This window comes from Eulemur rufifrons, chromosome 2 (genome assembly GCF_041146395.1).
Source record: "Eulemur rufifrons isolate Redbay chromosome 2, OSU_ERuf_1, whole genome shotgun sequence".
NCBI lineage: Eukaryota > Metazoa > Chordata > Mammalia > Primates > Lemuridae > Eulemur > Eulemur rufifrons.
Window position 1 is genome coordinate 91,901,407 of NC_090984.1, and position 268,558 is coordinate 92,169,964.

The 268,558-nt window shown below is 38.1% G+C and overlaps 2 protein-coding genes, 2 non-coding genes and 1 pseudogene across 7 annotated transcripts; 3 read left to right on the top strand and 2 right to left on the bottom strand.

Annotated features, from left to right (window-relative positions):
- The first annotated feature begins 14,875 nt into the window (after positions 1 to 14,875).
- On the top strand, positions 14,876 to 15,702 carry LOC138380674 (large ribosomal subunit protein eL6 pseudogene; annotated as a pseudogene).
- Positions 15,703 to 22,483: 6,781 nt separating this feature from the next.
- On the bottom strand, positions 22,484 to 160,827 carry PPP2R5E (protein phosphatase 2 regulatory subunit B'epsilon). Of its 4 annotated transcripts, none has more exons than XM_069487370.1 (14): positions 160,652 to 160,827; positions 158,302 to 158,465; positions 90,284 to 90,480; positions 62,283 to 62,384; positions 56,924 to 57,016; positions 41,944 to 42,074; positions 41,736 to 41,795; positions 40,651 to 40,759; positions 39,131 to 39,184; positions 38,974 to 39,024; positions 37,135 to 37,254; positions 33,255 to 33,382; positions 31,086 to 31,187; positions 22,484 to 25,829 (listed from the first exon to the last, which is right to left on the bottom strand). In XM_069487370.1, exons 2-14 carry the CDS (start codon positions 158,456 to 158,458, stop codon positions 25,730 to 25,732), a joined length of 1,404 nt encoding a protein of 467 aa, XP_069343471.1. In that variant the 5' UTR covers positions 158,459 to 158,465; positions 160,652 to 160,827; the 3' UTR covers positions 22,484 to 25,729. The 4 variants fall into 4 exon arrangements, with proteins under 4 accessions (XP_069343471.1, XP_069343450.1, XP_069343440.1 ...); XM_069487349.1 differs by having other exon boundaries at positions 31,101 to 31,187; positions 160,652 to 160,711; XM_069487339.1 differs by having other exon boundaries at positions 158,302 to 158,462; positions 160,652 to 160,706.
- On the top strand, positions 116,412 to 116,543 carry LOC138381212 (small Cajal body-specific RNA 20). The gene has a single exon (XR_011233123.1). It is a non-coding gene; the product is annotated as a small Cajal body-specific RNA 20 (non-coding RNA).
- Positions 160,828 to 192,495: 31,668 nt separating the features above from the next.
- On the bottom strand, positions 192,496 to 229,342 carry WDR89 (WD repeat domain 89). The gene is made up of 2 exons (XM_069465047.1): positions 229,298 to 229,342; positions 192,496 to 194,020 (listed from the first exon to the last, which is right to left on the bottom strand). Exon 2 carries the CDS (start codon positions 193,987 to 193,989, stop codon positions 192,826 to 192,828), a length of 1,164 nt encoding a protein of 387 aa, XP_069321148.1. The 5' UTR covers positions 193,990 to 194,020; positions 229,298 to 229,342; the 3' UTR covers positions 192,496 to 192,825.
- LOC138381066 (U6 spliceosomal RNA) lies at positions 209,484 to 209,587 on the top strand. Its single transcript, XR_011233015.1, has one exon. It is a non-coding gene; the product is annotated as a U6 spliceosomal RNA (small nuclear RNA).
- Positions 229,343 to 268,558: the final 39,216 nt, after the last annotated feature.

Genomic DNA, 268,558 nt, shown 5'->3' on the forward strand with positions numbered 1-268,558 from the left:
AGGGGACCAACAAGAAGCTTAGGAAGTACACAGTTCATGGTTTATGTTTTCTCTTCAAGATGGAAAGCAGGCCAGAGAGGAAGGAAGTGGATGGGGGGTCTACGGAAGACAAGCAAGGGTTTAAAATAGTCACTGAGGGGGATGGAGGCAGAGGGGTTTGAACTGAGTAAACAACAGACAGCCAGGCTGCAATAAGGGCTCAGTTGAGACCAAAACAACACATCTGCAGAGACACCAATTCCCAGGTTCGTACTATTTCATTCAGCAGCAATTCGCAACCCAGGTCAGCAAGAGTGCAGAAAGCAGAGAGCTGAACTGAGCCAAGGTTAGCAGGTCTCCAGGGCTGCTGAAAGGCAAGGGGCTTGAGAACATTGTGTTGCCAGCAAAGTGGGTGAGGGAATGAGGCAGAGTCTGAACTAGAGAGAAGTGGGAGGGAGGGACAAGAGAGGGCCAGCGGGCCATGGTATCCTTACAGCAAGAGCCATGTCACATTTGTCTTTGAATCTCCAGCACCCAGTATATATTGACTTTATGTATGAATGAATAAAATGGATGAATGGATTCACACACAACCATGAGTGCACACACACACACACACACACAGGGCCTTATATGCCACATTAGAAGATCGGGGTCACCCTTAAACAAAATCCACTATTATTATTAATCCTGTTAATCCTTGTTACCTCATTTGGGCTCTTCATGGCTTCTCTTACTCCACCCTTTAGGATCTAAAACTTTGATGCCAGGCTCTGCAATCTGGGGAAATCAAGCAACGACAAGGAAGTCTCCCAGGAGGCTTCTAGGAAAGAATCTCCTCTCTGATGCAAAGAGACCTATACAGAGAAACCCTTCCTTCTTGATGCAGTAACAGGAGGGCCTGATACCCAGTGTGGCAGCCATCCTGCAGGCAGGAGAGTACCAGCCTCTGGCTGAAAGTCAGTGTGAATGAGGACAGCAGAATAGTAAGAATAAAGTCCCTGGGCCCTATTGTTCTACTACAGTGATCAATCCTCAGACGTCTCATTACACGCATTTATAAATGTTTTCATTACATAAAACATTTTAGTCCCATTTTCTATTAGTTGCAATCTCATCCTACCTGATATAATGAGGGAGGCCAACATAGTAAAATTCCTCGTCTGCAGGCTTTTATCACTCAAGGCTGCTGCAACAGGGGAGACTGCATTGAATTCACTAAAATATTCATGTGTTTAGGCCAGAAAGTTCACATGATTACTGATTACTCCAGGATGTGTGATTATTTGGAGGTGGTTCATGAGTATATTGTTAACAATATTTCTGACCAGCTAATTCAGAAGAGACTGTTGGAAATAGATAAAATCTAAGCCTTGTTTTGGCCAATAATTCGACCCCCTCTTCCTCTCAGTCAACAAAACAAATTCACATAAAATGGTTTGCAATTCAAATCTGTTGATCTTACCCTGTTGCAGGCACTATGTTGAGCACCTCACACATATTATCCCCTTTAATCCTCAGAACAATCCTATGAAGTGAGGAATATTATCATCCCCATTTTATAAATGAGGGAAGTCAAGCTGAAAGTCACCATCAGGCTCTCCTCTGGCTGTAAGTTTCTTCTGTGTTACAATCTTCATTCTTTGGCGTTAATGTTAAGGAGTAATGAAACAGGCAAATATCAGGAAGTAAGAGAAACAAGACAAAAAAGCAAGAGACCTCAATAATCCAGTGTTAAAATAACCTAATCAACATTTGGGCAAATAAAGCCAACTTCCTCAGAACTTAGAATAAGATAATATGGAAAAGTCAGCTTTCACATAAGTCTCTACCAGTTCTGTTATCCAGTTTCTCTCCAGCAGGTACAATGGGGGTTTCTCTTTCACCTCTTCCATGAGGAGACATTGGGAAAGTTCCTTCAGAAAGATTACCCACATGAGAATGAAACGTTCTCCAGCCATTTCCAAAGTTTCTCCTAGATAATTAATAATCTTTTCATGTTCATAAGCTGTTCTTTAGATGTCATGGCATCAATTGTAATGAAATCCATATCATTAAAACATTAAACTTTTAAAAACACATTTGTACAAAGACAACAAAGAGACATGCTTATTTACTTTAGAGTAACATAGTAACTCTGTGCTATTTAGTCAACTGCTCCAACTAAACCAGGATTTCCATTATTTATAACCATGGCATTTGATCAAAGGAGAATTCATGTGGCTTATTTCCCCATGCTCTTTTCACTGGTAGTTAAGCCAAACACAAATTGCATTATCTGGTTTCTAGTCACAATAATGAGCCACAGACTGTTCCCAAATCACAGACATCACAGCCAGATATTTTTGAAAGGGGTTGTAGGTGAATCTGAAGAAACAGAAAATAGTGGTAATGGTAATGGTTTTTAGAAATAGTTTGTCAAGTGAAGGAAAAAAGAAAAGGTTGTGAGTAGGGGTTTTCACTGCTCTAAAAGAATTCTGCAATCTCTCCTCTTAGGAACTTGTCACTCAAATTAATTAAGGTACCAGGATAGCTTTAGGATAATGTGTCAGGCTGGGTTTTCTAGCTCTCCATAAGAAGTATTTTATAGCAGACTTCATCACTTTTTCTTTCTAGAAAAGCAACAATTGTTACTCAGGGGTTACCACTTGTACCCACTCTCCTCATGGGGCATGAAGAAAAATATCTAAACTACTCCCTACATGAAATTTTCATTTGATCATGAGGAGGAAAGTTATAGTGTGTATAAACACCACACAGGAATATGCTAGTAAAGCCATCAGAGAGGACTATAGCAGTCAGATAGCTCCACATATTGAGGCATACTTACAAATCCACTTGCAAAATAATGATCAAAACAATCAACAGACAAGTGGTATCATGCCCTGCATTTTACATATATCATCTAATCCCAGCAACCACCCCATGAGTTGGGTGACAATAACCCCATTTTACAGAGAATAACCTATTGAGAGTGATATATAAAATTTTAAATGTTTCAAGTATTCTCTGTCCCATATACCTATTGGCTTCATTTCAACTGAGAATTTTGAAATTAAAGACTTTATCACCTGAAATCGTTGAACACAAGAATAATACTGGCTATACACATAAACGGACCTAAGCTTTGTCTAGGCCACTGGTTCTCAAACTCTTTGATCTCAGGGTCCCTTTATGCTCTTAAAGATTATTAAAGACCTCAAAAGCTTTTGTATATGTAGGTTCTATCCATCTATATTTATCATCATAGAAATTAAAACTCAGGAATTTTAAAAATCTACCTATTAATGTTAAAATAACAATAATGAACCCATTACATGTTAACATGAATAACATATTTTTGTAAAAAAATAACCATGTTATCCAAAAGATAGTAAGGAAAAATAAGTAAAAAAAATAATGAGGAAAACTGCTGTCTTTTGCATATTTACAAATTGCTTTAACATCTAGCATATAGAAACATCTGGATTCTCATAGGTATTTTTACATTCAACCTATAGTGATATCTTGTTTTAGTTGATATGCATGAAGAAAATCTAGCCTCACAATGATACATAGTTGGAAATGACAGAAATATTTTAATACCCTTTTTAGATAATCATGGATATTTTTTGATATTATCCAAAAAAATCACATTCATTAATATCACCAGTGCTCTCATTAGAAAAGTCTAAGTTTTTGGAAGCTGTCAAGTGCACAGTAGCAGAAACAAGTTTTCTAAAATTCTAATTTTCCCTTGAAATCTCAAATTTTATTACTGACAATAAATGCTGTCAATTATTTTCCTTGAAGTAACAGGTCACTTGGTTAATTTTCTAGAAAATACCTGCCAAGTATCCAATTTTAAATAACCACAGTTTGTCTATCATTCTTTCAAGTAAAAATGGTATTCCATTAAAAAAAAAATTGGCTAATTCACCTCTCAACTCAATCACACGAGTGCTTTTCCTGAAGACAACCATCATATTTTAATATGCAGCAGAAGTGCTTTCCGCACACTTGTCATGTCATCACACATAATATTAAAATAACTCAAGGATTGAAATTTAGTAAAATTAATAATTTTTACTACTTTGTCAAGGACATTCTTAAGTGAAATTAACATTTTTTTAAACTGAGAATGTGTGGTGGTGAAAATTTCAATGACTACTATTACCGTTTGGTTCCACTGCCTTAATTCATGCTAAAGCACCAGCATTTTTATCCTCCATTGCTCAGTACGGATGTCAATACATTTAAAACAGTAAATGATATCTTAATATTATTCTGAAACTATCTTTTACCTTGTAAACCTCTTGAAAGGGTCCCAGGGTCTAGAGACCACACTTTGAGAACCATGGCTCTACAGAAAAGATAGACTAAACTTAAACTAGAAAGAGGGATGGGGGGTGGAAGAGAGAGACAGAGAGAGAGAAAGAGAAAGAATACTTTGATTTTCATTTTTGTTAACTTTTTTCCCTAGAATTCACTCTTTTTTTTTTTAAATACTCTAAAATTATTTATGGTCGAACTAAAATAAATAAAATCTCAATACATTTTCCACAAGGCAATCGCCAACTTCCATTAATAGTCATGAGGTTGGTAACACATTGACTAGCACTGATTACCAAATATTTCAAAGTCAAATTCTTATAGCGTTTAGGAAGAGCTGTTCTAACTGAAGAATGGCCTTTATACTAGATTATTAATCTAGTAATAAAGTTGAATGTTACATATGGTGTTGGGAGTTGCAAATAACTTGTTTCCTTCATAGGGAAGTAAGCACAAAATTGAGCACCAAAAAGTCAATATGCACAGATTGAATTCAGTCCTTTCCCTTCTTAAACTCCATCAGTAACATTGGCTTGCTCTTGGGATAAAATGCAAACACCATGACCTGGCCCAGAAGCCGTGCGATCTAGACCCTGCCTGCTCCGCCAGCCCAGCCCCTGCTCTCTCTCCACTCTGGACATCCGTCTTCTCGAAGCCTTTGCTCTAGGTAAAAGACTGAAGTGTCAGACTGAATTTTAAAAATCCTAGTTACATAAATGATAAAAAGAAAGAATGATAGATTCTTACATATATTATATATCACATATTTAGATAAAGAGAACGTAAATCTTATGAACCTTTCCTTTTTTAAAAGAGATATATTTATCTGACTTTAAAAGTAAACCAGTACTAAGACTACCTCCCACTGTCTCCCATTGGCTGTTCTGCCATCAGATAACCTTTTATGTTAGTTTCTTACTTATGCTTCTAATGTTTCATAAGGCAAATATAAGGAAATAACAAAAAAATCTTATTTTGTCCCCCTTTTTTATTACAAAAAAATGCAATCATACTATAAACTCTTCTGAATCTAGTGATATATGCTGGAGCTCTCATCCTTATCAGTTCATAGAGGAGTTCCCTCATCCTTCCTTCTTCACTGCATGGTATGCTAAGCATATTCCATCAGTCTCCTAGTGATTGCTTTGTTGTTTCCAATCCTCTGCTACTACAAACCATGCTGCCATGCTGCTGCAATAGATAACTGAACATGTTATGACTGCCCTTTTTTTTTTTTTTTTTTTTTAGAGATGGGGTCTCACTATGTTGCCCAGGCTGGCCTTCAATGACTACGTTTCTTTTGTTGTTGTTGCTGTTTTTGTTTTGTTTTTTGAAACACGGTCTCACTTTGTTGCCCAGGCATCAGGACAGTGGTGTGATCATAGCTTACTGCAACCTCAAACTCCTGGGCTTAAGCAATCCTCCTGCCTCAGCCTCCCAAATAGCTGGGACTACAGGTGCACACCACCACACCTGGCTTATTTTTCTATTTTTTTGTAGAGATAGGGTCTTGCTATGTTGCTCAGGCTGGTCTTGAACTCCTGACCTCAAGCAATCTGTCTCAACCTCCCAAAGTGCTAGGATTATAGGCATGAGCCACTGTGCCTGGCCCTGAATGATTGCTTTTGAAACCTAGTCTTTCACTTCCCAATTGGGAGGAAAGTATAAGCATGTTTGTATTGTAACCCCATAGCCAGCCCCTTCATCCCTTTAGCTTCCAATATTTCATCCTAGAACTCCAAGGAGCTTAATTTTAGACTGAATTCCAGAGCGTTTAATTTATACAAAATTACACAACTGTGCAAACAAGAGAAACCAACTCTGGTGGACTTAAAAGTAAAAAGCTGTAGTACAAGCACAGACAGCAAAGCAGGGCTGACCTGGTCAGGCTGACATCAGTTGGCCCTGGACAGCCAAGGCCACCACTGGCACCATGGTCACCTGACACTGAACATCTCTGCTTGTGCCTGTCCTGTTGGACATCAAATGCTCCCAGTGGAAGCCCTCCATCATGGCAATGCCTCCATCATGGCATGATGGACGGGTGCCTCTTCTAGAAGGATTGCTCTAGATTCTACAGCTCAGGAAACAGGTGGGAGATGAGCTCTGTGGATTTTCCCAGGGAGTAGGTAGGAAGTGGGGGGTCAGGTATTCGGCATACCAAACTAATTAGCAGAGCTGAAACTGGAACCGAGGTCTTATGGCCATGAGTGTGGGGTCTCTCCCCTCTGCTTTAGTAAGCTGTTCTAGCTCAGTAAAGACAACATATCCACAAGTTTGTCCCTGGCTAGAACTCAGATCCTCTGGCTCCTCAAGCAGCTACGATGATCTCATCAGCGACAGTCCATGGATTTTCCAGGAACAGAGAGCAGTCATTTTTTCCCTCTTCTCTATTTATATTAGTTATTTCCCATTATTTTTACCCTGCAGGGATCTAGAAGTGCCAGTATTTGTGGAAATCCCTGGCTGATAAAATGTCAAATAAACCAGCTTTCCATTTCTATCTCATAAAGTTGCAGCAACTCAGAGCTAGAAGGGGCTCTGCCAAGGCATCAGGCCAATGTTTCCCAATCCAAATATACTCAGAATAGGCCTGGGTCCCTCTTTTCTGACCAGCAGCAGTCCTGACCTGGGAGAGGACAATCTGTGGAAATCTCCTGGGCTTGGGGAGTCCTAGGCTGATCCGCAGCCCTCTCAATGTGGCAGATCATGAAGGGCAAGTTCGCACTAGGAAGTGGGTGATGTCCCCTGTTCACTGCACATACACACATGCAGCCTCTCTCATTCTCAACTGGTGACCCTTCACCCTCCAGGAAACCTGCCCCTTCACCCCATGAAAAATGAGGCTCAAGCTTCCGTTCTTATTTATATCTGGCAAAATCTAGCATCTGCATAAACCAGTGTGAATGGAGATTTTCCTATGCATAGATTTTTGATGGCTCCAAAGGGGGAAGAATGTATTCCAGTCCTCCGAGGGAGAGGAAAATGACAGTTTCCAATTCCAGTTCAGTCACTCAACTAGCAATGGCTGTGGTCATTTTCCTCAATAGTTACCTACACACAAACAAATCTCATCCCAGAAAGTGCTAATTTTCCAGCCAGACAGCACAGACTGGTCTTACGTGAGAGAAGTACACTCTTCTGATCTTCCTTCAGCCAAATGCCTGGTGTTACTGAGCCAAAGTGGCCTCTAGACCCTTCGGTTTTGAAGACCTTGCAATAGCCATTCTGGACCCATGACGCCAGCTCCAAATAACTTCCTATGGCCCCTAATTCTTTTTCTCGGAGAGAACGTAGATGATCCCATCATACCAGATGATACTGCAACCAGTAACATCTCCCATCTCTGCCACGTGCCCTATTCATTCACTTCTTAGGGCTTCTGTAACAAATGACGAGCTGGCAGCTTACTCTTTCACCATTCTTGTGGCCAGAAGCCCCAAATCAAGGTGTCAGCAGGGTTGTTCCTTCTGGAAGCTGAGAGTCCATTCCATGCCTCTCTCCTAGCTTTTGATGGCTGCTGCAATCCTTGACTCGGGGCTGAATAACTCCAAACTTGCCCTCTGTCTGCATATCATCTTCTCTGTATGTCTGTGCCTCTGTCTCCCTCTGTCTATCTCTTTTAAGAGCACCTTTTAAGGGTCACCCTCAATCCAAGATGATCACATCTCAAGATCATTAACTTAATTTTATCTGCAAAGACCCATTCCAAATAAGGTTCTGTGTGGATGTATCTTTTTTGAAGGGGAGGTACCATTCAACCCACTACAGTCTAAGAGAAGAAAAGAGAGGAGAGCCCAGCTGCCCTTAAGAGGAGACAGGCAGTGGTGAACACGTGGTAAGTAGATTTCTGCTGAGCCAGCCTGTCCTCTGCTTCTGGACAAGTTACACTCTGGGCTTGATGATCGGACATGTGACATAACTTGGATTTGGAACCTACTCTTAAAGAGTTAATAAAATAAGACTTATCTTTCTTTAAAGAATTGGCATTTTGTACTTAGCAAGAGACTCCTAGGCTGCCTGTTTCTCACATCAACTGAAATTATTGCTACCCATATGACCCTGTCCCTGGGAGCCCTGTCTTCTATCCATCCAAAAAAGGAAAACAGATAATGAGTTTTAATTAAAGTTGGACAAAGGCTCTCAGGGGCAAACACAAGGCAGGGCCACCCATGACTGGAGGAGCCTTCCTAATAGATGAGGAGTAAAAATGAATCTTTCAAGAGAGAATATATTTACCTAACAGTGGAGAAGAGGATCCTCGCTAGAACTGAGGCTGTATCGACCTGGATGAATGGAAACATTTTATAAGGATGATGATGCTCATGCAGTAGAGTTTCCCATGCAGAAGAATGATTTACTCGGTCAGCTGAGATGTAAGGACACCAAGATGTAAGGACATGCCAGTGGCATTCGTGACATCATGCTGAATTAAGCTCATGAGATACATAGTAAGTTAGACAGGCCTGATCCTTAGGGTACCCAAATGACTATACATTTGTCATCTTGGTATCTGCTATAGAGAAACATTCCAGATTGGTAGGGACCAAGCACGAATGCCAAGCAGCAGCTGGGATCCCAAGGCTCACCTTGGGGATATATCCCCAGGAGTGGACACAGGCCATGGCATGCCACTGACAACTTGGCTTGTTAGAAGCAGAATGGGGTTGCCAGGAGGGCTTTCCAGACTGAAGGCTTTTTATCATGTGTCAGGATGCTTGAGTGCCCTAGCTGCCACTCCAGGGGACAGTCATCATAGGGGCTATTCATCCTGCTCCAAGGTCAGACTGCAGAAGGAAACACGTGGGCAGTGATTCAAGGGCCTCCTGGGTAGTCCGAATGTTTCCAGATGGGTTAGGAAGTACCAAAGTACCAAAGTACCAACCCACCCCCAAATGCCCCATCTCTAATACCCCCAAGCCACTCTCACCCAATTGTGTCCTCCTCGATGCAAATACTCCCCAGGAACACTAAAATCTACACTCAGTGGCTTAGCTTCAAGTGAATTTGTCCTTACTCAGCAGACTTACTGAATCCCAAAAGGTACATAAATGTGCAGAGAAAATACATCTGTCTATGATGATGAAATAATAGGGTCAGGACAACAGTATTATCCTTGCCCAAAAGATAAGTGTCATCAAATAGCTTTTCTTAAACCTAGCACCCTGCTGGGAGAATGGCAAGCCTTCACTCAGCACTTCTGGAATCAAAGTGAGTCAACTGTCAACTTCCCTTAACTCTGCTCGGTGAGAGGCTTATACAAAACCTAGCAATAGAAGTTGTGGCACATGGAAGAGGGATGGGTGCTGCTGTAACAAATACCTAAAAATGGGAGAGTGGCTTTGGAATTGGGCAGAGGCTGGCAGAATTTTGAAGAGTACATTAGAGAAAACCTAAATTGGCTCAAATAGACTGTTAGTGGAAGGGATTTTGAGGATGCGGATGGTGAAGGCTTAGAAGGAAATGAGTAACATGCTATTGCAGTGCAGTGGCAGAAAGCTTAGCAAAGTTGTCTCCTGCAGTTACATGGAAAGCAAACCATTAAGGAATGACATTGGTTATTTAGCTAAAGGGATTTCCAAGCAAAGTGAAGAAGGCACCACTTGGTTTCTTCTTGCTGCTTATAGTAAAATGCATGAGGAGACAGATAAATTGAGGAAAAACTGTTAAACAACTAAGAATCAGAACTTTATTATTTTGAAAACTATTAGACTTTCCTGATGGCAAAAGATGTTAAAATTAAGATATGGCTTCTTAGCACACTCAGGAAAGTGTGGCATGGAGAAAAGGCCAAGAGTATGACTGTAAGACCTTTTATTAAAACCTAAGACAGATCAGGGCATCAGAGTAGTTTTCAACACACAAAGGGCCCTTTCAAGATAATGAGATGTGCCTCACAGGTCCTCTTAATCAAATAAGAGAGACAGTGGGACACTTAGTACCCTTGTCCCTCAGCCTTCTCAGCAAAAGTCCAAGGTAGAGAAGGGCCTGCCTCAAAAAGATCTGTAGATGTGGTTTTATTCAATGATGTGAAGCTCAGTGAAATCCATGGTGACCTACAAAGTTTTCAAGAAATCATTTCAGTAAAACCACTGCTGAACTGGGCTGAAACGAATAGCGAAGTAAAAAGCAAATAGAGGCATTAGGACTCCCAAAATCCTACTTTTAGAAAGCAAGCTGATAAAACTACTAAGATGCAAATGTATGTTATCTTTTATTAATAAAGAAAAAAAAAAAAGGATGGACGAATGATTTAGAGGGTGGAACCATGAACTCAGAGGACAAAGCCAAGAGCCAAAGAGAATTATTCCCAGGACTCCTTTGTACTTTGTACAGAAATATCTATGACTATTACCCTATGCCTATTCCACAACTGTATGTTGGGGGCAGGGTGATAACTTGTTTATCTAGTTTTAAAAGTGGATAGATCTAGGGGAACTGCACCCAGAGAGGGAAGTTTCTGATTTAGATGATGAGATTCTGGACTTTGAACAGATGCTGTGATAGATGAGACTCTTGGCCCCTTTGGGAGGTGGTGCCTGGGAATCAGAGGGCGGACTGTGGTGGACAGATTCTGAGACGGCCCCCAATAACCCCGGCTTCTTGGCATTCACACTCTTGTGTAATCTCTTCCCCTTGAGTGTGGCCCGGACTTGTGACTTGTGTTAACCAATAGAATATGCACAGGTGATGATATGTCACTTCTGTGATTATGTTACATAAGATCATAAAGTCCATCTTGCTGGAAGATTCCTTGCTGCCTTTGTGCAGTGAGCAGCCCTGGTGGGGAGGCCCAGGAGCAAGGAACTGAGGATAGCCTCTAGCCAACAACCAGTTGAGGGTAGCACCCAGCCAATGAATGGCCACCCAGAAACTGAGGTTCTCAGTCTTTAATTGCAAGGAATGGAAATCTTCCATCAACCACATGAGCTTGGAAGCAGACCCTTCCCTAGTCAGTCCTGGAGATTAGACCCTAATTCTGGACTACACCTTGACTGTAGCCTCATGAGAGATCCTGAGCAAAAGACCCTGCAAAGCCACGCCCAGACACCTAATCCACAGAAACTGTGAGATAATAAATGTGTGTGAAGTTGCTAAGTGTGTAGTAAATTGTTACAAAGATTTTAGTAACCTAACCTGTGCTTTCCAGGAGTCTCTAGTAGAGCACAGCACTCAGACTTCTGTGCTCAAGGCTTTGTCGGGGTTTCTAATGGAGAAAGACATGGGCTCAGTCTGCAGGCACCTTATCCTAATGGATACGTTTATTATACATATGATTCATTCATTTAGTTATTCAACACATGCCTACCGAACACCAACTATGTGCAAGGCACTGTTATTTTAAGAGCTGGGTTACAGCCGTGAGTGAGGCAGACAAAATCTTTGCCATTATAGAGTTGACATTCTAGAAAGGGAAGTAGTAAAGAGGCAAGTGAACAAATTAACAAATAAGTAAAAGGTAAGCTCGAATTGTGGTAAACTGTTCAGTAAATCAATAGGATGATGAGATGGGATTGACTTGGGAAAAGGGACTCAGTTTTAGGTAGACCAGTCAGGGGAATCCACTGAAGAGGTGACATCTAAGCAAAGAATTAAAAGGTGAAAAGCAGCCAACCATATGAAGTGCCCAGGGGAAAGGAAACAGCAGGTGCAAAGGCCCTGAGGCATGGCCAAGAAACAAGATGGTGGCCAGTGGGATGAGGACAGGTCAGTAAAGGAGGGAGGTAGCAGGAGAAACGATCAGAGAGTTAGGCAGTGGCACCTTGAAGACTGTGGTTGGGAGTCTGGTTTTTATTCCTTGTGTATCAGGTCGTCATGGAAGGGTTACAGGAGCGAGGGTGGCATGATCTGATATTTAGAACAATCCTGTTGCGGCCCGATTACAGAACAGGGGATGAACACATAAACATACATACAGACACATACAGAAATAAACACGCAGACACACATGAAGACGGTAAAGACTGCAGTGTGGAAAACATCTGTCGCTTTATTTTTATACTCCTTTTGTCCAGCAGCTACTTCCTGGTACGTGACTATCTTTAGAGCCCTGAGGGCGACATGTTCCATTTCTTATGGAAATTGCTCAAGGGAAGGCAAACGTTTGCATCTTAACCTTTGGACCTCATTACAGCGTGCAGGACAATGAGACACATCTTGGCTATTTGCCATAGGAAACAGTTTGTCTATTTCAATAGGCCATTGACCTTTAGCTCCAAGAAGCATTCAGCAGTCAACGGGCGGGCCGTGTCCAGACCCATTGACTTCTAGCCTCAAGGAGCATTCTGGACCCATTGACCTTTGGACCCAAGAAGCACGTCCAGCTTCCTGACTCTGAACTCAAGCCAATTCTTGCTCAGGGACGATCCCTACAAATCCACTGTCTTTCCTTCAGGCTTTCTTTCACTTACCTGAATCAGTGAAGAATCGTGGGATAAAAACAAACCATGATTTCCTGTAAAAAAAAAAAAAAAACATAGCAAGGTCTTTGTATTAATATTTATTCCCTTACTTACTCATAGACCTATTTCTTGGATAGCCTAAACCTTAAGACTTTTACTGCCTTCCCAGGTATTGCTGGGAACAGCGGCACTTAGCCAGGATAGCCATTGTTGTGGGTGTCCCCATAGGGGTCATGCCTGAGGACATCCTGACAGGTCCTTCTAGAAGCGGAGACAATCCCAGGGAGGCGCAGCCACACCTGGCCATCAGGTATACACTGGAGCATCACAGCCTCTTGTCACTAGATGGTGACAAAGCAGAATACAGTCTCTCCCAACGTGTCTTCTACTTCTCACTTTGGTTTTTGGTTTTCATCTTTAAAAAGAAATCAGCAAAAAATTCAGCGATCTGTTTATATGCGACATGTGCATTTTTCTGCAAGGATATTACACTTCAATAAACAGTAAAAATGAAAGGATGCATGCCATTTCTTAATGAAAATAAAGCCTCCCAAACTGATGTGCTTTTTATTCATAAGCTTTTGAAATGATTCTCCCCAGCACGTCCCTTCCCTCCCCCACCTGCTGTGATTTAGCTAAATTGTCCATGCAGCCAGCGTTTATGGATCTGCGGAGGTTTCTCTCTGTGATTACTCCTCATCAAATTACTACAGCCCCCGCAAGGATGCCTTGCAACCTTTGGCGCTCAGATTTACAGTCAGCTGAAGCAACACAGTTCCTCTCCCTCCTGAGGACGGCCCCTCCCGGTGGCCCCTCCCAGGCCAGCCAGACCTCCTGCGGCCAGCACCGGGCTTTCTAAAGAGACAGTGCTGTTCCAGAGTTTTCACAAAGAAATTGGCCTTCCTTTGCGATTCCACAAGCTTAATTTGTTCAATCATCATCACTTGCCACTTCAGATTGCTCATTATGTGAATTCGCTATTGTCTGAGAAGCTCCAGGTGCTGCAGGGCAATGGGGAACAGTGATAATGTCCTTTTTGTGTCAGTGAAATAGCCTGTAAACGCCTAACTCATTAAAACCATCTGATGTTCACATTTCCTCATTCAAGCAAACTAGAAGGCTATTTGTGCCAGGTTTCTTTCTAATCTGGGCTACAATGAACAGTGGCACAGGTCAGTTCCCAACCCCTGCATTCGCAAAAGCTCGACAAGAAAAAAAGTTATATATTTGGGGGGTCAGCCGACCTGTTACTTCTTAATTCTTGATCTGGATCTGGTTTATCCTTACGTATGTCATCACCTCGGCCCCAAAGAAGGCCCCTTTATACCAATAGGCATGTCTCAATCTGCTGAGGATGTCTAAAGTCTGTTACACCCAGCTTTTGCAAAAAGAATACACACTATTTATTTGACCTATTTTTCAGGCATTTCGACTTTAGTAAAAGACAGTTATGCCTCCTTTGCATGAATGCTCTCTTCTCTCTCTTTTTGACTACTTTAAACTAATTTTAACTTCTTAAGCTGTAATTGCTCCGCATTTCCAATTTGCATATACTGTTCTTTCTTGTTCTAGCAATGCTACAAACATTACGGATTTAGCCCTCTTGTACCACCTATACCTCCCCTCTCCCATCCTCCTATTCTAGTTACATTCCCATTCTTAATTAAATCAATAATCAGAGTTTCTGTTGATGACTATGTAGACATTCTCTGCCAGCCCAGTAATATATTATAACATTTCCTCTCTTCCAAAGCTTTTCTTTTCCCTGGAGTCTCTTACTACATATCTTTTTTTTCTCTTAGCCTATCTGCTGTCTACATTTCATTAATCCTTTCCAAATGATATATCACAGAAATTTTTCTACCAAGTCCTTCCCCAACCTACCCCCACTCCTTTTTTTTTTTTTTTTTTTTTGCTTGCAGTCTTCTATTTGCATGTTCTGGTCTGTACTGGCTGCTCTCCAGGCCTCCTGTGTTTCCTTTTGCTGCTCTGAGGGGGAGGGTGTGTGCTGCAGGGAAGCCACTGTTTCTTGGATCCTATGTCTTCTGCTTTCTTGTTTTACTCTTTTTGTTTTGCTGAAGTATATCCTCAAGTAGTTTTGAACCTAAATAAAATGCATGAGAAGTGAATTTTCTGAATAGAGCATGTCTAAAAACTCCACCCTCGCTCTTCCATCTTGCAAGATGGCGGGTGAAAAAGTTAAGGTGGCAGATACTAAGAAGAAACCTGAAGCCAAGAAGGCTGATGCTAGTGGCAAGGTGAAAAAGGGTAACCTCAAGGCTAAAAAACTCAAGAAGGGGAAGCTCTGAATCCTGTCCTCGTCAAGAGGAATTGGCTGATGTTCCCCATCCAGTACGTATTCCAGACAGGCCATGTACAAGAGGTCGTGCTCTGCTGCTAAATCCACGATTCAAAAGAAAAAGGAAAATGCGTTGCCACTGTTACAAAGCCAGTTGGTGGTGACAAGAATGTACTACCCAGGTGATTAAACTTCACAACATGCCTAGAAATTATCCTACTGAAGATATGCCTGGAAAGCTGTTGAGCCACGGCAGAAAGCCCTCCGGTCAGCCTGGGAGCCGGCAGCTCTCCTGGACCACGCTGACCATCCTCACTGGCGCCACAAAGGCAAGAGGGTGGTTTTCCTGAAGCAGCTGGGCAGTGGCTTGTTACTTGTGACCGGACCTCTTGTCCTGAATGAGTTCTCCTCTGCAAACTCACCAGAAATTTGTCATCGCCACCGCCACAAAAATTGCTGTCAGCAATGTGCAAATCCCAAAACATCTTACCAATGCTTACTTCAAGAAGCAGCTGTGGAAGCCCAGACACCAGGAAGGTGAGAGCTTCGACACAGAAAAGGAGAAATATGAGATTACAGAGCAACAAAGGCTGATCAGAAGGATAGGAACTTGCAAATCTTATGAAAAATCAAAGCTATTCCTCAGCTCCAGGGCTACCTGCGATCTGTGTTTGCCCTGATGGAGTTTATCTTCACAAACCGGTGTTCTAAATTTCTAATAACTGACACATTAAAAAAACAAAACAAACAAACAAAAAAAACTCCACTCTCACAATTGATTATCTAGCTGCATATAGAATTTTAGGTTGAAATTTGCTTTTTCTTAAAACTTTAAAGGCATTGTTCCATTGTCTTTCACCCAGTGTTTATTTTTGAGGAAATCAATGTCATTCTGATTCTTGATTCTCTAAATATGTCCACCCCACCACTGGAAGCTCTTAGCATCTGTCTACTCTTCGTTCTTCATGTTGTGAACATTTCACATGTACCTTGATGAGAGTCTTTGTCATTCATTTTGATGGGCACCCAGTGGGCCCTATAAATCTGGATCAGGAGATCCAGGTAAATAACAAAGAGATAACAAATAATCCTAGGTAAATAACAAAGAGAAATAAAAATTTGTCACACAAAGCCCTGTACACAATGTTTGTGGTAGCTTTATTGATTGATTAAAATCCTACTAACCTCTTCTTGCAGATAAAAATGATAAGATATAGCCAAAATACACAGGGATGGGGGAAAGGAGGGAGGGAGAGAGGCAGGGAGGGAGGGAGAGAGGCAGGGAGGGAGGGAGAGAGGGAGGGAGAGAGGCAGGGAGGGAGGGAGAGAAGCAGGGAGAGAGGCAGGGAGGGAGGGAGAGAGGCAGGGAGGGAGGGAGAGAGGCAGGGAGAGAGGCAGGGAGGGAGGGAGAGAAGCAGGCAGCAGACAACTGGAAAGCACTGAAAGGCATATTCTGGCAGAAAGTCAACTCTTGGGGGAAAAAAAGGAGATGATACTGGGTAAGTTTTCCATTTTTATGAGTTTTAGTCTGACAGTCAACACTATGTAAAGCAGAACACCATTAGAAAAACTGTCTCTCTGGCCTGGAGAAGCAGAGGACAGAATTTCAGGGCAACCCAGACACTAGAAAGTGAGGGAGTACTCCAGAAACGAGTGAGCCAGAAAGAAATCCAAATCCCGTGTGTAACTCAGCCCAAATCTACGGCTAACCTCTGGCCCCTGCATGCATGGAACAAACTGTAAGGAAGGAGAGAACTGAACTGAGATTTGAGCTGCTGGCCCAGACGAGTTTGCAGTTTGAGTCTTGAGTCTTTCCAAGTTAACTGTTTGCTAAAAAACAATAATCAATACTCTTCAGAGGAATGTAACAGAATCTAGAGTTCCCATACCATTTTATTCAAAATAGCCAGAACAAAATCCAAGATTACTTGACACGTGGAAAACCAGGAAAACATGACAAATTCTCAAGAAAAAGACCATTAAAACAGATCCTGAGATGACCCAGATGTTGGAATTTGCAAACAAGAATTTTCTGACAGCTATTATAATTTATGCTCACTGATGTTAAGAAATACAGTGAAATGAAGAGATAGGTAATCTTAGAGAAACTATTAAAATAAAAATGAAGCAACTAGAAATTCTAAAATTAAAAAAAAATACAGTATCTGAAAAAAAATTACCAAATGGGCTTAACAATGAGTAGAGATAACAGGAAAGAGCCAGTGAAATTAAAGATAGATCAATAAGTTGTCCAATTTGAAGAACATTGAGAAAAACATATTTAAAAAATGAACAGCACACCCACTAAAATGACAATAATAAATAGAAAATAAGTGTTGGCACAAATGTGGAGAAATCAGAACCCTTGTACACTGCTGGCAGGAATGTAAAATAGCACAGCTGCTGTGGAAAAGTTTGACAGTTCCTCAAAAAATTAAGCAGCAATTCTACTCATACCAATATAACCAAAAGAATTAAAAATTGGTATTCAAAAAAAAACCTGGAATGAACGTTCATAGGTAGCTAGCATTATTCACAATAGCCGTAAGGTAGAAACAATCTAACTATAAAACTGGTAAATGAATAAACAGATCCAAACAATGGAATATTATTCACCCATTAAAAAGAATGAAGTATTGACATATGCTACAACATAAATTAACTTCAAAAACATTATGCTAAGTGAAGGGAGTCAGACACAAAAGGTCCCATGTTGTCATGATTCCATTTATATGAAATATCCAGAATAGGTAATTCCACAAAGGCAGGAAGCAGATTAGTGGTTACCAGGGGCTAAGGAAGGAATAGGGAGTGACTGCTTCATGGGTATTATCTCTTTTTTGGGGTGATGAAAATGTTTTGGAACCAGATAGAAATGATGATTGCATAATACTGTGAATGTACCAAATGCCACTGAACTGTACACTTTAAAATGGCTAATTTTGTTATGTGAATTTTATCTCAATAAAAAAATAATTTTAAAAAGTGAATAGTACCTCTGTGGCCTACCTATGGTACAATACCAAAAGGTTTAATACATGTAATCAGTACCACAAAAGAAGAGAATGGGGCAGAGAAAATATTTGAAAAAATAATGACCAGAAATTTGCCAAATCTGGTCAAACACATACAGATTTAAAAAGCTCAGTGGTACACACAAACACACACACACACACCCCTAGATTCCTACCTTAAAACCTACAGACACACATAGTGTTTATCACAGAAATTCAATGTAATTCATCATATTAATTGGAGAAAAATCATAACATTTCCATATCTGTAGAAAAAGCATTTGGCAAATGTCTACACTCATTCATGATTAAAAACTCTCACTCAGCAAACTAGAAATAAAAGGGAACTTCCTCAATCTGATAAAAGGCATCCACAAAACGCCTACAGCTCACATCATATTTGATGGAGAAATACTGAGCATTTTTTCTCTAAGGTTAGAAGAATAAGATTTCCTTATTAGGCAAGGATGCTCACTTTTACCACTTCTATTCATTATCACACTGGAAGTCGTAACCATCATAATAAGGAAAGAAAAAAGAAGTAAAAGTAATTGAAATTTAGAGATCAGAAATAAAGAAGCAAAACTTTCTATGTACAGATAAAATTATTTATGTAGAAAATTCTAAGGAATCTATAAAATAACTAATTGAATAAGTAAATTCAGCAAGGTTTAAGGATGCCAGTTAATATACAAAAACCAACTATATTTTTATAATACAGCAAAAAATTGAAAAAGTAAAAAATAATTCCATTTATAATATCTTCAAAAATCATAAAATATTTAGTAATACATTGAACTAAAGGTGTACAAGACCTCTACACTGAAAACTACAAAATATTGCTGAGAGAAATTAGACTAAATAAATGAAGAGCTACACACTACAGTATATATTATGGATTATCATGGATATTATGTCTTAGTTCATTTTGTCCTGTTATAACAGAATACAAGAGACTGGGTAACTTACAAAGAAAAGAAAGTTATTTCTCACAGTTCCGGAAGCTGGGAAGTCCAAAATCAAGGTGCTGGCATCTGGTAAGGGCCTTCCTGCTGCATCATCCCATGGCGGGAGGCAAGAGGGCAAGGGGGTGGGGGAAACAAACTCATCCTTTCATAATGAACCTACTTCTGCAATAACAAACCCACTCCCACAGTAATGGCACTAACCTATTCATGATGGCAGAGCCCTCATGGTTTAATCACCTCTCATTAGGCCCCACCTCCCAACACTGTTGCACTGTGGATTAAGTTCCCAACACATGCTTTTGGGGGGAAGACATTCAAACTGTAGCATATTATAAGACTCAGTATTACTAAGATGTTAAGTCTTTCCAAAATTGTACTTTCAATGTAACCCCAATCATAATCCCACCAGGGTTTTGGGTTTTTGTTATTGTTGACACACCGCTTCTAAATTTTATGTGGAAATGCAAAGAATAGCAAATGCAATCTTGAAAAAGAATTATAAAATTGAAAGAGAGATAACTTGACTCGAGATCATTTATAAAGCTATAGCAATCATGACAGTGTGATTCTAGCATAAAAATCAACAAATCAACCACTGGAGCAAAATAGAGAACCCAGTCTTAGATACACACTTTTATAGTAACTTTTTGACAAGGGCACCAAAGCAACTTCATGGGGAGACTTTCAACAATTGGTGCTGCAATAAGTAGATATCCATATGGAAAAAATGGATCTAGAATCCTATTTTACAGCCTACACACAAGAAAATAATCCGAGATGATTCATGGACCTAAACATAAAAGCTAAAATTATAAAGCTCTTAGGGGAAAACATAACAGAATAAATTTTCTGGCCTGGGATGGGGAGGTGGGAAAGAAGAGAAAGGTTTCTCAGGTAACCTATACAAAAAGAAATCATAAAAGAAAATAATTCTGTCTTTCCAAGAATGTGTATCATATAATGAACATGTATTATAACAAAAAGTCAAATTTAATTCCGCTTAGCTATCCCATACTTTAGTCTCAGTTAAAAAAAAAAAAAAAAAGGTAATGCAAACTTAATCTAATGGAAACTTCCAGGACCCATTACTTACTGGGAAATATGAATTGGACTGTACACATACTTCGTCTCCATTTTGTAAATATTTATTTACAGGCAGGAAGCAATATTATGCAAAGAATTAGATATTCCATCGAAATGGTCTCTTAAGTCTCTTCCATCCTAAAGCTTTTCATTACCAGTTTCTTCTCCTGTAACTTACCAAGAGGTTGATCTTCAGATTCTACAAACGGTTACACTGTGAAATATAAAATTGCTGAATTTATAAGGATTTTCCCTCCCAAACCCAGATTAACTAAATATGAAACATTAACTGGTTAATTCCACATGGTTCCAAATTTGATGTGATTGAATTAGCTAAGAGAGATCACACCTAAATCAAATGCTTTACAAAGAAACTAACCTGAGGTAGTTGAAAGATGACTGCAAATTATTTGACATTCTTCTCAATTCACAGCGAGGTCTGCATCCTCTCCGCTTGAATCTGAGCAGGCTCTGTGATTGCTTGATCAAAAGAATATGACGAAAGTGATGTTGTGACAGTTTCTGGGCCCAGGCCTCAAACAACTGGCAGTTTCCACTTCCTCTCTGACAGAACCCAGCTGCCATACTGTGAGGAAGCCCAAGAAGAAAGTCCTGTGTGGAAGAACTGAGACCCCTGGGTGACCTCTAAGCTAACAGCCAGCACTGCCTTACCAGCCACGAGTGAGCCATGTTGGAAATGAATTCTCCTGCCCACTTGACACTTGAGATCACAGACAAGATGTTTTTGCCAAGTGCTTCCCAAACTACAGATCTGTCATCAGAATAAATAACTGTTTTAAGCCACTAGCTTTTGGAGTGGTTTGTTATACAATACTAGAGACTGGACCATTCCCAACTACTACATACCCCTAATGATAAACGGCTTTCTCAAAAGGAAAGCTTGACCCATACTAACCCCACTGTCTCAAAGCTAAGTCTATCAAATCTAGTATTTGTATGATTCAAAAGGTCACGGAAGTCAGAAACAAACAAAAACAGCCAGGCGCTGAAAACTCTTCACTGCTTCTTTATTGTGATGCACCCACAGTACAGAACCTCTCACACAGCTGTGAAAGGGGAAGGTTACATTTCTTTTTTGGGAGCACCTTCATTTTTGTTTCTGTTACCACTCTGAAGAAAGTAAATCATTTCCAAAGAAAAACATTTTAAATTCCAAGTGTTTAAGACTCAGCTTGAATTTTGTTGTGTTTGAAAAGGAAGTAGCATGTTTTAGCCAGAGCTGGAAAATTATTTTGTGGCATTTTAAGTTTGATGTGGATCAGAAGTCTCTTCACTGTCTGGTTGAACCAGTCTATAATTTCCATATGCAACTTTTCATATCAAAAATGTTTCATTTTTACCTCTAGTCACAAACAGATACTGTTTAAAAAAACACACACGCACAGCTAAATTTAAAACCAATCATGAACCACAGCATTACTAACAGGAAAAATGAACTTTTGCTGCCCTCTCCTGCTAAAACAATGAAATACTAAAATACCAAAGGATTTATGAAGCTAAAGCGAAATCCTCAAACCAAAAGCAATGGACATGTCATTCTCATTATACTTCAATCAAAAATCAGACAACAACCAGAAAATGTATTGGTAATATTTATATTTGAAAGTTCCCCATTGATACATGAGGTTTGGATTACAACTTATTTACAATAAGTGATTTCAAAAAAAGTAAAGAAAGAGGGAGGGAGGGAGAGAGGGAGGGGCTGAGGGAGAAGAGAGAGACAGAGAAGAAAAAGAGGCGAAAAGGAGGGAGGGAGGGAGAGAGAAAGAGAAAAGGGAGGCAGGAAAGGAAGGAGGGAGGGAGGGAGGAGAGGGAAGAAGGGAAGGAGGGAGGAAAAGGAAACCTATATTCATAGACATCATAATATGGGATGTTTATTTCCAAGAGATACTACTGCTGCTATCGTGCACAAGAAGCAGCACAAATTAACATTCCACTAGATCAAAATTTGCTCAACTTTCTCTCAAGATGCACAATCCTTCTTTTAGATTTTCAAAATTAAATATAGAGGAATATAAAATGCATTGCCAATATACCTACTACAAAAATCCTTTGTGGCTCATTCCTTAACTCCACTCAGAGAAGCAGCTGAGCCAGAATACAAAAATAAAAATATTGATGTGCAAATAAAACATCAGTGATCATGTCTGGTGCCACCTCTTTGCTATAGGTGACTGCCACTTTCTGATAACATTGGTAATAGCATCAAAAGAGAGAATCTCTTCATTTTCTGGGCCAGGTCAGTGCATCCAATTAAAGGGAAAAAACAAAACAGGAAAAAAAAAAAACAACTCAGCACTTACATCCATACATCCCTTACCCACCCCCCCATCCCCACAAAAAAATAAAAAAGCTTTTAAAGCTCTAAATATACTTTTTTTTTTTCCTTTCCATAGTGTGATTGAGCCTAGGGCTATACCTTTAAGCATAGCAGGTGCAATTACAAGCAATTCCTGGCTCTGCACCCTGGACTGTCCCACGCATAGGAGGAGGTACAAAATAAATTAAACCCTTTCATTTAGGCAAACAAGCCCAAGATGAAGGAGCGTAACCCTGCTTGTGAGTATCCAGCGGCATTGAGGGTATTATTTATTTCTTACTTTTTTTATTTTTTCTTTTCTTTTATAAAAAACAGTCAGATGTTAGGGAGAGCAAAATATAACAAAATTTAAAAGGACAAAAACTAAACACTGAAGGAAAACAACTAGGGACACTTGCACGATGCGAAAAAGGAATGCATGCTTGATTCAAAGTATGAGATGGGTCAATTCGCTCACATAGTTGGTTTAGGCCCACAGCCTAAGGCCTCAGCATCATTCTAAACCACAGGGTTGTGTGTATTTTTTTCTCCCAAAGACACTCTTAATCCTATCCCTGAAACCAATATGGTAGGGATACGGTTGGAGTGATCATCACTCACTAACTACAATATTTGCTATTTAAAAAATATATTTATATATAGTTCTGGAAATTATGAAGCAAACAAAATATAACACAAAGATGCATTTGTCACAATTAACTCAAGTTGCAGCAACAGCAGAATTGTGGGAAGGGACAAAGAGAGAGGGCTGCTGCAAATGCAGCAAGTACGTCCTTAAATATGTCACATAGTGCAACAGTCAGATTACCTCAGTTACTCTGCGTCACCGCACACAACATGACAAATGTCACATTGTCACTTTCAGTTAAGAAAAAGAAAAGACAGTGTTTCTTCTCAGAAGTTGCCCTATGAATTTTAGACATATAGCTATAATTGCTTCTCTAAGTATGTCTAAAATTTGGCTTTATTCTTCTCAGTTTGGAATGATCAACATACAAAATTGACATCAAGGATATCTGTGTAGTTTTCACCCTTAACTCTGAGGACAGGGTAAGGTGCAAAAAAGGATCCTGGCCTTTCTCATTTCAAATGACTGCATTTCATTCCAATGGGCAGAGATTCTTCATAAGCCTATGATTTCAATGTCTTCTATCTAAAAAGATGAATTTACGGCAAACAAAAGTTTATACTATCAAAAATAAATGTAATGCAGAATCAAAACTAAAAAGCTAAAATCAGAAGGGCTAAAGGAGAGTATTTGTTACAAATTTATTTTTTACCGTTAGTATTTGAACTTGCACCTTTACTCCAACACTTTGAAAGTAAGTTGTTTTGTCTTTGGCAGCCTCTGGCCAACTTTACATTGAATCCCCGGTTAACATTTAAAAAAAAAAAAATCTATTAATTCCTTTAAAACATGTTGTGTTTGGTGTTGCATATGACTTTTTTACTGCTGTTTCTTTCTGGGAATTAACAATGCCAGGTTTTGTTTTTGTTTCTTTTTTTCTACAAAGTGACCAAGATGACAGTATCCATAATTAGCTGACTTTTACGTACACACTGTGACCTGATAATCCTGAAACACTTCGTGGGGGAATAAGGTCAGTGGCTTTTTTTTTTTTCCTTTTTCTTGAAAATAATAAAACTGCTTATTCTACTTCATATTTAAATGGAAGGAAGAAAACATACAAGCCCATATTTATATTGTATTTCTATGAAGAGCAACAGTTCGTATGTTCATGTTTGCTACTATCACAATTCAATACATGAACACAGAATTGGCTCTACACCATGAATACTGCTAGAAGTGATGGTTAGGATTATCAACTCACTCTGCCATGTCCATAACAAGCAAAAGTATCCTGCAAGTAAATCCCCAAACACGTATCTTTCAGTACATAAAAATGCAACTGCATCAGGTATGTACATACTGTACACAAACTTATCAGCAGTTTACCTACCCAAGATGTAAGATTCCTCTTTTAAATACAGAGAGCCAATAAGATATATCTATAATACAGCCCTAGATTTTGTTTTTTCTTTTTTTTCTTAAACAATTTGGTCACGATGCACCTTTGATATAAAAGCATTTTTAAACTTTATTATTAATACTCAGGACATTAGGAATTTCCAGATTTTTTTTTTCAGTAGCATTTGTAGAACCACTTTTGGTAACAAATACAGTAGTTAGGAATACGCATCCAATTCAGAATGCATAATAATGTTTATCCTGAATCCTTTCTGGCTAAAAACAGGGCTGGCGCTGTGATGAGATATAGAACGAGAATCTACAAAAAACACTGTAACATGTTTGTTTTTTCCCAGAGGCTACATCCTCTTTTGCTGGAATACTTTATAAATACATATTAAAAAGTAAGGCAACAACTCCAAACAGTCCAAGCTGTTTGCTCCTTTTCCCAATTAGATTCACAATCCTGGCGATCAATTTCATGGTTGTATTATTTAGTGTTTGTCTTTCTTATTTCAAATGATCCAAAAGGATGTTTTTCTGACATTTCTAAAACATCTCTGGTATATGTGTCCAATGATGTATGCAACTAATACTGGTCAGGTACTGAAGCCTATGATGTCCCTGTTTTTAAAGGATTCAAGACATTGATTTGGATTCACCATAAACTGATGCATGAATCCAAATTTCCCTTCCCTACTATGTTTATCACCTCTTCTCTTTTTACTCCTAATTTTAAAACTAAAGGAGTACCAGGACTACCTGGTTACTGGAAAGATGTTCACCCCAGTAAACAAAACTTTTATCAGGGACCTTTATACTTCATGGCCCCGTTTCACGTGGACATTCAACTCAGGAAGATGTGCAAAAGGAAAAGATGTCAAATTACAGTCAAGTTATCCAGAGGAGGATATTATACAAACTTATAAGGAAATGACAGTCTTTTTTTCTTCCTTTACTATAAATACATTTAACAGCTTAGCAGAAAGACAAGCTAAATTTAAGATTGTTCACATTTGAAAATTGTATCAGACTCTCTGCTAGTGATAAATAAGGAACTCCCAATAATGGAATTTTAACATAGCAATTTCATCACAGATCTTTGAAGACTGCTTTTTTAAAAGAGGGTTAGAACAATGATTATGTTTGCAAAGTTCTGAGAAGTCCATCTACTGTCCAAACTTTGGATTGAAGTCCTTATTTTTTTCCTTTACTTAGAGACAGGTATATACAGTGCTGTTGTAATAATGAAACAAATGTGAAATCTACTGTAAAGTTGCACAATACAGAAAACTGTTGCTCCATCTTCTACTACATAAATGTGTGACTCCACAGGTTAGTAATGGTGTTGTCATTATTTTTGTTAAGTTGGAATTATCCCATCACGTCTAAGACCTCTCTTTAACTCCAGATCCTCCAATTTTTTCCACAATTCTTCACGCTCCTTTTCTTTCTTTTTCTCACTGAGGAAGAAATAGAATACAATGTAAACAGCTGAGAAGGTTTAAAGAGATTATCCAGCAATAACTGCCCCTTACCATAGTTTTCCCTATGTATGTTTCAAAAGGTTCTCAAAACAAATTGGGCATTAAGCTTGTGGGTGGTTTTCTTTTTGCTTTTCCTCTCTCAAACTTTTTTTGTTTTTTAACTCATAGAGACACAGAAGTAGTATTAATGAAGAGTAGGAGATGACAAGAATACTTTAATACCCATTTACACATAGCTCAAATCAGAAAATTAACTTCAAAATTACTGAGAAAGAAAAATGGGGACGATTTATATGTATCAGTTCTCCTAAAACCAAGGACACATTAGTGATTTTTACTTGGGGCCTAGTTAGAATCTAATTTTTCTTTGTCTCTAAATATTACAGTTTCTCAAAAAGGAAGCTGGAGATGACATTGATAGAGAGAATATAGCAGGTCCAGAAAATATATCCTCCCCTTATTCTTAACTATTTTTCCTACCCCAAGTAAATTTAAACTCCATAGCAGTTTAGAAGTAAGAACTTGTGATTTCAGGCTGGGTGCAGTGGCTCACGCCTGTAATCCTAGCACTTTGAGAGGCTGAGGATCACTTGAGGCCAGGAGTTCAAGACCAGCCTGAGCAAGAGCAAGACCTTATCTCTAAAAAAACTTTTAGAAAAATTAGCCGGGCATGGTGACATGCACCTGTAGTCCCAGCTAGTCAGGAGGCTGAGGCAGGAGAATCACTTGAGCCTAGGAGTTTGAGGTTGCAGTGAGCTATGATGACACCACTGTCCTCTAGCCTGGGAGACAGCAAGACCCTGTCTCCCAAACAAACAAACAAAAAAAACTTGTGACTTCAGTTTTAATTAATTACCGGGACAGAACTTTATTGATATTATCATTATGTATTAATTTTTTAAGGTACCAAGCCTTCAAATTTGATTCAATATCAATTTTACTAGTGATTCCCAGACTTTTAGGTTTTCCTGTTTGTAAAATTTTCCCCAAAACCAGATATCCAAAATAGGGTCAACAAAATTTATTTTGCTAAGGACATTTTTTAATTACCATATTTTAAAAAAAGAAAAGATGTTTTAACATCAAACAAGTAGGAAGTATATTATCCAAGAATGTATGATAATATTATAAATTAAATGAATTCACATTTATTAAAAATAATTCACTGCACTGTCCCTGGTTTCTCATGTTGCAGGGAACCAGTAAAAAGCAGATACAGATAACATTTGTGAATCCAGGAATTCAGATAATTCCCGAAAACGGGGACTGTGCCATCTCCGACATGGAGATATGGTCCTTGTACTACCTCACTTAGCAAAGATTTAACTTCAGCCACAGCACAATTTTTACTTGGGGAAATCCACATGGGTTAAGTAAAATCTATACATAATTCCAGTGCCTCATTTTTTTATGTTGTCATCAATATTTACAGGTATATTAATACCTAGAGCAGTAGAAATTAATCTTCATCCTCCTCCCAAATCTCTAGAAAAACCTAAAGTAAATTTATATTCTTATTCCACTAGAGCCTTGAGGGAATGATGAATTATATAATATGGTAATTAATATTATTTCATAATTAATATTTTGGTAGTTTAGGCCTTGGTTACTATAATTAGTTTCAATTATCTCAAATTGCACAATATGAATTTCGGTGAGCATAACAGTTTTCATACAATTAAACTATCTGGTAATTTTGACCCTGAAAAATTGCCTTTACAGGGCAAGAAGGGCAAGATTAGATAATCCTCTTATCATTATGAATTTTAAATTCTTTTTTTTTTTTTTTTTTTGACAGAGTCTCGCTCTGCCCGGGCTAGAGTGAGTGCCATGGCATCAGCCTAGCTCACAGCAACCTCAAACTCCTGGGCTTAAGCGATCCTACTGCCTCAGCCTCCCGAGTAGCTGGGACTACAGACATGTGCCACCATGCCCGGCTAATTTTTTCTATATATATTTTAGTTGTCCATATAATTTCTTTCTATTTTTAGTAGAGACAGGGTCTCGCTCTTGCTCAGGCTGGTCTCGAACTCCTGACCTCGAGCGATCCACCCGCCTTGGCCTCCCAGAGTGCTAGGATTACAGGCGTGAGCCACCACGCCCGGCCTAAATTCTTAACATAAGCAAGCTGTTTGGCAAATTAACAATTTTTGTTTCTTGGTACAGTTTGGGGATAATATTAGGTCTAAATAAATGTTAGCATAGAACACTGGTTTGAGTACACAGAAATCAATTCTATAGATGCTTGCTAAGTTTAGTGCATATGACTTTTTATTTCGAGGAAGAAGGGGAGGTAAGCAAGGGCTAGGGAACTTTATTCATCCAAAAAACAGCTCAATGTGTGCAAGTTCACAATGCCCTGATTTGCAGTCAAATTGAGTGGTGACATCATTAAAACACTCATTATCTTGTTACTGAAGTGTTTCATTCACGTTTTTGATCAAGAGTTTCATGGCATTCAATGCAATTTGTCTTGTGGGGCTTTTCTTCCAGATGAGCTTTATGCTAAGTTATCATACAGCTTTCATGATGACAACTTTATCTTGAAAAATTCTAAATATTTCTGATATAGTTACTGTCACCTCCATTCTTTCCCACTTTTCTCTCTCCTTGTAGGTGGGAATTTTAAAACTAAATCACACTGTCATACTGTAGATATTGTCAAATTCTTTTCCAATTGCAATTTTACATAGCACTAATGTTGGCATATGTACCTAACAGTGTTAAATACTCATTCCACCCACCATTTTCAGATTTATAATACTTAAAAATTTGATCTGAACTGAAATCATTAACTTCTTGTCATCCAGAAGTACAATCCTCCATTTAGTTCTTCTGACAGTACCAAATAAACCTCTTCATTCTCTTTTCCTATTCCCACATCTACAAAGAAACCAATGTTTCCATCTGTCAGTACAACCTTTCTATTGCTTCTTTGACAAAGTATTACCCTTGCTTTTAAAAAATTCTTCTCTCATTAAGAAAGTCCACTCATTATAAATCACTTTAATATACAAGAATATCAGAATCACTTTCACAGTTTTGTCTCTTCCTGGTCCCCTTAGTTAATTCTTATCTTTCTCAAGGGTTTGGTCTATTTATTTTAGATGATAAATTATCAGAAAATAGTTTTATTAATGAAGTTCAATAATATGAAATAATTGATTTGAGTATTTTTAAAATAAGGCCTTCAATATTTTTGATGGGATTCCACAGATTTAATCCTTATTCAACTAGGATAATAATGAGCTTTCAGTTGCTCTAAAAGAGAGGGTCTTATGCACAATGACACTTAAAAAACGCACAGGTAACGGTGCATCACAGTATTAAAATGTGCCCTTAGCCCTTTTTAAGTAACATTTTAAAAGATTTTAATTTAAGCTTGGGGCAAGGAGGGTTATTATAAATTTTATGATTTGCAACAACTATTAATATAGTAAATTAAAAGTTGTTCAAATTTCAAGAGTAGCATGACATATTCCTAATTGATATTTATCTTAATATTCTGGTACAAAATTTCAGCCTCTTCTATCTACAGCTAAACACCTGCTATATTCCATAATTACATTGCTTTTCATAAACCACATCCCTGGTAACTTAAATAAATCACTGCAATGGTCCTTTGCCCTCTGCCACCAAAGCTTTCTCTTCATTGCTTTTTTTTTTTTTTTTTTTTTTTGAGACAGAGTCTCACTTTGTTGCCCAGGCTAGAGTGAGTGCCGTGGCGTCAGCCTAGCTCACAGCAACCTCAAACTCCTGGGCTCAAGCGATCCTACTGCCTCAGCCTCCCGAGTAGCTGGGACTACAGGCACGCGCCACCATGCCCGGCTAATTTTTTCTATATATATATATTTTAGTTGTCCATATAATTTCTTTCTATTTTTAGTAGAGACGGGGTCTCGCTCTTGCTCAGGCTGGTCTCGAACTCCTGACCTTGAGCGATCCACCTGCCTCGGCCTCCCAGAGTGCTAGGATTACAGGCGTGAGCCACCGCGCCCGGCCTTCATTGCTTTTTATTAGTAAAATGCAAGTGACACACTAAAAATCAGGCAAAGCAAAGAAGCAAGGGAATCACAGATAGCTTTGCTCAGGAGGTCCACCAAAGTCCTGGGTATGAACACTCGCACACACATCTGGGATCCTCTAAAGTCCATGGTTTTGTAATATACAAAGCCGACATTTCCATTAGGGTGATCAAAGCCAAAACCAGAGGTTCAACTACTAAGAGCTCTCTAGGCTTTCCTTAATCTCTCAATGTACAGCTTTTAGAAAGTTGAACATACCAAATAAGAAGTAACAAAACTGAAGAATTGTATAAATGAAATCAAGACAGGCTTTACTAAGCCATAAGCATTTACTATAAAGAGCTCCACTGGTTTTTGTTCCCTTATGGTCTTAAACATTTCAAGATTTGCATAATACCAGACTATTAACCTGCATGTTCTTTAAATTGCAATGAATTTGTTGGGTGCTAGTAAGGTCTGGGCCAAAGAGCTAGACAAATGGTACCTCATCCCTCCTGCTGCTGGAGTGAAATACAAGATCAGCCCAATGCTAGTTCAAGTAAGTTCAGAGTGGGAGTGAAGCCAGAAAGCAAACTATTAATACTTGCTGGTCCTTTTAAATGGGCCTGATACCAGTTACATGCCAGGCTCTTAACCCTGAGGCAGAACTGAAATATTATTAAAGGAAGGGAGGAAAGCAGTCTTTATCAAAATGACACTAACACAAAGCTTTGTTGCCGAGTGGCACACTAATAAAGACACAGCTAAGGAGCGTGCAAACATGAATATATAAATACAGTCATGTGCCGAATAATGATGGTTTCAGGCAACAACAGACCACATATACCATGGTGGTCTCATAAAATTGTAACAGAGCTGAAAAATTTCTATCACCTAGTGGATTTATGTTACAATTGCCTACAGTATTCAGTACAATAACACGCTGTACAGGCTTGTGGCCTAGAAGCAATCGGCTGCACCATATAGCCCAGGTGTGCAGTAGGCTGTACGTACAGGTTTGTGGAAGTACCCTGTATGATGGTCACCCAGTGATAAAACTGCCTAATGGCACATTTTTCAGAAGGTATCCCCATCATTAAGCAATGCATGACTGTAAATAAAATTGTGCTGCTTATAATTTGGGATACAACTAGCCAACTTCAGCAAAGAGTGAGAAAAGAACTCAATAGTTTTATGCACAGCTGACAAAAAAGCTTTAAAAAGTTACCGCTGACGATCTGACTTGTATGTGGCTGTCAGCTCGTCAAACATGGTGCTGTTCATTTCCATAAATGCCTTCAACACATTGTACACTAACGCCACAATCGCCCTGTGAAGCACAGAAAAAAGGGGGCATATTAGTTAGTCGTACACAGTGGGATGCTGAATGAAGAAAGCAGAAGCCCAACTTTCGTCTGAATGAGTTCCTCATATACTGTGTATTGTCTCCATCCCTTTTTAGTTGGAACACCTAGAAATGACCTACAGTTCATTTCCACATTAAGAGATTTATTCTGTACTGTTTAAGGCCAGATATCTTTCTGAGGAGTGATAGAATTAGAAAAAAAAAAAAATCTAATTTTGCCCTCTACTAATTATTGGTGCCCAGAATAGACTTGCCTGTAGGCACTGAATAACTTCATTTAATAAAAGCAAGTATAAAAATAAAGCAACTTTACCCTAAAAGAAGCACCTGTGGCAGGGCCAACCTTAGACACCTGAATTTGCATAGAATTTTAAAGTACTAATATACATAATTCAGCAATATCAGAAGCTGTTCCCATAGAAACAAATTATATATATATATGCATAAAAATGATTCATATGCAAAAATATGATATCAAGCCCCTGTAAGATGGGCAGTTTAATATGAGTTATGTGTCTGGCTGAGATTTGCTTCAGTGTACCCACTCCTGCTTGTCTCCTTGCTGACCTGATACATACGTTGGTAAGACAACTGGCAAACTGGCGATGGCTATTAGCTCTGAAACACTATACAGCTAAATAGCCAAAATGGGGGCCCATACTTATCCAGTGGAAAAATAAGCTTTGGGGCAATGTGAGGTCTGTGCTATGATGAGCTTGACAGCTTCAGACTGGAGTCTAAATAGCTTCACCCTCTGCAAAAATATCCATTGCTTCCGTTTTGCAACAAACATGCTCCCAATACCGCCGAAAAAGGCATTGGTAAAAATTAAGCCACAGATTAAATAAACCATGAGTCTGATGTTTCTAAAACATTTACAGGAAAGTGCACTTGCTGTGTAGCCTCTTCCTTGTACCCATTAAAAGGAAACCTTAGGTTCTGTACTGTTATGGTTCCGAAACGACCTCTTCACAAGGACAGTGATGGACAGGTACCATAGACAGTACACCGAGCAGTTAGACACGTGCTAGAAACACTCTCTAGGTCCTCAAGAGACTATCTTTACAGGACTTAATTGTTTACTAGCTCCTTATTTTTACAAGTTCTATTAATAAAATTTGGCACATTTGAAAAATGAGAAAATGTGATATTTTACAATTACTTGCAAAAATTCTAAAGACAAACATATTATGAATATACTGAATTACACCTAATATTTTAACGCCATCGTAAATTTTGCCTCCCTCTACAGAAAAATACATAAAGTCATTCAAATATAGAATGCTTTTAACTTTCACAGGGCCGGATATTAAACTTCTCCCTGAAGATTTTAAACTTTGTCTTTTCCTAGAGAATATGTATAATGACTGAGTTGGTTGTTAAGAAATGAATCTTGCTAAAACGCAAATCTAGTCAGGACACTTCCTTCCTTACAAGCCTTTAGATTCCTTATCACTCACTCGGTGAAGGCCCATATGAACCCTGTGCTCCCTTTTCTGGCCTACCTTCCAGGACCCTCCCCAAAAGGCTTTGTACCTGAGCCCTCCCAAACTCACAGGTCTCAGAACTGGACAGGTGCTTTTTACATTTTTGTGCCTTTTTGTGTGCCGGATGGAACCACTGTCTGAATGGGCTTTTCCCCAATCCATCCACCTGCCAAATTCCTTTACAATTCAGCTTGAGCAAGGCCACTCCATTGATATCCACAAACCTCTCCTCTCAGCCCCAGAGCATCCCCCCAAAATAAATCCCCCTGTCTGCTACCTTCACAGACAGGTCAGGAAGCCTCTCAAGTAAACAGATATTTTAACAAAACAGCACAAAATGTGTTTATTTGTGGGTCTCTCCAACCAGTCAGCGAATTTTGAAAAGGGAGGGATTTTATCTTTTCGCGAATCTGTCTTCAGCAGCAAACGCAACATCTGACACACAGTAAGCATTCGAGACATTTGATCAAGGAAAAGGGAAAGGAAGGGAGAGAGGGAGGAAAGGAAGGAAAGAGGGAGGGGAGGAAAGAAACTGAAAACCTACGGATTCCAATGTTCTTTCGAAATCCTATACAGACTGGAAAACATGATGGGAAGGATGACATTAGAGTTTTCTTCTATCAAACTCATGATGTATTCATTATTCCAATAATAGAGTGCCCTTTCTGCCACCTTTGGGAAAAGAAAAATAAGATGTTAAGAGGGAGAAAAAGATGAAGATAAAATAAAATTATATCTTTCCAAACAGAAGTATTTTAAAAGACTATTTTTAAATCATTTGTTCAAATATAAAATTAAATATTAATCATATTTTGCATTTCTGTGGATTTAAAATCTCTCAGAAAGTTCCAAAGTGTTTCATCAATTTCAGTAAGGAAAAGAAGTAAATTTTCCCAACCATTAATTTATATTCTCCTCTAATTCTGCCCATGTCATCTGATTCTACATTTTCCTGACATAGCTCCCAAGCTGCAAACATCTTTACCCTCCCCTTCCACATCCTATACCATTTTCCCAATCACATTAGCCATCTTACAGGTCCCCTTCCTGGCTCACCTCTTTCATCCCACACACGCAGATCAACCCCAAGGCCCAGCACACGGCTGGCATTCAGTCCCAGCTGCTGAGGAAAACCCACAGTCCCCCATCCCTGTAGAGGGCCACGCATACTAAGCACCTCCTATGGGCAGGCACTGTGCCTACACTGCAGGTAGAAAGCATCCCCCTCACCACCATCCACGAAGTAGTACCACTGTGCTTGTTTTACAGATGAGAACAGAGGTTCAGAGAGATAAGGTAACCTATGCAAGGTTACACTGCTAGCAAATGATAAAAGCTGGGGACTCACTCCCAGGGCTCCTTCCAGAGTTAATTTCTGCTCCCTTCCTTTGAACTGGACAAGCCAGGACACTGACTGCACCTACACCCACCTGCTAGCTAAGATCTCTTTTCTCCTCCTACCATGCCATCGACTGACTCTAATTTGATTTGCTGGGCCTGACTTGCCTATCTTGGATTTTATGAATTCAAAGAACACCTCAAAAACAAAACCTAAAATCTCTAAAAAGAATAGCTATATGGGGAAAGGAAATAGAGTTGCTTCATTCACACAGATTAAGAAATTACATTTTAGAAAAGAAAAAAATGGTAGAAGACGTACCCACCAAAAGACTCTGAGAAATTAGAACCTTTACATTTACATTATTCAACCTGGTCCAAAAAAATCCTGGGACTCACTGTACTAGACCCTGGGCGTACAAACAAAACAATCATGATTCAATGTTTACTATATGCCGAGGACTGTGCTAAGTGTTCCACGTATATATTATCTCATTAAATCCTCACAATCAACCAGCCGAGTTGATACCATTATTTTATTTTGCTGAGGAGGAATCTGAGGCTAGCAAGTGGCAGACTCCAAAATAGACTCTACTCTTACCCTCTTTACTCTATTATCCCTAAGTTCATATGCTGGTGGGGAAAGAGGCGTCTACGAGCCTATCCAATGTAAACTGCGACAGATGCTGGATTAGACACATGACGAAAGCACCAGAGGAAAGAGCAGAATGAACAAACCAGATGACTTGGGGGAGAGAAGGGGTGGTGGGAACGTAACATAGGTGGTGGCATTTAAGCTGGGCTTCGAAGAATGAAGGAAAGAAGGTAACTGCATTCTTGGTAGAGGGAACTGCAAAAAGGAGAGCAGAGGCACCAACAAGGTCAGTGTGTTTGGGAACCATCAAAGCAAATGGGGTAGCTGAAGCGGAAGGAGCATGAGGCAAGAAAAGGGCGGGGAGAAAGGAGGAATGGGAATGAGGTTGTTCTGAACCTTATAACTGAGAGGAAGAATGCTCAGTGAGACCGCAGGAGGATGCCAGGAAAGAAGGAGGGACCTGGGATTTTCCCTTATCCAATTATGAGTCTAAGATTTACCTGCTAACTCTAACAAGTACCTTAATTTCTATTTATCTACTTTTTAATATATAAAATCACTTATAGAAAGAAAGTGTGTATCTGGCCCCTTAAAGAGAAAAGGTGTTATTTATGCAAAGTAAAAATTACTGTGTCTGACACTAGCACAAAACCACTACTCTCCTGGGACCCACCTTCTACACACAGTGGCAGCGTCACTTACTTGGAGACCTCTGACTCCAATGACACACCTGGGGCAGACAGTGACAGGTGTCTGACTACACAGAGTGGGCACTCAATAAATGTTTGCTGGATGAACCAATGGACATTTAACGAATAAACAGCCTCCTGCCTTTGCTTTCAGGTTTACTTCTGTCAAATAATTTAAAACTGTTTCTTTCCACTATGGACTGAATTATGTCCCCCCATAATTCATATGTTGAAGTCCTAACCCCCAGTGTGACTATATGCGGACACAGGACTTTTAGGAGGGAATCAAGGTTAAATGAGGTCATAAAGGGTGGGGTCCAAACCAGAGAGGACTGGTGGCGAGATCGCCCTCTCTCTCTGCATGCACACACCAGGCAAGGCCACGTGAGCACGCAGCAAGGGACATTCTGCACACCTGAGAGCGGGACCTCATCAGAAACCAACCCTGCAGGCACCCTGATCTCGGACGTCCAGCCTCCAGAACTGTGAGAAGATAAATCTCTGTTGTGTAAGCCACCAGATATGGTATTGTGCCACGACGGCCTGAGCTGACTGAGACACTGTCTCTCTACTTAAGCCTCCCCAGTGATGCTTATTTTAAAAGAGATTCCTTTCCCTTGACCTCCATGATGCCAAACATCCTGATGAAATCTGAAAAATAAGGTAAACAACCCAGTGCTTGTGCACTATAGGCCCTGGGTAATATCAGAATATCTATATACCAGTCTGTAATTTCTCTATTTTTGTCTAGACATGTGTTACATCTGAACACTTCATGGAATAGTTTCTACTTTTTTGTTTTTTGAGGTTTTTGTTTTGTTTTGTGGTATAACTGCTAGATCACTGCTTAACATACTAATATGTCTTTAGGTCAAAAATTAAAACAACAGCCAATATATCTGACTATGCAGGATAATGACAGCTTAGCAGAAAAGGCCACCATCAAATAACCCTATTAGAGGTATGGTTTTCTGTGCTAAGAACTACAATCTGAACAGTCTCTTCAAATTGACAGGCAGTACGTAAAAAGTCACTTCTCAGGTTTGTGATATGGGCTGTCAGTGAGACAGCTTAAGGATAAACCTAAAGTGTGTTCAATCCGAATCACCTTCTTTCCTCCTGGTGGGGTCCCTAGCACTGTAGCTGTGACCTCAAGAAAAGAAAACAGTTCCCTGTGTTCCCCCTGAGTGGCCACGAGGAGGCAGAGCAGTGCCACTGGAAGGTCACGCGCTTTAGCAAGAAGCTACACCTAAGATCAAAACTGGACTCCACTCCCTATGAACTTGGGACCTTGAGCAAATGGTTCTCTGAGCCTCATTTTATTCTCATCTAGAAACCTTCAGAGGATAGAGTGAAGTTTATAAATAACGTATGTAAAGCATATAGCACAGTATGGAATATTAGGGTTCTTTTTTCCTTTTAAGCATTACTTAGCATTCTCTCTTACACACTTATAGAAACCCTACCCGCCCACTTATTCAGCAATTTACCCAAAACACTTTTTACCACTTTGAGCTTCGGTGTTCACATCTGTAATTCTGTAAAAAACACAATGCCCTCCTTGCAAGGTGTTACGAGAATTAAAATTACTGGAAAGAAAGCACCATTACAGTCGCTGTTATACAGCAGGTGCTCAAGATAAAGGTGGCTATAGTTAAAATTATTATCATCATGGGAGAAAACAGCAAACAAACAAACAATAGGTAGCTAGTGTCCATTACATTTCTCTCAACACAAATAAAATTTAACCGGAATAATTCATGTTGCAATTCACCCTGGCTCATGTTCTCTTTACTACTAACCTGAAAATGGGGACTAGATACACACTTGGCAATTTGTTTAAACAAAGGTTCTTGAATTTTAACAAATTGTGAAGGTTCAATCACATCCAATATTTCTTCCAGCTCCCCAAGGAACATGACCTATAAGTATAAGCAAAACACAAAATGTGAGGCATTCCATTAAAAAATCCATATGAACAGTGAGAATTAATGAATTTTAGTTAATTTTAAGTTTATACTATTTTAAGAAAACTTGACATGTAAAACCAAATATAAATGAACCAGGTATTATCCCACTTTAGAAGATGTTCATTTCACAAAGAATTCACCATAGGGTATTTCTTAAAAGCAAGTTCCCTACAGCATTGAAAATATGATTCTACTTACTTGGAAAAACTACTCTACTCACTATGTATATTACACAGAACAAGGAGCACTTACACACTGCTCTGGGGCTCCTGGGAAGCACTACAGTCCCTGTAGGGCTCTCCTCTCTGTTGCTAGCAACTGAACTATCTCCCCTCAATGCTTTTTTAAAAACAATAGGAGGGTGACCTCCTGCATGGATAAGCGAAAGTCCAAACGTAGTCATTGCCAGATAGTTATAACCCTGCAATGTGCTAGGTGCTGCACTAGGATACCCACAACAGATAAAGTCTTAGACTCACCCACATGCAGGCACCACTTTAAACCCACTGGCACATGCTGACCCATTCTCCACACTTATACACAAACACAATTGCTGTCTATAGAGCACAGGGAATCTCGTGGCCTCAGCAATGTGTGCCTTGACAAACAAAGGTTTAGATCACAATACAGAGCCAAATCAATACAGCAAGTCAATTGTTTTAAATATAATGGAAAAATGTCAGAGAAATGAAAACCAATTTACCTATTTAGTCATGAAAAATATAATTACTTTGGAAAAAAATTTAAGTATGAAAAATGGCAATGCTTTCTTATCTTAAGATGCATCTGGGTAGCAATGCATAGTTTAGTTTTACCTAACAGGTATTAAGAAATAAGACAATCTTCCAAAATTGTATAAAACAGGGTTAGGAGAAGTGAAGTTAATTTGAGGAGGAAGGTATTTCTGCTTAAAGTAAAATATAGTAGACCCTCTCCATCTGTCAACATACACATAGACGTTCCCCCAAAAGTCTACCAAAATATAAAACTAACAGCTGACCTTTTTTCTGGGCCATTTTCCACATGGCTTCTAACCTTTCAGAAAAGTGTCTGCAGATCTGGTGTCCAATTAGGTCCACCTCCAAGCTAAGAGACTCACTTACTCCCCAACAACGACACACAGTGGTACACACCTGCCTAGTTCTCAGCAAAGATGCAAATGATTGCAGGGCTGAGCCTTCCAGGGTCACTGGTGAATGGCTGAAACTAACGGCCTGTTGTGAATTTTAAGACAGTAAGATTCCATCTATACTATGCTTTCAAGTGGGTATCTGGGCAGGTTGCCCTAGCATCTTCCTACAGTGACAGCAAAACCTCCATACTATGAAGGGGGTCACTAGGAAAGTGACATCAACAGAGCTGGACAACTGGTCACATGACTGGGGCCTTGTCTGTGCTCACCCGAGGCCGAGCTGTACAGTGAATAAAAACCCAGGGTACCGAAGTCAGGGAGGCAGGGTCTGGCCTAATCCCCTGTTCTTAGTGTTCTTGGGCAAGCTACTTAACCTCTCTACAGTTTCATAATTAGTGAAACAAAAATTTTACAGCCCTTAATAGAGTTACAATGAGGTTCAGATGAGATGGTGTATTTTTACACACATTTAGCCCAATGCCTGGCACTCAGCAAAGTATTTAGTAAGCTATTAAGGCTTTCTGACATTAATTACTTACCTCTTTTTGACTACACGTTTTAGGCCAAAATTTCATTAACCCCCTAATAACCTAAAATGAAAAAGAGAAAAAAACAAATGGGATTTAATTTTTCACATACACTTCCAGGAAAGGTGGCTCTCCTTCAGTTTTTTGAAATTGTAGAATAAATACTTACAGGTTCTGTGAGTGAAGGATCTTTCTCCAGAAATTGTACTATACAATATGCCAGCTGAAGAAAACAAACAAACAAAAAAAGACAAAATTTTAAATTCTATATAGTAAGGGCTCAAAAGGTGTATTATTAAAACTTCCACCAAAGTTTCCAAACTAGTTTTAACAACTTTACATTCGATTCATTTTAACTATTACAAAAATACAATATATATGAAGCAAAATAAAAAGTCATTTTTTCATGCCAAAAATTAACACTAATAAGGCTCCAGGGGAATTTTTTAAAGAGAGTATTGGGACATGAAGTATCCAGCTAATGAAAAGCAGAGGTGAAATATCACATTCAGTGTATTGTGAAAGTATCTCAGCTACATGCAGTTTGAGCTACATCTCAACGGGCTTCCTTTCTCTTTCCGCTACCATCAACAATACGGGGCTTTACTGTGGTTCCAGAAGAGTCCTCTACAGGAAGTAGGCACTTACTAAAAACCTTGCTGACTGTCTGAAATGGCACATGAAAACTAAAGCAGTCTCATGAAGAAACAAAAGGTTGTGTCTGCCAGTTAGAACCTGGAGAAATGTAAAAAGAGTTCTACATCTGATGCTAACACATCAAAGTAAGAATTCTTTTAAATAATCACCAAATGTGATATCCATTTCAAAAACTAAAGGCAAGATTTGTAAAAGGGCTTGTAAAGATTTTTGGACAAGATTCTTAGACAATTCTTGGACAAGATTCTCGGACAAGAACACTACCTTCACAAAACAACATTTTGGTCATGTTCTAAATTAGAAACATACGGACTAATTTTTCCTCAAAATATAAAATTTCACATTTAAAGAGGAATATTGCTTAGAAAAATGTACATTTTTGAGCAAACTCAAAACATTCCCATGGGGGTGGGGGCAGTCAGAGGTCTGAAATACTAAAACTGAAAAAACCACTAGATAATTATCTACCCTCTAGTGACATGTTTACCATGCAAGGCAGTGTTAGCACGGAAATTAGAGTGGGGACAAGACAGGGTATGCTTTTTAAAGTAATGAAGGCTTAAAAAAAGATGTGAAAATACTGACCGATTTGTTTACTTGTGAGAGTATTTATTTGTGTATAGAAAGTGAGGAAATGGTGAATGAACTAGAGGAGGGGGCAAAAGGCAACTGATATGCAAAGTGAAGACAGAACAAAATACTCAAAACATTAAAAAATGCTTACATATGTCCAAAGATCTACATCTGGAAAACTCACATACATTATATGTAATATGTTCAGTATATAATTTTGTGAACTTAGGCAAGTCACCTAAGTTCTATATAAAATGAGATGATTGAACAAAGGCTCTTCCTACTTTTAAAATATTCCCATCGTTCTGTGCACAGAAGAAAATATACTCATTTACATTTTCCTCAGGGAGTATTTTAAACTTTAACAATTCTCTTTTTTAAGAAATTAAGGAACTATCAATATCAAACATACACTAAATTTGCAAAGTTTTTGCTTCCAAAAGTAGTACAAAATTCTACCTGGGCATGGAAGAGTGATAAGCTCCTGACAGTGTGTAAAGGGATCAACACTTTCACCAGAAACTGTTTGTGTTCTGCCTTAAGAGGTAAAGCAAAGCCATTGATAATACTAGGAAAAAGAAGAGACACAAATTAGCAATGTTACCACAATCTAAATTGAGACACACTGTTCTTGTGAGGTTGGTTAAACTTAATCAGTTTATGTTTGTAAAGAGCAACCTAATACTGATCCCAGTGACATTCAAAATTTCTTAGTTACTTCAAAAAATACATTTAAGTAGGGAGGAATTAAGGGAAGAAGAAAATTTGCCTATGATAAGCCAACAAAGGCTCCTGTGCTCTTAAAATTAGTTGGATGCTTCCCCAAAGCTCTGTATCAAAAACCCTTTATTTTCCTTCCCTTTTCCTTCTCTAAATAATTGCCTGCCTTGCTCACTTCCTCTTTAAATCTGACTCTTTCCATTTCCAGACATCATTCCTTCTCATGCCTGAAATCTCTACCCAGGCTAGGAAAGTCACTGAGAGAAAGCCATGTGAGTACACTTTCCTTTTCTCCTCATATTAGGAGGAAAGGCTAAGTAAATTCATTGTCCAGTCACATGACCCTTCCTTCTGTATAGAAACTTACATAACAGCTATGTCTTTCCAATTCATTCCACTACTCTAGGCAGCAGCTGTTCAAGAACTACACCTGGGTACACGCAGTTCCTTTGAAAATGACAATCTTTCCAATTTACTATAAACTTGCCTTCAAGAGATATGACAAAGGACAGAGATAGTCTAGAAACTAATGAACCTAAGATGTTTTGGAGTACCTGGCCTGACTGCAATTAGATGTATCATTTCTGTAGTAACGAACGCATTGTTAGCTTTTCCAGTCATTCCAGTGGAACTAGCAACGCGTAATTGTGGAACAAAGGAAACAGGAAATCATGTCTTGTAGAGTCAGTTGGGGGACATGCTAATAAGCACCAATGAGAGCGACCCGATGTACACACAGCAAGAGATCTAGGGCAGCAGTTCCCTGTGCCACCTGCACCGAATTGTATTCACCTGAGATTAGCAAGTAGCTAAAAAGTGCTTACCTTCCTAATATTTCCAGCAGTTCAGCTACACCATTGAAGTGTTCTGTTTCATAAACAAACCTTAAAAAAGAAAAGGAAAGAAAGGCGGGCGGGGGTGGGGGGCAGAAGGAAATCAGTACACTGTGTTCAAATATTTGAGGTTTATTTAATACTTGCATAAAAAACACCAACTTTGCTTCTTCTTCTTCTACCCCCACCCTCCACTTACCTTAGAAAAATATTGTTAATCTGTTTTCGGATAAATGCTCTAAGACCAAGAAACTTGCCATAAATTCTGTGTAAGACTGTTTTTAAGTAGTCCCGTTCCCGAGGGTCTTCACTGTCAAATAGCTCCAAAAGCTGTTGTAAATGAAATACAGTATGGCTGTCAAAGGCAGTGAAGGATTTAGCAATTCCATCTCTCATTATTTAATATCCCTTCCTTCCTTCCTCACAAGTTTATTGAGTATCTGTATGTGCCAGGCATAGTGTTGGTCTTTAGGAATAGAGTAATAAATAAGTCAGACGAGGGGCTTATGTTCTAGCGAAGAAACACATAACCGTAACAGCAATAATAATAATAATAGCTAACACACATGTGGCACTCCTATGATCATCAGGCAATTTTCAAAGTAATCTACGTGTATTAATCCTCTCCATGAAGTAGTTTTATTCCCATTTTTCAGATGAGGAAAATGGGGCACAAAAAGGTTAAGTTGCCCATGGTCTCACAGCTAATACGTAGAATTTGATCCCAAGTACTCGGAGCCCAAAGTCCATGAATTCAACCACCATACTATGCCACTGAGCTTATATTCCAAATATACAGTTAAGATAAGCCTTCAGCTCTACCAGAACATACAGGTAAATGAAACAATCTAAACCAAAACACACACCAAAAAATTCCCAATGATACTGTCAATGTTCTCTTTCTAAATCTGGATTCTTGTTACATAGGTGTGCTTCATTCTGTAAATATTCGTTGAAGTGAACATTTATTATTTCTGTATGTTTGTTACACATGAATAACACTTTTAGTTCCCAATCATTTGTAATCTAAAGTTAATAACTGACTCCTGATACATCACATCTGTGTTCTCATAATGAGACTCATACAGCTAGTCCAAAAGAGGTAACAAGCTAAAGTCTTAGGCCAAATGAGATTCAACCCAAACCCTAGAATAAAAAATTCCAGCTGCTTTGTTTTTGCAGAAATTGACAAGTTGACCCTAAAATTTATATGGAAATACAAGAGACCCAGAAAAGCCAAAATAATCTTGAGGAAAAAAAAAACAAAGTCGGAAGACTCATACTTCTCAATTTCAAAACTTAGTATTATGGAGCCAAAGCCATAGTAATCAAGAGAGTGTGATACTGGCATAAGGACAGACGTACAGATCAAAAGAATAGAATCGAGAGTCCAAAAATAAACCATCACAGTTACGGTCAACTGATTTTCAACAAGAATGCCAAGACATTTTAATGGGGAAAGAATAGTCTTTTCAACAAATGGTGCCAGGACAACTGGGTATCCACAATCCAAAAGAATAAAGTTGGACTCCTACCTCATACCATATACTCAAATTAACTCAAAATGGATAGTTAACCTAAAGGTAAGAGCTAAATCAGAAAACAATTAGAAGAAAACATAAGAAACAAGTCTTTATAACCCTAGATTAGGTGATGGTTTCTTAGATATGATACCAAATCATAAGCAACAAAAGAAAAAATAGATAAAGTAGACTTCATCAAAATTAAAAACATTCACACTTCAAAGGACACTATCAAGAAAGCAAAAAGATGACCCACAGAACGGGAGACGATATAGTTGACCCTTACCAACTTATAATAGGTCCACTTATACACAAATTTTCTTTGGCCTCTGCCACCCCTGAGACAGCAAGATTAAACCTTCCTCTTTCTCCCCCTCAGCCTACTCAATGTGAAGACAATGCAGATGAAGACCTTTATGATGATCTACTTCCACTTAATGAATAGTAAATATATTTTCTCTTCCTTATAATTTTAACATTTTTTTCATTTAACATTTTTAAGTTTCGGGGTAGTCAAAAGTTATACAAGAATTTTCAACTGTGCACTACCCCAACTCCTGTGGTGTTCAAGGGTCAACTGTATTTGCAAACTTCTGATAAGAGACTAGTATCCACAGTATATAAAGAACTCTTAAAGCTCAATAAAAAGACAGTCCAATTTAAAAATGGACAAAGGATTTTTTTAATAGACATACCCTAAAGAAGCTATATAAATGGCAAATAAACACATGAAAGGGTACTCAATTGCATTGATTATTACAGAAATGCAAATCAAAAACAGCAAGGAGATACCACTCATTGGATGGCTGTGATAAAAAAGAGGGATAATAAAAAGTGCTGGCAAGGATGTACAGAAATTAGAACCTTCATGTATCGTTGGTAAGAATGTAAAATGATGCGGCTACTTTGGAAAACAGTTTGGTGGTTCCTCAAAACTTCCAGGGTTATTATATGACTAAGCAATTCCACTCCCAGCAGAGCTGAAAACACGCATCCATATAAAAATTTGTATACAAATGTTCATAGTAGCAATATTCATAATAGTCAAAAACTGAAACAATCCAAATGTCCATCACCTGATGAATGAATAAACAAAATGTGGTATAACGGAATATTATCCACCCATAAAAAGGAATGAAGATACATGATATAACATGAGTGAGCTTTTCAATATCATGCTAAGTAAAAGAAACTAGACAAAGAAGGCCACATAATATATGATTCCACTTCCACGAAATATCCAGAATAGGCAAATCCATAGTGACAAAAGGAAAATGGGGAGTAATGGGTATGGGTTTCTTTGGAGGATCATAAAAATGTTCTGCAATTAAACTATGGTGATGGTTGTAAAACTCTGTAAATATACTAAAAAACAGTAAAGTAGAAACTTTAAAAGAATGAATTTTGTGGTATATGAACTATAACTCAATAAATCTGCTACCTTTTTAAAAATGATATTGGTAAGTTCCTCTGGATGAAAAACAAACTTAGAGATTGGTTTCAATTTTACTGAGGTTTTTATGCTCACCATTAATGCAATAATGCAAAACTCATAGTTCTAATATCTTTATAGCAACACATTTCAAGAATATACAGACAGCACACAAATGAAAGCAGAAACCATCATTATTGAGAAAGCTATCAAGACATATTTAAGCTTGACTTCAGGTGATTAAGACATACGGCTGAGACTGACAACAGAAGAATAACTTGATGGGCAACAATCAAATGTGCTTTTCTTTGAATGAAAGACTGAGTTATGGGCAAAAAAATAGCCCTTGAAATATGGCAGGAGGCACAAACTGAAAGACAGTCTTCAAAAACAGGCCAGTGAGACAGGACACAATTTTTGGCTACACAGTGCCATCCATCACCCATCCATTCATTCATTCAAAAAATGAGTATTTCAAGTAAATATTTATTGTGTGTCTATTAAGGGCCAACCAGTGGGCAAGGTGCCAGGGATACAATGATAAGCAAGACAGAGACAATCTCTGCTTTCTCAGAGCCTATTCTAACGGGGAGATACAGGTAAATAAACGGCATGATAAGTGGTTCAGGACGTTGTATAAACAGATAGCAGACACATCGACTCGATCTGGAGGTAGAGTGATCAGGGAAGACTTCTAGAGGAAATGACATCCAGGCTAACCCATGAAGAAATTAGCAGTTAGACAGGGGGCACCAGTGTTCACAGCAGATTCAATGGTACATGCCCTTACTAACAGCCTATCCAAATAGAAGATGCTGTTAACATGTCTCTGCCCATTCAGCAATAAAATAAATAAATATATACTAAGTTACAGAGTTCTTTCTATGTGCCAGAAACTGTCCTCACTGCTGGGCATACACAGTGTTAAACAATTTTGGAGCCCACTAGGGGAGGCAATGAGCAAGTTAAAAATACATTTCCACAGGAAAACATTCTGTCTAGGAAAGAAAGGCATGTGGCTCCAACAGGCAAAAATGGTCCAATATAGACTCAATATATTTTTATCTATGACATGTTCAAAATGACATAAGATCTCTAACCCACCTGTCCCACTCCTTGTTAATGGAAATAATTAATCTCTTAAATTCTATGTTTTAATTTGGTTTCTATTTTTAAGTGTTGCAGAGTTTAATGAATAATCTGCAAATAATGTTAAGATGTTAAGAGAAGGCTTTTGGGCATGTAATGTTAGCTAAACTTGGATCAGTTATGCTTCTATACCGTTATTCTTGAGTTTAATGAAAACATAATAATTAAACAAAAATGATTTAACTAATGTTTTCATTAAGCTCTCAAAGAAAATGCATTACTAAGCACCTAACTTTGTTTACAAAGCCACAAATATTAAATGTGTCATGTTCTATGAGAAAGATGAATTGCAGCATTAAGCTATTTTTCTGCTGCTCTACAGAACACACTTTTGAAGATTTTATGTACGAGAGAAAAGAAGTAAGTATAAATAGTGCAAAGGCCAAAAAAAAGGGGAGTATGATGAGCTTTAATTTCTAAAACAAAATAATATGAAGTGTGCTTAGTCATAGATATACTCCCAAACACTCCCACAAAAAAAGCTATGAGAAATATAATCCTGTACCTGTAAATGCCAAGGTGGACTGTGCCATCCATAATATATAGTCTTCAAAAATAGGCAGTGAGACAGGACACAGCTTGTGGTCAAAGAAAAGAAGCTGGAGAATTTCCAAGGTGATTACAGAGCAAAGACAGACCTGTCAACATGCTGGCTTCAAGTTTACAAAAAAACAGCTTTCCTGAAGCTAACAAACAGGGATGAACTCTGTAATGATTTAGCCAAAGAACCCTTCTTTGAACTTCATAATTAATTACAGTAGAATGACAAGGGTGAAATGAAAAAGGCAGTAAGGGTCTTCCAGTTACACATGCGGGATTGAACCTTTCTCTTCTTGAAACCTCCCTGAAATGACAGTGAAAAAATAAGAACGGAAGAAAGGCACAGAGCAGAGAGGGTTGGAGAGCAAATTAGACATACTTGTAAACTTTTCAAAGATGGAAAGTGGATGACAACAGGTGACTATCTTAGGTTTCTTCCTTCTCCATTCTGCTAAGTGTTTTTCCATTCTGCAAGCAGGAAGGGAAGCCAACAAGAAGCAGGCCAATTCACACCAGAGAACCCTCAAAAGGCTTAAGAATTGAAGGCACCAGATATATTTGATAGCAAGGCTGTGAGAAGGAGCTAAAAGGAAGAGAACTGGTAGAGAGTTTGTAGAAGGAGTAACAATCCCCCAGGGATCCCTGTTCCATGGAGTGTACTGAAGATTTACAACCTAACTCTGGAGAGAATGAATGAGAAAGTATCTAGTCTTGAAGACAGTTAAGTGAAGCACTTATTTAAAATAATGGATTAAATAAAATTCTGTGTACTAAAGAGTTAGACCTCTTCCCTGACTGAGCTCCCAATCTCCCAATACCAGATGAGGCAGGAGGTTGGAAGGTCTTTTTCTGGGGAAACTGATAGCCTCAAGGGAAAGATCTATACATACACTTATATCTGAGGGTTTTCCAATGAAATGGCAAGGTCCCTGCCCAATTATCTTATGGAAGGTTACCAGCTGCCAAGTGTTAGCTATGCAAATATAAACACATAAGCATGTGCATACATTGTATACACACACACACACACACACACACACAGGTTCTAAGCAGATTTTTGTAGACTAATATGTAACTATGACTATGAAGTCAAGGATCACCAGATTTTCTAACATAAACAAACAATTATAAGGAACACATAGGAAACAGACATAATGCAAAGAGTACAAAAAAAACTGCAAAAAGGAGCTATAATATCTCCAGAGATAAATATACTGGATCCCTGAAACAAAAGCAGAATGCAATTACAGATGGATATTCAGAAAATAAAAAAGAGCTTTTGGAAATTCAAAATATAAAAAATAAGAAGTTCAGCAGAGGACTGGAACATCAAAATGAGCAAATTTACCCCTAAAAGTATAACCAAGAGACAGAGATAGTATATAAATGAAAGAAGACAAGAAAACTAGAGGCTTGATCCAGAAGGACTAACACATGAAGAACAGGCTATCAGAGAAACACAGAGACAGAAAAACAGAACACGAAGAAAAGAAAAACATCTGAGGGAGAATTTGATGGAATTTTTCATGAAAAAAAAAAAAATCAATGGATTTCAACATAGATATAGCCCATTAGGTGTTCTGCACAATAAATGAACAAAGACCCACACCAAGGAACATCACTTTCTGGACTTGGGGACAAAGAAAAGATCTCAGAAGCTTACAGAGATAACACATCACTATAAAAGATAAGGCATTCAGCTGGCACATGCCTTCTCAATACCAACATTGGAAGCTAGAAGACAACGAAACAATTCCTTAAAAAACATCTGAGGAGTATGGGTTCCAGCCTACAAGTTTATACCTAGCCAAAATGTCAGTCAAGTATGTGGGTAGAATTAAGATGTTTTCAGACAAGCAATCTCAGAACATTACATCCCATTCATGCTTTCTTAGGAAGCATCTAGAGAATATGTTCCACAAAATATGAGGAAGTTGAGCAAGCAAAACACGGTCTAGAAGAGTGGCAAAGCAAAGTCCCAGGATGACCACTGTGGATACAGCCTCGGGGAAGCAACCAGTACCAATTAAAGCAAGATGGCCTCCAGGAAGGAGGCGGGGGAGGAACTGACAGAGTAGCTGATGTATATACAGGCCATACTGAGAAGATCTGTATGTTGCTCTCAGGGAATTAAGGGACGAACTAGTGACCAATACATAGGAAAGCAAGCCAGCGAAAAATAAGGCAAATATTAATTCCAGGATTGTTTTTAAAGCTCTACAAGAAATGTAATTATGTGCCTCAAATATGAATAATATGTATACAGTTGTACTAATGTAAACACTATAATTTGATTTAATTAAATTTTGTGATCTAGCATTGGTGGTGGAGGAGGGCACTATAGGGGAAGATATATCATAGTCTATAGTAGAAAGTCAATAGATAGATAAAATCTAAAATGAAAGATCAAGAAATAGCAGTATAAGCATGCTATTTGGAAATATGGAGATAAATACACGGAAACAGCTTGAAGACTTGAGTGTGGTTACCTGCAGGGAATAGGACTCTGGATTGGGTAAAGATGAGGCAAAGGATTGCTATTTGTCATTAAAAACCATATAAATATATTTGAGTTTTAAGAAGACATGACCTTGTTGATTAAAACTATTTTAAAAAGTCGTTAAGAGCAAGACTTCAAGCAAAAAACCCACTTGCCCTCTACTACAATAAAGTAATTGCCCTGCACTAGTCCATGGAAAGTAATTTTAGAAAAGATCAGAAATCTTCTACTAGATAATCAATAAAATTGATATTCTAAATGTTTTCCATCCAAACTGTCACAGAGCACTAAAATCAGATGTCCATATTTCTGGCTTTGTTTGCAACTTTAGCTATCCTGCTACCTGAAAACTGAGTATCTTCCTAATACCTTCACCTTGACCAAATAATGCACATGGAAAAAGCCCAGAATGAAGAAACAACAGCCAAAGGTAGACTGACTCCAGTGAATCAGAACAACTCAAGGGAACCACTACATGAAATGAGGCGACCTATGGGCAAGCACCGAGAAAGGATAGTGGAGACAAGGGATGGAAAGGTTGCAATTGTAAGATTCTAGCAATTCTGACTTTAAAACCCCTATGGAAATGCAAAAAAAAACTTTCAAAGGTGTAAGGCATACAAATAGGAACAATTCTACCAGGTCACATGCTTTTATTTTCCTCCTAATTTCAGGCATTCTTTCCACAAACTAAAGAAGTCCACATTTTCCCCCTTGAGCATTCTAACTGATTCAAAAAACCTTGTGAGTTAAAATTTTAAGACAACCCAACCAATTTGGTCAGCATTTAAAGAAAGAGCTGTTGTGCTAAATGATGATGCACTCATGGGATGCAGGCAGGGACTACATAATTTGTGGGGCTAGGGCAAAGCGAACATGCAGTGCTCCCTGTACAGAAAGTATTAAGAATTTCAAGACAGAAAGGGCAGAGCATTGAACCATGCACAGGGCCGTCTAAGCACAGGGCCCAGTGCAACTGCACAAGTCACAGGCTGGCTCTGGATGCGCGGGTCAGAGCAGTGAAGCCCCTTTTTAAAGGTTTTTGAGTTACATGTTGGACAAGACAGGATCAAGTGATTTATTGCTAATTGGTAACCACTGATAAAACTCCAGGGAGAAATAACTTCTCTAAATTCTTATTTGCTATAGGTTCTGAAAGAGAAATGTAAACGTTTTGACATATTCAAGGAACTTGTTTGGAAAATAGTATTATTTTGTACTTTTTATTAGGGCTGAGATTCAAGGCCTTTTGGAATTTATTTCAGTTTAGAACTTAAAATTTTTTAACAGGTTGGTTTGTGTCATGTCCAATTTGTCTTGAGTTTTTAAAAACACAATAACAAAAGGTCACTTTTAAGGACAGGCTAAATGATTTACATAATTTGCATAATTTGCATGATAATTACAGTACCTATCAGCTAAATATAACTGCAAACGTGAAGTACAAATTACTAAATAGCAATCTCCAGCAGTACATATGTTTATGGGGATACTTGAATAGTATGTCTCTTAGCAACCACTGACTGCTTTTCAGATTTGCAGAGTGGTTGAAAGCAATCTTTAGAATATGCTGCTAAACTATTGCCACAATAATCCACCCAATGAAATAATTCAAGGTTTGGCAATTCATTTGGATCTAAAGAAAGGGCAGGGGGAGATCATAAAGAAATCATTTCCCCAACCATTCTAACATAGATGAAAATTATCTTTACTGAGAATAGACAAAATTGTTCCATAAGCCAAGATGAGTCTACACACTTAGAGCTATAGAACGCAGTTTACCAAGTTACCTACATCTAAAATCAACAGTATTACAGACACAAGCACACTGTGCAATGAAATTGACTATCTTTGATAAATCTCTGACAGCTTTCTTGTGTAAACATTTAAATGAGTACATAAAAAATGCTAAAGGTTATATAAGTCTAGATTTAATAAAAATCACAATGAAATTCAAGTGAGTCAGTCATACTATTCTTGAATAAAAAACAAGAAAACCCTTCAAGACCCTTGAATAAAAAACAGAACAGACTGTTTTGTCTGCCCCACACAAAAATCTGGATTTCCAGCTTTCTCTTGAAAAACCAGAAAATCTAGCAACACTTGGCTCACTTACCTAGAGGCCAACAGTTAACAGGAGTGGATTGGCAACAGGATGCAAGCTCTCTAAATCACCACAGTTTCCATCACTCCCTTTGCTTACACCCAGATGTCAATTTTGCCCTCTGCAAAAATTTAAATGTGCTATCACTGGTTTTCATGTAAGTTATATGCTCCTGGCACTAACACATTTACTTCCAACACTAATTGGAAGAGATCAGTTGGCAAAGGAGAACTGATGAGAATCCAGGCACACAGGAGACCACACGTAACAACTTAAGAGAACCCGACATTCTAAGAAGAACCACATAAGCAGAGTCCAAAGGGTATTAATGAGTTTTAGAATAAATAATTCATAACACACTAGGTAAGACACGATAGACTAACATTATATGATTTCACGGTCTGAAGTTATTAAAGAAAACACAGCTTAAGAAGGTTCTTAAACCTTCTTTATTAGAATTGATCCTGATAAAAACATTAGTGACAGAACCAGCATAACATTTACTGACTGCTTGCCATGTGGTAGAAATTGTTCTAAGTGTTTGTATAGGTATTTAGTTATTAATTCTCCGCAATCTTACAATGTAATTACTATCAAGTTATAGATATTTTGCATTTGCTTTCCAGATAAGGAAACTGAAGCAGAGTAGTTAGGTAGCCTGCTCAAGGTCACACACTAAAAAATGGCAGAGTCTGAATTCAAACCAGTTTATACACTTAACCACCAATCCATACTGCTTCCTGATGAATAAGAAAAACTCAAGGTATTGAGAAAGGCTTTTAAGTCAACACAGGAAGCTTTCCTTCAAGATTCAGATTTTAAAAGGACCTATACAAATGCCGAAAGGAAGGAAACACAACAAATATTGGGCATAAAAGAATGGTGCAGTCCTACAAAAATAGTCTTAGAAAAGCTGGTGCACAAAATCAGCTGAGGTCTGTGAAAAACGCAAGGCAATAAAATGAGACTGTACTTGAAGCTGAAATCTTTTTACTATTCTTATTGATTATAACATGTTCATTATTTTTAAATGCAAGGAATAGAGATATATTTAAAAAATAGTAATGATCATTACATAATCACGCCCTTCCAGACAATTAATACCAATTTGGTATATCTCTTTCCAAAACTGTTAATGGATATTGCTGTAGTCTGAATGTGTCCCCCAAAATTAATGTGTTGGAAACTTTACCACCAATAGTGTTAGAAGGTAAGGCCTTTGGGAGGTGTTTAGGTCATGAGGGCTCTGTTCTCAAGAATTGAATAATATTACTATAAAAAAAGGCTTTCTGGAGTGGGTTCACTCTCTAGCCCTTCCATGTTCTGCCATGTGAGGGTACAGTTAAGAAGGCCCTTACCAGATGCCAGTGCTTGATCTTGGACTTCCCAGCCTCCAGAAATACGAGAAATAAATTTCTGTTCTTTATAAATTACCCAGTCTTAGGTATTCTGTTATAGTAGCACAAACATACTAAGACAAAAATACCAACATTCGTTTTCCCTAAAATAACGCTAGCTCAAAAATTAATCTGTTCCATAAAAATGCATGTTTCACTTAAAAATAGATCATGTGTAGTTCTATCAAATGCTTTTTACTAACTGATGAATATTCCACTACATGAATGTCTACAGTTCAACTACCTCCTGAGAAACTTTTCTTTCCAATTTTCTAGTAATTATTAACAGTGATACATTCAATATCTTTGTACATATATCTTTATGTACATATCTGATTACTTCTCATGGAATTGCCGGATCAATATTTGAGTTGACAGACTACTATCAGATTTCTTCTTCTGAATGATTATACCAATTTTATGTATGTATGTATGTACCTATTTATTGATTGATAGATACATCATCTTACCGGTTTTATGGCATATTCAGAAGGGTCTTCTCTACTCAAACCTCTACTATGTTCCATTTTCCTGCTAAATTCCACATTGTTTTAATTAATGTACCTTTATAATATGTTTTATTATCTAATAGGTAGAATACCTTATTATTAATCATGTTTTTCAGAAATTTATTTCATGAACTCTGAAAATTTCAAATAAAAACTACTGGAATTTTAATTAGAACTACACTAAATATGTAACTCATTTGGGGATTATATGAATATCTTTATGATGGCAAGTCTTCTCATCTAGGGATATGTTACATTTCTACATTTATTCAAACCTTCTTTGCAAAATGTTATATTATGAGTTTCATATACACTTTTAAATTGTTTCAAAAGGTGGAGGTTTTAAAAAGCAAGGAAAAGCATGGGGGTGTGAAAAAGACCTGACTATACAGTGCAGATGCGGGAAGGACCTTAACTCAAGACAAATTAAGGCATGGTTGGGGGAAAAGAGGAAGATGGGGTGGGATGGGGGATAACAGGGTGAAATATGAGCATTAACCCCCCTCGGAGCCCTGCTCTGAAGATGAAAGTCATCAACAGATCCAAGAGATGGAAGGTAAAAAAGCAAAGGTTGTAAAAATGAGGAAGGAGCTGAAAATGGAAACTATATAGATGCACTTCACTATTTAGCTCTACAAGTTCACTAATGCCATGTGGCAGATGAATGGCATTCATTTTCATGACAAAGTGACAAGGCCTGTAGATGAGCGGAATGCAGTAAACACAAAGTCTTGGCTTTTATCATAGCATCTAACAAAGTCTCTATGCTCTCTCTCTGAACAAAATTAAGAAATGCAGAAAGGATGATAATATACTAGTAAATTTCTAACTGGTTCAAGGTTAGAATTCAAATATTACTGATTAATGAACCTGTGTAAAATCAGGGAATTTCTAAAGGCATGTCCCAGGTCTCTTCCTCAGCCCTGGCTAGTTGAACAATTTTAATCTATGACTTAGATGAGGCCAATAATTACAGATGTCATAAAGAGGGAAAGACATGGTGAATAAAGTAGGTAACAGAATAATGATCCAGAAAGACCTCCACAAATTGGGGAGAAATGATATTCCACAGAAATATATGCCAACTCCTACACTTAGATAAAAAAACAAAGTGCATAACAAACAAGAACAAGGAGGCCAAGTGTGATGGTACATGCCTGTAGTCCCAGATTCTGGAAGGGATGAGGCCTGCCTGGGCAACACAGCAAGACATCATCTCTTAAGAGAGAGAGAGAGACAAAAAAAAAAAAGGAAAACATGGCTTTACAGCAACATGAATAAAGCTCAATTAGAAGTCAGCTACAACCTCAAGCTTAAGATAGGTTGGCAACATCATACTAAAGCAAGAAATGGTAATGAGACTTTCCCTATAAGAAACCTAGAGTGCAGAGAAGGAAATGATAAACCCAACTCTAAGCTGCGTTGGGCTGCCCAGGCTTAGGGCACTGTGTTCAGATGTAGATGTCATACTTGAAGACAAATGGACACATCTAGAAGATCCTGAAGGCTTCAGAAACTAACAGATGAGAAAAGGTTGCGAGAACTAAGGCCTCATTCTGCAGCAGAGAACGCATACTGACAGCTGGCAGGCCAGATCCAGAAGGCAAACAGGCTTACTTCATCAACAGGATTTTAGTAATATCAGAAAATTTCATACAAAATCTGGATTTCTGTTTCTCTTGGAGGAGGGTGAGGGGAAGAAAAGTCTGGCAATAACTGAAGTAAAAGGAGTAGACAGAGACCCCTTTAATAGGAGCCAGTCTACATCCTATTGTCTGACACCTGTGAATGAGCCTATGAGCTTTTGAGTTGCAACTGCTGTTCTAGAGAAAAAGAGCCAAAGGGTAAAAACAAAAGCTGTCTTCTAAGACCTGAAAGACTACATCTGGGCTAGTGATATTCTAAGAGACTATTCTGGGGAGAATAAGGCCAAAAGGTACAAGGTGTGGGGAGGCTCAACACAAAAAGGAACTTCCTAACAAAAATGGAATAAGCTGCCCGTGTGGCCTTTCTTCACTGAAAAGGGGTCTCGGAGGAGACTGATTCCCTGGGTAAAGAACTAGAATATACAACCCAAAACGTCCTTTCCAAATCTGGGTTTCTCTGATGTTTCAGTCTTATGAGTTTTATCTTCAGTACCATCTACCATGGACAGCACACCGGGCTGGGCTCTGCATGCTTTTTGTGTAAGAAAAGCCCTGGCTGCATAGTAAGAGCATAGGATTTACCGATTCCATGTCAGCTAAACACGGGCTCTAATGGAGAATCACTATCTGATCCTCTCAGGCGTGTTAATTCACCATAAATATGAAACTCTATTATTTCATTAGTGTTGAGACATGAAGGCTATTCTTTCCTTGAAGTCATTCCAAGTTACAGTGAGGGGAATCCCAAAGAGGCATCATGACATAATACACAGAAAACCAGAAGAGGAAATATGCTTGAATAAACTGGATAATCTTTCTAGACCTCAGTTTATTCATCTATGAAATGGGCATAAAAACTTATCCATGTTTATTATACAAAATTCTTGGATAAATGAAATTAAATAATATACATAAAGGTACTCTGACAACTATACAGTGCTATACAAAGGCAACAGCTTTCCAATACAAAATGAGGATCTATTATGTAAACTTTCATTTTTCTGAAATGAACTTTGCTTCTTTGTTATAAGGACCTGTATCAATCTACCTATTTGCTCAGTGATCCATGTATTAACCTTTTTACCTACCTCTTTATCTCTATGTCAAACCTCACTTTTCCAGCACCTCCCATGTTAAGGAAGTCACGATTCACCAGTGTGTAACCAAAGTACTCTAAATGTGCAGTAGAGCACAGCTCAATGATCTGCTTCATGTGCCTAGGGGGAATAGGGTGTCCGGGTGCTAATGAGCCCCACAGGCAAGGCACCAAAGCTCCTTTCCAGCTCTGAGCTGACCACTGAACTTCGGGTTTAATTCCACTCAGTCACATACCCAGGATTTATAGGAGCCTCCATGGCCCTCAGCTCTCTGGAGCTCGCCTGCTGCTGGCACTCTGTTGGGTTAAGCCCTATGAGACGGCTGTGTTTTGAGTGTTAAAAACAGTCAAAATATTGGCGATGGCTCAACCTACAAGCCTCAAATTCTAAATTTATTAATTTAATTAGGGAGGGAGCAAAAAGAGGAAGGCCATCATGAAGGTTATCAGACTTTATCCAGGTAAGATCAATTTCCTGAAAAATTAATATTTTAAATTTGAAATTCTGCTGTTGGCTCGCTAGGAGATAGATATTTATTCTTTTCTACCTTAGGTAGCTCATATGTCATTCAGAAAGGAGCTATGACAGTCCATATACCAGTTTGACTCAAGTACCCATTTTGATACACGAATATCAATAAGAGGAGCAAAGACATGTTACCTAAAATTTCAACACCATGGAAGTACCCAAGCCTTGGTAAAAAGAAAGATGTGATCTATGGATGTAACATATAAAATAAAGAGTCACAAAAAATATGCTCCCTAAGAAGTTCTAAATGGATGGTTGAGAGGTTAATCCCTTTAGGGAAATTTAGAGGGTTAATAAGCTGTACTATTTACCAGCAGTGAAAGCTCACCAGTACCCTGGCTTTGATTATTTATTAAAGGTTATTTATGCTCTGCAGTCTGAGCTTGGCTACTCAGTTTTAACAGATCCATGCAATAGTTCTTTATGCAAATATGAGTTTTTAAGCTACATAAAGATCCACACAAACAAAGGTTACACAAATAAAATTCCTTTATAACTAAACTTTAGGAAAGAAAACCACAAGGACTTAGGCATTAGCATTCCTGTCTGTTTAAACTGTAATTAATTTCTACCACAAATAAAGATATACCTATTATTTTTAATGGGCAGTAATGGAAATTAACTTATGTATATTTATTTGTTTATAAGGTGATATAACTGTCACTGCAAAATTTTTTTTTAACAAACATCAACATAAAATGAGATAAAGTGTTAACTGAATAACAAATACCCACACCCACAAGAATATGCTTACCTGTAATACAAATTTCTGATCTATGTATTTTTTGGCAATGCTGGGTTGGAATTCTTGGCTTTCCAAAAACCGTATGAAAAATTCATATACAAGCTGCAACAAACAGATTATACAGTTAATTTCAAATTATGATTCACTGAAAATAGTATTAAAAACCATGAAAAGCCTATAATACTAAAACTGACAGGGATTAGAAAATTGATTAACATCAATCAACAAATCATGCTAGCCTTTCTTGTGGTTCACAATTATTGTTACGCTTTTTAACTTTTAAAATTAAAAACTAGAAAATACAACCAAACAAAGCAAATAAAAATCCACCATAGTCTTATTCAGAGACAACCACTGTTAACATTTTAATGTATATATACCTCTTTCTATAACATACCAATGTACTATAAAAATATCTTATACAGTTTTACAAACTACTTTTACCATTTAAACAATATATCATAAACAATTTACATCAACAATACCTAAGTAGCCATTAAGTAGTCCATTATACATAATTTACAATGAATAAGTCCATTATTCATAATGTAATCAATCTTCTATGCTTTGACATTTAAGTGATTTCTGAATTATTTCTCTATCATTATGCCACGATATGCATCATATAACATAGATCAGTGCGCATCTGTTCAATTAACTCATAAAGAAATATTTCTAAAAGTGGAATTGCTAGATCAAAAGACATCCAAACATTCAAGATTTTCAATACTCCTTGTCAAATTTCCTCTCAGAAAGCTGATGGCAATTTACACTCCTCCAACCAATATATGGTGGTGTGGCTCAATATTCTCATCTACAAAGAGGCAAACCTCAAATAACTGTTCTGATAAACAGTAGGAGATCACTGTTTATTCTCTTTGCATAATAAATTAATAGTAAAAGATACATTCGATCCTGGTGTAATATACAACAGTATATAAAAACCAGAACTTTGAAGAGAAAGGCACTGGGCTGGAAGCCCAGTTCTTTCCCTTACAAACTGTAAAAAATTTAGCAAGCTAATTTCTCTGAAACTATTTCTTCAACTTCATAATGTGATCATAACCCCTAAAATTAAATGTGATAATATACATAAAGCACAGTGACTAACACATAGCATCAATGTCACTATTCCTAAAACAGCATTTGCTAACTTTTTGGTCTCACTCCTTAACACTTAAAAATTAACAAGCACCTCCCCCCCCCGCCCCCGCCCAAGCTTTTGTTTATATGAGCTCTCTATATAAAAGATTAGAAATAAAAACTGAGAAAATTTTAAATGTTTTTATTATTACATTTTAAAACAATAAAATACATAATGTTAACATATTTGTGTGAAAAATAACTTTATTTTCCAAAAAAATTAAGAAGAGAGGTATTGTTTATAGTTTTGTAAATCTCCTTAATGTCTGACTTAACAGAAGATAGATTCTTATCTGCTTCTGTATTCAATCTGTAGTGATATGTTGTTTTAGTTCATGCATATAAAGAAAATTAAGTCTCACACAGACCTAGTAGTTGGAAAAAGGGAGAGTATTTTAATCTTTTCACATAACTGTGGATATTCTTTGATACTACACCAAAACTCCTATCAATGAACTTTTCATACTTTGTTACACTAAAATCTAATCGTTTGTCTTGCACTTTGAATGCATCTTTATCCATGCACAGTTTCCTAACATTATTCATTTGCCAACTGGAAAACATTGGTTCACTGAGTTATACAGACTTTCAAATGTTGGCGTATTATAAAGTATCTTTAAAAAAATTACATTCTTCAATATCTCCTATTTTACCCAAAAAAAGTCTTTAAGCTTTGGGAAGCTGTATACGGCTCAAGGTGACAGATACAAAACAGATACAAGTTTTCTAAATTTCTAATTTTAAATTTTGCTTGAATTCTCCAATTTTATCAGTGATAACAAATACTGTTAATTGGTTTCCTTGTTTTCGAGAAAGAATTCACCATATTCCCAAGTCTGAATAACCAGAGTTTGTTAGTCATTACTTCAATGTTTTATGAAAATCAGCTAGTTTAGCCTACAGATCAAAACAATCACGTAAGTGCCTTTCCACAAGAAAAGTGTTGCACTTCATGTGCAGAAGTGATTTGTGAATAGTTCCCATTTTGTCATGCGGAATATTTTTAAAATGTGTGCTCCAGGGTCAAAATTTAATAAAATTAATAATTTGTGTTGCTTCTTTAAGGATGTTCAAGTTTGACTGGCTTTTTTCTTAATTACAAGTATGTGGCAATAGTAAAGAATACAATGATAACTTGACCAGTTTGGCACAACTGCCTTGATTCCTGCTAAAGCAACAGCAGTTTTAACCACCATTGGCTTTACAACAAATAGTACAAATGTCAACATGGTGAAATGAGCAAATAACATATGTAGCACCACTATAAAATTAGTTCTGACCTTTCGGGGTTTCCCTACCCACCCACAGATACCACTGACTTAAGTGCTTCCTATGTATCAACCTTGCGGCTTCAGACTCTACTTAAAACTTAAATTAGGTATTCACATTAGTATTTTACCTCTTTATAAAATCATGTTTTTCTCTTTGAAACTTTGAAATCAGAAAAATTTCTTTCCCAATAATCTGGGTGCTGCCAAGTTTTATATGTTATTCTTCTAGTCAAAATAATGCCTGAGTCCTAACACCTCAGAGAATTGTTCTTTTTTCACTACACTCATCTTTCAACTCTCAGTTTTACAAATACAATGTCAGCCTTATTCAAATGACCCCATCAAAGTGGGTTTTATCCCTCTTTTTGATTCCCACAATATGGAGAGATTCTCATCTTCCAGGCCCGACTTGGGGGCCAGCAGGGCTTTCCAGCAGGCTTGGCAGAGTGCTCTCTCCTCTCTGGTCCCTTGAAAGCAGTTATGGCTTAAAATAGTTTGGCTGAAACACTTCAGACACATTTATTAATAAGTATAAATAAATGTTCTCTGCACTTAGGGAAACATTTTACCTCAGAATCAAAAATCTCTCAAGTTTCTAAAGGGAAAAATTGGGAGCTGGGGAGGAGACATTACTTTTCAAGGTCACACAAGTGAATTCTCCAAGGAACTGAGTAAAAAGATTTTAGCATTCCTCCTTTTCAGTCTCAAGTGTAATGCATTAAAAACAATTCCTTAATTGTAAAATGGAAGTCCCATAGAATTGTATTTACTGAAAAGGCAGGCCTAATTTCAGAAAATATGTAAACAAGAACCAATTCTTACATGTTCAATGAGTGCTCTCGACAGTACTAAAACCACCTCTCAGTGAAAATGGAAAGGTGACTAATTTGTGCAGTAAAAATACACAAAGGAAACACAGGATTCTTGACACAAGTCACGAACCTATAGAAAGATGTACACAAAACAACAGATGCTGAAGGCAACAGTGTGCCTGTTCACTATGAATGAAGAGTGATTTGTGAATTTTAAAAGTAGGTTTCCTTCACCTGATCCAGCATTAGTTGGTCCTATTTCCCCCTGAGCTAAAGAAGGGACAAGAAGGATTATAGGCTTGAACGGGACGTCAACACAGATGAAAGAGCCTGTTTTATAATGCAATTTGTGACTTCATATCCAAAAAAGCACAGATCTCATCACCATTCCTCAGTGTTGCTTTGGTTTTAGGGTTTCAGATGAACCTAATGGTTAATATTCCTGCAATACTGTGTTAGCTAGAATTTTCTGGTGGCAGAATTTAGTTTAATAGCTTCAGAAATTAATTTTGTCCTGTATTTTATACAGTCGTTAAGTATAAGAAGGATTCACTGAAATACTGAGTTAAACTTTCTTGTACTTTAGGGAAAAGTTTATCTATGGTGATCATGACTTAGAGTATTCAAAAAGTTCTTGCAAATGGCAAGAGTGGTCTATCGTCTCTTCTTTGGGATGCAGAGAAGAAAATAAGTTGAACCTCTGAAGGCATCTTCCTCCTTGCCTTTTCCACCATAGGATGTGGGACTCTCTTGAGGAGATTATCTTTCTTTTTTTTAAGCTTCTTCCAGGTTAAATTGTAATTCGATGAAATGGTGCCAAAAATTAGGAATAAGACATGCCCATTCAAAAGAGTAACTCTTTTTAGGATTTGTCATGATCTGGGAAAAATACAGTTTTACAAATTTCTTGGATTGCAGAAAATATGTCTAGACCTTAAGAAAAAAATCAAATATCTAAGATAGTAAATCAACTAGTGTTTTAACTAATTTACCCAATCTTGGCATTGGTAGCAGGAATATATACGTATAACATGCCTGAATAAGAGTTAAGAAAACAAAGCCCCAAAAGCTCTCTATACAACCAGAGGAAATACAGCATGTGTGTAGCTGTAGAAATCTTGAGTTGCCAAAGCAGGACAGGCAAACTTGCAAATTTATGTCAAAAATTCTGAAGCGGGGAAAAAATAAACTCCTAGAATATTTCTAGGCCTTATCTTCGCTGCACAGTTTTTTGCTCTTCAAAAAGTCAACTAGTAACCATGAACACACTTCTACCAAGACGCAGTGGCTTCTGCCTAGGGGTAAAGATATATAAGGTCATATTTCTTTTCTTCCAATCCCTCCCTCCTTGCTTTTTGTCACCCAGCCTCTGAGGACATTCTGACTCAATGGAGAGATAGCTTTGGGGCTCAATATGTACAAATTTTCTTGTTCTATTCTTTTGAGAAATGTTGACATAGAGAGAGAAGGCAACCAGGAAAGAAGCTGGAAAATGACCAGTATGTGTAAGTAAACAGTAGAGATGGCCCTGGTGCTGGAAGAGGGGACGCAGGGATGCCCCTGATCTGTCCTGGCACGTGAGCATGATTGGAAAACACGGCCTTCTCAGTGCAAGAGAACAAAATTGGCCTTCACTCAAGCTTTCTCTCAGCTGTTGCTCTTCCTTACAACACTGTGAAAGGAATAGTTATTGCAGTTTGTTTTTGCCCTTCTAGACTAAAGAAACACATTAGTGGTTATCATGAAGACAGGCATACAAAGTCCCCAGGGTACCTACTGCTAAAAATGAGATATGTACTCTGTGACCTAATCACATCCAACTAATAACAATGTGAAAATGGTTCTGCTCTTGTTTGAGGCTCCAGTGAGCAGGACCATAGAGAAGCTCTAATAAAATAAGAATTGCTGCCTGTACCTGCAACATAGGGGGCCCACACTAAAGCATTACACTGACACCTATTATTTTATTCTTTTGGCAACCTGATTATCGAGAGTAAAACACATAAAAAGCACTCTCCAGCTTTCCATGAATGTACTCTAATTTGATTTCTTGGTGAATAAAGGCCTTCAAAGGAATTCCCATGCTAATCAGTTAATGAGTTAATGGAGCTTTCTTTTATAACAAATGGTAGTTCAAAGTACCTGTAAGTGTGGCCATGATGCCTCAAGGGTAGGTTCATCTTCTTCTGGATCAAATTCGTTGCTGTCACTAGGAGGGAGAGTTCTGAATATATTGCAAGATACCTAAAAATAAACAGGCAGCAGAGTTAGCTGGAAGCATCTTTTGGATAGCTTTACATAAGGTCCTAGTGAGCCAGCCAAAGGGAACCCAGGTAACTGCATGACGAATACCACCAAAGTGGAATAAGGACCTCATTGTATAGGCTTTGAGGCCAGGACTATCTCTAGGCAACGCTGGAAAGTAGCAAAGCAGCACTTCCTACCCTCTTGAACACTATTTCTTATTCTTATTTGGCCCTTCCCACCCTAAGTCCCCATGATTTTATACCTTCCATCAAAGCCTGCTCTTGGTTACTTACCAGTCAAGCATGCTTCTAATCAACCAATTTACACTAAGATATAAATAACTGCTAATGGGCTTCATGTCCTTCCCTGCTCGGGCTTATTCACAATTCTGCAGACTTATAGTTGAACTAATAGTGAAATTTCAGACATTCACAAAAATGAATCAGAAAAGACATTTCAGAACCTTTCTAATACCCTTAAAAATACTTCTTATCTGTCCTCAACAATTCGGTTTACAAAATAGCAACGATGCCCAGGGTAAGATATATTTGTGATATAAACCTCTATAAACTAGGGATTCCTTTACTAGGCAATATCCAAATTAAATGCTGGTTGTTCAAAGAATGACCATAAATTGATAACTGTAGAAACTAGGTGATGAAGAGATGAGGATTCTTTACATTATCTACCATTTCTGTATATATGACAAGACTTCTATAGTAAAATACTTATGCTTAAAATGCTGTTGGTATTATTCTCAGGATTTCTTTTCAATTTGTTTCCTGCTCTACTTACTAACCTGTCTTCTCCTAATGACTCAAACATATCCTCAGGTCTGAAGAATAAAACAGGAAGGAGTAGGAGGGGAATATGTAGAGAAGGTAAGAAGGGAAAATGAAGGAGATACTGCACTAGAAGCCTTTGCTGGACTTTCTATGTAACATAGAAAATACTGAGCTATAATATGCTCCTCTAAAAGAAAAAGAAGAAAGGCTTTGGGGGCCCCATATCATCTAAATGTGTTTATTCAACATATATTTATTAAGTGTCTATTCTATGTATACATACTGTTCAAAACACTGAGAAAACAGTAATGAACAAAGCAGATAAAAATCCATGCCCTCATGGAGCTTATATTCTAGTTAAAGCCACAATTATTTCCATTTCCCTAGCTATGGAAAGTGAGCTCAGATGTGTAAGCTATGGAAAGGAGATTCAATTTTAAGTGCAATGGGAAGCCATTAGTGGATCTTAAACAGGGAAGTCACATGATCTGATTTTTGCTTTAAAAAAAATCACTTTAGCAGTTATATACAGAATAGACAGGAAGGGGACAAGTTAAAAGGCTGTGAATGTGGCAAGGGATGACATTGGCTTGGACTAGGATGGTAGTAGAGAAGACAGACAGGAATAATCAATTCAAAATATATTCTGGAGGTAGTACTTGCTGCTGGCTTGGATGTATGGCATGAAGAAAAGGAAAGAATCAAGGACAACTCATAGATTTAAGGCCATTTACTGAATATGGAGATTACAGAGAAAGGGAAAAGGTTTCTTTGCTTGTTTGTTTTGATGGAGAGATCCAGTGATCTAGTTAGAGATACGTTAAAAGAGCAGTATCTAGGAAGTAATCAGACATATAAATCTGGACCTCTGAGCTGCACAGGTTACACCTGGAAACATACAAGGACTCATCAGCATATAGATGATACTTAAAGCCATGGGACTAACGGATCACCTTGGAAAGAAGTAAATATTAATAGAAAGAATGGAAAGGGTCCTTGGGCACCCAACATTTAGAAATTAGGCAGAAGAAGAAAAGCCAAGAAGAGCAAATGAAAAGGAGCAGGAAGTAGAAGAAAAGAACTAGAATTTATCTCAGGAGTTAAGAAAGGAAGAATGTTTTAAGAAGGAAGAAGGGGTCAAGAGCAACAAATGCTGCTCAGAGGTTGATGAAGATGAGCACAGAACAGTGTATATTGGATTGGGCAGCCTTACGAATTGTGTACTATTAGTGTTCCCAATTCGCCATTGAGGAAACAGAAGCACAGGCGTTGTTAAGTTCCAAAGTTACAGTTAGTAACCAGGAGAGTTAACAACTGGAACCCCGGCTGTCAGGATCTCCAGTGTTCTAGAAGAGGTGGCAGACCAACTCTTTTGCTCTTTAGTTTAGATGACAGAAAAAAATGCTATTAGAGTATGTTTTTGCTATGGCTAATGCCAGCATGCACAATTCCACTGTCCTTTCCAAAGATTATTAGAAATTATATTGATGAAGAAACTAGTTACTTTTCAGATAACCACCAACTTATGACTTCTCTTCAACCAGCCAGCCATACCGCAATTCACAAGGGCAAAGGTCCTTTAATTATGCAACTTTGAATCTTCATTAAACTATACATGTCAAAAATTAATTGAATTTTCATCCCAACTAAGTTACTTATATTTACTATACTCTCTAATAAGAGTTCTTCCTCTCCGAAGACATAAAACTAAACCATGAAAGGGTGGGGAGGGGAAAGGTTTCCCTATAGTAAAAAATCTGGGTAAAGGGACAGAAACTTCTGCTCCTCTGTATTTTTAGACATATAAACTCTCTTACAGTGCCCACCACATGCCGCAGCAACTACCTGTTCACATATGTGTTTGTCTCTCCCCACTAATCAAGAACCAATCAAGAACAGGCAAGATATTTGTTTTCCTAGCACACACTAGGCATCCAATAAATATTCACAAAATAAAAATTTAGATACATTAATAAAGCTGTGTACTATGGTTTTGCTTTAACCAAAATTCAATTTAAAGTTTTCTAGGTGATTTAAATAAATCTAGGTTATTTATAAGGATGTTTAGCTCTGCATAGTGTTCTCATCCTCTGATTCGGTCAAAGTTTCATCTCTCAGTTACCACATCAAAAGAAGGCCAAGTTGGGTAAATAATCCACACAGCAGGTCGTTATAAAAATATCCACATCTCATTTAGCTACACACTACCATTTCTTCAAATTTACCTTCCTGACATGCTTCATTTCATTTACTTCTAAACATTCACCAGATGAGTAATGAGGAGGCACATGTCTATTGGGTTAGACAATTCAGAGCTGACTTGACTGGTTAAGTAGTTCTCCCACACATTGGGAAAGTATGGCAAAGCATATCAAGCATCATGGCCAAGCCTTTGACCCAGCCTGACACATAACAGGTGCTTAATAAAAATGTTATTAATGAAGGAGGCATTACTCCCAACCCTGAGAATCTACCCTAAGAAACTAATCCAAGACAAGACTGAAAAAGCAACTTAAAACTATCATTTGTAACATTCTCCAAAAAGTGTAAAATTGGAAATAACTTTTATGTCCAGCAACAGAGAGGTACATCAACTCAGTGGAATATTGCGCAGCATTAAAGATGATGGCCATATGGAACCACAAAGAAAGTCTATAAATAAACATCTAGGTAGACAGGCGATTGAATATTGTGTGATTATAACTATAAATAATGTAAATGGATACCTAAAAGGAAATTTAAAGATGTATTGAAGCAAGAAGTATATGGATGGCAAACCAGGTTATTTCTCTTGGGACATGCCAAATAAGTCTTAAATCTTTAAAAACCGTAAGTTAGAGACATACAGTATGTGAGACATGCTTTTCATTTCAAGATGAAAATGGGCTCTTGAATTTGTTTATACAATACTATTAGTGCTGTCAAGAGAGTTAAAAATCAGAGCCTCCCACAATGCCTTAGTTCATGAAAGAATGATTTAAGAATTGAATGACTAGACCAGTTTAACTGTACAGTTGAGGTCCAAAATCATGAATTTAAAATCAGGTCATCTATCAGTGGGCTTGGGGGGGGGGGGGGCGGGTAGGTGGGGGATGTTTCTAAATCCCCTGACTTATCTTCAACAGTTTGTGTGTGAGTCCAATTCAAGAAGAGGGCCAGTTACCTTCATCAGATTTTCAAAACACTTCCAAGATCTAAAAATGGTTAAAAACCACTGCCCTAGATAGTAAATTTGCTTCCATTAAATCTTCCTTTATCACTGGCAGTCACTTTTAATTTATCGTCTAGGGTTAAATGGATTATTAAATAGGTAATGGCCACTGCATGCTTATGCAAATGTATCATGACCACAAGTAACCACCACCATCATTCCTCACAACATAGCAGCTTTGAGAAGAGTCTATGTGGCTAGATTAAAATGTATTCAAGTATTTCCAAAGTCATAGACTGCGTTTACTATAAAAACATATAAGGCTTTAGCCCTAAGCCTTCAATTTTATTCAATCCGAAATGGATTATAAAAAATGAACAAAAGGAAATTTAAAAGTGTATTAGAAAGATTTATTTTTCAACTGTTTTATTTTAAACTACATCAGTGTCAGTGCAAAGGGAAAAAAAGTTTAAAAAATAAATGTCTTTGAGGTGGTCTAATTCATTTTCATCCCAAAGATATTACAATAAACACTGAATGTTGGGATCAAACAAAAGGCTTGAAGGCCTGACCTCCAAAAAGCAGCAATAAGGACAGAGCAAAGCTGAGGGGATGGGAGGAAAGGTATCAAAACCTGGATAACACCTCTTCAAAGATAGAAAACCTAGTATTTGGGCCTCCACTGAATAGCTTGTAAATCAGATCATGTTAGAGACTATCTCACCCAGCCCCTTCATCTTACAAATAAGGAAACTGAGGTGCAAAGAGTTTCCTAGCTTTTCAAGGTAAGAAACTGCCATGACATGCACAGAGGGCTCTCAGGTTCCTTCTCTCTGATATAACTCCACTCCCACCCCTGAAGACCATGGATGGACTTGACTTCTCCATTTCTCTTTTCCCTCTGATTTCCCCCATTCCCATTTTTTTTTTTTTTATCATTTTTATTACTCTCTCATTTTCTCATCTCTCCCTTCCCATCATCTCCTTCCTAGGTTTTTGGCCTGCCAGTGCCACTCAAAGGCACCCACAGGCACTGTTTACCTACCTTGAGGGCATTTGGTTCTAAATAAAATGACCTTGCTCAGCATTAACAAGGCACTATAACGATTTCTTCATCCCCACTGCTGGCTTGGACCCCCAGGATCTTGATTATTGCAATGCCTCCTCTCTGGTATTTTCTTCACATCCCTTCCTTCTTGTCTCCCCCAATTAGATTTTGAGGCCCTCAAAAACTATTTACTCATCTCTGAATGCCTGGCATCTAATATAAAATAAATGGAAATGGCTCGGCACAGTGGCTCATGCCTGTAATCCTTGCACTCTGGGGGGCCAAGGGAAGCGGATCTCTTGAGCTCAGGAGTTCAAGAACAGCCTAAACAAGAGCAAGACCCTGTCTCTACAAAAAGTAGAAAAATTAGCTGGGCGTGGTGGCCCACCTATCTATAGTCTCAGGTACTCAGGAGACTGAGGCAGGAGGATCATTTGAGCCTAGGAGTTTTAGGTCGTAGTGAGCTATGATGATGCCACTGCACTCTAGCCAGGGTGACAGAGCTAGACTCTGTCTCTAAAAAAATTTTTTTTAATTTTAAAAAATGGAAATAACTAAGGTTGCCAAATAAAAGACAGGACACCAGTTAACTGTGAATTGCAGATAAATGGCAAATAATTTTTTTAGTGTAAGTCTGTTCCATGCAGTATTTGGGACAGTCTTACACTAAAAAAATTATTTATTGTCTATTTAAAATTCAGATTTAACCAGGTGTCTTGTATTTTTATTTGCTAACCTGAGAACCCCAAAAGAATACAAATATTAATTAAGAACCTCTACTAAAGAGGCAAGGTCTGGAACCTAATGGCTGCTTGCTTTGAGGGCCTGGCTGCTCTATCAGTTTTCAGTACTTTAACTGTTGACTAAGGTTAACTATGGTGCAGAAAAATAAATGCCAAATTCTTGGCCAAATGTGAAAGAGGAGACTACAAAGTTCCCAAGTTCATGGCCCAACGAGCAAGAGGAAGAATTGTTTAGACATATTTTTATCAGATTTTGATTAAACAAGTTAATTTCTGAGTTGCAATAGCAAAATATGACTGTTGTAGTTTTAAAGTTATTTAAGTTATTAAAGAAAAATATAATTCACCACCCCAACCCCTTTATCTCCATAGAAACTACTTATTTTATACCATGAATCTGGTGGACATTTTGTTGTTGTTAAGGAAAATGGTCGGTACATAATAGAAAAACACAGTGTGGCTACGCTAGCACCTAGGAGCTACTCACCAAATATCTGCCGAGAGTAATACTGAAAAAAATAGAAGGACAATACAGTGAGAGTTACTTTTTTAAAAAATTAATGAATACTTTGAATTTCCTTTGAAGTTCCTTCAGTTATGTATTTGTTAATATTTACGGCACTCTGGTAAATGATACATGTAATGTGAGTGGGGGACCACTTGTACCACAGTATAACACATCAATTTAATTCATCTTTTCTATGCGTTAGAATATACTTTCTATTAATATATGGTTGAGTATCGTCTCTCTCAGATAAAAGTAGATGAACTAGTTCACCTCAAGAACGTTTTTTTCCCCTTTTGTCTGTGATGCTATACTTTCAATACAATTATGCGATACTGCAAGCATATGAACTATACAAAATAATGGCATCAGAGCTACAAAACGAATTTTCTTGAGATTACATCTTACAAAAGATCTCTATGAATGATGTTTTTAAAAGTACATTCAAGCAAATTAAAAGGTGCCATTATTTCTCTAGCACTATTCACATTAAGACCTCATGCAAGTAACAATTTCAATGATATCCCTGAGTTTTTCTGATCCATTCTATTCATTCATTCATTCAATAATCCATCATGTTTTGAAAAGAAACCAAAATAATTTAATGAAGCAATTTACAACCACAGGGAGGACCCAGTAAATACAATGTCGACCCTAGTTCATCATGTATTATTTTCATAATATGCTATTATGAAACATGAATTTAAGTAGATATGGTAAAAGTGGATCTTGAAAGAAAATAGGCAAATCATCAACATTAACCATGAATGCCATTTTTTAAAAACAATTACATATGAAACAAAAAATAGAATGTAAGCAAGCCGTACTTTAAATCTCTAAATCAGACATTTGGACACATAACAGTATTTCCAAACACACTAGAATGTGTATTAAATATTCAACTCTAGGATTAAGAACTAAAATTCTAACAAAATTTGCTGACATAAAAATAATGAATAATAAAAACATGCATATGTCAAGTTACTTTTGGTAACACCAAATTTAAGAATTGCTAATGGTCCCAAAGACAACCTTTCAAACCTGACCCTCAGCCTCTTTAAATTAAATAATAAAGATAAATAATCAATGATAAATTGTTACAGTAAGTGCTATAGTGAGTGCTCTCGAGGACAAACCGAGTGGCACACGGAGAGTCGGAGAATTAAGGTTTATTTGTCGGTGGGCTTAGAGGGGTCTCGTCATTAAATTTTGAGTCCCATCTACCCAATTTTTCCCACTTTTACTAAGTTAGGGGGTGATCTAAGGGGTGGGGTCTCAGGTGACTAATGTCCTCCAGGTAACAGGTTAGTTGATGTCTCAGGTAATAGGTTAGTATTATGTTGATGCACCAGGTAATAGGTTTAGTGTTATGGTGATGTGTCAGGTAATAGGTTTAGTGTTATGTTGATGTGCCGGGTAATAGATTAGTTGATGGGCCAGGTGTGAGGTTAGTATTATGTTGATGTGGGTCTTCCGTGAGGGATGGGGCTCTCAGGTGGCTGCTGTGTTAAGTAATAGGTGGGGGTTTTCCTTATCATTCCCCCCTTTGATGTCCTTATATGTCTATTATAGGGCATCATTTCCCAGTGGGTGATAGCCTCATAAGGCCATTATGTGAGTTGTTGTTTTCCAGGTTATAGTTGTTTTTACAAATTTTATAACCGTGTTGAGTATGTAGGGATCTACGGTGACAAGGAGAAGAATAGTTATTAGTTCAATCAGTAATTTGTTTCTAAAGTCAAACTATGTCTCTTAATTACCACAATAAATCTACTGTAGTTTCCACTTCAGACTAGGTATAAAGTGTCTTTTTAAACCTTTCCATCTATGTGAATAAACACAGCTATTTAAAAGTTATCTGAACTTGTGAAACCATTAAAATCCCTTATTCTAGCATAAAGGCACATCCTCAGCACCTAATTCTAAAGAACAGATATTTGAATTTAAATCAGCTTGACAATTTCCTAGATTATGGGCCATCCACTGCAGTTCTAGCTATATTCTCTGACATATTAAGTGTGTAACTGTCATTGCTATGTAATATTATCAATACAATTATAATTTTCAGAAGTTATTATTCCAAACATGATTCCTTCAGCCAAAACAATACCCACAATGTCTTTGTTTAGCACAAGTGCAGCAGCACAATGGAGACTATGGGAATAACTGTTAATACGTAGGTGTGACCAAGCCGCTCTAGCAAGGTTGTCCACATTTTGATCATAAAACCTTCTTTGTGTACAAAGCTGTACACCTTTGAGAAAACATTCACTGAACCAAAAACAGAGCACTGTTTATGTGTGACTAAGAAACATGCACTTGTGACAGCTGGGAGGTTTGTTTTACAACATCCGGCAATGTATAAGAGGATTTAGAAGATTTCTAAAGTGAGTGATTACAACCAATTATTGTTACATATTCACTGTCATACTTTAAATCTGTATTGGCAAGGCTTTCTAGGACACAGCAACTGTTCTATTAAACCTGATTTCTGAAATGAGGCAGAAGGAACATCTTAAAATGATAAAAAGCTTAACAGGCAGTTGAAGAAAGGGAATAACAAAAAAAAAAAAGTTTAAAAACTTACACTGCCCAATTAGAATTTTTAAACATATAGCCAATATTCAAAAGATAAATACTAGAGTAATAGAAATCTTGGGCATGTATTATTTTCCTAACTCACAAGGAAGACATCATTTTTACTTATATTTCCTTCATTATGTATTTCTTTTTTACTCTACTGGGAACACACACTGTTCCCAGTAGAGTACGGGATTAACAAAGACGGATTAACAAAGACAAAAAAATGTTCTCGTTGCTGCAACTGCTGTTGGTAGCAATAGAAGCATTTATTTGATAATTGTTATGATGAATTGGCATAACTGGATTTAACATATACTGATTGTTTCTGCAAATAATTTGGTCCCTTTAGACACTGAGTTTCTAGAAGAGCAAAGCACTGCCAACCATACGGAGGAAGGGAATCTGTCCAAGAGAGATCAAGAATACAGAATCATGAGACTTAAGAATTCTGTCACTTAAAAAAAAAAAAAAAGAATAGAGAATCAATGGAATTTGAATACAGAACAAATGAAAATATAGGTAGTGTTTTTGAGGAATACGTCAGCATTTCATTATAAGGGGACAAAAAGGAGGAGCCGAGTAAAGGAGAGAATTTTATCTTTTGTCCCACTCTCCTAGATCTGCAGCATGTTCATCAGAAGACATAAAAAGAGAAAAAGAAAAGAGACTGGTGGCGGGTAGAGGGGAAAAGAAAGATTTTTAAAAAAGAAAGATTTGAGCTGGCCCCCTCCATGTACAGTGATCATTAATGCCAAACTAATATAAGAAAGTTAATAAAGGAGAATTCATAATAGCTGCAAACTGGAAGCAACCTAAATGTTCATCAGATAATAAAAAAGGTAAATAAATATATGTATATAATGGGATATTAAATAGCATGAAAATAAATAAACTATAGCTCTTCAGAACAAGTTGGATGCATCTCATACCTATAATATTGAGTAAAAGAAACCCGATTCTCCCTCCAAAAAAATACATATACTGTTTGATTCCATTTATACAAAGGTCAAAATCAGGTAAAACTAATTAACGGTATTGTCAGTATAGTGTCAGGAGAGAGGACCCAAACCCAGAGAGTCTATGCTCTTAACCACAGGGCCACATTCAGTCATACTTTAAATGGAGACTCTATAGGAGAAAGTGGCACTGACTGACCAGTGGGCTCGCCTATAGTGTGATTGGCTGGGCTAATTTCTTACCACCATCATCCTTTCACACTCCCACCCCAAACTCTCCTTTGTGTCTTTATGTCTTTTCTCTTTATGTCTTATTTGATTCTCCAGCGAAGAATCATCTATCCCTAGATGAGAGGGCATAAGGTATCTGGGCACTGAATGGGTTGAGGATCTCCCATTCAACGTGGTCTCCTACTTTCTGAAAGGTGCCCACTGCTCTCAGCTGTGACTGATGTCCCCAAGTCCAGATTCCCACTTCAAAATATTAGCCTCTCCAGAGAGTTAACCTTCAGTCTTTTGCTGGGATTTGGGAGGAGCAGTTATATGGCTACCTGGTTTGGGGAAAGTGGAGTGGAATCAGGAGTTCTAGCTACTTCTTATACAGACTTTAAAAGCAAATCTCCTGTTTTCACCCCCATACACCCTTACTTTGAGAGCTCTATCTGAAGCTCCTTGGAGTTGTGCATGTGAGTTAGCTATTTTCAGACTCCCCTTGCTGCTGCTTCAGGTTCAGCTTTCTCTGATGGACCAAGCAGTGACCACTGTTCATTTGCTTCCTAGCTTCCAAAAGGTTGCTTCTGAGATCTCCTCTCCACTTTGCTTTGTTCTTGGGGGTTTTATTTATTTATTTTCAGTAATTTTGGTGAGATTTCAAGGAGTAAAGGAAGTAAATATATGCATGTGTTGAATCTACAATATATATTTACTCAAAAGTTAGTGATTACTCCCTATTAATTATTACATTCTCCAGTAACTTCTGGTAATTCAAGTAATTAATTTGCTTATGCAAATATGTCCATCTCTTTTTAGCGGGAAAAAGCGCAAGAAAACCAAATGGCAGTTGCTCTAATCTTAGCCAAGGTAAAATGAGAGCTCTCCACATCAGTTTTCTTTCTCAGAATTAGCACTAACACTACATTAGTAGGTCCTAGTACAGAGCAAAATAGAAAAATAAAGCAAATTCAGGATCTGGGGATACTAAATATAGAATTCAAATGAATGCCCCCAAGTCATGATTTCATCCAATGAACAAGGACACAAATCTCTACCCCACGCCACCCCCCACCCCCAAAAAAGCAGCACTAGAACTCAAAGTAAAGCAAGGCTTGATCCTTGCTATGTTGCTCTTCTCTCAATAATCAGTTCTCTATCACCTTGTCCACTCTGACCTCTGTGTCCAGGCACATGGACACCCTTAATTTCTTTATTTCCAGCTACATTACAGAGCAGCTTAGACATCTCCCTAGCATCTCAAATTCAGTCTGGTCAAAACCAATCTCATCCTCACTGGCCTCCACTTATCCCTGAAAGAGAATTCTCCTTCTACCTTCCCCATTCAGTAGGTAATCTGCTGCTATACACAATTTGTCAAAGAGTCATTTTATTTATTACTTCAAAATGTCTCTTTGGTGCTCGTAGTACTATTATTTTTAATGGTGGAAATTTGGAAACTGTTTAAACATCCAAATTTCAAATGCAGCTAAGTAAATGATGGAATATCCAAATAATGCACTACTAGGAACCGTTACAATAATCATCTTAAAAGGCATTTAACTACATGAAAGGATGTTTACATCATAATGCTAAAGAAATAAAAAAAAAAAACCCAGAATCTAAAAGTTTATATATATAGTAAGATTAGGAAAAAAATGTTTAACAAGGAAAAATAGGAAAGGAGTACAAGGGAGTTTTCTGGGGTGACGGCAATGTTCTAGATCTCCTTTAGGGTGAAGGTTATACCAGTATACACAATTGTTAAATTCATTGAATGTCCACTGCTTAAGACCCATTCTTCAAATCTGATTGCGTGTTAAGTATATCTAAATTTTTTTAACAATTTTTAAGAGAAAAAAATCATATAAAAATACAGACTAGGAAGAAATTGGTGAAAATGTGAGTAATGACTGAATTTAAATAATGAAACCATGGGTGGTGTTTTTTTTTTTTTTTCTTTTCTGTGAGAGCATGGGGGCGGGGGGAGGAATATAGGAGATGGGGAGTTCCCTTTAGAAATCCTTCATTTCCTCTTCCTTTGCCTACCATCTGACAAGACTAAGGCAACAGTCCTATGTCAAAGGCCATCCTGGGTTAAATCTCCCAGCCTAATCCTCCTTAACAGAGCACAGCTTTCTTTGTAGTGGCTGGAAAAAGAAAAGTAAGAACATCATTTACATTTCACCTCCTGTTCAAAAATCCTTACAACTCACTGCTCACTATCTACAAGATTAAGTCTAACCTCCTCTACTTAGCTTGCCAAGCTCTCTATAACCCAAACCCTTCCCTGCCTCTTCACCGTTATTACCCACAAATTCCGACAACGAACCCTCCACTCCCGTTAGGCTCCTATTTCAAGATTAAACTTTGCATAAAATAAGAGGCGACTTTTTACCTGCTGAAATGGTGACAGTAATGTGAAATTAATTATCTTTTGAGTCTGTTATACCCACACAAAATGATCACAGGAAATGATATTTCACACGGAGACAACTATATTGCACTCTCTCCAAAATTGGAAATGTGAGAGTGAATCCAAAAGTGAAGACTGTTGATATTAAATCTTAGAATCCAAAAATAGAGGTGTAAACACTGCAATAGTCACAGTGCTTACGGTGTATAAATCAGCGCAGGCCCTCGTACTGCTGGCGTTGGCAGTCAAGCACTCCTGCCCCACACAGGCTAGCCACGTGATACCAGGGCTTTGCTGCATTTCATTGTTTGTGAACTGTGGATCCCTGAGTCCCAGAAAGTTACAAAAACTGGCAAATTAAGTGATTTGTGTAAAAGCCAAAGCGCACAAGTCGATAAAACAATACCAACACAGGGCTTTTTGAGAACACAAATTCTAAACATCTGCTTTGAACACTTTATGGTTCAAAATCAGCTAAAACTGAAAGAAAAATTAAGCCTCTTGAATTGTGAATTTTTTTAAAAGCACAGACAAAACACTTGAGGCTCCTGATGTATGTTTCTGACCACTGATTATGTGTTCTTAATTGAAATCACTAAAAATAAACAGGAAACACCGCCAAAACTGTCACTATCTCGTTCTGTGGTCTCTGTCTCTGTGCCCTTTCATTAGCAAAACAAATCCCTGAGCTAGCTGGTGAGTAATTAACACACACCTGACCTACATCTGACCATAGATTCTGTCCATCGTTCATTAATATCATTCCTCCTTACCCCAATACTAGTGCTTCCTAACAGGTTGGATAAAATATGCCACTTCTGGGGAGGACTGAACAGACAGCCCTCCCTGGGTGACACATAGCTGGCCTCATCTTGCGATGGGAGGGAGGGTGGGCACAGGAGTGTGAGTGTAAATTCCTCTTTACGAAACCAAGAGAAGGCTCTAGGGGCAGGACCTAACCACCCGCTCTGTTAGCTTACAGTTTAAATGTGCATTTAATCATCATTGCCTTCTGATTATTTTGCCCCTAAAATAACTACTCTTACTTTCCAGAACAGGATATAACAGATTTCCCAATCTGTTATTAAAGGTGGCACAAAAACAAAACTCAGCTTCCCAACGCTTTCTCTACTGCCTAAGCTTAACAAATTTTTCTAATTTTCCTAAGAGAAAAAGCCAAAAGTCCCTAAAAAGGAAGAGGCTTGCCTCATCCCAGACGGCGTTTTACCCTATTCTCTGAAAGGCCTTAACTTCTGCGGGTAGGGCCATTCCACAGTATGGTAAAGCAGCCCATTAACTACCCAACACTATCTGCCCAGCCCCCACTCCCTATTTGCTACCTACATTTCTGAAAGGTTGGAAATACCGTATTCTCCAATAGAGCTTGCTTATCCTGTCAAAAAATATACTTGCTCTCATCTTAGCAAATAATTATAACCGGTCCTGTTTCTACTCGGAAACATTCTTTCTTGTACCTGTTACCCCTCACCCTCCTTGGCATGCTCCTCCCTGCCAGAACCCTTCTAGTTTCCCTCCTCCACTGCTGGGCCACCCCACATGCCCACACTGAAATTGCATTTTTACTCTAAAAGTCCCTTATCTTCTCCCTCACTTTTCAGAGGCAACTTGCTCCTCAGAAGTCACTAGATAGCCTATCTCTTCTTGTTCTCATCTACAGATCAGCCAACTACCTCCTGGAAAAGACCTGCTCATTGTTTTCGTGCCAAATTCTTGCCTCAAGCATTACTGTCTCTGAGAATTTCACATCGAGGACACATGTTTTCTCAGCTTTTCCTGCTAATAATGCACAACTGTGGTATAACCAGCTTTCTCCTTAGAGAATCAACCAATAAACCCCTCTCTCTCATTTCTGTGTCTCCTTGGTACAGAAAAAGCCAAATGGTACAAACTAATACCAAGTGCTAGGATTATCCAACGCCCACGTTGTACATGTCACAGGAAATATTTCCTACTTTTTCATCCATTTTCTTGGCAGATTTTTCCAGAAGCATTGCTTATACCTCTAAACCAAATTTGCAGCTTCAAGGTTAAATTAAAAGATTGGAGAAAAGAGAAAGCAAAACTTGAGTGCAGTACTGTAACTCTGCGGTCCCCAACCCCCAGGGCCACTAGCCACTACCTCAGCTTTGACATTCCCCATCATTCGCATCATGGCCTGAGCTCCGCCCCCGCCTGCACCCTATCTCCCCCACCCACCAACCGTCCCCTAGAAAAACTGTCTTCTATGAAACTGGTCCCTGGTGCCAAAAAGGTTTGGCACGGCTGCTTTCTGCTGCCAGCTATTAGCGGGAAGGGGGAAGCATTCTCATTACAGTGAGATGATATTATTGGATATATCAGCGCTAGACAAGTCACAGCTGTCAAACAATTCTAAGTATATTAAAAACTCTCAATAATCTTTAAAGCAGTTAAGCCAGAAGGACTACAGCTTGTAAATGAAGCAAATAGCAATGAGTAGTTCACTTGCTTCCTGAGTGAAAACCTCTCTTTAGCACATTTAAATTAAGACTAAACACTTTAGGATCCCTGTCAGATTCCTTAAGAGAGAATTTGTGCAGGAGAGAAATGGCAAATTATCAATATAATAGGGATATAAATATGCAAATCTATCAGGAAAAAAATTATTTAGATGAACTAAAGGCAGTATATATACAAATGTGTATATAATTATAAAGACATGGACATGCAGATTTACAGGGAGTTCTCCCCAGAAAAGATGAAAATAAAATTTCCCAGAGAGTAAGTTTAAAATCAATTGTCCCAAAAAAAAGTATGGAAAGTCATCTTAAAGGACAAAAGAACTTTCAAGCTAGCAAAACCTCATTGTAACTAGAAAAACATATGAATCCATCTAAAGAAAAAGGTAAGTCTATCAGAGATGTTGGAGGTGGTACCATAAATAACTATAGCTACTTCATATACTTACCATTGTGCTAAGCATTTTTCACAATTTAATTTTCCCAGTAACCTTAAAAAGTTACAATGAAGTAACAAGCTTAGAGGGTTGAGACTTGCCCAAGATCATAAAGCTAAGTAAGTGGACAAATTGGGTTCAGGCCTGTCTGTCTATACCACTGATCCAGAAAGGACAACAAAAAGGAGAAGCAGGATGTACATACGTAAGTGCTTCCAAGGATTAGGGGGTTCATGATGGAGATGGAGGAATGTTCAAATCATCTAACTAACTCCCCTGGCCTCAAATTCAGTCTGACCAAGCAACTTAAGGATTCCTTGGCTGTCCATATAGCTCGCCTGCAGGGAGAGAAGGCACAGCTCAAATATATACAGCTATCCACTGGGCAGTGATTTTAACACTCTAAATTCATGCCCTGGCACTTTGCATTTTGATGAGTCTCTTATGAATTCAAGCAGTTCAACCACAAACAAGGCAGCAAAGGTGGGGTACCTCTACAGTGCAAGCCAGCATCACTATATGAGGAGGACATCTGGGAGAGGAGCCTGTTCTTTGGAACTTGAAATGGTGAGAGAGGGATTGAAGGAGCATGGAGGAGCACATGAACTTAGGGGATAGGATCATTTCGGGGACTGTAGCTGGGAGGGAGCGGAGAAGGGAGTTGTGAACTATACAGCACCCCCCCCAGGCCCCTCCTAGCCCCTCAATCACCACATTCTCTTCCATACTGGGAGGGGAGTGATAGGGTGGGAGAAAAGGTTAAGAAGCAAAGATAACAATTCAAGAATAACACAAAGGCAATGTAAAGCTCTTATAAAGGGCAGCGAGGTGGTAGGGGAAAAGGAGGGCAGAGGAAACTATTTTCCTAGGCAAAAAGAGAACATTTTAACCCCAGAGCACACTGTGGTCTGACCTCATCAGAAGCAGCAAAAAGATACAGAGAAGGGCTTAATCAAAGACCTTTTTAGTACTTAGAAGAGCTAGTCTAGGAAAAAACACAGTACAGAGACAAGAATACAATCTTTAGGATTTTTTTCCTCATTCCTACTAGAAAGAATGACTCCAGGGGAGCATTATGGCATAGCAGTTAAGAGTATGGGCTCTGGAGCCAGACTGCCTGGGTTCACATCTCAGTTACCCAGTTACCCAGGTCATGGCTTTGGACAAGTTTCTTAACTTCCCTCTACTTGCTTTATATTATCTATAAAATGATATCTATAATGATACTACCTATCTCACAGGGTTGCTGTGGAGATTGAATTAACTCATACAACATAGTTGCTGCAGATTATTATACTGCTAACAATGGAGTACAGGTGCTGGCGATCTTCTTCCATTCGTACATACCTCTGCAAAACTCCTCTAAGGATTAAGCATATGGCCATGATTCTAAACTGCATAACTATTAGAACAACCTACTGAAACTAACACAAGATAAAACAGAAAATCTGAACAGTCACACATGTATTTGAGAAACTGAAACACTACCAAAAACCTTCCCACAGAGAAAAATCCAAAATCCAAATGGTTTCATTGGTAAAAATCATTTTAACAGCTTCATTTTTCCTCTTTAGTTACTGCCATAAATGGGAGGACTCTGCTCCTTTCCAATCTCGTATTTTCCAACTCAGCAGCATAGATGTTTACTGAAGACATGGTAAAATCTGCCTTAAACTGTTCTGCAGTTAGCTATACCTTTGAACATTTAAGCATAAGCAAGTGATTTTCTCCCACAAAAATACATACAACATAAAATTTTGCAGTAAACATAAAGGGATTTAGTGAACCCATGAAATCAATCTAAGAGCACTCTAAGATCTAAATAAAAATTATTAAATGAGCATTAACTGGAGTAGCAGAGAGTGACAGTTTAAGGTGATAATTAAGAAAATAACAAAGTACAGGCCAGTTTCTCTACCTTTGAGAAATTACAAATGCTAATAATCTGCACCTAACCTTGAGCAGTGAATTTTTCCTGATTTCGTTTTAAAAATTTCTTTTGGTAATCTTCATTATCATAGCCTTAAATTCTTTCCTGTACACCAAGGAATTCTTTAATTTCTAGTCTAATTCTCAGGTTCTATCTTTTAGACTTACCCTATCCTCCAAATTTCCCAATAACGTTGCTTATTAAATGCCTTTCTCAAATATCACTCAGTTCTCTTCCATTGTTTGTATTTCTAATCTTATAAACTATCCACCTGCACCCAGCCACTCCCAGTTGCTCTTTTGCTACTAACTCACACCTACAGTTCTTATCTCCTTTGGACCGAAAGAGTCACCTCCAAGGCAAATTCTGGCCAAGATGCAGTCAATAGTCCCTCCTAGTCCATGGTTTTGTTTCCCACAGTTTTAGTTACCCATGGTGTAAGAACAATAAGATAATTTGAGAGAGAGACATCACATTCACATAAATTTTATTACAGTATTTTGTTATAGGTGTTCTATTTTATTATTAGTCGTTATTCTCTCATTGTGCCTGATTTATAAATTAAATTTTATCATAGGTATGTATGTATAGAAAAAAAACTTAGTAGGGTTCAGTACTATCTGCTCAGGTATCCATTGTGGGTCTAGGAACATATCTCCCGTGGGTAAAGGGGGACTAATGTAGTTATATTACTTATCAGATACAAGAAGACGAAAAACGGAAATGTTATATTTTACCCTGATAAGTTATCATCCCAAGGCTACTTTTAGGTAGATGCTATTTTATGGGAAAAAAAAACTCTCTCTCCTTCAGCTAATAAAGCATGTAGTGAAATTAACAAAGTACTCCTGAGAGTATGTGTAGGCAGACTCTGAGATCTTTAATTGCGACTTCATAATTTTCTACAAAAAGCATATTATTTTATTAAGAGACTAACCAGAGCTGTGATTTCTAGTTAAATCAAAGAATGTATAAAAGATAAAGCACTTGGATAACCAAGTGACAGGATATAATTTGAAAGTGGGACAAAACAAAGCTAATGGTGGCCAAGAAACAATAAAGGACTCAAGAAAAGATCTCAACAGAAAAGAAGGAAAACCCAGTGGACATATTTTAGCTTAAAACTACATTAGCTTTGGAAAATCACATATTCTATGACTTGAGGGATACAGAGATTTAATCAGAGATTGAGAGTGGGGCAGACTCTGAAACTAGGAAAAGCCAAGTCAGAAAGATGAAATATAAAAATAATAATAGCAAATGACCAGTGTGACATGGTTGTATACCTGTTGTAGAAGAAAAGTGATAGGATTTTACTCCAGTGAGAACAGTATACCCAATGTGTGAGCAATCATTATCTCTAGCCATTATCTCAACTTCCTCATACTTTATCCACTCCTCAACCCACTAGCTGCCACCTGTACCACTGCACTGAAACACAGTTATTCTCCGGAATCATCCAGAGCTGCATCATTGTTCTTGCTCTCCCCAGCCCTACCCCCATTATCATAACTACTGATCTCCATCTCCTACTTTCCACATCTAGGTCTCCTGTAGGAACCTCAATGTTAACACATCAAAGATCAACTCCTCAGCTTCCATCCAAAACTTGCTCTCCCTACTGCTGTGCCTTTCTCAAACAGCAGCATCCCAAAATTCCTAACTGCCAAAGCTCTCCAAGACTCCTTCCTCTCTCTCACTTCAAACATCCACAGAATGCTAAGTGGCTTCCGTTTTACCTCCTAAGTGTCATCCTCTCTTCTCCATTTCCACACCTGCGGCTGGCTTAGGCCCTCCACAACTTCTCCAATACAACAGTCCCATTAAGTGATTCCTTTCTGCCTTCAATTTCAGCCTCTGCCAATCTCTCTGCCCCACTGCCATTAAAATACAAATCTGGCCATGTCACTCCCCCATATAGAACCGTTCAATGGTTATCTATTGTCTGCGAGGTTCCTTCAGACTCTGGCCCACATCCACACCTTCAACTGCCACCATCCACCTCCTCCCACTCCCCAAAACAAACAGGCTTAATGCTGCTACAACACAGCACTGCTTGGGAATTCTTTGTATCACATAATTCTCTTATTTCAACACTAGTTCACAGCCACCTGAAAAAAAAACATTCATCCTTTAATACCCTACTCAGGCTATACTCATTCCATAAGGCCTTCCTACCTTCCAACTCTTTTGATCAACACAGTCTAAGAAATTGTAAATGGATTGTAAGGCCACACCCTACCTACCTTCACTTCCCTCTACTCCTTCCTTGCCTGTACACTTGTACATACTTTATGAGTACACATATGACATTGTCTTATTTGTTCACATGAGTATTCTCTCTATCTGACTGGGAGCTTGTTGGCAAAGTAAGACCCTAATAATATAAAAGTGTGACACTAAGTCACTTAAACATTACCTGGAATTAACTAACTAAAACAACGTCTTCACCAACAAGACTTCATCTCACACTTGAAGTATCACCAAAAGAAACATTTTTGAGAAAACAGATGCACAAATATAAAAAATATAAAACATACAGAGTTCAAGTTCAGGTAAATAAAAATTTACACAAGACTTGGAAAGCCAGAAATTCTAAGAAATCTTTCAAATGGATACATGGCAACAAAATCAAAAAGACAACATTAGCATAACGTGGTAAAAAAATATACCTAAAGGACAGAACCTTGACACTTGAGATGATGCAAACCAGAATAAAGCAAGGCCTAAAGGAACTGAAAGTACTGATTCTTCATTTTTCTATCAGATATGACCCCATGAGACACACATGAAACAAGCTACTTTCCAATGGTTTATAAACTTTTAAGAAAGGCAGAATCCACTGAAAATTTCTTAGACTGTGTTGATCAACACAGTTGGCAGTTTTCAGAGCTGGAAGGATGTGAGAGATCATTCTCAACTCCCTTCATTGACAATAGGAGAAACTGAAGCTTAGAGAAGAAATTACTTGTCCAAGACCTCACCATTAGTAAAGTAGAAGATGAGAAATGAGGACAGTGCCTTCCATATTCTCTGTCTGGGGCTCTTTCTACTATCCCACACTATTTTTATACAGGTAAGTTATGGGCTATCTTGCTTTACAGGCAATCTCAGACATATTGTGGGTTCAGTTCCACGATAAAGCAAGTATTGCAATAAAGTAAGTCATGCGAATTTTTTGGTTTCCTAGTGCGTATAAAATTTATGTTTACACTATAATCTATTAAACGTGTGATAGCATTATGTCTAGAAAAATGGATAGACCTTAATTTTAAAATATTTTATTGGCAAAAACTACTAATAATCATCTGAGCCTTCAGCAAGTTGTAATCTTTTTTGTTGGTAGAGGGTCTTGCCCTTGATGTTGATGGATGCTGACTGATCAGAGTGCTGGCTGCTGAAAGGTGGAGTGGCTGGGGTAATTTCTTAAAATAAGACAACAATGAAATTTGTAGCTTCAATTACCTCTTCCTTTCATCAAAGATTTCTCTGTAGCATGAGATGTTCTTTGACAGTATTTTACCCACAGTACAAATTCTTTCAAAATTGGAGTCATTCCTCTCAAACCCTGCCACTGTTTTATCAACTAAGTTTACAGAATATTCTAAATCCTTTGCTGTCATTCAACAATGTTCATAGCATCTTTAGGAATCAAACCATTTTCTTTGCTTATCTATAAGAAGCAACTCCTGCTGGGCACAGTAGCCTGTGCTTGAATCCCAGCTTCTCTGGAGGTTCAGACAGGAGGATCACCTAAGCCCAGGAATTTAAGACCATCTGGGCAACACAGCAAGACCCTGTCTCAAATAAACAACAACAACAAAAAGCAACTCTTCATCTGTTCCAGTTTTATTATGAGAATTGGAGCAATTCGGTCACATCTTCAGACTCCATTTCTAATTCTAGTTATCTTGCTTTTCTATCACATCTGCAGTTACTCCCTCTACTAAAGTCTTCAATCCCTCAAAGTCATCCATGAGGGCTGGAATCAACTTCTTCCAAACTCCTGTTAAGGTTGATATTTTGACCTCCTCCCATAAATCACAAATGTTCTTAATGGCATCTAGAATGGTGAATGTTTTCTGGAAGGTTTTTAATTCACTTTGCCCAGATACATCAGAGGAATCACTATGTATGGCAGCTACAGCCTTACAAAATATATTTCTTAAATATTAAGACTTGAGGCCGGGCGCGGTGGCTCACGCCTGTAATCCTAGCACTCTGGGAGGCCGAGGCGGGTGGATTGCTCAAGGTCAGGAGTTCGAGACCAGCCTAAGCGAGACCCCGTCTCTACTAAAAATAGAAAGACATTATATGGACAACTAAAAATCTATATAGAAAAAATTAGCCGGGCATAGTGGCGCATGCTTGTAGTCCCAGCTACTCGGGAGGCTGAGGCAGTAGGATCGCTTAAGCCGAGGAGTCTGAGGTTGCTGTGAGCTAAGCTGACGCCACGGCACTCACTCTAGCCTGGGCAACAAAGTGAGACTCTGTCTCAACAAAAAAAAAAAAAAAAAAAAAAAAGACTTGAAAGTCAAAATTACTTCTTGATCCATTAACTACAGAACAGATGTTGTGCTAACAGGCATGAAATCATTCATTTCTTTGTACATCTCCATCACAGCTCTTGGGTGACCAGGTGCACTGTCAAAGAGCAGTAATATTTTGAAAGGAATCTATTTTTCTGAGCAGTAGTGGGATTGAAATACTTAGTAAACAATGCTGTAAACAGATGTATTGTCATCTAGGCTTTGGTGTTCTATTTATAGAGCATAGGCAGGCTAGATTTAGAATAATTCTTAGAGGCCCAAGGTTTTTTGGAATGGTAAATGAGCATGGGCTTCAACTTAAAGTCACCAGCTACATTAGCCCCTAATAAGAGAGTCAGCCTGGCCTTTAAAGGTTTGGTGCCAGGCAATGACTTCTCCTCTCTAGCAACAGAAGTCCTAGATGGCATCTTCTTCCAATAGAAGGCTGTTTTGTCTACATTGAAAATCTGTTTATAGTATGGCCACCTTCATTGATGATCTTAGCTAGATCTACACAACTTACTGCCAACTTCTACATCAGCACTTGCTGCTTCACCTTGCACTTTTATGTTATGGAGGTGACTTCTTTCCTCAAATCTCAGGAACCAACCTCTGCAAGCTTCCAACTTTTCCTCTGCAGCTTCCTCGCCAATCTCAGCCGTCACAGAATTAAAGAGACTTAGGGCCTCACTCTGGATTAGGTTTTGGCTTAAGGCAATGTTGTGGCTGATTTGATCTTTTATCCAGACCACTAAAACTTTCTCCGCATCAGCAATAGGCTGTTTCACTTTCTCGTCACTCATGTGTTCACTAGAGTAGCTCTTTTAAGACATTGACTGCCATACTAGAAAAAAAATTTTTTCCCTTGAGTCCACAGTGTTTTATTACGAGAATAGAAGAAAAACTTCAAAAAGAAAATTATCCTTTCTAATTTAATTAAAAATTTGTTATTTTTTATTGTTTTCTGTGTGTGAGTTATAGGCAACTTGAAAAATAGTTCTCTTGGCTCCTGAGGTGAACAGACGTGTGAGTTACATATTCATATTCATACAGCTTCATATATATTCATACATACATATTCATACAGCTTCATGAGGCCCCGGGCTCAAAACTAGCGTGAGTTACATACAACTCATGCGGCAATTAATGTGTTAATTTCTTTTAAGAACTTTTCCTTTGCATTCACAACTTTGCTGTTTTTGGCACAAGAGGCCTAGCTTTTGGTCTATCTTGGCTTTCAACATGCCTAAATAAGCTTAACCGTTTCTAGCTTTTGATTTAAAGTGAGAGACATGAGACTCTTCCTTTCACTTGAACACTTAGAGGCTAAGGTTATTAACTCGCCTAATTTCAATATAGTTGTGTCTCAGGAAATAATAGGAAAACTTTAGGAGAGGGAGAGAAATGGAGAACAGTCAGTTGGTGGAGCAGTTAGAACACACACATTTTATTAAGTTTGCTGTCATAAAGGGGCACAGTTCATGGTGCCCCAAAATAATTACAATAGTAATTTTAAAGACCACTGCCCACAGCTCACCATAACAGATATAATGAAAAGGTTTCAAATGTTGTGAGAATTATTGCCAATACATGACACAGAGATATGAAGTGAGAACATGGTATTTGAAAAATGGCACCAATAGACTTGCTTGATGCAGGGTTGCCACAAATCTTCATTTTGTTTAAAAAAAAAAAAACCAACACCACAGTATCCTGTGAAATGCAATAAAACTAGGTATGCCTGTATTTTGTTTGCAAATAAAAGAGTTGCTTTTCTTTCTTAATTCTAGCAGTTTGCAAGTGGTATCCAGACTTAATTTAAATGTTAAAAATAGTTTCTACAACTCATAGATTACTTTCATTCATCACTCTTTTCTTCCACTAACAGAAATACCAACTCTCCAAGTATAGGTCCCATCAGGTTGGATCAAAGGCTTTTGGTATTAATGCTGGAACATGTTATCGCAAGTCATTACTTATCCCGGTTTGTAAAACCCTGCTATCACTTCTTTGATATTTCATTAAAAGCACTACCATTTCCCTCACTAATCCTAGTGAAGTAGTTTTGTTTTATAGTAACAAGAAAGAATAGGTGGGAACAATGACAGTGCAACAGGCAGGATCAACTAGGAATTACAGAATTTGAGAACCAATGAGACAACGGAACACAATACATCTCGCTGGTAGGGCATTTTAACTACACAGACAGGAACTGTGAGTTCCATTAATGATTGTAAAATCAAGTATCTAATCACAAAATCACCAAAACATAAGAATAGTAGTATTTATTGAATATCTGCCATGTGTTAGTGACTGTTCCAAGAGCTTTACATATATCATCACTAATCCTCACAAAATCCCCAAAACGCAGGTATGATACAAACGAGGAAAGTTGAGCAGCGCCAGAATTTCTATATACAGGGGCTTAAAGGTGGCAAAATGGAAAGGAGTAGGGTGCACCAAGTGGGGCTTGGTTCCAATGCTTCTCACAGAGCAGTAGCACACATTTTTTAGACTGTATGCATTTTTGAGATGGTGAGAACGATGATGTACAAAGAAATGCACAGCCATGTTACTTATGTGGAATTATTTATGGGTGGGGGTGGGAGAATGTATAGCCACCCTCCCCTGACCCTATGTACCTCTTACCACTACACAAAAACTGAGGGCCCCAAAGATAAAATAACTTGCTCACATTGATGCAGCAAATAAGTTATGGCCAGAGCTGGCTCCCAAAGGCTTTTTTCCCTTTCTACTCTATCACAATACTTCCTTCTCTATAAATGTCCCAGGTTGTTTAAGTACCATACAAAATTAGTAGTTAACAATTTCACAAATCACCAGATACAAAAAATAAATTATACTTCCAAGAACCCTAAACTACCATCTAGAAAGTTAATTTTCTAAATGTGTACTACAGATTCAACACCTCCTAAAGTAAGGCTCAAGTATATTTTGAAACACATAACAAATGATAGCAGTCTCTATTTTCTTTGGCTGGGGAGTGAGGGAATGAGGGAGAAGAGAAAATGGTTTTCCTTAGGAGACCAAAGCTGGTTTAGGACCATGCTGGTTCTTAAGAATGAAAGCATTTGTGGATTATGCTAAACACTAGGTTTAAAATCTACATAATCCAATGACATTCAATATCTTAATCATAATTTGAGAGCTTGAAATGCCTATATTTTAGGAGGGAATTCATTCACTCATACAACAAATTTCAAGTAGACCTGGGCAAGAAGGCATTAAGGAGCCATAGAGATGTACAGGACACAAAGTGCTTATAGTCTAATCAGAAAAATCAGATAAATGTGTAGAAGGAGAAAAAGTAACAAATGAACAAATTCCAAAAGAGTGGTTTGCCAAGATGCAGAGGAACTGAAGGAAGGAGAAAGCACTAGACTTTTTCAACAAACAACAGCAGCACTTTAAGCCAGCCCTTGAAGGGAAAATGAGAATTACAGTTAGAGGTGGGAAGGTGGGGAATACATCAAGATCTAAGAAACAGGGATAAAAAGAATTCTCATTCATTGCTTGAGTGCAATGCAAAATGGTACTGCCTCTTTGGAAGACAGTTTGGCAGTTTCTTACAAAATTAAACATACTTCTTAAACTCTTACCATATAACAATTGCACTCCTTGGTATTCACCCCAAAGAGTGGAAAACTTATGCACACACAAAAACGTGCAGATGGATGTTTATGGCAGCTTTATTCATAATTGCCAAACTTGGAAGCAACTAAGATGTCCTTCAGTAGGTGAATGGATAAACTATCCAATAAAATATTACTCAACACTGAAAAGAAATGAGCTATTGCGCCATGAAAAGACATGGAAGAACCTTAAGTATGTGGTACTAAGTAAAAGAAGCCAATCTGAAAAGAGTGTATCACCACTGTGTGATTCCAATAATAAGACATTCTGGAAAAAGCAAAACTGTGAATACAGTAAAAAGATCACTGGTTGCCAGGGAGTTGGAGGTGCTGGGCAATGAGAAGGTGGGGCATAAAGGATTTTTAGAGCAGTGAAAATACTCTGATACTATAATGGTGGCTATAAGTTATACATTATACATTTGTCCAAACCCATAGAATGTACAACACCAAGAGTAAACCCCAATGTAAACTGTGAACTTTGGGTGATAATGATGTGTCAATGAAGGTTCATCAACTGTCACAAATGTACTACTCTGGTAGGGGATGTTGATAATGGGGGAAGCTGTGCATGTGTGGGGACAGGGGTATATGGGAAATCTCTGTATCTTCCTCTCAATTTGCTGTGAACCTAAAACTACTCTAAAAAATAAAATCTTCAAAAATAAACAAACAAATACACAGATGTTCTCACACAAGGGCAAACTGATGTGTGTATGAGGATACTGACAGGGTACTGCTTAAATATGGTACATGCACATAAGATGTATCATGCAGCTGTAAAAAGAATGAGGCAACTTTATATGTACTGATACATATTGCTAAGTGGAAAAAGCAAGGTACAAAAAGTGTGAATAGCATACCACCATTTGCGTGCTTACAAAAAACAATATTTATATATATATATGTTTATATATGCTTATATACTCATTAACTACCCATGGAAAGATATCGAAAAAAGTTATAAACAGTGGATACTGCTGTTGGCTGAGGATACAGGTAAGCTAAAACCAGGAACTGTGCTCTGCAGAGGGCAGGTAGGCTAGAGAAGATCCTAAGTATCGGGTTTAGAGGTTTAGATAACATGCAAACTCAAGAGCAGGGTTTCTCAACAGTGGCATTATTGACATTTGGGGCCAGATAATTCTTTACAGTGGGGGTTGTCTTGTGCATTGTAAAATGTTTTTTAGCAGCAACCCTAGCCTCTCCCACTGGATGCTGGTAGCACCCTCCTCCCACATCTGGTTGTGACTACCAAAAATGTCTCTAGAGATTGCCAAAAGTCCCCTGTAAAGCAAAATCACCCCTGGTTGAGAAGCACTGCTCAAGAGCCACAATGATAACTATTAACCTATACAACATCCTAGCACTACATTCCTGTAAATTAACAACAAAACCAATACAAATTCAGACATGGATCTGAAGAATATATTGGGCAATGTTTTGAAAATACCTTCAAACATCAGTCATAGGTTTTCAAGCTGAGATCATCAAGCCCCTTCCCAAATCTGAACTATAATTTTTAACCATATCTACTCTATCACAAATGTCTCTTTTCTGCATTGGCTGAATACAAATGGTAAGAGCTAAATAGAAAGGCTATATAGATGTCCAGCACTACACAGAGAGTGTGCTAGATGCCCCAGTGGGCTTCCCAATGAGGCACTGACCCTTTTGGATCTCTGTGGCTTAATTTCACAAGTCAGTAGACCAGCCACCTCCCGCAGCCCACCCGCAAATAGCATGTACTCTCTAGATCCAAGATCTCCTAGGATGCCAAGGAAGGCAACCCTCCCACAGAAATCTAATAGAATATCATATTTTGGCTCAGTGTTTGAAAAACTAATATAATTGTTGACACAATAAGAACATAATTACTCATTAGGCTAATAATGTTTCCTCTTGTAACTCCTAATGACCACACAAAGTGTAAGACACTGTTCAAAAATCATGAAAGGCATCACCCCTGATTTCAAAGAAATTATAAAGAGAAGGATTAGTTACAAAGCCAAGAGAGGCCTTAATTAGATTCTACAAATCACAATTTTATTAAGCATAAAGCCATTTCTAATACACCACAGTGAGTAAGGAAAGAAATATCAAGACATCCAACAGACTTGAATATTTTTTAAACACAAATCTAAAACTTTTACTTTCCTGTGTCTTTTTTTCCCCAAAGCCAGAAATCCAATAATACCCAGGCAATCTTGGCTTCATATTTTGAAGTCATTGATTGCTTCAATACTGTTGGTAGTTGAAAGTTCTGGATTTCATTCTCATGAAATCATGCTCTTCAAATTCTAGTATTGTGTTGACTGCTTTTGCTTAGCTCTCAGAAGGTTGGCTCTCATTTGTGGAGGTGACCTCCAATGACCTCACTCTGCAATAAATACACCTGTGAGTCGCTATGGAAGATGCTTAAAAGTGTCCGCGGCGAAAAAAAGAAACTCACCATTCTAACTACTTCAGGGTAAGTCTGCTCTGTCAAACAGCCTCTGCTTATTGTAATGTAGTCCACCAGTTCATTAAGAGTGGAGCGCTTGTATTCTTTCATTTTAAGATCAGATAGCGTGTCCATGAAGTCAAAAATGACACAGCACTGCTGAAGTTTCTTTAGGAACAGTTCAGGCTGCTCTGAGGATGGAACGTCTAAGAAAAAAAAAGGAAATGGTGTAAGTCTGTCATCAATTTCCAGGTAACAGGAATTCTCTGTGAAAGTTACTTCAAAAGCAAGCTCAAAAAAATAAGAATTCACATGACAACAGTGTTCTTTTTAACAGTTTACACATGGGTGGGGAGGGGATACCATACCCACTACTTCAGAGACTTTGTTTTGAAAACTACATTGTACCAACAAAATTGACTGTATTTGCTATTCCGCAACCAAGGATTAACCAAAATCCCAAAAGCCTTTAGAAGTTTGAAGCAAATTTTAACCAAAAACACAGCAATGTCAATACCCTTAAGTCCAAAAACACTGAAAAAGGTCAAACTTTCCCTTATAAGGTGAGGCCAGAAGCTTTTACTGTTGGTTTAAATTAGTTTTACTAAAAAATTTCAAAGCAGAAATGTCAGTCGATTCATTTTAATTTCATGCTGACATCCTTGGTATTTAAGGCAATTGTGTGTTTATATTTTTTGTTTTGCTTTGGCTTGATCTCTATGAAGTTTCTTTGTCAAAAAAACTTGAAAAATCTGCAAAATGAAACAATACCAACTGTCTCAAAAAGAGCACATCAGTAATAGGAAAACAAGGGCAAATTCTACTTAAATCTACAAGCTTCCCTTTTGACCCATCTCCTTCCTTTACAGAGGGAGAAAACCACTAACGTCTTTCTTAATATGTTCTCAGAATAGACATCTGTTCTTTTCCCACAAACAGCAGGTCAGACATTTGGTTTGGTGTTGTTTCTAAAAAATATGTAGAAATTTTAGGTTATTTAAAATTCCCCAGCTAGAAAGAAACCTGATCTACAGTTGGACTTGAAATACACTAAGTTGTAGACAGACAGCTCACTCCACTCCTGTCTTCATTCCAAGATTTCATTATCCCAAACTGGAGCTCCCCTGGAGAGGCAATGAAAATCATGACCAGGGTAGGCTCTGCTGCCTTCCCCAGGGTGATTAACTTATTGATCCTCAGAACATCCTTAGAAATAAGCAGGTGGCATTAAAGTAAGCAGGTGGCATTATTCTTCTCCATTTTTCACGAAGAAAATTAGAGACAATGATTGAGGTCGCACAATGAATGAGTTATGGAGCCGGGCACGGCGCCCGGATCTCTAACCACACTCCCACGTTCCCTTTGTACTAATCAAGGACTCTAACAGTGTTTGGCCAGTCACTTGCAACCATCCTCAGTTACCAGCCGTCTAGTAAATGTTTTACCACAGCCTCGTGGCTTGGGCTGCCCACACCCCGGAGGCGAGTGCAACAGCATACAGTACCCACCTTACAGCCACCAGTAGGCCCAGGGGAGGGGGGCGAGGGCCAGCCTCGTAGTCACTGAATCCACGTGACTCCTCTCCATGACCCCCCTCCCCTCCTTATATCCCGCGACTCAAGTGCCAGCCCAACTACCCAGGACCTCAGGGGTAATTAATTCCCACAAAACCCTGCCAGGGTAAACCTAGATGAAGGTGGATACAACACCTGAAAACATAGGATTTCTTTACCAGATATTAGAGAACAAGAAGTAGTCCATATTTTTGAAGGTATATAGCATCACTGCTACTCTAAGATGTGAATTAACTAGTGAGTTTCCCCTCTCCTATCACTCTTATAGGACCCCAAAGGTATAATATATTAATATCTTACAGGCAAATACTTTGAGATTTAAGTTCAGTTATATGTCTCATTCTATGCCCCTAGATTTAATCAGTTTTAAAACATCTACCCTTAGACATTAAGAACTAAATTCAGTCAAACCAAGCTTTCTCTTTAAGTGCTACCTGCTTCAGGTGTTTAAAATAAACAAACAAATATCAAATAAAGCTGCTTATGAATATGAATGTATACCCTTAACCAACGGCTAATTACATGCACACGACCATCACAGTTAATTACTGAGATTTTCTGAGTTATACATCAGACCCCATACCTGGAAGCTGAATGGGAGTATTGATACTGCAAAGGGAGCAAGAAAAAGCTTATTAACATAACATTAGTTACAGGTTAAAATCTTCAGGGGAAATTTTAATTAATTCAATTTTTGATACAGTGACTTTAATAAAGCCTAAAAACCAGAAAATCTACATGGAAAACTCCTTAACTTAGCACATATGAATTATGAAAGTATCTACGAATTATATAGCCTTTCCTCCAAAAGCAAATGATCATTTAAGCCATGACAATAACAATTAATGTTTGCAGTCACTGCAGTAGTTCTCAAGAGATTCGTATATTTAGCAATTCAAAGAGTTCAGACAGTAAACAGTCCATTTTTTTAATGTTACACAGTTGAAATTTACCCTTTATTTACACAAATTGTCACATCATAGATAATGTGAAACAGGCTATCCACTCATACATAGGAACTCTACATTTATTGAACATGCTGGGTACATTTACCGGGCACTATTCTAAACACAAATATGATATCTCATTTAATCCCTATAACAATCCTACATATTAATAGTAGGTACTATTTCCAACTTAACAGATGACTAAATCAAGACACAGAGAGATTTGGTGACTGGCCCAGAGTGATACAACAATAACAATGGAGACAGGGTTCAAACCCAGGAAGACTGGCTCCAGAGCCTGGACTCTTCACCACCATCCACCATTCAAATACAGTGAAAGGCCAGAGTGATACCATACTCCAGAAGCAGGGCGTGTGCAAAGACAGACGAGGAGGAAGAAAGTAGAAAGAAATCAACAAATTAATCTCCAACATGTTCCCATTCATGCTAAACCCTTCTCTATCTCCCCTCCAGCCAATTCCCCAGAGATGAACACATAGAACAAAAGTTGTGATTTATCCTTTATCACAGACTAAATTCTTCTGAAATAACTTCCTTCATTAAATTAAAGAACTTAAGCAGTCAAGATTAACCAAAAGAAACGGGGGTGGATTCCCTTAAAGAGGCAATTCCTTTATAGTAACAATTTAAAAAAATTTTTCATTCATGCTGAAGGATAACCTAACTAGCCGGGGCTCTTCCTATAACATTTGGCCCTCAGATTGCCCCATATAGCTAATGCTGCTCCCAACCTCCTCCCTCATCCCCCCAGCCCCAGGAGGATGTGAAAAGATAGAATGCGAAAAGGCAGGACAAGCCAGAGATCAGAGAAGGAACAATGTCTGAGTAGTCCAGGAGGTTTCCAAGACATAACAAAAGTTTAGTGTCCACATAGCCAGTCCCTAAAATAGATACAAATATTCTTTTTAAAGAAACATTTATAAAAAGGATCATGTACTAGGCCATAAAGAAAATCTCATAAATGACAAAAAGATATCATGCAGGCAGGGAATTCTGACCACAATGCAATAACACTAGACTTTAACAACTCAAAGCTACCCCACCTCCCAAATCTAGTCACCTGGAAATCTAAACACTTCTGAAATAAGATAGAAGAAAAAATATTATAGTCATTTAGAAATAAATATAAATTAGGATAATTAAATGTCATCTTAGAATCCCAAAGCAGACCAGGCAGAGGATGCTTCTGTCATCTATGTTCCAATGGAAACCTCTGGCCAGCAGAGTCTATCCCTGCTCTCGAGGGAGGGATCCCACAGAATCACAGCCCCCATAAATAAATGAGCAATCAATAAGTGGTTATGTAATACCATGAAGGTCATTAGCACAATGACTCATCTATCCAATGTTAGTACGTGTTTAAAAGGGAGAATAACTGATCCAGTTATCACAGCTTGGTAAGATCCCATAAGGTCAGATTCCACTACTCCGGAAGAACTCTTAAAATTAAGCTGATTTTCAGAATATGTTTCTCACCCAAGAAAAGAATGCAGTGACCAGCTAAGTTGTATTTCTCACTGTATTGTCTTTCTCCTCCCTTTTTACCATAAGTCATTTTCCCCCATATGCCTTTTATATCACCATCTCCCAGGATCCTCCTATTAATTTTTCATCAATAAGCTGAGGGAAATGACTACTCCTACCTCCAAGGTGTTCATAGCCAAGTAATTTTAAAATTTACAGATGTGACATGTAATGGGAAAATGGACATATAACTCAACACAGAGGGAAGGTCCAGATTAAGAGACAAATATTTAAGGAACAGTCAACAGGCTCTATACACATTTTAGCCACAGCCCACCTCCCTATAAATTAATACCTCCCCCCACATCTCTCTCAACACACACACGCGCGCGCGCACACACACACACACACACACACACACAAACTCCTCTCACTCTCATTATGATTTCAAAGGCTGGTTATTGATTTGCAGGAGAAGCTCATTCCTCTCTAGTAATCCGCTTCAATTATTCCATCCTATCTAATGTTTGGGGAGCAACATCAGGGATCCAGTATTAGCCCACTCTTTCTTGAGGACTGGCTCATTCAGGACTTTGCAAAACAAAAAGCAGCAACGGTAGATGAAATACATACGCACCCATATTGAGGTAATGGGCACATTAAAAGCCCAGACCTTACCACTATGCAAAATGTAAGAGAGTTCAACTTGTACCCACTAAATCTATTAAAAGTTTTTTGAAAAAGGAAAAGAAAAGTGTCCAGTGTCTTTTGGGTTTGGTGCTCTGGGACCTCAATCAAATGAAGTTGAAAATTAGAATATTAACTTTGCACTTGCAATTATGCTAGCCAAGTAAATAGAGAAGCCCGTATCATATTTATTGGCCATAATATCTATTACAAGAAGGTGGACTGGTTTTGAAAGAAGAAAAAATAAATTAATAAAGAAGATGTAAGCTAGTAACTTATTTACACATAGACTATTGAAATATATGTAGAAATACAGTGAATAAATATTTCTATAAAATGTTCATATATTTGCATTGGAAGCTAAGCTATAACATTATTTAAGCTCCTAATGAATACTGTTATATAAAATATAAATATTATAAATATTTAATGGTTATATTATTCAATGAATATTTACAAATTACATTTATAATACTTATAATATTTTCATTCAAAACATCTGAAATACAATCCTTCTATATTAACAATACTTTGCACCTGAAAATGTCCTAAGCTATTACTTACGTGGCCCTTTTACTTCCATTTCTCCAACTCTCATAAAAAGTAAAGGGACCAGCACAGAATGAGCATGGCAATCTGGTCTCTGATCCCTTACAACTTTCCCTTGCGGTGTACAAATCTCTATCCATGTATGTTATCAGTCCCTCACAGGCAACCCTCCATAAATCTTAACAAAATCAGTGAGAATTTTACTTACATAAGGTATAAGAGTCTATATTTGGAGAAAACTAGGAATAATGTCTCATAGTTGTAAGGAGATGTTTAGTACTAAATTATTAAGTAGTAAATAGATTTAGCCTTGAAAGATTGAAGTGAGATACACTTGTACATGTGATAAAATACCTGTCTGTCCATGTGGCCTGTCCAAATCACTGCCACCAATTTTACCTCTAAACACATATACACGCAGCATTCCGTTTTTGTAGCACATACTTCAGGAAACCTAAAAAGAGTCCCATTTTATTAGTGGAATTAAGCTTCCATTAGGAATTGCTTTTGACACCCAATATATCACAGACATAACCAACAATATTTCATCAAAACACAGAGACAACTATAAATCTTTATAATGAATCAAATAATAAACTTGGGCTTCATGTCCTATGAACTGGAGCCAAATGTAACACGTTGATTACACAATACACTTCAATGCACATAAGAAACTAACCCAAAACCAACCTGTTAACTAAAATAAGTATTAAAGACTTGACCATTCAAGTACTTTATTACTGTATTCAAAGAGGTGGGTTCAAAATGTTTGCTGTTGGTGGTGGTGTGGTGTTTCTACTGCTAGGCATTTGTAGCTTATAAAAGTGACTCAGGTGATTTCAATGTGTGGCTAGGGTTGAAAACCACTGTTTTTAAAATAATAACTTTAAAATTCTTCTTTCATCCCATTCACCTTTGAAATTTTTTCTCTCTCAGTTTATTTAAAGTTAGCAGTGAGACCTTTCAGTTGCTAAGCTAAAGGTCCCTGGAAAAATCTATACAGTAAAAGCATTCCTTCTTGGCCTTGGCTATAAATAAATGAATGTGTAGTTGGCTGCTTTTAGAACTCTTGCCAAACTATTAGGAAGCTTGAAAAACACTTTGCTGATTATTAGGACACATTTTTTTTTTCCTAGCTTCAAAACACATCTCATAGAATGGCTAACACAGATACAACATTATCGAAAGGATAAGACCAAGGTGTGGGTACTAATTAAACAACAAACAACTGAAAGGACTTGAAATTTCCAGGTAAAAAGAATGGAGACAACAATGATCATGAACACTTACTACTGCAAAGCACTATACTAAGCTCCTGACACACACTATCCCCTTTAATCCTCAGAATATCTTATGTGCAACCACAATTAATATCCCAGATTTTCAGATGAAGAAACTGACGCCCAGAACAACTAAGTCACTTGCCCAACATCACACACTAGTAAGGGCTGCAGCTAGCATCCAAACCCAGGCAGTCTTACAGTGTGGCCTACACCAATAACATCATGATGATGATTGCAACTAACAACCACCACCACCACCACCACCGCCGCCGCTGCTGCAGCTATAGATATATTTCCATCGTCACAACCAGTTATTTAATTGTTTAAGAGGCCGGGCTCTTGCCTGTAATCGTAGCACTTTGGAAGGCCAAGGAGGAGGATCACTTGAGGCCTGGAGTTCAGGACCATGCTGGGCAACATAGCAAGACCCTGTCTCTAACAAAATAATTTTAAAAATATTAGCAGGCATGTCGACATGTGCCTGTAGTCCCAGCTAGTTGGGAAACTGAGGCAGGAGGATCACTTGAGCCCAGGAGGTTGCAATGAGCTATGACTGTACCACTGCACTTCAGCCTGGATGACAAGAATGAAACCCTGTCTCCAAATTGAAAAAAAAAAAAAAAAAAAAAAAAATTTATGTTTACAATGTCAGGTTCACAAAAAAAAGAAAAATTTTTTTTTTAGTTGCTTAAGAGAAGTTGCAATCTGAAAGTAAAGGAAAATTTGATTGACTCTTCTACAAACAATTACATATTTTTAAACTTAAAAGCATAAAATCAGCTTTAAACTGGTGAACAATTGTAGCTGGATAAATTTAATTTTAAAATAATAATAATAATATATTAATTATATTCTTCCCAGCTTAGACAACCAACATGTATTTATTATTATTCTTTCATGGAGCTCTCCAGTTTCCCTTTCCCAAAAGCTAACAAATATGTGCTCTCCAATTTATAAAGCAAAAACCAAAAGTCACCACTACTAATGCAGACTAGTGTGGCCTAAACAGCAAAATTACACGATTCAGGGCTTTCACGTTATTTTGACACTATGTTCCAATCAGAGAGGAAATAAACTCCATGCATGCACACACACATGCGCACATGCACACACTGATAAATACTGTTTTTAACACTGCCATTAGTTATCCTTCATGTTTTATCTTCTAATGCCAAGGTCATCACTGAAACTTGTCAGCACAAGAAATAATATATTTAAAAATTGATCAACTCCTAATTATAGGTGTAATTATTTTCCTGCCACCAAACTCACCACAGGACAAAAGCCACCACAGCCTCTGACTGACAAGGTCAATGTCTCTATTATTAATTCATTTCCTAAGGGCTTATTTCCAGGGGTAGAAATGCCAGGAGGATAGGGACTAGGGCCTTTTTAATATGAGGAATTCCTGGAATTTGCTAGGCTATACCAAAAAAGGACTGCAAAAATTATACAGTATTCTATAGTACTCATGTCAGTGGTTTCCTCTTTTGAGGATTTTACATACTAGTAAAATTACGCAAAAAAGAGCAGGTTGTAATTTTTTTTTTTCAGGTAAAAGCATTAAAAAAATAGCTACCATTTCTTTTCACTGTAATTTCATAAAAATAAAGGACCTTCATAATAACAAAAGAAGAGAAAGGATAATCTCAGGATAAAAGACAATCCTGGCCGGGCGCGGTGGCTCACGCCTGTAATCCTAGCACTCTGGGAGGCCGAGGCGGGTGGATCACTCGAGGTCAGGAGTTCGAGACCAGCCTGAGCAAGAGTGAGACCCCGTCTCTACTAAAAATAGAAAGAAATTATATGGACAACTAAAATATATATATACAAAAAATTAGCCGGGCATGGTGGCGCATGCCTGTAGTCCCAGCTACTTGGGAGGCTGAGGCAGGAGGATCACTTGAGCCCAGGAGTTTGAGGTTGCTGTGAGCTAGGCTGAAGCCACGGCACTCACTCTAGCCCGGGCAACAGAGTGAGACTCTGTCTCAAAAAAAAAAAAAAAAGACAATCCTTCCTTTAAAAAGGAGGGTTGCCAATCCTAAACGTACACACACACACACACACACACACACACGCGCGCGCGCGCACACACACACACACACACACACACACAGAGTTGTGTATTCTCTCCCTTGACCCTTCCTTCTCTTTTCTTATTTTTCACTTTGCCCAACACTAACAACCTTTCCACAAGCCTGTGTTTGGGAATCCCTGAGCCACATTACTCCTATGTTCCAACATTTTTCTAGAGCTATGGCCAACAGAGCTATGGTGACAGTACCAATTTCAGTTGTATCTGGATCACTGTAAGAGCTGAGAAGATAATCCCCTGCTCTGCAATCTTACAGGAACAGCAGCCCTGTAGTACTTACAAACTCTGGAACATAAAATTCCCATGAAACTTTGCATATACCTCCATTCAAGCACTTGCCACATTATACTGCAACTTTTTTTTAACCAGTGCCTCTCATGTCTTGCACCTTTTAATAACCAGGCCCTGGGAGGAGTTTCGTTTTGTTTTGTTCTGAGACAGGGTTTTGCTCTGTTGCCCGGACTCAGCCTCCCAAGTAACTGGGACTACAGGCATGCACCACCATGCACAACTAATTTTTGTATTTTTTGTAGAGACAGGGTCTTGCTATGTTGCTCAGACTGATCTTAAACTCCTGGCCTCAAGAGATCCTCCTGCCTCTGCCTCCCAAAGTGCTAGGATTACAGGCCTGAGCCACGGCACCTGGCCCTAACAGGAGTTTCTAGAATACAGTAGGTACATAATATACATTAGGCAAATGCTATGTAGTGAATCTTATTCCCTCATGTTTTCAATTTTAAATTAGAACTTTATTCTTCTAGAAATAAAATTAGACTAAAGAATAGAGGAAAAGGCTTAATATAATGTATTTAATAGAGTAAATATTAATATTTCCTGACATATTAATAATACCAAGTCATGAAATGTAAATTTAAAAACTGGGATGGTTTTTAATGATATGATATTTATGAATGTAAGAAGGAGGGAAAGGGCCAGCATACTGACACAAACCGAACTAAAACAATGCACAGTTCCTTAGTTCCATCCAGCAAAAGAATGCCTTATTTTCTAATACTTTATAAAAAAATCTACCTGACTTTTAAAAATAAACAGAATGGTTGATATTCCAGGATGAGAGAAAAATACAACAGAGAAAAAAAAATTCAAAATGAAGATACGTACATATTAATGAAGTAGTATAATTTGGAAATGCCCTCCACAGCAAAATAACCTGAAATTTTTATCAAGTGTATCATTAATAAATGAACAGTGGGAAGGTCTAGGGCAAAGGGTATAGGGCTTTGCACTCACTCATTCATTCAACACTCACTCAACACCCACCGGTCGCCAGGCACTGCTGGGATGCCACAAAGAAAAAGATACAAAAATCCTGACTTTACATCCCAGCAGATGGACACAAATAACAACAACTAAAAATAATAAATATATGGTATATTCTATGGGGGAAAATAGTGTGCAGGGCAAGGGGACTAAGGTTGAAGGGTACAATTTTAAGCAGAGTATTCACCTAGAGGATGACCCTTGAACAAATACGTGGAGGTACGGTGTGGGGGAAAGTTTCCGGGGCAGAGGGAGAGCGAGTGCAAAGTACTCTGGCAGGAAGGAGCTCGAGAGTGAATCTGAGGCTCAGCAAAGGAGTCAACGTTGCTGCAGCTGGAGTGGAAAGTGGGTGAGATAAGGACAGAAGAGAAAGGGACAAGTGGCTGCAGGAGATCGTCTTGGGCCTTCTGAGACGCTGTGAGGACTTTGGTATGGACTCAGTTAGAATCACACCTTTGCTATTTACTAAGTGACACAGGACAAGCCACTTCTCTGAACACTAGTTTTCTCATTTGTAAGACTGAGAAAACAGATTTCACAAGGTTGAGTGAGGATTAAATGATAAGCCATTTACAGGGTGGAAAGTGCTTTTCACAAAAAAGTTATTGATTTGACAAATATATATCAAGTATGTATAACCTATAGTATAGAATCAATTTTCTATTTTACAACTTATTAACACTACCTTCTGTGTAGAAACACTTATATTTAATATTTTGGGCACATCTTCAAAATTATTTTAAAACCATTTAAAAAATAAATTGTGAAGCATTTCTAGAAACATTAAATTTTTGGTAAAATTTTATTCCAGTAATATCAAACTTCAATTAAACAAAGGCCACCTATTTAGAACACTCAAATAATCATAATTTGTCCTCTCTTCTGCACTTGGCTTTTAAGATAAGGAGCAAATCATAAAATCATAATCTGATAAAAAAGGAATTAACAGAACAAACTTCCAGGAGTGCCTGAGAGTCAGCATCATTGAAACCCAATTTTCAGTCAGGTTCAGAAGTATGAGCAACAACAATCTTCAAAAAAGACTATTTTTATTTATGCCATGCTTATAAGGTAAGAAAATAAGTACTGGAATCAAAGATTTTCAACAAGCACTTAACATTGAATTGACCACTCCCTAAAAAAAAAAAACTGCAATAAAAGAACACATTATTTTCAACCATTTCAGTTAATTGAGGGCCCTCCCCCAAGAGATTAGTTCTTCAAGGGATAAAATGGCCTATCTACTTTCCATTTGTTTTGAGGATTAACATCAACGTCAATCATTTCAAGATGAAATGAACCTGCAGCTACTTTAACAGCATGCTGTGAGGTTTAAGAACAGATAGATAGATATCACATTAATATCAATTAAGCCCACTGTCTGTTAATTCATAATTTATAGTTGATACCAAAGATGCCATTAAACTTTTTATAAAAAAAAAAAAAAGATGTAAAATACAAAAAAAAGAGTCAATCCAATGTTGCAATGCCAGCTTAGAGATGCTATTTTTGAACCTCAGTTGGGAGTTTTAAATATGAGACCTTAAGCTCCTGAGATTGACACAGGACTAAGTGAGTGCAGTGGAATGGCCTCTAATCCCAAGAGTAATAAAGAGTGTACATTTATAATTAAAGTCACAATCTGGGTAGTAAAATCCAGTGACAGCATGTAGTACAGCTCCCTAATTGTGGAGCTCTCCTAGGCTTCATACAAAGGATATGACTTAATTAATACAAATTGAATACAAATGTAAGCCCACATATAAGAGTTGAGAAAATAAAAATTCAAATTTGAAATATACTAAGAAAAATGAAATCCATTTTAAAGCCTTATTTCCTAGTGTGTATAAAAACAGTATTATTCAAGTATAAAACAATAAAGAAAGAGAAACTTACATGTATGTACTTATGTATGTGTGTAAAATGGTATGTATAATTGTGAGTGTATGACTCCAAAATCAAAACTTGGAAAACAGAAATAAATACAAAGATTTTGAAAAGGACAAAGAATGTGTCTGGAAAGCTTAACACTTTCAGAACAGAAAAACATTTTAAAACGCTGAATAATAAGACTTGATACTAGCTTCAGCTAGGATATTTACATCTCCCTTTTTTGCTCGTGGTTTCCAGGCCACAAAACATGCATTTCAAGGGGAGGGAGTTACTCAAATCTAAAGATATGCATGCTTACAATGCAATTCTAAGCACAGCCTTTTTCTGAATCTTGGTATATTATAATTCAGCATTCTGTGTCCAATATTATACCCTAGAGCTCAACCAGACATGTCACTAGGTAATACAAACCTTTTCTCTTCAGCTATACTGAAAATGACTTTCTCTTTCAGAAAATACGTTATAATAACCCTATCTTCTACTTAAGGAACCAAACCAAATATGACAAATAAGCGTTGGCCTTAATAAGTATAATAAAATTAAAACTAAGCTCAGCAACTTAAGTCTATTATCTCAAGTCTGTCAGTTGTAACCCTGAAAAAAACATCACAGAAACATTTATGATGTCAAATGAATTAGATTTCTTTCAGCATAATTTGGAACTTGTAACCCATTCTGCATTCTTCCAGATAGATGGCCTAGGTTGACCTCTGGACCACACACACACACACACACACACACACACGCACGCACGCACGCACGCGCGCACGGACTTTGAAATCAGGGGGCCTGTGTTCTAATCAGGCTCCACTGTGTACCAGCTGGGAAATCTGGGGCAGTGCAGTGTAACAGCTAAGACAATGGGCTACAGAGTCAGCCAGGATACCAAAGTTGGCTTTGCCATTTCCTAGCTGGGAAACCACAGTTGAGTCTTTGGGCCTTAGTTTCCTTATTATGTAAATGAGGGTATAATAACAGAACCTACCTCACAAAATTGACTTAAGAACTGAGGATATAAAAATAAAAACACATAAAGAGTGTCTGGAACACATTCAGTGGTCAATAAATTTTAGCTGCTAAAAATTCTTGTTAAAAAGCACTGCTGAGTCTTAGTATCTTTTACAAAATGAGCCTAAGAATAGTAGCTCTGTCACAGTGAGAGCTCCAGGGTTTTATGAGATAATATAATACATAAAATGTTTCATACAATGCCTAGAGATGGAAAATGTTCAATAAATGCCAGCTTTTAAAAAAATATTTAAGAAATGAACAATATAAATTCCTGATACAATACAGAGTTTTCCCTTCTTTTTTTCTGTGTCCAGTTGTATTAAGCCATATTTGAAGAAAATAATATTGAGCTTGACCTTCTAATATCCAGTGAGATTACTTCAAAATAAAGTTGTAACTTGATTAGAGGAAAGGTGAAGATGCTGACTCAATAGGTGAAATGACTCAGCTGTCAGGACATGCACCAGCAATGTGTCAAAACCCTGGAGGGTGAAGAGTTAGCATTTGGATGAATGAATGACAAACTGAGTGTTTTGGGCACAGAGAAGCAAGAATTTATGAAGAGTTCAACAATGTGGATAAGCACTGCCAAGACCAGGATACACCAAGGTCTCAAACATCATCAAAGTTGACTCTGATATAATCAGATTTATGTAAAGTTTGTAAAGGAAGGAAATAAACAAGCAATGTTTGACAGCTTTGTCCTGCAAATCTAAATTTTAAATTAATATCATACTCACAGATGTTAATACTTATAAATACTAACTAAAAGTAATAATTTTAATTTACACTTAACAAGTTCTTTACAATATATTCAAAATAGACATTACTGACCTCCCACTAAAATGACATAAAATACTGAACCCAAATTATTTCATAAACTTTTTCTTTTCCTTATACCCTGTTATTTAAAGAACTAAGGTCTCACCTAAAATTCTGCAAACTTTTAATAGTCTCCTAGAAGGCTTCAAGTTAAGTCTGGAAAGAATATGACAGGTAGTTTCAACCTTCCTAGAAGAAGTGTTTGTTTAGAATCTAGCATGTTTAACTTAGTAATTATTCATTCCACAAATATTTACAGAACACTTTTTATGTGCCAGGCACTAGACTAGGCCTTAAATATACATTACTGGGTAAAACCAAATAAGATCCTAGCCTTCATGAAGCCTACAGACCAAATGGGGAAAAAATCTAATTAAATGGTCATATAAATAAATATTAAAAAAGGTACAAAGTATTATAAGAGCATATATTATAGAGAATGAAAAGGAAATGGTATTTGCCCTCAAAAAAATTTACAGCCCAATGAGAAACGAGATTCACAAACATAAATAAGAGCAAAATATGCAATTAAAGTATCTAAATTTCATGGACCAAGTTCAGAGACAAGACAGGAAAAAGCAACTGGTGAAGACATACAATGTTCCAGCTAGAGTCCTTGCACGTATCCTCTCACTGAAATCTTACAAAAATCCTGTAAGGTAGAATTAATAGTCCCATTTCACATATAAGAAAACTGAGACTGCAAAATATTCATATTTTCATGGGCCAGTGGCTAGCATGTAGAAACAGCGAAAATACAAAGAACCAGAGGGAATGATAATTTTACAACAAAATGGAATCTTTCCTCTACATTTATTTGGACAGATATATGTTGGCAGCAGAAATGCAGAAAACAGAGCAACGAATCTGTCCTCTTCATCCCCTACCTCCCTGTTTATAGCCCACCTCTAACCCCTCGAGACACACAGTATTTTCACCAGAATCACAACTTGTACTCTTGACCTTTTCACACTTAAAAAAAAAAAAAAAAAAATCTGTCTTCCCCTCTGCTAATGTGGTAGTGGTTACCCTGTGTACTAAAGGGGTAATGGGTTATCCCTAGGAAGAACATAGAACTATTAATATTATTACAAAAACTTCATGGCAACAATAATAAAATGGCTTCATCCAATGGCCTAATTTTAACAATGGGAATTTCAGGCATAAAATAGGCAAATTATTTAGAGCCCCTTCATGAGTGACATTTATTCCACTTTCAAAGAAACATAAGGCAAGACTTTATTAACAGATCCTTTTATTTAAAAAAAAAATAAGGCACCTCAATAAAAACAGAAAATGTCTTAAGTTTTAACAATTTTCATTGCTTGCTTATACATTTAACACACCTAGATATCACCAAGTTGAATAAGCAATGGTTTATGAGCCACTTCTTACCCCTCCCTGACGTCTGTAGACTCAAGATTTATTAAGCATTGCATGCAGATGACATACATTTCTTTGAAAAAAAACCAAGTGGGGCTAGTTCAGAAGAGACTGTTCTGAATGACATTCATCTAGAATTCGGAAATTCTCAAATTACATAAATCAGGAAAAGCATGCACCAGGCTCTCTTTGGGAACAAAAAGTATGCATAAAAATGTGTACATTTCAAGCTTCTGATGAAACCAGATGTTTTATGCATAGACTATCCACAAATCCAGATGGGTCAGAAGAACCTTGGTCTCACAACCCCTCACTAGAGAATTTTTCAGAATCTACCCTCTATTGAAAATATCATGGTCTCCTACAGACCATCTGCCCTTTTAGGATCCTGAACACTATAAACAATGTCAAAAGATACTTGTTAATAAATGAATGAATGAATAAACCAAAATAAATAAGAGTCACTGAGGACAGGTATGAAAAAAACAGAAGCATTCTAAAGAGCCATTTCCTGTTTCACAATAAATAGTTCTTTCTGAAAACCGTGAATGAGTCACCCTTTCCCAGTCATATCATGTATACATAATAATAGTAAAAACTTAGTAAGCACTTTAACTCTGTGGCAGCCACTGTTTAAGCAGTTTACGTGCATTAACTCCTTTAATCCTCTCCACAATGCTGTGAGGTAGGTATTATTATCCTTATTTTACATACAGGAAAGTAAGTAAGTTTAGTAACTCGCCCACCCTCACACAGCTGGAAAGGGGGCCCTGCTGAGCTTTAGATCCAGGCAACCTGGCACCCGTACGCTATACCACCTCTGCTAAAGAGTATTGAGAGCTGGTTTATCACTACTGATCATTTTTATTTTCATCTAATACCTACAACATACACTGGAGGGACCATCTGGGAGGGTTAATCTCCCTAATAGACTCCTTAATATAGACCGAAGCAGACGAGCATTCAGTCATGTATCTCCTCTTTGTACCAAACAAAATGCAACTGCCAACTACCAATGGTTACACAGATTCTGCCACTGCTTTATTCCTTATTTCAAAATATTAAAGGGGTACAAATGTCTTTGTTACATGGACACCTTATATAATGCTTAAGTCAGAGCTTTTAGTGTGTCCATCACCAGAATAGTGATCATTGAACCTGATGAGTTTTTACCCCACTTTCTTCTATTCTGATGGCCTTCACATCTCTTTGTGCCCATGTATGTCTATCATTTAGCTTCTATTTATTCCAGTGTACATGTGGTGTTTGTTTTTCCATTCCTGAGATAATTTGCTTAGGATAATGGTCTCCAGTTCCATCCAAGTTGCTGCAGAAGTCATTATTTCATCCTTTTTATGGCTAAGTAGTATATATAGTTTGTGAATATTTTCTCCCATTCTGTAGATTGTCTGTTTATTCTGACATTATTTTCTTTGCTGTACAGAAACTTTTTAATTAAGTCCCATTTATTTAATGTTGTTGCTACTGTATTTGCCTTTGAGGTCTTAGTCATAAATTCTTTGCCCAGGCCACTGTCTAGAAGAGTTTTTCCCCATATATTCTTCTAGAATTTTTGTGATTTCATGCCTTACATTTAAGCTTTTTACCCATCTTGAATTAATTTTTGTATATGGTAAGAGACAGAAGTCCTGTTTCATTCCTCTGCATGTGGCTATCCAGTTTTCCCAGTACCATTTATTGAATAGGACTTCCTTTCTCCAGTTTATGTTGTTGTCTGCTTTGTCAAAGATCAGTAGGTAGACGATTTTATTGCTGGGTTCTCTGTTGTGTTTCATTGGTCTATGTTTCTACTTTTATACCAGTACCATGCTATTTTGGTTACTACAGCCTAGTAGTATAATTTCAAGTCTGGTAATGTGATGCCTCCAAATTTGTTCTTTTTGCTTAAGATTGCTTTGGCTATTTGGGCTCCTTTTTGGTTCCAGATGAAGATTAGGATTATTTTCTATAGATCTTTGAAATATAACACTGGTATTTTGATGGGGATTATGTTGAATCTATAAATCACTTTGGGCAGTATGGACATTTTAACAATGTTGGATCTACCAATCGAAGAGCAAGGGATGTTTTTTCATTTGTCTGTGTCATCTGTGATTTCTTTCATCAGTGTTTTGTAGAGGTCTTTCACATCCTTAGTTAAGTATATTACTAGGTATTTTATTTTCTTTGTAGCTATTGCAATGAGTCTTTCATCTGAATCTCACCCTCGACTGTTCTTAGTATACAGAAATGCTAATGATTTGTGTACATTGATTTTGTACCCTGAGACCTGAATTTATTTATCAATTCTAGAAGTCTTTTTAATGGAGTCTTTAGGATTTTCTAGATACAAGATCATATTACCAGCAAACAGGGATAGTTTTACCTCCTCTTTCCCGATTTGGATACCCTTTATTTCCTTCTCTTGCCTGATTGCTCTGGCTAGAACCTCGAGTATTATATTGAACATAAGTGGTGGCAGTGGGTGCCCTTGTCTTGGTCCAGTTCTTAAGGGGAATGCTTTCAACTTTTCCCCATGCAGTATAATATTGGCTGTGGGTTCGTCACATATGACTTTTATTATTTTGAGGGATGTTTCTTCTATGGCTAGTTTGTTAAGGGTTTTTATCATGAAAGGGTGTTGGATTTTATTGAATGCTTTTTCTGCATCTACTGAAATGATCATACAGTCGTTGTTTCTGCTTCTGATTATGTGGTATTCACATGTTTACCAATTTGTGTATATTAAACCATCCTTGCACCCTTGGGATGAAACCCATTTGATCATGGCAAATTATCTTTTGGATATGCTATTGAATTCAGTTTGCTAGTATTTTGTTAAAGATTTTTGCATCTATGCTTATAAGGCATATTGATTTGTAGTTTTCTTTTTTATTGTGGCCTTTTCTGGCTTTGGTATCAAGGTGATACTGGCTTCATAAAATTAGTTAAGGAGGATTCCTTCCTTCTCAATGTTATAAAATAATTTCTGTAGGATAGGTACTAGTTCTTTGTAGGTCCATTAGAATTCAGCTATGAATCCGTCTGGTCCAGGGCTTTTTTTGTTGGTAGACATTTTTATTACTGCTTCAATCTTGCTGCTTGTTATTGGTCTGTTCAGGATTTCTATTTCTTCCCCATTTAGGTTTGGTAGGTTGTGTGTTTCCAGGAATTTATCCACTTCCTCTACATTTCCTAATTTGTGTGAGTAGAAATTTCCAGTATTCACAGATGATATTTTGTATTTCTATGGTATCAATTGTAATGTGTCCTTTTTCATTTCTGATTGAGCTTATTTGAGTCCTTTCTTTTCCATTTCTTGTTAATCTGTCTAATGGTTATTTTGTTTATCTTTTCAAAGAACCAACTTTTTGTCTCATTGACCCCTCCTTTAGTCATGCTCTGAGCTTTGTTATTTCTTTTCTTCTGCTGGCTTTGGGCTTGGTTTGCTCTTCTTATTCTAGTTGCTTGAGGTGTGACATTAGGTTGTTAATTTGTGATCTTTTCGTCTTTTTGATGTAGGCATTTATGGTTGTGAACTTTCGCCTTAGGACTGGTTTTGCTGTATTCTCATAGATTTTGATAGCTTGTGTTCCCTTTGTCATTCAGTTCAAGGAATCTTATGATTTCCATCTTAATTTCATTACTGACCCAAGGATCATTCAGCAGAAGGTTGTTTAATTTCCATGACTTTGTGTAGAATTGAGTGTTTCTCTTAGAATTGGTTTAATATTTAAAAGACCCCTTTTCTGTTGGTGTTAAGTCCCTCAAAAAATGATGCCAAGTCCTCTCTGACCTTCCAACATTCTCCTTTGCACTTAGGCTGGCTTACTTCAAAGACTTCAACATTCTTTCTTTGGATTTAATTTACTTTTCATGAAAATACAATGACACAGACATTTGGTTGTTTCATTTTGTTCTGGAACACCTGATATTTCTTGATCCCTCATAACATTTCATAGGCGAGTCGAATTGGTATTCAAATCTGCATTATCACCAGCATAGCCTAAGGTCAAGAAGACATTCAGGTAGGTTGAACAGCTTTCAGCTGGTGATGGGACTTGAGGGAAGCATGACAAGGACAAGAAATAAATGAAAGATAATACATTGTAGGCAGGAACAGCATGGAGATGAGAGTGAGCACGTTATAGGATATGAGACGGTATGCACGTTTAGCGCATAGGAGATAGCTGACTGGAAGTAGGGGAAACCAGAGTGATGAATTAGAACATAACTGGGCATGAAGGACTTGAAAAAATGCAGGGTAACTTGAGTTTCATGTGGCTGACAACACAGAAATGTTGGACAGGAGTAAACACAACAAAGAAGTGTTTGAGAAAGGTTTGAAGGGAAGCAATCAAATTATCCAAAATACTGTCACCAAACCAAGCATGAAGAGTTATGAAGGCCTATACTATGCTGGTGGGAGTGGAAGAATGAAAGAAAAAGAAGACTGAGATACATTTAGAAGACAAAAAAACAACGGGATTTTTTTTTGGGGGGGGGTGGGTAACACTAGATATGATGGAAAGAAAAAAAGTCAAAGATTACTAATATTTCCAGGTTAGGAGTATGATGATACTGCTGGTAAAAATGAAATCACCAGACACGGAAGTTAGTTTGTCAATAAAGTTTGTGAATTATAGTGTTGGGGACAATGGAGTGTGATGTAACTCCAGGGCATCCAAGAGAGGAAAGATTGATTCAAGATAGAACCAGAAACAAGGGGCTAAATTAGAGAGTGGAGATTCCAGAGTTTTCCCATAAAGATGAAAGTCGAAATCAGAGGAATAGATAAGCTTAATGACCCAGCGAATGGAAAACTAAGAACAGAAGGTTAACAATGGAATCATGGGGCAATTAGAGACAAGATAAAGAGGACTCAACAATGAAGCAGAAAGCTCAGTGTGGAAATGACAAAGAACCAAGAAGATGAAGTGTCCCCCAAAACAAGAAGTTTCTAAGCCATTTTCCAATGCTAAGAGTGTATGACAGCTATACAAAAGTAAAACCTTCTCCTGTAATGTTAAAGAAATTTCCCTAATGCTAATGAAACAACCCAAACAGCTCTTTAAGTCTGAGAAATGCCTGATGAAATCAAAGACTCAAGAGGCTGAAACAGGGCCAGTTGTAATTTGGTTTTGGTGTCGATTTAATTAAATTAAGGGGAGTAACAGAAAAAAGGGATACAATAAGGGAGAAAAATCAAGTCCGTTCAAGAAACTTGGGAATTTTAACCCACATGCATTTGATTTTAATATTAAATTTTAATTGGTAGTGTCAGAAAAATTGCAATAGAAAAGCCAAAGTGAAAAGAAAATAGCAAAAACTAAAGACAAGGAGCTTATTTTTAATTCCAGATGCAGTAAGGAACCATGACAGTATAAAAGCCTGAGGGAGAGATTTGTGTAAGATTTGTATTGTTTAAAACTGTGGTCCCCAAACCCCAGGCTGTGGACCTGTTAGGGACAGGGCTGCGGAGCTCCCCTGTATCCCCACCCCCACCCCAGTCTGTGGAAAAACTGTCTTCTATGAAACTTAGGAACCAGGGGGCCACACAGGTGAGTGGTGGGCCAGTGAGCGAAGCTTCATTGGTATTTACAGCTGTTCCCCATCGCTCACATCACTGCCTGAGCTCCATCTCCCCCTACCCCCGCCATCCCATCCTCGGTCCATGGAAAAACTTGTCTTCCATGAAACTGGTTCCTGGTGACAAAAGGGATGGGGACTGCTGGTTTAAAAGATCACTCTGGGGTAACTATACATTAAATAAATGGAAAAGAGGCAAAATAAGAAGCAAGGTAACCAATTAGAAGACTCTAATTACAAAGGAGCCTACTGCTATAGAGTCATGATAATAACTAAAGATGAAGTGGACAAATTAGAGATACATATTGGAGGTGGAATCAACAATGCTGACTGACAGAAATTATTCTGGGGGGAGAGTATGGAGGTAAGGGTAAGAGACAAGAGAGGAATCAAAGATGACTACTGGTTATCTGGTTTGAATGCAGAAAGGGAAGCAGAAGGATCCCTGAAAAAACCCAACACTCACAAATTGAGTGGAGGAGGAAGAGCCAGCATAAGGAATTAGAAGAAACAGCCAGAGGTAGAAAGAAAAACTGAGGCTGGGCACGGTGGCTCACACCTGTAATACCAGTACTTCGAGAGATCTAGGTGGAAGGATTGCTTGAGGCCCAAAGTTCAAGACCAGACTGGGCAACACATATATGCAACTATAAAAAAAATTACTTTAATTATTCAGGTTGTAGTGGAGGCTGAGGCAAGAGGATCACTTAAGCCCAGGAGTTAAAGGTTGCAGTGAGCTATGATTCCACCACTGTACTACAGCTCGGCCCTGGGCGACAGAGCAAGACCCTGTCTCTAAAAAAAAAAAAAAACCTGAACAGTGTCGTAGAAGCCAAAAAACGATTATGTTTCAACATGGACAATGTGGACAAGTTGTCAAATGCTTCTGAGAGACATTTATCTATTTGGAGGTGGCTTTGATGAGAGTAATTTCAGTGAAGCGGTGATAAGGGCAGACCCCCTCCCCCATCAACATTACTCATCACTTCTTTACTTTTTTTTTTCCTTGGATCTTCCAGCTTCTGTTCCTGCCTTCAACAGCTCTGTGTCAAATTCAAACTTCCCTAGAGAAAGGATCTAACCGGAATAGGAAGTCATTCTCATCTATGTTGGGTAGAGCCTATGGGCCAGATTACTGCCTTGCCTATAGACTAGATGGTCTTGGATCAGGTGGCCACGCAATCCAGTCATCTGAGACCAAAGCACATGGTACCACATGACATTCTTAGAAGGGGGTGTGTGGGCATAAGAGGGTATTCTAAGTACTAGTCTCTCTCCAACACACTTTACAAATATTTAAAACAGAGGTCAATGAACACTTCTAGTGACAAAAATCTAAAGAAGCTTATAAATTATAAGCAGTTTACTTTTTCTTGGAATAGGTACCCAGATGTTCAATATATCATCGTTCTTTCTGTCTTAAAATTAGTTTACAAAAATTATTTATACTCTTTCAACTTGGATAATATATTGAAGACAGTGACAGTTTTTAGAGGAAAAACTACAACAGCAAAAAAAAAATGTTTCTAAGTATTAAGTCCCAACATTTAATACATTTAATGATTTAAAGGAAAAAAGGCTTCTACATAGAAGTGTTTTTTAAAACTTTTATGATAAAATGTTATAGAATGCAAGAAAAGACACAGTTTATAGTAGCATGCATTCATCCCCTATTAAAAAGAGGAAAAAAATTTCTATCCAAAAACATTCAAGCCCAATAACTTTACCCCAAACGAAAGCCAAGCTAAAATGAAATTTCCAAAGGGAAGTTTACAGTGGAAACTCTGACAAATGCTTCACTACAGTGTCATGAACAGCACTGCTATTGTATGCATGTGTCTGATATACAAACTTAAATACACACATTCTTCATTTCAAGTAATAGCCAAAAAAATAGAGGATTATGATACGTAAAGCTTATACTTGCCATCGATGAATATAAACAATCAAAAAATTAAAACCATAAACAAGCTGGAATCAGAATACTCCCCAACAATGTGCTCACATTTGAAAGTACTAATAGAAAGGATACTAATTTACGTTTGTATAGTACTCAAAAGTTTTAAGCATTCTCAAAATGTATTATTTAATTTAATGATCCTAAGAACTCTGCAAGCCACACTGACTAGGTTTGATACTCATTTTATAACTGAGGAACCCAAATTATACCAAAAATACATGATTTGCTCAAAATTATACATATTTTAAGTAACAGGGACCACATTCAAGTCTATGTCTTGTAGGCTACAAAAAGACCACTGCTCCTTCCACGGAAGTTTATGTCAATATATCCTTTAATAAGGAGGTTTCAAGCTGAATTGGCTCAAATATCACACACCATACTCTGACTTCTAAACTAGACTCTATTATTCACCCAAGCAGTATGTAATCATTAGATGATTATCAGTTCTGAGGCATCCAATGCCCTACTATACTTGTGTATTATTAGAAAGCCAATTTTGCCAGTTCATTTATTTTGTTGCTGTATTATTTTTCTTAATGAGCACACAGAACTCACTATCGACTGCTGGTAGTCACTGTTTTTCCATTCTTTCTTAGAAGTTCAAGTGCTTTCAAATCCATTAACAATTAGTCGTCATAAAATAATCTATACATTACTTATTCATGACATTCGTGAATAAGATCATATATTTAACACAAACTTAACTAAATAAGAAGCTACTTTATTATACCTGACCAGTGTCCACTAACAGCTGAAAACTAAGAACAGGATGAATCATTTTGATTATGAAGTATTAGGGTCTGTCTGTCTTATGACTTCATTACACACACACATACAAATCCAATATATCTTCATTTTTAAATGGTTATTTACATGGACCAAATCTCCCCACTTCCCACTTAATGAATGGGCTATTCTCAGGAGTGTCCTTCATGAAGGCCAATATCACCTAAATATTTGGAGTATACCCATGGAGCATCAGCCTCTGCACCATTTCATAAAGAAGAAAAACCATTCTCATTTAAAAATTAAAACAGCGTACAAGAATACTACTATGTATAATTCACATCTGCCTCAGTCAAATTCAATACACCACCTAAAAGCAAATGTGCAACGCAGTAATATTAAATAATATAAATAACCACCATTTATTGAATACTCAATACATTCCAGGAACTGCCAACTCGCTTTAATGATAAAAAAAAAAAAAAAAAAATAGCAGCTAACATTTATTGAGTCTTTATAGTGACCCAGGCAACAATGTTCTATGTGGTTTAGAAATTTATCTCACATCATCCTTTGCAAATGGAGAAACTAAGATACATAGGGACTAAATATTCCATCCAAAGTTACACTGGCAGTTAGGGAGAAACCTAGCACCAGTGCTGCTGTTCTTGCTTCCTCATGCATAGTCAAATAGGCTAATGTAAGTAAAGTGCTTAGAACAATGTCTGGCACATGATAAACAATAAATACTAGTAATTATTACCAGTATTATTCAATCTTTATAACAATCATATAAAATAAAAACAGTGGGGAAAAAATGAAGAAAGCAAGAGGAAATGGGAAAGACAGAAGGAAACAGACCAATAGGCAATACCTCCGGGATAAAAATGAAAGTCAAAGCTTTGACAAAGAATGACCAAGTTAAATGACACCTGGTCAAAGGTTTTATTTTAATTTTTGTATTAAAATGTCTTTTTCTATCATTTTACTGATTCATTTTTATAAAAAAAAAAAGAAAGAAATGCAGGGACAGAGAAAGTAGATGGGAAGGGGAAGGGAAAAGGGAATAAGAAAAAGAAGAAAAAGAGAAGTTAGACACATTACCTGTAAAACTTAACTGCCAAATAAATGCAAATATTAATTTTAAGGCAGGCCCTTTCAAAGAAATGCATAAATGTAGGGTAGTCATAGGTCTCTAATCTATATAATACAGGATCCTCCTGAAAAAGGTCTTAATAAAAATGTACGCTGGAGTTACAAACCCAAAACTTCACATAAGAGAAACCCTGAATTCCCACTGATACTGCTCTTAAGCAAAACATGGGCAAATGAACCAATGATTATGCTTTGGGATCCTTCAAATATTCACTTGAGGCTGCTTTTCCACTTCAAATGGGGAAATCAAAAAAAAAACAAAAACACATAGCTAAACTTCATTTACTACTTGCCTCATTTAATACTTGGTCACCTGCTGAAACTACTAATAAAGAAACCAAAGAAGGGCAAATTGAATAAAAGTTTTTATGATGTAGATTTCTATCCTGTAGAACCAAACACTGGGATTATTTTCAAATGACTTGCTAACCATCCAACAACAACTTCTGGTCCTTGACAACCTAACATCCAACCTCTTCTTTGGGAGAATGAGGAAATTGAAACCCAGAGAGGTTAAGTTAAATAAAGCAGCAGAACAATTCAGGGGAAAGCAAATGCACGCTGGAATCAGACACACTTGGAATAGAATCCTGGTTCCGTCACTGACTAAATGTTTCCTCAGTTTCTTTATCCAGAGCTTTCTTATAACTTATGGAAAATAACCACCAGGCAAAAAATACATTAAATTCTTACCATTCGCTGTTAAATTAAAAAATATAAAAGTAACACACATAACCAGAAGACCAGGAAACTCTGGTCGACGACGGCCAAGCTGGCTATCATTTTTCAGACTTTTGGTGTCAGGGTCCTTCACATTCACAATTACTGAGAAACTCAAAGAGTTTTTTTTTTTTTAATCTGAGTTATATTGATCAATATTTATCACATTAGAAATTAAAGCAGAAATTTTAAAATATTAATTCATTTAAATATAATAATTGTAAATATTTTTTTAAAACTACATTTTCTCAAGACGAGAGCAATAGCTCATGCCTGTAATCTCAAATACATGAGAGGCTGAGGCAGGAGGATAACCTGAGTCCAGGAGTTTCAGGTTACAGTGATCTACTATCACACCACTGTACTCCAGCCTGGGCAACAGAGCAAGATCCTGTTTCTAAAAAAAAATTTTTTTAATTAAAAATTTTTTTTAATTTCTGAAAAGCTATATTTTCCCAAAAAGTGAGAAGAATGGCACAATTTTTACATTTTTGTAAATTTCTTTAATGTCTGGCTTAATAAAAAGCAACTAGATTCTAAAACCCACTTTAATTTCTTGCAATTGCACACACCATGTAACTTCTGGAAAACACAGTACACTCATGAGAGAACGAGACTGAAAGGCATATAATGACTTAGTATTATTACAAAAATAGTTTTGACCTCACAGACCCCTGAAAAAGTCTCAGGGACCTTCAGAGATCCCCAAAGCATACTTTGAGAATGACTGGTCTAGGGTATGATGCACACCTCAGAATCCATGAGAACCTGACTCCATTGCTGACTTACCGTGGTAAGAGATTAAATCACTTAACCTCCTCTGAGATCCCAATCTCCTTCTCACTAAAGAAAATATTAAGAACAATATCTGTCTCCAGTCTGTTATTCCCAGACTTCATAATAAAGATGAAAACACACAGAGACATACTCTGAGCTCTCTGGAAGATTAATTCCCCTATAAAGTCAACTTCTAAGGCCTCTCACCCATGCGATTGTGGGGGGTCCCTTTTCTCCTCTGTCAAGGCTGAAAGCCAAGATCAGCCCTCGAGGATCATCGTCAGGACTACCGCGAGCTGGGCAGCCTTGTTTTCCTACCTCAGACGCTTGCAGTTAAAAAAAAAAATTTTTTTTTTAATTAAATCAATTTCTCAGATGCTATTCAGGTAAAAGAAAGCTCCACCTGTCTGTCCCTGAACATTCTCTTCTGTTCACTCAGCACCTAACTCAAACTGACCGGTTTATCTGCCCACACTTAGAATAAAGACACTGAACAAACCTACCTTAATTATTTGGTACAATAAAAGTAAGAAGGGGCTGCCTGTTTAATTCAGTCTATATAACACCTAGCACGGTACTGACAGAGAATTAAAATTCTTTCTGACAAATCTTAAACTAAAAAGGATAGTCTTTGAAGATAGAAGAGTCTGAAAAAAAATTCCCCCTGAGAATGTTCCGGGACAGACGGGTGGAGCTTTCTTTTACCTGAATAGTATCTGAGAAATTGATTTAATTTGCCCAGTGCATACTGGGAATTGGGCCCTGAACATATAAGCACTTATTCCTTCAACAAATATTTCTGAGCATTTTCTAGGGATCAGATGCTGTTGTCGGCAATAACAATGCAGCAATGAAAAAAAAAAGAGATGAAGATCTCTGTCCTGGTGGAGTTTAGGTCCTAGCAAAGGGGATCAGGTAATAAACATTATCAATCAGAACATTACACAGTATGTTGAAAGGGAGCAAGTGCAGAAGAGAAAAGGCAGAGCAAGAAAAGGGAAATGGGGGGGCACAATTTTAAACAGGGTGAGCTCAAAGACTTGTGAAGACAGATAATAAAAGATAAACTTAATTACAAAATCAACATAATAAGCACTACAGGAGATTAAGGCTCAGTGGGGAGGAGAAGGAGAAGACACTTAATTTAGGCCTCATAAAGGAGGTGATATCTAAGCCAACTGTGGAGAGAGCAAAAGAAGTTGGCCAGAAGCACAAGAGGAAGAAGGGCTCTCCAGGCTGAGAGGACAGCTGATGGGAGGGCACAGAGAGGCACAAGAGCCCAGTGCATTCGAAGTAGCTCCCTGCAGCTCTAGCCTGGCAAACCTGGGAGCCAGACACAGCTAGAGATCATGCAGGGGTCAGATGAGAGGGAGCCAAAGGAGCACTCTACCAGCTCCTGCAGGCAGCTCTGTGAAAGGTGGCTCCACCAGGGCCAGGCTAGAGGCAGAGACCTACTGAGACTCCCACAACAGGAAGAAAGAGGAGAGAGCAGAGCAGTGATAGGAGAAGAAGAGGGCAAGACAGACTCAAAAAGCTACTGAGCAGCTAGAAGCAGGAAGACTCAAAGCCCAAAGCAATGAAGCTTAGGCCACAAAGAAGATGGCGCCACTCCCTAAAATGCGGAAACCCAAAATAAGAGATCCTATGGTTATTTGGAGCACACTAAATTTGAAGTGCCTATGAAAGGTACCATGGAGTAGCTAGAAATGCAAGTCTGGATTGGAGAAAATTCAAGCTGAAGACATCAGAATGGATATGATCTCTCTCTCTCTCTTTCTCTCTCACAAACACACAGAGGATTATATCAAGTATAAAAAAGAGCACCAAGAACTTTTAATCATTCCCTTTTTCAGAAAGAATTTGCCTGCATTAACGCCACTATTACTTTTTCATCTGTATTAAGCATGCACTAAGTCAAATACCCACAAGTGCCCCAAAGCAAAAAAGCAGCTTCTTAAGAATGAGGCTATTACAGATAATTTTCAGAAACACAAGAAGCAATGTTATAATTCAAACCAAAGAGAAATATTCAGAACCTACTCAAAAGATGAGGAAGGCCAGACACAACAAGTTCTAAATCCAGACCAAATATATTTTTGAAGTCTTTCACAATTTCCTTAGGCTAGTAAAAGACATGGAGAGGTTGAAAAACACTATCAAAGTACCACGAAGTTCAATTTTGATGGCCTAATATTTCAATAATTCACAATGAAAACACATAAGCCAATAATTTCTTTTAAATATGCAGGAATCCTAAGTAGCAAAGAACAACTGGCCACAGCAAACTCAACAAGTTTGCTCATCTTTCCTCGGAGGCAGCACTTTTGACCATACTTCTGTATTAAGGAACAATGCAACGCTTCTTATTTTAAAAATTAGGCTAGGTGCAGTAGTTCATGCCTGTAATCCCAGCACTTTGGGAGGCCGAGACAGGACGATTGCTTAAGGTCAGGAGTTCAAGACCAGACTGAGCAACATAGTGAGATCCCATCTCTACAGAAAAATAGAAAAATTAAATGGTGGTATGTGCCTGTAGTCCCAGTTACTTGGAAGGCTGAGCCAGAAGGATCACTTGAGCTCAGGAGTTCGAGGTTGCAGTGAGCTGTGATCACACCACTGCCCTCCATCCTGGGCAACAGAGCAAGATTCTGTCTCAAAAAAAAAGTAAAAAGTAAAAAATAAATAAATAAAATTAAATAGCTTTTCAGCACTTTAAGAGAAGGAAAGAAAAACACTTACTCCTGAAGCAATAAATATATCCAAATTCAACAGTCATTTCTTTAAACAGCTTTTTTACCTGCCTTGCTTTTACAGAAGTAAATGTTCTATCCAAATGAAGCATCAATTTCTTTTGTATAATTTTAGCCTGATCTCTCTCTGATTCATAGAAGCGCTGGTACCGCTATGTTCAAAAAAAAAAAAAAAAAAAAGCATACTGGCAACAATATGAACTAAGAAATGTGAATGCCCTCTTCCATGTTTTTTTGGTTGGTTGTTTTTTGTTTCTTTGAGATGGGGCCCAGGCTGTCCCTCAACTCCTGGGCTCAAGCTATCCTCCTGCCTCAGCCTTCCAAGTAGCTGAGGCTATAACTATAGGCATGAGCCACCATGCCTGGCCATGTTGTTTTTAAGGTAGAAAAAAACCCATAAAAGTCTATAGGTGTTTTCATTTGTAGTAATACATAAGATTTAATTAGTTATTATCTGTGTGGTTGTGCACTGAGGCTATAACTATAGGCATGAGCCACCATGCCTGGCCATGTTGTTTTTAAGGTAGAAAAAAAACCATAAAAGTCTATAGGTGTTTTCATTTGTAGTAATACATAAGATTTAATTAGTTATTATCTGTGTGGTTGTGCATATACTGACAAACATTTACGATGGACAACTAACTGCCCAAAGGCATTTCCTCTAAAAAATATAACGTAATTACATTTAGTTCTAGCTCCTCTCTCCCTAACCCTCTTCTTTACTTTTCTCTTCTCCTCCCCTCTGACTTCACTTCTCTCCTCCCTCCCTTTCTCTCTCTCTCTCTCTCTCTCTCTCTCGCATTCAAACACACACACACTGTCATACATAAATATCGATTATGTATACATGCCAGTACTCTTATTTTGAAATGTATACTAAATTACACACACACTAGATGTAAAATCCCATCATGAAGTATTTACCAACACTGTCATTAGGGTTATACCAGAATACAAAGCTGCAAAGCACATGAGATCCACAGTACTCCACTGTTTCCCACCCCTCCCATTTCCTTCCCCACCATCCCATATAAACTCTAAACTCCTGCCCAACTGTTACCTGTGGCTCAGCTAAAAGACCCCACACAAGCTTCACTCCCCTGGTCCGGACACCTCAAATGCCCCTTCCTTCTCCAGCCTCTCCACCCATCCTTAGAGCCCCCTCTCAAAAGTCACTTTTTTCATAAAGACTTTCCTGGCTGATTCCCCTAACCTGATGTGATCTCTCCTTCCTTTGAGCTGCAGAGGCCCCCTGCTCACACCTCTCTTACAGTACTTAATTTGACTACACGATACAATAATATCTGCCCTCTTGGAATTATATACAATTATATTTGTGTCCCCGTAATACCTGAGAGACCAGGACATAACATGAGCACAGCTAAACTGTCTCAAATTCACGTGTTTCTGTAACAAATAATATATTTTCAATGCAGCTGCCCATAAAGCCACACCTGCACCCAGGCCCTCTAACAAGCATAGTTTCTACCTCAGGAAGAATCAGAGAAAGTTATTTGTCCAGAAAAGTAACAAAAAACCAATGTCCTAGTATTTTAACACATTGCCTCACTTTCCATAATGTCACCAGCTAAACACATTATTTGAAAGTGAAAATAAACATTAGCTCAAGTTGTTATCACATTTTAAAATAAGAGGAACTGTGATTTATTCCACTAGGAAATCAGATGTGGAATTAAAACAATTATCATTTACCCCCTCTTTTAAATTCCCCTGGTCTTTCTCCGGAGCTCCTAAATATTTTTGCTAGTAATACCAACAGATGTTTTGCTTCTTCAGCTTAGTCATTTCGAAAAGAAGCTTGAGAGTAGTTAAAAAGCAGAGGGAAATGGTAAGTGTGGATAAATGGATAGGGTCGGTGCCAATGACACGGGCATTCTGAAATCAATGTAATGGTTTCTGAAAAGCATTTCAGAGACTACCATATAAACCTGGAAGGTATATCTACGTTTTGAGTGTCTTAACAAATTTGTAATTTTCATCCTTTCTACTTCACAAATTGGTCTTTCAACTTTCAAAACATCTTTAAACCCAGTAATAAACTAAACTGCATACGCTGTATATATTTACTATGTCAAAGAATCCTTCCTGTTATTTCTAAAACTCAACAACATTTAATTTCAGGATTCCATCCTCACATTGATCATCTCAACACAATCCTTTTCTCTTAATTATCCTCTCAGATTCGGCCCAAATATTTTTCTCAGATTATTCCGACAGCTTTATTGCAACACCCTCAAAGTTTTGTTAATAATTTCCTCTTCCTTATTTGTCTTTCATATGATCTCAACTACTTCCTTATATTCTCCCTCATGTCCCCAAAATATTACATGGCATTAAGTGAGATATAAAACGGGGAAGCACCTTTTAAATTACACAGTATTACATAAATATTTTATTTCTATTATTCATTCTTGTCTCTTTGCTTCATTCCTTCATTCCACTCCCATCCATCTCATCATTCCCTATCCCCTACTTGGGACAATTTCTTCCAAGTGCTTTAGAGCTAAAGGACGCTGCCTGCCACTTCGCAGGAATTTAATAAATATTCATTCAGTGGATGATTTCAAAAGTTCCTAGACTCTCTTCATTCCCTCTAAACACTTCCCCAAAAGGCTTTTATGGAAGCTATCATGGAACTGTATTACTATATGACCATAAAGGACCTAAATGATTTTAATTTCTGGTTTTGCAGATGAAGAAATGGAAACCCAGAGAGGTTAACTGACTCACCCCAAATCACACAGACGGTTGGTTAATGACAGAAACAGAATCAGAATCCAGGTCTTCCAAGCTCTTCACTTTTGTATACTATTGGTGGTTTGTTTTTTTTGGCTTTGTGTTTTTGCTTTCATTTAGTTTTTTTTTTTTTCTTTAATTTTTGGGGGGAGTTTATTTCTGATTATAAAAATAGCATAGGCTCACTGAAGAACATTTGGAAAGCAAAAAATGAGTTAATTAAAAATTTGTTAATTCACTTTTCAGGTGTCACTGGCTCTCACATACCCTCACCCAATACAAACTATATTTGTCCCCAAACTCTGAGTTTCACTTAAATCCAACTTAGCCCTATGTTCAATGTGTAAAGCCATTAATGAAAACCATTTTCTTCTTCACAGATTTACATAGCACACTACGCTCAATGTTGGTCACCAAATACCAAAATTCTTAATTTCAGTTATCAATAAGCTTCCTGATGACACTAAGGTTCAGAATGTTTCTATCAAAGTATGTTAAAATTTAATTCAAGAAGTCATCTTCCTTTTCTTTGGGTGATGCTTTTCTCAGCTACACACCTATGTTTAAAGAATACACGTCATTAGAAAATTGGTATATGCACGCCACAGAAACACTGAAATCCAGGCCAATTTATGCCATCACCTACACTGCTGAAACATGACATGTTTCTGAGTTTGTGAGTTTTTTTAAGAGACAAGGTCTCACTTTGTCACCTAAACTGGAGTACAGCAGCACAAGCATAGCTCACTGTAGCCTCGAACTCCTGGGTTCAAGCAATCCTGCCACCCAAGTAGCTGGGATTATAGGCATGATGTTTTGAGTGGCCCAAACACAAACCCAGCTGTTCTGAGTATCTTAAATATAAACAGTTGAGGTTACCAACTATAAATATATGTATCTTTTCTTAAATTATGTGTATATGTTGAATTATGACTAGTCCTAATTGAGATATGTTGAAATATAAAATAGACGTGGGACTTCAAAGACCTAGTATGGAAAAAAGAATCTAAAATAACTCATTTTCATATTGACTACATGTTGAAATGATACCATGTTAGATATACTGCATTAAAGAAAGTATACTATTAAAATTAATTTCATCTACTTTTCTCCTTTTTTTATCTGGCTATTAGAAAATTTAAAATTACTTGTGTGGCTCTCATTTGTGGTTTGCATTATATTTTTACTGGAGAAATCTAAACTAAAGACAATGAAAGAAACAAAGGGAAGAAAGAAAGACAGCAAAAAAAACAAAGGGGAAAACTTCCCATTCCCTCCGACCTAGAATGAAGCAGGAATGCTCTGCTCTATGGTCATAAAAGAAACCCAGCCATTCTCTGTTCTTCAATAACATGACTTAACAGCTTACTACCTCTGAACAAGAATTACAAGTTTATCTTAAATAGCACTCTGATTTTTTACACTTTCATATATACTTCATATGCTTAGCCTAAACCTAAAGTGCCATGCAAAAGGAAGAAAAAAGAAGAATCTGCCTTATTTTCCAAGGGGAGAGCTTCCTTCTTATTCAAAAGGAAACCTACTTCTTGAGAATCTCTGCCCCAAGCAGCGGTTCTTTCCAATTAAGGACTCAAAAATTCCTGTTTCTCTCTTACATGATGGCTAATAATATAAGAAATGAGGCCAAATATAAAGGTACCCTTTAGAAAGACTTCCACTAAACAAGCAGTATTACATGTTATTAAGGCTCTGAGGCCTCTTGTGAAGATTTTTAAACGGTCATAACAGGTTTAAATTAACCCCATGGAAAGAATCTGACATTTTTAAAGGACCCGATGACTCAAAACATTCTTTTGGACTCTCCCAGCCTCTTCACTGGAAATGCACTCTGGACAGTCATACCAGTTATGCTAGCCCAGGTCAAGTACAAACTTGAAATGCGGAATAAGAATAGTTACCTTAGGCTCTCCCAGATCACTAAGTACTTTGTTTTTATTTGTTGGGTTTTTTGTTTTGTTTCTCGTTGGGGAGGAGGGTGCTATGTGTTTGTTTTACTTCTGCATTTGAGTGGAAAGGGGTACTTACTGGCAAAATAATGACAGCCAATTCTTCCAGGCCAGAAATTACCAGGAGCCTTACCAGAACACCGAAGTTGAGTCTTTTGAAAACTTTAATAGCCTCAGAGAAGATACCAGGCTTCACTTTACCAAGCTCTACCTAACTCTGCCTGCCTGTCCCTATCTCTGGGCACAACACAAAAAAAGCTAGAAATAGCAACACAAAGTCAACGGTAGCCAGCTGCTCTAGGTAAGGGATCCTGATATACTAAAGGTCAGCCTGGCACATAGCCACAAGAAATGGGGTAGAATCCATTTAAATAAAGGAATCAGATAATTTAAGGCAGAAAATACTCCAGAGTCTAATTCCTTTGTGTAAAGCAGGGTCTCTCAACCTCAGCACTGTTGATATTTCGGGCCAGATAATTCTTTATTGTGGGCAACTCCCTGGCCCGTCTACCACTAGATACCAATAGCGACCTCCTACTCTTTCCCCCTTCACCTTGCCCCCAGGTGTCACAACCAGGTCTCCAGACATTGCAAAATGTCTCGTGGGGGACAAAAGCACCCCCAGTTGAGAATCATTGGCATAAGGCAAAAGCACCTGAAAGCATCTGCATCAGCAGCCAAGGCAGCTTACTCTGTATTCAGGACGGCAAACTACACTTAAGTGGTTAGTCTTGCACACGTGGTAACAAATATTTGTACAAGTATTTCAGATGTTACCAAACATGAAAGACAGAAACACAATGAAGTATTCTAGGAGTATTAACCAGGCAAGCTTCAAATGACACAGGGTTCTTCAACTACAGTGGAGGTGATGCTTCTGCCTCCATAACTAATTTCGTTTGTAAACTTTTTAAAAAATCTTATTAACCAATAATGATGGTTAACTATTCAGAAGAGACGATGTTCCAACTCCTAAAATCAGGTTATTTGTTCTTTTTAAAAATACAGTTTTGGCCAGGCACAGTGGCTCACGCCTGTAACCCCAACACTTTGGGAGGCTGAGGTGGGAGGATCACCTGAGGCCAAGGGTTGGAGATCAGTCTGAGCAACATAACTAGACCTCAACTCTACACAAAAATAGAAAAATTAGCTGGACACGGTGGCGCACACCTATAGTCCCAGCTACTCGGGAGGCTGAGACAGGCAGATTGCTTGAGTGCAGGACTTTGAGATCACAGTGAGCTATGATGATACCATTGTACTCCAGCCTGGGCAACAGAGCAAAACCTTGTCTCAAAAAATAAATTAATTAAATCAAAATAAAGTTTTAGAATAAAAATTAGATACCATTTTCTGACCTATACAATTAGCAAAAAAATTAACAGAACTGAGAACATCTATGACAGCCTGAATGTAAGGAAAAGGTATTCTCAGATGCCCTTGCTAGAAATGTAAAATGCTACTTGCAAAGTAATTTGGTAGCATCTACCAAAGGTTTTCTATTTTATTCAGAATTCCACTTCTACGAATTGATCCTATAGATATACTCACCTATGCACATAGAAAGATATGAATTAAGCAACTCCTCTCCTCTCCAGTGCTGTTTAAAACAGCAAAAAACTGGAAATATCCCAAATGTTATCAATGAGGAAATGGTTCTAAATAAGTTATTACACAATATATTCGCACCTTGAAAGACTGTATAGCCATTAAAAAAAAGACAACAATATGACAAACTTTTAAGTAGGAACTGTTTGTAGAAATATATATAGTTGGTACGGTACTATTTTTGTAAAAATAAACATGCATATACATATGTATATGTAGACAAAAAGTCTGAAAGAATATACACTAATTTGTTTTCACTTTTTTGACAAGCATGTGTTTAAGATACAATATTTTTCAAGAACCAGACTTAAAAAAGACTTGCACTGTTCAATTTTCAAATTTAAGTCTTAAAGACTTTATTTGGTGAATGTCACTACTTCTATAAATCAAACTTTGTGGATCATTCATTCTATATCATACATTGCGTTGTATGGGTGTTTACCATTTATCCACCAACATTATGCTGACATTGCTGAGCCCTCAAAAGTAAGCCACTTAAGGCTTAATTAAATTTGGCAAACCAACCTCAAAGAGTTAAGAAACCTTACCCAGCTCCCCTCTTGAACCATAGCCAATCAACAACTAAAAACATGTACAGAGGGAAGTAGTCTATTTTAGTAGAATATTTTTAATAAATATTTATTAAATGCTTAACATTTAACTTACAGTTTAATTTAGCAGAATCTGATCATATGCAGTCAAATTTCAATGACTCTAATTTACCTTTTCAATTTATTCATCTAAACAAGCAAAACTTATTGATGTGACTATCTTCTCCTACTTAAATCTTAAATGAATAAGCAAAGAAGCCAAATGCCTGAAAGATTGACAGACCTGACAATAAAAATTAAAATCTCAATTCTAGATTTAGAATAAGAAACTATTTTATCTGGGTACACAATAAAAAATGCAGTTTTCCAATGAAATTTTCTGGTTATAAAATACACAGATACACACACTTCAAATGAAAATCTCAGGCACTCACCATAATAGCTATGGCCTTTAAACCACTCCAGTACCCCCCTCCCTTCCCCCCAGTTCTAGCCAGTTTAACGGCTTTTAAATGGAACATTCTAAATTGCTAAAAATGAACTATCTCTACTTCTTCCTGCTTACATTTTCCTATTTTCCCATGACATTTTAACCTTTATTCAGGCAGTTATCATCACAAACATACAATACCTGTATGATGCCACTTCTAAACATTTTACACAGAGATTCGTAAATGTGAGTGATAGTATTTCCTTTCCTTTCCAAGAATGACATGGCAAAAGAACTTTGAAGGTCCTTAGCCAATTAGAACTCTGGATCTGAAGACTGGCTCCACAGGATTTCCTAAAACTTGGCTCTCCATCAAAGGCCACAATGATTTTCTTTCTTAACTGCAAGTACCATCTATGGATTAACCATACAGCTCCTCCTCCAAAGGTAACTGACAAAATACAGGATAAGTAAGTATAAACAAATGAACCTGTTCAAGGTTTACAAAGAAACTGGAAAGGTAAATTAATGATGGATGCAAGCTGTCATGGAAATGTTCCTAATAATGGCCAGAAACATATTCATGTTAATGGCGTCGTCTGGTATCATACTTCTCGACTGTTTGATATTTCTTTTGTCATAAATACCAACAAATCTCACTTTCTTATTCACTTAAAATATAATACATTCAGTACCTGGTGAACTGGCAGTAACTGAATTCAGTTTCTATAGCTTATGTCTTTATTTTGAGCATGATGCCAATTCAGTCAACAATACTAACCACCTTATCATAAATGAAGTTAGTATCTTTTCTTTTTAACTTAGTTTTTTCAGGTAGGATCAACCAAGTCTCGAGGGCTTTTTGGAATGTTTGTTTTTTACACCTTGAAATCCAAAGGCCTAAATCTGTTAAAGAAACTAATAATGTAGTTTTTGTTAAGCGAAAAAGCAATGTTACTTAAATTCTGTAAGTTCTATAATACTCACAAAAGAAACTACTTAATTAAATGTATGCTTCTAAACAAATGTATACTATCAGGCAGCCCCTCTGGCCATTTCACTAACTTCTTGACATGGTTTTAGAGATGAATGTTTTTCAAGTTTTGTGTATATGAACTTTAGAAAGGTTTTAAAGTATACTTGGATCTCCATGTGATAGTAATTTTATCATTAATATCATTAAAGGAGATACAATGACAAAAGATTTTTATGAATTCAGTTAAGTGCTTTTTAATAAATCTTTAGTCACAAGCCCCTATATGCATTTGAAAAACACTAGTACATTTACACCCAAAGCCTTTTTTTTGAGACAGGGTCTCACTTTGTTGCCTGGGCTAGAGGACAGTGGTATCATGACAGCTCACTGCAACCTCAAACTCCTGGGCTCAAATGATCCTCCTGTCTCAGCCTTCCAAGTAGCTGGGCTTCACAGGCACGTTATCACCACGCCTGGGCAACTTTTCTGTTTTTTGGAGAGACAGGGTCTAAGGCCTACTATTTATTTATTTAGCTTGCAGTTTGGGGTTCCTTTAGGTGACTGAAGCCCTTACAACAACTTCTCGTACCTCTCCAGCATTCGTTGCCCACAACTGGGAACTGGCAAAAAATCTGAAATATAAAACTGCCTAGTTACAAGAACAGCTCTTTAAAGTAAATATTTGGAATCTTAAGTGAAAATTTATTGCATGTCAGGTACCAATATTTTCCCTCTATAAAACTGTAATTTAAAATTTAAAATCAAAATTAGTCACAAAGATCACTTATATACAGCCATTTACTTCATAGGCAATTTTTAAGAAATGCAACTGCTAAAAAGGCCTCAGGACACACTGGAACACACGATATGCCAGCTACCATTTCCACCATCAAAGAGGGAGGGTCGATTTTAGTCCTGAGTTCCACTGCCAAGACTCAGCATCTGTAACTAAAACCTCAATACAATTTTGAAGGTATCATGAGTCAGAGCTGCCTGAAAAGAGACAAATATACATGAGGGCAGAAATGTAAAAAATACAAATCATAAAGCAGCCACCTTACTGTGAAACGAGGAGCAACATGGCAGTAATAAGAATGAGAAAAAGAGCAGCAAAAATACAAATTCAGAGATTTCACTTCCATATCCTTACTAATGCACAGAGATTTAATCAATATTTGGTAATATCTTATTTGTTGTTATGATAAATAAATCACACAATTTTCACTGTGGATTAGCCACAAGAGACCATCTATTCTAGTACAACTGTCTCAATTTACGGATGAGCAAACTGGCCCAGAGAACTTAAGCGGCTTGTTCCAAGTCATTCAGCTGACTAGTAGCAAGTCATGATCCTGGATCTTCTGGTTCCTGGTCCAGCGTCTCCAGTTTTTTGTCTGGTATTTCACAATCCCTCTCACATGTTCTAATCTGGATTTGACTCGTTATTTATGTTGAATATTATTTTGACAATGTATAACCATTTTAAACAGATATTTCTCAAGCTTCATTTAACCATATCGCAGATCACTTAAATTAAGCCTCAGCAGTTTTCCCATCTACGTACGGAGGTGGTAGTATAGTGGTGGGTATGTTTTGGGCACTGTGAATTTTTCCTATAGGAACATAACTCGACTTTGATCTTAGAAGTCTATGAGAAACAAATGTGCTTAAAAAATTAGTTTCAAAAGCAACTTTTCACAAAACAAACGTACTTTAATGAAATAAAACTTGGTTTTCAGAAACCAATGCCCTAGACTTACTTTGATTTTAACTAAGTCACATGGGTACATCATCTCTCACTCAAATAAATATACCAAAGTGCCAAATGAAGATGCATAATTACACTGCCAAATGCTGCAGTTCTTTTCACCAACTTAGTCATTGTGACAGGAAATAGTTTACGATGACTAAATTCTAAACTCGGGATTTAGGACACGATATTAAAACTGACCTAAATAATTTGTATGTACTTATAAGGTTAACTGGTAGCAATACAGACACAATAAACACTAATATGGAAGACTATAAAATGAATCAATTAAAAATATGACAGATCCTAGTGTAAGAACAGCTAAAATTTGTAGAGTACAAGTTAGAGCCAGAAACAGCTTTAAGGGCCTTCTACATGTTAACTCACTTAGTTCTTACAACCCTATATGTTTTAATATATGTACTATTATTATCTCCCACTGTACAAATAGGAAACCAAAGCAGAGACAAATTAAATGACAAGTCCACAGTCAGACACTCGAAAGAAAGAGAGCCAGAATTTAAACCTAGCCACTATAATTCTATAAACTGCATAGAAAATGTTAACAAGATATAATGATGGCAGAAATTTTACATGAAATGTCCAAAATAGGCAAATCTAGAGATACAGATAGATTAGTGGTTGTTTGGGCCTAGGGAGGAGGGTAGAGAGGGGAGTGGAGAATGATGCTAATGGGTCCATAGTTTCTTTCTGCGGTGATAAAAATGTTCTAAAATTAGACCATGGTAATAGTTACACAACTCTGTGAATATACTAAAAATGAATGAATTATACATTTTAAATGGGTGAACTGTAGGATGTGGGAATTATATCTCAATAAAGCTGTTAAAAAATGTGGTCATATATATTCAAAACTAAACCATACTCAAAAAAAAATAGGAGAAGATGGTTAAGGTGTTAGTATTAGAAGAAACATTATGAATTCTCTATTTCTGTAACCTTAAAATTATTTTCAAATGAAAGTTTTGGTTTGTTTTTTTTTTAACAGAATCATCAACACAGCAAGAAGTGGAGGGCCCCGGATTTAGAGCACCCGTAACTCCCCTTATCTAGGTAATGAGAGTGACAGGGCCCATCCTGCTCTCACTTGCCATGAGTACCCAATGAAAGATGACAGAATGAAAACACTCTCAAAATAATCAAATGCCACATATAGGAAGGATGTTACCATGCTGAGATTTTATAAAATCAGAATCATCAGTAGGAAATTACAATAAGGCAGCTGAAAGTTCATGAAATACAGTAATAGTGATAATAAACACCTAGTTCGTAGTGAGCACTCACTATGCCACACTGTTCTCAGACCTACCCATCTACTAGGTCACTTAATCCTCACAATAACTCTATAAGACAAATACTATTATTATTAGCCCCATTTTACAGAAGCAGCAACTGAGGTACTTGCCAAAGGGCACACACTGAGCTGGGGTATGAATTCAAGCAATAAGGCCCCAAAGTCCATGATCTTAGCCCACTTTGGATACTGCCCCTAAGGCAAAAAGAAGAAACATTTTTTTGAGAACAATTCATTCACCATTTATTCAACTCACTCTACTCATTCACCTAGGCCCTATACAAGGTAAACAAGATACAGTCATGGCCCTCAGGGAGCTTAGTGGGGAAAGCAGGCAAGTAAACCCTATAGCCAATGTGAGAAGAGTGCTCCAAGAATGCCGGGGACGTTATAAGAGTTCAGGGAAGGGGCACCTCCCTAAAAGCCAGCAAAGCTACAGGAGGCTTCCTGCAGGTGATATCTGAACTACACTTTGTCAGATCAATAAGAGTTCACCAAGAAGAAAAGGAGGAGGAAGAAGACAGCCAGGATAATGGAAGAGATTATCAATGAAGCAAGGCCCAGAGACATGGGAGAGAAACCCAGGACACAGACAGAAAAATAAATTTACTAAACAGGAAAAGGAACACCTTCCCCAGTGAAATAAGAGGGAAGACGAAGTTCAAGACAATTCCTATCTGCTGGCCATCACAAAGGAGATGCGGGGTGGCAGGGCATGGTGAGAAGTAAGAAAAGAAACAGGGTCGAACCGAAGACTATCCATCAAATTAATCTTTTGTGTTATCTTACAGATGGGAATAAATCCAAACTGTGACTCAAAGGGGTTAAGGTCTTGCTAAGGGTAACACACAGGTAGAAAGCAGCAAATCTCCAAGGCCTGTTCTCTTCTACTATATTATACTCCTTCTACCAACTGCTGTCAACCTATGTATTGACAATTAGCAGTTATTCGGATTCTTATCTACCTGGAAGATGGGAAGGATGAAAGGCAACTGGAGAAATGTACACATTATGTTGTAAACCATCATTCTCCAAAATGCAGAGCAGCTGAACACTCTGCTTCCCCAAACCACAAGCAAAAATGCTCTGGCTCAGTTTTCAATAATTAAAAAAAACAAACAAACCAAAAAACACCTCAGTGGTTCCCAAAATGGATACGTAGTTTATTGAAGCAAAAGCATATACTACCTAATATTCTCAAAGCACTGATTTATATTCACAAGTTCTGTCTTGTGGTTCAATCAGGCACTGATCTAACCAGGAGATATACTACTAATTAGATAAGCCAATTACTCAATTTGACTTGATAAAAAGGCATTAATATAAATTACTCATAGAGATGGCTTGCTAAACTTTTACTAGACTAATTAAATTACTATGCTGGGATAGGACAGAATCAACCTGCCAAAAATTTTTTTTCTATTTACAAATAAATTCAGAATTATTTTCAAGATCATCAGCCCATATAAGCATAGTCGCTGCTGCCGCCACCAACCCTACCCCCCACAAAAAACTTCAAGAATACACACCAAAATCATCTCTGGAGCTGAGAGTATGGGTAACTTTTATATTCTTCTGTAATGTTCATCTGTATTTTCTATAATAATACATGCATGATTTTTGTCATTTTTAAAAAGATTTTTCTTTCTTTAAGAAAAAGACCAAAAACCACATTCAGCTAGTCACATATTAACAATTTTTACTTTCTTGTAATCTCCTTTTGGAGGGGCGGCAAGACTCAGAAAATGTTAGTTCAAGGCTTGTAACTAAAATCTTCACATCAAAATCTTTAGCAACTGTACATTCCATAAGTCAACATTCAATGAATAGTTTTAATGGTTTAATTTTAATGATTTGGGGTTTTGTTTGTTTGTTTGTTTTTGTTTTTTTTAATTGAGACAGGGTCTCACTCTGTTGCCTGGGCTGGAGTGCAGTGGCAATATCATAACTCACTGAAAACCTGAAACTCCTGGGCTCAAAAAATTCTTCCCCTTCAGCCTTCTGAGTGGCTGGCACTACAAGCACGTGGCAGCACACCCAGTTAATTTTCTTACTTTTTGTAGAGATTGGGTCTCACTATGCTGCCCAGGCTGACCTCAAACTCCTGGCCTCAAGCAATTCTCCCACCTTTGCGTCCCAAAGTGGTTGGACTACAGGTGTGAGGCATCACACCTGGCCTTTAATGGTTCTTAAAACATTATTTGTCACATACAAAAATGTAACAGAAAATGAAGCACTGATGGAAAAAGAACTCTAAAAATTTTTTTCCCCAATATTCGACAAATTTAAGACCGTGTGGCCAATCTTAAATAATCTTAAATCTGCTAGTGCAGTTCTCTTCTAAATAAAAAATAAAATAATATACTACCATATTTTTCTAGTATATGAAATTGATAAAAAAAAAAAAAATTAGAAGAAATAAGGTTGGGCGTGGTAGCTCATGCCTGTAATCCTAGCACTCTGGGAGGCTGAGGCAGGAGGATCGCTTGAGCTCAGGAGTTCAAGACAAGCCTGAGCAAGAGCAAGACCCCGTCTCTTAAAAAAACACAAAATTAGAAGAAACAAGTTGAATATAAATACTTACTCAGTGCTAAGAAACACACAAAAATTTGAGATTACTCCTACTTTCAAGGCCTTTAACATCTTACTGAGAGAAATGGATTATCTTTTACATTAAAAGATAGAGGAGCTGGACACAGTAGTGTGTGTCAGTAGACCCAGCTACTCAGGAGGTTAAGGCAGAAGGGAGGGAGGGAGGAAGGGAGGAAAAAAGAAAGGAACAGAGGAAAGGAGGAAGGGAGGAAGGAAAGGAGAGCCAACACATAACATTATGCAGTGTACAACCTATAAAGCTGTACACGGGAACCTTGAAAGATATAACTAGTAAGGCAGGGCAATATATGGGAATGACCCAATAAGGAATACAGACCATAAATAAAAAATTACATACTCAATACCTACAAGAACCTAATATGGAAAGTTGGCATTTTTTTTAAAACTACCATATATACAGAGGAGTTTCTAAGGAAAGGTATCCCCAGCGTGAGCTAGGCCAGACAGAGAAAGCTTCTCAGGAAGCCCGCCTCTTGAGTTGAGCCCTAAGGAGACAGAAGATGGATTTCCATCTTAGAGGGAATGAATAGAGCAAAGGCACTGAGGCCATCAAAGAACATGGGTTGCGAGGCAGCAGGCTGGGAACAGGCCCGCTGGCCTACATAGAGGTTAGAAAAGAGCACTGTGGGTGCTTCCAAATCAGTGTCCGGTCTGTGGCTCACAGCATCCCAACCATCTGGCCTGCACATCCCCAGGCAAGATATACCGAATCAACAATGTGAATCAATTCCTCAGATGGTTCGTATGCCCAGTGAAGTTTGAAAGCAACTGTTCCAGAGCAAAGGAGGTAACATAACCAAAGAAGTAAGTGCAAAAAACAGTATATTTAAATCACATGTTAGCGTTGCCAAGAAGACAGTTGTTTTAAAAGATGTTCTAATATTCCTGACCATTATCCTTCCCAAAAGCATTTTAATTTATTATATACGTTAATAAATTTCCCATTTAAAAATCAAATAATCTATCTCCTCTTAAGTATAATGAAAATACAAGAATTGCAAGAGGGCCTTGAGAGCCCTTATTTAAGAGGTTGGCATGGCAGAATGTAAAGAGAACCATTTGGAAAAACCCCAATCAATCCAAAATCTGCTTTACTAGGATAAGTAGAGTCCTGGTTTTAAAAGCAAAGCAAAACAAAACAAAAAAGCTCTTTGAGGTTCTGATTAAGCATGCAGTACCAAAATCACATGCCAGTGTCCTCTGAGTGCAAAATTTGAATATATAACTTCATTATTCAGAAATGAAATCTGTTTAAAGAGCTAGGGAATATGAAAAGTTCTTAACTCTCTAAGCTACTTCCAAATTACTCCTCCAAATGAAGAATCAGCCACAGGTACAGATTATTCCTACCACAATACCTGAGTAGCCACTTACATCCAAGACCTGTACATATTGTGTAGATTATAAATTTCAAAGCTCTGATTTCTCCAAATACCCTTCATGTTTTCTCAGCAAGCAGAGTTTTCTTGGCAATCAAAAGAACCCCATCTAAGAAGTCAATCAAGTAATTCCTGAGAACTATTTACTCAGTATATTAGAAGTTTGGGCGAATTAAATTTTAAAAACATAGCTTACAGTCCAACTGGGGCGAGAAAACCAACACCCATGAAAAGCAACATTCTGTAGAATGCAAGTGCCTTGCCCATCTTAGTCACATTTTATCCCCAGGGCACAGCATAAAGAATGTATTCAATAAACATTATTAAATAAATGCCGTCTTAGTCATCTTTGACACTCCACCATCTAGCCAAGCTCCTCATACAGTGTTTGCTGAGTGAACAAATGATACCATGCTGTTCACATGAATATGTCTTATATGACTTAGGTTAAGAATATAGGGATCAGCAAGGACTAAAGTAATCAAGAAATATTTCACAGGGAAGAAAAAATCTTGAACCATGAAATCTTAGAGTGATACTAAGATCATTTCATCTGGTAACTCCAAAAGAAGTTTCCAAAGACGCCAAGGGCAGCTTCACGCCTCTAAGGTTAAGAAGATAATTAAACTTGGTAATGACTACTTTAAAATTGAGGAAATCCACATAATCAGTGGTTAGTATGATACAGTAATAATAACAACCTGCTCACACACTGAACACTTCACCACTCAGTCTGTTCTCCCCGCCCCATCCCCACACTCAAAAGACCACGCAAGGAGGCTGTGTTCTTAGGGCCAGCCCATCTCCAAACACTCCTTGATGGAGTCTGGACTGCAAGCTGGAGAATATCTTTTTCTGAGGATTTAACTCCTCACAGCCTTCTGCATAGACTCTACAATCTTAATCTGAGTTGGTTCATGAAAACTGAAGACCAACAACCTAGACCAGATGCATCCCTTCTTTCACGTGATAGAGTTCCACAGAGAAATGCACGCACTATCTCCAGCAATATTCAGTGACCACCTTATAGTGACCACCTCATACTACCATATCGCACATGTCAGAAACTCAGCTGGGAACATAAAAGACATAGCACCTGCCTCCCAAGCTATCACTAGGTAAATCTGTAACTTTGGAATTTACAAATAAATTACAAAATGGCATGGGGAATATTGTAACAAATATGAAAAAGTATACACTCTAGTAATCCAATAGAGGAAATGACAACTTTGTATAAAAAGTCAGGCAAGGCTTTCCAGAGAGTAGTATTTCTTTCATTCATTCTTTCAACAAATATTTACTGAACATGTACTATGCTCCAAAGAACACTATCCAGGGAAGGACAACCCACTGAATGGAAGAAAACATTTGTAAAACATGTATCTGATAAGAGACTTTGTACTCAGAACATAAAAAGAACTCATACACTTTAACAATAAAAAGACAACCCAAAAGCAAGCAACGGATTTGAATAGACTTCTCCAAAGACACACAAATGGCAAATAAGCACATGAAAAGATGCCCAACCTCATCAGCCATCAGGAAAATGCAAATCACACCCAATACAATGGCTACAATCAAAAAGGCAGAAAATAACATGTTGGCAAAGATGTCAAGAAATTAAATCCCTCATACATTACTAACAGGAATGTAAAAGGGTGCAGATGCTATGGAAAACAGTTTGGCAGTATCTCAAAAAGTTAAACACAGAGTTACCATATGACCCAGCAATCCCCGTCCTAGGTATTTACCTAAGATAGCTGAAACTATGTCCACACAAACTTCAACATGAATGTTCATAACAGCATTATTCATAATAGCCAGAAAGTGGAAACAACTCAAATGTTCATCTACTAACAAATGGATAAACAAAATGTGGTTCAATGGAATATTATTCAACCATAAAAAAGGAATGAAGTACTGACACAGGCTACAACACGGAAGAATCTTGAAAACATTATGCTGAGTGTAAAGTTACTCATAAATGACCACATATTGTATGATTCTGCTTATATGAACTGTCCAGAATAGGCAAATCTATAGACAGAAAGATTAGTGTTGCCTAGGGCAGGGATGGGGAGGGCAATGAGGGGTGACCTATAATAGCTACAGAGTTTCTTTTAGGAGGGATGAACACGTTCTAAAATTAGTGGTGATGATTGCACAACCCTGTGAATATCCTGAACACTGAACTGTACACTTTAAATGGGAGAATTGTATGGTACATAGATTGTATCTCAATAAAACTGTTAAAACAAAAAGCAGTAAGAAAGGGGTTGGGTGTTTTAGGTCCGGGTAGAGAAAGACGTGTGAACAGGGGAAAGGAGCAGAGAAGTGGCAGGAACCTCCTTAGAAATGAAGCTCAGAAACAGTACACTGCCTGGATTAGAACAGGAGTATTAAACATACGTCCAATACTTCCCGTTCCAGGCCACTGCAGGCTGGGGGCAGGGGACCTCAGTAGCTCAGGTAAGCAGAGAGCACTAAGGGACTATCAATGGGCTTTCCAAAACTCTCAAGATGGATGCCAGAAAGGACTTGGGGCTTAAAAGAGCTGGAAGAAGCAATGAGGGGCCTGCTGTGAGTAGGAAGCCCCTTCTAAAAACCTCTCTTTCCTGGCATCCAATGACCCTAATTGTTAAAAACCTTGCTCCTGGATTAATCTAAGGAGGCCAGCAGGGGTTCCTTCCAGAACCCATAGGAGAAACATGGCACTTCTCCCTTGGAACAGTTAACTTTACTAAAAACATCAATGTTTAGAATGAAAAGAAACTAATATATTATGAAATGTAAAAATTTCTAAATGTTTAAAGTAAAACACAAGACTTCACAGAAATTGCAGCAAGGGTAATTCTCTTATGCCTAGGGACATCTCAGTGGCTAAGTGTGAGAAGCATCACCCCAGGGATCTATCATAAAGCAACAGGAAGAACTCTATTCTTCCAGAGCCTTAGTCTGTATTAGTTTGTATCATTCCCCTTTCTAGCAATCTAGCTTGAGTGGCTCCTAATGCCTTTGGAATCCAAAGCAATTGCCTGATCCAAGCCTGCAAGCCCTCACTCCACCCCCAAATCACTCACTCACACACACACACACACACACACACACACACCAGCATTCTCTTCCTGCACCAGTAGCTGTCAGTCCCCATTGCCAGGTGTGTGCTTTTCCCTCCTTGCATACCTCACACACCTCTTTGGAGCCACTGTGCACATAAAATGCCCCTGCCATTCCTCTCCAGACCACCCCACTCACTGTTCCCCGCAGCTGCAGTCCTTGTGAATGCTATGACAGCCCCTTCTGCCTGTCACCCTTCTTCCTGTCCCTCTCACAAATTACCTGTGTGTCTGATGTTTTCATAGGGCCTAAATGGCACATAAGACTATGCCCTAGGAGCCCATTTAAGCCCTTCTGGTATCATCATTTTCCTGAATTCTTGAGAAAATACGCCTTCTATATACATTAGCTAACATTTCTTAAGCATCTACAATGTACCTTTTATAGTGGTAAACCTTTTACACATATATGACTTCACTGAATCTTGACAATAACCCTAAGATATAGGCCCTCTCAACACCCTTTTTTACCACCAAAAATACTGGGACAGAAAGGTTAAATAACTTATCTAAGGCCAGGCGCAGTGGCTCACGCATGTAATCCTAGCACTCTGGGAGGCCGAGGCGGGAGGATCGCTTGAGGTCAGGAGTTCGAGACCAGCCTGAGCAAGAGCAAGACCCCATCTCTACTAAAAATAGAAAGAAATGATCTGGAAAGCTAAAAATATATATAGAAAAAAATTAGCCGGGCATGGTGGTACATGCCTGTATTCCCAGCTACTTAGGAGGCTGAGGCAGAAGGATTGCTTAAGTCCAGGAGTTTGAGGTTGCTGTGAGCTTGACGCCACGGCACTCTAGCCCGGGCAACAGAGCGAGACTCTGTCTCAAAAAAAAAAAAAAAAAAAACACTTATCTAAGATCACTTAAATAGTAAATGACAAAACTGGACTAAAACCCTAGCTTGTCTGCCCCAAAAGTACTTAATCCTGTCTCTCTCTCTGTCATAAGAAGCCAGAGTCCAGGACAGTCCCACAGTCCCCGCTGTCACTATCCACTAAATTATTTAAAACCCCCTCTTGTTTGCTTCCCAGCTTTCTTATTCAACCAGCGTTGGGGCAACAAAACATATACATATCCACTTCCAGGACGGGACAGTCTCCAGTGAAGGTTAGCAGAGTGGCCAGAAGGAAGGAAGCCAGGGCGGCAAAACCTCATGTCTTCACTCTTTCACTTGGAAATTTCCACTTACACTTGAAGAATGTAATTCTAATCAAGTATAAGTTAATCTGCACCTGCACATCTTTAGTTCCATTAATATAAAATCAGTAAATTTTTCAAATTAAAGGTTTCCAGAAATTAGATTTCTCAGGTTCTTTAGATTAGTCTTCAAATCCTGAGTCAAATAACTCTCACACAGACTTTGCTGCTTAAAATCCTTAGCTTATTCCGTTGGCCTGTGTGAAGCATAAATATTTCCATTACTATCGCTTTGCGTGGCTCTTATGTCTCAGTTATATCTTAGTCTATGGTATGCACTATAATTTAAAAATCATATAATTGCCTTTATTTTTAAATATTCTGATTCAAATATTTCACTAAGCCAGACTGCCCTTCCTCCTACTCACTCCCATCGCATCTCATTACTTCAAATGAAAGGTTTGACTACGTATTACAAACACACACACCTGCAAGCAGTAAACTCCTGTGGACTAAGAGAATTCAGATGCAAAGCCTGAGAATCAGCTATGGGAAAGCCATTAGAGAGACAAGTTATACTTTAAGGACAGCAACTCTATGCCTGGGTTAGCTAAAGCTCAGAAGTGTGACCCGGTGGGACGTGAGCAATTTGGTACATAGGTCTGAGTAAAAGAGGTTTGGGGGTTGGCAGGAATTTCAAGAGTGCACAAAGAAGGTATTAATACCACAACAACTACTTAAACCTCCTTGTCTAACTTTGAGTGTTTGTTCCATGTGCCACCCTCTTCAAATAACATATATGCATATAGTTATGCATTTACATAAATCATAAGCATATAACGATTATATTCCTAAATCCATAAAGATAGGTACTTATAAAGAAAGGTGATCACAAAGTCATCAAATTAAAATTTCGTTAACATTTTTTAAGGGGGATAGGATGAACTCTTGGTTAAATATCATTAAGCTGGTCCAGCTGAGCATCAGGCAAGAGGAGATCAGCTGCTTCTGGCCCAGCAGTGATGGGATACAGGCCTCGGCTCAGCTCTAGGGAAGCGCTGTCACTAAGACCAGGTGATGAATGTCACTGGACAGTCATTCCATTGAGGCTTAGGGGGCATATGCCCTGCACCAGGCACTGTTCTTGGCATTGGGGATAAACAGCAAACAAAACACTCAATTCACTGCCCTCGTGGAGCTTGCAGTCTAACCGGTGGAGAATGAAGATAAATAAACAATTGTCAGGTGGTGACAAGTACTCCATAGCGCAATAAAGCAAGCCAGAGACTGGCAGGAGAGAATGTTATTTTATGTAGGGATATCAGTGACAGCCTCTCTGAGAAAGTGACATATAAACAGAGACCTTAAAGAAGTGAAGGAGGGAGCCATGCTGAATATCTGGCAGGGAAAATGGCAAGTGCAAGGCCCTGAGGCAGGAGCATGTTAGTGCGTTAGAGAAACAGCAGGGAGAGCTAGAGTAGGATGAGCGAGGAGCACAGTGATACAAGATGAGGTCAAAGAAAGAGCCACATCACATAAAGTCTTGTAGCCTCATAAGGGAATTTAAATTTTATTCTGAACGAGATGAGAAGCCAGTGGAAGGTTTTGAACAGATGAGTGACATGATCTGACTGTTATTTTTAAAAGTTTGCTCTGACTGCTGTATAGAGCACAAGGGGCAAGGGTAGAAGCAGGAAACCTGGTAGAAGGCAAAAGATAACAGTGGTTTGGACTAGGCAGTAGCAGAGAAGGCAGAGGAGGTAGTGAGAAGTGGGTAGAGTCTAGATATATTTCAAAAAAAGACAATAACCTTTGAACCAAGATGTGAAGTCCTCAATGTATGGTGGGTTGCAGAATTGGCCACAAATTCTTTTCCCCCTTGTATTCATGCTATTGCAGTATAATTCAGAGCTTCTCCCACAAAGAGATGGAGTCTTTCTCCATCCTTGGAACTTCAGCTGGCCTTGCCTTGTAACTTACTTTGGCCAATGGGATAATAGCAAACATGATGTAGCCAGACATTTGAAAAGTACTGAAGCATTTGCACTTTCCTTCTCTTACTGCTCTAAAGACTCCCAGGCTAACCAGCTGGACGATGAGACTCTCTGAGCCCAAGCACCCTTGCAGCCCCAGCCAACCATCAGATATGTGAGTGCAACCATCCACCGGACCACAGGTGTGTGAGTAAGCCCAGAGGAGACAAGAACCATCACATAGCTGAGCCCAGCCCAAACTCCCAAACCACAGGATGGTGAGCTAAATAAATGGCTGCTGTTTTAAGCCACTGAGTTTTGGAGTGGTTTGTTGAGCAGGAAAAGCTGATTCAATATCTATTTATCCCCCAAATCAAATGCAAACCACTAAGCTCTCGGTTTCTCTAATGCCATTACACAAAAAACAAAATTTCAATTCTAAAGTAAATTGACACAGAATGGGCAGGGAGTTGATGAGTTGATTAGAAAAGGAGAGCACAGGTCACAAATTACTGTGTAGCTCATTAAAGTGTGGTGTGATAGCCAGGGAGCTGACTTCTTTGTGCAATAACATCACCAAGATAAGAATCTCAGAAAACAGTGAGAGTAAAAGATTTCACAGCAATAGAATTTACCTTTTCAATGTCCCACACACCATTTCTCAAAATTACTAAATACTGTACCCTCCTGCTGTACATCAAAAACAATGCTTTTTCAAGATTATCTAGACAGCTGAGCAATTAAGTTAAGCTCTTCCCTTATAGAAGAAATGAATTATATTAAGGAGATCACAAGTGGTACTTCTCTTCCTTAGCTGATACAGACAGATGGATAGATGGATGATGGGTTGATGGAGGATGATGGAAGGATAGAAGGACAAACATACATACCTCAAATAATATTTAGAATAAAGGCATGTATGGTTTATTAAAAGACTCCTGTAGGTATTTCCTCACATTGTAACTGATTATACAAAGGCTTAATCTAATGATCATCAATGTTCATAGATATCATTTTCGTTCCCAGTAGTTTGTTATTAGGTGGAAAGCAGACAGATTTAAGACACGTGACTACCCCTCTGGTTTTTAATTAATTTTTTAATGTCAAGATAGGGCATAAGGCTGGGCGCGGTGGCTCACGCCTATAATCCTAGCACTCTGGGAGGCCGAGGCGGGTGGATCACTCGAGGTCAGGAGTTCAAGACCAGCCTGAGCAAGAGCGAGATCCCGTCTCTAATAAAAATAGAAAGAAATTATCTGGCCAACTAAAATATATATAGAAAAAATTAGCCGGGCATGGTGGCGCATGCCTGTAGTCCCAGTTACCCGGGAGGCTGAGGCAGTAGGATCGCTTGAGCCCAGGGGTTTGAGGTTGCTGTGAGCTAGGCTGACGCCACGGCACTCACTCTAGCCCAGGCAACAGAGTGAGACTCTGTCTCAAAAAAAAAGATAGAGCATAAAAATCTTACATTTCTAGTCCCCCCAAAAGACCACTGTTAACAGTTTCCTTGTATCTCCTTCTAATTTCTTTTTTCAAAGTTTATTGTCAGATACTGCAATTTAAAACTAAAAAATATATAATTCTTCCAAGCTACCTCTATAAATTAAATACAACCCTCCTCCCTACAAATAAATGTTCTGCTGTCAGAGTTTTCCAAACTCTATAAAAATCTAACATTAGTATTATACGCTGAGTTTAAAACAACTAGTATTAAAATGGCTTGATTTCTTAAAACATCTCATCTACCATCACCAAAGAGAACCTAACAGCAGTGAACAGCCCCACTCTCTCTCTCAAAAAAAGAAAAACAAAGGAAAACCTATTTAATGGCTAGGAAAAAAATCACCTTTTTTGGAACTGAAACAGAAACTGTTTGGATAGTTAAATGAAAGCACTCACCAAAGTTTATGGACCTAGTTTATATTTGACATGTGGAAATGAGTCTTCGAGAAGAAGAAAAATTCCTGAAGACAGATCCTGATTACCTCTGCTTCTGAAGACACACTCACCAAAGAAAGGCCTCTCAGGGTCATGTACTGGTCTATTCAGAATAGACACTGCATCACTTTCAAGTAAAAAAGACAAGGATAGACCGAGTCTTATCAAATTATGCACAGCAAAATGAAGAGCCCAGAAACTGAGGCTTCTAGTAAAAGAAAATCTCCCCTAAAACTGTCCAATCTTTCAAAAATATGAACCACTAACTCTGCTTCTCATGTTACTTAAAAATTTAGAAAACCACATCAAACCCTTCCACCTCGTAATTATACACACTAATGAAGGGATAGAAACATGGATAACCTAAAATTCACTTCTTCACGCATATTAAAAAATGTAACCATTGTAGAAGGTTGGAAGGAAAGATGTAGAAGGGGGAAGGGGTTCCAACAACAGCAAACCGAAACCTTTCCTTTCTAATTGTTCACTTAAAGCTAGAATTAAAATCAGCTTTTTAAATTTCCTGAACACACATCAAACAAAAGTAAAGACAGCCTGGGTGTCCATCTGAGTGAAAAGAGAAACTACACAGAAGACCAGAGTAGGGACTTTTATAGTGCTTATCTCTCATTAATCATCACGAGCCAGAACTGGTGCATCTGAGCTGACATAAATCCCTATAAGGAAAGAGAGGCCAGGGGAAAAGAAAGGACTAGAAACAGGTCACTCTTCCACTCACACATCCCCCACATGCAAAGGTAATGCTCTTCAGGTCCTGGCTCCAGCCCAGTGTTTTCTATGGTGTATTTTAAAGAGAGCTGCAAAGTGCCAGGTTAGTGCCAACAGCAATTCTTGTGAACCAGCAAATTTCTTTCCAGTCTAAGCCCAAGATGTGACAGGAAACTGAGTTGGTTTTATTGTCAAGACTTCACTGAAATTCACTTAATGTTTGTATACTATTTCTGCTCTTTAAAGCTGATCAAATAAATACTACCCAATAAAGGCCTCACTAAATCTTGATATCTGAACCATCACCACATTGATTTATTCAGTAAACACTTATTCCATGTCTCCCACATACCAGACACTGCCAGTTCTCAGTCACAGCTGAAGAGACTGACGATAAAACCAGAAAAGGAAACTTATGTCCAGAGCCTTTCAAAGCACTTGGTAACCTTTGATCATCATGGGCCTTTCAGAGACTATGCTCTGTCCAAAGCACCTTTCCTGCTAGCCAGAGCAAGACATAATTGTAAACCTTTACCTTTAAAGCTATGCTCAGTTAATTATAACTACATTACACAAAAACTCTTTTCATTTAAAAAAAAAAAAGGGGGGGGGGCATCAGCCTGAGCAAGAGTGAGACCCCATCTCTACTAAAAATAGAAAAATTAGTCTGACATGGTGGCACATGCCTGTAGTCCCAGCTACTCAGGAAGCCGAGGCAGGAGGATCACTTGTGCCCAGGAGTTTGAGGTTGCTGTGAGCTAGGCTGATGCCACAGCACTCATCTGGGCAACACAGTGAGACTCTGTCTCAATCAATCGACCAATCAATCAATCAATAAATAATAAAAAGGGGGCAGGGGGGACTCTAGAAGGATATTTAAGATGCAAATCAGAAAAGAAAAAGAAAGAAGAAAGAAGTGACACCATAGTAAGAATCAGCACTGCTTCATCTACATGAAGAATTCCTTCCCTGCCTGGCAGGATGGTTTCACTCAACAGGCACGCCTCACGCACTGAATATGTGAGGCGGCACTCTCCTAGACAGTGAGAATACAATCAAAAATGGACATGGACCCTGACCTTAAAGATGTAAGTATTATGACAACTGTCAATTACAAAGCACCTACCATGTGCCAGGTAATTCACATACATCACCTCTCAAATGAATCCTTCAAGGCAGACAGTATCACCACTTTGCAGATGAGCAAATTGAGGCTCTGAGGAGCTCATTTGTCCAAACTTATAGGAAAATTGGCTGGAATTCTAAGATGTCTGCCTGGCTCACAAACCTACCCTCTTTCCATAACTCTATCCTGCTGGATATGCAACATCTTTGTGTCTTTATCATCGGTCTCCTAGCTTCCCATGCTACTTCTGTATTTCTACCTGGCCATAGCTCTGCCCCTAAGCCAAGTGACCTGTAAAACAACTAAAAGAGGGAGAAATAGAAGAAAAAATCAATGTCAAACAGACAGGAGGAAAAAAATAACTATAGGAGACACTGTCTCAAGCTTCAATAAAGCTGAAGTCAAACAGTATATACACTCAAAGTGCTCTACTTTGACTGAAGCTTTCATTTTTCAGTCTTTGTTCAACTCTTTAATATGGAAAGAACTCACAGTAGAACAGAAACTTCAGTACCTACCAGCTCAAGAAGATAACTTGGAAGAGGTCATTCCGATTGACATTCCAACTCGACCACACTTACTGAACTTTGAAACTTCAGTCATTTCTTGGAGCCTTTCTTGCTTTCCCTTATTATATACCTTCTTCAAATACATGAACATGTTACTTTTGTCAATATTATCAGTCATTTATTTTATTTGAATTTATGATGAAAGGAAAAAATCCTCAAGGGTAAATACATTTTTTTGTCTTGACAGAACTGAAGACATGTCAATGATAATATTCATCTCCTTGAGATAGGTATAAGAAATTAGTGTTTTGGACACTGTAATAAGCATAACTTCTCACAAGGGAGAAAAAAAAATATTCTAAGTTTGAATAAAGATGAAATACAGGTTTCACTGCTAATCAAAACTGCATGTGCACAACAAAGCCATAATTTCAATTCATAAAAATAGCTTTAAGTAAAAACTCACAGATGAAGAAAAAAATTTTAACACACATGAAATTCATATTCTAAGCCACCTGCTCCAAAGTACTTTTGCAAAACTCCTAACAACTTCTTTATTTTTTTAAAAAAACTTTCCACTGCTCCCATTTAATGAAATGTGTTAGGTTAATAGCTATTTCCTATCTATCCAGGTAGCATCCATCAATCTCTTAACTACATTTGGCAACCACCAATGGTCCCTCCTGATGTTTCACAGTGAAGATATTCAATGTCATCACACACATCCAACTCCCCAATCTCCAACCACCCCCCAAACTCACCACACACACCAGCTGGGAAGACAGGTGAACACAATGCTTTAACATCTGTCATAAAGCAACGCAGCTCACACTTGGCTAGACTAGTCCTTGGGTTTAGTAATGTGCTAACTTTGACAATTTCCAAATGTTACTTCACTCAAAAATTCTTTTTGAATGCTTTTTAAAGTTCATTAGAAAATGTAATATATAGTGATATACTGTTTTACTTAAAACAATTTAGTCTATGGATGAACAAATAGATTTTTAAAAACAAACACCTACTTCCCTAAACGTAATATACAAAAGAGACCATCTTTACAGGATCCACTTGAAACCCAAGTCTCAAGACTCAGAAAATAAGTAGTATTTATAAGAAAAACAACAACAAAGATAGCTAACATTTATATAACCCTCATCACGAGCTCGGAAAGGCCTGCTCTAAATGTTAGCTGTACAAACTCGTTCAATCCTCACAACCACCCTATGGGGAGGGTCTCAATCCCCCATCTTCTCCAACTAAGTAAAAGCAAAACTTCATGACTATCCCACCAAAAAACAGGCAAAGACTTGGTCGATTATTCTTGTGTTTATGGACAAAAATGAGTATTAGTCATTAACTCTGATACCCTGAGGTGCAGTAAGACAGTACGTAATTATAAACAGTCCTGCTCAAAAAAAAAAAAAAAATACCCTCCTAGTCAAGAAATGTAGGTATAGTGCCCTACATTAACACACAAATGAAAAAGAATACTCCATTAAGTAAAACTGTGAAGAAATACAATTTCACCAAGGTTATTTAAATATTAAATATAGATTTGTGCTAACAGGAATATACATTGCCTAACCATGAAATGACTAAAATCATTGTGAAATTCATTAACCATTTAGGTACAAGAGTGGTCATTTAAGCACTGTCAAAAGCTCCAAACTCTATAGGCCTTTTATTTATTTTGTTAGACTCTCCCACAGGTCAGTGTCTGAGATAACCATAGATGATGCTTTCTTTCTCATATAAACCATCACAAATCCAGGGCCACTTCAAGCGTTGGTACTAAAAAGCATTCACTCTGCTCAATTTTCGTCACCCACAGAACACAATGAGGATAATTCTCAATAATTTAAATTATAATAGCTCAGGAAATTTTAAAATTAGCAAGTGGCAAGGAGGTGGATTCAATTTTTAACTTCATTCAATTTGTCAAATTTGAAATACTTTCAATTATTTATTTTTCCAGTGTTCACAGTAACCAAAACACCACCAATGTTAATTGCTTTCCCTAACTGTGGTTTTACTGTTGCTTGCATTCTCATTTAATGAATTTCAATTGGTGCTGGCTGTAATTCTAGCTCTAATCTTTTATTTTCTTAATGAATTAAATCTATTGTATTATGTCCCCCACTATTTCAAGCAGTAGTTCATAAAATGGTGAATTGAAACACATGCAAACTTAAGATCATGTACTTTAATAACACAGTGGCATCTATAGAGCACAAAGCTGAACCTACAGTTAGATTTTATTTACAGTTTTAAAAAGACTTGAGGTACTTGATGCTTTTGTTATTGTACATATCACATTGATAGCCTGAAAGTAAATTGGCAATATTTTTTAAAAGCAAGCAATGACTGATTTATTTTCAAAGAAACCTCAGTATCACAAAATATGGCAAGCACAATGTTACCATGACAAGAGACTTATTTTTAATTCCAACTCCAACAATAAGACTACCTCAAAGTAATCTTCTATCGTAATACTACTATAAATCATCACATGGAAAAACAAAAAAAACATCACACAAGAATATATAAACAGGAAGGGAAAATATTATTCCTCATGACTGGGTAGGGAGTCCAGGGGTGATTTATATATTTTATGGTTACATATTTGGGTGTACAAATGCCCAAATCAAGGACAAACTCTTTAACCCAGCCTGGATGGTGTGGCACTGGACAACCTTAGTAGCCCCATCCAATCTCTGATCTCCAGCTATGACAGTCTTTTGAGAAGAAGAATCTCCTCAACCTACATGCCATATCTCCCTATCTCAGCATAAACATCACTTCCTCTTAGAAACCTTCCCTGAATGGCCACTCTATTTCTCCAATAGCACGTTATCACTGTTGGAATTCTGTCTGTTTAATTGATTAATGTCTAACTCTGCAAAGAACATCAGAGACCAATCCTGTTTCACTCATCACTGTGTTCCTAGCACAGTGTCTGGTGCATCATACAACTCAACAGAAATTTGATTGAATGACTAAATGGATTGGATTAAACAACCCACAAGAACAATTGTAAAAGTAAGAATTTAAGGTCCTTAGAGAAGACTGACTTAGCCAGATCATATGCAGACTCCTTTCATAGATGTCTGATTCATACATACTTTGAAAAACATTTGTACACAATTTATTTCATTCAAGCCTCACCATAATTCAAGAGTGTGAGTACACAGTCTATCACTCCTAAACCCAAGAGTATCTAAACTATACACCATTTCTAGAAATTTCACTAAACCAAAAAAGCCCAAATAAATTCCAGTTAGTTGAACTGCCTTTTAAAATGTTAAGATACAAATCTAAATATAATAAAATATAGCCCTATCCAACAACTTTAAGGAATACCTAACTCTGAGTAGCAGAGTATAAAGTTTTCTCAGCAGCCAAAAGTTGTATCACGGTTCCTCACACCTGAAAATTTATAGACAGATCTCCCCCAAAATCTAGCCACAACCCAGATTGAGGCTATTGAGTTTTAGAACTTTATCTAATTAAAATATCTTTAAGCTTTCATAGAGCGAAATGAACATTATTTCTAGATGACGGGTTACCATTAAAAACACCACTTATTTATATCAGTTGTAGGGGCAGCTGAAGACGCAAACGTAGATGGAGGTTTGAAAGACAATACAGAAGAGAGAGTACTGAACTTCCTTTTACTTTAACAAGTCCCTACTGTCGATCTGCTTTCAAGTCATTTTGACTTTTGCTCCCAAATTAAGGAAAAACACCAGTCCTTCTGATGTATGGCTATCTCCCCGAAAAGTTAATCTGATGAGACAAAGATTGAAAGCAGCCTTCTGACCCTCAAAAAACTCTTCACTTTTGGTATCAGTGCCCGTGATTTCAAAATATTGATTTAAAAAGAAAAGTTTGGTGTGCCTATAATGTTCAAGGCATACAACAGCTGTGATTTCTACACTGCTAGCATAAGATAGCTCCCTAGAAGCCTGAACCCACTCTGAATTCTCACTATCGTTCCTCACATGGTATGGCGGAGGAGTGTCCTCTACCATTGCCAGCTATTGTTTTCTGGAGGCGCTTCAGCAAAAGGCTAATTCAAAGCCTATATCTTCCTTATTAGAAGATAGTACTTTTCCTGAAATGGTGCCAAGTCTCAATTTTCTCCATGTTCTTTTTAATGTTTTAACATTTTACTTTGAACAGTGTTCCAGGCACAAGCAGCCTGGAATTAATTAAATTAAAATTTAACGTCACTGTGAGATAAAAGTCTTTCATGGTGCCTGCATAACGGATAACTTTTGCCAGATCTCTTTTCTCGCAATACTACATATTCTGAAACAAGATCTGTCCACAGGGCTGACTCCAAGAAAGATCAATGGCAAATAGAAAGATAAGAGAACAAATATTTATTAAGCATCTGACCACCTTATCTCACAACCACCTGGGGAAGTATGAGTCCCATTTTACAAAAATGGAAACTGAAGCTCCAAACAGGTTAAAATAACTCACCTCAATTCACAAAGCCAGGATTATTGCCTAGACTTGAACCCAGGCCCTTTCCTACATAAGCTAGTTCCCCAAAGATGGAGAGATGAGTGGTCAAAGACACTGTTGCCAGAATGCCACCAGTTTACCAAACTCTTCCTTCCTACCCCATGCTGATATGCCCCCATCAGGACAGAGTGTAAGTCATACCAGGGTCCAGAGAAGCACTCTGTCCCTCCCTGGCATCATGAAGTGCCCAGCTCCCCCTGGCTGCTGCTCCACCATGCCTCTTCCCCATTACCACCCGCAGTGCTGCTGCTGGTATGGCTGCTCCCCTCACTCTTCTCTTGGCTTTTCCTTCTCACTACACTTCAGTCTCCTTGCAATTTTCAGCGTTCTTACAAAGAGGTAGTAAGATGATTCACTCAGTCAATCATCGCAGCACAGCATGAGCGAGATCGCGTTAGCTCCAGTTCTCATCTGTGTTCATTTACTGGTCATGGCCACAATAGGAAGGCACTGGATCTGCAGCCAGACAGGCCTGCGGTCCCAACCCTGGCTCTCTCTGTAGGAGTGGGCAACTTACTTGGCCCCCAGTTAAAAGCAAACATCCCTTGCTCTTGGTGGTGTTGAGAGGCTTAAGTGAGACACCATGTGGTATGCTGTCTGAACATAACGGAACCAACAGATATTACTTCTCTTCTTCCTCACTAGTTGCTAAATTATTTCTTAACCATCAAAGACTACCTGAGTTTCTCCTCCCAACTTATTCTAGGTCTATAGCTGTTCCTGAAAAAATGCTCTTTTACAGGCACAGTTTTACCATTGGTATTCTATTCACCCAGCTTAATTTTTCAAATGATGCTGATCAAAAATTTCCAAACCACACTATAGTCATTTAGTAACTTCTCCCTTCAAACACCTTTTAAAATTCTGTTTAGTACGAAAAAGAATTAAAAATCAGGAGAAACATACAGGAGAAGAAACCTCCAGTCGTGAGATCTCCCTTCTACAGAGAGGGATTATATGACAAATTCTCTCTCTGCTCTGAGTGAGGAAACTGATGCCCACCACCCAAAGCAGCGGCTCCTTGCCTTTGGAGAAACTCCTTTAAGAATACGATGAAAGCTCGAAACCTTTGCCCAGAAAGTCAATCTGCACAGAGACACAAAATACACCCTGGAATTTCAAGAGGGTCAAGGGCCCTCTAAAACCCACCCATCGACCACAAGATAAAAGACCTCAACAAAGAACCATCTGTGATACTCCTTAAACTGTAAAATCCTCAATTCAGATTTTGTTTCTTTCAGTTGCAATAAATTCAAACGTCTGGGCAAAAATCTTAAGAAGTTAAAGAAGTTTTCTCACTCAACTCTTCATGTCTCTCTCTGGTTCAAAATAAAATGCTGCAAAACTAACATAGCTCAAAATCTAAAGAGAAGGTTCTCTCTTTGAAGCAAAATCTCAAAACAAAGCTGTGCTCTGGACCAGTGTGTGTGCTGGGGGATGGGCAAGGGAAAAGATGGGACAAAACTTAAGCATCAGAACTCTATATATTTTATTTTCCAATATCATCCTTTTTAAATATTTCTATGTTTGTGTATGTTTTAATGTACATTACATATTTATATTATATAAAAGCACAAATATAAGGGAGTGCTGCAGTTAAATTTACTGATAACAGGAAGCAATTATAAAAAAAGTTTGGAAGTCCTACCCTGGTAGACAACCTGCAAAGTAAGTTTATCTAAAAATAATTTAACCTGGTAACTACCCACAAATGGAATTTCCTTTGAAAATAATTACATTAGCCACTTTAAGTTCTTATTCCTGAAACAAGAAGTCCATCTCAAACTGACATTAACTAAACAGTAATGCTGAGATTGTTCCTTAAGAACTAGTTCCCCTTTTCGCTTTAACAGTCTAATTCTCACAGCTGTATATACTCCATATTTTTCTTCCCTAAGTGGAAATAATACACTTAATGTATTAAAGGAATAAAAATCAACTAAAAAACACTAGTAAACATTATGCAGTTTTTTTTGTGTAATTACAGTAGTTAATATTCTTCAATTCCTACACTGTACCTGGCCCTAGGCTAAATGTTTTACCTGCTTTCTGGAATTTAATCTGACTCTATGATACGGGTTCTATTATTCTTCCAGTTTTAGAGATAAGAAAACCAAGGCTTAGAAGTCAATTAGCTGTGAGTGGTGGACCCAGAATTCAAACTTAACCTGGCATCAGATCCATGTGACCCCAGGTCCTATATTCTTACAGAGGGAGCCTATGCTTAATTCTACTGTAACATAAAATTAAGATCCCATATTTGTTTTCAAAAAAACCTTCGAATACAAAAGGTACAAAAACATTTTTAAGTAGTAAAAGAGGATGTCATCATCTGCAAACAAAAAACTACCACAGCCTATTTGAAATATCTACAAACTTCATTGATTTTTTCAAGCACTATAAAATCTAATTACTATTATGAACCAATATTATTATAAAATATAAGTTTTACAAATGAGAGAACATTTTCCCATAAAACCCTGAAAGTCCATTATAATATTCAGATATGCTATTCTCTCTTAAACCATACAAAGTCTGGTGATCTGATTAGCCTATAATCAGTGCCCAAACACCAGCCAAAAAAAAAATTTTTTTTCGCTGTATTTAACATCTTAACTTCTGTAAAACGAAAGTAATGAATCCCCAAAGAAAAAGGAATCATTCTAAGTTTGTCATACATAAAATCCACTCCATCCTTTCTCCACAAGATACCACCTTCCATTTTTAACCTGAAACATGTAGAATTAACAGAGCACAAGGCCACTCTCAGGATTTTAAATGAACACTCAGCAAATTGATCCTTTCAAAATACAAAGTTTTCACTAAACAAGTTTATAGTTTCGTGTAAATTACAAATTAAAACAAAATTAGCATTAAAATTTTATTTTTTTAAATAAAATTGGCCTGGATTTTGGGGAAGAAAATGTTTAAATATTTAGGAAGGAAAAATAAATGCCTATATTACTATTACTTCTTAGTCAACTAAGTCAACATAGATGTCAACAGCCAATGTTCATTCATTTACTAAGAAATATTTATTGAATATCAACTATGTACCTGGCACTGTCCTAGGCACTAGAGATAAAAGAAGCAGGCTTATACAACGCTGAAGAAGATTATATTTTAATGGAGGAAGGGAGACATGTCACACAAGTGAACAAAGATAAAGTAGTTACAGATTATAAGAAACAATAGGGTGACAGAAACTTCAAAGAAGACTATTTTTAAAAGTCAACAAGGAAGGTCCCCAAGGAGGTCCCATCTGAGCTAAAACTTGAAGAAAGACGGGAAATAAAGTTCTACATAGAAAAGGGCCACCTCATCTTATGACGGCATTCATTTGGCACTTCAGTATTTATGTCTTGGTTACATACATCCTAGACAGACCCACATTATGATGAATTCTGTTTACAGCTTACAACGTTTTACGGTAAGGGTAAATGCACATGTGCATACACAACAGCTAACACAATACTCAGAAAATGGCAACAATTCCCAATCTTTTATTCTAAGCCAAAAGCTCTTAACTATGGAAAGAGCAGGAATGGGAGGGCTGAAAATTTGAGCATCTGATGAAAGTAATGAACTCTCTACTCCAAAAAACAAACAAAAAAAAGCACATATGCAGAAACTTTATGTATCATTTTAGGAGTTTCCTGGAACCTTGAAGTCCATCCAAGGCATATGCTGTCCCAACCAGAAATCCATGAATCCTAGGTTAAAGACTAAGTAATTATCAAACTCAGACAGGATGGAATAGGAAGGCAAGCTACTACCCTACTTTTAAGTGATGAATAAATCAGGAACACTTACTCTCAATTTCCTTTGGCCTACATAAAACTATGTATAGTAATTTTCTCTATGCTACAGAAACAAGCTATTAGAATACATAAAGAAAATATATTCCCACCTAAATTCCTTCACCAAAAGAAAAATATTACCACACTGTTTCAAAGGGTGCAAAACTGAACTTTAACACCTATTAACTCACAGGTATTCTTCCAGTTCAGTAACACAGTTTATAGTTATTTTTTAAACACCCCCCCCACACACACACAATTTAGATGCCTAAAGAACACGTATCATTAATACAAGGTACAAACTTGATCAGTGGATCTTAACCTGTCTTGAGTTAGACACCCCTTTGAGAATCTAAAAAATGCTACAGAATTCCCCCATTTAAAAAGTGGACATACACATACAACATGTTCATTTTTGGCTGCTTGCTACATTTCCAATTCACTCAAGGATTTAAGAATCTCTTTACCTACCATACAAGAATATTATGACTGCTTGCTACTGGGAAGGGAAACTAAGAGAACAGAGTTGAACAAAGACTTTTCACTATACATTTTTTGGTACCTTTTGAAATTTGAACCATATGACTGTGCTACCTAGGCAAAAAATAAATAATATAAAGCATTATACTAAATAACATGGCAAGATACAAGCGTGGATCTCCAGATAAAGATGTTTAGAATAGCTATTCCATTAAATTCAATATGTTTACAAACTGTTTCTTTGAATTTTTTGGTTGAAGAAAGTTTGTGGCTACAAAATTATGCTCTTGTTTCAGGGCAGCTTCCAATTTCAACTTCTTGCTGGAAAATATAAGTCCTAATATTTACAGGGCCCAACAAAGTTCATGCAATTTCCCCCATGTGACACCACATCACAACCTAAAAGGAGGATGGTAAACACTAAAACAGAGGACATTATTCCTTAAGAGACTTTTATTATAAATACACTTTAGTGCATTAGCCCATTATACTGAACATTCTTGCCTTACACAAAGCAGATATATGTAGATGAAAAAGAATTATCCCACCCAATCATTAGAAAGCCATAAAAACTAGTTTTAAATTACAATTTTTAAAGTTCTTACAAACTGTCACCCTAAAAAATAAAAACATAAGTTGAATCTTAGGACTATAGTTTTTTGTTTGTTTTTAAAAAAGGTGTTTTCACTAGAGAAGGAATAACATCACCAAGAAGCAAAGAGTTTCTTTCTGCTTAATGGTGCCTCTGGTCATCAGAGTTGTTGAAATGTTTAACAGTGAATGTTCAAACTAGGAAAAATGCCTAAGAAATGTATGATAAATTGTGAGGCTAGAAATAATGATGCCATTTTCACTATAATTCCATCTTCAAAGAGGCAGTATTCTTCAAAAATATTTTACTTACATCTAAGCTTACAGAATAATTTAAAGTCAATGTAAAAAGGAAATAAGGCATGGGAGGATGGGGTGAGGAGAGAAAATAAATCACCTAACCAGGTACAACTACTAATTATTATTAACGTACGTGTGTGTGCGTGTCTACCTGCCTAAGTGTTTAGTTTGATTGTCATTACACAGCGACTTACCTACATAACCATCCAAGCTTGCTTCATGTCCTGCTCTGTAGGTACAAAGAAAGTATCTAAGTCTTTACTTTCTTATCAAGCACATAAGGCACTAAACCTCTGATGGGTTTTCCTTACCAGTAAAATAAGAGTCTTTCAGGCTCAAAAATTTTAGGACTCTCCAAAAACACTCTCAGAAGTATATAAAGATGGAGAAAAAGCAAATGTCTACATTTGCAGAGTTCGTCCTATAATCTCATTACATATAGCTGAGGAAAAGCCAAGTCACTCACTGTATATTTACACAGAATTACATGCTGATGTTGCTTTCTACGTAAAATAACATCAATGATACAAATTTCAAAATCCCAACTATTAGAAAAAGCGCAAAATAGAAACTTTCCCCTCACTTTATGTTTCAGTTCTCCAAGTGAACAGACATTTTAAATGCTAAGAATTAATGTACTATTATTTATAAATTTGTCAGTCAAAGATTATAATGGATATGATAAACATTCTGATAGTACACACAAAACAAGTGATTATCAATGAATATCTAATTTCTGAGCTTTCAAAAATTATATATTAAAAAGATGAGTTACATAATTACTATGTTTATACAATTTCCATATTCAAATTCCCCTGAAATTAAAGACCTTGAGGATATGTCTTTTACTTTATTCTTTAAAGCAACTAACAAAATTCAACTGCAATTTATACTATACCCCAAATAAAATTAATTCAAACCTTCTAATTCAGTCAAAGCAATACTATCAAAAATTAAATCAATAACTATCCTTTGGTATACATATATAGCTTATTCTGGTCTCTCCTAAGGCAATGGGAGAAAAAAAATCCTAGAAAAGAAATTCTTCCTATATTTTCTTTATATTCCATAAATTAGTTCCTAAAATAGGTGAGAAGGCAATATGCCAATCCATTGTAAGGAAAACAACTGTCATTGAACAAACTCTTTATGTTCACTACAAAAATCAAAAGGAAATACACATTTCTGAAGTCTATATCTGATTATACATCTTTATGTTATTCTATAGACAGATGTGGAAATCTAATTTATGGAATACTTTCCAGAATACATACCTAGAATGTGTTTACTACATAAGAATCACTTTTAGTCAACCTGGAATTAAGTTTATGGGTATACCTAGTCCTACTGCTCTCCAAATTCTCCCATGCTGGCAAAATATACAAGTTAAAAAATCATATTCTTGGACAGCAAAGTTCTTAGAAAACTTGCAATACTACCATATTTCACTTTCAAAAAATGAAAAAAGGATATACAAATGGCCAATAAGCACATGAAAAAATGCTCAATATCACTAATCATTAGGGAAATGCAAATCAAAACCACAGTGAAATACCACTTCACACACACTATGACTACTATCAAACAATAAAAAAGCAGAAAATAATAAGCACTGGTGAAGATGTAGAAAAACTGGAACCCTTGTACATTGAGGATGGGAATGAAAAATGGTACAGCTGCTATAGAAATAGGCAGGGCAATTCCTCAAAAAATTAAACATATGCTCCAGCAATTCCACCTCTGGGTATATACCCAAAAGAAATGAAAGCAGAGACTCAGAGATTTGCATACCATCTTCAGCGCAGCATTATTCACAAAAGCCAAAAGGTGGAAACAACCCAAGTGTATATCAATGAATGGATAAACAACACGTGGTATATACATATAATGAAATATTACTGAGCCTTTAAAAAAGAATGAAATTCTAACACATGCTACAACACAGATGAGCCTTGAAGACATTATACAAAGAGAAATAAGCCAGTAGGAGAAACCTAGAGTGGTCAAATTCATAGAGACAAAAAGTAGAATTGTGGATGCTAGAAGCTAGGAGATAGAGGGAAATAGGGAGTTAGTGTTTAATGGGTACAGAGTTTCAGTTGGAGAAGATGAAAAGGTTCTGGAGATGGTTGGTGGTGACAGTTGCACAATGTCAACGTACTTAATGCCAATGAATTGCAATCTTAAAAATGGTCAAAATGGTAAATTTTATGTTATATATATTTTATCACTATAAAAAAATAAGAAAAAGGACAACAAAATATTAAAACATGTGCCCAATCTTCCCACACATGCCTCTTTCCCTACCCATAAAACCAATACTCTGGCTGAGTGGTCAGTTAATTTCTAATTTAAGTGTTTACCATGAGCCCCAAGAAATTAATGCAACAATAAAGTTTTTAAATTCCTTCTAATCCTAAGAAAGTTTAATCTGCTTCCTCAGAATTAAGTCCTTCACCAGATATAGATCTAATAGCTATTACATATCTAATTCAGATTAAATAAATTATTAAAGAATCTGTCTCCCAAACTTGTATTTCAAGCATGGTTATCCCTGGAGTTTTTCCTTCATTTTTCTTCCAAAGCCTCATAATGACTGTTTTCATTTTTATCAGCAAAATCTTTAGCCACAATATTCTCCCATCAAAGCTCATAAGAGTTTGTCTTTACTAACTAGTAGATATAGCATCTTTATAGTAATCAGCACTCATTTAGTTTCTACCAATTTCAAGCATAAACACTGGAAACCCTCCCTTTAAAAAAAGTGTGCACATGGAAAATACAGACACTTGAAATATACTAAGCTAAATTTTGAGGAGCTTTTCCAGTCACTTCATAAAATCTCTGGTTTCACAAACTGTTACCGAAATAAATGTACGTTAACAAACTAGCAAACCAGGTTGCCTGGTTTCCTCCAAGCCATTAAAGTCTGTTGTGTTGTTCATGTCCCCCTTCTCCCCATTCTTAAGTATTCAGCAGACAAAAATACACCTTCAAAGATAGATTATGATAGTTTCCACACTATAAAAGCTATGTTTTGGTATTTTTCAAACAATGCCTATTCATAAACATGAACCAAAAAGATGGAAATTTAGAAGGACAAAAAGTGTGCACATACCCAAACAAAAGTTGAAAGATCTAATTTAGACAAAAAAAACAGTCCTCACATTAAAAAGTTGTTCTTAATGCATTCAAAGAAAAAAGAAAAGAAATATTAGACAAGTATGATAACCATATACTGTTTCTATTTAATACTATCTGAAAACAAGAATGCACTTAATTATAAAATGATAATATTTTTTAAAATGAATTCTTCCCAACACAATTTTCTATATGTAAATTAATGGTACCATCTCCTCTACTAGGATCTACTTCCTGAGTAAGACAGTATAATCTGTAGTTGCTACTGCATACAATATATACACCTAAATGTCAACAGAAGAAAAATAAAAAACACAGACCCAGACATCTTAACGTTTCCCTGGCATTTAGTTTTTCTGCTTATCAATGTGGGAGATTCTCCTGATAATAAGTTACTTTTTGTTTGTTCACAGCTATTTCGATTAAAATGAGCCCTTTAAAAAGGAGAGGGGGTATATCTGATCACACATCAGTAACTTCAATGTCTCTAAAAGCCTCCCATCCCTTCAATTTGCAACACAGATTTTTAATAGATATGAAACTCTACAAAAAGAAAATTATATATAGATATAGAAAGATCACTTGAAGAAGAATGCATCACCTGGTCATGAGCCTTACCTTTTAGCAGCGGCAGAGGTGTTAACTCTATAGGCTTGCCTTGAGACCTAAACTGTGAGGAACTTTGCGACCTCTTCTGTCTGGCTTTTCTGACGGACTTCCGAGAAAATCCGTCTACTTTATCCACTGATGGAGGAGTAGTTGGTGCTGAGGACATATCCCTACTGAAGAGAAAGAGGTACCATAAACACATTCCCAAGGTGGAAACATACATGTGAGTTACACAAATTCTAAAATTCCCATATATGATATTAATGAAAATGGCAATACATGCTAAAGTAAATAAAATCAATTAAGAAAAGTCTGTATCAATGGGAAAACATGAAAATCTGGTGAAAAAAGTAATATAACTATCATGTAAGCAATATCATAACTCTAATGTGTTGTACTCCATTTTAAGCATTAAAGATGCTGATCTAAACTTGAACTCTATGCTGTCTGACCATTTTCTAACTGCAAATCTCTTCTCATCTTGCAATTCTTGAAGTAATTTTGCCGCTATTCTGCAGCTGGAAAACTTCCATTGATACATTTTCCCAAGATATTTAATATTATGAATGCATTCTAGAATTGAAATCCTTATTGTACTTCAAGAATAAACACCAGTGTATTACAGCAAGGTGAAATTTACAATTACTGAAACTATTTAGGCTTGACTTTTAAAGTGATGTGCTGTGTTAGCTATGATAAACTATACCACACTGCAAATAAGGACAGTCTAGATTGCATTAAACCAACTACATAGAAGACATAATTAAGAACACTTCAAATAATTCTTCTTTTTGAATGAAGCCACCTTAAGTTATTAAAGCTTGATTTTTAAAAAAAAGGCCATGATGAAATCAAGCACCAAAGTTGAACTGAAAACATAAACTCACAGCCTACTTAGCCAAGTTGAGATCCCTTGAGGTTTAGACCTTGAAGTTCATCATCAAATACCAATTTCATTCCATCAAACTGATGGAACTCAACAGTGCTTTTGCAATTTTTAACCTTCTCATATTATTAAAATGAAGGCTATTTCCTAAAAGTAACAAAAAGTAACAAGCATTAAGCTCAATTTCATTCACCAATTTAAACAGATGCCATCATGTCCACGGCACTGAGGTTCCACGTAAGATTAATGGCAGACTTAGAAATAATGCATATGGGAGAAATGCTTAAATGTAATTACTCACCTGTCATTCCAATACATAAGACAAGTGTTTTTTAACTTCTAAATTAAAAAGTAAGGAAGTTTCTTCCTGGACGTGTAAGAATAAAAAGTCACCTGGATTACCTGGATTCTGATGAAGTAAAAATAACAAAAATACTTAAAGAAAAAAAAAACCCACAATGTTGAGGTTAGGAATTTTGAAGTCTTCTTTGGTTCTCTTTCAAAAAAAAAAGTTTCAAAGAAAACTCCCTAATTTAGCCTTAAATATGTAAATATGACGGATTCGAGATGGAATTGCGAACTATGAATGACTATAAAAGATGTAAGATCACTTTAAAATATCAAAATGACTGCATCAGTAATAAGCTCCACATGACATTTGTATGTTGTAAATTTAGGGGCCGATTTTCCAATCTGGTATGTGAATTACTCAGACTTCATTCTATCCCTAACATCACAAGATATCAGTAAATCCTGTTTTTCCACCACTCTTTTTGTGTCTTCTTTATTCCTCATCTCCCATTTCTACAGATGATATATAGGTAACATTTTTTTTTTAATCATTTGCCCCTTATGCCCGCGGCCCAGAGCAAACGCCAAGGATCTCAACCCTAAAGCACCGCAAACTGAACGAACGGTAGGAACGGGTCCATGCAAAGCCAGCGGAAACAGGTTTCACCCTGGGCCAGGGAGCCCTAAAATTTATCATTCTCTAAACAGCGGGCACGGGGCATTTCCAAGGCTCAAGATAATCCAAAGGGGGCAAAGAGAGAGAGGTGAAGAAAGACAGGGAAGGGGGTTTGTCTGTAAGGATGCTTACAGACTCCCTTCGCTCCCACCCCACACCCAAGCCCTGGAGAAGATAAGCTGCTACGGAATCCTCCTCACTACACCAAACCCCCCATTATCCTCCGCCCCCGCCAGTGGATAAAGGGGGACAAGAAAACACCTCCAATCCCAGAAGGTGGAGAAAAAGGAGGGAGGGGGCAGAGTGAACGAGAGGTATCATCAGAAACACATGCAGGTAAATCAGACAAGTGGGACGGGCGCTCTGTCTCCCGCACCCCACCCCACCGCACCCCTCGCCTGTCCGGACCAGGCCTTCCCAGGGCCAGTGCCCCGTAGGTTCCACACAGGAGGACCGGGAGGAAGAAGGGAAGCGGGCGAGCCGCGGTGCTGGAGGGACGAAGTTACCTTGAAGCTTCTGGGGAAGAATCCGAAGATGATCTGTGGTTTCGAGGGGCGGGAGACGGGCGAGGGGGCCGCAGCGGGGGCGGGCGGCGGGACCAGGACGTGCAGGGGGAAGTCCGGGCAGCTGCGGGGAGCCCGGGGCGACGGCTGTCCGGTGCGGCGTCCCTCCGGTTCCGCGGCGGCGGCGCCTCTAGGCCTCACGGCCGGACCCGAACCTCAGCGCTCCGGCGGCGGCGGCGGCGGCCTCACGATCCTCCCCCGCGGGCCCGTCCCATCAAATCGGCACCGACCCCGTTGCGGCTCCGCCGGTGGCTCCTCGCTCACATTCCTGGCGGGCGGCGCCTCTGCTCGTAGCTCCGGACCCAGCGGCGGCGGCGGCGGCGGCGGCGACGACGTGGGGAGGGGGGGAAGGGAGGGAGGAAGACTGGATCTGCAGCGGCAGCAGGAAGAAGAGGCAGGAGAAGGAGGAGGAGCCGCTGGAGCTGGAGCCGCCGCTGCCAGAGCCGTCGTTCGCTACCCGTGGAGGGTCCCGGTCAATGCCCCTTTCTCTCTGCTATTGTCAATATCACCGGGCGCCTGAGTCCATGGCACACGCGCAACCGAACCTTCTGGCCAGCAGCGCCCGCCTCTGGCGCCCGCCCACTGGAGACTTCAAACGGGAAGCAAGGCCTCATTGGCCGGCGTCTGCCTTCACTCCCCCGCCATCATGTTCGGCTGAGAGCCGATCAGGGATTGGCGGCGGGAGGGCGGAGAACCAGGAGGGTGGGAAGAGAGGAGGCCGAGGATTGGACCGGGTCGTGAAGAACCCGGATGCAGCCAGCATTCCCGGGCTGCGCCGCCGCCGCTTCCGCCAGGCGCTCGGGTAGGCTGAAGTGGAGAGGCATAGTGTGCGCTAGGCCTGAGAGGAGCTCCTGATCCCGGGGGGTGTGCAACTAGCAGATCAGCTGGGTAGGTTTCGCGCAATGCGGAGCCTTGGGGCGGCTGTTGTCTTCAACCAAAGGATTCCGAGGGCAAGGGTCAGCGAAGGGCGGGCGAGCCTCCTGGGCCTTGATCCTCTCCTCTTCAGCGGCTAGTGTGGTCCCTCTCAGGATGGGACCCCGCGCAGCGCAGAAATAAGATCGCCTGCCCGCGCCTGTGCACCACTGCCTGTGTAAATGGGTCCCTTGAAACCCCCAGCAGTCGCTCTCCGCTGAACCTGTGGGAGGCCCGGAGCCGAAATCTAAAGCACTGGGGCCTGGCCAAGGGTCGGGTAACGCTTTGAATTCTCTCTCACCTCGTCTCCCTTTCCGTAAACGTCTGTTTTGAATATTAGCTCCCTGGAGCCTGTACGCCTCGCTTGAGGCCTGAGCCTATGGAGGTTATGCAGGTGGGAACGCTATAGCCACACTGCGATCTCTTCGTTCCAAATAACCGTATCAGCCAGCCCGCTGTTCAGAGCTCTGAAAGATCCAGCTCCAAACTGTAGGAGTTTCGAGATTTTGATTAGCAAGTTGGATCCGAAAGAATTTACAGAGAAAGCTTTAACAAGTGATAAAATGTTTGGAGGTGTGTTTGCATCCTTGGTGAACCCTAGGCCAAATGGTGCATTTCCAGAGAATATTCTTGGATTGTCGATCTATTTAAATGCATGCTACATACAATTGCTTGAGGGGAAAAAAAAAAGAAAGAAAAAAATTTTTAATGCTGACTACACACGTCAGAGTACTAATTGTTCAAAACTTAGAAAACGGGGACGGGGGGAGTTAACATTATTCATACTCCCTCAACTCAGAGATAACCACTGTTAGCCTTTTAGTGTACTCCCTTCAAGTATTTTTTTCTTTTGATATTAATAATGTGTGTGTCGTTCTGTAGCCTAGTTTTTCCCCTCTGCATATCATGCTTTCTATGTAGTTAGGGAATAAAACTATATGTTAATAAAACTACATGTACCATATGTGCAAGTGACAAGCAAAAATGCATTTGCATTTCTCGTTTGTGTTGTTAAACATTTAAGTGTTGCAAATTTCTATGCACACTCCCAGAAATGGCTCTTGAGTGGAAAAATAATTTTGTGCCATGAAAGATAAAAATATTCCTGCTTTGAACTGAAGTGGAAAACAGGGAAAGATGACTCTTAGATGGAAGCAGGCTCCCCCTACTGACTCCAGATGATTGGCCACTGTATGGCTAGTGCCCATTTTTGCTCTAATAAGATTCATTACTATTAATACTAGGCCCTGTAAAACTACAGAATACCAATCTAGTTCCTACCTTCAAGAAGCTTACATTTTCATATCTCAGTTTCCTGTACAGTCTTTATGAAAGTTCAGTATCCCAGCCAAGCAGAACCTGTTTCCTCAATCTTTGATTGAGGGCAAATGCAGAATTAAAACCGAGAAAGATTTTGAAGCCAACTCAATTTCCCTTGGCAACAGTTGAACTGTTAAAAGAATAGTGCACGTTTGAAATGCTCACAGCTGTTGCTTAGAACATTTCATAGAGTGGGGATTATGCTTGCAAATTTTGGATCTCTATAAAGACAATTCACTTCAAAGTCATTTCTCTTTTTATAAAATGGCTGAGCAACTCAAATGAGCAGGTCTTTTTAAATGAATACATCCTTGCCCATGTGGCAATTGTTCTCTGGACCATAATTCCTAAAGGAGAGGCAGGCGTGGTGGCTCATGCCTGTAATCCTAGTGCTCTGCGAGACCAAGGCAGGAGGATTGCTTGAGCTCAGGAGTTCGAGACTCCCTTTCTCTAAAAAAAAAAAAAAAATTTCTAAAGGAGGTCTCATGCATCCCAGGTTTGTGTACTCCAAGGATAGTGCAAGTTAGTTAATTTGGGATGCAAGAGAAGAAAATATGATGACATCTATTTATGTTTAATTCTAATCTAAAAAGAAAGACATTAAGGTCAACTGATATTTTATATACAGAATGAATATATGGAATGGTCCCTTGGCCTAGAATAGCATAGCAGATGCCCTCAGGGAAAAGTGGGAGTTACCTATTCCCAGGGGTTGGCAGTGATGGTCCCACCTAATCAGCCCTTGCCAACATGTTGTGACTTAACTGCAGTTTGCTGGGTTCAGCTAAGTGAATTTACTGATCATATTATCTCAATTTAATTAAACTAACCCCCCAAAAAACAGACAAATGATCTTACAAGAGTCCTTTGCAAAGAAATCACAAATCTTTTGACAGCCACTTTTTTTTTTTTTTTAAGAAACAGTCTCACTATGTTGCCCAGGCTGGTCTCCAACTCCTGTGCTCCAGTGATCCTCCTGCCTCAGCCTCCCGAGTTACTGGGATTATGGGCTCAGCCCACAGTCACTTTTCAAAGTTAAAATGACAATCTAATAAATGCAACCAAATTTTGACAAATAACAAAATGATCAAGAAAACTGTGAAATGTAGACTTAACACCCACTGTCATTAACAATGAACTTCACCCTACTTGTACATTGTGATTGAGTTATAAGCTCATGATGGTGGCATGTGTGTATATACTTTATGGACAAATATACATATATTTGGAAGACTATGCCCCCAAATAGTATACTGATGGAAATGCATGATCAGAAATGTTTGGAAGCCAGAAGCAGTGGTAAGTGCCTATAGTCCCAACTACTAAGGACGGTGAGGCAGGAGGATCCCCTGGGTCAAGGAGTTCAAGGATGTAGTACACTATGATTACACCTGTAAAGAAAAACATGCCATCTGGGAGGCCATTATCAAGTGACAAATGCAGTTCATTGCTATCAGATGAAAGCATTCATTTCCCCAAACCAATGCTGAGCTTATCAATCTATTGGCAGCTGACCATGTAATGAGTCTAGAGGACAGAGACTATCAAAGGGTAGGTGACTGGTGAACTAAAGAAGGACTAAGATAAGCAGAAGCATCATTAAACCAAATATCAACCAATAAATAGAAGAAGAAAAGACCTGCACGGATAAAATAGCATCAGAGGTAGACTAGTCTAATTTGGTGTGTGTGAAGTGGGGGTACATGAAGCTGGTTGAGGACTAAGAGGCAAGAACACTGAGAAGGCCTAAGGCAATGGCTGCTCTCTTAAGAAAACAATGAAAGGAGTAAACACAGGGCTAGTGTAGATAAGGGATCTTTGGTGTCATATTTCTTTGACCTACATTTATCTACCTGGAAACACCCTCAGCAGTGACATTTTCTTGGGTCACAATTTACATTTTCAGATGTGCTTTGAAGGTTGTAACTTATTCATAGCATTCCATGTGATTAATGTGCATAATTATTGCTTGAGATTTGAAATGGTTAGGTGCTCGAGTTCCTAGTTGGAGCTGCAATCTGGAAATGACTATCAGAGGACCTTTGCACTGTCCTTAGTGGGAGAGAGGCCCTATGTCAACTGATGGAGCAAGGCAGGGAGAGAGGTCTTATATTGCTGATGGGGAAGGAGGGTTAGAAAAAGCAGAAGAGAAAGCCAGCTTCAAATGCACTTTATTTCACACAGGACAAAATACAAAATAATGTATAACAAGTGTGGACGGAAAAATCCAGACTCTGAAATATTTGAAAGAAGTTTATTCTGAGCCAAATGTGAGGACCATGACCTGGAGCCACGCCCAAGAGGCCTTGAGCAAGTGGACTCGCTGTGGCTGGGTTACAGTTTGGTTTTATACATTTCAGGGAGACAGGGGTTACATGTAAAATCATAAATCAATACGTGGGAATCACACATTGGTTTGGCCCGAAAAGGTGGGACATCTCAAAGGTGTGTGGGGGGGGGGGGGGGTTGCTTACAGGTTATAGGTGGGTTTGAAGATTCTTTGGCTGACAATTGGCTGAGAGAGTTAGGCTTTATCTAAAAGACCAGAAAGGAAATGCTTAATTTAAGATAAAGGTTTAAGCACTCTAGGAGGTCCAGACAGGAGAATCTTTCAGGCTAAGATAAGGATCTGCTGGGATGCTTGAGTTAAGATGGGGGCTTTCTATCTTTTAGGTGATGTTAATGCTACACTGGAATCAGGTTGGGAAGTAAACCACACTATATTTGGTTAACAAAAACCTGCTTAGTGGGATTTTACCATTTGTGAGCCTGACTCATCTGGCCTCCTTAGTAAGGAATTTGAGCAAAAGGAAAAAAATCAGAGTTCAGTCCTCACAAGCAATAATTTTGCCTGTAAAATAGTCACATTGCACAATTATGTGAGCTTAAATCTATACCCAATAATAAGCATAGTGATAAGAACATAGACTCTGAAATCAGACATTATCTAGCTCTAACAGGAGCTGGGGCAAATTATTCACCCTTCCAAACCTTGGTTTCCTCACCTGTAAATAGACAGACTAACAATTCCTAACTTGTAGGATAGTCGTCAAATTTAAATGGGGTTATACATTTACTACAGTGCCTAACATATGTTAACTGTTCAATAAATACTAGTTATTACCACAATCATCAGTTTTCTTCTTATTTTTAATACATTTTTATCCATCTAGAAACTTTAGGAAGTTTTCAGTCTTTTTTTTTTCCCCCCTCAAAATTTTTTTCTGGCATACCCCCTGTGCCAGGAAGAAAACAAGGACCAGAGGCATGCCTTTCAATCCACTTCCACTAAATTATAGAATGTGTGTGGGAGCATTCATTAGCAATAGCATGGATTTGCATTTTACAATATCCACAGACTTCTGAAAGTGACAAAAAATGGTTATTTGACTTAACATTTCAGAGCTTTATCTTCATTTCTAATTTATATTCCTTTAAAAGAAGCTCAAACTATTTTTGCTCTAAGCTTACCTATTTCTCTTCCTCTCTGTAGCTTCTAGAACTACACTAGGAACTGGTTTCTAGTCCTAGTCCTGCCTTTAATAATGGTCTAGTCTCGGTGTGTTGTATACCTCCTCTGAACCATGCCTTCTTTCCTTTGAGGATCACACCCTCCCTCACTCATGTGGTCCTGGGGGACTGGTAATCATGGTGCTTCCCTCTTCTCTCCCCTAAGAGAGATGGGTACAGTGACTCAAGAGAACCAATTGGGCCTTCCCCAAGATTGGCTTTTGGAATGCTGGGAGAGGGATGCCTCTCTTCCTCTTGAATCATAAACATAGAAATGATGTAAATTGAAATTACTTATGACTATCTCCCTTTTTTCCTTCCTCCATCCCAGAGGAAGCCAGTCCTTTGGAAGAAACTTTGGCAAATGCCAAGTTGCAACAACCTTATTGGAACTGCTGGATTCAGCTATACCTGAAGCCAGTATCAGTTATATAAGCCAATAAATTCCCTTTTTTGTTTAAGCTACTTTGGAGTTGGATTTCCATAATTTACACCTAGAAGAATCCTGACTAAAAATACACAGGCAAGTCACTTAACCTCTCCAAGCTTCAGTTTACTTTTAGACCCTAAATCTGTGGTTCTCTACGTGTTGAACTAAATGAAATGTTTAGATGAAATCTATTCTAACCTTAAGCATGAAAGGATATCATTTAAGTGACTCTGCCAGGAGTTCTTTCTTAATGTAATTCATCAAGTCTAATTTATTGGTGTATTTTTTTAAAAGTTCAACTCAAAGCAGATATTCTTTTTTTTTTCTTTTTGAGACAGAGTCTCACTCTGTTGCCCTGGCTAGAGTGCCGTGGCGTCAGCCTAGCTCACAGCAACCTCAAACTCCTGGGCTCAGGCAATCCTCTTGCCTCAGCCTCCTGAGTAGCTGGGACTACAGGCATGCGCCACCATACCCAGCTAATTTTTTCTATATATTTTTAGTTGTCCAGCTAATTTCTTTCTATTTTTTTTAGTAGAGATGGGGTCTCACTCTTGCTCAGGCTGGTCTCGAACTCCTGAGCTCAAATGATCCACCTGCCTCAGCCTCCCAGAGTGCCAGGATTACAGGCATGAGCCACCACACCCGGCCAAAGCAGATATTCTTAAGAATTACTCATGCAGAGTTATTTAAGTCCCTCTAGAACAGAGAGACACAAGGGAAGAACAGTGCAGTGACCTACCGAACATGAAAATAAGCCTTATTCCTTAACAAATTGCTGCTTTTCAATAGGTTATTTTTACTGTGTCTCTTAAAACACCAAGGCCATGTTTTAGAAAATGCAGCCTGTAGTTGAATGTTACATCTAGGGTTCTTATCTATCATAGAGAAAAACATTGTTTTTAAGATGTCAATAAAATTGGGTACAATCTATAAGCATAGGGTAAATCACAGGTAAAATGTTCTAAGGAGATAAGATAACCAAAAAAGGGTGAAAACTTAAATCTGAGCACACTTATTAAAATGAGCCAATAAGGGCAATGTATACAATCTTGCATGGTACTGGTAATAATATTATAACTGCAAGCATGTGCGTGGCAACTTAGTGCACTTTCACATGCACTGTTTAATTTGAGCCTTAACACTGTAGATACATATTATTTTCATTCCATAAATAAGAAAACAGGATCAGAGAGGTTGCCCAATGTCAGAAAGCTAGTGACTATTAGAACCACGATTGGAACCCGGTTCTTCAGGCCTCTTCACACTATACCAAGTTACCTCTGTCTTTAAAATTGTTTGCTAATGATATGTCCAAGTAATTAAATATATGGCTACTATTTTCTCCATCTTACAGAAGGAAAAACTAGCGCTCGCTTCAGCAGCACGTATACTAAAATTGTGAACGATACAGAAGGAAAGACTAGTAAGATACAGTGGTTAAATGTGACCTTACATGAGATCATTAAGTAAAGAAAGTAGAAACAAGGGTCCAAGTGTTCCAAAGCCATCAACATGAATTCCCATTCATTAAATGCTATGAGCCGGGAATGGTGGCAGACACTTTTTTTAGTGTGTTACCTTTTTTTAGAGACAGATTCTCTCTGTGTCATCCAGGCTAGAGTGCAGTGGCTCTATCATAGCTTACAGACTCGAGCTCCTAGGCTTAAGTGATCCTCCTGTCTCAGCCTCCCGAGTAGCTAGGACTACTACACATGTGTGCCACCAAGCCCAGCTAATTTTTTTATCCTTTGTAGAGATGGGGTCTCACTATGTTGCCTAGGCTGGTCTTGAGCTCCTGACCTCAAACAATCCTCTTACGTTGGCCTCCCAATATGTTGGGATTATAGGTGAGAACCACCACACCTGGCCTACATATATTATTTTGTTTAATCTTCAAAATAACCCATTGATGTAGGTACTATTATTGCATTTTTTTAGGTGCAGAAACTAAGATACAGAAGGCTTAAGTTTTTTTCCCAAGGTCATACATCTAGTAAGTGGCAGGGCTTGGGTAGGAATTATGACTGGAAGATAGTCACTGAAATTCTAAACTATTTTACTGCCTTTCCCCCATGGAAATCCTCTGTTCAATCTGGTTTGTATACAGTGTGTGTAGAAAATATAGAAAACATGAAGCCTTTCCAGCTCATTTCCCTTGATATTTAAGTCTCTTTGCAAAAACATAAAGCATCCCTTATTCTGTCTTTGGTAAGAAACACACTTTGCTGGTGGAGTGAGATTGCAATGTGGGTCCAAATCAACCTTCTTCTTAATGAACAGAAAATTTTGTAGAGGATTGAGGTTTAGAGAGCTTTGAAACAAGGACAGAGGCAGTAGTCATCTCTAGGATTCAAAAATGTTCTGTTTGATGGCATTTCTAAGTCAAGAACACTTACACTCTCAGATTTGGAAGGTTGATGACCCACTTAACAAACCAATTGGCAACTGGAACAAAGTATTTATGAAAAAGTATTTTTCAAAGAAAAAACATTGAAAGAGACTCATTCGAAGTATAAAATCACAGCTGTCTTGACCCCGACGAGGAAAAAAGTTATAATTAGCTGAAAGTCACGGGCTTCATAGGCTGACCATGGCAAATGCTCAACTTCAACAGAAATCATCATGTTGTGATGATCATTACATTTCTATAGGCCTTTCAAACGCATAATATAGAGGTTTCCTAACCAAATTTTCATTATTTACTATTATTACTAATATTTTAGTTTAAACACACACACACAAAAAACAAATTTTCATTATTTAATCATTCACTCACACATTCATTCCAAACTTCAAATACCTGCTCTGTGCTCTGGGGAAATTCAAATATGAATAAGACATAATAAGGACTGTCACTCTAGTGTATTACAAGACGTTATGACCAAGGGCTAATTATTATGGGAGCTCAGAGCCCAGTGTAAACCTTGTGACCAGGAGGGAAAAATGGAAAAAGGAACTCCCATTCACTCCTGCCTTGGCATACTCTTTGTTTGCTTTTTGTTTAAGGCATTGTTTACTATGGGCCAGGAACTATCCAAAGTGGTTTACACAGAATATTTATTTTCATTTTACTCAGTGCTCCACCAGTTTTAAGTTGTTCCTTCCACTCCTTCTCTTCCTTCACAGTAGACCTTCAGAGTTGGAAATTAGAATACTCAACTTCCTTCACTCTCTGTGTTCTGGGATATTGAGGCACTGGGCAGAATCTGGGATTCTCTCTGATGAGTTGGAGCAGCAGGAGTCTTACAGGGAATTACTGGAATTGGCCTAAGCAAAGAGGGGAAATTGTTATTAGAATTCTGGGCAGGGATGCTCTTAGCCTAAGCAAGCAACAACCAGCAGCACTCAGGCCTTTTAACGTCTGCCCCTTGCTGTGATTGTGCTTCAGTCATTCTTCTCTCACTTTCTCTGAGGCCTAGACTAGGTTGTGCAGAATGGTAGGTCAAGCTCTCATATTTGCATTGTTTGCATTTAACACATTAACTGCCATGTGAGTTGTATTTAACTCATGCTAGTTTTGAGCCCGGGGCCTCGTGAAGCATATGTAACTCACGTGTTTCTTCACCTTGAGAGCCGCAAGAACTATTTTTCAAGTTGCATATAACTCATGCACAGAAAACAATAAAAAATAACAAGTTTTTCATTAAATTAGAAAGGATCATTTTGTTTTCAAAGTTTTTATTCTATTTTTGTAACAAAACTCCATGGCCCCAAAGAAAAATTTTTGTTTCCAGTGTGGCAGTCAATGTGTTCAGAGAGCAGCCAAAACTTTGATGAGAATCTCTTAGTTTTACTTCAAAGTTCCTGGGAAAGGGAACCTGGCTCAGCTTAGGTCAGGTACCCACACCTGGTCCAATCAACTGTGGTCAGGATATTAGAGTCATATTGAACAAAATAAATGTTGGGGGGCTTTCCACTGTTTCCATGTCCATTGAAGGAGAAAAAGAAGGGAAGGAGCAGTAGCCCTAAATGTATTCAATTACAACATCTTTATTTCCTCAAATAGAATTTATGATTGTAGAATTAATGGTCCAAGGATAGGAATATTTTTAAGTTCTTGATAAGGTTCTGCCAGTTGCCAACACTATTAGTTTCTCATCTTGTCTAAATTTATAGACCAAAAATTTGAAACTAATTATAACTCTCATCTCTTATTACAGGGATAGAGTAGCTAAAATGTTTCCATATAGTTAGTAATCATTTGTATTTCTTTTTCTGAAAATTGACTATTGGTGTCTTCTGCTTATTTTTTCTATTACAGTTTTAGTGCTTTTGTGATTTATTTATGTGAATTTTTAATATGTTGATTTTACATAGAAGAGTTTATCATATTTCCTTTGAGATTTCTTTCATTACTAAGCATAAACTCTTAGAAAGTCTTTTCCTCAAAAATTACTCCCCTTGGAACTTGGCTTTCATGCAAAAATATTCCTAAGATTCACCAGGGATATTCATTGCAGAATTTTAATTAAAAAAAAAAAATAGAAACCACCTAAGTATGTATCAGTTGAGGGCTAAATTATGGGACATCCCTGGAGCTTGAGACCAGCCTGAGCAACATAGGGAGACCCATCTCTACAAAAGATTTTCAAAATTAGCTGGGCGTGGTGGTGTGTGCTTGTAGTCCCAGCTACTTGAGAGGCTGAGCAGGAGGATCACTTGGGCCCAGGAATTTGAGGTTACAATAAACTATGATAGAGCCATTGCACTCTAGCTTAGGCAACAGAGCCAGACCCTGTCTCAAAGCAAAAAAAAAAAAAATTACGGTATACCCATACTATGGAGTACTGTACAGCCATTAAATATAAGGGAGATATTGATCATGTAGAAAAGTATGTATGATATTAAGTGAAAAAAACAAGCCACAGAATTATAGGTAAAGTAGTATCCTATTTATATTAGGAAAAACCTGATGTATGAAATGTATATATACCTGCAAATACCCAGAAAAGTTCTGTAAGGATATACATGTAAATGTTAGTAGTGAATACCTTTGGGCATGCATTGAGGTACGTAGTAAAGATTGAATTATATGCTTAGATGTCACTTTAATTTTTATGAGGAATATATATTACCTTTACATTTTATTTCATGAAACATTTTATACTTACAAACAGCCACAATGAATAATATAATAAATACCTACATACTCACCACATAAAACGTGACCAACAAGGTTGAAGACTCTTGTGTGACCTATTCCTGTCACATTCCCTTCTCCCCTAGAGGTAAGCAACCCTGAATCTGGTGCTTTTTAATTTCCATGATGTCATACTTTTACCAAATATTAATATGTCTGTATGTCTGTATTCCTACATAGCATGTAGTACTTTTTTCATATTTTAAGATTGTACATAACTGGTATTGTACTGCATGTTATTCTTCTGTAACTTAATTTTTCACTCCACATTCTGTGTTTTTAATTTAACCATATTGATACGAACTCTTTAGATCATTCACTTGCACTGCTGTGTAGCATTCCATTTATAAATGTTCTGCACTTCATTCATCCTCTTATTTTGTGTGGTTTGGATTATTTCCAGCATTTTGCCATCTTGAACATGGTGCTGTTAACATTCCCAGGCACATTTCCTTGTGTGCTGCAGTTTCTCGTGTGTGTCTGTGTGTGTGTGTGTGTGTGTATAAAAATGGAACCAAGTCACAGGGTAGGTGCTTCTTCACCTTCACAAGATATGGCCAAATTGCTTTCCTAATTGATTGCACCAATTTACAGTCCCACTGGCAGTATATGAAGAGAGTCTATTGATCTAAAACATTCCTACCCATCCAGAGAGTAGACATTGATTTATATTATCTTCTAATTTTTATTTTATTTTTCTTTTCACTAAACTCTAAACTAATTTTGTTGTGTGGTATAAGATGAAATCCTAAAATGATTTATTTTTTTGTTTTGTTTTGTTTTGTTTTGTTTTTTGAGATAGGGTCTCCCTCTGTCACCCAGGCTAGAGTGCAGTGGCATCATCATAGCTCACTGCAACCCCAAACTCCTGGGCTCAAGCGATCCTCCTGCCTCTATTTTTCTAATTTGCATAGAGACGGGGTTTCACTGTGTTGCCCAGACTGGTTTCAAATTCCTGACCTCAAGTGAACCTCCTACCTCAGCCTCCTAAAGTGCTGTGATTAAAGGTGTGAGCCACCGTGTTGGCCTAAATTTATTTTTTTATAAATCAATTTTCCCACCACCATTTATTGACAAGGAAAGTTCTTCATTATACACTTTAAAATCTTATTCTTATTCTTACCTGATGATTCATCTAGGTGAATTTCAGTATCATTTTGTAGGCTTTCCCTGAATAACTTATTGGGATTTTACTGTAATTGTATTAGGCCCATGAATTATTCTGGTCTAAAACCCACATTCAGTAGATCATTCCCATTTTCTCAAACTTGAAGGACCGAATTCCTCATTGCATAAAATCTAGTGCCCTCAGCCTGCAATCTGTCCCCTCACAATTATGTTTCAGGCCCATTTCAAGCACGCTAGTGTTCTCTTTGTCCCCTAAGCTTTTGTTATTGATTATTTTCCTCCAAGTATTTGCTCATGAGGTTTCCTCCCACCAGCAATTCGAACTTTTCTTCCACTTCCCTTCACTTTGTTTATTCAAACCTTCTCCTTCCTTCAAAGGCAGGCTGGTGTCCAGCTACTCTAAGTGTCCTAGTCAGGAGTTATCTCACTATCTTGCATTGCTATTCAGTTTTCTCACGTGTCTGTCTTCAATCTCTCTCTGAGTTTAACTAAAATAAGAAAAGGGAGACAAGTGGAACTTGCCTGGGGAGACATCTAGTAAGAACAGTTGCTGGTAAAAGGAGCAGCAGACAGGTTAGGCATTCCACTTTTAACATCTGCAGCCCCGAAGTGGAGAATGTAGCAAGACAAATGGAAGGGAGAAGAAGCTGGAGCTGGTGCCTCAACAGGCCAGTGTCCCTGGATATAGCTAGACACGACAGTGGTGAAGCCAGGTAATAGAGAAATCCATCATCGTCACCATCAAAATGCCTTCCATTTGAATCATGCTTTAGTGTCCGCCAGCTTGCACACACATTATCTCATTTAACCCTTGCAAACCTTTTAGCAGTAGGTGGCATGGTCTCCATGTTACCCGTGAGGACACTGAGGTTTAGAGGTTAAATGTAAGCCTGAGATCACACAGCTAGGAATTGCCAGTGCCAGGTCTGCAACCCTGACCTTCTAATTGACCCCAGTTCACTGCTCTTTCTACCATACCCACAGCTGCTTCCATATTAACCATGTTAATTTTTTTTTTTTTTTTTTTTTTGAGACAGAGTCTCGCTCTGTTTCCCGGGCTAGAGTGAGTGCCGCGGCGTCAGCCTAGCTCACAGCAACTTCAAACTCCTGGGCTCAAGCGATCCTCCTGTCTCAGCCTCCCGAGTAGCTGGGACTACAGGCATGCCCCACCATGCCCGCCTAATTTTTTCTATATATTTTTAGTTGTCCATATAATTTCTTTCTATTTTTAGTAGAGACAGGGTCTCACTCTTGCTCAGGCTGGTCTTGAACTCCTGAGCTCAAACGATCCACTTTTAAGTGTACAATTCAGTAATTTCAACTAAATTCACATTGTTATATAACAATGTGGAATTTTTTTCATCCTACAAAACTGCAACTCTATACCCATTAAATAACTCTCCATTTTCCCCTCCCCACAACCCCTGGTAACCACCATTCTATTTTTGTTTCATGATTTTGACTACTCTAGATCTAATTTCACATAAATGGAACTATATAGGATTCATTCTTCTGTGACTGGCTTATTTCATTCAGCATAATGTCCTCAAGGTTCATCCATGTTGTAGCATGCAACAGGATTTCCTTTTTTAAGGCTGAGTAATTTCCATTGTATGCATATACCACATTTTCTTTATCCATTTAGCTGTCTATGGACATTTGGGCTGCTTTCATCACTTGGCAATTGGGAATAATGCTACAATGAACATGGGCGTACAAATATCTCTTCAAGATCCTGCTTTCAGTTTTTTGGGGTATATACTCAGAAGTGGAATTGCTGGATCATATGGTAATTCTATTTTTAGTTTTTTTGAAGAATCATGTTAACTTTTAAACAAATAGCCCCATTCTCACGGACTCTACTGCAATATGTTAAGAGGAGGCATATTGCCTTCCCTCTAATTAAATTGAAAATAGCAATCATGCTCATATATAACCATTAAAATATGTTTAAACTTCTTCCTTAAGATGCATCAATTACACAGTTGGCAGCTGTAGATGCTTCCATTTCCTCCCAGTCTCGGTTAACAAGCTGTTCTTCACTTTTAACAATACCCTCCCCCATTATCAGGGTCACTAGAGCAGAAGATTCACAATGGAAGGACCTGTTTTATTCAATACTGTGTCCTGAGTGACTAGCACAGTGGCTGGCATATAATAGACACTCTAAAGAAATAGATAAATGAGTGCATGAATAAAAGACCATCTTTCTGGGCATAGGTTAAAAAATTGAACTTAGCCCCAGGAGTGAGGGAGAGACGGAAGAGTTTAATATCTCTTGTTCCAGTAAGCAGGAAGTAGAACACAGATGGCAAAGAGACATTCGATGACATGAGTTTTGCCAGAATGATACCATTCCCTAGGATGAATTCAGACTAAAGCTCTGGTAACACAGGATCATATTAACCATGAGGATTTGGGGAGTTTGGAACCCATGGAAATGTAATGATAAGGTCCTACCAGAATAATGGAATTGTGCTCTAGGAAAGAAAAGCCCAGAAACTTATTAACTCATGGAGAAAGGAAGCTCTCCTACTAAGAGTTACTGTCCTTTCAACTTGATACATAATCCCAGGAAACGCACTGAAGGAAATGGGATTACACTGTATTAAAAATTAAATTTAGACCAAACAAAAATCGTATGAATTTATTAAGGGTATATGCCCTGGTGCAAATTGTTCATTGGAAATTATGCTCTCACATAATTTGAAAAATTAATTAATTAATTTTGAAAACATTAATGGACTGTAAACTCTCTTCCATTCAAATAAAGAGATGGAGGGCAAGAGACAAGTGTCTTATTAATAGGCGTGTCCCCCCAAAAAGGTAAAGACGAGGTGAGGTCGCTTAATGATTATGTGAAATCTTTTCTCATTTTCCTGGTCAAGAATTTAAATTTACACTAGCTAATCAATACAGTAAATAGTGGGACCTTTTATATATTGTGCTTTTTGTTTTGTTTTTAGAGTCAGGGTCTCGCTTTGTCACCCAGGCTGTAATATACTGGCACAATTATAGCTTACTGCAACTTCCAACTCCAGGGCTCAGATGATCCTCCTGCTTCAGCCTCCAGAGTAGCTGGAACTATCGGGTCAAATCACCACATCTGGCTAATATATGTGTATATATATATATATATTTTTTTTTTTTTTTTTTGAGACAGAGTCTCGCTTTGTTGCCTGGGCTAGAGTGCCATGGTGTCAGCCTAGCTCACAGCAACCTCAATCTCCTGGCCTCAAGCATCCTCCTGCCTCAGCCTCCCGAGTAGCTGGGACTACAGGCATGCGCCACCATGCCTGGCTAATTTTTTCTATATATATTTTTAGTTGTCCAGCTAATTTCTTTCTATTTATAGTAGAGACGGGGTCTCGTTCTTGCTCAGGCTGGTCTCAAACTCCTGAGCTCAAACAATCCACCCGACTCGGCCTCCCAGAGTGCTAGGATTACAGGCGTGAGCCACTGCGCCTGACCCTGGCTAATATTTTAAAAAGTTTTTGTAGAGATGAAGTCTCGCTATATTGTCCAGGCTGGTCTTGAACTCTTGGCCTCAAGCGATCATCCCACCTTGGCCTCCCAAAGTGCTGTGATTATAGGCGTGAGCCGCCACACCCTGCCTATATATTGTTATATAGAGGAGTCAACATGGCTTAATAGAAAACCCAGTAAACTTGGAGTCAGAAGACTTGAGTTCAGGTATTGGTGTTGCCTTGACTGCTTTAGCCTTTTAGAGAATTATCAGTTCCCATCATGCATACTGCCAACAGAATGATACAGATCTGATCATGTTTCTCCCCAACATAAAATTCTTCATGGGGGCTCTAACCTATAGGACAAATTCTGAACATCTCTGTATAGTTCATTTTTTCATTATCTGACTCCTGCTTTCCTAACCAGCCTTAGCTTCTATCTTTTGCCCCTCTCTTCATGCCAAGCAGCACTGAATGGTAGATGGTTCTTTCAGGATATGCCATGCTCATTCATGCTTCCTCTATGGGAACATACTTCTTTCTTCATTAATTTGGCAACTTTTACTCAACATTCCTGTCTTAGCTTCAATGTCTCTTCTGACTTTCCTCCTGGAACTCGTATATGTCCACAGGCCCTTGTCGGTACCTCCATAATGACAATTATATTATAATTACTTATTTGCATGCCTGCGTCCCCATCAGACTCGTCTCCCACCACCCATTTTTCATCCTTGACCATATAAGTGATACATTTTTATCACATAAATTCAAACAAAGCATGAAAGTAAAATGTCCCCTAAAACGCACTCCCAAAGACAGTTTTATTAACATAAGAGCAGAGACCATAAGTTCCCATCTTTGAAATTTCAGAACACAGCACTGCCTGATACATAAGAGTGTTCAATAAATAATGTTGGGCTGGGCACGGTGGCCCACACCTGTAATCCTAGCACTCTGGGAGGCTGAGGCAGGAGGATTGCTTGAGGCCAGGAGTTAGAGGCCAGCCTGGGCAACATAGTGAGACCTCATCTCTACAAAAAATAAAAATTGGTTAGGCATGATGGCATGCACCTGTACTCCCAGCTACTCCAGAGGCTGAGGCAGAAGGAGGATCGCTTGAGCCAGGAGTTCAAGACTGCAGTGAGCTGTGATGACTCCACTACACTCTAGCCTGGCACAACAGAACAAGACCCTGTCTCATAAATAAACAAATGTGTTGAATGAATGAATTTATAAAATGTAAAGAACATAACTGGCTGTACTAGCCTTGCTAGGAAAGGAATATAACTTACATTGCAGTGATAGAATCATGCAAAATAATGAATATGAAAGTTGTCTGAATACTAAAAACATTATGCACATATAAAATTGTCTGGTAAGTGACTAACACCTCTGGGCCTCATTTTATCTAGCTTCTACTACCAGGCAAACATTGTTTCAATGATGATGGTGATGGTGATGATGGCTAACACTTACTGAGCACTTATATCAAGAGCACTGTATTAAGTGCTTCATCTATATTGACTCATTGAATTCTTATAACAACTGAAAGGGTAAGGCTAGTAATTTTCCCATTTTTTTTCAGATGAGGAACCCAAGGCCCAGAAAGTTTGTATAACTTGCCCCCTCAAATCACAGAGGTAATAAGTAACACAGCCAGGACTTAAATCCAGGTGGTCTGGCATCCAAGTCCACCCTCTTAACCACTTCATGTTTCTGTCTCTTTTACACAACCCTGAAGATAGTCCCTGATCATAAAAGGAGTCAATTATTTCCCATCCCTCCATTGCTTCTTGCTCCAGTTTTGGAGTCATAAGCAACTTTACTTTTGTAAACCTCTGTTTTTGCTTACGTAAAATGGGAATCTTAATGGTTCCTATCTCATAAAGTTGTTTGTGAGGATTATCTCTAACACGGCCTGTCTTGGTCCCTTTTGTGTTGCTATAGCAGACTACCACAGCCTGGGTAGTTTATAAAGAAAAAAAAAATGTATTTGGCTCCTGGTTCTGGAGGCTGGGAATTCCAAGGGCATGGCGCCAGCATCTACTTGGCATCTTTTAAGGACCTTCTTGCTGTGTCATCCCATGGCAGAAGGTGGAAGGGCAAGAGTGCACTCTCATGTGCAAGAGAGAAATCAAACTCAAAGCCTCAAGCCCTTTTATAGTTGCTATTAATCTGTTCATAAGGGTAGAGCCCTTATAATCCAAACACCTTCTCTTCAGCCTCACCTCCCAACAATGTTGTGTTACTGTCCTCCGAGTGCAGGTATTTTCAGGTTCTTGGTGATCATCTGAGAAAAGAATTTCAGGATGCACCATGTAAGCCAAAATCAAGCAGCTGTTATTGAAAGCAAAAGTGAAAGTACACTCTCTCAAGAGTAAGAAAGCAGGCAGGCTCAAAAAGAGCAGCTGCACGTATTATGAAATTTAGCTCATTGAGAGGTGGAATATTCAAGGCTGAAGGGTTAGTTTTTACTAAGAATTTAGGTAGTAATTTCTGCAATTTGGTTCCCTCCCATTTTTATACTTTATACAGTTGTTTCAGAACGTCATGGCGATTTCAAGGGTGGAGAAATTTTAAAACCACAATGAAAATGATGTTGTAATTAGCCAAAGTTCACATAAGGTGACCTAGAGAGCTGACAAGACAGTTAAAGCCAGTCTTTGTCTGTGGTTATCAACCCACCTTAGTTAGACATTAACACCTGCGCACACTCTGCAAGCCCCTGCATCCAGTCCCAGGCCTGTCTCTTAGTCTCCTCTTCTATCAGTTGTGCTGGGGTTTAAGTTTCCAACACAGGCTTTTGAGGGGACACATTCAAAGCCAAGCACTGCCAGGAAGGGGATCAAACCTAGAGTCCATAGTCAGTGATTGACTGCTTTGCAACAGATGGAGCAATAAAGAGAAGCAAGAGGACCAAACTGCTGCCAAAAAAAAAACAAAAAACAAAAAAACAAGTAATCCTAATCTAGGAGGAGCTACACACCTACTAATGAGTACATTTGCATGACCAGATTGATGTGGAGGTTCAGCATTCTCACTCAGTCCCTACCAGTCATGGCCAAGTAAGCAGGCTCTCGTGAAGGAAATAGCATTCATACGATGGAACTCACTTCTTATTATAATAATTCAATTCTTTGGCTTTGGCCATTGCTAATGATGGCAATGGCTGATGGCTACATACACTGGATGGAACAGTCAGAAATGGAAATAAAAATCTATGGTATGTCATACACGTAACAGCAGAGGTGTGAGTAAAGAACAATGGAAGCAGAGAGAAAATAGCACTTCCAGGTGCTTACAGATCTGGAACAGCCTTCAAGGCTTGTAGAAAACTCAGTCTAACTCTTTCTTTCTTTCTTTTCTTCCTTTTCTTTCTTTTCTTGAGACAAGGCTTCTGCTTTGTCCCCTAGGCTGGAGTGCAGTGGCATAATCATAGCTCGTGGCAGTCTCAAACTCCTAGGCTAAAGGGATTCTCCCACTGCAGCCTCCTGAATAGGTGGCTAATTTTTTTTATTTTATTTTTTTTTTTTGAGACAAAGTCTCACTGTGTTGCCCAGGCTGGTCTTGAACTCCTGGCCTCAAGCAAACGTCCCACATTGGTGTCCCAAAGTGCTGGGATTACAGGCGTGAGCCACCATGCCCAGCTTCAATCTAAAAGGAGCTGCCAGGCAGAGTGCTGCAGTTCTATCCAGCCAAGTGACAGTAAAATCACACTGGGCTCAGGGCTCTGAAAGTCATAGTCACTGAGAGTCTCCAGGGAAAGAATATTTGGTTAAACATCCCATTAGGATCTTATTCAACTCCTGGACCAAGCTATTTTATTTCTAAAGCCTCTAAGGAAATATGGAGCCTTTAGTCTGTCCTAGAGAAGAGAAATGGAGGCACGGACAGCAACTTCATACATGTGGTCTAATTTAATCAGTGAGGAGGCTACTGGAACCAAAAGAAAAAAGAAAAAAAAGAAAAAAAAAAAAAAACCCAACTGAGGCTAGATTAATGCAGTGTTGCCCCTAGGCCAAGGACTAAAAACAGACAGCCGGAAACCAACAAACCTGCCCTTAACTAGAAATATGTAACTAAAAACTAACCAGAACATTTTTACAATGCAATCTTGTAAATGCTCTGAATGTCAGCAAAAAGAATAAGCTTTTAGAAGGAAGCACTCCTGAAGGTACACAACTGCAGGATGAGTCAACAGTGGGGCCTTGAACTGGCACTAAGGAACATTTTTCCAGGAATAGCAATATTAACAACTTCAGTCATTACCTAGTGGTGTTAAGAACAGGCTCAGGGAAATGTTTTCCTCAGAACTGAAACAGTGAAAAAATCAAGACATAATAGATGAGAGGCACCATCTGTAGAGGTAACTCACCCTAAGAAATGTTTTCTGAACATGTTTGCAGAGAAACTCGGAAAGACCTGAGTCTAATGCTCATGACTAAAATTAACAAGTATTTTATGCCTCTGCGCCTTTGCACATGTTGCCCCTTCTGCCCATCATATCCTGTTACCCTTGCCTCCTTTTCCCCCAGCCCATTGGGTAAGCTATTATTTTTATCAAGATGCGGTCTAGACATCATCACAACCTGTGCCTGAGAACAGAATGAATTGTTTCCACGTACTTCCTACTTCCGTTCTCTGTTTATCATATTATTTAATAGCACATTGCAGGCTCTTTGAGGGCAGAGACCAAACCTCTTTCTCCAGCATCACATACCACAATGCCCAACCCAACAGGCTTTTATCTCAACTGATTGACTGAGTGGACCAGAAGGGAGGAGGCATACGCCTACCCTGAGAAGTGCACCAGAAGTTTTGGGTAGGTAGGGGTCATTTGTGGTATTAGCATATTAAATATTGTAATGTTTGAGACCAGAATCAAAATCCACATAAGCCATGACTTTTTTAGCTTTACTAAAAGAGCTCTAGTTTTCTGGGGATTTTTGGTTTATTTAAAGCAAAAGAATTAAATCCCCACGTGGGGATCAGAAAAAGTTTCACAGAGGAGGATATGATCAATCTGGGTCTTGAAGGACAAATAGGAGTTTGTCAAGTGTTATGGTTAATTCTAGGTGTCAGCTTAACCAGCTTAACCAGTCAGCTTAACCAGATTAAGGGATACCCACATAGTTGGTAAAGCGTTATTTCTGGGTATATCTATGAGGGAGTTACCGCAATAGATTGGCATTTGTTTTTATTTATTAATTTACTTATTTATTTATTCAGTCATTCATTCATTTATTTATTAAAGACAGGGTCTCACTCTGTCACCCAGGCTGGAGTGCAGTGGTGCAATCACAGCTCGCTGCAACCTCAAACTCCTGGACCCAAGCGATCCTCCAGCCTCAGGCTCCTGAGTAGCTGGGACTACAGGCATGCGCCACCATACCCAGCTAATTTTTCTTTTTTTTTGTAGAGATGAGGTCTCACCACGTTGCCCAGCCTGGTCTCCAACTCCTGGGCTCAAGCAATCCTCCTGCCTTGGCCTCCCAAAATGCTAGGATTACAGTTGTGAGCCACCACACTCGGCCTCTCTCAAACTTCTGTTGGGGATTCTCTATATTGAATATATGCAGACTTTGAGATGATAGTTTTTCAGAATTCATCATCTTTATGAAACTTTACTATTTGCCCACATAGTCGTTTCATACTCTTACTCTTCCTGGTGATGAGGTAGATGTTGGTAGATGATGATGATTCTAGTTGTGGATCTCTTTTTTTTTTTTTTTTTTGAGACAGAGTCTCACTCTGTTGCCCAGGCTAGCGTGAGTGCCGTGGCGTCAGCCTCGCTCACAGCAACCTCAAACTCCTGGGCTCAAGCAATCCACCTGCCTCAGCCTCCCAAGTAGCTGGGGCTACAGGCATGCGCCACCATGCCCGGCTAATTTTTTCTATATATATATTTAGCTGTCTATATAATTTCTTTCTATTTTTAGTAGAGATGGGGTCTCGCTCTTGCTCAGGCTGATCTCGAACTCCTGAGCTCAAACAATCCGCCCACCTCAGCCTCCCAGAGTGCTAGGATTACAGGCGTGAGCCACCGCGCCCGGCCTAGTTGTGGATCTCTTTGAGTTTATTTGACTAGGAGTTTGTTGAGATTCTTGGATGAGTGTATTAATATTTTCATCAAATATGGGAAGTTTTTAGTCATTATTTCTTAAAATACTTTTGTTGCCTCTCTCTTCTCTCCTACTGGAACACCCATTATGTGTATATTGGTATATTTGATGGAGAGGTTCTGTTCATTTTTCTTTTTTTTTTTTTGAGACAGAGTCTCACTGTGTTGCCCGGGCTAGAGTGAGTGCCGTGGCATCAGCCTAGCTCACAGCAACCTCAAACTCCTCGGCTTAAGCGATCCTACTGCCTCAGCCTCCCGAGTAGCTGGAACTACAGGCATGCACCACCATGCCCGGCTAATTTTTTGTATATATATATTTTAGTTGTCCATATAATTTCTTTCTATTTTTAGTAGAGACGGGGTCTCGCTCTTGCTCAGGCTGGTCTCGAACTCCTGACCTCGAGCGATCCACCCGCCTCGGCCTCCCAGAGTGCTAGGATTACAGGCGTGAGCCACCGCGCCCGGCCCGTTCATTTTTCTTTATTCCTTTTTCTTTCTGTTCCTCACATTGGGTAATCTCAAATAAACCATCTTGAAGTTCATTGATTCTTTCTTCTGCCAGCCCAAATCTACTATTGAGCCCTTCTAGTGAATTTCTCATTTCAGTTGTACTCTCAATTCCAGAATTTTTATTTGGTTATATAGAGAAAGATATATATTTCTGTCTCTTTATTGAGATTCTCTATTTGGTGAGCCATCATTCTTATACTTTTGTTTAGTTCTTCTTTTTAGAGACAGGGTCTTGCTCTGTCACCCAGGCTGCAGTGTAGCAATGCAATCATAGCTTACTGCAACCTCAAACTCCTCCCAGCGAATTTTCCTATTTTTGGAGAGATGGAGGATCTTACTATGTTGCTCAGGCTGGCCTTGAAATCCTGGCCTCATGCAATCCTCCCACCTCAGTATCCCAAAGTGCTAGGATTATAGGCATTAGCCACAGTGCCTGGCCTCTTTTCTTTAGTTCTTTATACATGGTTTCCTTTAATTCTTTGAAGATATTTTAAATACCTGATTTAAAGTCTTTGGTAAGTCCAGTGCCTAGGTTTCCTCAGGGACAGTTTCTATTTTCTCTTGACTGCTTTTTCCCTGTGTCAGGGCCATCCTTTCCTGTTTTTTGCATGTCTCATAATTTTTTATTGGCAACTGGGCATTTAAAATAATATAACATGGTGGTGCTTGAAACTGGATTCTTTTCTCTCTCCAGGGTTGGTTGTTTTTGCTGCTGCTGTTTGTTTAGTGACTTACCTGAATTAATTTTGTAAAGTCTGTATTCTTTTTTTTCATGTGTGGCACTGAAGCCTCTGCTCAGTTAGCTTAGTAGTCAGTTAATTACTGGACACAGAGTTCCTCAAATTCCTGGAAACAGTAAGACTCCTACCCTTTCCTGAGAGACTCAGTGCATATGAAGGCCTGTCTTCAACACTTAGGAATTTGACAGCTCTGCTTCAGCCTTTATTTTCTGCTTGTGAAGAGCCTGAAGGTCTGCCAAGGTGGGGGCTCAGGAACTTCTCAGGTCTTTTCAGGGCAAGTGCACAGCCTTGCATTGCACATGCTCGTGGTCTTGTGGATTCTGGAATACGTCAGAGCTTTTCAAAGCCTCCTGTGGACACCTTATACCCAGGTTTTCCTTTTATGTTTTTGGTCAGCTTCTGGTTTGCTCCAACTGTTATTGCTACCATAGGCAATTGTAATGTTAAATAATTACTACTGATTAGTTTTGACCAATGCCCTTGGGGAAAAGACTTTTTCTACTGAATTCTGCATCAGGTCAAATAAAGACAAGCCATATGAGTGGTGTCTCCAGGGAACTGCCAGAGAGATCAAATAATGATAGTTCTTGTTGAATGGTGCTTTGGGGAGCTCAAAACCCATTCTGTCCCCTCCAGTGGCTGCTAGGCTGCTCATTATCCATGATGCCAGTGTAACAGAGGGAGTGGCTTAAAAAATGGCAAAAATAGTTTCTATCTCTTTAAAACATCCTCCACTCCTTTGTGAGAACTAAAACTTGCATCCCTGCCTCGGGCCAGTGGTTGAGAGGAGCAGGGAGGCCTTTTGTTCTTTCATCCTAGCCTGCACCAGCCCCCAGGTGGCCAGGGTGAGGCTTTGTCTTTGGCAGAGATGAGACAATTAGAATAGTCAACCACAATAGCCTAGAACTGAGGTCACTCCTTTTAAAATCTCTGTATTTCTGCTTATGTGCAGGAAATCTGGATTTTGAGACAAGAAGGTCTACAATTTTTCCTCCTTTGTTGGCAAAGGAATAAACTTCTCTTTATTTCTCCTCAAACCATTTGTTCTTGTTCTTCTGATGCGCCCTCGAGAACAAGTGCCGAGCTTTTGGTAACACCGGGTAGGTGGTTTTCAAAATTACTGTGGACCTGAAGAGATCGGTATGGGAACAGGACAAGATAAATTGTCATGAAGTTACTGTTCTTACCAAGATTTAGGCATTTTTCTTGAATAAATACTCCTGGAATTGTTGCAAGGCTTTGGTTAGTGTATAGAGTTCTGAAAAAATTAATTTTGACAATTTTTGCCAGTGTTCTCATTGTTCCAGTGAAGAAGCATATTCTCAGAGATCTTTACTCTGCCTTTCCCAGTGATGTCACCCCAGAACCTAAGGAAGATATACCCAGTGGTTTCTACATGCTGTGGATGGCTTTATGTTCATCACCATTCTAGAGAACATGTAATCTGTTTTCATCTTTCTAATGTCACTAATGTCTTGTTAATGTTACTGTATATTGTGCACGGGAAAGCCCTGGGTATCAGTTTTACTATTTGACAACCTTCCCATGTTTTATGATACATTTCATTTATTAATCAAAACCCAACATCCTATCTAATTCTTCCCTTATTAGGGAAATGGACCTGGTTGTGTTATAGTGAAAGAAAAGGCAGACATTCTAGATTCACATCTAATTTCAAATCTTCGTGTATGTCCTAGAAAATCACCTTTCTGAGTTTTCTCATTTGTAAATAATATTATGCCTATTTCTTGGGGTTATTAGAAGAACTGTATAGGAGCCTAGCATGACTGCACAGTGTAGGAACTTGATTACTACCCACCTCTCTTTTCATTCCCTCCCACCTTTGCCAAAGGGCTTGATTTCTTAAAAATAAGTTATAGTTTAGGCAAATAGGAAAATGTCCTCTTCTAACTCTCATGAAAACCTTTTAATCAGTTAGCATCAACAGCCTCTTTAGTGCTGAACACCAAAAGCAGAGCTAAGCTATATGTATAACTACTTGGCTGGCGGGCTTAAGAAAAAAGGGGAAAGCAAGGAAAGCTTATAGAAAAGAAGATAAAGAAAAAATGACACAAGAGAAAAAGAATGATGCTTCTGACAATCATAGATATTATGCACTTTACCATCTAGATTTCACACGGCATTTTGTTCACCCTTACTTACTATGCTGTATTTAAATTTGCTTATGTGTCTATCTCATAAGCTGTGATCTCTTGCAGGACAGGAGGTGTAGCCTACTCATGTTGGTATCCCCTCTGCAGGATTCATACACACACTGGAAATGAGCTGCATTAATGTATGTCGCAACCTAGGTTGTAGATCTCACCTCTAAAGAACAGTCCAATGAAGTCCAAATACACTCTGGATTTAATAGATGCTGATTAAAGAAAAATAAAATAGTGCAAGTTACCTCCCAAACATCTCACATTTATTTGATGCAATGTTCCAATGAAAAATATTTTGAAGTAACACATACACATAATTGAAAACCCAAGTAGTACTTGTAGAAGACACTGTTGACCATCTATTCAACAACTATTCATCAACTTCCTCCTTTTCGTACCTTCCTCTGAACCACTGTGTGTCAGGGCAGAATATGCTATCGCCAGCCCCATAGGCAGTGAATCCTGATTGGGCCAATCCGGAGGTGATCACATTCCTCTGGCTAGTGACTGTTGTAGGGGTGGGCACATAATAAAATTCTAGCTAATGACATTTGCTGTGAGGCTTCTCAGAAAGTGTCTCTGTGTGATCATTAATAAAAAGTATCACAGGCAAAAAAAAAAAAAAAAAAACAGACCTTCATCCATTGGATGTTGTTGAATGTGGATGTTATCACTGGCAGTGTTATAGTCATCTTAGGAATTTGGAGATAACTAGCTGACAAGCTGAAGATTGGCAGAGCAGAGAAATGGAAAGAATTTGGATTTTTGCTCACAACCAACACTGGAAATGCGCCACTTCTGAACTTACATGAGGTAATATGTTCCTTATTAGCTTAATGAGAGTTGGGCTTTTATTTGCACCCAAAAGTATCCTAACTGATGTTCTACCACAAATATGTTATATAACAAAACCCAAACAACAAGAACAGAAGTTACCTACCCCTTCTCTCCTGCCTTTCTCCTCCACAGAAAGAACCGTTTTCAACTCCAGCTGTTTTGGCAGGTGATTTATGTACATGCTTCTAAATAATATGCTTACACTGATGTTTTCTTGATTTATCCACAGAAAGATAGGGACTTCCTACTACGAAAGAGGAAAACCAAGCATTTGCACACCGTTTCCACTTTCCTGCCCCCATGCTCCCAATATAGTTGCACAACAACTTTGATTAAATCCATATTATGACTATTGTTCACCAGTTGTTACCTAGTACACCACTAGTGTACTATGATTGCATTTCATTTTTTACCCCCTAGAGTTAAAAATTGTCCCTTATCCCTTTCATTTGCATGTTTTCTTGTGGGCCTATTATTAGCTTCCAAACTCTCCAACATACTTGTAACATCCTTTCAAAGTGATTTTTTTTCTTTTCTTTTTAAATTTCTTCCCTTCTATTTCTATACCCACTCCCATTCCCTTTTCTCCATGCCAGGTAACCATTCTATGGTGTTAACAATATATAAAATTGTATATGTTCTTGCACAGTGAATTATTAGTTTTAATATTTTTAATTACTATAAATGGTTTCCCCCATCCATACCTTGTTTTTTACTGTTTTCACTGGGTATTAGTTTTATGATTAAGCCATTATAGCTAAGTACAAATCTAGTCTGTGGCTTGTAACTGTTGTTACTTCATTGTGTACAATCACCACATTTTTACCTACCCTGTCTGCCAGGGATAGATACCCAAGATGTCGCCAACACCATGACATCAAAAATAATGCCCAATAATGGATCTGTATGAAAATGTCTGTGGGATTAGATCAAGCAGTGCAATTGGTAGGTCAGAGTGTACGTGAACACTTCAGTATGTTTTTGCTCTTTAGAATAGCTGCATCAGTCTACACTCTCAGCAGCAGTACATGAGGGTTCCTATTAATACATGCCCACATGCCTCCAACATTTGGCATCAATTTTCTAATTTTTAAAATTCTAAATAGTATAAAGTGATTACTTTAAGTTTTCATTTCTTCAATTACTAGGGAATCTGACCATCTTATCAGTTTCTTCTGAAATTTGTCTTTTCATATTCTTTGCTCATTTTTCCATTGGCATTGCTTTTTCTTGCTGATTCGAGGGAGTTTCTTCTATATTCTACATTTAATCACTTTTTGGTCTTAGAGATTTCAAATCTCTTTTCTACTATTTTCTACCATTCTGTCATTTATTAACTTTGTCCTTAGATCTTTTGTAAGCAGAAATGCTTAATTTTTATGTAATCAAATTTCTATTGTTTCTGCCTTGTATGTCATAACTTTGAAGTTTAAGAAATCATTTTCCACCTCTAGGTCACAGAGATATTTTCCAGCACTTTCTTCTGTAAAATGTATAGTTCTAACCTTTTATCATTTAAGTCTTAATATATCTGAAGCATATCGGTAGGGATCTAGTTTCATTCTAGTGAGCCAGTATCGTCAAAACCATCTAATAAAAACTCTCTTTTCACTGTGTCATCTTTATAAATATTACATTGCCATATATCCATGGTCTGTCTCTGAACACTCTATTCATTTGCATTGTTCTTAGGCCATAGCACAGTTCTCACTATTTTATTTACTACTATTTTAGTATCTGGTAGGAAAAATCCTTCCTCTTTTCTAAGTTTACTTGGTTATTTGTAGACCTTATTCTTCCATAAAAATTTTAAAGTTTCAATTCCTAAAAAAATCCAAGTGGAATTTTGATTGGGATTACATTGATTTTTCAGATTAAATTTAGAATGTTCACTTTTATAATACTGTCATCTCACTGGAAGTGTGGAATGTTTCTTTTCTGTCTTCATTAGAATTTTAAAGTTTTCTCCAAATAGACCTTGTATATGCTTGGTTAGTTCCTTGATACTTTTACATTTTTGTAGCTATTATGAAATGTTGTCCTTTAGATTTTCAGAGGCTGATTTTATACTGACAACCTTGCTGAATCTCTTAATAATTTGTTGATAGATTTTTTTGGTAGATATCATTTGCAGAGGAAAGGTTTTATTTTTTCCCTTCTCTTCCAATCCTTACACATTACATTTGCTTTCCTTTCTTATAGTATTAACCAGGATCCATACTACTATGACAGGTCTCCTCACTGAGTCCTGGTCTTTAAGGGAATGCATTTAAACTAACATTTCTCCACTAAGTATAATGGTTACTGTAGTTTTTTGATACATAAACCATTACCAGGTTTAAAAAGCATTCTGTTGCTAGCCTGGTGCTTATATTTTTCATGAATAGGTGTAAAACTTTCCCTACGTTTTTCTATATTAAGAAAATCATGATTTTTTTTTCCTTTTTGTCCATTACTGTCACAGATTTTCTGCTGCTGAGCATCTTTTCATATGCTTATTGGCCATTTGTATATCTTCTTTGGAGAAATGTCTATTCAGATCCTTTGACCATTTCTAAAATTGGGTTTTTGTGTTTTTTTTCCTTATGATCTGTAAGAGTTCTTTATATGTTCTGGATACAAGTTCCTTATCTAATATATAATTTGCAAATATTTTCTCCCATTCTATGGGTTAGTATATCTTTTGTCAATCTTTTATTTTTAATCTCTTTAATTGATTCTTGTTTTATGGGAACTTAAAATTCTACATGAAAGTCTCTTTTAATTGGTGAGCTAAATCCACTTACACCATTTTCCACATAGTCAAATGCAATGGGTAACCTATCAGTTCATTTTTCTCCCTGTACATCTCCCTCCTGCTTTCTTCTGTCCTGCTCCAATCTGGATTGAATACTCTGGTTGTGCTGCAAAGCTGTGATCTTGCTACAGTGCTGAGTTGGTGCCCTAATTTCTGGTATTTCTTGTCTTCTTTGATTTACTTTCTTAACTTTTGTGGAGTATATCCTCCTTTGAAAAGGGTGGCATAGAGAGTAAAGTTTGAGATCTTGTACGTCTGTAAATGTTAACTTCACACATGAAGACAGTTTGGTCACAGAATTACAGACTGGAAAACCAAATATATCCTGAAATCCAAATCTATTTATTTCCTGGATTTAGCCAATGAGTTTGGTGAGCAATGGACATTCTGTTAGCTAAATCAGTTTGGTTCCTGAGTTTCAGAAAACAACAGGGAAATGTTCATTTGACATGGGATAGCTCAAAAAATTTATCATCTATTTGCTTTGTGAGTTTGAAGAGTGTAAATTCAAATAGGCAGGAATTTGTCTTCAGAACTTTGAAGGCATCAAGCCATCTTTTTTCAACCAGATGTGCTAATGAGAAGTCTAATACAAATGTAATTTTGTTCTTACATGATTGTTTTTTCCCTCAAAACTTTTAAGAATTTTTTTAATTTTTTTTTTTTTTTTTTTTTTTTTTGAGACAAGAGTCTCACTCTGTTGCCCTGGGTAGAGTGCAGTGGTGTCACTGTAGCTCACTGCAACTTCAAACTCCTGGGCTCAAGCCATCCTTCTGCCTCAGCCTCCTGAGTAACTGGGACTACAGGCCCACTCCACCACAGGCGGCTAATTTTTCTATTTTTTGTAGAGACAGAGTCTTGCTCTTGCTCAGGCTGGTCTGGAACTCCTGAGCTCAAGCAATCCTCCCACCCCGGCCTCCCAGAGTGTTACAATTACAGGGATGAGCCTCCTTGTCCAGGCTATTTTTAGTTTTTAAAAACTATTGTTTTGATAACTACTGTTTCATTTCTGATTAATTTACGAATACAATTTCTCTGAAAATTTTTAACCAGTTTTTCCACCTACAACACAGCATTGTCTCAAATCTTAAAGATCTCGAAAAACATGATTTTTAATGTTTATATAGAGCTCCTTGATCAAGAGATCAAAATGTACCAAAGTTTTTAAGCAGTACAAGGCATCATCAGATCTGTTTTCAGTGGTAACCTAGAAGTAGCAGGCAAGATGAGTTGAAAGAGATCAGAGATTGAGCCTGTACTCTAGGTGAGAAATAATGAAAGTCTTATCTAAGGCAGTAGTGGTGAGGTGAAGGCAAAAGGACAGCTGATAGATTCCAGGAGGCAGACTGGCACAGGACTTGGTGAGTAACTGGACAGGAGAAAAGGGAAGAGAAATCTAGAATTATCCTCAGATTTATGGTTTGGACAACAGCAAGGATAGTTGAAAAGTTCCAAATAAGAATTATTAATATATATTTTGTTTCCATTTGATCATAGAGTGCTTTGGAAAAAAGAGAATTATATATTTTGAATAGGTTAAACAGTGACTTACCTATTGTACAGTATGAGGTAAATTAAGCTAGACTGTACCCTAAATGTAAGCTGCATTGTTGTACAGAAAAATAAATTTTCCCCCAGTGTCACAATCTTAAGGATAAGTCATTATTAACATTTAAAGAGAAGTATTAAAGTTTCTTAAGCAACATTTTTCATGACAATATTTCTAATATCTACAAAAAGATACTTTTATCTTTAGTTAAGATATCAAACTTTTAGAGAGATCAACTTCTTTTATTAATTCTTTACAGAAATACTTTTTAAAAGAAAAATGAAAATTAGGAGTAAACAAAATTTCAAGTTTAAATTTATGGATGGAACACTATGGAAGAAAATTTTATCACACATTATTAAAATAATATTTTGAAATAAAAATAATCCTGCTGTTATGTTTTTATTTTTGTATTTTACTTTGAGTCTTAATACGAATTTAGCAAAATAATTTCCTTTTCATCAGCAAAACACTTGCTTACTATTTACTCAATGATATTAAAGTATAGATGCAAATATTTACTAAATATATTTTTCTCATTTTAGATAGTTGCCTATTACTTTATTTCTTAAAAAGTTTAATTCTGTTTACACTCATTAGAATATTTACATTTAAATACTCCAATGTAATATTAGGAGTATCAAGCAAGTAAAAGTTTCTCAAATAAAGAATATAGTCTGATTTGGTTTTACAGACAATGAAGATAACTTAAATGTAAAAAATTGATTTAAAAAATACAGTCGGCGGGGCACGGTGGCTCACACCTGTAATCCTAGCACTCTGGGAGGTCGAGGCGGGTGGATCGCTCAAGGTCAGGAGTTCGATACCAGCCTGAGCAAGAGCGAGACCCCGTCTCTACTAAAAAAAAAAAAAAATAGAAAGAAATTATCTGGCCAACTAAAATATACATAGAAAAAAATTAGCCGGGCATGGTAGCGCATGCCTGTAGTCCCAGCTACTCAGGAGGCTGAGGCGGTAGGATCGCTTAAGCCCAGGAGTTTGAGGTTGCTGTGAGCTAGGCTGACGCCACGGCACTCACTCTAGCCTGGGCAACAAAGCGAGACTCTGTCTCAAAAAAAAAAAAAAAAAAAAAAATACAGTCAACCACCTGTCTTATTAAGTTTTACCAGCTATATACTTCTAAAAAGTCCTTATCAGAGCTATTTCTTTAAACCTAACATTTACTCACTCAACAGATGGGTTTTCAAAATGAGGAATGTAATTTTACTTTCAATTCACTAATTTTATACTCAACTAGTAGCTTTAACAATTTTTAGAATACATGAAGACCTGAATTAAACCATCCTCAACATTTTTTCCAGGACTGTTTGCTAAGTGGCTTGTTCTTACATGAAGCTTTAAACATGGCTACCATAGGTACTAAACAAAAATAATTACTTGAAACAATACTGGTTATCTTTTTTATTTTTTCACATAACATTTCGGTCAATCAAAAGTATAAAGCCTACCAAGTAAACTGCCAGTGTGATATCACTGCTTTTTCCTTCTCTTATAAGAATCATTACTGTGAACTCGTACTCGCTGGTGCACAGAGGATGCTATTTTCATGCTGTCTTTCTTTGTAAAGGTCTTCTCTATAGCTCTAGGTTTCCAAAGTAACAACTGTGCATCTTCTCCCCCAGTCAGCAAAGAATCATCCTGCATATTCCAGCTGAAAGAACGGACTGTAGCAGCATGTCCTCCCTGAAGGCTGGTCACATGGATCAATCCTGATGTGGTGCAGTTCATTAAGTGAATCCCTCCTTTGTTCGTTCCTCCAATAACAAACAGTTTATCCACCTTTTCATGATATAGGCCACCAATCAAATAGTCCAAAATACCTTCTTGCATGTTAACTATTTCTCTGACATCCTGGATGTTCAAACGTGTAATTGGTTCATCAGTATCCAGATGATTAAGATCCCACCAATAAAATCCTTCATCGTGTGTCATGCAGTAAATCTGTTTATAATCTTTCCCAGACCAACCAATACAGCTTACTGATGAAACTGAGTTACAGGTTGTAACCAGTGCATCCTCTTCGTTATCAACACTAATATCAAATACATTTACTAGGCCATCAGTTGAACCAGAAACCACCATGTTGGGATTGCTGGGATGGAAACGTACTTGAGTGATATCATCACTATGTGTCTCTGAATATGCACCAAGTGGGTCTTTAGCAGTAGACAAATCCTGAGAATTCATTCTTGCATCCCAAAATACCAACAATGCATCATCATCAACTTTTTCTGTACCAGCACAAATGACATGATCATTACAGTTGATATCAAAACTGATAAAAACATTGGAAGGGTAACCCTTGAACAGTTGGATAGGTTTTTCACTGGCTAATCTAACATCCCAACATTTTACAGTGCCATCAGTGCATGCTGAATATACACTGTCACAGAAATTTGCAAATTTAACTCCATTAAGATGTCCAGGATATTCACTAAATTCTCGTAGTACATTTAACGTTTCTTTATCATATATTCTGATTGATCCATTAGAACATAAAACAGCCACCAAGCTTTCTTTTTCTCTTTGAACAGTCTTTGATGTGTCTATGCCAAGAAGGTAAGTGGGCTCTTTTGTTCCTGAGGAACATTTATATATGTGCAGATTAGCGAATTGTTCCTCAATCTTCTCCATATCAACACGAGCATCCAAGGGTAGTTAAACTCTGTAATAAAAAACATAAAAATTAAAAGTAAAATTGAAGCTTCTCTAAATTGGCAATTAAATCAAGAACAATTTACTCTGGGGGCTGTCACAAAACAACAGAAATAAAATGTATTCTAATATTTTAATCGTTTCCTTACAAAGATGTAACTAAAAGTTGCCTTCTAATTCACTTTTTTTTTTTTTGAGACAGAGTCTTGCTCTGTTGCCCAGGTTAGAGTGCCGTGGCATCAGCCTAGCTCACAGCAACCTCAAACTCCTGGGCTCAAGCAATCCTCCTGCCTCAGCCTCCCAAGTAACTGGGACTACAGGCATGTGCCACCATGCCCGGCTAATTTTTTCTAAATATATTTTTAGTTGTCCAGATAATTTCTTTCTATTTTTAGTAGAGACAGGGTCTCACTCTTGCTCGGCTGGTCTCGAACTCCTGACTTTGAGCGATCCTCCCACCTTGGCCTCCCAGAGTGCTAAGATTATAGGCGTGAGCCACCTCGCCTGGCCTAATTCACTCTTTAACACTAAATTTATTATATATATATTTTGTAATAGTAAGAGAATTAAAAAACATGTACATGTACCGCTCAGTAGTTCCTTCTAACTCAAATCCAGTTATTGGTCCTACTCACAGTGCTCAGCATTGACCAGAATCTCCACTTTGGAATCGTCTTCTCCTGGCCCCAGATACTTTACACAACTTCAGAATTTAAATACAGATTAATAGAAAAAGACAAGTCCCCCAAAGATACCCACACCTTAATCCCTGGAATCTGTGAATACATTAGGTTACATGGCAAAGGAGAATTGAGGTTACAGATGGAATTCAGGTTGCTAATCAGTCTAATTTAAGGCTAACCTTAAAACAGGGAGATTATTCTAGATTATCTGTTATTACATTGGATAGGTCTAAAGTAATAACAAGTGTCTTTAAATGTAGAAGAGGGAGGCCAGGTGGAGTGGTTCACACCTCTAATCCCAGCACTTTGGGAGGCCAAGACAGGAGGATCACCTGAGCCCAGGAGTTTGAGACCAGCCTGGACAATGTAGCAACAGCCCGTCTCTAAAAAAATATATAAAAATAGCTGGGTGTGGTGGCATGGATCTGTAGTCCCCGCTACTTGGGAGGCTGAGGCAGTAGGATCAATTGAGTCCAGGAAGTTTGAGGCTGCAGTGACCTATGATCACACCACTGCACTTCAGCCTGGGCGACAGAATGAGACTCTGTCTCTAAACAAAAAATTAGAAGAGGGAGGCAGAAGAATCACAGGGAGACGTTACTTAGAAGGCAGGCACAGAGAGATACAACACTGCTGGTTTTGTAAACAGAAGTCATAAACCAAGGAATGTGGGTGGACTCTAGAGACTGGAAAAGGCAAGGAAATATTCTCTAGAGTCACCAAATGAAAATGCAGTCCTGCTGACACCTTAATTTCAGCCCAGTGACATCCATTTAGGACTTCTGACCTCCAGAACTATAAGATAATAAATTTGTGTAATTTCAAGCTACCAAATTTGTAGTAATTTGTTACAGCAGCAATAGGAAACTAACACAAGAGAGGTTCCCAGTATAGAATTCTGGAGAAGTGCTTCGCGGGCAGCAGCATCTTGCAAATGGTGGAACTGGGATTTGAACCCAGGCTTTCTGGCTTCAGGAACTGTGCTTTTAACCACCACACTAGATTGCTTCTCCATGGTAGCTTACACACTGAACAAGTTCGAGGCCAGAAAAATATGCATGTCTAGTAATGTTATCACAAATTTTTCTATCATGCTTTTTATCAATGAATATTCTAGCCTGCCTCACAAATTCACATTTGCATTAAGATGAAATGTTTTTTTCTGTTGCTTTAGTGATTTCTTTTTAAGCATCTGTCTTTTCATCTTTAAAAGAAGAAATGAGTACTAACTCAAGAGGTGTTAGGAGGATTAACTAAAATAATGCATGTAATGTGTTCCACATGATGTCTGGCATATGTCACAGTACATATTTCATACATGTTATGTAAAAATTACCAATATCACCACTACCAATACCACTAACACCATATGAGAGAGAATTTGGATCTATCAGAGTGGCTCCAAACAGCACAATTAAACCAATGAGCTAAAAAATATTAAAAAGATGGATCTGGGTTCAAAACAGAAATAAGCACCCCTCCCAACTTTTAAATTTAAATATTAAAAAAAACACTAAAAAGCAAAAATAGTAGTACAATGAACACACACAGAGCCCTTTACCTCCTAGGTTCACCAACTGTTAACTTCCTACCACATTTGCTTTCTATCTCCTTACACACACACATACACACGCACATGCATGTATGTCTGTGTGTTTTTGAGACAGGTCTTGCTCCGTCACCCAGGCTAGAGTACCGTGGTGTCATTATATAGCTCACAGCAACCTCAAACTCCTGTGCTCAAGTGATCCTCCTGCCTCAGCCTCCTGAGTAGCTGGGACTACAGGCATGCGCCACCATGCCCAGCTAATTTTTCTATTTTTAGTGGAGATGGGGTGTTGCTCTTGCTCAGGCTGGGCTCAAGCGACCCTCCCATCTCAGCCTCCCAAAGTGCTAGGATTACAGAAGTGAGCCACCATGCCCGGTTGTGTTTTTTTGTTTTTTTTATGAACCATTTAAAAATTAGTTGCAGACAAAATAGAACTTTATTTGTAAATACTTCAGCAGAAGCGTACCTCCCCAACCTTCTGTTTTTCATGACATGGAATTTTCTGAAAATTCCAGCCAGTTGTCTTATAAGATGTCCCACATTCTGGATTTATCTAATTGTTTCCTCACAATTAGATTCCAGTTTAACATTTTTGGCAGGAATACTATTTAGGTGATGCTGAATACTTCTCATTGCATCACATCAGGGAGGCACACAATGCCAAGTTTGATCACTTGTGTAAGGAGGTAACTACCAGACCTCTCCATCTTAAAGGTACATTCCTCCCTTTCTAGTTAGTAAATAATCATGGAGTGATACTTTGAGACTGTATGATATTCTATTCTCTAACAACCTTTCATTCGAAGATTTCACCATCCATTTATTATCCTTCCCTAAATGAACGATTATACTATGATCTGCAAAACAGTCATTTTCTAATTCTATCATTCTTTCTACCTTATCTGCCATTCTTCTATAAAGAAGAGCTTTTTCCTTTCTCTGTCTCTTTGAGTATCATTGAGAAATTATCATTCTTAAAAACTACATCATTATCCATACCTGTTTTGTTCTTTTTGATACTCGAACCATCCTAACTTGGCCATTGAGATACCCTTCAAGCCAGCTTCTGTACCCTTTTGCTATTAACCCTACATGGAAAACTCTGTGGAAGAATTAGGTAAGTCTAAAAATGATGAGCTTCCTTCAACTTAATTATTTTGAGATTAAACGACCATTTACCAGTAATGCTGTGGTGGTAACAGCATAACAATGCTACCACCATGTAATGCTACCACCAGAGCTAACTGTTGGCTTTCCAATTACATAGGCTAACATGGCCTTCCTTCCTTGAACATGTCAGACTTGCTCCTGCCTCAGTAGTGTTAGGTCATTAAGTATGAAATGTCCAATTTTAAAACAAAGTTTAGTTTATTATATCTCAGACAAGAAGCAGTACAGTTAATCAAAATATGTACCTAAACTATCCACACCATTTTGCCATGTTAAGGGTAGCTTGCTTATGCCAGCAGTGAAAAAGTCTGGAAGGCGAGTGGTGATGAAATTGCAAAAGGCGTTTTCCACAGCTTGTTGAGAATTGAATATTTTTCCTCGCAAGAAGTGGTCCAAAGCCTGGAAGAAGTGGTAGTCAGTAGGTGCAAGTTCTGGGTGAATATGGTGGATGACAGAGAATTTCCAAGTCCAGCCTCTGTAGTTTGAGCAGTGTTGTTGGCGCAACATGTGGTCAAGCATTGTCTTGCAAGAGGATTGGCCTGTCTCTATTGACCAATCTTGGTTGCATCCTCATCATTTCATCCAATTGATTGCTGTAGACATCTCCTGTAATCGACTGACCAGGTTTCATGAAGCTGTAGTGGATAATACCAGCGCTGGACCACCAGACGCCATTAGCTTTTTTGGATGAACATTTGGTTTTGGACTGTGTTTTGACAGTTCATCTTTGTTTAACCAGTATGCTGAACACTTGTGATTATCAAAAAGAATCCATTTTTCATCACATGTAACAATATGCTATAGAAATGGTTCGCCTTTACGTCGTCACAGCAAAGAAAGGCAAGCTTAGAGACTACTTCTCTTCTGACGCTCATTTAAATATGTGGTACCCATCTATCCAGCCTCTTTACCTTGCCCATTTGTTTCAAATGGTCCAATGTTGTTGGAATCGTAACATCAAACTTTGCCACTAATTCATGCGTAGCTTGAGATGGATTCACTTCCACCTACAGATCTCAGCTCATCATTATCCACCTTGGTCTCAGGCTGCCCATGTGATTCATTTTCTTTTTCTTTTTTTTTTTTTTTTTAGACTGAGTCTCTCTCGCTCTGTTGCCTGGGCTAGAGTGCCGTGGAGTCAAGCTCACAGGAACCTCAAACTCCAGGGCTTAAGTGATCCTTCTGCCTCAGCCTCCCAAGTAGCTGGGACTACAGGCATGTGCCACCATGCCCGGCTAATTTTTTTTTCTATATATATTTTTAGCTGTCCAGATCATTTCTTTCTATTTTTCGTATAGACTGGGGTCTCACTCTTGCTCAGGCTGGTCTCGAACTCCTGACCTCGAGTGATCCTCCCACCTCGGCCTCCTAGAGTGTTAGGATTACAGGCATAAGCCACCTCGCTCGGCCACATGATTCATTTTCAAGATTAAAATCACTGGAATGGAACTTCTCAAACCATCCATGTACTGTGCGTTCTTCAATAGCCACATCCTCTCCAAACCCTTCGTTATTATTTCAAGTTGTCTGCGCTGCATTGGTTCCATGATGGAACTCGTATTCAAAAATAACACGAATTTTTGACTTACCTATGGTTTCACAAAAATTGCTGTGAAAGACTTTTGAAAGATAACCACAAGCCAAACTGTGCATTTGAAAGGATGAGGATATACCTTCACAATACAAATAAAACAAGAAGTGTTAAAGTGAAATCTCAACTGTCAAACTTAGTACTTAAATAAATCGGACATTTCATACTTAATAACCTAATAGCAATAGCTGTTTCTCCTCCTGTAGTACTCTTTCCCTCCATTTTCCCATGAGTAACTCCTTCCTGTTATTCAGTTCTCAGTGTATGTTAACTCCTCAGAGAGTCCCTCCCCACTAACCAACGTAAAGTAGCCCTCACCATTCCCTATCACATCTATTTTAACTTAAAAATTAAAAATGTTTAATTATGAAATATTTCAAATGTACAAGATGTAGAAAAAAGTATAACAGACACCCAGATGCATACCACCCATATTTAACAAATGTTAACATTTTGCCATATTTGCTTCCATTTATTTAAAGAAATGAATCACTACAGACACAGCTAAAACTTCACTCCTATGATTAAGAATTTTTAGAAATGACATCACATTTATATGTTATCTTCTTTGCAATTTGTGCTTTTCACTCTATATAATTTTTGAAAAACCCTATTTTACTGTTGAACTTATTACCTGGCTCTTTCTTATTTGTTATGATAAGTGGTTGTTGAATAAATGAATGCATAAATGATTCAACTGTCATGCATTAAATGCTTAAGAGTTCCAGCAGAAACAGAATACCTAAAAGAATATATCATTTAACTGTGTGTTTGCAGGGGGAACTTTGTACAGGGAAATTTATTACTTTTTTTAAAAAAGCACTCTTTATAATAGCACTTTAAATAACGCAAGAAAAGAAAACATTCTTCCTTGGTTTGGGATTTAAAAAAAAAAGAGAGAAGAAAACGAAACAGTCATACACTGTGTAACAATGTTTTGGTCACTGATGGTCCCTTAAGATTTTAATGCAGATAAAAAAATTCCTATGGCCTAGTGATATTGTAGCCATCATAACATCATAGCACAACACATTTCTCATGTGTTTATAGTGATGTTGGTACAAACAAACCTGCTGTGCTTCCAGTCAAGTAAAAGTATAGCACAATTATGTACAATACATAATACCTGATAATAAAGAACTATGTTACTGGTTTATGTATTTACTACACTGTACTTTTTACTGCTGTTTTAGAGTGTATTTCTTTTACTTATTTTAAAAAAAAGTTAATTGTAAAACAGCCTCAGGAAGGTCCTTCAGGAGGTATTCCAGAAGAAGGCATTGTTATCACAGGATATGACAACTCCACGAATGTTACTGACCTTGCAGACCTTCCAGTGGGACAAGATGTGGAAGTGGAAGACAGTGATATTGATGATCCTGACACTGTACAGGCCTAGGCTAATGTGTTTGTGTCTTAGGTTTTAACAAAAAAGTAAAAAAAAAAAAAATTTTTAATAGAAAAATGCTTATAGAATAAGGATATAAAGAAAAATATTTTTATACAGCTGTATGATGCATTTGTGTTTTGAGCTAAGTGTTATTACAAAAAAAGCCAAAAAGTTTTAAAAAATAAGAGTTTAGAAAGCAAAAATATTCCAGTAAGCAAGGTTAATTATTAGAGAAAAAAAATTTTTTTATTAGTTTAGTGTAACCTATGTATACAGTATTTAACTCACTTACTCACCAAGAGCAACTTCCAGTCCTGCAAGCTCCATTCATGGTTAAGTGCACACTACAGGTGTGCCATTTTTTTATACTATAATTTTACTGTACATTTTTATGTTTAGATACACAAATATTTACCATTGTATTACAACTGCCTACAGTGTTCAGTACAGTGACATGTTGTACAAGTTTGTAGCCTAGGAGCAATAGGCTATACCATATACCCTAGGTGTGTAGTAAGCTATACCATCTGAGCTGTGTAAGCACAGTGCATCCTGTGATGTTCACATGACAAAACTGCCTAACCCTGCAGTCCCCAACTGCTGCCCAAGGACCTGTACCACTCCATGGCCTGTTAGACCTGGGCTGCACAGGAGGAGGTGAGCATTGGGAGAGCGAGAGAAGTTTCATCTGTATTTACAGCCGCTCCGCATCACTCACATCACCGCCTGAGCTCCGCCTCCTGTCAGATCAGCAGCATTAGATTCTCATAAGAGCCTGAACCCTACTGTAAACTACGCATGCAAGGGATCTAGGCTGCACACTCCTTATGAGAATCTAATGCCTGATGATCTGAGGTGGAGCTGAGCCAGTGATGCTAGCACTGGGGGAGCAGCTGCAAATACAGATTGTCATTAGCAGAGAGGTGTGACTGCACAATAAATGTCATGTGCTTGAATCATCCTGAAACCATCCCTCCACCCCGTCTGTAGAAAAACTGTCTTCCATGAAACTGGTTGCTGGTGCCAAAAAAAGTTGGAGACCGCTGGCCTAACCCCGTATTTCTCGTTGTTAAGCAGTACATGGCTATAATTATAACTGGAGTTCAACAAATACTAGTCTATTTGCTAGAAACGTATACACAGTTTTTAAATCCTAATCATTTATGCTTATGAGATGTGTTATTATTATCATTTTACAAAGGAAATTGAAGCTAAGAGAGACTAACTTGCCCATGCTCTTGTAGCTATTAAGTGAGCATACTGGAGTTTGGTTTGAAATTCAAGTAGTAACTTCAAAACCTGTGAACCTGTCTTATTCTAATAATAAGCTATTGGTCTTCTACGTAAGTACTAAAGCACTACTGTCAACTTTAATTAAGGGATGTGCTTATTAGGCTTGGAGAAGAAGAATTACATGTTAATTGTACATATTAATAGAGGAGAAAGAAACCAAGCAGTATGATTGTAAAAACATACACCAACCCAGAAAACGAGTTACAATAAGCAGTCATCCTTTACTTTTTATTTTTCTTGTGGTCCACTTTTCTCTTTAAAAATTTATTATTATGGAATTTGTATAGAGCGGAGAATAGTAAAAGAAACCCCCATGTACCCATTATCCAGCACAATTATATTCCCCAAAAGTTATTATTAGGGACAGAGAAGTTGATTTTACTTATTTTATTTGAAGGACAATTAAGACATCCAAATGGACAAAATAATGTAACTCCTCAAATTCCCCCTTCTCACCCACCAGGTGGCATCAATATGGTTTTAGCGCTTGACTCCATCTCCGGGACTGGTCCTGATTAGCCTAAACCAATCACAGTAAACCCATACCATTTACTGGTTCAGAAACTTTACATTTTTACCAATCTGTACATGCATTCCCCTCCCAACTGCAAGCTGTCCAGATTTGGAGCCCTAACTCTAAAGCAGATCCAAGCCCACTGACTGAAAGAAGTTTTATACCATATTTATGAGATTCAACATTACCTGATTATTTAAGTCAGTTTCCAGCCGAGTTTTTGTAAATGCAGCCAGAACCACTCTAACTAGTTAGAGATAATCAAATAAAGTCTTGGGTATATCACCAAGTACTGACCTAATTTAAAAAGTCCCTACAAATAAAGATTAAGAAAAAATACTTTAAAAGTAAAATTTCATTCATGTTAGAGAGGGACTTTGATCTTCTGTTCTCCCTCTCTCCCTTTTTAATTGTTTTTGTTCAAAAATAAAAAGGAAAAATGAGATACACCGAGGAACTCCAAGAAAACTTTTTATAAAAATCTATGGAATTTGAAATCATATACCAAGCAATTAAAAGAAAAATCTAAACTCAGTAATTACGGTAGAATCCCTGATTCTAAACATATCAACAAAATAAAAAAAAATCACTCATATGATACAATATTTAAAAAGCTTAATATAGAATTCCATCTGGTAAGTTTCTGTATGTTTAATAAAATATTTATATTTTTGAACATCTAACATAGTCACGTGGTTCAAAATTCAAAAGGTTCCAAAACTACGTCTGGAACATTTCTCTGCTCAAGCTCCTTTCCTATTCCAGGAGGCAATAAATGCTACTAACTTCTTATGAATATTTTCAGATATCATCAATTTGGAGTTTAAGAAGCAAAAACTCTAATTTCAAATTCTTTTTCTACCACAAACTAGTAAAGTCATCTTGGTACATATTACTAATCTTTCTAAGCCTCAGTTTCCTCATCTTTAAAATGGGGGTAAAAATTGATGCTCTCAACACCAACTATCCACTATGGCCAAGTACTATACTAACTGCTGGCAATTTGGACAAAAAACACACTTGCCATCTTCAAGAAGCTGGGAGACAGACAAATAAACAATTACAATATAGGATGATAGGTACCAGGACAGAGGTAGTTAATTACAGCATGATACAAGAACACAAAGCAGAAGTATCTAGAAGGCACAACTGTTGGCATAAAGAAAATAGGCAAAAAATATTAATTTCCTTTCTTTCTGACTTTCATTTGATTTGTATTATTCATTTAAACTCATGTCACATTTTAAAAACTATAATTCTTACAGCTGTTAAGAAACTTAAGCAGTCTTAGTTACTTTTATATTAACTATTTAAAAAAATGAATCAACATGCAAAATTTCATAAACACAAATATCAACCAAACAACTCTCAAATTTGAATAAACTACAGACATACCAAATTAAGTTGGTGCTTTCTTTTATAGATTTTTATTTTTCATTTTATAATGAAAAATACTCCTCAAAGAGCATATGAACTTCAATACATTTCAAAAAATGATGGAGTTTCACTGGTCAAAGTTCTCAGTGAACTCCCAAAAGATTCTTATCTTTTAGTAAGGTGCCAACCAGAATAGCTTAGGATTTAACATACTAAAAATGCCCCTGAAGCCGGGTGGCTCATGCCTATAATCCCAGCAACACAAGATGCTGAGGCGGGAGGATCGCTTGAACTCAGGAGTTCAAGGCTGCAGTGAGCTGCGATAGCGCCACTGCACTCTAGCCTGGGTGACATAGCAACACCCCATCTCAAAAAAAATAATGGCCCTTCAGCTCCTTGGAGAACGAAGGGCCTAAAGAAAAGGGGGGAAAAAAAAAGACACAAGAACCATATCTCCCATCTGGACAATAAAGTAATAATACTCGTGGATAAGCCAAAGAATAAAATTAATATCCATGAATCCGTACTGATAAAAATAAAGGATAACTGAGGGAGAAGGGACAAATCTTCCTTACAGAAGAATTCCAAGTAATATATGTAGATATATCCCCCCTAGGAGGTGAAGCTTAATTCTCCTCCTCTTGAGTATAGGGTGGACTTAGTTACTTGCATTCAAAGGATAAAGTATGTGAAGGGTAAAGACGGTAACTTCATTGTGGAGAAACCCAGAAGACATCACTGTGACCAACTGATCAACAGTAACATCATCAGTTGTAAGTCATGTTCCTATGATGCGCCTCCTTGTACGGTGTGATGAGAAAGGCATTTCACCTGTGTGGCATTCTTCCCCATAAATCCAGAACCTCAGTCTAATCATGAGAAAACATCAGACAAACCCAAATTGAAGAACATTCTACAAAAATACCTGGCCAGTATTCTTCAAAAGTTTCAAGATCATAAAAAACAAGGAAAGACTAAGGGACTGTCACAGATTGGTAGAGACTAAGGAGATGTGACTAAATACAATGTGGTGTTCTTGATCAGATCCTAAGCGAGAAAAGGGACATTTGTGGTAAACTGGGTAAAATCCAAATAAACTCTGTTATTTAGTTTTAATACTAGTATTATATCAATGTTAATTTCTTAGTTTTGACAAATGTACCATGGTTAACATTAAGAAAGCTGGGCGAAGGGTACACAGGAACTTTGTACTATCTTTGCAACTTTAACTTACCTATAAACCCAACATTATTCCAAAAAGTTTTTTTGTTTTTTGTTTTTTTAATTTAGAGACGTGGTCTTGCTCTGTCACCCAGGCTGGAGTCATAGCTCACTGGAGCCTCCTCCAACTCCTGGGCTCAAGCGATCCTGCTACTTCAGCCTCCTGAGTAGCTGGGACTACAGGGGTGTGTGCCATCCCACCTAGATAATTTTTTAATTTTTTGTAAAGATGGGGTCTCACTGTGTTGTTCTAGCTGGTCTCAACCTCCTGACCTCAAGTGATCCTTCCACCTTGGCCTCCCAAAGTGCTGAGATTACAGGCATGAACCATTGTGCCTGACCTCAAAAGGGTTTTTTGTTTTTTTTTTTAAACGCCCTTTGATACATATCATGGATGATTAGGGCTCCAGACAGAAAAGGATTTGAGGTACTTACACACTAGGAATGTTCCAATGCTGAAAAGCCCTCAAATCAACCTCAATTCCAGACTTCAGAAGACTCTAGCAGGCCAATCAGAACTACCACCAACAAGCTCTGCCCCAGTCACCTCCCTAATCTATCTTCACTATAAACTGGAAATTACATAGGAGAGCCCAACAGAATCTCCCTATGTCAATATCCCCTTCCCCAGAGCATCACTGAGGAAAGGTAAAATTAAAATCTCAAGAATTCTCACTAATAATCCCAAATTAGGAAAGAAGCAAACTGAGGGGGTTGGTAGACAACCTCAAAAGTAAATACTCCTATTTATTACTGCAGTTTAGTAAAGGCACGGAGGGTTGCTAGGGCTTACCATTTTTTTAAGGTCTCCATGCTAAGTTTGGGAAATGAGAAGCAGCCCACAGGAGTGGAATACACCTGGGATTTAAGGGACTGGGATTGGTATAGGACATTAAGTGCGATCTCAGAAGAGAAAAGAGAGCCCAGGTCCCCCAGCAAGGACTGTCTCGGCCCCAGCATGTGACTAGGTTTTGCCAGTGGAAGTGATGCATGCCACATTTAGGCCAGGTGAAGGTGATGTGTCTTCACCACATTCTCTTCACCCATCTGCTGATTGGATGCAGTGGACTCCACGCGCCTACAGGATGGTAAGGCCATAAAATGAAAGGAGTCGGAGTTCTCTAATCAACACATGAAAGGCTACCTGCTCTTCAGGAAAACCTACATTTGACTGTATCAGTCAATAAGCTGTGGATATCTCTGAAACATGTACTTTAACAAATTCCTAAACACAATGATTCCAACCTCTAAATGTTATTCATCTTTTTAAAAAGTTAAATTCAAAGTGAATTTTCAAGAATCAGAATCTCTTGTATTAAAAGCCAGAATTTCAGTCATCTATTTATTTTTTGTAGATTAAATCCAAGTTAAACTAAATGTAATACTACTTAGAGAAAATGTATAATATACTATCCCACTTTATTATCCTTATTTTTTTGGAGATAGAGTCTCACTATGTCTCCCAGGCTGGAGTATGGTGGTATAACCTCAAACTCCTGGGCTCAAGGGATCCCTTCATCTCAGCCTCCAAAGTAGCTAGGACTACAGGGATGTGCCACCATGCCCAGCTAATTTTTAAAAATGTTTTGTAGAAACAGGGTCTTACTTTGTTGCCCAGGCGGGTCTCAAACTCTTAGCCTCAAGCAACTCTCCCACCTCTATCTCTAAAAGTGCTGGAATTACAGGCAGAGGCCAACACACCTGGCCTGACTATTCCACTTTAATAAAATTATTTCTATTAATGCATACCTCTGTCCATTTTATCCTTATATATGCATGGAAGGGTCTCTAGAATAATGTTCCTAAAATGTATTTCAAAATACCTGAGTGTGTATGTGGAGGGGGTGGTCTTCTTTCTAGTTTTTTCCTATATTGCAGAAATTTTAATGATGATAATAACAATCCTATAAGTACTATTGTGTCCATTTTGCTTATGAGAAGAGCACAGCTAATATGTAGTAAAGCTGGTTTCTGAATTCTGAGTATTCTTGTTGCAGAGCCCATGCTATTAACTCCTACACTATCCTGCCTCTATATACTTTTTTAAAATAGGGGTATACTATGTTGCCTCTACATAAGCATGTAGCATATTAATTTTTTAAAAGAGGGAATATGAGCAGATGACCTGGAAGCAATAGCTGGCTAATGCCTGATGTCATGTGCTAGTGGCAAGGCTAGTTGGCAAACCTGAAAAATATAATGGTAGCCACAAAAGCTCTACACTGGACATTAAAGAGGCTTAATATTTATGAAGCGTATCTGATGTCAACTTATCTGAAGCAAAACTGCACAGAGGAAGCTTAAGAATCTTGTTAACATTTCAGAAAAACAATGAAGAGTGAAATAGCAACACTCATATATTACATACATTATAATTATACATGTGTTTATATATAAAATGTATTACAATACATTATCAGTATGTCCTAGAGGAAACAATACCTTGGGATAAAAAGCATACATTGGTAAAACTTCAGTAGAATCTTTCCCAGAAAACTTTTATATCAATAATTTGGAAAAATTTGTATGTTCTACACCAGCCACAGAATTGTTTTTAAAATAATTTGTCAAAGAACCATTTGTTTCAAATTGGGAAGAAGTGCTGAATATTTAGTAGAAGGTATGCTAAACTGACATCTGCTACAACTCCAATATAATTTTAAATTTCATATTCATTAATGACTGAGACTTAGTGTCTTTGTAAATTAATCCTGCTTAGCAAGTCTGAAGATGCTATTCTTATTCACATGAATGTTCAAGATACTGGTTGCAGCAACATATGGCATCTCATGCATTAAATACACTAAAATTCTTAGGAAAAGCACAATTTTTAAAGTGCAGGAATCTGTTACCAAGGAAAAGGGGGAGGGGTGGGAGCGAATGACATACACTTTCTCATGCAATGTAAGATTATACTGCAAGTTTCAGATATCACATTCAAAACACCTTTTAAAAAGCAAAGATGTTTTCCTCAATAACATCCTGAGACGTCCAGTTTCCCAAGAAAATCTCCCATCCAAAAGTCACCCTTTATTGTAAGTCTATAAATGCCCAGCTTCTTTCAACAAGAACAATTAACCGCCTTTTTCCTTTCCAGAACAACCAGCTGGTTAACCAAACAGAGAAACCAAACTTCCCCAGTCACCAGATGTCTTAATTTGGAACAGTTAGAAGCAATGTGAAATAATCCAATTCTTGAATTGGTACTATATGTTTACTATTTCTTCTTTTTCTAATTCTGAAAAGACACTTTGAAGAATTAAGCAAATGCTATCTTTAAAAACTGCAAAAAAAAAAAAAAAAGAAAACCAGGAAAAATAAAAAAAACCATGTCCTATTATAAAATGATGTTAACCTTATCAACGAGCCAGCTACTTGAATATTATGTATGTTATAGTTAGAAATTGATAAGCTGTTACTAACAACATTAAATCTACTCAAAAGTTCTAAAGAATTACCCTATTCAAGAATTCAAAAACAATTCCTGAAAGGTTATGACATGACAGGCAGGCCTAGAACATACTGGATTCCGCAAAGAACACAGACAAAGTCCCTGCCCTCATGGAGGACAGTGGGAGGATAAATGAGTACATAGATAATTATAATAATAAAAATAGCCAATGATGAGTGTTATAAAAAATAATATAGTATAACGCAAGAAAAATGAGGCAGGAGAGGCCTTTTATTTAATAGAGCCAACCATTAAAGGAAAGCCTCTCCCATGAGGTGGTGACAACTGAGCTGAGATCAGAAGGAAATGAGGGAGCAAAATATTGGACCACATGGGGCAAGACCCCCGTCGGCAGAGAAAACCAGCAAGTAGGCAAGTGCAGCTGAAGTTGAGTCAGAGAAAGGAAGAGTGGTGCAGGAAATGAATGAAAGAGGTTGCTGGAGCCAGATAAGAGCTCTGCAGGCCATGGTAAGAACTTTGGATTTTATTGTCAAGTGAGAAAGAAGGTCACTGTGGGTTGAGAGCAGGTAAGAAGACACTGTCAACGGACTCCTCTAGCTGCTGCCTGGAGAGCGGGCTTCACAGCAAGAGTGAAAATAGTTTAGAGGTTTGTGCAAACTTCTGGGAAAGAAATATGATGGCAAGGAGAAGCAGCTGGACTCAGGTCATAAAAATGAAAGAGGAATAAACAGAATTTTCTGATAAGACTGCAAGTGGGGTGGGTATAAGAGGAATCAAAAATGATTCCTAGGTTTCTGGCCTAAGCAACAAGGCAAACATACTGTTGGCATATTACTTTTAGGAAAATTACAAGCTTTTAAAATAATTATAAGATGATTAATTGGACAATTAGATAATTATCCAGTTGTTTAAGTAGGTTTTGTTGATAATTTGGGGTTAATACCATGGAATTCTACACAGCACTAAAAAACATACTACTGTATATGTAACAACATGGATGAATCTCAGAACTGTTTAGTGAAAGAAGCCTGACAAAATTCTTAAACTTTGTAGAAATGAAATCATATAGTACTCATTTGTGTCAGACTTCAGAGTACTATATGATTTCATTTCTCTGAAGTTTAAGAACAGGTAAAACAAATCTATAATGATAGAAGTTAGAATACTAGCTATCTTTTGGGGAGGTATAAACTGGGAAAGAGAACAAAGGAACAATCTGGGTGATGACTATGCCCAGGTGTATACATTTGAAAATAAAAAACCATCATGGTGCTCACTTCAGCATTGTATACACTAAAATTCGGATGATACAAAGAGGATTAGCATGGCCTCTGCACAAGAATGACCAAGCCAATTTGTGAAGCATTTCATATTTTTAGGTGTACTTTAACAAAGAAGAAAAATATTCAGAGGACAAGAAAGAGCTCTTGGAAGTTAAAAATAAGATAGCAGATATACAGGCTCTATACAAGAGCCAAAAGATACAGTTAAAGAATATTCCCAACTAAAGTAGAAAAGAAAGAGAAGGAAAATAAAAAAAGAAAAGAAAACCAAGCCAGGCATGGTGGCTCACACCTGTAATTCCAGCACTTTGGAAGGTTGCGGAGGGGAGGATCACTTGAAGCCAGGAGTTCAAGACCAGCCTGAGCAACATAGCAGGACCTGGTCTCTAGAAAAAATAAGAAAACTAGCCAGATATCATGGCACATGCCTATAGTCCCGGCTATTCAGGAAGTTTAGGCAGGAGGATTGCTTGAGCCCAGGAATTTGAGGCTGCAGTGAGCTGTGATTGTGCCACTGCATTCCAGCCTAGATGACAGCACAAGACCCTGTCTCTAAAAAAATAAAAAATGAAAAAAAAAAAAAAGAAAGAATGAAAGAACATCAGAGGACTCATCAGTCTAGGAAGTCAAATATCCTAAAAATGAAAAGTCTAGAAAGAGAGAACAAATAAATTAGAACAGAAAAAATTGAATGACCAGCAAAAAGGATACCAAAAAAGACCCACAATCAAGGCACATATATCTTGAAATTTCGGAATGCTGGAGATAAAGGAAAGATTCTGAAAGTATCCATGGAGAAAAGAGGACGCACAAAAAATCTGAAGAATCATCTGGGCACAATGGCTCATGCCTCAGCACTTTGGGAGGCCAAGGCATGAGGATCACTTGAGACCAGGAGTTTGAGATCAGCCTGGGCAATATAGTGAGACCCTGTCTCCACTCCCCAACCCCACCCTCAAAAATTAGCTGTTTCCCATGATAACATGCCTGTAGTCCTAGTCAGGAGGCTGAGCCAAGAGGACTGCTCAAGCCCAGGAGTTCAAAGTTACAGTGAGCCAGGATGGCATCACTGCACTCCAGCCTGGGCAAGAGAGTGAGGGAAAAAAATGGAATAATGCTTTCAAAATTCTGGATCAAAATTATCTCTAACCTTGAATTATTTTAGCCAGCCAAGTGAACAATCAATCAAATGTGGGCACAGAATAAAGATTTTATACATATATACATATATATATGTATGTACAAAACCCAAAACAAACAAACACAAAAATCAAGCAGGAGAATGACTCTGTGTTTCCACCAAGTCTCACACTAAGTAAAGAGTACCAACAGTTGGCTGCTAGAGGATGCAGAGGACGGAGAGAAAAGGGCCTGCTGAAACTGAGAGTGGAGCATGGACAATGAGAAAAACCTCCCAGCATTCCAGACGCGATGCTAAACACAAGATAGTAACAGCTCACACTGAAGGAATCTGAAGTCTGTGGTATACTAAGGTAACTATAGCAACAACAAAATCCAAACCAGATTAGACTGTTCAACTCTCAACACTCCCAGTATGACAGAAGCACAGGTGTCCATTTCCAAGGGTAAATACTATTTACTTCAATCTCTACTTTTCTTCTACACATGATGTCCAGAATTCAATCTGAGAGACAGACAGATATAAGAAAACACCAACAAATAGTCAAGAAAGGAGGCAATAAACAGAATAGACCCAGAGATCACTCAGATGATGGACTCTAATTGGCTATTTTTAAAAACTCCCCAAAACAGAAAACAAGTGTTGGCAAGAATCTGAAGAAACTGTAATACAGCCATTATGGAAAACAGTATGGAGGTTCCTCAAAAAATTAAAAATAGAACTACCATATGATCCAGCAATTTCACTACTGAATATATATCCAAAGGAAATGAAATCAGTATGCTGAAGAGATGTCTGCACTCCATGTTCATTGCAGCACTATTCACAATAGCCAAGATATGGAATCAACCTAAGTGTCCACCACCTGACAAATGGATAAAGTAAACGTGGTGTATATATACACAATAGAATACTATCAGCCTTAAAAAAGAAGCAAATCCTGTCATTTGTGAAATAGAAAGAAATTTGGAGGACATTATGGTAAGCGAAATAAACCAGGGACAAAAAGCCAAATACCAGGCCAGGTGCAGTGGTTCATGACTATAATCCTAGCACTCTGGGAGGCCAAGGCAGGAGGATTGCTTGAGCTCAGGAGTTCAGTACCAGCCTGAGCAAGAGTGAGATCCTGTCTCTAAAAATAATAAAATAAAAAAATAAAAAAGGCAAATAGCACGTGATCTCATGTATATGTATACACATATTTTATGTATGTGTGTGTGTGTATATATATATATTTTTCCCCACATATATATATGCGCAATTTTAAAAAGTCAAACCCATAGAAGCAAAGAGGAGAACGGTGGTTACCAGGACCAGAGAGGAGGAGGAAGTAGGGAGATGCTGATGAAAGGATACAGAATTTCAGTTGGACAGGAAAAATAAACTCAAGAGTGCTGTTGTATACCATGGTGATTGTAGTTAATAACAACATACTGTATAGTACTTGAAAATTGCTAAGAGGGTAGAATTTAAGTGTTCTCACCACAAAAAAAAATATATATATATATATAAGGTAGTGAATATGTTAATTGGCTTGATTTAGCCATTGTATAATGTATACATATATCAAAACATCATGCTGTACATCACAAATATATACAACTTGTATTCATCCATTAAAGAAAATAAAATTTTTAAAAAAGAATGCAAAGAAATCAAAACCCTTATACTCTGCTGGTGGGCATGTGAAATGTTGCAGCCACTGTGGAAAACAGTTTGGCAGTTTCTCATAAAGTTACACATATGTTCAGGTAAAAATTTGAACATGAATGTTCATAGCAGCATTATTCATAATAGCCAAAAAGTAGAAACAACACAAATGACCATCAACCAATGAATGGATAAACAAAATGTGGCATATGTATCCATACATTAGAATATTATTTGACCACTAAAAAAAAATGAAGTACTGATACATGCTTCAACATGGATGAATCTTGAAAACATTATGCTATGTGCAAGAAGCCAGATACAAAAGATCTCATATTGTATGATTCCACATACAGGAAATATCCAGAATAAGGAAATCTATAAAGACAGAAAGTAGATTAATGATTGCCAGGGACTAGGAGAAGAGGGAAATTTGGAGCGACTGCTAATAGGTATGGGGTATGTTTTGGGGGTAATGCAAAGGTTCCGGAATTAGATAGTGGAGATACATAGAGTTCTAAAAAAAGAAAAGAAAAGAAAATCCACTGACCACAGAGTTTGAAAGAAAAAGAAACAAAAAGAAAAAAGTAGATAGTGGTGATGGTTGTATAACACTGTGACACTAAAAACCATGTAATTGTATACTTTTAAATGGTGAATTCTGTCCCATCAGTAATGCCTCATGTTTTTTAATTTAAATAAAAAACACCTATGATCAAAATGTTAAAAGATCAAGTAGATGGAAGATTTCAGCAGAAAGATAGAAACTGCAAGAAAAAGTCAAATGGAATTGTTAGTAATAAAAAAAAACCATATAAGAGATGAAGAATTCTTTCAAAGGGCTTATCAGTTGACTCAAAATGGCTGGGGGAAGAATCAGTGAACTTTAAGATAGGGAAACAAAAATTATCCAAACTGAAACGTTACAAGAAAAGCAAGTGGAGGGGAGCACAAAATCCACCACAGAGCTGAGGGACAATATCAAACAGTGTAACATACATGTAACTTAGTACCAAGAAAGGGCTGAAGAAATATTTAAGAGATAATAGTCAAGAATTTTCCAAAATGAGTAAAAGACAACAAACCACAGATCCAAGTAGCTCAGGATAAACACACACACACACACACACACACACACACACACCCAGATGCACTGTCAAACTGCTGAAAACCAAAAATAAAGAGAAGATCTTGAAGGCAGGCAGAGGAAAAAAAAGAAGCATCATCGGAGCAAAGATAAGAATTACTACAGACTTCTCATGAAAAACTATGCAAGTCGGAGAACAAAGGAATGACACTGTAAAGCACTGAAAGGAAAGAAAAACCAACACAAAGCTCTGTATCCAACAAAAATATCTTTCAAAAAAGACTATGAAACAAAAGCTGAGAAGATTCATTATCAGCAGAACTGCAATACGAGAAATCTTAAATATAAAAGTTATTCAGGTAGAAGGAGTATGATACTAGACTGATATATGGATTGACGCAAGAAATAAAGAGCACTGGAAATGGTAAAAATTAGGGTAAATATATGACCTTTCTCTTGTAAAACTTTCCTTAAAAAATAATTGACTATCTAAAGCAAAAACTAGGCTGGGTGCAGTGCCTCAAGCCTGAGGTTTGAGACCAGCCTGAGCAAGAGTAAGACCCCTGTCTCTACTGAAAATAGAAAAATTAGGCGGGTATTGTGGTACGCACCTGTAGTCCCAGCTACTCAGGAGGCTGAGACAGGAGGATCGCTTGAGCCCAGGAGTTGGAGGCTGCTGTGAGCTAGGCTGATGCGACGGTGCTCTAGCCTGGGCAATGCAGTGAGACTCTGTCTTACAATAAAGTGACATAATGTAACATAACATAACACTCCTGGCCTCAAGCAATCCTCCCACCTCGGCCTCCCAAAACCCTGGGATTATAGGCATGAGCCACTGTCTGTATATGTACGTATATTGAAACATCACACTGTACCCTATGAATATGTACAATTATTATGTGTCAATTAAAAATAAAACTTAAAAAAAAGATGATGAAACTCTGAAGAAAAGGTAGAAGAAAAAAGGCAAACTTGAGAAATATTCAGGAGACAAAATTAATGAAACTTGGCACTAAGTGGATTTGGAAGTGAGGGGGAGGAGAAAAAAGGAGGAGGAAAAAGTGAATCCAAAAATCAAGAAAAAGGGGCTGGCCGGGCGCGGTGGCTCACGCCTGTAATCCTAGCACTCTGGGAGGCCGAGGCGGGTGGATCGCTCAAGGTCAGGAGTTCGAGACCAGCCTGAGCAAGAGCGAGACCCCGTCTCTACTAAAAATAGAAAAAAATTATATGGACAACTAAATATATATATATAGAAAAAAATTAGCCGGGCATAGTGGCACATGCCTGTAGTCCCAGCTACTCGGGAGGCTGAGGCAGGAGGATCGCTTGAGCCCAGGAGTTTGAGGTTGCTGTGAGCTAGGCTGACGCCACGGCACTCACTCTAGCCTGGGCAACAAAGTGAGAGTCTGTCTCAAAAAAAAAAAAAAAAGAAAGAAAAAGGGGCAGAAACAAAGAAATGCCCGCAGTTTTACTCATACTAAGCCTGAGGGACTGGTGGTCGTGGCCAAAGGCAAATGTGCGGCAAATATTTAGACGTATGGTTTGTAACCCAGGGGGAAGGTATGGGATTCTGTCATCAGACTATGGGAAGCAGGCAGTACTTAAAAACTAAGAAAGTGGACGTGCCTGCTGAAGGGGAATGACACAGAATGACAGCAAACAGCAGGCCAAGAATAGAACCCTGGAACACCACTGTTTAAGGAATGGGCAGAGGAAGAAAAAAACACAAAACCATAATGGATACAAGGAAAAAAGAAATGGAAGAAAACCAGAAAAGTAGCCAAAAAGCAGCTAATATTAACTGATCATGAGTAGTCTAGGTCACTGTATCAGCCTCTTCACATGCATCGCTTCACTGAACCCTCCAAATAATTCTAAAAGGTACTCTTTTTAATATAAATTTTTAGATGAGGGAACCAAGGCTTAGAGAGATAGGTACTGTATAGTAGTTGAGAGAATGGGTGTACAGCCAGACTGCCAGGGTTCAAATCCTGGCTTTACCAGCTGTGTGTCTTGGTTTCCTATTCTTTAAACAGGGGATAGCAATATCAGCATTTTGGAGTTTTATAAGAAGTACATTAATTACCACATGTTAAGTGCTCAAAATGGTTCCTGACACAAAATAGCACGCAAATACAAGATAGAGAATTTCAAAGAAATGCAATATATAGTGTCAAACAATAACCTGCAAGAATAAACTAGTATTAGACATAATTTCTACCTCTTTTATATATACATAAATGTGTATATATGGACTAGATACTTCTAAGTTGAATTCATAATATGAATGTTCCCCCCAAAACGCTACCCTATGCCACCAAGCAGAAAAAGATGCTTTAACATACTAATGATTCTTTAAATTTCCATTATTTTTTTTTTTTTTTTTTTTTTGAGACAGAGTCTCACTCTGTTGCCCAGGCTAGAGTGAGTGCCGTGGCGTCAGCCTAGCTCACAGCAACCTCAAACTCCTGAGCTCAAGCAATCCTCCTGTCTCAGCCTCCCGAGTAGCTGGGACTACAGGCATGCACCACCATGCCCGGCTAATTTTTTCTATATATATTTTTAGCTGTCTATATAATTTCTTTCTATTTTTAGTAGAGGTGGGGTCTCGCTCTTGCTCAGGCTGGTCTTGAACTCCTGAGCTCGAACGATCCGCCCACCTCGGCCTCCCAGAGTGCTAGGATTACAGGCGTGAGCCACCGCGCCCGGCCTAAATTTCCATTATTAATCAGTGGTTGAAATAAGATTAAGCCACAGTGAGTGAGGCTGACACTGGACAGCTTATAATTATGTCAACATATCTCTCATACAATAAGGCAATATTTTATAAATACTGACAGCCAGTGACACTTTCTTTTATATTTTGACATAGATTTACTATTTAATACTCCAAATTAGAATATCCAAAACAAATATGTTGAAGTAGAATTCAAAAAAGTGGTAAAACCCTTAAATATTTATAGATTGTATAATACTCATGTAAAGATATAGTAAGACCAGCTCTTTTAAGCAATGTGGGAAGATCAGAATCTAGTAAGTTCTAAACTCATTTCCTCTCTTCTGAACACAGTAAATGATGCTGATACCACAAAAAAAAAAAAAAAAGACATAATTATTGAACTATCCTATAAGGGCCAGGTATTATTATTATTATTATTTCATAGATTTGATGTAATGAATAAAAGGGACTGAAAATAATGTACGGTCAATTGTAACTTTACTGAACATATGAATTAGACTTAAGCTATCAAACTCTGTTTTAATACTTGCTTTCCTTGCCCTTGGCATTACTTACTACTGCCATCTAGCAGCAAGTCCAAAAATTAAGAAAATTGCAAAAAAATCATTCAGGACATAACTCCAGTCTCCAAACGGAAAAATGCTTTAACATAATAATAACTTAAATTTCTGCTGTTAACCATAACTGAGATTGAACTGAATTTTCCTTAGAAATTCCTTCTTCCCCTGGCAACATGAATTATTACCTCCATATGAACTCCTAGATTTTACCCCCAAACCTGATCTCTCCCAAAAATTTCAATCCCATATTTCTAATGTCTGCCTAGACCCATATACCTGGACGTGCTGTCAGAACTTCAAATTAAATATGTAACCAAGATGTAACTCACATAGCTGTATGCTCTATCCTTGTTAACTGCACAATCTTTTCAATCATGCAGGCTCAAAATCTCAGAATCATTGATTAAAATGGAAGCAAAGGATAAGAGTCAACGAGCTTACAAATCCTGCCTTGTAAATCACCCTTCACATCCATTTCCTGGCTGTTTGCCCTGCCATTAGTCTCCATTAGTGTCTCATGACCTCTCCTCTGCAACTGCAATAATCTCCTATGTGTCAGCAAAGTAGGACAGGATCATTTCATTTAACATCATCTAACTGGTTCCTGGACAAAGATGACAAGAATAGGACAAATTCTTACTTCCCACAGGAGAAGTTTCATATAAAAGAGTTTTGTTCTTAGAAACTAACTTCATGTCATCAAAAATACTGAAATCATTAACTGAGAAATAAAAGCAAATACAGTTAACCCTTTAACAACATAGGTTTGAACTTCCAGAGTCCACTCATACTTGGATTTCAAACTCGGATTGAGAAACCTGCATATGCAGAGGGCTGACTGCGGGATTTGAGTATGCCCAGATTTTGTATGTGGGAGGACAATCTTCCCCCAACCCCGCATATACCTAGGGACCACTGTATATGATTTCACAAACATTTCCTAAGTACACAAAAGTAAATTCTTAATTTTTAGAAAGTATCATAATACATTATTTTATTATTTCTGCATAGGCTATAGATATTGAGTGAAAGTTTGAACATGTGAATTACTTGCTGTATTTTATAGACACATCAATATTTTAATGGGTAAAATGTGTTAGTTTACCCAGTAAAATATTTTTCCCACAATACAACTACAAAAACGGTTACTATTATACTTTTTCCAGGAATCCTGCATCCTTAAGTTATCTAGATCCTACCCATGCTTCAAGATCTAGCTCAAATTCTGCTGGTACTGTAACATCTTAACCTAGCATAGTGAGTTTCTATGTCCTCAGAATGCTGAAATATTGTGTTGAATATTGATATACTAAATTTATTGAAATGTTATTTATCTCTACATTTTACACATTTATCTACATTTTACACACTTATATTTGTTGCTCCCTACTGTAGAGCACAAACTTCTTAACGACAGGAAGCATGTTTTCCAATTCTTTTATATCAATCCTCTACCAGCCTGAGGCTAACTCGACAAAATCCTACTTCTGGTAAGAGGAATACGGAAATAAAAACACACACAAAATACACTAAAAAGAGGAAGACAAGTAGGCAAAGATAAGGAAATACACATACATGCAAAACAATGACAGTTTAAACAGGAAAAGACTCACAAAAACAATCTTCAAGCCTCAGAGACAGCTACCGCCCCCCACCCACCTTTTTTATGGAGAAAGCAAGGCTGCTCTTACATAAGAAATAAACTGAATAGTAACAATATTGATAAAACATCCACAATCGCAGCTTTAAGATCACTTCACCCCAACCTTCTAAAGTCTCAGAAAACCCAATGAAGGCATAATTGAGGAAGCTAAGGAAAGATTTGGAAACATCACCATATAGTCTTACACAGTACCCTATATGTAGAATACATTCAATAAACACTTGATGGTTTGAATGTAATTTAATAGCTAGTCCTAGAAAGCCAAATTCTGGAATTAATATGTTCAAAATGTTACTTTTCTTTCACAAAATACTTTATATAGGATCAAACTATCTCAAATTTCCAGAATGCAGTTAAGCATTATACTATGTGCTTTGTTTTATATGATATAAACATGATTTTGATGCAAAAAATACATCCATTATTTTAACCATTCAAGATTTTTAAAAATCAACCACATGATTCATAAATTGCATTCTTCCTATTTTTAGAATAGCTCAGAGGATTTGTGTGATTCTCAAACTCCTTTCTTAGTTCCTAAGAAAAACCTTAATTTGATTTTATAATCTCGGGGAAAAACAGGGAGAAAGTTTAAACAGAATGGAACAGCTTCATAAAAGTAATTCAGTGATACATTAAATATGAGTTAATGATAGGCTAATGGAACCACAGGAGAATAAAGAAAGATCAACCAATGTGAAAAATTTAGCTTTAACACCTATTCTTGTGTCTGTCTTCCTTTTTTGAGAATAGATTGCTGTCACCTATGCTAACAACTTTCAGTCTGAGTAATGCAGGGCTGGAGGATCCACGAAGAAAGGAAAGGGCTCTGACAGAATCAGGACCAAAATAAAAATATTCTAACAAAAGCCAAGAACTGGAAACATGTTGGGAAATGAAGGGATCATCTCTAGATGGACCTAGTCAACATGACGGAGTTGAAGAGGTGTGACTGCAGAAAAGGAGGGAGTATTTTAACAAGTAAAAGATCTGTAATGGTCTGGTGACAGGTGCACTAAAAGCTCCAACTTCGGCATTATACAATTCATCCATGTAACAAGAACACTTGTACCCCTAATATTTTGAAATAAAAATTACAAAAACAAAACAACAACAAAAATAAGATCTTCACTGGACATGTGGAAGCTTACTTTTTGGGGGGGTGTGACCTTCAGTAAATCACAGACCCTATCTGAACCTTGATCTCCTCATATTACCACTTGTTCTATTTGCTGGTTCTTTCTGTAATGCATCCAAGACGTACCAGTAACTAACATGTATTAAATTCTGGCTATATGCCAGGCACTGTTGGAAATATATGCAGTATACATAACAGTATATATGCATTATATGTAGCAGTATATATAATAGTTTGTATGCATTATATCTCATTTAGCCTTCCAGACAATCCTATAAAATAGGTACACTTACTTCCCGTAATTAGGAAAGCATGGCTTAGAAAGGATTGATAATTTACCAAATATTGCTTAGTTCACAGAAGCAGAGCAAGGACTGGAACTCAAATCTGATTCCAGAGCCCACACTCTTAACTATTTTCTTACACTCCTCTCAAATGATATAAAGCAGCAGTCCCCAACCTTTTTAGCACCAGGGACCAGTTTCATGGAAGACAATTTTTCCACGGACTGGGTTGGGGGAGGGGTATGGTTTTGGGATGATTCAAGTGCCTTACATTTATTGTGCACTTTATTTCTATTATTATTACATTGTAATACATAATGAAATAATTATACAACTCACCCTAATGCAGAATCAGTGGGAGGCCTGCGCTTGTTTTCTTGCAACTAGATGGTCCCATCTGGGAATGATGGGAGACAGTGACACCGGAAGTGTGTAGCTTATGTCCACTTTACTCCATAATCTCATTTTGGTTGCTGTCACTGCAGAAAACCCTGCTTCACAAAGACAGGATGTTGGAAATGGAAGCAGGCTTTTCAGTGCTCTTGTGGCAATCTCAGGATATTCCACCTTGACTTTAACTCCAAATATATGGAGATTTGAAATTCTCTCAAACATACTTTTAAGGCCACCATCATTTGTCATCTCAAGCAGTTAATCCTCTTCTAGCACAGACAAAGTCGATTCACCTGGCTTATTCACAAATGGGTCATGGATCCATTCCTTCTCAGTTCGGGGGTCTTTTGTGGTTGGGAAGTAAACACAGTTATCATTCTCCCCTGAAGTGACAGATTGAGTTCATTGAGCATGTTGAATATGTCACACAAGTAAGCAAGTTTTGCGACCCATTCTGTGTCACTGAAATGTGCTGCCAGTCATGACTGTTTTTCTAAAAGAAATCTCTGGAGTAGCTCTCATAACTCAAAAACTCTTGAGAAAGCTACCTCACTTCTGTCTATAAGAGAAGAGGTGTGTGCTCTGTGTCCATTTCCTCACAGAGCTGCACAAACAGACATGAGTTAAGTTACTTTAATGTGGTTGATAATTTTAATCACATCCTACAAAACATTGTTTAGTTCAGGTGACATTTTTCGGCTAGCCAGCATTTCTCCATGGATGACACACTGCACAGACTCACATTCAGAAGCGAACTCCTTGACCTGTGTAGTGAAACCAGAAAGCTGTCCAGTCATGGCAGCAGCTCCGTCCATGCACATACCGACACAAAATGACCATTTTGGTTTTCCTGATATGTAATCATTCAAAGACTTGAATAGTTCCGTAGCTGTGGTGCTGGTAGGCAAAAAAAGGGCACATAATTGGCCAGGTGCAGTGGTTCACACCTGTAATCCCAGCACTCTGGGAGGCAGAGGCAAGAGGATCAATTGAGCTCAGGAGCTCGAGACCAACCTGAGCAAGAGCAAGACTTTGTCTCTACTAAAAATAGAAAAATTAGCCGGGCGTGGTGGTGTCTGCCCGTAATCCTAACTACCTGGGAGGCTGAGGCAGAAGAATCGCTTGAGCCCAGGAGTTTGAGGGTGCTGTGAGCTAGGCTGATGCCAAGGCACTCTAGCCCAGGTGACAGAGTGAGACTCCATCTCAAAAAAAAGTGCATATATCCTCATGCAAATATCCTCCTGAAAACTAAAACTACATCACACAAAAACAAGTACTGTTGCCTTGTTGTGAACATCAGTAGACTTATCCACCTAGATTGCATACCACAGTGACTCTTAATCCTCTCTAACAATTGTACCTCGATATCCTCTGCTATTTCATCAATTCATCTAATTATGGTGCGAGCCAAAAGAGGAACACATGCCACCTTTTGAACTGCAGCCTCTCCTAAAAGTTCATGGCAAATGTCCTTAGCAGCAGGAAGGATCAACTCTTCACCAGTAGTAAACGGCTTCTTAGCTTTAGCAATGCAGTTAGCCACTAAGAATAATGTTCTCAGTGTAGACACATTTGATGAAGTGGTGGCCTTCAATAATTGCTTCTGTTCTTCATGTTCACATTCTTTTCTTTTGAAAAACTCCAACGGCTTGTCTTTTAATGCAAGGTGCTTGGTCTCCATGTGGCAAAGCAGTTTTGAAGGTTTCATGGCTTTGTTGGATAGGCCACTGCCACGTATTACACAAAGCAAGCTTTGAGAATGTGAATCACCTGTTGCAATGAATCTGTTATTTAAGGAGGACTCCTGGAATATTTTTTTTAAATGCAGCTTTCATTTTGTTGGGAGTCTTAGTGTGTTCTGCTGTCACATCATTGGATCTTTCTCCCTTTTCAAAGAAGTCTCTAGCAACGTTTGTTTTTTACTCATTTCTGCTAGGGTTAGCTTGTGGGCTTACCAAAACTGTGCCTGAGACAAGTGCACCATGGATAGAAGTGGCAAATAAAATAATGGGCAGGCCACACGCAGACTAAAATAAGTGTCAGACTCTGACTTTAAGCCTGCCACCAGATGCAGCAGTATAATTGAAGTAAGATGCTCACTTGACACTATAAAGCCTGCCACCAGATGCAGCTTAATTGTCACTTGCCACTCAATGATAGGGTTTCCATATGAGTCTGCAAGCAATTGATTTATTATGGTCTCGGTGCAATCAAACCTCTCTGCTAATGATAATCTGTATTTGCTGCCCTCCCCAGCGCTAGCATCACCTCAGCTCTACCTCAGATCATCAGGCATTAATTCTCATAAGAAGCACGCAACCTAGATCTCTCACACGTGCATTTTACAGTAGGGTTCGCACTCCTATGAGAATCTAATGCTGCCGCTGATCTGACAGAAGGCGGAGCTCAGGCGGTGATGCGAGCGATGGGAAGCAGCTGTAAGTACAGGTGAAGCTTTGCTCACTTGCCTGTTACTCACCTCCAGCTGTGCAGCCCAGTTCCTAACAGACCTCAGGCTGGTATTGCTCCATGGCCCGGAAGTTGAGGACCACAGATATAAAGGACATATTTTACAAACCATTTTACAATAGTCATTCAAATGCAAAGTGTTCTCAGAATTCTTATTTGTACTAACTGAAATAAATAAATCTTAAGTCAAACCAAGCAACATACAATTAAAATATTTAAAGCATATACATATGGAAATCCTTAAAACTAATCAACATTTTTCTTAAGATGATGGAAATATCAATGTTATGAAATCCAGTGCAAACTGTGGTTGCCTGAGCCAAACATACAAGTTTCCAAGTATCTATAGGCTTAAAGAAAGAGTATCAGTTGTAAGACATAATAAATTAAAAATATCAGGCCGGGAGCGGTGGCTCACGCCTGTAATCCTAGCACTCTGGGAGGCCGAGGCGGGTGGATCGCTCGAGGTCAGGAGTTCAAGACCAGCCTGAGCAAGAGTGAGACCCCGTCTCTACTAAAAATAGAAAGAAATTATATGGACAACTAAAAAATACATATATATACACAAAAAATTAGCCAGGCATGGTGGCGCATGCCTGTAGTCCCAGCTACTCGGGAGACTGAGGCAGTAGGATCGCTTGAGCCCAGGAGTTTGAGGTTGCTGTGAGCTAGACTGACGCCACGGCACTCACTTTAGCCCGGGCAACAGAGTGAGACTCTGTCTCAAAAAAAATAAAATAAAATAAAAATAAAAAAAATAAAAAAAATAAAAATATCAGCCATCCTCTGAAGCTTTCTCTCTTTGCTATTATTTCCCATTAATACTTGATAAATTACAACTAATAAAATCAACAAGAAAAAAATTATTAACAGTTTGTCAGGCACCATTTTGAGCACTTCAAATATTCACTCACTGAATTTTCCTAACATTCTATGAGGCACTTATTATTATCCAATTTCACAGATAGGGAAACTAAAGCACAGAGTAGTTACAAATAAATAGCCCAAGATCACACAGCTAATAACTGAAGCCAGAATACAACCCAGGCAGTTTCTGTGCTCTTAACCACTAGCTTTGCTGCAATTCAAGGCTATTCTTTTTTAAAAGCCAATAAAACAATAACGATCAGGATGAATATCCACAAAGAGAATGGAACCATCACTTAGTCAATATATACAGACTAACACTAAAAAACACGTAAAAGAAATATCTTAACTGACACAATAGATTAAATTATCAAGAAAATATTTTAAACTATAATGGTACACCAAGCTTATCAGTCTTTGGAGAGCTTTCTTTTAATTTTCCCATGAACTTGCAGAGTTAAAAAGCCAAAATGAAATTTGAAGGCATACCAAATAGACTTGACGGAATTTTTATCATTTTTTGGTTGTCAACTTACAAAGAAGCAAAACTGTGCTAGAGGTTTCTAAAAACAAACAAACAAAAAAATCACATGAACTGGTGGAGTTCACAACAGAATTAATGCTAAATTTGAACCCTTTTAAGGTACAGTAAATAATATAACCTTATAACCTTATATTTTATGAAAGAATTTCACATTTTACAAAGGACTACAGTATTTATCATTTTGTCTGATTCTCACAACTCTGTGAGTTAAGTAGGATTAGTACTCTTATTCCTATTTTACAAATGAGTAAAGCTCAGAAAAGTTATATATTTTACATGGTCTAGACAGATCCTGTAACCCCAAGTGATCCTTCTATCACACCATTCTGCCAACAATTTTATGCTTTACACTTGTTATTACATAAAGATTAATGTTTAGCCAAAAGACCTGGAAAATACAATAGAACATACAATGGAGTATTTTCTTCTTTAAAATGTTAACAGAGTTTTACTAATTATCACTAGCTACACAATTTATCTAGCTAGAATGATGAACCAGTTGGCCCTGCCAAAATGAACTTGGAATACAAGAAAAATCTGCATTTAAAGCTAAGTGAATCCAATTTTAAATGCTTAAATGTGAAATAATGTGGCCCTATAACATACTATTTTTGAGGAGTTTAAAAAAAACCACTTCTAGGCCGGGCGCAGTGGCTCACGCCTGTAATCCTAGCACTCTGGGAGGCCGAGGTGGGTGGATCGTTTGAGCTCAGGAGTTCGAGACCAGCCTGAGCAAGAGTGAGACCCCATCTCTACTAAAAATAGAAAGAAATTATATGGACAGCTAAAAATATATATAGAAAATATTAGCCGGGCATGGTGGTGCATGCCTGTAGTCCCAGCTACTTGGGAGGTTGAGACAGGAGGATCGCTTGAGCCCAGGAGTTGGAGGTTGCTGTGAGCTAGGCTGATGCGATGGTGCTCTAGCCTGGGCAATGCAGTGAGACTCTCTCTCAAAAAAAAAAAAAAAAATCACTTCTAACTATCATTCATCTCAGTCACTGACATTTATTCTAAACAAAGTAAGACAACTGGCTAGATCAAGAAATAGAAAGGGTTGGTGAACCAAATGTGAGCATTTAACAAATAAGTGAAATAGCTTAGGTTTGGATTACCGGGGAGAATTTCTTTTGAAAAGTCATATAATTAATCAAAAAAATCCCCAATAAACTGTACTTACAGCGTACAAAAATAAAAACTTTGTGGCTTATACACTGCATACTGTATCCTCACATATCAAAGTTAGATGGCAGACTACCACATTGGGCTTGCAAAGGAGTTGGCCCAAAACTAGGCTAAAAAAAAATTTTTTTTTGGAAAAAGTTTATGGGAATATTGTGGAATTTTTTCTTTGTCCTCACTTTACTATACATGAGAGTAACTTGACCTGGTCCTCTGTAAATTGTTGACACAGGATCCATGCTGGAAAAGTGTAAGAGACCGAGGCTGGCTATCTATACAAACAGAACAAGGAGAAATGGCTCCATTGCATTGTTAGTGCCGGGTACAGACTTTATCACGGCAAAGGATGTGAGGCTTTTTTTGTGGGCCTAACAATACAGGTCTGGAGCCAGCTTAAAAAGAACTTTATCCAACATAACTGTCTACAGAGACCCTTGTATGACAATGGAGTTTATAGGGTGAAGAAACTAACAGGTGAAAACTAAGAGCTGCAAACAAGTTGTAAGCAGCTGGCTAGAGGTTCCACCCCTTATAGCAGAGACTGCTAACACATCAGCTGATCACCAGGCACACAACTAAACTAGTCAGGTGTGGCTATGTGACAGACTTCTAGCCAATGGAAGGCAAGAAAACTGTAGATCACTTCCAGGTGGGGTCCACAGAAACTTCTAACGTGTTTTTCCTTGCTTTCCCATTCCTACTCCATGAAAAAAGCAGGTATTTCCTGGTTAGTTATTATACATTGAATGCCTAATCAGAGCTGGATTTTTTCATATATTATCTTATTCCAACCTATCTATACTGAATGGTAACAAACCCAACTCAATCAGATCCTAACTCCTAAGAATTATGAATTTCAGAGAGTGCAACAGATGGCTGTCTTCTTCTGAAGATACGACAAAAAACTGAAGTCATGAGAGCTACTGTCTTTGTGGGGGAAGTGGAGGGGATCAGAAGAGTTCTTGCATCCTCAAAGGCAAGGGGCCATCAATCCAGTTCTCCATGAAGCCTACTGCAGATTCAAAGTTAGGAGCAACAGGACCCAGAGTCTGTCTTTAGTTGGTTAAATGGTTTTCTTATAATGGAATTCCCATCACCTGAAGTTATGCTTCTTAAAATGGGGGATGCAAACCTGTGACTACAGTAAATTTGAAATTATCAGAAGCTACAGAATAAACAGCATGCTCTCTTCCTAGAAGAGCAATGTTTTGATGTGATGAATAATTCAAAACAGGATCAACAATGAACATATTATAAAACTGAATGCAAAAGTCACATGAATTTTTAAGGTTGAAGATTAGAATTCAAAGCAATCTCAATCTTCTAAAGTGTTAATTCAGGCTTTGTGTCTAAATATCACAAGAATATTCATTTACCTCTGCTGTTAAAAAGCTACTCCAGGCCGGTGCGGTGGCTCACGCCTGTAATCCTAGCACTTTGGGAGGCCGAGGCGGGTGGATCGCTTGAGGTCAGGAGTTCGAGACCAGCCTGAGCAAGAACAAGACCCCGTCTCTACTAAAAATAGAAAGAAATGATTTGGACAGCTAAAAATCTATATAGAAAAGAATTAGCCGGGCATGGTTGGCACATGCCTGTAGTCCCAGCTACTCGGGAGGCTGAGGCAGAGGATCGCTTAAGCCCAGGAGTTTGAGGTTGCTGTGAGCTAGGCTGACGCCACGGCACTCACTCTAGCCCGGGCAACAAAGCGAGACTCTGTCTCAAAAAAAAAAAAAAAAAAAAAAAAAAAAAAGCTACTCCAATGGAAAAGGTGGAGAAGCACCAACTTGTGGTAAGAACCTTAGGTTCTTTTCATAGTAATCTGAAAGTCTAACTCACCAGTCATTTAACACATTAACTGCCATGTGAGTTATATTTAACTCATGCTAGTTTTGAGCCTGGGGCCTTATGAAGCATGCATAACTCACACGTCTCTTTACCTTGAGTCGAGTGAACTATTTTTCAAGTTGGGTATAACTGACGTACAGAAAACAATGAAAAACAACAAATTTTTCATTAAATTAGAAAGAATCATTTTGTTTTCGAAGTTTTTATTCTATTTTCATAATAAACACTGTGGCCTCAAAGAAAAATTTTTTTTTTCTAGTGTGGTAGTCAATGTGTTAATGTGAATGGTTTCTTTTATAACCCCTATGAGACTTTAAACTGCACCAGGATAGGACGTTTTACTCTTATTTATATCATTTGTGGTAGGGCCAAATAATAGCCCCCCAAGAAACCTAGATCCTAATTCCTGAACCCATGAATGTTTCATTATAGGACAAAAGGGACTTTACAAATGTAATGAAAAATCATGAGATGGAGAGGTTATCCTGGATTATGTGGGTGGGCCCTACATGTAACATAAGTGACCTCAAATCAGAAGGAGATTAGACTACAGAAGAGATATGATGGAAGCAGAGATTGCAGTGATGTGCTTTGCATAAATGAGCCACAACTAAAGGAATACAGGTGACCATTAGATGCTGAAAAAGGCAAGAAAGTGGATCTTCCTCTGAAAGCTTCCAGAAGTAATCAGTCCTTCAACACCTTGACTTTTGCCCAATGAAAATGATTTCATACTTCTGACCTCCTGAACTAATAAAGAATAAATGAGTGTTGTTTTAAGTCACTAAGTTTGTGGTAATTTGGTACAGGAGCCATCATATGGCTCCTTAATACACCCTTTCAATAGTTTAACCGGAATTTGCACTTATCTGCCCTAAAATATTGAATTACCATGAAGACCATTCCGGTTCATAAACATAAAAATGCTCTTATTTTTGATCCTAAATAAAAATATCTTAAATATGTAGAAATCATTGAAAATGTAGTTCTTTAGAAGTTGAGAAAAAATAGTTATGATTTTTGGTTAAAATAAGATACAACTCAAACACTGCATGGATCATGATACACTAAAAGAAAAAACTCAGAAAAGCAGTCATGTGGGCCGATTTACTTTCCCTTTTTGCTACTTGTGTACCAGTCTAAGGTACAAACCAGACAAGTAACACTTCTGCACTGACAGGGAATACTGTCCTGAACCGTGGGCAATCAGTTCACATAGGCTTATGAGATATTTCACACTTAAGTGGTACTTGGCCGCATGCTAACCTGTGCAGTACGTTCAAATGAAGAGCCTAGACTTCACAGGGAAGAATTTGAAAAGCAGAAACAATCATGTGCAGTTTACATCAGTCACTTATAGTCTATATCCACATAATTTGATCCGCACAACTCCAAGAAGTGGTCAAGTTTGGTACTGATTTCAATTCTGCGGTTGAAGAAGCTGAGGCTGACTTGTCCAGTCAAAGGGTAATAACCGGCTCTTACTTCAATATCTTTCTACTAGATCATTTTACTTTGAAAATGACAATCAATTATTCATTCCCAGGTATGTTTTATTGACGTTTTTGGTTTTTTGTGTGGAGACAGGCCTCCCAAAGTGCTGGGATTACAGGCATGAGCCACCGTGCCCGGCCTATATTGACTTTTAAAATAATTTCAAGTTAAAAAAGAAAATAGGGGCAACATGTTACAATACCACCTTTTAATTTTACGTCCGTGGAAGCCGAGTGCCACAATTTGTCAGAAACAAGAGGCAGCGATCAAACCGACGAATAATGTAATGTCTGCTTCGTCCGTGAAATGAAAACAGTACCTACCTCTTCAGACAGCTGAGTGGATTAAGTGATATCACACACGTAAAGTACTTAACATAGTAGCCGGTATCATAGCACATACTATATTACGTGCCGTCTCTTTCCAAGTGAAAATCTGCTTTCTGGCCTCGAAAAGTCCTCGCTACCCTTCCTTGAAAATTAACGAAGGGGAGATTTAGCCTTTACTGAGAAACGGACCAGATAAAGTGCTGGGGCGGTGTTGGCAACACCAGCCTGATCCGCAGAAGGGTCTCTGGGCAGGAACAGAACGGGTTTGACCCACGTGCTCCCTCCTCCCGGCACCTCTCATTTCCCGCATTGCTCCCCGCGCTACATATTCAGCGACTTTAGCTTTCTAGATTCAACCAACACTGCCACCCCGCAGCGAGAGAGCTGCCTATGCCCAGCTCGGCCCTGCAGAAAGTACCTCAGCAGCCAGACCCCGGCTGGCACCAGAGAAAACGCAAACTCCGCCGCAGTTCAGAGCAGATGACCGGAACTCCGCCCTCTACCTCTCTCATTGGGTAAATGTGAACAGGAAAATGAAGAGGATTGGTCAGCAGCAGAGAGGCGGGCCATAGCCAGGGGAAGCGCAGGAGGCGAGGGGTGGAGGGGCGAGGAATTTGCCAGTAGCGGCGCTCTCTCGCCAGCTCCCTATTAGACGAGAGCAGGGCGACTGCGCCTGCGTAGACCCAGTTTACGTAAGCGCCACAACCAGCTCCCCATACGTTACGGGAACGGAAGTTTTAGCGGTCCCATTGGTTGTGATGAAGTCGTCTGGATCCGTGGCCAATGAAGGGCAGGAATAAGGCGGGTTCGCTTCTTCTCCGGCGGACTTGACCTTTCTCCGGGTACTGGGCAGCCTGGTTCCTTTCAGCGTTTAGCTTCCACCGAGCCAAACTTGGTTGGAGAATTGTTATGGTGACTAGGAGACTTCTACTGAGGGTGAGGAATAATTTAGTAGTTAGAATCAGGCCCTGAAACAACCACATACACTCAAAGCCCAGATAATACCTCAGTGTTCGAACGCAAAGGAACCTGCCCTTCAGGCCCCCGTTGGTGTTGCTGAACGTGGCGTACGAGTTCTCTGGCTGCGCCATTGGTGAAAAGTTATCCATTTGGGGGTAGCTCCGCCTAGGCCTCGGGGTCTCTGGGATGTGTAGTCCCGGACGCTCAAGTCCCACAACTTTAAATGTGGTTGTTACAACACTTCTTCCGTGTATATATAAAGAGCGAGCATATAAATAAGTTTATATATAAAAAATACAGTTAACAACACCCACTTGACATTGTTGTTCTGATGTGTTCCGTTGGGCTTTTTTCCTTTCGTTTATAAGCACCAGTAAAGGCAAAAGTCAGGAAAAATGGAAAGATTTCATATATGTTCGTAAGATAAATGTTAGTGTTTCCAACAAACATTTCACTTCTGTGCCTGGCGCTCGGCTAGATATTCGTGATCACCGTACTAAATGGATACTAAAATTCTCTTTGTAAAATTTTTGCGATTACGGCAAACGGTCTTCGTTTTTCATATTAATGTCCACTCCAGAATATTTGAACAGTACTCTAAATTTAGCAATTATGTATACTATGATGGCATGAGTAGCAGCTGCTTACATAAATCAAGTGTTGGGAAGACACAAAGCAGAACTGGCTGCTGTCTTAACAGGAAAATAGTTCTATAGTTAAGTATGATCATAGGAAGAACATACATTGTATGTTATTAAAGATTGTATTATGATGTCTATTTTCAGCCTTTACTATAACAGGGTTTCCCTGCCTTTATTGAATCATGAACTCCTTTTACTTCTGTGACATCATTAGGAATATTTCATCATTTTTGTGTCTGGCAAAAGTAAAAATCAATTTATAATACCAAAAACTTTTCCTGAGTTGACTTTTCTAACAAATTTTAATTTTTTTCCTACTTAACATGTAATACAAACTGTTTCACTTGTATAAGAAAACACGTGATTTGGGGTATCTATAATAGTTCTACATTTCTAGATTAAAAATTAAGTACACTTTACAGGATTAAAGCAAAGCAAAAACTACTTTCATGACTGATACTTGAAATTGTTCCATTTTTGTTTTAAAAATGTCATTCTTTTTGTAATTTTTGTGTCTTATTTCTAAATGATGAGAAAAAGTTTCAGGTTGTTGTTTGTAAATGAAACATTGTAGGTCTAACCCCTTTATATTCCCAGTAAATAAAGAGCCAAATTAGGTGTAATCATCACTATAGTTCTCCTTTTAATATTCTATATGAAGCACCAAGTGAAATGTTTAGATGTAGTGAAGATCACCCTGACAGCTGGGCGCGATGGCTCACGCCTGTAATCCTAACACTCTGGGAAGCCCGGAGGCGGGAGGATGGCTTTAGCTCAGGAGTTCAAGACCAGCCTGAGCAAGAGCTAGACCCCATCTCTACTAAAAATAGAAAAAAATTATCTGAGCATGGTGGCACGTGCCCCAGCTACTTGGGAGGCTGAGGCAGGAGGATCACTTGAGCCCTGGAGTTTAAGGTTGCTGTGAGCTAGGCACTCTAGCCTGGGCAACAGAGGGATACTCTGTCTCAAAAAAAAAAAAGAAAAGAAAAAAGAGTACTTTTTTTCTGTGGGCTGGTCTGAGTGCAGTGGTGCTTACAACTAATTGATCACAACCAGTTACAGATTCCTTTGTTCTGTTCCACTCCCACTGCTTCACTTGAACAGCCTTAAAAAAAAAAAAAGAAAGAAGAAAAGACTACTACTGTGGTTAGCAGTGTTTAGCTGAATGGTAAATCCTGCTTCTACCAAAAAATACATATATTAGGTTGTGGTGGGGATGCCTGTAGTCCCAGCTGCTCAGGAGACTGAAGTGAGAGGATGGCTTGCGGCCAAGAGTTTGAATGAGCTATGAGTGTGCCACTGCACTCCTGCCTGGGGGACAGAGCGAGGCCCCATCTCTAAATAAATAAATAAATAAATTTAAATAAATAAATAAATAATCTTGGGGACTGAAGTCAAAGGAGAAAACACAAATGTTTTTATAAGCATCTGATAAGAAGGAAAACTAAAAGAACTGAGTTTTTATGTCCAAAATAGAAAAAAAAAGGCTGAATGCTATTCTTTTTTTATTAACCTCCCCTTATTCTATCCCCTGAATACTATTCTTAAATTTAACTTATCGGTGAAGAGCTACTGAAAAAGAAAAAAACCCTTTTATCTGAGAAATGTGAGCCCTTTAAATTATCAGCCCCAGAGAGGCATTTATTAATAAAAATGTAACATCAGTCACATCTCACTCCCCCTTGAACTAAATAATTACCTCTTTGAAGCCACTTGCTATGCAAGTTCTAGACTAACACACACCAAGCAGCCATAAAATGCCATATGCCCTGTAGTTCAACAGTGTACAGCCAATGACTAACCAATGTTATATCTGTAAACCAATGAGAATTCCTGCCAAACAACTTTTGTAATCACCCCCTCTCCTGATTTGTTCTTTTCACCTTAAAAACTTGGGCCTCTCTTTTGTTCTCTGGAGTGTTCTGAAAGGCAATTTGGAAGTGTCCCAGGCTGTAGTCCTAAACCAGAGCCCAAATAAACTCTGTATTAATTTTGCCTCAGCTTCTTCCTTTAAGGTCAACACTACCAAAAAGAAAGTTTTAAGAAATAGTTTTAAATTGTAGTATGGGCTGGGCAGGGTTGTTCACACCTCTAATCCCAGCACTTTGGGAAACTGAGGCTGGAAGATCACTTGAGGCCAGGAGTTTGAGACTAGCCTGGGCAACATAGCCAGACCCCTTTGTAAAAAAAAAAAAAAATGTAAAAATAAGCCGGGTGTGGTGGTGCATGCTGGTACTCCTAGCCGCTTGGGAGGCTGAGGCTAGAGGTTCTCTTGAGCCTAGGAGTTCAAGATTACAGTGAGCTATGATCAGGCCACTGCACTCCTGCCTGGGTGACAAAGCAAGACTGTCTCAAAGAGAAAAATATATATATACCCACACACCCTCACGTATATATGCACAAATATTTGTATTTGCTATTATTAAAATACACTATGAAGTCTAAATTGTACATGATACTCAAAATTAATTAATTAATTTAAAATTTTAGAATGAACTAGGCACAGTGGTGCCCAGTAACTACAATCCCAGTTACTTGGGAGGCTGAGGCAGGAGGGTAATTTGAGCCCAGGAGTTTGAGACCAGCCCCCATCTCAAAAAAAAAAAACCCCAAAAAACTAAAACAAGTTGTACATAATGTTACTTACAAATTCTCTTGCTCAATCACTGTGTCACTGTATCAGGGTTCAACCAGAGAAATAGAACCAGTAGGAGATATATTAATATATTAAAGGATGTTTTTTTGGCAAGGAATTATTTCATACAATCGTGGGGCCTGGGTAGGCAAGTCTGAAATCACTAAAGTAGGCCATCAGGAAAGGTAGGCTAGAACTGAAGCATGAGTTGAAGCAGCAGACTAAAGCAGAATTTCTTCTTGGAAACCTGTTCTGCTTTTTAGGCCTTTCAACAGATTGAATCAGGCCCACCCAGGTTATTTAACATAATCCCCTTTACTTAGTCTACTGATTATGAACTTCAATCACATCCATAAAATACCTTCCCAGCAACACATAGATTAGTGTTTGATTGAATAACTGAGGACTGTAGCCAAGCCAGGTTGATCCATAAAATTGACCCTCACGATCACATACATAGGAGACCTTCAGATCATTCATTTAAGAGTGGAGTTTGAGACTTGGAAGTCATTCCATGGAATTATGTTTGACATTTTGTTCTGAGAAAGAAAAGTAGCTCAGAGAATTTGAACTATGTGAGGTTTGCAAAATGTGTCAGGCTCAGAGAGACGTGTGTATGAGACTTCAGTCTCTGCCCACCCCCATGCCCAGGGGCAATTGTTCTTTCTTTCCTTCCCGGTGGTTTCCAGATTAGCTGATAAATTACCTAAAATGTTATCACAAATTGCACAGTGTGACCCTCACCCATTATCTTCATGTTCCTGGAATATGTGGTACAAAGAACAACATATAGCCAATCAATGGCTTATGTTAGTTTAATGAATCTATGTAAGAACTGCCCCCTTTTTCCTTCTTTATTATTTATTTAGGGTCTTGCTCTGTCACCCAGGCTGAAGTGCAATGGCCTGATCATAGCTCACTGTAACCTCAAACTCCTGGGCTCAAGCAATCCTCCCTCCCTCCTCAGCCTCCAGAGTAGCTGGGACTTCAGGTATGTGCCACTACACCCAGCTAATTTTTTTTTTTATGTTTTGTAGAGACGGGGGTCTCACTGTGTCACCTAAGATGGTCTCCAACTCCTGCCCTCAAGTCATCCTCCCACCTCCACCTCCCAAAGGGCAGGGATTACAGGTATGAGCCCCTTCGTCCAGCCTTTTTTCCTTTAAAACTCTACTTGTAACTCCTGCTAATTGGAACATATATTCAGGGCAACTTGAATCTGTATCTTCTCAGTTGCAGTTCTCAAATTTGGTCCAAATAAACTCTCTGCATATATTAATTTTTGCCTCAGTTTCTTTCTTTAGGTTGGTAGTCTTACATTTGTGGGAATGGGTTAGTATAAGTATACAGGGTATACAAACTGATCCTATTTTTCCTCTCTGTTAAAATATAACTAAAAGGAACAGCCCTAGCCTCAAACTCCATTCCAGCCTGGCTCTCTAACTTCCTGCCTCATTTGTTTGGCTAGTCCTTGAGACCCTGGCCTAATACCTTCCTCTTGAAGTGTCTGGCTCCAGTCCTAAGCACCATATTTCTTTGCCCAAATCTTGAATCCCAGAGCCTCTTGGAAGTTTCCCAATACATATAAAGCCTACACCTAGGCACTCTGCTATGTAAGGAGTACTTCCTGGCAGGCCACCATCCCTGGAGCTTCTGAAAATGTCAACAAGTCTGCCTTTGAAACCAGAGGGTGGGTGGTGGTGAGAACATCCTGTGACAGGTGCCAGCTGGTTTATACCAGTCACTATGCCAAATTGCTCTTCTCAAGATAAGAGGTGGTGGTGTTTTAACTCCTTCAGTTTTAAGATGGACTTTACTATCACCTCTTTAAGTTTAGACAGATGAAAGTTGGCAGAGGCAAGGCTGGTGCTGAAACTGATAATTATGTTAAAAATACCACCCACTGCCAGAAAATTTTTTTCACAGTGCTGCTCAAAAGTGGTGAATTGACTGGTTTAAGCTGCATGTTCTCTTCCCGTCACTTTGAAATTAAAAGAATCAACAAATAGCTACACTGAATGGAATAAGAAGAGAAGAAAAGAGATAGACCAGAGCATTTGACACACCAGTGTCTGGGTCTTCTATTTAACTAAGAATTAGGACCATACTTTATTTTAAACATAGAAGTGTGGTTAGGGCTAAAAGCAGCAGCTTGGGATCTTAATTATTCTATGAGAACAAATTCACTTCTTTTTAAAATAAGATTTGAAAGTGCCTATTTGCTCATTCATGTGAAGTTGATTCAGGGCATATGCTACAAGACTGGTTCTACATGTACATAAATGAAGAGCTGAAAAAGTTCTTGAATTGCTAAGCCAAATGTAACCACACATTTACACTTTCTTTTTTTCTCCTCTCTCCTTGCACTCATTTTATTCTAATTCTATTTTTCTGGTTACTTCTTTTCTGATCTGTTTAGTAGGAAAAAGTTCCATCACACCCAAAAGTAGAAAAAATGATACTATGAACCTTCATAAATATTACCGTATCTCTTGACTTCAATTCATGGCCAACCCACATTCCCACTACATTTCCTATCAGATTTGTAAGCAAATCCCAAACATCATTCATTGGTTAATATTACTCTTTGTATTTCTAAATGATAAGAATTTTTTTAAAAAAATAAATCACCACAATAGGCAGATGTTTTAATAAGGGATATTACTCAGAGCTAGATGTGTGATTTTGACCAAATTATTTTATCTTTCTCTATACTTCAAATTACTCATCAAGTCACAATATCTCCCATTCAGGGACTTTAGGAAGATTAAATAACAATAAGATATGCAGCACACTGTAGGCATTCAGGAATTATTGGTTGAAGATCCAAACTTTGTTCCTCCTACACCCTTACTCTGTGAGATTACAGGAAGGAGACAAAGAAGGATATGTTTGCTGAGCCCTTTAATTGTTGAAAATGATCCTTGCAGAAAAGAAAAATTAATTGATAGAACTAAGAATGTACAACATCCAGGAAGTAGAATTAAGGAAATATAAATGAAATAGATCAAAGTTATAGGCAGAGAAAAATAGAGTAGAATCCAGTATCTAAAAGAGAATTGGTGTGAAATTGACATGAATGTATGTGAAATAAAACTATTAGACTTATCTGGTATCCTTGGGATTTTTCTTTTTTTTTTCTTTTTTTTTTTCCTTTTTGTTTGTTTGTTTTTCAGCTCATTATGGGGGTACAAAAGATCAGGCTATATACATTGCCCATGCCTCCCATCCCCCTGAGTCTGAGCTTCAATTGTGTCCATTCCCTAGACAGTGCACATCACACTCATCATGTAGGTGTGGACCCCTCCCCTCCCCCCGCCCCATCCCCCCCAGTCAGAACTTCAAGCGTGTCCATTCCCCAGGCAGTGCGCATCGCACTCATCAAGTAGGTATACACCCATCCCTTCCACCCAGCCGCGACCTCTGTCCAATACCCAATTGGTGTTATTCCCAAATATGCACTCAGGGAAACCAGTTTGCTGGTGAGTACATGTGGTGCTTATTTTTCCATTCTTGGGATACTTCACTTAATAGAATGGGTTCCAACTCTCTCCAGGAGAACCAAAGAGATGCCATATAGCCATTATGTCTAATAGCTGAGTAATATTCCATGGTATACATATACCACATTTTGCTAATCCATTCATGAATTGATGGGCATTTGGGTTGTTTCCACGGGATTTTTCTTTTTCCCATGTGATTTCTAACTGATGTATGTGACAGTATAATACACAACTGTCTAAACTGTAAAAGAAATATGAAAGCCTTCTGTTTTCTTTTGCGGGATTTCTGGAATTTTTTTTTTTTTTTTTTTTTTTTGAGACAAGGTCTGTCTCTGTCACTCAGGATGGAGTGCAGTGGTATCATCATAGCTCACAGCAACCTCAAACTCCTGGACTTAAGCGATCCTCCTGCCTCAGCCTCCCTAGTAGCTGGGACTACAGACATGCATCATCACGCCTTCTAATTTTTTTAATTTTTCTGCTATGTTGCTCAGGCTGGTCTCAAACTCCTGGCCTCAAGTGATCCTTCCAACTTGGCCTCTCAAAGTTCTGGGATTACAGGTGTGAGCCAGCACACTTGGCCAGAATTTTTTGCTCCCAGACTCAAATATCAATGGTATCCTTATTCATTGTCTATTTCTTTTTGGATTTATGTATTATTTGACTCTCTCATCTCATATCCTGGAAAAGTATTTAGTAGTGTGTTGGATTTAATTTTCTAAGCATTATGTTACAAAAATTTCCTTGCCAGACAATACGATATCCTAAAATGAGCCAAGCATTGTAAAGATGGATCTGATCATGATTGCCAGGATCTTAATATCTGTGCAATAATAATATCACATTGTAACAAAGCCATGTTCGCTTTCATTTTTAAAAGTGTGTGTTTATGCTGGAGATAAAATCAGAGTCATAGTAAGAGCCAGCAGCCTGAATAAGTTTGTAATCAGATGATTGCAGATGATTACAGATGATTACTATGAGGCTAATGAAGTGAAAGTTACTCCTAGATTTGGGAGAAGATAAAAGCAACATTAGGTAGATTATATTCTCAGTCATGAATATATTCACCTAATTAATTAGCATTTTCCCATCCTTAAATTTAAATATTAAAAACTGATAGATGATAGTTGTTGGTTTATATTATAAAATTTACTACTTTTGATAATCATTTCTCACTTAAACTTGTAACATGTAATAATTTTTCTCACAAATCTTCCACATTAAAGAAAATTAAGAAGAAATAAGTGAAAAACTTATTTGAGTGCTACATAGAATAGCATGAGCAGTAAAAAGATGAAAACTGTTACTTTCAAAAAGCAAATTCATAAATACATACCTAGTATAAGTGGGATAAATTATACCCTTTGTCCTCAATCCCTGGGAGAATGCTCTGGGCAGGAGACAAACAAATCTCCCTCTTTCCCTAAATGCCTAAACTACCTATTTGATCAGCTAAGACAAGGAAAAGGAAGGATTTCAAAGTTTTGTTCGTAGTAGATGGTAGCCCTAGAGGTAGAAGCATGGTCTTCATTCCTTATGCACAAGTAGGCCTCTGGGCAGGATTAGGAAACCGGAGGATAAAAAATGAGGAACAGAAAACACTCTGCAAAAATAATATAAAATACCACATCCACTGCAGCCAGAAATTTACACAAAATGTGTTTTATTTAGAAAAATATTTCTCTCTCTCTTTTTGAGACAGGGTCTCATTCTGTCACCCAGGTTAGAATGCAGTGGGGACATCATAGCTCACAGCAACCTCAAACTCCTGCGTTCAAGCCATCCTCCTGCCTCAGCCTCCCAAGTAGCTGGGACTACAAGCACACACCACCACACCCAGCTAATTTTTTCTATTTTTAGTAGAGATGGTCTCACTTCTGTTCAGGCTGGTCTCAAACTCCTGGCCTCATGTGATCCTCCCGTCTTGGTTTCTCAAAGTGCAAGGATTACAGGTGTGAACCACAGCACCTAGCAAAAATATTCATCTATAATACAAATGGATTCATTCAACAAATATTATTCATCACCAATACGTGCCAGGTATATTCTAGGTCCTGGAGAGACAATGTTAAACAAAATGCAGTCCTTACTCTCATGCAGCTTCTTTTCTCATGGGCAAACAGACAATATCTATTATTTACATTAAAAAGGGTATAATGTAATTTCAGCTAATGATATGCACTATGCAGGGTTGGGTATTCAAAATATTTAACATGGGTATGGCCAGCTTGGTATCACTTCCTTACGTACTCCCTCATATTTGCTGTCTTCCTTCCCTGCCTCACTTCCCTTTCCTACTCATTCCAACTTCCTTGGCATTGAACTTCCCAATAAAGTGTTAGTATATAAGCTTTAGTTTGTCACTGTGTTCCCACGACCTCCTCTCCTTACCACCCCCAATCAGGACATAGGCCAGCCTTCCCCTTCTTGTAACTGGTGTTGTCCCTTTACTTGCTGGATCATGGAAAGGGCTGGGAGATGCTGGGGAAGCAAGAGCAAGGGCTGCACTCAGGATCCAGGGCAGCGGCTATTTACTTACCAGCATGGAAGTGCAGCATGTCAATAATGTAGCAACTGACATAACCACACTAAAATATATTAGCTGAAAATCAGCCCTGGTGCTATGAAGAAAAATAAAGCAGGCGAAGAGGATGAAGCATGATGTAGTAACTCTGTATTCTTTTGATAAATATAGTGTCCTTGGGAGGATTTTGTGTGTGGTTGTACCCACATGCACATGTGTGAACACTTGATACAGCAATTGTCTGTGGAATGACCAAAGGGCACAGGAGACATCTGTTTATCCCCACCGATGGAAACTTCACTGGTGACTAAAACTAGGAGTGTCAAAGCTCACCTTAGATTTTTCTGATGAGCTCTCTTTTGTGTTGTTCTAGACTAAATAATTCATGTTTTAGAATATATATTACAATCTGTTTCCTATAGATTAAATTGGTGTGAGAGAGAAAGGTCCTAGTGCAAGACTAAAACCTTGTGGGTAGGTGTTTGTGGGTGAGTGTGTTCTAAAGGGAATAGAGGTTACCAGGAGGAAATCCTAGGAAACTCCAAGGTGCCCTTCCTCCTCCTGAGGCTGGTATCTTTCCATGAGTTTCCTCACGTGTCCTCTGAGGCCTTGAACCATCAATTGTATCCTCATTTTATTTTCAATCTTCTCCTCAGCTCCAGCTTTTACTTCTTCCTGCAAATATACAAGTCTCTTCAATAAAAAAAAATTTCCTATGACCTCGACTACCCTTAATTTATTAATTCCATTTTCTATGAAACCTTATATGCTACGCAGGTTTATTTCATCATGTCCCTTTTATTCTTTGATCGGCTAGAATACAGCTTTAATCTCTAGGCTTCTGTGAAAACCTTTCTCTCAAAGGTGACAGATCTACTCTTTTATTTTTTTATTTCTAATTTTTTGTAGAGATGGGAAGTCTCACTATTTTACTTAGGCCGGTCTTGAACACCTGGGCTGAAGCAATCTAACCTTCTCAGCCTCCCAAGTACCAGAGACTACAGGCATGTACCACCACACTCAGCTTCGAATTTTTAAAAAGTTAATAACCCACAGCCTGGTGCAGTGGCTCATGCCTATAATGCTAGCACTCTGGGAGGCCAAGGTGGGAGGATCGCTTGAGGTCAGGAGTTCAAGACCAGCCTGAGCAAGAGTGAGACCCCATTTCTACCAATAATAGAAAAATTAACCCAGCGTCATGGCGTGTGCCTGTAGTCCCAGCTATTCAGGAAGCTGAGGCAGGAGGATCCCTTGAGCCCAGGAGTTTGAGGTTGCAGTGAGCTATGATGACACCACTGCACTCTACCCAGGGCAACAAAGCGAGACTCTGTCTCAAAAAAAAAAAAAAAAGAAAAAGTTAATAACCCAAAAGAACAAAACAAATGAGAAAAGAGATTTTAATAGATTTACAGAAGATGGAAACTGGATGTAAAAGTGGTTATTTAGCAGGGTTGAGACAGTTTAAGGAACAAAACTCAGAAACACTCATGAAAAGCAAGGTAATTAACTCAGAAAAACCCCTCAGAGGGCTCAGTAGTTATAGGCACCAAGTCCACAAGATGGCATTAGACCAAAAGTCTGTACTGAAATGTGGCTGGACTCCCAATTCCCCTCTCCCATTTCACAGATCATTACTTCTAAAAATGAACAGCCAGCCAAAGATTTCAAACATTTGAGAAAAACCTCCAACATAAAACAAATAGAGAAAAAGGACATGTAGAAAATAGGGCCAATATAGAGAAAACTTTGAAATAATTATTATTGTACTCATAAAGATAAGAGTTTGCATCCCCTAAAGAATAAAAGAATTGTGTGTATATGTATGTATTTTATGTAATACATATATTACATAACAAGCTTTCTTAACTGACATATATTGATTATATGTAATTATATATAATATATATCTCAGTTAACAAGAAAAACTTGATATACATTAATATATAACATATATATTAGTATATGTCAGTTAATAAGAAAGAGCTCACAGAAATGAAAAATATCTCACAGAAAGAAGTATAAAAAGCAAAGGGACAGAAATTAGAAGAAAAAAATTTTTAAAGAGAGAATCAAATCAGAAGATCCAATTAATGTGACGTCCAGAAAGAGAGAAAACAGAGAGAGGTATTTGTCAAATAATACAAGAACATGTCCAAGAATAGGACATGAATCTCCAAACAATGTACCCCAAACAATGTACCCCACTTGTACCCCAAACAATGAGAACACACACTAAGATACATACTGTGAAATGTCAGCATGCTAGGCCTACAGAGAAGATCTAAAAAGCATCCACAGTAATGAGGGGCCGGGTCATGGCAGAAAAGTCCTCATTCACTATGATGTGAATTCAATATCTAAAATTAATAAGTCAAATATTCCTCCATCAGAACATTGTTTAGAAATATGGCTGTAAATTCAGGCAAACAGCTAGAAGGCTGGAGGAAGGTTGCGTGGTGAGCAGAACTGGGGACTGGACACAGGTAGCACAGGGAACTGCTTATAAAGCCTTTTGTGTCTTTTTAAAACTACAAACACATTTTACTTTGGGAAAAAAATTAATATTAACAAAAAACATTTCTAGCTTCCCTGTTCCCTTTTGCCACCATAATAAGGCTTAAATTGCCATCTCATGCTCTTTAAAACCAGGCCTCATCCTGATCTCATCTGTCAACCCTCTCTCCCCAGCTTCACACATCTTGCACACCAGTCACTCATTCCTTTAAGGACATGGATTGAGCACCTACTATGTGAGTATAGAAAGATGAATAAGGCATCTTCCCCATCTTCGATGAACTGTCTAATGGTAGAAACAGATGCATACAAAATAAATATAGTTCAGTGAATTTGATGCTTAAAATAAAAGCATAGACATGACCTCTTCTATGGGAATCCAAAAGAAAGAGCAACATGTTGCCCAAGTTTGTCTCCCATTCATAGCTCCATGCCCTTGATAATGCTGGCTTGTTTGATTGGGTTCCCCCCCCGCCCCCCCCCCCCCCGTGGCTGTACAGAAGGACAACATGAAACTTTCTCTTACCAGTCCTGCCCGCACCCTCCTCTGAGAAACAAAGGCTTTTTCTTCCTTGCTCCCCAGTCATTTTGCCCATTATGTTCTGATTCTCTTTCAGTCAGGAAGCTTTATAAGATAGATTAAGGACTCTAGCTACAGGTCCTACAGACTCTGACGCTTCCTGGATATGTAACAGGGCAGGCTACGTATCCACTCAGCATTCAGTCACTTCATTTCTTAGGGGCAACAAGACCACCGATCTAATAAGGTTGTTTTGAGGATTACATGAGACAATGCATTTAAAATGCTTAGAACATTTAAAATGCTTAGAACATAGCATTCATTATGGTCATGTCTGTCTCCCACATTGGATACATTCCTGTAGAGTACAGGGACTGTGTGTGATTCGACTCCTTATCACCAATCTCTAGCCCAGAGCCTGACACCTCCAGGAACATGTTTGCAATGATGAGGTGGGAAGAAAGGAAAAGTAGTTCTGGAAGACTTAATGAAGACTTTGGGGCCTGAACCAGGGATGGATAACAGCTAGCCAGATGGTGGCAGTGGCCCGTGCAAATAGTGCATCCCTGGGAAAGAGCACGTGGGAACCAGTGAGGCAGTCAGCCTGACTGAAGAGAAGGGGTTTTGCAGGGTCAATGGGAGATAAGGCTGGTAGGAAGAAAAAATATGTTGAGTGTGAACACAGGTAGATGTATTTCTACTTGAGGTGGTGAACAGAGACTCTGTAGGCTTTGAGCAAGAATAACATGACCGATATACCAACACTTGAGGGAGGTTAGTAAATTAGCAGAATGCAAAACTGAATTCCTGGCCTGTTTCCTTCCCGAACTCTTCACTCTGGATTAGTCACACTTGGCATGGAGCTAAGTGAAGACTGTGCATCTGAGAAGTATTAGCAGTGAGAAGAAAAAAATGAGTGAATTGCTACCTCTAAAGAGCAGCAGAGTAAAGCAAAGACAATTTGAAAGGGAAAGAAGATTTGGAAGAAAACTGAGAGCGCAACATTCATTTTTTTTAATTCGGCAAATATTCATTGCACCTGTATTACATGCAAAGCACTGCTAAGTACTATGGTGAATACAAAGAGTTCCTCTTTTCAAGTAGAAGGAGTAATACAGGTTCACAGATCTCCATGTACAAGATGAAACATGATAATGTTGGGAGAGAGCATTCTAGACTGGTGATTCTCAAACTTTTTGGTCTCAAGACCCCTCTACACTCTTCAAAATTATTGAGGACCCCCAAAGAGCTTTTGTTTATGTGGGCTATGTCTTAATACTTACTATATTAGACATTAAAACAATTTAAAAATATTTACCCATGTTTAAGTAATGATATTAAACCTATTACATGTTAACATAAACATTTTATGAAAAATATATTTAAAAAAATTTTTTTAAGTATATTTTCTGAAACAAAGAAAAATAGGTAGGAAGAAGAGTTGTTCTGTGCAAGTCCCCTTAATGTCTGGCAGGTAGAAGAAACCGGGATCCTCTTCCCTGCCTCTGCCTTCAATCTATTGTGATGTTGTTTGATTTAAGTATTTGAAGAAAATCTGGCCTCAGAGAGACATGGAGTAGGAAAAGGGAGGATTTTCAGACCACTTGCAGGGGCATTGAGGACCCCCAGGGGTCTTGGGTCCATATTTTGAGAACCCCTTTTCTAGACTATAATCAGTGATTTAACCTTCCAATAGGATCTATTTGTTAGGTAACTACCCCCAACCCCAACACCAGTGAGAGCTAATAGAAAGGGAATGGAACATTTGTCAGTTCTTTTTTAAAGTGGTTTCTTAAAAAAATTAAAAAACGACTGTAAACACATGGTTCAAAAGGTATATGTTGAAAGAAAATCTCCTTCTACCCCTGTCCCTCAGCTACCCAGATTCCCTTGCAGGGGGCAAACAGCACTACCAGTTTCTTATCTTTCCTGCCAAGGATATTTTATGCCTGTACTAGCATGTGGCATACAATAGTCCGTTCTGTACTTCGCTTTTCTTCAATTAACAATATATCTTAGAGATTTGTTTATATATGTGTGTGTGTATATACACACAACACACACAATGCATACATTTTTTTATAGTGCTGCATTGTTTATTGTGGATATAGCATAATCATTTAATCTTCTGTTACTACAAACAATGATGAAATAAACACCATGGTTCATGCGTCTTTATACATGCACATACACAAATATCTAGCTTCACAAGTTATTAGAAACATAGTTGTCAAGTCAAAGAGATGTCCATTTTACATATTGATAGCTACTACCAAACTTGACCTCCATAAATTTGCCAACCCTATCCAACACAATGTATTATGGAATTATTTTATCTTTGTCATCTGATAAATGAAAAAAATGCTACTGCATTATAGTTTTGCTTTGCATTTATATTATTATGAATGTTTTTCCATTTCAATGAACTATTTTGTGCTCATTTCTCTAGTCTATTGTTGGTTTTACTGATTTGGAGAAACTTATTTAGGAAGACAGCTCTGTAAATGGGAGGTTCTGGCAAGCCTGACAATATGTCTAATATGAAGATAGTGGGAAAATAGGGGACAGAGTGCCCACATAAAGAAAAAGATGCTGAAAGGGGAAATGGAAGGATGTAGAAGACCAGCTTTCCCTGTTTTACATGTTCTATATGCCTGTGCTTCCCAGGCATAATGACTGGTGTAGTCATCTCCAGAACGGAGTTTGCAGGGTGACTCACTGAGGCTCAGGAATAAATTATTAGAAGTTCTTTTTAAATTTCTTTTTTAAATCTAAAAGCAGGAAATTATTTCTTATTAATATTTAGTATGTGGATTGACACTTGGGTCTCCAGTCTGAAGGGCAGAAAGGTGGCTGTATCAGGGACAAGAGCAAGAATTCCCACGTCATCCTAACTTGTTTGTTAATTTTCATCGTTTTAGGACACTTTGAACAATGGTTAAGTAAAAGATTTACCAATTATAACACTCAACTTTAACTAAACTGACCTCACAAAATAAGTGTTGGTGTTCTGCCCAGATCCCACTTAAAAAATAGCAACAACTAAGAAGAAACCAACTTATGCACCACTGGGGAAATATTTCTTTCCTGCTACAGTTAAAATAGATAAGATAATTTACAGAATTTTAAAAAAGAGTCAAACTCAAACACATTCTTTAACATATACTAAAGGGAATCTGCATAGAAAATATTGTGGAAAGTTAAAGAAACAACTCTTAGGACAAATTGTGCAGTGTGGGCAGTTCCAGATGAAAATAGGAACATCTCTAATATGTCTCAACGTATGTTATTTCCTGAATTTTGAGTTGATAATGAAGCATGAGGAAGAACTATTTTTTTTAGTAAGCCATTAAAAGAAAGCTATCCCAGAGAGGTTATGTTTTTGGTAATAAATTACTTCTTTGATAAAAACAATTTTTCACAAGAAAATAAAACTGTGGGGTTTTTTTGTTTGTTTGTTTAGTGCAGCAACTGACTCCACTAGAATAAACGAATTTCTGGAATACAGTTACAGCACTAATAACACATGTGAAATCAAATCATCAAATTCTTTCATTGACAAGTTATTATACCAAAAAAGTTGGAGCCAGACTGCACAAACTCCTATATCATTGATCTAGTTATTTTAATAAAAACAAGACCTTAAAAATTTAGCCAAGTATGGTGGCATGTGCTTGTAGTCTCAGCTCTACTTGGGAGGCTGAGGTAGAAGGATCACTTGAGCTCAGGAGTTCGAGATCAGCCTGGGCAATATAGTAAAACCCTGCCTCTAAAAAAAAAAATTTTTTTTTTAGTGTAGCCTCTTTACAATACTCAATACTTTTTAACAATCTGTAGAATGGACCAAATTTTTTTTCCTACAACAGGTAGGTTTGTTGGTATTTTGTGGCAAAACACTTGTAAGAGCTGCCAAAGTGAAAATTAGTTACACAATTTCCTTTTACAAAAGAGAAAAGTGTTTTATATTTCCTGACCTTTCCTGTGCTAACAAGTGGTTCTCAGTTATGTGCAATATTGGCAGATATTTTGGGGAAAAGAAAGAAGAACACTATCTGTTCCTTCAAGGTAACGGTGACCTTTTAACAGTAAATGGAAAAGTAATTGCTTAGCAAAAGCAGGTATAATTTGAAAACACATATTTGGAAATGTTTCTATCATTCTGTGGGTTTTTTTTTTTTTTTTTTGCTAAAAATTACATATTTGTCACCTATAAAAACTCAAGTACAGTACACTGAAATTTGGAAACAGAATTGTCAAACCTGTTTGAAAATTTTCCAAATGAAGAGTTACAGTGGATTTTAAATCCACTTTTTTTTTTTTTTTTTTTTTTTTGAGACAGAGTCTCACTCTGTTGCCCTGGCTAGAGTGCCATGGCGTCAGCCTAGCTCACAGCAACCTCAAACTCCTGGGCTCAAGCAATCCTGCTTCCTCAGCCTCCTGAGTAGCTGGGACTACAGGCATGTGCCACCATGCCCGGCTAATTTTTTCTGTATATTTTTAGTTGTCCATACAATTTCTTTCTATTTTTAGTAGAGATGGTGTCTCGCTCTTGCTCAGGCTGTTCTCCAACTCCTGAGCTCAAACAATCCACCCGCCTCGGCCTCCCAGAGTGCTAGGATTACAGGCGTGAGCCACCACGCCTGGCCTTAAATCCACTTTTTAAATACAAAAATGCAGTACCTTCTGATTGACATTAGGGAAGATGGGTATTTCTAGTGGAATTTCAATTAAAAAAATCTTTCTGTAAACAGGGTATAGGACTAAAAAAAATGAGTATCCTGATTTTATATTACTTCCCTTTGAATCTTAGTACCTTTTTGAGGTATGTGGGGGTGAGGGAGAAACTTCCCCTTTCCCCCAAAAGTTCACTGAAAGATCAATTCACAATTAAGGCAGATTAATAAGAGAAAGAGGTTTATTTACTGTATGCACGGGGAGAATCACAGAGTGATTACCGAATATCCCAAGGAGGTCTAGAAATTTATATACCTTCCTATTAGAGGGCAGAGAGACAAGAGGAATATAGATAATTCTGTTTAGGGGCAATAAATGGTTGCTAGGGAGGATGAATAGATACTTGGGAGAATGAATGGATTGAAATCTGGAAACAGATTGACTTGTAAATTAACCTGAGAGACAGGTATTATGTTTAAAATGATTTGGTCTGAAGGATACACCTCAGGAAAAAAATAATATAAAAAAATAAAATGATTTGGGCCAGGTCTAGTTGCATTCTTGATCTCCTTTCCTGCAATATTGAGAGAACAGAGAGGGGAAAGGAAGTCAATTGTTCTTTTTGATGGGTCTGTTTGGTTTATGCAGATAGAAGGAAAGTCCCTTCCAATGCCTGTTGATCTATAATTCAAAACACTCTTTATACCAAGGAGTCATATTCTGGGGTGAAATTTCCTGAGCTCCCTCATTCCCCCTGTCTGGAACTTCCCTAGAAGTTTCACACGCTAAAAGCTGAGTCAGTGGCTATGGAGAGTGAGATCTGGCTAGTAGTCAAGTAACAAGAGATCTGAAAAGGGAGACAATAACATAGATTGGAATGAGAATAAATAACTAAAAAAGAACGGATCTAAGCACATTTCCCTATACCCCATTAAACCAGTTTCCCATTCTTGGGAATAGGTCTTCATTAAACTGATGAAGCACATTTATCTTGTCTTTTAAGAGGTTTAGATCAGGCCGGGCACGGTGGCTCACGCCTGTAATCCTAGCACTCTGGGAGGCCGAGGTGGGCGGATCGTTTGAGCTCAGGAGTTCGAGACCAGCCTGAGCAAGAGCGAGACCCCATCTCTACTAAAAATAGAAAGAAATTATATGGACAGCTAAAAATATATACAGAAAAAATTAGCCGGGCATGGTGGTGCATGCCTGTAGTCCCAGCTACTCGGGAGGCTGAGGCAGGAGGATCCCTTGAGCCCAGGAGTTTGAGGTTGCTGTGAGCTAGGCTGACGCCACAGCACTCACTCTAGCCTGGGCAACAGAGGGAGACTCTGTGTCAAAAAAAAGAAAAAAAAAAAAAAAGAGGTGTAGATCAGTCTCTACTTACCCTCAGCAGTTTACGTAGAAACAGCATTTTTCACCAATAATTGTGCAAACTCCTTTTTATTGGGCTCTCAGGGCATCCAGAATGTGGCAGTTTTGAAACTACAACAGAGGCTAGACTGTTGACTTCTAACTGAAGAGCTCCCAATGCTGGCATAGTGCCAGTGAACTCTCATTCCACTACCATGGAGAGATTCAAGACTGCCTTTTCAATCTCATGAGTTCCAAATGCCGGGAAACGAGTCCTGGGCACCAAAAAGAACTTAGAATTGTGATATACAAGTGAGTTTTTTATAACATCGCTTCTAGTATGTTTGTGTGGTACCACCTTATGAATGAAAGAGCCCAAGCTTGTAGTTTGGCTGGGATGTACCTGGTAACAGAGGGTGTCTGATAACCAAGTCCACAGCATCCTGACCATCAAGGTGGGAACTACCAGTGTTATTTACAGATGGGGTCAGGTTGGAACCTGTGGACTCACAGTCTGGAGTGTGCTGTCCTCTTCTTTCTCATTGGCACGTGTACATCTCCAGTTTCCACATGTCCCTGCCAGTCTGTGGGAACAGAACAGGTTGTGAAATATGTAACATAAAAGGCCATTTTTCTGGTTCTGGCAGTTACAGTGCTTGGTTTTGTCACTTAACCAAGCCAGTCCAGACTTTTGGTCCGTCCATATGTAATCTTTAGAGTCTAGCAACTTAACAAGGGGAGCAAGTGAGCTACCCCAAGGTGCAGAGGCCCGGCTTGTGAGCCGTCTGGTGATTGGACAAGAATTGGCATCATGAGGATTAGTGTCAGCATCATCTAAGAGGTGTAAGAATGTCATCTGTGGAATCAAACCATAAGGTTTGATCACCATATTGTCCTACTATATCACCCAGAAAAGATAAAAAATTTTTCTAGTCACTTTGCCTAAGCAAAAGACAGTTCTTGAGCTTCCACAGAGGTTTTTCTGTGTTCAGTTGCCTCACCAACAGGAGAAGCAGCGTGATGTTTTTTCTCTGGTTGTGGATGCCACATCTTGTCATACATCCATCCTCTGGATTGGTCCCACCAGGCACTCACTGGCAGAAACAAGATGAGTTCAGGTTCCTTTGCATGATCTAGATATTGGCATAACCAGAAATTAGATTGATTAGTTAGTGTGCCCAGGGTTTGAAAGACTTGTCCAAAGAGATGCTGGGTCTGTGCCTGACCTGCTGGAAAAACAGGAAGGGGTAGTAAGAGCAAGGCATGGTTTGAAAGAGAGTCATAGTGGAAGATTAAAAGGAAGAATGGGCTAGGTTGACGCAGTCTTCTCTCGGCTTCCAATGTGCAATCCTCAAAGGGGGAGACTTAATAGAAGAAGTGTTTAAAAAGGACCCTTTTGTGGGAGGGGTAAAAAGGAAAAAATATAGAAAAAAGAGTTTTTAGATGAAAAATTGGGTTTCTTGATCCATGATCTTGGGAAAAAGTTGTCTATTTCGTGAGGACATCTGCTTCAGGGGCCTGGGAACTGGCCCTGGAAATCCCCACTTTCAGGTCACCTGTCGGGGTGGTCCTCCAATTGTTTCAGTGTCATTTGGTGTGGCTTGAATGAATACAGGAAGATTTTTCTTTTATTTTGATGGTGGTGTAGGTGGTGAACAGTATTTCATAACGGCCTTCTCAGTGAGGTGACAGCACATGGCTTCTTCTAAAAACTTTGATGTATACAGGATATCTTGGTCAAAAATGATGGCAAGTCTTGTTAGTTGGTGGAGGCCATGATCCTTTCACCTGCTGATGATATGCTCCAGGCATAATGGTACCTGAATGTAGCTAGTCATGCTATCAAATTGTTCACTTAGATTCTCATAGTGTTCAGTCAGCCCAGGAATAGAAGGTTTAGAGGTGCCAGTAGGCATGGGGTGACCAAACATTTTTTCAAAAGGGGTTAATACATGTCTCTTATTTGGAGTATTCTGGGTTTTTAAAAAGGCCATTTAAGTACAGTGCCTTGACAGACTTTTCCCAAAATCCTTTCTATGTCTAGATTTTTACATTCCACTTGCCCTGAGGATTGGGGGTGATATGGAATAAGAAATTTTAATAAATACCCCAGAACCTTTGTAAACAAGTGGTTTATTTCTGCTGTAAAATGTGTCCCTTGCTCTGACTCAATCCATGAAGCAATCCCAAAACGAGGAATAATCTGTTACTAATTTCTTTACCACTGTTGTAGCATCAGCACACCTAGTTGGATAGTGTTCAGTCTATCCACTAAACATGTAAATAATAACCAAACAGTGAGAAAAGCCTAAAGCTGGAGCTAAATCTATAAAATCAGTTTGGAGTGCCGTAAGGGGCAGTGTGCCCCTTTGGGAGCTTCCTGGAGAGTGTAGGTTTCCTCCAGAGATTTGGTGAGATTTACAAATAGTGCTCTGGGAAATCATTTGGTCAGAGATTTTGTAGATCCCAGGGCAGTACCAACTATATATATATATTTTTTCTTAATTATCCCCTGTTTGCACATATGTCCCATCTGATGGGAGATAAGTGCAAGTCAAAAAGTTAAAAGAAAAGGGGCCACAGGGAGTGTGTTTGGCCCATATACAATCCATCTGATCATTGTTTAGCACTCTTTTGTATCCACTTATCTTTTTCAGATTGTGGGACATTAGCCTGATGATCAATAGTATCAGACAGAGATAACGACAGAAATAAATTGAGTGAAAAAAGGAGAGGGAGGGCCATATTTGGCTGCATATTTTCTAGGGATACAGTGTGTGTTTCCTTCATGTGGGCTGGGCAATGAACAATAGCAATCTTAGAAGGAAGGTGACTAGCTTGTAATAGTGCAGCAATTATAGGCCCATTGGCAATAGGAGTGTTCATGCAGAAGTTAAGAAGCCATGAGATTTCCAAATTGTGCCAACTGCATGGCAGACTCCAAAGGCATATTTGGAGTCTGTGTAAATAGTGGCAGCTTTTCCTTGTGCTAATATGCAAGCTCTAGTGAGGGCTGTGATAAAATTGACTCAAGGCATTTTGGATGGGCTTTTGAGTGCCTTGAGATATTTCATGTCCTCAGCAAGTTACAGTTGTCTGTACCCACTGGAGGTAGACCTAGAGGCTTTATGGCCTCATTCAGTTAGTCTTTAAAAGAATGAGGGAGTCTAGGAGGGCACCCTGTTTACAGAGCAAAAGATCATCAAGGTACTGAACAACTGTGGATCCCTGGATAAAGGTCACAGAGTCTAAATCAGCTTTGAGGATTTGAGAGAATGTGGAAGGAGACTCACAGTATCTGAGGTATTCGGGTCCATGTTAATTATCTCCCTCTGAAGGTGAATGTAAAGGGAAATTGTGAATCAGGGTGCACAAGAATCGAAAAGAAAGGTGAGCAGAGGTCAATTATTGTATTATTAAAGTCATGTGAACTAAAAAAAAGCCATTTGGGTTAGTTTCTCTCTTCTTGATAAAATATTTGATTGAAGCGCTTATTTTTTAAGCTAATTAATTAGAGCCCTTTTACATATTTTGGTGAGAAATATCACATACACGTGACATATATGGATGCATAGACATATAGACATACAGACAGAAGTAGATCTTACAGCTCTTATAGAGAATTTTTATTTGCTGGCTCTTAAATATTATTTTCTTTTTTTCAGACTGTCAGTCGTTTAATTGCCTATTTCATTGGTTTAAATAATTACTAGCTTGACATCTTTGGTACAAAGAGCATGGTGTTTAGACTCTTTTTTTTTTTTTTTTTCTTTTTTGAGGCAGAGTCTCACTCTGTTGCCCGGGCTAGAGTGCCGTGGTATCAGCCTAGCTCACAGCAACCTCAAACTCCTGGGCTCAAGCGATCCTCCTGCCTCAGCCTCCCGAGTAGCTGGGACTACAGGCATGCGCCACCATGCCCGGCTAATTTTTTCTATACATATTTTTTAGTTGTCATTTTTAGTAGAGACGGGGGTCTTGCTCTTGCTCAGGCTGGTCTCGAACTCCTGACCTCAGGCTATCCTCCCGTCTCGGCCTCCCAGAGTGCTAGGATTACAGGCCTGAGCCACCGCGCCCGGCCTGCTTAGATTCCTACATGTCTCGGACTCCCAATTTTTTTTCAGACTGGCCGCCTGGCGTGTTCTCCCAAGACACATGCCCCCCAGGGTGGCAGAGACTGAGGAGAAAATTCCCACTCTGTCAGAAAACAAGCTCAGGGACATGAAACAGGACAAGAGGGGAACTTCATAGGATTTATTTTCGGGGACCTGCTGCAAAGTTTGTCTTACTAGATGCCGGTCTAGTCGGAACCGTCTGACCAGCCCGTGGGGCCGGCTGGAACAGCTTAGAGGGGTTCTAGGCCTGTGTCCTACCCTCTGGTAACCCTCTTTCTGCCAAAATGACACAGAAAGACAATGACGAAAGAAATTAACAATAACAACAAAAAAGGCTATGTCTGAGAGGAGAAGGAATCAGACATATTCATACCACAAAGTGCCAAAAAATGTACCAGAGTTGCTATACCAAGACTAGTCATTTACAAAAAATTTTCTCTCATCCATCTTAAATTTGGAAAGGCAAAGAGACAATGATCTTTACCGTCTGCTCAACCAAGGCCCCCGGAGAGAGGAAAACCGAGAGTCTGACAGGTAAACTAAGGCATCTTACCAGGTACTGGCTGGTCAGAGTAGGGCTTCCCCTCACCTCGTGCCGCTTTCAGAAGAGCAGAGGAACATCCCACCGACTACGCCAAACTGTGGGGGTGAGCGAGAAACTTCCCCTTTCCCCCAAAAGTTCGCTGAAAGATCAACTCACAATTAAGGCAGATTAATAAGAGAAAGAGGTGATAAGAAAAAGAGGTTTATTTACCATTCCTCCTTTTAGAGGTCAGGGGGACATGAGGAATATAGATAATTCTGTTTAGCAGCAATAAATGGTTGCTAGGGAGGATGAATAGACACTTGGGAGAATGAATGGATGGAGAGAAACAGATTGACTTGTAAATTAACTTGAGAGAGAGGTATTATGTTTAAAATGATTTGGTCTGAAGGCTATACCTCAGGGAAAAAAAAACACAAAAAATAAAAAAAAAATGATTTGGGCCAGGTCTAGTTGCATTCTTGATCTTCTTGCCTGCAATATATTGAGATAACAGGGAGAGGAGGAGAAGTCAACTGTTCTTTTTGATGGGTCTGTCTGGTTTATGTAGATAGAGGGAAGGCCCCTTCCAATGCTTGTTGATTTCTAAGGGCCTTTAATTCAAAATACTCTTCATACTAAGGAGTCATATTCTGGAGCAAAATTTCCTAAGCTCCTTCAGGTATGTCTCTCATCTATGATAGACATTAAAACCAAGAATTAAAATAAATTGAATATAAAACCAGACTTGCAAGGACCTTTATATCCAAGATGTTAAACCAAGATTTTGAAAAATTTAATTATTATTTTTAATAGGAGCAAAATATTTGAAAACTGATAATAAATAAAGTAATTGGAGTCTACTTTACTTGTTGACTAGAGAGAGTCAAAAGAGAGTTCAGAAAGATGACCTAATAGATGTCATATTCTCACCATTTCACCAAACAGGTAAAGCACTCTTGCACTCACAGAGGGGGAGAGAAGACAGCAGCATCTCTCTTAAAACTTCCAAAAGGATGGAAGTTTTGACAGACATTCCCATCTTACTGGGTGAGGCAAAAATGTGCAAGAATGGGAGAATGGGTTCCCTCAAAAACAATGAGAAAATCGTAAAGCCAGCTGGTTACATAGTTAATATACAAAAATCAATAGCTTTCCCATAAACAAAAAAGACCCAGTTAAAAAAATAAAATGAATAAGAGATCCCATATACTATTACAACAAAAAAGATTACATACCTAGGGACAAATCTAAGAAACGTGCAGAGTCTGTATGAAGCCAACTGGAGGAGAACTGAAGATGACTTGAGTGTTTTTTCCAGAGTCAGCTCAGTTCTCACTTCTTCAGGGAAGACTGCATGGACCCCACCCCCCAAATTAGATAAAATCACTTCTGTAAGCCCACCATATGACCAGGTACCTCTCCCTCTTAGCACATTGCAATGTTACATTTATTTGTGCAATTGTTTGCCTGATCTGTATCTCCTCTTCTGAATTTCATAAGATCCATGATAACAGATACATTACTTTAGTTACATCTATATCTCTAATGGCTAGCAGAGTTACTGGTGTAATATGTACTCAATAAATATCTGAGCAAAGGAATGAATGAGATGAGAAGACATATATTGTGTTTTGTTAGAAAGACTTAATATTGTAAAAGTGTTATATCTTTGTAACTTAATCTATACACTGAATATGACAATCAGAATATCAACAGCATTATTTTTTGGAAACTGACAAAGTATTAGCATTAGGATCTAGTAAGTATATTTCAGAGGTGGATGGTGGTGATGGTAGCAAAACAATAAAAATATACTTAATGCCACAAAACTGTACACTTAAAAATGGCTAAAATGGTAAGTTTTATGTTATGTATATTTTACTACAATAAAAAAAAAGCTAACTGGCAAAAAAAATTATCTAGGCATATGAGAAATACTGGAAAACACTTAAAAAAAGAGAAATAGCTGGGTGGGGTGCTTTGTGCCTGTAGTCCCAGCTACTCGGGAGGCTGAGGCAGGAGGATCGCTTAAGCTGAGGAGTCTGAGGTTGCTGTGAGCTAAGCTGACGCCACGGCACTCACTCTAGCCTGGGCAACAAAGTGAGACTCTGTCTCAACAAAAAAAAAAAAAAAAAAAAAAAACCAAACCAAAAAAAAAAAAAAAGAGAGAGAGAGAAATAGAGAAATAGGGGATTAGTCTTACTAGAAATTAAAACTTATTACAAAGTGAAATTACTTGAAACTCTTTCTAACCAGATAACAAATCAATAATGCTGAATAAAGAGTAGAGAAATAGACTAACATTTATATGGGAGTTTAGTATATGATCAAGATGACATTTCTGATCAATGGATAAGAGATGGATTATTCAAGAAATCGTTTTGGGGAAACAGGACAGCCATTTCTTAGAAGGCTGAATTTGAATTATGCACTTCCTTAGAAAAATTAACTCTGAATAGATGATTTACATTCATGGTAAACAACAACAACAAAAGACCTTGAAACAGTACCAAAGCACATACATTGAAAATTGAATTCCCCTCCCATTCTGTCTCCCCATTCCTCTTCCCAAAAGCAATTGCTACAACCCATTTCTTACCTTTCCAGAAATTTTTATAATATAAATAAAATAAAATCTGTATGTATGTGAATATATATATAAAAATATATAATCTGTGTACACACACCCACACCCACACCCACACCCACACACACACTCTCTCTATTTTTGGTAGACAAATGGGAGCATACTTTTCTTCCCTTTGCATTTTTTACTTGGAAATGCTTTGGAATTAATTCCATGTTATTTTCCACCCCCCTTTTTTTGCTATTGGCTACATAAAATAATCCTTTGACATAATATTTTATAAATTAAAATATATAAGAGCAAAGAGCTCTCACAAATCAATAAGACAAATAAAAATAAGCCTAAAGAAAAACTGACAAAAATGTGAATATATAAAGCAAAGAAAAAAACAAACATTTGGAAACATGTTTAACTTATGAATAAATAAATGCAAAATAAAACACCAAAAATAATTTTTAGATTGAGGCATTGTTCACTCAGAATGAAAAAAGGAAAAATTTTTGTTCAATACCATCTAACCAGTGTTGGTGGTGAATGGGGAAACAGGCGCTCTCATATACCATTAGGGGCACTGTAAATTGATACAATCTATCTGGAGGGCAATTTGACAATATCTGTCAACACAAAAAATCCACAAAAGCTTTGACTATTCTACATCCCATAAATGCATAAAGTTGTGTATACAAGGATGGTCACAGCATCACTAAGTTTTATTTATTTATTTTTAGAATCCATATTTTTATTTTATTTTTTATTTCTTTAATTGATACATAATACTTGCACATATTTATGGGGTACAGTATGATATTTTGATACCTGTATACAATGTGTAATGATCAAATCAGGGTAATGAGCATATCTACAACCTCAAACATTTACCATTTCTTTGTGTTGGCAACATTCAAAATCTTCTCTTTTAGCTATTTGAAAATATAGACTAAATTATTGTTAACTATAGTCATTCTACAGTGCTATAAAACACTAGAATTTATTCTTCCTATCTAGAATTTTGTGGGGCTCTTTTCTTTTTTTTCTTTTTAAAACTTTTTGTAGAGGCCGGGCGCGGTGGCTCACGCCTGTAATCCTAGCACTCTGGGAGGCCGAGGCGGGTGGATCGCTCGAGGTCAGGAGTTCAAGACCAGCCTGAACAAGAGTGAGACCCCGTCTCTACTAAAAATAGAAAGAAATTATATATGGACAACTAAAATATATATATACAAAAAATTAGCCGGGCATGGTGGCGCATGCCTGTAGTCCCAGCTACTCGGGAGGCTGAGGCAGTAGGATCGCTTAAGCCCAGGAGTTTGAGGTTGCTGTGAGCTAGACTGATGCCACGGCACTCACTCTAGCCCGGGCAACAAAGTGAGACTCTGTCTCAAAAAAAAAAAAAAAAAAAAAAAAACAACTTTTTGTAGAAATAGAGTCTCACTATACAACTCAGGCTGGTCTTGAACTCCTGGCTTCAAATGATCCTCTTGCCTCAGCCTCACTAAGTGCTGGGATTATAGGTGTGAGCCACCGTGCCCATTTTATCTAGCTATAATTTTGAATCTGTTAACCAACCTCTCCCAGTCCCTCTTCCCTCCTCCCCATCCCAGCCTCTAGTTACTCTACTTCTATTTGATCAACTTACTTAGCTCACTATTATTTATAAAAACCTTGCAATATCCTAAATGTACAAATAGAATACTAGCTAAATTATGATACAAGAATACAATAATATACAGACATTAAAATTAGGTAGATCCTTCAGATACATTTCTAAGTGAAGAAAACCATAGAATCATATATATATAAAATATATAGCTCATTTTTATTTGAATTAATTTTTAAAAAGATATATATGCACTAGTGAATACTATTTTTAAAAAATCTACAGAAAAATAGGTTAACCCTGGTTATCTCTGAGGAGTGAGATTATTTGACTGAGAGGGAAAGACTTTTATTTTTCCTTTTTTTACCTCTAGTTCTAATTTTTTATTTGACTATGAGCGAGTTTTACTAATTTATGATAAAGTTTAAAAAATATTAATGTTTCAAAATGGCCTCATCAAACAGCTACATTATAATGTCATGTACCCAATCAGAAATCTTTGCCACAATCCCCATTTAGAAAGAGGCAGCTTCTAAATTCCCAAGAACAGGGTCTCCATACAGACTAAATAGCACATGAAGACTTGCTGTTCCAGATATTGACTGTAAGGGGAGATCAGACTTTCTCTGTCAAAGGAATATTGAAGTGTAATTACAAAGTTGTAAAATATTTATGTGTAAATTAAAAAAATTTTCATCAAAAAGGGCTTTCTTTTTGATACTCAGCTAAACAATAAGTTAATCAAATACTTCATCTCAAAGCATTCTGGCTAATTTTGTTTAAATGATAATTATAAATCAATACACTTTAATGTGCAGATAATACTAAAATTTACAACTTACTGCTGATTAATTTTAGGACTTCTCTATCAAAGCAATGAAAATAAGTTGTTAACGTTACTTCCTGATTTTGCAAAAGTCCAACATAGTGTTTTGAATAACTTCAAAGAAATAGAGAAGTTTGTTCTCTGGAGAAAGCAGCTATTGTTCCTCTCTTCTGTGCTTACACATATTACTAATTTTTCAAAATATAAATGTAGCTTTTATTCTACTGAGAATACTCTTCTTAATACTCAGATTACAATTCTAAAAATACCACATACAGAAGTAAAACAGAAACTTTTAAAAGTGCCAACCTCTATCAACAGAATTTGTATTGAATACTTGTTTGTGAAACATTTATGTATATAGACACACACACACATATATATGTGTATTTTTGAGACAGGGTCTTCCTTTGTTGCTCTGGCTAAAGTGCAGTGGTGTCACCATAGCTCACAGCAACCTCAAATTCCTGGGCTCAAGCGATCCTTCTGCCTCAGCCTCCCAAGTAGCTGGGACTCCAGGTGCACAACACCACATTCGGCTAATTTTTCTATTTTTTGTAGAGACAGGGTCTTGCTATGTTGCTCAGGCAGGTCTCAAAGTCCTGGCCTCAAATGATCCTTCCACCTTGGCCTCTCAAAGTGGTAGTATTACAGGCATGAGCCACTGTGCCCAGCCTGTGAAACATTTATGTATTGAGAGCTTTGAAAAAGGCAAAATATGTAGGTTAAGGTCTCATCAATATTCCTACTGATACATTGGAGGGTGGAGGGTATATAATATTGGAAATTACCTATAAAGCATGAGCCATGCTCTCTTTTGAGCAAGAACTATGGAAACCTGGCAACAAAGGTTAATTTCCAACCTGGTAATATGTAATACATTTTAGTCTGTTACAGTTTGAACTGGTAGCTAATAATTGAAAGTCTTCATCCTCTTGTTATTGATTTGTTTTAAACCTGGAAAAACATTCTTCACCTCTGCCCAGTCCTCGAGCAGATGGGAATCTTCACTGGAGTCAAGCTCCAATAGCACGAGAGCTGTGCATTTCTTTCCAGCTGTTCACTTGTATAATTATCATGGCGCTAATTAGTGGGTTTTTATTCTGCAATAGAAATGTCTTCAAATACAAGTATTTCAAGTTCAGGACTGTAAGGAAAGCTTGCATAGCAGAAAATAAAATTCTGATTCGGAAGCTGGAAAACTTTAGACAGCAGTCAAAAATTTCAGTTTGTTCAATTACTTTAGAAGAAATTCATTAAATACACATTACTGAATGTACTAGATGTAGTTTTATAAGAGCTTTTGTAAATGTTTTCTTCTCTCCTTTCAAATCACATGATCTATAAGGATTATTTTTGAAGAAGAAATTATTGCTTTATATTGGCAGTATTTCAATAAAACACTGTTAATTTAAATGTTGATAAATATGTAAAAGGTTATTTGAAATGTGATTTATGCTATTGTATGATTATTAATGAATATTAGTGATATGTAATTTTTCATTGTGCTAACTGAAATTTGGGCTTAGAAAAGAAAAAGAATAATGCACCTGCATTTGATTAGTGGCAATGAATTTTAAACATATTGGAGAATTAAAAGTGAATTATAAGCATGTTGAAGATATGCTAGCCTGGGCAACATAGCAAGACCCCCACCTCTTAAAAAAAAATTTAAAAATTAGCCAGCTATGGTAGCATGGGCCTATAGTCCTAGCTACTTAGGAGGCTGAGGTGGGAGGATCCCTTGAGCCCAGGAGTTCCAGCTTAGGCAACAAAGTGAGACTCTGTCTCAATAAATAAATAAATAAATAAGTTGAAGTTAGGAATTTAAAACTGAATCATAAACACTGTCAACCATTTCAAGATACTACGATAATTCTGAAGCATAGGTTATCTAGAGATTCACATAGTTACAAGATGAATTAAAGCCAAAGTAAGTTCATAAGGAGAAATAAAAATGTCAATCTTAAGGTTGCTGTAAAAAATGCTTTGAAACTGATGGCACAGATATCTATTAAACCAATGCTATAATTTCATTATAAATGAAATGTTGATTACTAAAGGTCATTTTCAATTTTTTTCTTTTTGAGACAGGTCTTGCTTTGTCACCCAAGCTGGAGTGCAGTGGTGTCATCATAGCTCACTGCAGTCCTGAACTCCTGGGCTCAAGAGATGGTCCTCCCATCTCAGCCTCCCGAGTAGCTGGGACTTCAGGCATGTGCCACGAACCCAGCTAATTCTCAAAAACTTTTTGTACAGACAAGGTCTCCCTGTGTTGTCCAGACTGGTCTTGAACTTCTGGGTTCAAGAGATCCTCCTGCTTCAGCTCCCAAAGTGCTGAGATTACAGGCATGAGCCACCACTTGTGGCCTCAATTTTTTATTAAAAAAAAGAACACTGGCCGGGCGCGGTGGCTCACGCCTGTAATCCTAGCACTCTGGGAGGCCGAGGTGGGTGGATCGTTTGAGCTCAGGAGTTCAAGACCAGCCTGAGCAAGAGCGAGACCCCATCTCTACTAAAAATAGAAAGAAATTATATGGACAGCTAAAAATATATATAGAAAAAATTAGCCGGGCATGGTGGCGCATGCCTGTAGTCCCAGCTACTCGGGAGGCTGAGACAGGAGGATCGCTTGAGTTCAGGAGTTTGAGGTTGCTGTGAGCTAGGCTGACGCCACGGCACTCACTCTAGCCTGGGCAACAGAGTGAGACTCTGTCTCAAAAAAAAAAAAAAAAAAAAAAAAGAACACTGAAAAATCAATGTTCTTGGCTGGTTGTACCAAAATGAAATCACACAATTATTGATCTGAATGATGAGGGTCTATCTCAGACTTTTCCTTTGCGCATTCAGGGGTTGGCAAATGTGAGGCTGCCTCTTCCAGCTTCATGCCCGTAGCACAAGTTGACTAGTAGAAATGACCAGGACCACACCACAGTCAGCAGAGAAAGCTAGAGAAGGCCTTGGATAGTGAGCACAGGTTTAGCAAAGTCAGTTCTATGACATGTAAATACTGGCTAGATAGTCTGTTTTCTGAGACTGGGTTGATATTATATGAAGAAGGTAGATTTTAATTACTTTAGGCAAAAATCTTAAATAATCACAAGGTTGAAAGGGAGAACTTGGCAAAAGAAGCATGCTTTCTCGGCCAGGTGCAGTGGCTCATGCTTGTAATCCTAGCACTCTGGGTAGCCCAATGTGAGAGGATCCCTTTAGCTCAGGAGTTTGAGACCAACTGAGCAAGTGTGAGACCCTGTCGCTATTAAAAACAGAAAAATTAGCTAGGCATTGTGGCGCATGCCTGTAGTCCCAGCTACTTGGGAGGCTGAGGCAGAAAGATCACTTCAGCCCAGGAGTTGGAGGTTGCAGTGAGCTACAGTGATGCCACGGCACTCTACACCAGGCAACAGAGTGAGACTCTGTCTCAAAAACAAACAAACAAACAAACAAACAAACCATGCTTTCTAGATGAAGGGATCTGATTATTTTGAATACAGTATAATATGTAATGAATCAATGTAACAGGTGTACAAATAAGCTGTTATAAAAGAGAAGGATTTTTGCAGGGCAGGTGTTGCAAATGGGCAGCAAGCCAAAATTCAACAAAACAGTATGCTCCTCACAGGCAAATATGTCAAAAATTACTGTATGCAGTTTGACATGTTAGGAATTGGCTCTGGGTGCCTGAGACTTCTGAGCTCAAGCCATGGCGAGGAGTTAGGGAGAAGTCCTCTCACTTGTGGGGATTGGTGACTTCATAAGGAATTATTAGGTCCCTAATGTGAAAAAATGATCTTTTCTCCAGACCAGTGCTTTTTTAATAGACTGTATCTGGCCAGTCTGATACAAAACACCCTTAAATGACTTTTAGTCAGCCCTAACCACTTGGAAGGGTTTGGCGTTGGAGAACCTAGGTCAGGCCCACCGAGTAGAATTAGTAATTTAGAAACTATGTGGTGTATTTAATGAGAAAGTGCTGTTACAATAAAACAACTTGAGTGCGCATCTGAATGATCTAACAAATTGCTTGGTTTGGGCCCCCACGTTTTTGATTCAGTATGTCTGAGATGGAGCCTGGGAATCTGCATTTCCAACAAGTTCCCAGGTGATGCGGATGGTCAGGGGATTCCACATTGAGAATCATGGCTGCAGGTGGTTCTGCTAATTCTCTTGACGTGATTTCCTAATATTTTCTTTTTGTTGTTTGACATATATGAGATAAAACCTAGATAATGACACTAAAATTTATTACTTAAGATCAGGTGCTACAGTCATTCAGTGGATATTGTTTACTTTAGATTTTACATTCTTCCTGATTGAGATATAGATCTAATCTTAGATTTAATGTGGATTTTTTTAAAAAACTGTAATAAAATCAGTTCTAGCATGTAATAAATGCCAATTTCATAAATCTATAAACCTCAGAAATGTATTATACTTACTGTGCCCTTCAATTCATGAGTGGATAAAGAAAAGGTGGTGTGTGTGTGTATATATATGTATGTATACACACACACCATGGAATACTACTCAGCCATAAAAAGGAATGAAATAATGTCATTGGCAGCAGCGTGGAGGGAATTGAAGACCATTATCCTAAGCGAAGTGTATCAGGAATGGAAAACCAAACACCATATGTTCTCACTAATAAGTGGGAGCTAACAGATGTGTACACACGGGCACAAAGTGATATAAAGGACACGAGAAATAAAGCGGGGGGAGGGTGTATGATAAAAACTTACCTATTGGGTACAATGAACACTATTCTGGCAATGGGCATACCAAAAACCCTGACATAAGCATTGTACAAGATATCCATGTAACAGAACACCTGTACCCCCTTAATTAATATTTTGAAATAAAAAAAATACTTATTGCCTCATTCTCCAATTCCTTTTTTCCCCCTTTAACTCCTTACAATCTGACTGTTGCCTCTACTACATATACTATTGAAATTGCTCTCCTAAAGGTAAACAATAAATCCATTCAGGATGTCGGCCCTCATCCTGAGTCATCTACTAGTGTTTGACATCATGAATCACTTTGTTCTCCTGGAAACTCTCTCCTCCCTTTCAGTCTGGGTTTTATAGTCTTTTTAATTGGCTCTTTATCTTCTACTTCCTCTCTTGTTTTCACTGGGCAGACATCATTCATGGCACCCCTAGTAATAAAATTTGAATAAATCTTAACAACAAGCCCTTTAGGAAAACACTGTAAGTTGACCAGTGTTTGTCCTTAAGAGGAAGCATGTGTCGTAAAGACTCTAAACTGTCTCCAAAAGCAACTGGATCTATTTCCATGGCTTTATATTTCTCTGCATCAAGCCCACTACATCTTAGACATTCAGTTAAATGAGGCAATTAATTCTCTTTATTTTAATTTTTAATTTTTTTTGAAACAGGTTCTCGTACCATATTGCCCAGGCTGGTCTCGAATTCCCAGGATCAAGTTGATCCTCCTGCCTCAGCTCCCTGAGTTGCTGAGACTATAGGCATGTGCCACCATGCCCAACTTAATTCCTTTTTCTTTTAAAACCAGTTTGAGTTAGGTTTCTGTTTTTTCTCTTCATGTACTTCAAGCTCTATATTTTGTTCACATATTTCTTTGAATACATCTTTTATTTGCTGATTTGGTAATAATAAACTCTGAAGCCTATCTGCTGCCTAGAATATACTAATGAGTCCTCCTGCCTTCTCTACAGTTCTTTGGTAGATGTTATTTTATGATATATTCTGGGATTTAAACTGATAAGACATTGATAGCTTCTGGGAATTCATAGTTGAGAATGAATGTTAGCCAATCTTATCAACATTATTATATAGGGTTAATAGTCTGTAACAGCTGAAGGAGCATATTCTCCAATTGAACTAATGTAGTTAGGTACAGTATATAGTCCTCACAAGGAAAAAAACATTGTCTCACTTTAGCAAAAAACTGAGGGGAACAGTAGTAAAGGTAAAGAGTATGGAATAGAAGAAATTATAATACATGATAAAGAACATTAGTAGATCTGTTGTCTTTTAACTCTGGCTACTAATTTTCTTAAAATAAATCATATATTCAATTCACAATAGAGCAGATTTAAAAATAAAAAAATAAAATAAATTACATATTTTTCTTGATTTATTTACTATACAACAGGTTTTAAATTAAAAATTAACATAATAGCAAGAAACATCCACTAAATATAATAGTTACAAAATGTTCAGTATAGGGCTTTTTAACCTTTTAGTATAAGTTGCTGAAGATACGTATAGGCAGGGAGCCAAAAGAAATGAATAAGCCAGTGAGATGATGAGAGATCATAAAGAAACAAAATTATTTGCAGAGATAATTTTAGGCATCTTGTTCTATCTTCCTATAATCCCATGGTGATTTCTGAGACATGAGAGAGTTTTAAATCTAACTGGATTAGGACAGAGAAGACATTCTTAATAATAAAGCAACAACTTTTTTCTTTGGATCTGAGCTATAAAAAAAACTTGCTTGATGTTTAAAATTACTGTACCTATGACAGCTCCTTAAATCTCTGTAGGAAAAGGAAATGGAAATGATGTCAAGGAAGAGGACCGGCTATAGTCTTATTTATTCATCTCTTGTTGGCTCTGTGCCTGTATATAGTCACATGCAATTACATAAAGACACATATAAGATTCTTCAGGGTAGCATTATCACAGCAAAAAATTGGCAGTAATTTGAAAGTCCATTAATAGAGTAATTATCAAGTAAATCGTGATAGATTATGTAATTATAATGCAACCGTATAAAATAATAAATCAGAATCATTCAGTCATTCATAGAACAGATGTTTAACAAGCCCTACTAATTCTAGGTGCTGGAAATAAAGCAGAGAATGTGATAGACATGGTTATGTGCATAAATGATATCAGGGTAATTGGGTATCCATAAAGAAAAAAAACAGTACCATGTTTTATACCATACACAAAAAATAAAATCCAGATGGAGTAACTATATACAAATAAAAAAAACCCTCAAATTTTATAAATGCTAGAAGAAAATATATGGAAATATCCTCATGCCTGCAAGGTAGGAAAGGCTTTGATAAATAAAACTTAAAAAGCAGGCTTTAATACAACAGATTAATAAATCTACAAAATAGAAATTCCAAAATAGAAAAAAAGCATTCAGACTGCAAAAAAATATGACAAACAAGGTTAAGAGACATGTGACAGATGGGGAGAAGATATTTGCAATTTATGTGGATGAGGAATAAAGAACTCCTATAAATCAACTTTGAAAAAGGAGAATCCAGCCGGGGCAACATAGTGAGACCACAAATATACAAGAAAAAGAAGAAGAAGAAGAAGAAGCATAATTAGCTGGTCATGGTGGTGTGCCTACAGCCTTAGCTACTTGAGAGGCTGAGGCAGGAGGATCAGTTGAGCCCAGGAGTTCAAGATCATCTTGGGCAACATAGCAAAACCCTGTTTCCAGAAAAAAAAAAAAACAAAAAAAAAATAGACAATCCATTGGTTAGAAAAATGAGCAAAATACATGAGCAGACAAGCTACAAAAAGAAACTCAAAAGACTAATAGAGGGAAAAGTGTTCAACTGCATTAGGGAGAAATACAAATAAGAGCAACGAGATACCATTTTATATCTGTAAGGTTGGCAAAAGCTAAAAAGCATAAAAATAAGATGTGTTGGCAACAATGCAAAGCAAAAAGTGCTGTTATGGGGAGTGTAAATTGGTACAATTGCTTTGGAGAGTAATTTGGTTGTATCAACTAAAATTATAAAAGTGCATAACCCACAACTCAATAATTCTACTTTAGTTACTTACCCAAGAAAAACTCTTGCATTGGTCTACTTACACAAAGGTATTCATAGAATTGTTTTTTAGTTTTTAGTTTTTAAAAGTACAATTCAGTAATTTTTAGTATATTTACAAAATTATGCAATCATCACCACAATCTAATTCTAGAACATTTTCATCGTCCCCAAAAGAAAACTCCATACCCATTAGCAGTTATTCCCCCTTCTCTCCCCCCTCCCAACTTTCTGACATAACTGATCTACTTTCTGTCTCTACAGATTTGCCTATTCTGGACATTTCATATAAATGGATTCGTTTAAACAGTATGTGGTCTTTTGTATGTGGCTTCTTCCACTTAGCATAATATTAATATTTTCAAGGTTCATCCATTTTGTAGCCTGTATCAGTATTTCATTCATTTTTATTGTTGAATACTCTTCCATTGTATGGATATCCTCCTACATTTTGTTTACCCTTTCATCACTTGATGAACATTTGGATTGTTTTCACTTTTTGACTGTTATGATTAATGCTGCTATGAATATTCACATACAAGTTTTTGTCTAGATACATATTTTCAATTCTTTTGGGTAATAACATAGGAGTGGAATTGCAGGCTCACATGATAACTACGTTGATAGTGGAGGAACTGCCAAACTGCTTTCCAACCTGACTGCACCATTGTATGTTCTCACCGGCAATATACGAGGGTTTCAATTTCTCTACATCCAGGCCAACAATTATATATTTCGACATATGTAAATATATAAACAAATGACAGGGGTAGAGGAAGAGAAAAAGAGAGAGAATGAATATATATACTTCAAATTAGTAACAGTGCTTCTAAGAGGAGAATGCAATTATCATAGTGGGCAAAAGGGGACTTTTTGTTCCCAAGTATACAATATATTATTACATAGTGAGACCAAGTATACAATATATTATTAACTACAGTTCATCATGATTTTATAATAGATCTCTTGAACTTTTTCCTACTGTCTGAAATTTTGTAACCTTTGATCAACATCTCCCTAACTCCCTATCCCCTAGCCTCTGGCAACCACCATTCTATTCTGCTTGTAACAAGTTTCACTTTTTTAACTTTCACATAATAAGTACCTCCTAGAAAACTAGACCGGAACCTACACCCAGGTCTTCCTCACCCCAGATGTTTCTATTTTTAAAACCCAACAACTTAGAAGCTACACTAAGCCCCCACCCAAACATCCAGAAAAGGCAGGCCTTACTAACATCGGTCGTCATAGTGGGAAAAATTACTACTAGGACAGGAGCAAAAGTAAAAAACATAAAAACATCCCTAAACACCTAACACAAGTTATCCCCAAAGCTAAATAAAAATATAGAACAGGTAACAAATTCCCTACTGTCCCTCCAGAGTCAACTAAACCCTCTAACAACAATAACCTTACAGAACAGATGGGCCTTAGACCTACTCACTACTGAAAAGGTGGGGACCTGTATATTCCTAGGGAAAAAATACTACTACTATATAAACCAGACAGAAATAATAACCACAAAAGTCAGGAAACAAACAAACAAAAAAAAATAAAAATAAATCCAAAAAATTAAAACAAACCTGGGGTTTCGACTTGAGACAATAGACTTCATAACTACTACCTCTGGCTGGGCCACTAATAACTATTCTTCTCCTTGTCACTATAGGCCCCTACATACACAACACAGTTATAAAATTTATAAAAACAACTATAACCCAGAAAACAACAACTCACATAATGACCTTATGAGACTATCACCCACTGAAAAATGATGCCCTATAGTAGACATATAAGGACATCAAAGGGGGGAATGATAAGGAAAACCCCATCTATTACTTAACACAGCAGCCACCTGAGACCCCCACCCCTCACGGAAGACCCACAGCAACATAATACTAACCTCACACCTGGCCCATCAACTAACCTATTACCTGACACATCAACATAACACTAAACCTATTACCTGGTGCAGCAACTACCCTATTACCTGGTACATCAACATAAAACTAACCTATTACCTGACACATCAACTAACCTATTATCTGGCAGGCATTAGTCACCTGAGACCCCACCCCTTAGATCACCCCAACTTAATAAAAGTGGGAAAAATTGGGTAGACGGGGCTCAAAATTTGGTGGCGAGACCCCTCTGAGCCCACCGGCAAATAAACCTTGATCCTCCGACTCTCCGTGTGCCGCTCGGTTTGTCCTCGGGACCACTCCCTGTAACACTTGCTGTAACAATTCTGGTTGTACGAGTTTCACTTTTTAAAATTTCACATAATAAGTGAGATCATGTTGTCTTTGTCTTTCCATGCCTCGCTTACTTAATGTAATGTCTTCTAGCTTCATCCACATTGCAGCAAATGACAGAATTTCATACTTTTTTATGGCTGAATAATATTTAATTTTGTATATACAGTATTTAACTATTCATCCACTGATGGACAATTAGGTTGATTCCATGTCTTGGCTATTCTGAATAGTGTTGCAATAAACTGGGAGTGCAGACATCTCTTCGACATACTGATTGATTTCACATCCTTAGAATATATACTCTAGTGGGATTACTGGAGCATATGGTAGCTCTAGTTTTAATTTTTTAAGGAACCTCCATATTGTTTTCCATAATGGCTATACTAAAAAAGAGACTTTTGCTGTTCTCGTGTTATTTGGATTTAAAAAAAAAAAAAAAACAGCAATGTATCTTACGCAATTTTTCATGCGAAGTAACTTCTCATTTCTGTGAAATATTTTCACTGTATAAAAAAACAGCTGACATTCAAAAATAACCTCATGTTTTCTAGCAGAACTTCTTGTGAAATAACAAAAAAAAAAATGCCTTTCTGCAATAAGCACTGTTATATTCTAGAAATGTTCTAATAAAAGAAGGTAGTGATTTTTTTGTTATGGCTATTT

Coding starts and splice junctions, on each gene's coding strand:
- WDR89 (XM_069465047.1), bottom strand. CDS start 193,989: ATGGAGAAGATTGAGGAACAATTCGCTAATCTGCACATATATAAATGT.
- PPP2R5E (XM_069487370.1), bottom strand. CDS start 158,458: ATGTCCTCAGCACCAACTACTCCTCCATCAGTGGATAAAGTAGACGGA. Junction 90,481..158,301: donor ACCTCTGCCGCTGCTAAAAG/GTAAGGCTCATG, acceptor TTTTTTTCTTAG/ACGTTCCATCCTCAGAGCAG. Junction 25,830..31,085: donor TACAAGTCAGATCGTCAGCG/GTAACTTTTTAA, acceptor TTTCTTCCTCAG/TGAGAAAAAGAAAGAAAAGG.